We start from the raw sequence: 215026 nt of genomic DNA, 5'->3' as shown, positions 1-215026 counted from the left end.
GACGCCACTTTCGCGACATTTTCTTGGCAGACTACAGCGGGGTGGTTTGCCATTGCCTTCCCCAGTCATCCCCTTCCCCAGCAAGCTGGGTACTCATTTTACCGACCTCAGAAGGTTGGAAGGCTGAGTCGACCTTAGCCAGCTACCCGAAAATCCAGCTTCCGCTGGGATCTAACTCGGGTCATGGGGAGAGTTTCGGTTGCAATACTGCCACCTACCACTCTGCTCCACACAAGGTTAACAACTATGTTACAGAATAAATTTTTGCATAGTGGAGTTTTGGGATTGCCTTGCCTTTCATGAAATGAAATTGAATCCTTGCAAGATAGAGATACTGATTGATCAAAATCAAACACACCCTCATCACTTCCAGGATCAATTACTGCAGCGTGCTTTACCTAGAGCTGCCTTTGAAGACTACTTGGAAACTGCAATTGGAGCAAAATGTTGTGGCCCGCTAACTAATGAGAGCTACTACAGCTGTATAACACCAATAGGCTTTGGAGTACAATTCACAATGTTGGCTATAGCCTATAAAACTGTTCATGGCTTGGCTCCTGAAGACAGCCAGGACTGTCTCCTGCAAATAGAACTGTCCCATCCCATCCACTCATCTTGCAGAGGGATGCTAGAGTCAATGCTTTTCCACTGCAGCTCCTTCACTGGAAGTGCCTCTTCTCTGAGGTTTGGTTAGTGCTGATGTCCTTCAGAAAGGATGTAAAGACAATGTCATTGAAAAATTACTTGTTATGGTCACCAATCAGCCCCTGTGGAGATACAGAATGTTCTTAACTGATGCAATTGTTTTAACAGTCTTATTTTGCTCTTGTTTTTCATAGCTTTATGTGTGAACCACTAGGAATCACATAGAACTATATATGGGCGCTTCCACCACTTGCCATATCATGAGAGAACCTGCATATGCAGTTCACCAGCCACTGAAAATATTTTTCATATTTTGTTCAATTGCCAATTATATGTACCCATTAGGCTTAAATATTTATCCCTATTAGAAAGAACAGTACACTGGGATCCAAACCACAGACTGTCTTACTTCCTTCTAGGTTCTAATGTGCATATTGTACGCAGAACTGCTAAGTTTATAACTAAGGCAGCAGTCATAAGAACCCAATACATTGAACAAATTGGGATATCCTGTAAGGGAGATTCATATATCTGATTACTGACTCCTTATATTATCACATATGTATTGTATTATTGTATTTTCTTTTATCTATTTTTTTGGAATTAGACAATGCATTGTATTTTATTTTATTCAATTTTATTTTATTGATAAGGTCACAGGACTAATCAATTAATAAACTACTACTACTACATAGAACTATAGAAATATTGTAAGCAAACAAATAAATAAATCCAACAGGCAAATGCAAACAAAAAGCCTCCACAGTGATGCTAGTTTACAGTGTGTTGTGGGCTTCTGAAATCCTGTAACAAAATCCTGTAGTGTGTAGTAAGGAACTAAAGTCTCAGAAAAGTTTGGTGAATATATGAAGTGATTAAAGGTTAGAGTTACACCTCTAATAATTTTAGGAATGTTGGTTGTACTTGTATTAATTTTAGTATACATTTATCAGCTTTCCTCCTTATATCTGGACGAATACTTACTGGAAGTCATTACCCTGAAAAAGATTCCATTATATAGAATATGAAACAGGATTCTGTTTAAGGTGACCACCAGTCTAAGAATAATTAGCTTTGTGATTGATCTCTTTGAAATCCTGAGAACATAATATACTCCTATAATGAGAGTTGGCTTAAGCATTTGGACTCATGTCAACATTTATGGTACATCAAAAATATTGTGCAAGAATGCAACTGAGGGAATGCTTTGATTGATATATGCTGGGAACTGGCCTGTTAGGGAGTCTGTAACTTAGACCACTCCCCTTTTGGGCATAATGTGTGCTTACCCTTTGACTTCTGTGTAACAGACATATTTACCTGTTGAATACCCAAACTGCATCCCCTGCTTGTTGCAGTGGTTAGGTTGGAAGTCAGATGAAGTCTTCAAGTTGAGCTCAACTTCTGGTGAATTCACAGGTATGTGAAGTCTTTGCAGCAACACCAGAGTGGTTAGCTGTTGCTGCGTTCTGGATCTTTTTTTTAACCAGCTTACAAACTAGTCCTGGTATTCCATGGAGGTTTTGCATCCAAATACTAAGCAGGGCCAACCCTGCTTAGCTTCCAAGCCCAGAGAAGGTCAGCCAGATACTGCTACCAGCTGAAAATAGGTAGGAGAACAAGTAGGGAATGTAAGATGTTTTGCTGAGATATCAGAAGAGTTTTCTTGAGCATAATCATCCACCTAACAAGACTGTTTAGGTCTTACAGTTTGTTTCCTTCTTTGCTTCCCTTCCCCACTTCTCTCCTATTTGTTGCTTGTTATTCTCCTTAGAATATTTAGAATGTACTCAGAAGTCTCACTTCTAGGTTCTCCACTCTAAATTACATGTTTTGCAGCCATTTGGTTTGTCTCCAGCAGCAGCAACTTGGAGTGGAGTAAAAAAAAGAAGTCAAGATGGCAGCCAAAACTGCACGAAGTCCCATCCCTCTTTTATGTGTGGCCACCATCTTGACTATTTTTATCCTGGTCCCCACTACTGCATGCCTAGGCATCTGTTCCACCCACTATCCTCCCATTGCCTGTATCTGCACAAAAATCCTGCCGTGTGTCAAAGCTGATACCCAGTTTTGAATCTGTAATCAAAAGCTGGAGCCCAGAAAATAGCTTGTGGCCACTGGGTGCTCCCAAATATCCATGAGATCCTTCCTTGGAAATAAAACCGCTTTGGGTCTGTTTCTTTATCTTTCTCCTTGCTCTGAATTTAAAGCCTCTATTCCACATGACCTATTATCATTGCCAACACTTGGGTCCTCATGGAGCTCCTCCAAACCTGCCATGTTATTTCTTTAGCATTTCCACAGTGTTTCTTTTGAAAATCTTGATTTGCTTGCTTTTATTTTTTCTGACATTGTCAGTACTATCCAATTTATATGTTCATATTCTAGGTTTAATGAATATTAAGCCCTGCTTTGTTCTCTAAGATATCTGTTATGAAATCTGTTATGCAATGATTACTCTGAGTAGTCACAAGTTAATTTTCTGTAGCTAAAGTAGCTGTACCTTTACTTTGCAGAAATGCAGTGTACAATGGACAATATGCCCATCACATCTCTGGAATAGGGTCTCACATTACCACATTTATCATGACACATGAATAAATGTGGCTTGCATACATGTAACATTTACACATTTTTAGTAATATTGAATGCTGATAATATTAAATAATACTGCTGGTGATCTGGCTGCTACTTCCGCTGGTATTGCTACTGCTATTATTATATGAAAAACTATTGAGATATTGTGCAGATATTTGAAATAACTGTTCTATAACTCTTATATGGATTACTTGTACTGAGTGGTATGCTGCTAAATGTTTAAGAACCAGCTGTTCCAACTCCATTGCTGCTGCCATGCTGCACCACTAGCCACAGAAGAGCTGATTGGCACGCTAGATGTCAAGGCTCAGCTCTGCTCTCAGCTGGTTTGCAAAATTACAGAAAATTAACTGTCAGCTCTTATAAGCTGATTCAAGCTGGCTCCAGCACACCACTAGTTACATTCATCAAATATGTAAATAAATCTATTTTAGATACCTTCACCATCACGGCATATATGGCATGGATATTGCAACAGATAAGCTGTTGTCCCTGCTGCCTCTTCAATACAGTATAATCCAGCTCTTGTTTTTCATATCCCTGGAAAAGAAACATGTTTCTTCTTTCTGTCAAAGATGTATTTGGGAAGAGGCCAGCTCAAACTACCTTGAATGATCATTGCCCCTTGGTCTTATAGTCTTAATTGTTAGATCCAGTTAACTCATTTGCAACTATCAAACAGGTTTTCAGTGTTTATTGTCTGTAAGTTAACTAGATAGAATCTTTGAGGAACCCTCTCCAGATTGTCTTAATACCCTGATTATAAGGTTGAAGAAGCCCTGAGCCAGTGCTTTATGGCTTGAGACTACCAAAATGTTGACTTTTTCATTCTGATGCATTTGGAGTTTGAGCTGTTATGTTAATATGAATGTTTGGTTTGTTCCATTTGATCTGCAGATATTTCATGAATCCAAAGGACCACTTGATGGCACCATCATGCATGTATAATTCCCCCTTTTATACAGAAGCAGTATTTTCTGCTCTACTAGTAAAACACAAAGATTAGTAAAGTCAAAATTCAATTTGTAACTCACTGTTTACACGTGATGAATAGTCTATTCGTTTGGTGACAGCATACAACAATGTGAATGGAAATAATGTAGTTCCTGGAAAAAGGCCAAGAAATTTTCCAGGGGCAGAAAAAAGGGAGGACTTGATATCTTTTGAAATTTGATGAAAGGAAGTCATGAAAGGATCAGAGACAGGGCTGACATTGTTAAGTACTTCAATGTAACTGGAAATATTTGAAAAACTCAGACCACCAAAACCAACTGAATTATTCACTAAAAAGGGAAAAGACAGCTATATTCATCCAGATCAAGACAATACTTTTGCTATTCTGCCAAGGTCAATCAAAGAATGTTAGATTTAAAAGATAATGCCAAAAACAATCTATTCAAGGTCCAACAGCAGCAATCAATCCATCCATCAATCAATCTCACTTTAGGGTTGTGAAATGAAAAAAATCAAGAGTGGCTTCATTGAAGTGTCTTACAAAAATGTAGCAGATTGAAACATACCAAGATTATTTGAAAGACTAGCAACAGTATGTATTCAATAATTAATATTGTACCCTTGTGACACTGTATAACCCTGGGCATCAGAAATAGATCTTTCATTCAAAGAGACACTGTGAAAATCTTTTAACAGAAAAAGTAAAATACTTCCTGTACCAGAAAAGAAAGAAGATACCATTGTCTTAAAACTTCATATAAGTGGCACCAAGGACATTACAAGAACAAAAGTTTGACTTCCCAGAACATCTTGATCTTCTGAGCATTATGTTTTTACCAGGTCATTTTCTTGCCTTTGCTTCCTTCAGAGGAAGTAAGTGGAAAGCTACAATAGCAAAAAACTACAATCAATGTTACTAAAACATGTGTTTGAACAAGCCTCCTTGTTCAATTTTCTTTATATTATCTATAGACAAGCAAAATGAATGTGGCCTGTTAAAAACAATTGGGTTTTGAACACTATTTTTTAGTGTTAAAAGTATGTTTTTGTTTCAGACCAGATGGACGGCCATCATTTCAGCCTCTTCTGTTCCAAAACGTACACTGATATTAAATGATAATAACATAAAATTAACAAGGGATACCACAAAGATACCTTTTACAGGCATCCAAGAAATCTGTAGACTAGAGGTTTAGCAAATGATAGTTCCCACTACTAAATTGCCTATATTGTGAGACAAGAAAGGATTGAGGGAGCTTTAAATGAAAAAAAAAATCTGATAATTTGAACTTTATATCCATGTTTCAAATATTTTATTATTATAAATTGGTTTTTAAGAATGAGAAAGGATTATTTGTAGTCCCCCTTTTTTGTGGCCAGGCTTAACTTGTTTGACATTTTGAGATGGGAAACAGAAGAAAATGGTAGTGCAAACTTAAAAACAGACTTAACATAGACCTCCCCCCCCCCCCAAAAGCCTGCATCAAATCCTGGCTCTACCAATGTGCACATGCAAGCTTAACATCATTAGTCCATCCTGTGCAGCTGTTGGCCATCCCCAAACTATTGCACTAGGCCATTAAATGTATTACTTCAGGCATTAAAAAGTTTTTCACACATATTAAGAATTTGTTTAAAACCAGCTTTAGTTTTGCTCATTGCAGAAATTTTTAGGCAACTCTTCTATGTGCAAACATTCAATTAATTCATAAGAGGCAGTATAGGATTGTCCCAGTTGGCACTATGCTCCAGTTATGTTTATTTTGCTATCATTGTTAAAGGGGGTTATACTGTACAGTAAAGATCCACATAGACAGAATTTGTCCATGTACTATAAATGAGTTTCCTTATTAGCATTCTTCCTTATATTGAAAAATCCTATTTTAACTCTGTGCAAACAATCTTCATGCAAAATATGTGAATGTGCTTCATGCTGAATATGTGGTAATTACATATTCAGCATGAAGCACATACACAAATACAGTATGTGGTGGTGGGCACAATGCCACCCTATAGGAAGCTAGGATTGTCTTATATTGGAGAACCTTAAACCATAGTTACAGTGTCCATCATTCATCGGTTGAATGATTCCAACACAGATTCCATTCTGGTATGGACAAGAGAGAGATTACATAAATGGATCAGAAGAGAAGAACATACAGGTTTGGCTAGGGTATAGGGTTGACTTTACCTGGCTTTCTGATGATGTTCTTTCTGATTAGAGGCAAAGACATTTGGAGATACTATGCTCTGTCATTAATTTACTCTTTGGATGTGATGCCACAGGTACTTCAATACCTTTGCTTGGTTTCACTCGCTACCAATATCCATAAATATGACCAGCCACAATGATGATCTCTGCAGGAAAATAACTGTTTTTATGATGTGATTTGCAAATCACACAGAGGCTTGGGGAGAAGGTAAAAGTGCCACCATGCTGACTCAAAAACAAAAATAAAGGTAATGTATGGTCTGTGGGCAGCCTGAGTAGAATTTTTTAAGCATACAGATAAAAGCCGAATGATCCAGCTTGAAATAGCTCTGACCATGGTGGAAGAAACAAAGAGCTTATATGGTGAACTGCTTCAATTTTCCTAATCTCTGTTATTATGCTCTTCAAATACAACATCACTTTTTAAGGATAAGTCGCTCAACTTCTTTTTCCTTGTTCAAAAGGGACAACTCAGAATCCATCTTCTTTAACCACTTAAAATACATCACAACAATCAAATTTTCTGTTTTATCGAATACAGAACAAGTCCACTGGATTCATCCTAGTTTTGTGAACTGCTTAAAAACATTACCACATAATAAATTGTTTTAACAAACTTGGCATTTTTTCATACGAACATTAATGTTGGTTTTCATGAATTTGTGGTAATAAGATGCCTTTTATTTCTTCGGAATATATACAAACATAGAGTAGAATGTTTGTTCAAAATCAACAGAGAAAGAGACTAAGTACACAAAACCCGTAGCACTTATTTGTATTTAGAAAAGGACATAACACATTTCAGTTTATATTTCTCTTATCAGAAGTACATAATACTACATTTGCGTTTCAAAAAGTGAATCCTGCCCAGATTAATTCAGGCAATACGTTAAAAAAACAAAACAGTGCCCGTGCTGAAGAAGCCTGGGGTTGGAATCTAGCTTTGTAGATAAGTGATTGGCTGTGGTATGATACAATATATCATGCTTTTGCCATGCCCATTAGTGCAAATGACTTTAGGCTAAGATAAGGGCGTAGCGAGATGACAGCCATCTGTACTTCTAATTAACTGAGTTTGTACAGGCAGGGTTTACAGGCAGCATATCTGCAAAGAATGGTCAAAATACAGTAGAAAATCCAGTCCTTTTTCTAGATGATAGAGGATAGATACATAGATACATAGATGATAGATAACCAGGTTTAGCATCAAATCTAGTAATTTGGTGTTGAGGCAGAAGTACTGCAACCTCCTATTTCAAGCAATCATTGTCACAAGTTGTTTAGCCCTTATGCATTGGGAGTAGAGTATTCTTTTTGCCTGCTGGCTTGCTACACCTAAAAGCAAGGGCCTGCTATGGTCCATCTTATCAATCAAGACACTCTAATAGGATGAGGTATTGGGAGTGGCACAAGGGCATCCAGTACCTATGACTTACATACATATGTGTATTTGGGACCTTAGGATGAAGGCTTCATACCTTTCCTTACCCTCCCTGAGCCTGCTTTCTCAGCAGAGAAGAAACAGGTTCTGTGATTTAAATAATCTCTATTATCTGCTTGACCTTTCCAATATGAGACACCCTCTAAGTTGTTTATAAAGTCAATAAAATTTACCATTATATAATTTTAAAAGAGTAAACAAATACTTCTGGTAAGGTGATAAGCAGTCAAACAAGTAGATCTTAATTGCTCTTAAATATTAGTGCTGTCTGATAGCTGAATGAATAAAACTAAGTGAGTTTGTCCAAAGCATCCTTCCCATTCCAATTTAGCTGAAGGGTGCCACACTGGGGAAGACTGTTTTGGGAAAAAGAGGACACAACATTGAAAAGGCTCACTACCCTCCAGGAATCAACTGAGTAACCTCCAAAGGTGGGTGCAACTGGATAAAAGATTTAGAGGAGGATGTTCTTCTTGCTCCAAGATAATTTGTTTTAGAGAAGTAGGGAATCTTTTCTCTTGAGGGTAACATTCCCAGCAGGCTAACCTCTTAGAGGCTACGTAAGTAATGGGTGGAGTCAGAGGCTGAAGTAGGAAGAACTGCTACTTCTCTCTCTCTGTTTCTACAACCATCTTCTGTCCTGTCTGCCTTTTCTTCCCACCCCAGTAGGAGTGAGGCCAAGGCACACATGCAGACTTAAGGCTTTGATTGCCCACCTCTTTTTTTTTTAATTGAGTGCATAGCTACTATCTGGAAAGTTACATCTTTCTGGTAGCCCACCAGAAGAACACTAAAATATTAGGGACTCAAAGAAGGAATGGCTGGTAAATGCTAGTTGTTTGATAGAGGGAGAGGTTAAGGACAATCTTGCCAAAGTTCCTAGAGGAGAGCAAGGACCACAGAAACAAGTAAAGGAGGATGTGATGCTTATGGGAGAAGTCAAAATGGTTATAGCAAAAGCATGTTCTCCCACCATCACAGAATTGCAGTGGAAATACCATAGTTCTGTTTTATGTAGCAGTTCTGCTTGGGAGCTGGAGATGAAAAATCCAAGAGACTGAGAGCACCGGAATTGCAAAGTGGTTTGAAATACCATTGGAGTATAATACCATTTAGAGTGAAATCTGCAATGCATTTTGGATAAAAATCTCAATGGAGAACTCAGTCACCCCATTAGACCTGCTGTACCCAAACTGGACAAACTGGGATGATGCAGCAGGAATTGCTTTTGTTTTTTGGTCTAGCCATCATCATTTCCTTTTCCTTCCCTCAGTAAGGGAAATGACAGCAAGGCCAATAAAAGAAATGCAACAGCAGTTTAAGATCAGTAACTGGTAGTTAATCTGCAGAGACTAAACCATCTGAGGCTTGTTGTCAAATTACAATCCCCAAGATACAGAACAGCACCAAAAATTACTATTTAAAATAAAATTTACTTTATTAGAAAACACATAGCAGCAAAGAGAACCACAGATGTTAAACTTAGAGAAAAAGGTGTGGGTTGAAAAGGTCTAAAAAAAGGAATTGGTGACAAAGGATGTCACTCTGTCACCATCTTTCCTCCTCTCCAATGAAATAAACTCATCCAAAACTGAGACTGAACTTCAGAGAGAAAAAAGAAGGGACATGAACTGGGCAAGACTTTGGGCATATCCCAAACACTGAAGCGAACTGAAATCACATAAAATGACAAAAAGGGCATGGTGATGTCATAAACCCTTCCATACATACACTGTAGGTTCTGGGTTATGATGATCAGTTGTCCTTCTTGCCCACCCCTGTGAATGCCTACAAAAAAGAAATGAACTAAAAAAATCCACTTATTAACTGCTCCTATAAATCTGCATCTGGTTGATTCAGTGACTGATAACCCATGTTAACAGTGACTCCAAGGGCAGCTGCTTTCAGGTGATATGGTTGCATACAGAATAGGGCCTGCAATGCTTTAGATTCAAAAGATGCAAACCCATTTTTTCACATGATGTCAAGCCCTACACAGCTGAGCAAAGTCAAAGAAGCAAGGATTACACAGGCTTCCATCAGTCTTTAATGTAAATTAAATTTGACTTTAATTTTAATTTAATGTCAGTTAAAATTTACTTTGGGGTATATATAGAATCTTGAAAACTGCAAGACAAATTTCCACCTCCCACTTATTAGTGAATTCATCAAGGTGGAATCCCTCAGAAACTTTTAAATATTTTTTCCTAGGTTTCTTGCCACCTGAATGGAGTTGCCTTTTATGAGATGAACTACCAATGGACTCCCTTCCTACCTATTGGTTGTTTATTTTAACATTTCTTTCAGTACTCTCCCAGGCTCCTGACAATCTCAGATTGCACTGCAGTTGTGACGGGTGGCAATGTGATCTTGGCAAAAAATATATTTGCTTTAAGTTGCCAAGATGCAATAAAGGAGGACCCCTGCATTATCCAAAATATTTTTTCTCCTTGAAGTCTGAATTACTGCATAGTCCTGATACTTGGCTTAAACAGGTTAGAAATATTAATATCCTAGCAAACTCAGTGAGTTTAGTATGTTTTTGTGCCTTCAAGTCAATGTTGACTCCTGACAATTGTCTGGACTGGTCCCTGCAGTTTTCTTGGCAAGGTTTTTTCAGAAGTGGTTTTCCATTGCCTCCTTCCTAGGGCTGAGAGTGACTGGCCTAGGGTCACCCAGCTGGCTTTGTGTCTAAGGCAGGACTAGAACTCACTGTCTCCCGGTTTCTAGCCTGATGCCTTAACCACTACACCAAACTGGCTCGAGTTTACTATAAGCAGAACTAAATCTGGATTTCAGCCATTATTTTTATTTAAGTTGTAGTTATTATATCAATTTGAAATACATAGTGGGCCTGTTCTGACCTCATTTGGGGGGGGGGTTGGTTGAATGAAGGGGTTAGTGTAGTGTTCCCACTACCCAAGGAGATGATTAATTAACAGTAGTTGCATGGAATAATTCATAATTTACTAGCCGGTTCCCTGAATGCACACTGAAAGTTAGGTTAGACTTGATCTAACCAATCTAGATTTACTTCAATACAACCATACAGAAGTATAATTGTGTCTGTATAGATTTCACATGACTTTCCTTGGATTAAGGGTAAATGCAGAGAAATTATGTGCTCCGGTTTGGGGGGTTCTGATGGCTGTCATTGTCTTTGAAAATGAAAGGGCCTACTGGTTGTCAGAGTTTAATATTTGTGGAAGGGGGAGGGATTCTGTGATTCCTTGTTGATAGTATCCACATTCTTCACTTTCCACTGCACTCCTTTCTGGAAGTGGGGTTTCTTTTCTTCCCCCCCAGCTCTCATCATATGACTCCACAGCTGCTTCTTCTAAAGGAACAATATTAAGTCATTAGAAAGCACAGCTGGGCATTACACTGGGGCCATTTATATGAAAAGAGGATCTTGCTTTAATTAATCTCCTGCTGTTGTACCTGCCAGATCTGAAGTCAAGTGCCAGTGGGTGGATGGGTCACTGGGAAATTTATGCTTTCAGGTGCAGAAGAAGAAGCCTCTTATTTCATTATTATCCTACCAGAGCTGTGAGGAATCAATCATGTTATATTAAAAAGTCATTTCTACAGAAAGGAAATGTTGGCAATGAATGGGATTTGAGAATTGTACACAATTGCCTTTTGTGATCTGTATTCAGGCAGAGCGATTGGTTCAACGGCATGAACTGGGACCATCCCTGTTTTTAGAGTTAATGTTAAGGAAAAAAAATGGAAAGAAATGTCATGGAAAGAACTACTGCCTGACAAGTTTTGTTGAAACAAAGCCTCCTGTTCTCACATTTTCCCCCTTGTTTCATGTTTCAATGAATGTAGGGGAGCACTATCCCATTAGCGATTTCTGTAGTAGTCATTTCACTTCTAAATGTTTTGAAAGTTAAATGTTTGTCTTCAAAAAAAAAAAGGAGTAAAAAAAGGTCTAAATCTTCTTCTAGTTATTGACAGTAATCAGAAAAATACTGGTGCTAAGCTGAAGTAATGGAGAGCCTTAAGTTTGACTAAGTGGCTCATCAGTCCAACATCCGGCTGACAAAGGCAGCAAGTTTAATTTCCATGTGAGTGACATTTCTCACACATCATATCCTTGAACTAACTCTCAGATTTGCGGTTTCTGAGTATCTCAGTATAGGAAAAGCTATTTTTTTCAAGAAATATAATATGCTTAGCAAACGTATTATAAGAATTGAATCTAGAAACTGAGGAAACAAACCATAAGCAGACTTAGCTACATAAATAGAATTGTTCCTTCTGGAATATGTTTTATTATTACTGCTTCTTTCATTACTTCAGAGATACACCACATGTTTTATTAGTGTGTGTAAAACTGTTTCTGCTTTTTTTCTAATAAATTAATCGAGTTGCCTCAGAAGTTTTCTGAGATCTGAACTGGGGTGACTTTTCAATTAAGAAGGTATTTGATCTTTTCTATATCTTTGTATATTATGATTTAGTTACACACTATGGTTAAGTTGTAATGAATCTGGAGATTCAAACCCTAACTTTTTTATAGGTATCATATATTTGGCAAACTACCAGACAACTGTTGGAGATGTTAACAAATCAGCATGCCTCATTTTAGCATATGTATGAGTTGCTCTGGAATGCAGACTTTATGTGCAAGGAAGCTGTTGCCACTCCCACTTCCTCTCTCTCTCTTCCTCCTCCTTCCACCGACTGAGGAGGCAGCAAGCATGCTGCTCTCTCTCCCTCCACATGCCACAAGGAGGACTTTTCCTATTTTCTGCATGCAGCTCTTAGCAGCTATGAGGGCTAAGAGTTCATTAAGTTTAGGGAACAAAAGAAACAATCTTCATTTTCCTACTGAAGATGGATGTAACTGAACCAAGAATAAAATCAGTAAGACTCTTTTTACTTTTAAACCTGCTTTATATAACGGTGTGATTCTTTATGCTTGGGAGGGCTGAGTGTGTAAGATCAATAACCTGTATTTCTCTAACATGCTCATTAAAGCTATTTAAGATAATATTCCTTTTTCTGTTACAGTTTCTCCACTGTGTTAAGCTCTGCTCCATTCAGTGGTCCTAGCTGTCCACTAATGGCTTCAACAACTACCAGACATTAAGTTATCTTTGGTCATACAACTGAAAAAGATCTCTGCTAGAGACTTGCTAATTAGTGAAGACAATTTTTGCCAAATGGATGCTCTCCAGATGTGATAACACTGTAATTGCCACATTTTTCAATTAATGTGGCCAACTCCAGGACTTGTTGCCTTAACATATCTGGGAAGGGGCATCCACAAGAGGTCAAAAACACCAAGATGGCAGATGCAACTGTATGATCAAACCTCTGCATGTTAAAAAGGGGTGGGCTTCAATCACATATAAATCTGTGTATAGATCCATGCAGTTCCCACCCTGATGATGTTCCAGAAGTATTTAAAAATTTGGCTTTTCTCCCAGGCCTTGGGGTAAGATGCTTGTGGAGCTGGGTCAGTGGTGTTTTTTTGGTATATGGGATGTGGTTGTCTGAACACTTCAGACTTTCTGGTTTTTAACTGTGGGCCACTTAGAGTCATTCTAGAATCAGGCAGCCTCTAGATGATGATGATGATACCATCTTGACCATTTTGACCCCTCCTACAAATGCCCTTGATCTGGGGCAGCAAATTAAGGAAGGCTGGAACAATCAATACAATGTTATATGGACCAATGATCAGACTTACAGTTCTAATGCTACAGAATTGGAACTTAAATTCTTATCTTTCAATCAATCAAATCAGTCCTAAAATGTTGTTGTTAAAAATCACATGGGACATGAATTTGTTTCCTACCTTAACCATCTTTGAAGAAGGCTGGCTGCAAATGAGATACATACATCATTTAATATAATATACCTCAAATAAGAAAGAACAAATGTCATTATATTATTGTTCTATAGTGGAAGTTACAAAGGAGTAAACTGCTTTTATTTTTCCATGTCACTCTAAGGACAAGCATAAAATGCTGTTATCTTTGCTTCATATTCTTGAATGCTATCATAGTCTGATTGTTCACTATGTTTCCAAACAACAATATTTTTAAAAACATTCTAGATTCTGCAGAATTATACTGTTCTGCTTTCATGAGACCTACAATATCTATCTACACCTTGCTTTAGAAAATAATTATTTTTTCTGACTGCTAATTTGGGTGGAAAATATTTAATTAACTTTTGTTTGAAAATGTCTGCATCGCAAGAAAACTTACCAAGGAAGGAAAGCTCTGCACTTCCTTGAAAGAGAATGAACTGGAACACATGATAATGCACATGCTTAGAGATAAGCCATGGGGTGGGGAGGGGAACCCATTTTATAAACACAGCTCTGTTATTGTTGTAGTAGAATTTAAAGTGAAATAAAAGTGCTATGCATCAACTTGTATAAATTCCAAAGTCTGTGACTGAAAAAGTAAACTGATACCTACTGATTATCTATAGGAAATGTAATCTCTTCCTTTTCAAAATAAAAACCTTCATTAGTAGCATTCAGAAGAGAGCAGCTTTCTTCTGGAAGGGAGGATGTCCCACCTGCTTAAGACTGCAAGGTGAAATGATTTTTTGCAAGATGTCCTTGTCATGGAAACACCTCTGATAACATTGGCTTTCCACTAACACACACACTGTAAAGGTCCACATCATTCCTCCTCTTAAAGGTTGAACAATAAATACCAGAGGGTTTCAAAGGGTTTCCACAAGTGCTCTAACAATAAGATGACTCATAAATGCATCCAGTCTGATTTTTCTTGTTAATTGATAAAAGGCTTAATGTATATTGCAGTCCTGTCCAAAAACAGCAATAACACACTCCTCTTTTTCTGCCTAAGATGGCAAGAACTATCCTTGTGTTGACAGAAAGACACTATCCTTACCCTGAATTGGTGCAAATAAATAGGTCTGTTATTTTATACACAGGGCACTTCTAGACAGTCAGCCTTCTGTCTCAAGGTGGTAAATCTCTAGTGCCTTCAAAATTCCTAATGTTATCCTGCTGGCAGTTTTCATTTACCTAATCATGGCAACACACTGCTACAGAGGGTACCACAAGGCAGGAGGCAAGGTGGACCACATATCCCATCCAGTGAGAACACCAACTATCCCTTCAAGGATACAACAGCAGTACCGTTCCTGAAGTAACATTCATGTCCTTGAAATGGCATTTTCTTGTCCACAGATATAACTCCACAGGGACAGGAATATAATAAAAATAGTTCGCATTTGCAAACTCCTGTTTATGATCATGAGATCAACAGAAATTCATCTTGCACAAGTATCAAGACAGCACCTTCATCTGGAAGGCATCCTAGAAGGAATTAAAACTGCATAGATGTAATGTCATAATAGTTCTCCTACCAGAACAACAGCATGATGCCTCACACATCTCAGATAAGGGCAGTGAAAGAATAGGATATGGGAGGGATAATGAAATATTTATTTGTTTGTTTGTTTTTTGAATTTCTATCACCGCCCATCTCTCCTGAAAAGGGGACTCTGGGCGGTTTACAATAAAATCACAATTAAAACATAAAAATTACAATATAAATAAATCAGTAAAAAATAAAAAGATATAAAATATAAAATCCAAGCAGCGCAGATCTTGTTTGTTGGGGAGAGATCTATAATACTAGCCACCCCCAAGATGAACTGGTGCCCCTCCCACCCCAAGCGAGGTGGCAGAACCAGGTTTTTAGGTTCTTCCGGAAGTCCAGGAGCGAATGGGCCTGTCTCAAGGTGGTAAATCTCTAGTGCCACAAATATGAATGTCAGTTGCTCCCATCGCAACCTACAGGACTGGAGTGTCCTTGAATTAGTGTTGCTTCAGTGATGTTACAAACCTGTAACATCAATTCAAAGTATGGTCCCTGTATAGCCTATACTCACACAGCTGCATGCTCAGGGCTATTGTCATAATCCAGAAAGCTAGATTTTTAAAAAATATTAATGGGACAACAAGTGATGATGCCACCACTGCAGTTCTTGTTGATTACTAATTACTTGTCTGTTATGGGGTAATAACATTCTTTTTTAGTAAGTGAGAGTAAACAGCGTACCAGGAGACTGGAAGGAACAGGCAGGTAGCACTTACTACTCTACTCCTTACTTCGTTATTAGCTTGAAATCCTACTTATGCTGACCAGGAGACCTAAAAGCAGAGGGATCACCTTATCAAAGCCTTGAGCTGAGCTGTTTCTGGCCACCATTTTCCTGGAAAGAAGGTAGAATGATTGTCAGACTCCTCGACCAAATGTTAACAAAACATCTGATCGAACTCGCTTCCATTTTGAAGAAACCCAGAAACCCGTGTCAGCAGACTGCGAGTCGCCAGCAGGGAGGGGGAGACAGATTGGAGTGTGAATTATATTGTTTGGGTTAGATGCCCCTTGCCCAAGGTCAATGGGCAGAAACCGTTCAAGCCATCTGCTGGTACCAGGGAGGGGGTGCATGCCTATGCGGGGAGTGGGGGGGGGAGTTGGAAACTTTTGCCATTTTAAACTGTAGAACGTGCGGGAACCGCCATTCGCAACTTTTTCCTTGTATCAGACACATCACTTCATTAAACAGTTAACTGAGCCTAAAGTCTCTGGGCTGTCCTTGAGTGAATGCTCGAGCATTCTAGTCATTACAATGATATCTGTTCTTATAAAGATGCAGGAGGACACAAACTTGTTAAAACTAACACTAGCATTACAAATACTAGACTGTATATGGCTAAGAATATAATGTCTTGGTTGAAAGATTGCGGGAATTCTGTTTCTATGTCTATGACAGGCTTATTGACTAACAAGATCCTTCAAGACAAAATAATGTCCTTATCATCTAAATCTCACCAATACAGTTCACACATGGTTGGAATTCCACAACAATCAGTCAGCCTGGTCTCTTTATGGAAATCCTAATATGTAATGGTAGCTGTGCCAAAAGATGATTAATGAGATCACTTCACTGCAACCTTTCCTTTTCATATTGTTCATAAACCCTGGCCATTTATTGCAAAATTTCCAGATTTGCATGAAAAGTGATTCATTGAAATGAGCGTACTTCATTCCAGCAATTGAATGGGGAAAAATAAGTCCCATATTATGGCCTTTCAGGATTATACCAAGGAAGCATAAAGGCATTTGGTACTATCACAGTTTGTGACAATAATTTTCAGTATTTTTTTTTCAAGATTTAAAACAGCTTTGCTGTAAAAGCATCAGATTGTGGCAACAGATCATGCCAAACTTTACTTCTCATTTCTTTATGTTACAAAGTGTAAGGAAGAGTACTTATGAGCAATTTCATCAAATCTTTTGAACTTGTTTCTTTTCTGGACTCCACAATTTCCACTGAAATTAATTCTGTGGAGCCTGAAAAATGTATAAATATAACTTTTGAACTGACTCAGAATATCAATTGTGGCAAACAAACTGAGCCAAGGAAGTGGTATTACCTTTCAAGAGAAACATTTGAAACTAGGAGGTCCTCCAACTCCAACCACAACCACTCTTGATTACCATCCTACGGAGGTTGCTTATTTTCATTTCATCCTTATGGACTTCTTCCCAATTACTCCACCTTCTATTTACATCTCTGGACTTTTAAAATTTAAACACATTTGCTCTAATTGTATATATTACCATACATGTCACATGCAGTATGCTGAATAGCCACTAAAAATGTGCAATATGCAACATTGGAAAGAAATCCATCTCCTTAGAGTTGAATTTCAACTCAGATTTTTGCAGTACTCTGAGCCACTGATTGCAGTATCTGGATTATAAGAGTTAGGGAAGAGAAATCTGGTGCTTCCCAACAATTGAATATTCACTGGCCATGGTAAAAGAAAAGGAATGGATGCTGCACCATTCTGTCTAGAGTTTTCCCTTAGTGGTGCTAAGGGACTACACCAGATAGCATGTTGTAGTTGGTGAATGCATTGCTCAACCTCTATGGGTCTGTCACAATATTTAATAGTACCCCAACAATATTTAATATTTACACAATATTTAATAGTACCCCAATTTCTTCCATCTAAAGTATGCATCTTCACCTTAACTGTACTAGTCTTGTAGCTATTGTAGGATACTGACCAACCAGCCCAGATGGAATAAATATATAAAAGTTACCTTATCTGGATAAAAAGACTGAGAGATGCAATATCACTGTGCATATTAGGAAATTAGATGGATGGATGATTTGTTGTTTATTCGTTTAGTCGCTTCCGATTCTTTGTGACTTCATGGAACAGGCCACGCCAGAGCTTCCTGTCGGTCATCAACACCCCCAGCTCCCCCAGGGACGGGTCCATCACCTCTAGAATATCATCCATCCACCTTACCCTTGGTCGGCCCCTCTTCCTTTTGCCTTCCACTCTCCCTAGCATCAGCATCGTCTCCAGGGTGTCCTGTCTTCTCATTATGTGGCCAAAGTATTTCAGTTTTGCCTTTAATATCATTCCCTCAAGTGAGCAGTCTGGCTTGATTTCCTGGAGGATGGACTGGTTTGATCTTCTTGCAGTCCAAGGCACTCTCAGAATTTTCCTCCAACACCACAGTTCAAAAGCATCTATCTTCCTTCGCTCAGCCTTCCTTATGGTCCAGCTCTCGCAGCCATATGTTACTACGGGGAACACCATTGCTTTAACTATGCGGACCTTTGTTGTCAGTGTGATGTCTCTGCTCTTAACTATTTTATCGAGATTGGTCATTGCTCTTCTCCCAAGGATTAAGCGTCTTCTGATTTCCTGACTGCAGTCAGCATCTGCAGTAATCTTCGCACCTAGAAATACAAAGTCTTTCACTGCCTCTATATTTTCTCCCTCTATTTGCCAGTTATCAATCAAGCTGGTTGCCATAATCTTGGTTTTTTTGAGGTTTAGCTGCAAACCAGCTTTTGCAATTTCTTCTTTCACCTTCATCATAAGGCTCCTCAGTTCCTCTTCACTTTCAGCCATCAAAGTGGTATCATCTGCATATCTGAGATTGTTAATGTTTCTTCCAGCGATTTTAACTCCAGCCTTGGATTCCTCAAGCCCAGCATGTCACATGATGTGTTCTGCATACAAGTTGAATAGGTAGGGTGAGAGTATACAGCCCTGCCGTACTCCTTTCCCAATCTTAAACCAGTCAGTTATTCCGTGGTCTGTTCTTACTGTTGCTACTTGGTCGTTATACAGATTCTTCAGGAGGCAGACAAGATGACTTGGTATCCCCATACCGCTAAGAACTTGCCACAATTTGTTATGGTCCACACAGTCAAAGGCTTTAGAATAGTCAATAAAACAGAAATAGATGTTTTTCTGAAACTCCCTGGCTTTTTCCATTATCCAGCGGATATTGGCAATTTGGTCCCTAGTTCCTCTGCCTTTTCTAAACCCAGCTTGTGCATCTGGCAATTCTCGCTCCATGAATTGCTGAAGTCTACCTTGCAGGATCTTGAGCATTACCTTACTGGCATGTGAAATGAGTGCCACTGTTCAATAGTTTGAACATTCTTTAGTGTTTCCCTTTTTTGGTATGAGGATATAAGTTGATTTTTTCCAGTCTGATGGCCATTCTTGTGTTTTCCAAATTTGCTGGCATATAGCATGCATTACCTTGACAGCATCATCTTCCAAGATTTTGAACAGTTCAGCTGGGATGCCGTCATCTCCTGCTGCCTTGTTATTAGCAATGCTTCTTAAGGCCCACTCAACCTCACTCTTCAGGATGTCTGGCTCTAGCTCACTGACCACACCTTCAGAGCTATCCCCAATATTGTTATCCTTCCTATACAGGCCTTCCGTATATTCTTGCCACCTTTTCTTGATCTCTTCTTCTTCCGTTAGGTCCTTGCCATCTTTGTTTTTGATCATACCCATTTTTGCCTGGAATTTACCTCCAATGTTTCTAATTTTCTGGAAGAGGTCTCTTGTCCCTCCTATTCTATTGTCTTCTTCCACTTCCGTGCATTGCTTGTTTAAAAATAATTCCTTATGTCTTCTGGCTAACCTCTGGAATTTTGCATTTAATTGGGCATATCTCCCCCTATCACTGTTGCCTTTTGCTTTCCTTCTTTCTTGGGCTACTTCTAGTGTCTCAGCAGACAGCCATTTTGCCTTCTTGGTTTTCTCTTACTTGGGATGTATTTTGTTGCTGCCTCCTGAACAATGTTGCGAACTTCTGTCCATAGTTCTTCTGGGACCCTATCTACTAAGTCCAGTCCCTTAAATCTATTCTTCACCTCCACTGCATATTCCTTAGGAATATTAGTGAGCTCATATCTAGCTGATCTGTGGGTCTTCCCTAATCTCTTTAGTCTGATCCTAAATTGTGCAAGAAGAAGTTTGTGATCTGAACTACAGTCAGCTCCAGGTCTTATTTTTACAACTGTATAGATGTCCGCCACTTTGGCTGCAAAGGATGTAGTCAATCTGATTTCGGTGTTGTCCATCTGGGGAAGTCCATGTATAAAGCCGTCTCTTAGGTTGTTGGAAGAGAGTGTTTGTTATGCAGAGTGAGTTGTCTTGGCAAAATTCTATCAGCCTATGTCCTGCTTCATTTTGTTCTCCCAGGCCACGCTTACCTGTAATTCCAGGTGTCGCTTGACTGCCTACCTTAGCATTCCAGTTTCCTGTGATGAAGATAACATCTCTTTTAGGCGTGTTGTCCAGTAGGTGCTGCAGATCCTCATAGAACTGCTCTACTTCAGCTTCTTCAGCATCTGTGGTTGGGGCGTATATTTGGATCACTGTGATGTTAGATGGCTTGCCCTGAATTTGAATTGAGATCATTCTATCGTTTTTTGAATTGTATCCAAGCACTGCTTTAGCCACTTTACTATTAATGATGAAGGCTACTCCATTTCTTCTGTGGTCCTCTTGTCCACAGTAGTAGATCTGGTGGTCATTTGATGTGAAGTGGCCCATTCCAGTCCATTTCAGTTCGCTGACGCCCAAAATGTCTATCTTTAATCTTGACATCTCACCAATAACCACATCCAATTTGCCCTGGCTCATAGATCTTACATTCCAGGTTCCAATGGTGTGTTGATCCTTAGAACATCGGATTCGCCGTTCACCACCAGCACCATCGGCCGCTAGCCATCCTTTCAGCTTTGAGCTAGCTGCGTCATCATGTCTGGGGCTAGTTGAACTCACCCTCTCTTCCTCCCCAGTAGCATTTTGACCATCTTCTGACCTGGGGCTCTCATCTTCCGATGGTATACCGACATATCTCTGGTTGTACTGATCCATTTAATTTTCCTGGCAAGAATACTGGGGTGGGTTGCCATTACCTTCCCCAGGGATCACATTTAGTCTGACCTCTCTGTCATGACCTTCCCGTCTTGGGTGGCCCTTCACGGTTTAGCTCATGGCATCATTGAGGTGCTCAAGCTCCAGCACCACGACAAGGTAACAAACCTTTGCTGAAGGGCTGGATGATAGACTCTATTTATCCAAATTGGTCATTATCCTCTGGTAATAGTTAAGACAAAGCTAGGATATTTGTCATGGAAAAGTATTCTATCATTTTTAACTGTATCTCTTTTAACCCTATGTAAAAGGAGCATTATCTAAGGTATCTACAATATATTCCCAAAGATCACATGCACAATTAATAGCCAAACTAAAACACAAAATAGCAGTATCTGGCTGAAATGCAAACAACTATATTTGTCTTTAATTGCAGCATTATAGTGACCTCAATTTATAAGTCTACAACTATGCTTCAAAATGGCTCTAGATGCTTTTTACACAGAGCAGGAGATCCTACAATAAGGCATAAAACCTGTTTTATTGTCTTCAATTAGAACATCATTTTCTTGAAAGTCTGATTTTTGCTTTCACAGATGACAAACAGGCTTGAGATAAAATCCCTCTTTCTTCTGACTTTATTAAACTGAGATTTGGGGTGGACAACCATAAATTAACCAGCTGTGGTGACTTCTATACAAAAAGTAAATGAATTTAACTTATAAGTTTACTTGTGTATAATCAAGTGACCATAATTAACAAAGAAAAGAGTTGCCATTGTGTTTTATTAATAATGAAAATGTAGTGGTCTTAAGATTTGCTGACATATTTTTTCAATTAGTGTTATCTACAGTATTTTAGATTTTAATAGAAAATGCCATTATAAGAGCTTTTAAAAATACTAGTTCCATTGTCTGCACAGTGATTATATATCCTTTGATATCCTTTCTGTCTGTAGCATCTCTGAGAAACTTGCCTTTTGCTCTAATACCAGGGTCATCATCAACGTATGTTCCTTCATCTGATTCCCTCACATCTCCATCTTTTGTCTTCTGAACAGCCATGGTGCAGGACAGACTTATGCCAGAGACACTAGTTGCTCAGTGCTACAATGCTCAGATATAATTAATACTGTATATCCTAATGTTAAGTGTGTTTATCTTCTTCCATGCCAAAGAATACTAAAAATGAGGGAAGACAGAACTAGAGAATTGTTCACCCAGGGTTTCTGATCCCTCAAAAGATTTAGAGAGACACAGTTGGAAGCAGCTGAACAAAAACTGTATCATTTCTCTTGTTTATATAGAAGAGTCGCATTTTTGCTGAAAATTGTTCATTTGTTAGTAATTTCACACAGCTCTATCAAAATACTTCAAAATTTCATAAACTCTACTTTGTTTGACACACATTTTCATATTTCGTAGCGTAAAGGCACAACTAACAAAAAGTGAACATAAAATCATGTCAAAACATGACAAGTTTGGTTAGAATGTACCTGTGCAAAATAATATTGCTTTCCAAAGCAACATTATTGGTGTTTCTATGCAAATTTGTAACCATCGCCTACCCCACCTGGCATTTTTCAGATATACTGAACTACAGTTTGCAACCCAATATTGGCAATGTTGATGGCATCATAGCAGTTGAATCACAACACATGTGGAAGGCTATCAGCCCTTCAAGGTAATCTAGACAAGAAGCACAAATCATGAGTACTAACACTACCCTTATCGTAAAGTAACAGTAACAGAATCTTGCAAGTCTGAAAGCACTTATCCCCTCCTTTACCTTTACTTTCCAGAAATGAGGGGGATCCCTTCTGAGAAACTTCCCACACCCCTTTTCCTTCTGTGGGCTGAGATACCTTCTGCATGACAGTTGTCTAGCTTGCAGCTCTTCCTCCTGAGTCCCAAGGTCATTCCCACAGAGCATTATAAAGGCACCCAATTGTGGAATGTGGCATTAGAATAACCAAGAGCTGTTCCATACCGCCGTAATAAAACCCTTGGCAAAACATACATTCAGTGATTGCTATGAGGAAAACCTGCAAATCCAACTTCCTCTGGCATTTAAAAGTCTCTTGCAAGCCATTAAGAGAAAAGAAGAGCATCCCTGGCATTTTCGTAAGCAGCCGCTACGGTGGCTGAAGAGGGGAAAATATATTTTAAACAATGGCTACAGACAGACACTAGGAACAAGAGGCACTAGGAACTCAGATCCAGGAGGCAGGGTGTAACCAAAATTCCCACCAGTGGGCAAATGAGCTACCCACAAGCTCTGCAGACCTGCAACATTGAAAAAATAAAAAAGACCATTGTTTCAAATAAGATAAGGAAGAAAAATAATTCAGCTGTCAGTCACATACATCATCATGGGAATGCTGGGGCTGAAAGCTGATTCTGAACTGGCACAATGAGTCTGTGTAGAAGCATCCCTTGGTGAGTTTCATGCTTCCCACACCATATAGTTTAATGTGTGCTTTCCACAAACATATGTATATGAATACCACATGTGGGTAGCGCAGATCATACAAAGCCATACTTCTTTCCCTCCTGCAAAAGTGCTGGTTGGGTAGAAAAGCTCCATGGGATGCAAAACAGCCTAACTTAAGTGCAGGTTTCCCCAATCTAGTGCTGACCAGATATTGTGGGTTACAATTCCTGTCATCCCAGCCAGAAGCCTCCTAGCTGGGGATGCCAGCTGGGGTCAGGTCTAAACAAAGAGCAATGTAGCCCTCCCAAACTGTTGCCTTCTGAATATGTTGAAAATCAGTGAAGTTGGAATCCAGCATATCCAAAAGGTGCTGGATTGGAGAAAGTGGACAGAGCCCTGAATACACATGCCAATCAAATGGGAAAATCGACGTTTCCCCATTATTTGCTTGTTTTGTAAGCAATGTTTTAAGCAGCTAGTAGAAAATAGTGGCTCAAGAGCAGTATAATTCTTTTTTCTCATGCCAGTCCTAACCTTTAATTTATAAATTCCTCAAAATTATTCTTGGTACCAGACTGAAAGTGATCATCAGTACATTATCATCATCTTGCAACACACAGAAAGTGCATGTCTAGACTTCTGACTGTAACTTTTAACTACGAACCCTTAGATATGTTCAATTCTTACAGTGTGTGGAGGCTTTTATATATAGACATGAAGATAATCTGTCAAGTTCTGATGAGTGCTGGTGGAGATACAATAAATACTTTGATTCAGTGCTACAGCGGTTCCTCATTACACAAGTCATGAACGTGTGTGTGTGTGTGTGTGTGCGTGTGTAAATATATAATAATGACAAGGGAAGAAAACGCCTTAGGCCTGATGTAACTCTACATGTCACTTCTTAGATGTACTTGTGTGCCATTTCTTTATTGAGATTTGTCTTGAATTATGCATTGAATAAGCAGGACCATTTACAGCATTCTGCAAACTGGTAGGCATACAGGAATAAATTAGCAGCAGTTGCAAATTAATAAATCATACATATGCATATGGAGAATCTTCTGTGGCAAAACATAATTCTTACAATTCTTTCCCTATTTCTGTTGACACAGTAGTAGTATTATTCAAGTGTGTCTGCTCTATACTTTCTTAGACAAATGCATAAAATCAAACCTACTCTCTACATCTCTGAAATCTGGCTACTATTCAAATTGGCAACAATTAATTATTCACATGGCTTCCAGGCCTTCCCTATATCACTATTTTCTAAACAACAGTGTCCCACTTTTGCATCAATGATGACTATTATTTTTTCCCAGGTGTATTGCCTTACGTTTATCTATATTAAATCTTACTTCATTTACTTCCATCCATCTCACTCAACATTTGCCCTCAGCAAGCATTCTTAGGACCAAAGAGAATGTTATATGGAACTGTCTTGCTTTTGGGATATAGCACTGGGAAGAGAGCTAACAACTAATCAAATTGTTTTGCTTTAAAAAAAAACTCCGAAGTTCAATTCTGTTCTACCTGAATTTGCCATTGCCTTTACTGATCACAAATATGTATCTTTCCCTCTCCCTCACATGGTTTCCCAGAGCCTGTCCATTATCATCATCATGAAATGTACTTTATTCTCTGAAAATTGTTAGAGGATGGATGGATGGATGGATGGATGGATGGATGGATGGATGGGTGGGTGGGTGGGTGGATGGATGGAGATAGATAGATAGATAGATAGATAGATAGATAGATAGATAGACAGACAGACAGACAGACAGACAGACAGACAGACAGACACACACAAACATTGCTTGTGTTCCAGATTTGCAAGGGAAATTTTCAGGAGTGCTCACCATGTAGAAAAATCATGGCAAGTTGCACGGTTCCATATCAGGACTTCTACTAGCAGTTTTTGGATCTGTTTCATTTTACATAACAGCGAAGGTTAAATACCTTTTACTGCAGTGGCCAGCATAGTTAATTTAGTGCTAGAGTTCATCTTTCCCAACAAGCAGTGTTCCTTCCTTGGTTTTTCCCTATGATATATACAAAATAGCACAGAAGCAATGTAACCCTTTGCAAAACTGAAATTTGCTTGAAATCCTATATTGGCAGTAAACAATGGAGAAAATAGAACATAAAAATCCACAATTTATTTGAGCAAAGGTATTTTATCCCCTGTATTTTTTCTCCTCTAAAACAGTGGGGTTGTATCGTTGTTTGGCCTATGAAATAAATAATACAGTATCTGAGGCTGTCTGCCTAGCCACTCCAACAGTGCTGCCTCACCCCTACTTACTTGTAACAGGCAGAAGGAATAACCTGGAGGAACAGGAGGAAGAGCTGCAACCAAGATAATGGTCAGATAAAAGAAATCTGAGTCTGAGCCAGAACTGTAACCTGAATAAGCATCTCAGACTTGACCCTCCCTAGTTCTCACAATGATAAAGCAGGGGAGGGAGGAAGTGCATTGAGACTTACAAGATTCTGTTACTATAGCCTAATAATAAAAGTACTATTAGCATGGATGACTTTGTTTTCCTAATCTGGTCTACCTCAAAGGGCTAACATCATTACAGCAAATCCCAGACAATCCAAATCTGGTCAAATAGCTTATTAACTGAGGTGTGCAAAATATTTCAAATTCAAAACTTTTCAAATGTGCAAAGGCTGTTCTGACCTCACCAGAAATGTTCTGAAGCTGTTTCAATCTAACCAGATATGCTCTGAGTTTGACAGCATTTCAAATCAAAACATTTTACATCCTTCCAGTTATTAAGAAAAATTACTAGGCATGTAGACAGAGGGAAAGCTTTGTAATGATTCTTTGGGCAGAAAGAAGTTATCAGTTCTCAAGAGAGCAGGAGCAATGTGATCTATTTGGTTTCAAACTAATATTACAAGATTTTGTTTTGGTTTTTTGACAAAAAAATTAACAGGTGGTGATTAATGTTGCCCAGAAGGTACACAGTGTTAAAATATAGTACTTAGAAAGGCTTAAAATGAATCTAGCAATATTATATTAAACTCCTTTTTCCCCAGTAAGCTTCCATGGCTGAGGGTGGACTTGCACCTGGGTCTTCCCAGTTTTAGTCCAACACTTAATCACTACACTACACTGACTGTGAGATTCATGTGCAAACCCCATTTTCTCAGCTTAGCCAGTTGTGTTCAAAGCAACAGACCAACTGAAACAGACCAACTTAGAGACTGATCAGTGTAATATTCATGAATGGAAATATACTTATAGCTGCTAAAAGCCAGTTCAAACAGAAAGATATTACAGCTTTTTCAAGATGTAGCAATGCTTTAGAAATTTAGATATTAGGGTGTCCAAGACTTGTAGAATTGCCACCAAAATATGAATATATTTAGCACCCTTTGCAATATGGAAATGAGAACACAGATAATTCAGTCAAGCAGGCATACCTGATTTTACAAAGAGCATGGCTGAATCTGAATACAGGTAGTCCTCGTTCAGTGACCCCCTTGTTTAGCGACTGCAGTTATGATGGGATGAAAAGGCAACTTTATGAGCAATCCTTGCATTTACAACCTTCACAAGTCTGTAAAGCAAAGGAAAGCTAAAGTAAGATCATAAGCACAGTCGTGGTTTCAGGTAGCAACCACTTCGGTTAATGACCAAGGTGCCAGTCCCAATTGGGGTAGCTAAACTAGGACTACCTGTAAGGTCTATTTCTTATTTTATTCTGGCAGCACAGAAGATACTAGAGAACTATTTCTCATGCTGCTAGAATAAAGACTCAAACCCAAGTGATCTTGTGAGTGCACATCACAACCTTTCTATAAAGCCATCCATGATAGCCTTCTCTACTTATTTTAAATTACTCACTGAAATGTTTGGTTCCAAAAAGGAAATTGTCTCAAACTGTTAGAGATAAGACTCAAAATAAAATATTTTCACATTTTCTCAAAATGGCTTTGTACATATGATGTCTGACAGTTTACATGTGTGTGTGTATCTTTTTATTTAGGTGTTTTTTTTATGGCATGCACTGACATACAATGAATGAAATACCGTATCAGGGTTTTTTTCATAACACAAGAAATAATAACTTTACCCCCACCCTCAATATATTCAGTCCAGGCCATTGTAGTCAGAAAAAGCAGAGCAAGAGTGGATCACTGCTGAAAGAAATAATTGCAAGTGTCAGGCCTCCAAGATTCAACATAATGTGTTGAACCAAGACATGTGAGTCACAGCCTGTCACCCACTGGAGCTTTTACAAGGAAAAAAAAGAGGCATTTGTCAGGTTGTCAGAAGTGGTATGAAAAAGACATTATTGATTTGGATATGACTCTCCAATTCAGTGTCAACATGCTGAACAAGCAGTTCCTACGCCATAGATCAACTGTGTTCTGTTTTACTCAGTTGTAACTATGTCTCTTTAAAATTTGTGTTAAGTAGAGGTAACACATACAACATACTTTCTCCTTTCAACCTCCTTTTCAAATAGCAACTCATGCTTGCATATTTTTTCCTGGCAGAAACAGTGGAAAATGATTAGCTGAAGATATAATCTGGAAAGTTTGTAGAAAACAGATGAAAAAAAAATCAAGCTTCATTTTCTTTGTTTTTCAGTTGTTATTTTAACAACCACCCCTTCTGTTGCTTGTTTCTAACAAACACAAGGAAGACAGTTTATGGAACAAGAGATACCACCATCTCAGTATCGATAAGCTATTAATGGTCATTTTTTATGACGTACTATAGGTGTCAAAGTCTGATCCTGCTTTGCTCCAGTACGTTATGCTGCACACCTCTCTATTGACTTGCCATGATCTAATTTTGATTTATTCTGATAAAATCTCTGTCTCATCCACTATCAGTCAATATTATTATTATTATTATTATTATTATTATTATTATTATTATTATTAACATTGCTGTTGTCTCTTCATCCATTTAACATAGTTTCTGCCATCCATGCATTCTTCTAGAGATATGGTGGAAACATTTATTAATCAATAACATCAGTTGATTAATTGATTGAAGCATACTTTGGCAATCTGTCTTGAAAAGTCTCAATTAAAAATGTACAAAAGTAGTATATTCATATTTAAGTCAGTAAAATAAAACTCCACTTCTTCCTCATTCATACAGTATATGCCCAAGTCTTAGTAGTGTATTCCCCCCCCACCATCCTCCTTGACCCCCAATTCAACCAGAGCCCATCCTATTTGGGAGACTCTCACCCAAGCAAGATTTTTAAGCAAACTTTGTAATGGCCTACCTGGACTGCTGGGTAGGTAGGAATGTCACTTTCTACCAAATTCCCCTGGAAAAGTAAAGACTTTATTGAAAGTCTGAGTGAGATGGGTGGGGAATAAATTTGATATATAAACAAACAAATAAATAAAAGGTAAGAGATTAAAATGAGAAAGTGCAAAAAATTGGTGCAAGCAGTCAAAGAGAAAAATCCCACCTCTTTTTGGCAGCTGGTTGCCAACACAAACCCATTCCAGAATGCAAACTACAATTCCACCTGGGAAATGAGTTAAGCATTTTAGTAATTTTAGTGCTGCCTCAAGCAAGACTAATCCCTTGAAACTAACTGTAAATTCTCTTCCTGGCTGGTCCCCAGTTTCAATCTGGGAAACCTCCAGATCTATAGCCTAATTGAGAAATGGTAAGGAGATTTGATCCCTGTAGAAATAATGAAAACAAGTACTGATTTTTCCCCTAAGGATTTTATAAAAATAGATAATAAAAATCATATATTTACAAAAACTATGTTTCCAGTATGGAGAAAGCAATATTCAGCATTGATAAAGAGTATCCCCCCAACACCTTTAATGATATGCCTAGGATTTTACAATCAATATAGGACAGTTCAGTTTAAATCATGGAAGGTTTATGCCCTTGATAGGATAAGAGACGTTTACAATAATAAGATATAACATAATAAGGAAGAGATTGAATCCCCAATAGGTTGTCAATTGTCTTGGTTTACATGACTCCAACTAGTTTTCTTTCGCTATATAAGCAACAAATGACAGCTTCTAGATTAATGTACTTCAGGAGGGGGGGCATGGAGGAGCGTCCCCAAATAGTCTGTTTCACCATTTTATTGATATGCTATGCAAGTAGTTTCCTTTACATTCCATGTACTTCCCTTTCCAACTTTTTAGGCAGACCACAGCAGAATGGCAGCAGATGAGGGAGTGAACATACCTGAATCAGTCTAAAAGAGCCAATAAGTGTCTTTCTGAGCCCACACATTCCCGGTCATCTGACCTTGCTTTGGAATCAATGTGTAGAGAAGTTTTTTATACTCCTTGCAGTAATCATTGAATGCTGTTGGCTTAAAGACAGAAAATACTTCTGTAAGAGCATTACAACTAAAGTTAACTTATGCCTATCTTATTAATGGGCCGGATGAGATGAAAGCAACACCCTAAGGACATGGAAAAAAAAAAACCATGTTGCCAGGACAACATGATTGTACCATGGTTGGGTGAAAGTGGGGACAGGCCCTCTGACCACAACAGCCACACCCCAATCTAGAGTAGCAATGTGCATTCTGCAACAAGATTTCCCCATGGTTGGTTTCTGTAACGGGACAAAGGCCTCAGATTTTGAAAGGATTATCTTATTATCCATTCTAAGTTTAAAAAAACAAAACAAAACCTAATATTTAAGCCAGACCTGACATTCTAAGACCTTACTATTGACTACAGTCACAAGGGTCCATGTTAATGTACAGTAGTTATGCTCCCATACTAAGTCTATGGATGGTTCTGAGAAGCAAGTTGTCCCAGATAATTACTAGATCAGGCCACAGGTTAAAAGTATGAATGTTTTTACAAGTTTTATTGTCTCTCAGGGCCTCTTTCTCATGCACACTCAAGATATTTGAGTTTTCCTTTCTTGTGGTCATTCAATGCATTTCTGCCCCATTTTTATGCCATGCTTGAACAGAAACTTCCAGCAGATATTCTTTCTACCTTTGCTCTTCTATTTTCCATTTGGAGTGGCAGAGTTTGGGGAACATCATATAGCAGGACTAAGGGGAATCCATACTACCGATCGATTCAGCTGGAGAGATTGCTTCGCCCATTTGGAAAAGGAGGTGGAGCTTCACTGGGAATTCTGCAATGCTGCTTGATACAGTTATGGTCAAGAAAGCTACATGGATAACTAGAAGAGTAAGAAAAGAAGCAACGCTGTGCAACAAAGACAGGATTGGCCAACAGAGTCTTTTCCTAACACAGTAAAACAGCATTATCAAAGCATCAAGCTTTTGATTTCGTCTGCAGTTTCAGCTTCAGGCTGCTTCAGCAGTAATCTGCAGTAGTGAATGTCTCCATAGTCGTAGGCCATTTCTTACTGAGAAGAAAAAAGGAGAGAAAATAGTACCTGTGAGTAATTAAATACAAGAGAAGATCATTTTAATCACTGATATGAACCCAATCTATATAGGTAGATAATTAAGTTTTTGATTGCAAAACATAATTATACATGGTGTGCATCAACTGTATAGTTAGGCTTAAAAATAATGAAAAACAAAGGGTTCTTCGAAATATCAAAAGCGTTGCTCAAAAATGCAAGCTTTGTTCCTAAAAATACCATTGCATTTGCTTTGAAAAGATGAGAAAACTCCAAATGGATGCAATTTTAAAGCTAGCAACTATTTTCAAATGTTTACCAAGATTTAATCACTAACATGATTCCAAATATTTTTTGTCTATGATACTGACATAATCTTAAACCCATACCAATAGTATCATGATTTGCAACAAAGTGTTGGACTATTTATTAATGCTCTGTATTTTACATGTTTCTCTGTTGGTGCAACACAGTTTTAGAACAAAACTACATGTTGATGCTTACTCTAGTCAGTGGCAGTCTAAACTATGGTGAAAGAGAACTGTGGTTCATTTGGTTCTGCCTTGGTATATCGAGCCCACCAGTATGCTTAGTATAACGTGTGGACTAGGCCTATTCCAAAACATAGTTAAAAATAACGTGGCTTATTACAAGGTGTGAACCAGGCCACTATGAAGTATCATGTATAGAGAAAATGGCACATGGTCATATGACTTCTATGATACTTTTAAATCAATCATGTTCAAAGCCCACATCCACATATTCTCATGAAAACATTCTTAGATCCTCCCATTTCCACACCCACTCCCCATTTAAAATGCCAAAGCTATTATTGTACAGAAATCCCAATTTTGAAGATTGGATCTCATTCACACATGAACTTGTCTACTTGATTTTCACAGCCCATGCAGTTACAAGTCAGGGCTTGTCAACTATTGATTCTGTAGCCATAAGAATTAATTTCTTTTTGGTCACCAGAAAAGCTCTCTCTCTTCAAAAAACGGGATCCAAATCTTTTAGAAAGTTTGCTTCTCTCACCAGTAAGTCTCTTATCCTAGTATCAAAAGATTAGATTCTAGTATCCTGTGACGTGTATTCATAGAAAGGATGTTCCCACTTTCAGGCACTGTATAAAGGAAAGGAAATACTCTTGTCAGACCTCTTCCCAAAATTTGCTCTCGAGTTGGATAATTTTCCAGAAAAATAAATATGGAACATCCATGGGACAGATGCTACAGTAAAGAGGAAGCACTGTACATTTTTAAAAAAGCATCTGCTTCATATGTTCTCTTTATTGATTGCAGCACATTGCAACAAAATCTTTTCACAGAAATTTTCCTTTGCGTGAATCGGATTTTCTGAAGTGTGCCTTTCTGTACATTAACCATTTCCCTTGAAAAAAAAGATCCTTTTAAAACATGCTGAGAGTCGACAAAAGAAAAGGCAGAAACAGCTGTTATTAGTTTTTCATTTGTTACATTAGTTTACAACTGGGGGTGGGGGGGGTGTTGCAAGAATGGTAATAGATCTCCTTCATGCTTCCATAAGAAAGACATTTGGGAGTATTCTTGGAAGCAGCAGACCCAAGGACATGGATCTCTTTCCATTTCAACATCCCACGTAATGGTTTCAAATAAAGGCATTAAAGGAGTTATATCAGTTTTGGGACTCCTGATTAATGTTCCAAATTTGCGAGCCAATGAACCTGGCCTATATTTTACATGGTTTGTGGGGGGAGGATTTATGTTTATATTTGACGTAGATTTGATTTTCCTCCCCAACCAGTTTGTTTCAAAACTGAATGCTGTTTCTCCCATCAGGAGACCCGTGCTAAGTGCTGTGCCTTTGCTACTTGTATTGAAAAAGCTCAATCAATCAACAAATCAGGGGGTTAGAAGGATGGGGAAAATAAGGCATCTCTGATAGTCTGAGAAAGAGAGTAGTGCTAGCAGTTTGAATCATTTTCTGACTTGTAGATATTTTCTCTCTGTGAAGGGTTGCCTGGATTACAGCAGCAAAGCTGAGAAAAGAACCTTGCATGCCCTCTCCTACCATGGCACATAAGGAGAGTCCCTTGCTACTCTGACAGGGAAAGAAAGAACTCACCATGTTGCTGCTACATGCATCCCATACAGCATCCCATGGCAAGAATAATGTATATTCTAGCTTTCAGAATGAATGGCAAAGGTTTTGAAAGACATATGAGCTTACACTGCAGCCTACAATTACTGTACAATGTTACACATATGCTACAAAACTTTAAATATGAATCCAGCTGGTTGCCTGAACTAATTCCCATACAGTTTGTGTGTGTGTGTGTGTGTATGCACACACACACTTTGATATACTGGAGACACACAATCACATCATACTCCTATTCTTCAGTACAGCAGGTGGCAGCCTGTGGCTGACCTTTCTGGGACTGGAAGCTAAATAGAGTAATAGCTGGTTAATATTTGAATGGGAGACCTGCAAGAAATACCAGCCTGCAGAGTAGACTGAGAAGACCTAAAAGCATCTCAGAAGAAAGCAAGGTTAAACCATGTCTGTACTGATGCCAAGAAAACTACATAGATCCATGAAGTCACCAGGAATCAAGCTGCTTGAAGATGACTTCAATGTTTATTATTATAAATCTAGCAGAATTACACATCAGGCAATATTTGCCTGATAGCTGGGCAGCAATGTAAATGAAGTGAAACCTCTTGAGTGATGCCCACAGAGTGATGTCTATACATGATCCAGTTTCCTTCAGTGCCATCCAGTGGAATAAATGCATATCACAGTTGTACAAGGTTAAGATATAAAATGTACAGCAAAAAAAGTTATCTTCAGAATACAAAAGTAAACAGAAATGATTAGGGTACTAGGTGAAATAATACTGAAATACAATTATTTACTATAGCTATATCCTCAAATTAATGGGTTGCCAATCAAGCTTTGCAAAGTTTTTTTTTTTAAACCAGGTATACCAATGTCTGTAAGATATATAGAATTTACAGAATTCATGATATTATAGGGGTGCCAAAAATGGTGTTTTAAAAAATGATTAACGATCAGTGGCAGCTTATTTCCTTTAAAATAAATTAAACAGTTGGCTAAATTTGAGAATAAGGGAACGTTTTATGTTACCTTGAGCTATCCTCAAACCCTGATGAATAAGTTAAGTTTGTTGGCAAATGCCTGAAAAAAGAAAAATAGGAACTTGGAATTATGGAATAACTTGGAATAATGACTGGGTTCACACCTTGTACAAGCCATAGTTTGTTTAATCATGATCAATTGAATAAAATAGTGTTGGCTGGGTTCAAACAACATGTTCAGGAATAACCCAAGGCTTGGTTTACACACTGCAGTGAGCTAAACCAAACAAATCACCTTGAGGCTTAGTGCATTGCCTGTCCCATTTCCCAAAGCTCTGAACACACACGTTCAAATGATGCCCTTACATTAAGACTCCTACATGGTGGAGCTTCAGGTGTAGCCTGGGGTTGATGTATTCTGACCCAACACAACACCCATTTTTTTTCCAGTACCATTCCTACTAGATTGGTACAGGTGTCTAGTATTTAGCATTACATATGCTTTTAAGGGCAACCATCAGAGATGGGGTGTGGAAGAGGTTTCCCTGTAAATCCAAAAATTATTGATACTAAGATCAACCATGTAAATTCTTCAGTTTATAGGAGTGATGTGAGTTGATTCTTACGGATTCTTAAAAGAAAAAAATACCAGGTTTCTTAAGACAAGCCCTGTGCAAAAAATTTTACAGTATTGAATTGTTAGCGGTCACTCTTTCACCAAGCTGCAATATCTAGCGCACAGCTATACTCTGAAGAATTGCACATCACTAACCAGTTCTGATTATTTAAATACAAACAACTCCTTCCTGAATTGTAAGATGAATAGTGAAACTGCTCACGCTTGTTTATCTGCATGATTCTGACTGGCAGCATTGATAGCCCATATCTAATTTTAAACGCCACATCTTTCAAAGCTGCATTGTACACAGGGGAGAGGAGAATTTAAGGCAAACTTTTAGAGCATGGGTTAATTCCCCCCAATACAATAGTAAAGCACATTGCTCCTATAACGACTGCAGACAGTATCATAGCTTGTTTTGCTGATACAAAACAGTTCCATGGAATGGAACAAATTTGTTTCTCCTGAAGTTTGCTAAAAATAAACAGCTGCATCTACTTATAATGTTTCCAGAAAGCAGAAATATGTAGCACTATGATTAGAGAACATTGTTTATTTATTTATGTATTTATTGCATGCATGCATGCATGCAAGCATCCAATATTCCCTGGGACTAAAAAGAATTTGTATCATAGATCTTTTTCTGCTCATGATCCCTTAACCTTGAAAAACTAAAGTGGTGCTCTTGTATTTCTGATTGCTTAATTTGAATGGTTTTTCAGATACAGCATATGACATATATAATTATTTATGTATTATGTAAGCCAAATGCTCTATAAGCATTGTTCCATAGCACTGGCTTGCTTGCCAGGAAGAAGACACCATTACAAGCAAACTCAGTTCTGCGGGCAAGGGCTGGAAGGCAGTTGACATTGTGTTTGAGATCTTGGAAGCTGGTCTCTGGAAGACATTGGACTTGTGGAAGAAGTTGGAGGGCTGTTGGGGAGAAGCACCCTCAAAATGAAAGGTAAAGGGCAGAAATGGAATGCACCCCTCCAGGAGTGAGAGTTTGGGAGGTCCACCCCAACCTGACTTTGATGAGATTGTGATTTGGAAGGGAGGGATACATGAAAGGGAAGGTGCTATCTGTAGGTATAAAGTGATATGGTTGGATGTATGAGGTGGCTGCTGAGTGACTTGGTCAACAGCAGCCCCAAGAAGAATGGGATATTTTGGGATGGAATGAAAGCTTGGGAATTGGAGGAAGTGGGGTGAAACAGGCATCTGCATGGGTTGCCTTGAGGAAGTGGGGGCCAGAAGGAATAGAAAGGAGGTTGGAAAGGTCAAGATAGCAATGTGCTGAGGGAGACATGGTAGGAGACAGGGTGTAAGCCACTCTTGGGAAGGGGAAATTGGAAGATTGAGGTCAATCCCCACTTCTAGCCCCTGACATTGTCTCAGCAGTCAGGTAACAGGGCTTCACCAAACCATAGGCTCAGGCTTGTGCTACCGAATGGTAAGTCTGCTGCTCTTATTGCATCTGTGGATAGCCAACCAGAAGCATTTTTCAGAGTTATCTGGATCATGTTGGGGAATGCCAAGCCAGAAGATAGCTTATAAACAATTGTTACTCTTGTCACTGGGAGTCAGGCAGCATATACAGTAAATTTAATAATGTCCTCGTGACCTCCCATCTGGACTACTGAAACATGCTTTATGTGGGGATGTCCTCTGAATACTTTTCAAGCTTTATACTTTGAATAAAGCTTCAGCTGGTACAGATTCATTCATTCTTAATTTATTACGGTCTTAGACCAGTACAGCTGGTACAGATTGCAGTGGTGTGGGCAGTTAATGGTGCCAGTTATTTGGCACATGAGAGCCAGTGTGGTGTAGTGGTTAAAGCAACAGGCTAGAAACCGGGAGACTGTGAGTTCTAGTCCTGCCTTGGGCACAAAGCCAGCTGGGTGACCTTGGGCCAGTCACTCTCTCTCAGCCCTAGGAAGGAGGCAATGGCAAACCACTTCTGAAAAACCTTGCCAAGAAAACTGCAAGGCCTTTTCCAGGCAGTCTCCAAGAATTGGACACAACTGAACGGATTAAAAAAAAAATTGGCACATGCAACACCACTGCTCCGTGAGCTACATTGGCTACCAGTTTGTTTCCAGGTGCAATTCCAGGTGCTCATAGTCACCTTTACATGGCTTAGGGCAGGGTTGGTTACTTACGGGACCATCTCTTCACAGTTGTTTTTACTCATCCCGTCTGATCTGGCAAGAGAGGCATGTTGCAGGTACCATCAGCCAAGAAGTGTCGGTTGGCCAGGCCCTGAAGAAGAGCCTTTTCTGCCATGGCACATACCATTTGGAGCATCATTGTCCTTGGATTAGGTTGGCCCCCACCCTGCTGGCTTTTTGTACAGCTTTGAGGACCTGAAACTGTGTCTGAGCCTGGGGCCCTGGGTGTTGAATGGAGCCTGTTTCTTTGCTATGTTGAGGGCTTTTTATGATTCTTTGGCTGCTGTGTTTTATTTCTTGTTTTATTTTAATGTTTGTATATATTTTACTTGTTTGAGCCACCCAGAGTTTTGTACTTGAGATAGGCAGCTATATAAATCAGATAGGTAGGTAGGTAGTAGGTAGGATGGACCTAACCCTGGTTTTTTGGAAGGCCTTGAAGACCTGGCTATGCACCCAGGCCTGGAGTCCCTTGTGTGAAGGGCCCCATTTCCTGGTTGTGTTGACACCTACAGATTTTAAAATCTCTTGGCTACTATTTAACGTTTTTTGTACTGTTTTAATTGTTTAATTGTTTCTATGAATGTTAGCTGCCAAGAGTCACTGGTTTGAGATGGGCAGCTATATAAAAGGAAGGAAGGAAGGAAGGAAGGAAGGAAGGAAGGAAGGAAGGAAGGAAGGAAGGAAGGAAGGAAGGAAGGAAGGAAGGAAGGAAGTTAAATGTGCAAATTTCCACTTGCATAAGAGGAACTTAAAATCACTTGCATTTGCTCAGAATTGGCTGCTGGCTGGCCAAGTCCAGCTGAGATGACAGAGGCAACATGTTGTGAGGTGATTTGAGACTGATTTAAACCTGTCAATCCTGAAAAAATGGGCAATGTTTTCTGTGTAATTAGGTCTGTGACCTATGGATTGGACCATCACTCTCCTTGGTTGGTGAAAGCCCTAAAGAGGTGTCAGAGACTGGGTACAAGCAAGGGGACTGGTAAGGCAAGGGGATGATGCTGCTGATTCTGAAGGAGGTGGTGATGTACTCCCACTTTATGAAGCCATTCCTTGATACAGCTATTTTGAACAATTATTAACTGGTCTCAAACAGACCTAGGCTTAACGTCAGCAAGATAGAATGACTGGTTGATTCGGGAGCAAATTCATATTTAGCTCTAGATGGGACTGTGTCCAGGTGCAGCTTGCTTGCAGTCTGGAGACTTTCTTGGACTCACAGCTCCCACTAGAACAGCAGGTGGAGGCCATGACCAAGAAGGCTTTTGCACAATTACTTGTTGTGTGTCAGATGTAACCATTCCTGAAACAGGAGACGCTGCTCGATTGCCACCTTGTCATTTTATGTCTGGACTATTGCATTTTACATGGAACCACTCCTATAAAATATTCAGAAATTGCAACTGATTCAGAACATTGTAGCCCAAATAGTTATGGGTTTGCCTAGGTTTGCCCATGTGACACCTTTAATATGGAAGCTGCACTAGCTGCTGGTTAACTTCAGGGTGTAATTTAAGGTTACTCTTTTAATGCCCTATGTAGCTTAGAATCTGGTTATCCCCAAGTCCACTTGCTTCAGGTGGAATCTCCCTGCCTGATGTGATCAAGACGATACATTAAGGCTTCCGCTGCCAAAGCAAGATTATCAACCCAAATCCAAATATTGAGTTTTCTGAGTGATAGCCCTTCCCCTCTGGAATAGGATCACCCTGGATTTAAGGACTGCCCCTTCACTACAAGGTTTCTGATTAGCACTGAAGATCTGGCTCTTTCAGAAAGCTGTTGGCGTAAGCTGGAACGTTGAATTAGATGCAGATTCAAAGACTAATGGAGCTGAAGCAGTTTATTGTTTTGCTGAATTATTTTCACCCAATTACTGAATGCAGGAGTATAAATTGCTCAGAATCTTCTGAATCAATTTAATGAATTTAATTTAATGAGATAAATTTAAAAAATGTCAGACACATCTGAGTTAAGGATAGACAAGGGTATCTTGGAAATAAAGCCATTGTGTTGTAGCTTGAGTGGGAAAGTTGGAAAGGGTTGTTTAGGCCAGGGTTTTTCAACCAGGGTTCTGCAAGAGGTCATTAAGGGTTCCTGGGAGATCCCAGTTTATTTAAAAAATTATTTCAAATTCAGGCAACTTCACATGAAAGAGGTAAGTTTTATTTTTAGTTTAAGAACACTGTTAATGCATATATACAGGCCTACACATGAAACAAATATAATTTTGTAACTGTTGGCCTATATTTGAGCCTCAATGTACAGGGGTCCCCCAAGGCCTAAAAAATATTTCTATGGTTCCTCCAGGGTCAAAAGGTTGAGAAAGGCTAATTTAGACCATCAGCTGAATTTCCTGCTCAGTGCAGAATTAAAATTAAAGGATCTCCATCAGCTTTCCAGCCCCTGCCTGAGTATATTCTTAGAGGGAGAGCCAATTGTTTTCATAGTTTCTGCTCCCTTGAGCATCCTTGTCGTCCTTTGCTGCTCCTGTTCAGTATCTCAAAATCTTTCTTAAAGTTGGCTGTAACTTAACGTCGAGAGCCCCTTGCTCAAGACTGCAACGAGAGAAAAAAACATTCTGGGTTGGACTCTTCCAGTAAAATCCCATTCCTACCCCCGAGCAGACGCGGGAATTAAAAGACACCTTAGAAAACTTTTCCATCTGTGGGCCTGAAGGCGACAAAGCGAAAAGCACTGAAGCGGAACCCAAACGATTTGTAGACAAGGAGACTTCGATCATTTACTTTACACTCCTGCCTTTCAGGTCAAGAAATCCTTAAGCAAACCGGAAAGGGAACTGGCAGGAGCCACTAACTCCTACTCTCCGCCCCTCAGAAAGAACTCCGAGCCGGGATTAACGATGAGAAAGAAGGGCAGGAAGTTTCATCAACAGGAAGCGGTGCGTCGCGCCGGAAATGAAATCATAATGGGTAGCCGGATCTTGGCTGTGAGAATTCGGCAGCTTCTGATTTGATCACCTCCGGGGGGGATGTTGAGAGGTCTCCGCGCTAGCGCTGGTTTAAACGGGAAGCCGGCTCCTTCGCGTCGCCGTAACGTAGGCCGGGGCTTAAATACTCCTGTGGCGGAGGGCGAACTGCGGGTTGCCGGTTGTTAAGAGCCACTTCCCTGCGGCCCATGGCCGAAGGGGAAGCCGCCCCGGTAGCGGGGCCCGCCGCGGCGTCTAGCCAAGGGAACGAGAAAAGGGGAGAAGCGGGCGACGCCGGCGTTGATTGGGTGGAGAAGTTGCGCGAAGAGTGTGAGCCCGAACAGCACTGGCAGTACCGGCGGGAGTTCTTGATTCGCAATGCGGAGAGCCTGTCCTTGGCCGAAAGCCGAAAGGACGACACCGACAACACGGAGCTGCGACGGCTCGTCTCCTTCTCCATGGTGTGGGCCAATCACGTCTTCCTGGGGTGTCGGTAAGTCGGTGACAGTAACATTTTTGGCGAAGTATTACAAATTTAAATAATGTGCTTACAAGAAACGATGTATTTTGTGAAAGAGAATTAGTTGTTCCTTAAGGTATAGTAAAGATAACGGGAAAAAAAACAGGTTGTTTTAAATGTGGGTCGGTCTGTACTAGCCAATACAAATGCTTCAACAGCTATCTTACGTGCAGAGATGATGTTACCGTATTAGATTTGCTCTTATGTGGGGCCATGTGGAAGATTGATTTGAAGTCTCCCACATTTTGAAAATTTGCAAGATGTACATCTTTTATTATGCTTTTTATTACACAAGCCACAGTGGCAAATACAGAATTTCTAATTAGTCTTCTACCTTTTGTGCATCTACTTACTGCAGTTGCTACTATGATAAAGTACTGTGCTCTTATTTTGTAGAACTGACCTCTGTTTTAGGGCAGAATATAGTGATTCTAATATATTGTAATTGTTAGCTAATCTTCCCAGATCTGTTTCCTGTGTACTATTTTTCTTCTATGTCCCGTTTTTAGAGGGTTGAAGGAAAAATATTACTGTAATAATTACAGGGCACCAGTAATTAAACTATCCCCAATCACTTGAGGATGCATTTCTCTTTGCACTGAAATGCTTTGTTCTTGCTTTCAGTCTGTTGGTGTTACTTTTGATAAGTCAGCCTAAATGTTATTTGCTGTTTACAAATCAGAAGTCTTCACTATAGCACAGTAGTTGAATCAACACTGAATGGGTAGAAACCCTTCTTGTAGCGGCTTGTCTAATACCTCCATTGTAATCTGTTGGGATGAGCCTAATATGTTTTTATTAGCCTAAGCACTTACACTTGTTTATATTTTTTTTTAAATCAAGGCTTTGAGCTCTTGCTCTGTTGTGCTTTATATTGTAATTTAACTATTGTACATCACCTTGAAATTTGAAACAGAGTGATGTTGTTAAATAGTTTAACTAAATAGTGTAACACGCACCAACCCAGTGCTTGTGCTTTAGGAGCCACTGATGCTCTGAATGTCATGAATATAGAATCCATTTTCCTTGAAGTACTAATTTTTATCTTTTCCTACTTAGATATTCTCCACAAGTGATGGAAAAAGTGATGGACATGGCTGTAGGCATTACAGTGACCAATGCTCCAACCCACACTCTGAGAGATGAACTGGTTGCCAAGGTGAAACGAGGCATATCCAGTAGCAATGGTTAGCAGATCATAGCTGGCAAATACACATAGGAATACAATAAACCAAATACATGTTAGCTTACTTGTTAAAATTGTTAATACTTCAGAAATTATTAGTAGTTTGTTTAATTATTGCTTTGATAATTTTAAAAAAATTTAAATAGTTTGTAAGGTGATTTTTTTAAATTATCATGTTAACTAGCATTAAATAGTTACAGTTCATAGTTCAGTCTGCCTTTTTGCAAAAAACCCCAAAATGAAAAGCTTTTTGATCCAAACTATAAATTCATGGGAGAGGTTATTTACCTTTTGTATTAAATAGAAACTTTTTGCAAAATTCAATTATTTTATTATAGGTATTGTTAACTTTAAGGTACAAGTAACTAGATTCTTTGGCTCTAGTTCTAATGGTGATGTTTTATAGAAATAAGGGTACTTGAATTTACTCAGAATTACATACATAATTTGTTTATGCTTTCCAGAAGGTCCTTGCAAGAAGCGGGCTGCTGGTGCTGACAAACCTTTTGAAGTTAGTAATGAAAAATCTACAAAGGCAGAGCTGTCTGTGGAAACAGATGCGGAACCTCTGAAGAACCCAGGAAAAGATGTACCCAAAACCCCAGAGAAGCCTCAGTCTTTGCCCACAACAGCTTCAGCCTTGACCCAGAAGGCAGAGCCCACAACAGCTTCAGCCTTATCTCAAAAGGCAGAGTCTGCTTCAGCTTCCATACTGACTCCGAAAGTAGAGCCTGCAGCAGCTTCCGCTATGACCCAGAAGGTAGTTCCTCCAGCATCTTTAACTGGAGCTAGAATAGAAAGCACAGCTGCTAATTATGAATCTACAGCCACTAATAAGCACAAATCTGAAAATGTCATACCAGCTGAAAAGAAAGCTGGCTTGGAAAGTACTGCAGTGTTAGCTTCAAAAAGTAGTTCATACCCAAGTGTAGCTCCTACTAAAGTGCCATGCAAATTATTGACAAATGAAGATGCAAAAGAAAGGCAACCATTTTTCAATAGACTATACAAAGCTGTTGCTTGGAAGCTAGTTGCTGTTGGAGGATTTAGTCCTAGTGTCAACCATGCAGAACTCTTAAATTCATCCATTCAGTCTGTAAAGGAAACATTAGATGTTGAATTTGTTCCACTGAAAGAGCTTGCAGATTTACCTCAAAATAAAAGCTCTCAGGAAAGTGTGGTTTGTGAACTGAGATGCAAATCTGTATACTTGGGTACTGGCTGTGGGAAAAGTAAGGAAAATGCCAAAGCAGTTGCTTCAAGGGAAGCACTGAAACTATTTCTCAAGAAGAAAGTTATTGTGAAATTATGTAAAAGGAAGTACAAAGGAAGAGAAATTGAAGATTTGGTGCTTCTTGATGAAGAATCGAAACCATTAAATTTACCTCCTGCTCTACGAAATCCTCAAGAAATACTGCATAACAGTGAAGCTGTCACTGCCTATACTAGCAAATGATGTTTTATCACAATTAACTGAGTTATCTTTGTACAGTAAATGAGATTCCCAGATATTTTGTATTTCTCAGTTTTGCAGAACAAATACTATTGCTGTTCTTTTCACTCAGTAGTAAATGTAAATAATTCTTTATAGATGTAAAGTGTGCAGAGGTATGCCTTAAAATTTAGCACACTAGTGTGCTGTTTTATTTGCTCAATAGTCTACTGAACTCTTATATTTTTTAACTAAATAATTAAGGTACAGTTTGCTGGTCAATGCAGTCTCATTTTGTAACTCCTACGATTTGGTAGCAGTAATGCTCATTTTTGAACCCTGCTCCTTTATAAGCCATTAATAAATATGTAGACAACAACCATTGTACCTAGATGGCAAAAGTTATCTAAAAAATGGAAACATTTAATCACCTGCTTCATGTGTTGCTCATAGTATTCACATGCCTGTTTAAAAAGCAAACTATTGATTTGGATTTATTTTAATTTGAATTAAAATTTAAAGAAGTAGATGCTGGTCCTTTTTTAATATCATACTTGCAAATTGTCAGTAAAAATCTCCAAATTACTTACTTTACTAAAACTTCTCTAAACAGATTTGATATCCAAATTTGTAAAAAAAAAATCTCTCATTCACTTTTTCAAATAAATACAGTTTTCTATACTAAGCATATTTTTATGTCTAATAATTTTGGGGAAAATTGTACATTTTATGTAACGTACTGTTTTGACTGAGCATTTTTAATGATTGCAAGCTTTTTTTTATAACTTTGATAATTTGCTTTTAAAAACTTAAATCTTGTGTATAAATTAACAACTTCTGCAACAAATATGAGGTGTTAGTTTTATTAAAACATCTGCACTGCATTCTGATGTTATGTCAGTGTGTATTTTCAGATATGCTATCTAGCTTTTAACAGATAAAACTTGATGCACTATTTTACTGCATAAGAGTGAAAACTCTGCAGTGATGTTTTTTCTCATGGTTTCACATGTCTGGCATTAGCGCTTTTTTCTAAAACAGAATTCTATAGTGTGTTCTCTCTGCAATGATGGCTTATTCTCAATTCATAGTAGGTGCCTGGAGTCATTACATTTCAGGCACATCTTCATAAGTTGAAATCAAATACCCCTTCATTGTGCAACAGCCATTGAGAAATAGAGCAATCTTATTGACCGAGGCTGTGATTTAGTAATTCCCAAGCACTTAACAGAGCTTCTTATTTTGTCCCCTGGTCTAGTTAGTAGCTGTTGATATAATTTGACATGTTTTAAAAGTAGTAGTAAGAAAATTGGTTTTAGGAATGTATTTTTGCAATGGTTGGGGATCCTCTGTATGACCGATGCCTCAGTTCTTTTAATTCAGTTTAAAGTTTAATACTTTAAATATTAAAATTATGAATTGAATCCTGGCTTCCCTGAATTTTAGTCATTGCTTTGTTGATTTTCAAGGATTTAATTTAAGTGGAAGTGTTTCCCAACTGTGTTGACTTCCAGATTTGTGGACTGCGATTCCCAGAAGCCTTATCAATGGCTATGCTGGCAGAGGAATTGTGGCATTTGAAGTCCACAAATCTGGAAGTTGCCAGAGTTTGGAAATAATGAACTAAATTCAACATAATAATTTTAAAGCACTCCTTTTGCCAGTGATTTTCTGTTTGGTTTTAATGAATTGTGTTGGGAGGTTCTAAATGATCCATGAATGTATTGTGACAGGAACAAATAAGTCTTCCATCAGTACTTTTCCCTAACACTTTGAGATTTTTCTTAATGTAATCAGTATTCTAAAGCAATAGTTAGCCATTGCTGATTCAAACATCAGGATCAGGCTATAAATGTTTGCAAAAATAGTATATTATTGTTTCATGTTTTAAATGAAACAAATAGAAGTTACAGCAAAGTGCTGCTTGATGCTGCTAAAATAATGCAGCTCATCAGACCTTTAGAAACAAATGGCTTTGTTCCTACATACATCCCCTGTGCCTTCTGAAACCTTTCCAGATAATTGGGGGTGTGGGGAGGTCTGAAGTACTAAAAATAAGAGGAAAGGTGGGGGCTATTAGTAAAAGAAAGGAATGGGATTGTGTTCTTCCCTAAGTGTTCAGATTCCATTTTGGTAATTTTTTGTTCCCAGCAACCTTTCTGGACCCCTCCACAATGTTCAGAAGGTTTTGTGATCCTCTGGAGAGGTTTAGAGGGAATCCTGAAGGGAGAAGGATAGGAACTTCCTTCAGTGGACTTTGTTAACTTCACAATCCAAAGCAGTATTCATATTTTTATTGTCTATTCAAAGTTAAAATGAGTATCATGTAGAAATTATAGATAAGAAATAATGTGATAGTGAATTGGTTTTTTTTAAGTTGCATCCAGTGTAAGAATATTACTTTAAATAAAGGCTTTTTCCATTGCTTGGTTCCTGTTCAGATTTAAACAAATGGTTAAGAAAATGTAACATTTATGTGTCCATCATAAGCTGTGTAATACACAGATACTATTCGCCCTGGATTAGTGAAGTTTTGTGGTATTTTTGTAATTAGAAGACTTTTCTATACCAACCTGACCTGTGTTGGACTAAGACCTGGGGAGCTCTCAGTCCCCTCTCAGCCACAGAAGCTCACTGGATGACTTAGGACCAGGCCCTCCCTCTCTTCTGAAGCTCCCCCACATTGACGATGTAGAAAAGCATCAGAGGATGGAATGCTATAAATGCTGCCTTGAGTGCCTGAATGAAGTGCATATCTGGGTGTATAACCCTGAAATCAAACAGATACAACTTTGAATCAGGAGGAAAAAAGAAAAACGGTGCCCTTAGTGAGAAGCACTGCAGCATGTACTGAAGTTAAAAGTTTAGCTATATAGTTTTGTACAAATCTGTACATTTTTTGCCTTTTGTTTAATTATATATTGTTACATTTGTCTACATGAAAACAGGTGGTCATGACTGCAAGGAGTAGGTGAAGCAGTCGTGGAACTGGTCATTTTTAATGAAGTGTATCCTTGCTACAAGAGGTTTTGTGACAGGTATGTTAGCTGAAAACTCATCACCTGAATAGCTGGGTAAAGAGGCAGCAGACTGCACTACACTGTACTTTAAGACCCTCTGTGCCTGGGTTCATACACTGAGTTAAGTTGTAATGTGATTGGCTTCATTTTGGCTTTATGTGTTGAGCAAATTCAGCTACTATGGTTTGCAAACCAGGATTGACATGTTGTATGGACTCAGCCAGTTTTGATTTCTTCAGTGGAGCAAACCATCGCTATTTTGTTTCTACTTTCATCGTTGGATTTAGCCAGGTAGTCATGTTCTGATCTCAACAAAAACTGCTGTGATTGTCTAAACAGTACATGCAAAAGTGTACTGTTACCAGATGATGCCTTGAAGGTAAATCAACACCTGTAATACAGTGAATACTGTATCCATGTAGGATTCATGATATAGGACTTACTTCATACATCCATGGGATGAGAAGTTGTGGCTGTCCCCCAGGTTGCTGATCTAGTACTCTCCCACCATTGCCCATTGTTGCAAAGAACTGGGGCCCAGAAACATAAGGAGGTCTTTTAAGCAGTGAAATCCGATGGAACTGAAAGACAAGTTGAGAACCACTTATTCTTCTCACAAAAGTTGCAGATGCCTTTTCAGTATTGCCTTGGATTGTTTAATTCTAAATTGAGAAGATGGTCCTCTTCCAGTCATGCTTTATGAGCTGGACATTCATCCCCAGACTGTTTCATATGTAGAACCTGGTGATGCTCATTGTAAACTGAAAGGACTTGCAAGGGCCTAAGTGCATTTTTTCTGTATTCCAGGTTGAAGCCTGTGTGTTACTCTTTCTAAAAAATTGTACTCCAAGAAGCAGTGGTTTAAATTCTAACAGTGAAAAGGAAAGTATTGGCATTCATCATATATGATCTGAAAGTACAAATAAGAAAAGATGAAATTTTGAATTTAAACTTACGTGTAAAGTCCAATTCCCTTCACTAAGAGGAATATTTAGGTTGAATTTAAATGAATATCAACATGATCTTAAAAAATAAATCCCATTTCTATTTTTGCTATCTGCTCTATTCCATTACCTCTAAGGAGTCACTTTGTAGCTTGTAGCTGGCATTACTTTCCATAGATCCAAATGACTTTAGTAAGGATCATCAAAATAAAGATGTTCTCACACACACACAAAAAAAGTAATTCCCATTGATTCCAGCAGACCTCCCTGTTGTTGGTTTTACAGTATCCTAATACTAGGTGGCAGTACTTTACTGACCTCAGCCAATATCAGGAAAGCTAAGCCTGGGTGGGAGTGGTTTTTTTAAAAATAATTTTCTTGCCATTTTAAAAAAGAAATATAGAAAAAATATACAAAAGCAAAATTTAAAACAGTAATATGCACACATCCATCTAATTAGTTCTTGGCTTATAATACCAAAAAAGGGGGGAAATAGACAAATATTCTAAGCTAATGTAAATCACTTAAATATATCCATATAATCATTTTTATATCCATATAATCAATGTATCTAAATAGGCATAAGAATGTATGAAATCTGTGTATTGTGTCATTTTTCAGTTAGTAGAAAAAACTCTCTTCAAAAATGGATAAGTCACACATTTCTTGAATCCACTCTTTGATATCCAAAGCAACAGTACTTTTCCAGTCTCTCAATATTTGTTTATTTATTTATTATTCAAATTTTGTTACCGCCCACCTCCCCCAAAGAGGGACTCTGGGCAGTTTACAATAAAATTAATACAATAACAATACACGTTAAAATCCCATAAAAATAAAAACAAGTTACAAATATAAAATACAATATAAATAAATATAAAATCCAAGTGGCTCTAAAGATTTCTATCTGGTGGGAGGGGCTCTAAGACATGAGTCACCCCCAAGAATGGCTACCCACCTTCCCGCCCCAAGCGAGATGGCAGAACCAAGTCTTCAGGGCCTTCCTAAAGGTCAGGAGTGAAGGGGCCTGCCTTACCTCTGGGGGCAAGATGTTCCGGGGGGGGCACTGCAGAGAAGACCCGCTTCCTGGACCCCGCCAGATGAAATTCTCTTACAGACGGGGTCTGTAACATGCCCTCTCTACGTGATTGGGTGGGCGGGGGTCGATGTGATGCGGATGAGACGGTCCCTCAGGTAACCTGGCCCCATGCCATGTAGGGCTTTAAAGGTGATAACCAACACCTTGAATTGGACCCAGAAGCAAACGCACCCAGTGCAGCTCGTGCAGCAAAGGTGTTATATGTGCTGATCCAGGGGCACCAAGAATAGCCCGCGCGGCTGCATTCCGTACCAGCTGAAGCTTCCAGATACTCTTCAAGGGTAGCCCCATGTAGAGCAAATTGCAGTAGTCTATATGGGAGATGACCAGGGCATGAGTGACTGTTTGGAGGGCTTCTCGCTCCAGGGATGGGCGTAACTGGTGCACAACCCGAAGTTGAGCAAAGGCCTTCCTGGCCACAACTGCCACCTGCTCTTTGAGCAGGAGTCATGAGTCCAAGAGGACCCCCAAATTATGCACCGGGTCTATCTGGGGCAGTGCAACCCATCCAGAACTAAAGATGACAATTTCCCAGAAGCAGAGGCGCCATCTAACCCACAGCCACTCCGTCTTACCGGGTTCAGCTGAAGCCTGTTTTTCCCTATCCAAACCCCCACAGCCCCCAGGAACCGAGAAAGGGCAGTCACCGCATCACTTACCTCACCCGGGATGGAAATGTATAATTGGTTATCATCAGCAATATAATTCTCTTGTCTATTCCCTATGCCCAACGTAACCAATATTCCTCAAAAATGGTCAGATTCTACAATTCTGAAATATAATTCAAAATAATATTGATATTGTTAACTTGAAAACAGTTACCCATACTACTAAGATATGATTCCAAAAAGAAACCAGAACCAGACATGACTGAATTATATGCATTGAGACACATTGCTCGCAGAGAAAATCTACAGTCTATCTTTTGCAACATTCTTTGAGGAATCCAATACAGGCAGAATAAAAACTTTTGATGGATTAATTTCAACTTCTAGTCCAAACAAATAAGCTTAACACTTTTTAAAACTTGCATCCATTGATGTTCCATTATCAGGTATTCCAACTCATTCCATAAGTTATAGATATTAGTAATTTTGATTTTAAATATATTGTTCAATTTCTAGTAGAGTTTCAAAAGCTCCAGTTTATGGTAATGTTTTGGGCTTTCTTGAGACAGCCAAGGCATCTGATTGATAATGAGAAAACATGCTTAAGTTGTTGATATTGCAGAGATGTGTATTAGACAAAGAGAATTCCATCTGTAGTTGTTGAAACCTTTAAAATAATCTTCACCAAGTAGTTGATTTTAAATAATTATTCTTGACTCTGCCCATACTTTCCAATAAAACATGTTACAAGTAGAGATTTTTCATAGTGGTACATATTTGTGAGACTCAGTATCAAAACTGGATCTACATCCCAATAAGGCCCAAATAGCCTGGCTGCAAGCAAACCAGGAAATGAAAGACCTTTTTTGCTATGTGCTGACCTGAGTAATTGCCAAGATCTTAACAGAGACCTAATTATCAAGAATGCTGACTGATGATTAGTGACAAGTTTTGTTTCCATGGGTGCCAAAGCCTGGTACTATCTCATTAATTTCTGGTTTAAATTATGTTTTTCCCTGTGGGTCTGGCCCCACTGGTTCTCAGAAACGACCTTAAATCAACTTGGCTAAAAAGAGCTCATGGCAAACTCCAATTTGTAGGTCTCTGTTTGGATAGCCTCTGCCCATTAGGGTTTGAAAACGTCAGGTGTCATAATAAGCAGCGTATCTGGGATACTGATTTCCAAACCAGTTTTAAGCTTGGTATGGAATCTCACAGTCCATGGATTTTTTTTCAAAGGGGTATGTACCATTGTCTTATCTCTCCTCCATTCCAGTTCTGAAATTTCATTGGGTCTTTGCCTTGGCCAAGTTGGACAGTCCTGTGGGTGCATTATAAAGATCTCCCTCCAGATGAGCACTTCTGCCCGTGTGGGGATGGGCCTGTGGAATCCCTGAGCTACATAATCTTCTGTTGCTCCCTGCACACGGAATCCCAGATGCCACCCATCTATCCCATTCTTGAGTCATACATGGTGTACAAAGGTTATCTGTCACTCCTTCTGTTTGACCAGGATTCTGATGTATCCTCCCAGGATGCTTGATTCTGTGCCTCTATTTGGCCTATTCATCCCACCTGCAACTGAAGAATATTTACATCATTTTTGTTATTACAGTATTATGTTATGGTTATTTTTATTGATATATATATATACATTTTAGGTCTATGTATTTTTATTTAGACTTGATATACATATTTCATGTATATTGTATTTTCTGGTTCTAAGGCTGTAATACAGATAAAGAGATACATAATAACTTTTCAGTAAAGTCCATAATGGTTTGATATTCAATTAAATTCTCATTCCACATAAATATAGATGATCAAATAAATGCCCAATAATATTATTTTGAAATTCTGGTAAATTAAAACCTCCTTTATGAAGAGATAACCTCAGTTTAGCCAATGAGGTTCTTGACAGTCTATCTTGCCATGTAAATTTCTTCAGGAGTATCAATCTGAATAAAATTCCTATTTGTAATTAAAATATATATCAACCAAGGAGAAATATTTACTTTATCAATTTTACCCTACTAACTTAATCTTACTCTACTAACTCCCCCTGAGAGTGAGGTTGACCCCAACCCTGTTGGCCTTCAGGAAGGCCCTTAAAACATGACTTTGACAACTAGCCTGGGGATCCCCTGGTAGAGTGGATCCTGTTAGATGGCTATATGACAGTTAATGGAATGCACCCTCTGTATGCTTTTCTGCCATTTCGTTTTCTATTTGTTTTTATCTTGTTTTAATTTTAATTTAAACGGGTTGTTTTAACGGTTTTATATATATTTTTATTGTTACTACGTACGCCACCCAGAGTCACTATGTGAGATGGGCGGCTATACAAATATGATTAAATAAATAAATAATGGAAATTTCACTTCGACTATTAATGCACAAAAAAACCCTATCTATAATTTTTGATATATTCCACATATCTAGAAATATATATTGATATATATATATATTGATATATTCCACATATCTAGAAATATGTTTGTTATATATAGTCCTAATTAGTTAATATATTCTTTTTATTCTAACACCCAACATCTTACCTTGATCTATGATATATCAGATACTTAAGAAAATAAATTAGATTGTTCCCAATTAGTCTTATAGCCTGAATATTTTCCAAAATGTTGAACCATCCGTTCCAAGTTAGGCAGTGATATAGAACAGTTATCCAGAATTGCCAGGATACCGTCAGCATGTAAAAATAATTTACCCCCCAGATTCACCATAGTAACACCTGTGATACCACAAGATTGCCTAACAATATCTGCTAATGGTCCAAGAAAGAAGTCAAACAGGTGCCACACAGCAACTCAATTGAAACAGCAATTAAATAATTGTTACTTCTTTTGCTTTTGTTGGCAAGTAATAAAATGCTATCCATTTAATAAAAGAAGCCAGGAAGGGTATTTGCTTCAGAAAGGGTTCGATGTGGTTGAAGGCAAGACCAGGAATTGTTGAGCTCAGTTTGAAAGAGATTGTACTTTTACTTTTCAGTCTCTAGGGGGCATTAACTCCTCTTTTCTAGCCACAAATCTTTAAACAATCTTTCCAATTTGTTACTCAGAGGTTACATTCTTCTTCAACCAACCAATTCCAATCCTGCCTACACGAAGCTGTCTCTAGCAATGGGGAGTGGAGAAATATGTATTTGCATAATATATGCAGGCAAGGGAAAGCTGAGAATGGCACTGAGGTTTTCTAATGGGAATTGTTCTCCTGTGTCCTCCCTCACTCCAAAGCTAAAGTCCGTGATTAAGAAAGAAATAGCCTCTATGTCGCGAATTCAAATAAATGGAAAATACATTTTATTTTTCCGCCTTCATTTTGCTCACTATAATCTGCAAGATAACAGCGGCAGCAGAGTTTTATAAGGCTGGAAGTAGGTCTTTCGTGATATGGGCGTTCTGAAGACCTGCTCTCTAGGCTACATGCAGAGGACCTGGTTCCTCAGGGCTTCGTCGCCGCCTAGGGGAAAGTCCCCGGACCCCGGGCAGAGAGTGCCGCGTGCTTTCACGTGCGCAATATACCCCTCGCAAGCTCACGCTACTACCGCCAAGAAGCCCTCAGGGCCGAGCGGGTGAACGCGGGTGGGCCTCTCGTCAGCTCCATAGTTACGCAGGTAGTGCGCATGTGCTCCTTTCCCAAGGAGGTGGCCGCACCAACAGAACGGGGCTCATTCTTAGGACGCTTTCTTTTCACTTTGGGGTGTGTTTGTGTGCGCTGTCCCTATGGAGCCTAACCAGCGACTTCTGCATCGCAAGCACGTAGGTCTTGTAAACCACTGGATTTTATCGGTCCCGGAAAATGTATCGGTGAAGTTGTATTTTTCATTATGTCAATGCAAGGGTTTTGTTCCCCTATTTTTGGGTTTTGAGAAGGCTGTTGCATGCGTACATGACAGAATATTCGCACAAAACCCTTGTAAGTTTATATTCCTTAGCGCATTTGGGAGATGTGTTTCTCTGATTGGCGGGGTATACAAAAATAAATATATGAGAGCAGGTTGACCGTCTACAGCATGCCTTCCTCCAGAATCCCAGGGAGTCTTTTGCAGGTCTCCGAATACTGCTTTAGAATATTGTTTACTGTGGAACAATGGAACTCCTGTTTCTTCGGCTACCTTCCTCAGCCAGGTCAGAGAAAACCACTGCTAAATGTAAAAGTGCACAAGATAAGCCCACTATGTAGCTCGTTTCTGTCCCGCGAGCAAATTGCTTATTCTTCCTGTGCAGCTAATTAGAAAAAAACAGTTTAAGTCCGCAGAAAAAACTGGAAGTTTGCTAGTTTTCTCTTCCAGAACTGCGCTCCATACGAGCAGCTTCCCTTTACCGTTTTTGCCCGGCTTCGACTTAATCAGAACGTGCCCCCTAACTAGGGACGCGGGACGAGCGGGGAAGGCGAAGCCTGGCTCTTGCCATCAAGGAGGACTGCGTTCTTTCTAGAGCAGACGAGGGGACTTAATGCTCGTTTGCTCACTCCCGCTCACTTCAGACGATGTAACCGCAGATCCCGTGTCGTCATGCCGGGGCCCAATGCGGCTGGCGTGGTTGAAAACCCTGCCCGGAATTTGCATTTGCTTTTCTTAAATTTGGTTCCCCGCGATTCTGGCGCTGCCTGTTTCTGTGTTTCCATGCGTGGCTATAAAAAGAGGATGGATGAAAGAGGGCAGCGGTCGGCAAGTGTGCAGCGATGTTCTTCGCTCCTGCGGCTTTATTTCTGCTCCTCTCCCCGAGCGCAGAATTCGCTGGAGGAAAGTGTGGGTGTGGCTTAGGGCGGGGGGACAGCACGTTTCCTTGAGACCCGCGGAAAGTAATTCTGACTCGGGTCTCTTTAAATGAAATCCCGCCTCTCCCTCCCGCCCCGTTTGTCTTCTGACGTCCCTCCGCGCTGAACCAATGGCATCGGCCATAAGGGGAAGGCGGGAGAATGCGAACCGGCCGCACCTTATAAGGACAGGGCCTCGCGCATGCGTACTCTGTGGGTCGAGGGGGGAGCGAGGAAGGAAAAAGAGGCGGGGAGTTCCAAGTGAGGCAGGAGAGCATTTCTCTCCCCCCACTTCGGCCGATTAAAGACGCAGCCACCTGAGAGTCTTTCCCTCGCTGCCCCCTTTCCTCCCCTCCTGCCCTCGCGGGATCCGAGCGGGCTGAACGAAGAGGGAAGGGGGTGTCACGTCCGGTAACGATGTTGGGGTCGCCGGGGCAACAGCCCGGGGGGGCGGGGTCTGGGGCGACAGCGACGGCGGCTGCCGGTTCTGCTGCCACTGCCTCCGGCGGGGCTGGGGGCATCGCGAGCTTCCCGTGCGGTGGGGCGTCGGAGAGGCTGCTGGCGCGCTACGTGCAAGACTACCTGGAGTGCGTCGAGTCGTTGCCGCTGGACATGCAGAGGTTGGCCTCGCTCCTGCGCGAGATGGACACGCGCTGCCGGGGTGAGCGAGAGGGGCGCGAGCGCGATGGGGGGCGGGCGTTGCGCCGATGACGGGCGCTGGCAGCTGATTATGGGGACTGCGCTCCCCTCCGCTCAGTCCGAGCGCTCTTCCTCCTGAAGAGGAGGGGCGATTCCCTTCCCCTCCTCCCGACTCTGGGTTGGGGGGAGAGAAAATGGCCACCCTCGTTTTGGCCCCCCCCCCGCCCCATCAGGGGCAGTCGCTTTGGGAGAAGTCGGCCCGAAGAGGCTCCGTTTGGGCCCTGAGGGAGCGCGGGGTGGGTGGCGGCTGGGGCCGCTTCGGGTTCTGGCTCTGACAGTCGCCCTGGTTTTGCCGCGCGCACGAGGGCCTCGGCCACGATCCCGCGACCTGAGGCGGGGACGAGGGTGCATGTTGCCTTGTTTTGGATGATGCTCCGGATATGGCAAACACGTGAATCATTCAGGAAGGGATCTTGCTCTGTAGGCAGTTACGTTTCAGAGCTGGAGGTAAATTTATGCTGTTTCAGCAGCGCTATGAGAGTGAGTGTCTCTTTTTTTTTCTAATTATTAGTGTCAGTCTTAAGAGCTCATAGGTTTAAGTCATTTGCTGATAGATAGTTTTTTACTTGCCCCCACAGTACTAGAAGTACGATAATGGGGGATTTTAACCAAGGGTAGTCAGCCCTTTAGAGTACCATAGGATGTAAAAAAGTACAGTAATGTTGTAAACAATGTTTAAAAGGGGAGGGTTGAAATATGATGCCCAATAGTATAAGTAAACCCATGTACAGTGTTTTAATTATCAATTATAAAGTGCCTTGCTCTTTCTTAGTACATCAGTGGTGAGAGGGAAGCTAGTAGAACACTCCCCCCCCCTTTGGGGAAGGGGGGTACTTCTCCACATTTGAAACTCACTTGACTATCTTCTCCCAGTGGGAGTTTTTGGACCAAGATAACAGGAAGCGCAGGTGAGTCAAGGGGAAGGAAGATCTTGGCCTTTTTTAAAATTGAGAATTACTTTGGGAGGCAAGCATACAACAGACCAATTTATAAAGGAGGCTCACTGAATTTAGCAGCATTTATACTAGAAGAATATTGAGGATTGCCACTATAAACCTTTTTTTTAGATAGCTGGATATAATTTTACAGTGTTTTTGTGTTGGGGCTAGTCACTTTAAGCCCAGGCTCACAGGGTTGCTGTTGTAGGGAACAATGGAGATGGGGTGACATGCTTTGTACACTATCTTGAGATCCTAGAGAAAAGGTAGATATAAATCAAATAAACAAGCATTTTGAGTTTTCCTTAATGTATTAAAAGTGAAGTATTATTTTTTTAGACCTTGAATAAGGCAGTTTTGGTATTGCTCTTGTAACTATGCTGCCAAAGCTTTTGTTCCTATTTTTATTCCAAAAGTTGCTGCGATTTATGCAATAGTGAAACGTCCTCATTATACTGGAGATAATGGATAAATTGCTCAAATATTATTTAGATTAGGTTTTACTTGCTAGTGCTTAGATTAGAACATCAAAGATATTTAGTTAACTTAATAAACTTATTTGGGGTTTGTTCTTTTATTTCTTTAAAAGAAAAGAAATAGAAAAATTACAAAATAAAAAACACAAGAAAGAATTCTATGAAGAACTACAAAAAAAGAACAGAAAGGGGGAAAGTGGTGATATATGTCACATATTAATCAAATGTCAAACAGATTTCTAAATCTATATTAGGAAAATATAATGATTGTCTAACATCACAAAATATAAAATCTATACCACAAAAAAAAATTGAATCATTTTTTGATTAGTTGGTAAAATTGCCTTTTCAAAAATGAATAAATCACACATCTCTTGAATCCAATCCTTAATATGAGGAATATTATTACTTTTCCAAATTCTCAAACTAATTATCTTAGCACATGCCAGGACCAATATAACCATCACTTCTCAAAATTAGTGAAATTCTAAAATTTCAGGACATAATTTAACATAACATTAATATGATTAACAAAAAAAATTCAATAAATCTATGTACATTAAAATATATTCCAAAAGAATTTCAATGATTCATAGGACCAAATCATATGAGTCAATTTTTTTACATTGCCAACAGAGAAAATCTGATGTCCATCCTTTCAAATATATTCTTTGGGGTATCCAGTAAACTCAAAATAAAATCTTTTGAGGAATCCATTTTAATTTTAAATCCACCGAAGCAAATATAACATTTTAAGACCTGCAATCAACGATGTTGCATTATGGAATGTTCCAATTCTTGAATGTTCCAATTCTTGGTTTTTGTGCTGTATGTTAAATAATGCATTGTCTTTATGAACTGAAGAGTTTTTAATATTACAGTGTCTTTAAGTGAGGATTATTTTTTTTTATCGTAAAGGTTTGTTATTTTGTAAAAATGGTGATCTCACATGTGCAGCCCATGAACTGCGTGTGGCCCTCTGAGTCATTTTCTGCAGCCCAAAGCAGGACCTAGGAAACAGTAAGACCTGGGAGCCATAGTCTCTTGTCTGGTGAAGGGTGAGGAGTATCTCAAAAGAGTGTGGCATTGCTCCTTGCCCTTATTCATTGGAGGTAACAAGTGAGGCAAGAGCAAAGTAGGCTGAGGGACTGCAGCAGTGCTGGCTCACTGGCCCCAGAACAATTTAAAGTGTCTCGCTCACCACTCCCACAACAGGAGATCAGCTGCCAGAAGTAGAGTAGCAGTTTGCTGATCTTGTCAGGCACTATGGATCCTAGAACTAGCCCTGGCATATTACTATAATTTACATATTATAAGTAATATTCATAACATATAAAGCAGTGATTTAAGGAGTTTGAGTTTGTGATACTCTTGTAATGCTTTTCAACAGAAGCTTTGAAAGAAATTGATGAAGTGTATGAGAAATATAAAGCTGAAGATGATCCTGTACAGAAAAAGCGCTTGCAGCAATATCTTCAGCGAGCTTTGATCAACAGTCAAGAGCTTGGAGACGAAAAAATCCAAATAGTTACTCAGATGCTTGAGTTAGTGGAGAACAGAGCCCGGCAGATAGAGTCCCACTCCCAGTGCTTTCAAGATCTGTCAGATACTGAAAAACCTATTGAAAAGTCAAAGCAGGATCCATGTCAGCCAGAAAGATCTTCACGAAGACCCCGTCGGCAGCGTACTAGTGAAAGCCGTGATATATGCCATATAGCAAATGGAATTGATGAATATGATGACCAGCCACCTAAAGAAAAAAGATCCAAATCTGCTAAGAAGAAAAAACGCTCTAAAGCTAAACAAGAAAGGGAAGCTTCACCAGTAGAATTTGCAGTTGACCCTAATGAGCCAACTTATTGTCTTTGTGACCAAGTGTCTTATGGAGAAATGATAGGCTGTGACAATGATCTGTGTCCCATTGAGTGGTTTCATTTTTCATGTGTCGGACTTACTTATAAACCAAAGGGGAAATGGTATTGCCCAAAGTGCAGAGGAGACAATGAGAAGACTATGGATAAATGTACAGACAAATCCAAAAAGGATAGAAGATCAAGGTAGTAAATGCTCTAAATGCACAGACACTTGTGTGATTTCTATTAAAAACTATTTAATAAGCAGATTAGTATTTTAGAATAATGCATAAAACTATGCAATAATTTTTAAGGTGTACAATACTAATGGAGTGTTCACAGATGTTAATACTTTTTCTGCTTTTGAATATTCTGCACTAAATAACCAAAATTTTCAAACAGGGTCACATGGGAGTAGCACAGAAGGAATTCAGGAATTCCAGATTCCTCACTCTTTTTAATTGTGGAATTATGGTGATGCCTGATGAGGAAGGACTGGAAGGATAATCATGTTAAAACTAATGTGTTAACATCTGTTGCATTGGTAAATTTAGTTGAGTATAGCTCATTTTGCTGAGAACATGTTAGTTCTATGATGCTTTTAGTCTTTAGAATCCTAAAGATAATATTTGACTCTATTGCCAAACTTTCAATTTTAAGCCTTTGAAAATGTAAAGCCAGTTTTTCTTTGTGTCTTCCATGTGATCTACCTATATGTCATTAACTTATTTTATATTAATCTTGTGGTGACTTTATAAGTCTGTTTAAAGAAAGTATATTAAACAAATACTGATGTTGGAAGAGTTGCAATCAGCATTAATTGCAGTCCTGAACTGAACCCACTTGTTCTTCTCACTATGTTCTTTAGTTTCTTAAGTCCTGTTGTGCCATCTTGTTTCATAATTCCTTGGATGTTGGAGAAACCTATATAATCATGTTGAAAAGTTTAGATATTCAAAGGATACATAAATACTGTAAGATCAGTTTGTGAGGTAAGTTTGACTGGTCTAATAATTTATTTTGCTTTCCAGGTTTTTAGGGCTGAGCAAAAAAGCAGTAGTAGGAAAAAGTTACTCTAGGAGAGGAGTCCTATAGGCATAGAGAAAATACTCAACCGAAGTATAGCAACTTTTAATGAAATCTTTTATCTAAAGAACTATGACATGTCCTAGAAACAAATAACAACTGAAGGTATCCGAAATCTATTAGAACAGTTTTGAAATTGATGATATACAGCTGTAGTCTTAGTCTCAGTGCCTAATTTAATGCTATAGGTTTTCCCAGTCATTTTATTTTTCTCTAGAAGATTAGAGGATTTCATTTTATTCATTCTATGTTACAGTGTCTGTGTAAGTCAGCCTAATGTAAAGAGATAAGCAGCCCAAGAAAAAAGTTCCAGTATTGAATTGTTGTTCCTACAGTATGAAATAACATTTGGCAGTTTCTTATGTTTTGAGTGAGGTTTGAAAAAAAGCTTGGATACTACAAACATGGTTTTGATCACAAACTAATTTAAATATTCAAAATAGTTATTTTGCAAGCATGGTAGCGAAACTGTATCACGTGGACTAGAGATATTCCCCAGTTTAACTGGAAACTCTTGTTCCACATCAGGATTGGATTATTTCATATGGCCGTTATATCTATGCTGAACTTGAAATTGCTTCTCATGAATTGTGTGCTACTGTACTGACCATGAGGTATGTCATGGTCAAGTGGGATAGCCTGCCATAAATATTATGTCTTACTTTGTTAGGGGGACACTAATTGCACATTCATAATATAGCTATGTTTTTATTTTGAGTATCTGCTCCTCCCCCCACCAAATACAGTTGTGCAGTGGGCAGATAAATGAAATTCTAAGTTGCTAATGTGCTTCTGCACTTGTTACTCTGCCTACTTACTTTTCTGGATGATCCAAGGAAAGAAAATGCACAGTAATTTGATGATTGTGTGTAAAACTTGGAAGAATGTTAACTTTAATTGACTAGTATGTGCACTACAACATCATTATCATAAAACAGACTACTTACATATTCACATCTGTTTGTAGATATAATACTTCTGTAACCGGAGAACGATGTGCATTAAATATCTAAACTTCTGATGAGAGCAGCCACAATACCTGTGTCTCTACTTTTGATGAAAACTGATTCTTAGTCCTACATTAGTAGAATTATAATGCTTCCTATTTTGAGAAACTGTGTTACTGCTATGAAGCTCTGTTTTGATTTTTTTTTAATATGACTTTGCTTGATGTAATTTGACAATCTCCTTCTTGGTTCAAAATTTTATAAGTATAAGCACATGGAAAATAGAAATGTGCCACCAGAGTGTATCAGCTACTTGGATCTAATCTTTTGCATGCTATGATTTATGAATAAAAAATACTGGTTGTAAAAATGGATCTGAATTTTGCCCCAGTTTTTTCCATCATGAATTCATAGGCTGGAATCCAAAGAACTCTGTATGCAGAATATATTTTTTAATTTGAATAAATAGGGTTTGTTAGTTTGTTTTTCAGCTTCTCTTTGGCATATAAAATACCACAACTTAGCATACTGTGAGATGGGTTTAGCAGAGAATGGGATTGAAAAATAAGATTCTATATAGGATATGACTTGCAGTACTACAGAATGCATGTATTTTTCTATGTATCTGATTACAGTAATTGTAATACATTGTTAAAGCGCTAGTGAAAACCAGCATTTTTAAATGAATGTTGAAGTTTTCCTAACACCCTTGGCTATTACTACATTTAATATACACTCATTTCTGGTTCCGTAAATCTTGTTGACAGCCTACAACAGTCTTACATAGCAGAATGAGAAGAGTTCTGATGTGAAGTGTTACCTGTATACTACTAAAACTCTCAGTGTTTGTTTGTAACCTTCAATTGGGTGAAACAGTGTATCATAGGGCAACAGTTTTTGAATCAACATACCTCAAATGGCCTAAATTAAAGAATGTGTCCAAAATCCAGGACCCATTACTCTTGTAGGATTGAAATTTGGCAAAGTTGTGGCCGCTTCAGTGCCACTGCACTTTCTGACTACCCAGAAACCCATAGGTTGCGTGGTGCAAGGGAAGATGGGAGGGGTGTATCCCTGCCCTCTTTTCTGCCTTACTCTGGCCCCTGTACCCAATGGGCTGGTTGGGTGGCAAGGCCCAACAGGCAAGCAGCGATTGGCTGCTTTGGAACCAAGGCTGAAATTTGAAATCTCTTAATGGCGGTGGGCAGCGAGGGAAGGACAAGGGAGCAATTCAGATGCTTGCTGGAGAAGTAGGGTTGGCTGGGGGGTGCTGGCAGTCAACGGGTGAGCCCTCTTTCTCCTTGGAGGGAGGGGACCCTTGGGGACACACCAGGATGGGGAGCAGGGTGTGCAGTTTCCTTGTAGTCTGCAGATCCTTTTGTTTCCCCTCTCTCCAGCAAAGTGGCAAGCAGTTCCACAGGTCAGCTGAAGAGGAGGGAGTGATTTCCGATACTCCCTGCCAGCCTCCCACAAGCAAAGTCAGTGGGGTCCCGGCAGGAAGTTGGGAATTGCTCCTGCTCCCACTGCTTTTTTGCCTACCTTTTTTGTGGTTATTCTGTTTCTCTGTTTAGGTAAAGAAATATCTCTGAAAGGATGACCCAGTGGGTCATGGGTTGCCTAGTTTCCTTCTCATCTTCCAAATTTAGCTGAGTAGCTTATAAAAAGCTGAAGGTAAGAATAGTCAGAAATGGCAGTTTACATAGTAGCATATATATTCTACGTTACATCACTGGTATAGAACCTAAAACCTATCTGTGCATTTCTCAGTATAACCAAAAAGTATTAATGAGCGATACATATTTTTTAATCCATTCAATTGTGTCCGATTCTCGGAGACTGCCTGGACAACTTTTCTTCTCTTTTCTTGCAGTTTTCTTGGCAGGTTTTTCAGAAGTGGCTTGCCTTCTTCCTAGGGCTGAGAGAGAGGGACGGGCCCAAGGTAGCCCAGCTGGCTTTGTGCCTAGGCCAGGACTTGAACTCAGTGTCTCCTGGTTTCTAGCCTGATGCCTTAACCACTACACCAGACTGGCTCTGAGCAATATTTAGCATGACTAAAAAATGAAGTTGCCTCACAAAATGGACTAATAGTGTATTTAATCATGATTTGGTTTATAGTCAATATCAAAGAGAACTGGCACCCTTTCTTCTTGCAGAGAATACATCTTGTCTAGGTTTCCTTACAAGCCACTGTTCAGTCTCTCCGCTTGTTGTACTGACGCGGCCAAAAGTATTGTTACCCCTTACTTGTTTTACTAATTACAAGAATACGTTAAGTCATATATCAAAAACAAAGTGTCTGCTGTGTGAACTATGGAATAAAGAATGGTGGATACCTTTTACTTTTGTCAGTTTCAACTTATTTCACAGCAAATTGGGATTTGGAGGGGGGGGAAACTGAGGAGTACCATACTTTTGGCCATGCCTGTAATTTCTAAGAGTTGCATTAATTTTTTATATAATGAATATTGTATACATTTGCTAAACAAAAATATAACATGTTAAGGATTTTCTTAGTATGGCTAACTCCACTTGAAATACTTTATGTAATGTTCTCTAAATATAACTTAAAAATTAAATTGTCACTCATCCTGTTCCTATGCTTTTGCTAAAATTAAAGTCATTAAAATGTCTCCAAAATTGGAAGATTAAAAAAAACAAACTTGTCCATCAATGATTGCAAACTCCAGTTGAAACAAATCCTGGAGACCCCCCCCCCCCCACAAAATGATGTGTATAAACTGGGGAAGAAATTCTTGATGTATGGAAATTTCTTTGCCCTACCCACACCCCTTCTCTGCAGAAAAGTAATAGAGTGATTAAAGCCTTTGTACTGGCTTATTCTGCATTAAGTCCAGTTGAGTTCAGTAATTCTTACGTTTATGACTCTGGTCAGAGTGGTCTCTGCATTCTCCTTGCATTCCTCACTGTGTACTATACAGTGTCCCTTGAGTTCTCCTTTACACAGGAGTGGAGGCTAAAAGGTTCTCATCCCCTTGCACAATCCTCTACAATATGGGGCTACAAGAGAAAGGCAGAGCTGATGATAGCAGCTTCCTATTCTGTTTTTGTTTCTGCCAGTTACTTTCATTATTTGTATGTTATCAGCCATATCTTTCTCTAAACATAAAGGTAAGATACCAACTTTTTCTCCTCCCACAACTTGCAGGCAATTAGTAGGGGGAAGGGGGAACTAATTTACAGATAGGGGGATTAGTACTGTCTTCCTTTTAGGTCAATGTTATATGCATTTTTTAAAAACAAAGATAATTATTTTTAAACTATATCCAGTACACAGAGTTTCATTTGTTAATGCTCATGATTTCATTTTGTTCAAACTCTCATTTAAATACTTCCAAGTTCTTCTTCACTGCTTGATGAGTCTTCTCCAAACAAATCTTTTCCTGTTGAACTTCCAGCAGTATTTATGCTCATTTTCAAAGTGGTGAGAGTAGAGCTGTTGCTCAAGCCTAAAAGAACTGTCTTTTTGTCACAGGCAACAGTCATGCAAGAGATTTTGCTATCAAATGTAAAGATGGATATAAGTGTGCCGTTCTCCAAATCCCAGAAACTGACTTCACCTAAAGTGGGAAAGGGAAATGCATATTAAGACATTGGGCCCTGCTTGGACACTTCCTTGATTTCAGTAACAACCCTCTTATGTTGGTTGAATCCATAGCCACAAAATAATTTTTAAAAACCCTTTGGTATAGTTTCCTAGTGATAAATATAATAGACTATCAAATGCTGAAATTAATGCAATAACGTAATAAGATACAGTATTTTGGGTTATTTTTTTGGCACTGCTACACTAATACCTGCCACTTGTATTCTTCAGAAGTATCCTGTTCAGTGGGTAAGTTTGGATTTATAGCTGTAATTTATACATAAGCATAATTATCAAACATTCTTTTTCTTTTTTAAGTCTGTTTTTATATTCCATTCTCAACATTTTTACTGAAGCTTGTACCGTTTTGTTATGCAAAGATAACTCTTCTTGTGGGCTCTGTTTGGCTTCCATGTGGCTAAACTTTGCAAACCAATAACACTGTATAGCTTTGTTTGAATGAATATTAGATTTTGTAATGTCTAGATTTTGTAAAGTACTAGGATGATGCATCAATCTGGTTTCAAAGAAGAAAAGAGTGATTCGGAACACATGGGGATGCTCATGCGCATAGTTTGCAATACTTTCCTCGGCTTACACAGCTTTTCTTTTTTCTCAGGAAAAGATCCATTGGATTAAAGAGTTGCTGACACATGCAACGTGTACACTGAACCATCTTTTCCCTCTTGAACCACTGTAGACATCGTGCTAAATAGTATTTGATTGACTATGATTTAATAAACCACAATAGGCTATGTTTTCACAGCGCACTAAGCTGTGAGTCCTGATCTATTAACCATGATGGCAGGGTTCACACTCTTAAGACAATACTAAAAAAAATATGACTGAGGATAGGGGCATACAACTTGCAGCCTATGGGCTGCATGCATCTCCCTTTGTGACCCTAAGTGGGGCCAGGATTTTCAGCACTAGATGAAAAAAAATGCATTCAGTGTTTTAGAGACATAAGGTATTAATTTCATTCCTTGAAACTTTTGCCTCCCCCCTGCCCACCCCCCAAAACCAGGCTGATTTTCCTGTTTTGGAGGCACATTTGTTTCTTAAGCTAAGTATACTCAACTTTCCATTTGAATTGTGTGCTACAGTGACATTTCAAAAGTAGTGGGCAAACAACAAAACAAACCACCTCAAGACTAGAGTGTGCAAAGTGTGTTGATGTCACCTTTTTGTGACATTAGGCTTCTGGTGGTGTGACCTGTAACCCCTAAAGCCAATTTTTTTTTCCCAAAAAGTTATTACCCAGAAAAAAGAAAGTTGGCTGCATTCTGCTTAGTCTGTGAGGCAAACATAAGTACAGAATGGGCAATCATATCTGCAGTTTGTTATCCCAGAAACTTTCCACTTGGACTTGGTTCTTCAACCATTGCCACTCTTTGTACTTCAGCTGTACTTTTTCCATTTCTAAGAAGTTCAAAGTATCTGAGAGCCAAGGCAGTCTGAAAGGGAAATGAGCAACTGAGATGAACAAATGGTCTTTCCAACCCAAGCTTTATTGTTGGTTGTAATGGAGTAAAAGGTTAAAGAGGCTTGGTGGGAAAACCCATTACTTTTTTTTCATTATAATGAGACTATTAATGGTACCTATCTAAGCTGCCATTCAAATAGCCTGTATTCCTGTTTGGTCAAGAATAAATCAAATGAAAATTCCTCATTTGCAATTTTGCAAGGGTGACTGATGCAGATGGAAGCTATTGTGTTGTTTGGTCATGCATTCTGCCGAATATGTGAACATCAAAGATAAGTGAATGTAAGGGGAAACCAAAAATTCCTAAGACAAGATTTGCTTCAGAACTTAGTAGTATATGAATCTTGTTTATTGGACTGAGTTTTTTCTGGCTTACATCCCTATTCCATCTAACCTAATGAAGTATATGACAGCAACATCTTATAATTTATTTCATAAATGTGATATTTTATCAAACTTTCTGTGGTTGAATGAGAACATGAGAATAATTCTGCTGGCTGAGGTCTAGGTCCATATTGCCAGTATTGCATCTTACATGATGGGCCATCAAGTGCACCAAAAAGTCCATAAATAGGAGATCAAGGCAGCAGGTTTCTCCCACTGTTGCACCCATATACCTGCAGTTTTACAGGTGAACTGTCCCTATGCCTGGAGGAAGCACCCAGTTACCAAGGCTAGACCTATCTCTACCAATTTGTTTAGTCCCCTTCTCAAACCATGTACTAGTGGCCAACACTACATCTTGTGACAGCATATTCAACAGGTTGATTATATGCATGAAGAAATATATTGCCTTGTCAGTTTTAAGTCTACCAGTCAATATCATTGGTCATATCATCTAATCATCGTAGTATGGATGGAGAAAAACTTCACACTGTTCACTCTTTTTTCATGCATAATTTTATAAACTTTATTCATATTTCCTCATATATTTTCTCTAAGCTAAACAGGTCAACTGTTGCATCATGTCCTGATATAGATGTTTGAGTCCCCTGATAGTCTTGGTGGCCCTTTTCTGCACCTTCTTGGTGCTCCTACTTGAGAATTGGTAACCACAACTGTACACAGTATTATAGATATGGTCACACCATTGATTTGTATAGGAAATACTGGTTTATTTATTGTCTATTTTCTAATGGCAAGTAACTTTTTGTTATATTTTTTGCCTTCAAGTCAGTGTTGACTCCCTGGACTAGTCCCTGCAGTTTTCTTGGCAACGTTTTTCAGAAGTGGTTTGCCATTTCCTTCTTCCTAAGGCTGACAGACAGAGTGACTGGCCCAAGGTCACCCAACTGGCTTTGTGCCTAAGGTGGGACTAGAATCCATAGTCTCCTTGTTTCTAGACTGATGCCTTAACCACTACACCAAACTGGCTCTTATAATGGAAAGTAATGGAACAATGTATCTTTCAAGGTACAATATACTTTAGTTAGTGTTTTTACCATAATCTGACAAGATTGTTTAAGATTTTTAACATCTGATTAACTTAAAAGATGCATAGCTTTAAGCAAAAATACATATATGTTAATACCATTCAAATTTTTAGGTAGACATTTTACATCACAGCAATGGCAAGCGCTGTTAATTTTTCAAGTATATCTTAATCTTATTTTTTTTTCTTTTTCATGTGTACATTTGCTTAAATATAAGAAGTCATCAGCTCAGACCAGGGTTCCCCAAAGTGATCAGTATTGACCCCTGGGGATCAATAAATGGCTGGGGGTCAATAGGTGATTGATAAATGTTAGAAGGTCGATTGGGGTCAATTAATCTTTTGGGGATTTCTGTAGAACTCCACACCAGTCCCTAGACCTGAAGGTGAGGTGGCTAGCGGCGAGACTGTTATCCAGGTTGGATGGTCAGCTGCCAGCAAGAGCAGCCTTGAGTTGTCTCTGTCAGCTGTGTGTTATTTACCAGTGTGCTTTGTGCTGTGTGTCTGTGACCTTCCACCCTCCCCTTGTCTCTCTCATCTTCCCTGTCCAAGAAGGATATACTTATGTGTAATATTCCTGTTCACTTCCACTTCCTGTACTGAGCATACTCTCCCACCTTAAACTGTTGGAGAGGCAGTACGTTCTCAACACCCATAGCGATAGAATAATAATAATATCTATTATTATTCCTAGCATTATTGGTTAAAGTAGTATTTATTAAATTATTTTCATATAATAAATGTTTGGGTGTCAATGAACAATCCAAATCTTCATGAAGGGGTCAATGATCTGAAGCGTTTGGGGACCCTTGGCTTTACAAGTTACAAGCTGCCAAAACTTTGGATAAAAATAAAGTAGGTTAAGTGTATCTTAATTGATTCAGTGTTCATTATAAATTCCAGAAATTAAGTATGCCAGCAAATAATATGATGCATTCTGAGTACTCTTAAAATGCTGCTGTATATGGCAAACAGAAATTTCTCCTGTAAGTTATGTCGATGTTTAGGATCAAATAGCATATTAAGTTTGGGTTTTCACTGGAATGTAGTTTTAAACGACAGGTTATAAAATTAAAAATGAAAAGAATGTATGTCATGAACACATTTTTTTACCTATAAAAGAAATTAGTTTCAGTGCAAAATTATATTTGTTTTACATTCAAATTTGAAGCTATTAGCCACTGTTAGCGGATAGCAATTTTTTGAGAAGATTGCACCAATGTAATAAATAAGACATTTTGAATGACTTGTCAAAGAAATAGGTTGTCTTGACTCACTGTTTCCAAAAAATGCTGCTTCAGAATATAAATTATGAACAAACCTGCAAGTAGAACAGCTTTTGTTCCATCTAATATGTGCAGTTTGCTGTTTACAGTCAGATCAAGACCTTCATAACCTTGGATTAATTTGTGTCTGTGCTTAAATGGATCCCAAATTTTAATCCTATAAACCACGAGAAAAGAATGTATCAGTTTGAACATTGCTCAGAATGGATAATAATATATATGTAATTAACAAACTTCACTTTTCCTTCAGCCTGACCTACTATTTTGTGAAATCGGAAGAATAGCATATTTTAATTGTAGAAACAACATGTTTAATAATTGTTTTGTAGATAGCATCATATTTTGCTAAATATTATTATAATTAACTTTAGCAAAACTTTGAATCACTCCTTCAGTGTCTTACTTGTTTCACACTATCAAAGCCTTTCTGTAATCCCCATGTACTGTCCAAGAAATAGACTGTATAGAAGTAAATACATCTTCATATAGATTCTAACCTAATCTATTCAATGTCCTGCTTAATAGTGGAGGTGATTGGTCTAAATTTAGGCATGCTAAAACAAATTAACAACAGTACATCTTAATTATATAGTTGGATCCACCTCACACATTCACACATATCTTTTTTTTCCCATTCAATCATGTCCAGTTCTCAGAGACTGCCTGGAAAAGTCCCTGAAGTTTACTTGGCAAGGTTTTTCAGAAGTGGTTTGCCATTGCCTCCTTCCTAGGGCTGAGAGACTGGCCCAAGGTCACCCAGCTGGCTTGGTGCCTAAAGCCGGACTAGAACTCACGGTCTCCTGGTTTCTAGCCTGGTATCTTAATCACTACACCAAACTGGTTCTATATACATATCTAATGCCTCTTATATTATATTTTGGAATATATTAAGTTTAATAGTCAATAGCTTTTGAAATTCCTGGGAATTTGGAGGGAGGTCTGTGATGCAGCATCTACTCCTACCACATTAGTGGGGAGGCAAGTTGTACTTGGAATATATACTGTAACCTCTCAAAGCTTCCTCAAGTTGTTTCTGGCTATTATGAATAAATGCCTACATGTCTAAACACAAGAATATCTCACTAGATAGTATTAACTTGAACTTATTGCTATGGAGCTTAAAGCTGTAGTATTTGTAGACTCTTTTGCCAGGGGCCTTCAAAATGGGTCCAAGGAACAGTTGTCTTTATCTTCTTGATCTTTGTCACGAGTACTGATGGCGAGCAGGAGGGGGCCTCTATCCAGGGGGGAAAACGCATGCATAGTACTGAGGAATTAAGCAGCCATTCAAAGAGACACAGATCAGACCCACCTTAACTTTTGGGGTTTATCTGTCTGGGTTTTCCCACGCTTCTTCAGTTTGTTAGGATTCTGTCTTATGTAGCAGCAATAAACACTAGAGACCTATTCCTCATCTCAGCGTGATTCCTGACTGTTAGGACAATCTTTGACATTTTCTGTACATAACAAAATTGTCCATCTTTCTCTTGAATTGTTATAAAATATATAATACTAATATTCCACATAAATGTCTCCAGCTGTATATGTATTGCCATGCTGCATAAGTATCTTTGTAGAATGCAGCTAAGCAATTTATTGAACACACTTATTGCTAGAAAGAACTTTAAATTTTAGTATTTACTTACAGGTTATCCACCATCACTCCAAAAATGATCCTACTGCCATCAGCAGTAATGGCTGTACAGCAGACATTAGGCTCATTTTTTAATCTTTTTCTAATCTATATTTTTATAAGAAAGAAAAATGAGTTGTATAAATTGGTTATAGGGTAACTTTACATACAAGATATGTATGTTTGCCTACATCAATAACTCATTGCAGGTAATGTTTTCCTGTTCATCCTTATTCTTCCAGAGCTTGGCTGCACTGTGGAAAGGCAAGGAATGCAGGAATAATGGCTAAAGTAAAATGGCCATATGTAAAGGGCCACACTTCAAAACTGGGCAGGGCCAGGACCCTCTTGGGAAAGAGGTTTGAGATTTTAAGGAATAAAAGGTTTCTGTCATCTGCAACATTTAGACTATTCTGCCTGTTTTACCCCTCCCATATGCCTCAAAATGCAAAATAAGGAGTTGAAATATTTAGCTCCTATTCTTGGAGTTGTAAAAGAGATGTTGATGGGCATTTTTTGCACCTTTGTACTCAAAAAACGGTATTCTAGTAGGTCTGGGTATCTGGGTTATAGCAGAATAGATTGGTGACAGGACAATACCTAATTCAAACATTCTAGAACTGGGAATATTTTCCATCATTTTAAACTAATAAATGTGTAATATGAAAGGGAGTGATACTCAAGATAAATTGCATTCGTTCGTAAACTATTTGCAGAGAGATTAGATTGTTTATCTTTTGATTTGGAAACCACAATGCCACAAAGTTGATTTCTATTGTTGCCCAATTATTTCAGAAATTATACCTTTCCCGTGATTAAATTCCATAGTGTTACATAGCTGACTTTTTCCTCCTCACTGTAATTGGAAAGCACTAGATAATGCCCAGTATATGTTAAGGTAGCATTATATAAGAAAAGCATTGATTCTCTGCTCTCAAGAGTATGGAGATAGGACATAGTTTCCAAGCTGAACACTGACAGATGATGTGCATAGTAGGAACACACAGCTATCTAAGAAAAGAGAAAGGTGGTTATTTCAAAAACAATAAAACATCTTTGACATCTGGCAAAAACTGTATGATAGTTTCAAAAAAACCCATTCATTTGACTTTTGTTTGAAACTACTAAAATTAAAAAGTAGGACTGTGTTTACTTCAAAAATGAATTGGAAATGTGTTTCAGTTCTCAAGTAACGTGAGCAGAGCATCTCTGTTACTCATTAAAGCAGCCCAACTTTTCCCATGTTTTTGCATGAATCTGAGAAAACGTTGCTGTAACTAAACATGTAGAGTGCCACTGAGAAAAAAAAATTCCTTAGATTTAATAACTGGTTGCATCACCTCTGGCTGCAATAATTGGAGCTTTGATCAGTGATAGCAAGATCCTGAGGAAGCAAAGCATCCCCAAATCATGACACTCACCTTCATACTTGACAGTTGGTATGATGTTCTTACCATGAGATGCGCTCTTTGACTTCCACCAGACATAATACTGATTTGTCTTTTCATCAGAAGTCTAGAGGTTCATCCAGGGTTTTTTTTTGGGGGGGGGCGGGGAGAGGGCAAGCAAGTTAGGCAACATTTTTCTCCTATGCAAAGGCTTCTGCCTTGCTGATTATTATCATTATTATTATTAAAGTTTATATGCCACCCAATCTTCAGCAACTCTGGGTGGCTTACAAATGGTTTAAAACATTAAAAAAATAGCATTAAAAACAACAAAAGACAAAAAGAAGGGTAAACATGGCAGGTTAACTGGTTGGAAACATTGGAAAATAACCTAGGATAAGAGGAGACTTCAGTCATCTTCCCCAAAGGCCCAGACAAAGAGCCTTCAAAATACCAGCGGCAGAGACCATTCAGACTGCATTCTGGGATTCTTTGTTATTTCCTGGACATTTTTATGCTAAGCTCTTGGAGTGATTTTGATAGGATGGCCTATCAAATTCACTATTGTCCCAGATCTTCTCCGTTCCAAGACTATATCTCCGTGGATTTGTGGATCCCCAGAATTTTAGAAATGATTTTATAATCTTTTTCAGACTGATACCTATTATGACTTTATTTATGGAGGTCTTCAGAAATTTATTTTGTGCAGGGCATGATGTGCCTCTAGAATCTATATAGTGAGAACTTTACTATGATAAAGGAATCAAACTTTGTGAGATTTATATAGGGTAGGATTAGCCCAAATCAGCCCTGATTTTAAATATGTATTCACACAATTGGCTCCAGATACTCCTTTTAGTTAATTCACTGAACTAAGGGGTGATTATTTTTTCGCACTGCAACATGCACTGCAACAATGCATGTTGGATTACTTTATGAAATAAAGAAGCACTAAACTTTGACAATATACAGTATTGTCAAAGTAAATAAATGATTTATTTATTTACTTACTTATATTTAGCAAATTTATATAGTCACCCATCTCACATACATGACTCTGAGTGGCGTATTATATTGTTCCATACTAAAACAGATAAACTAAATTAAATTCAGAACAGTTATTGCAACATGCTTTATGCTGGGCTGCACAGAAAGGTGTCTAGAAGTTACAATTGGTACAAAATGTAGCAGACTGTTGTACTGAAAGATCTTTGCATACTGAATGTACAGGCAGTCCTCATTTAGCAACTGCCTTGTTTACAGTGATTGGAACTGGAATTTCCATTGCTAAGCAATGCAGTCATAAAGCGCAATGTCATGTGACCACATCATTTAGCATAGTAATCCTGGCAGTCCACACTGTTATTAAACAAGGACCTCACATGACCATGCTGTGGGAAGAGGACGGAGTCCAGAAGCACTTGCTTATGCCACTGAAACCGCGTCCCAGGCAAGCAAGCCAACAGGCAAGAGCTATGGGCAGGCAGGTGCCCCGGGTGAGTGCTACAGAGTATGGGCAGGAGCCATGGGTGGGCACTATGGAATATGGGCAGGTGCGTGCTACTGAGTATGGGCAAGTGGGCGAGCACTATGGAGTATGAGATCCTCATGCCACCTGGGAGCTCCTGAGGAGAAAAAGCAGGAGCAACTTGCAGGAGTGACTTGCAACCTCCTGCCGGCTTCCCCACTGACTTTGCTTGTGGGAAGCCAGCAGGGAAGATCTCAAATGACAGTCGTGACTGTGGGATGCTGCAACTGTCATACTTGTGAGCCGGTGGCCAAGTGCCTGACTCACAATCATGTACCACAGGGACTTTGTGATGGCTGCAACTTTGAGGACCAGTCGTAAGTCCCCCTTGTTCAGTGCTGTTGTAACTTCAAATGGTCATTGAACAAATGGTCATAACCCAAGGACTATCTGTATTCCCAAAGAATTGCACTGAGGTCCTGTTCTTTCTGCATTTAGAAAATCGAGGATGCATTTCTAAATTGTTAATAATTTTAGTATCTTATATTTTTAAATCTTATTTTTTTAGTGTTTCCTTACCTTGAGTGCTTGTCTAAGCAGAAAAACGGGACAAATTTAAAAAATAAATATATAATAAATGGCAGCTTGGTATGATATGTCAAGACATCACAGCAGGAGGATACCAGCATGAAGAAGTCTGCATTAGTTAATTTTTCAAAAGTTACAATTTCAAATGAGTCACATGTTAGCATGTTTAGAAAACCTAAAAGAATACATGTAGGTTATTAAGCATGTTGACCTTTAAATAAATATGTAGTGATTTGGAAACTACAACTCACCTTCTCATCTCCACTCAGGAGGAACTGATCAATAGCATTGTTCTTCTCTTTAGCTAGTTTTTGTAATGTTTCCACCTCCAGTTTTAATGCCTTTTCCTTCTTCCTTTTCTTTCCAGTATTTGTTTCATTTCGCTTTTCCCAGGGATGCCATAATGCTAAAAGAGAGGCAATATAAAAACCTATGTAATTGCATGTAATACATGCAGTTATTGTGTTGGAGGACTTTAACAGCTATTTTTCTCAGCAGACTCCAAAGTTAAGCAGCGTTGTGCTCTGGCTGGTACTTGAATGGGAAGTTCTAGGAAAAAGCTACAAACGTGGCCAAAACTATTGGTATCCCTGAAACAGTTGGGAGAAGGAGTCCATCAAGCCTAAGACAACTGGAGCAGTTTGCTCAAAAACAATGGGACAAATTGCCAGCTTTGAAATGTAGAAGTCTTATTCAGAGCTAGAGAAAATGCTTGATTGCAGTTATTGCCTCCAAAGGAGTGTGCTATGAAATATTAGATTAGGGCAGGGTTTCTCTGCCAGGGTTCCATGGAACCCTAGGGTTCTGTGAGAGGTCACTAGGGGTTCTCTGGGAGATCATGGTTTATTTAAAAACTTGTTTCAAATTTGGGCAACTTCACATTAAAGAGGTAAATTTCATTCTTTAGTTTAAGAACACTTTTAATGCATATATACAGGCCTACACATTAAACCAATATAATAATTTTGTAACTTGCAGCCTATATTTGAGCCTGAATGTGCAGAGGTTCCCTGAGCCTGGAAAAATATTTCAAGGGTTCCTCCAGGGTCAAAAAATTGAGAAAGGCTGGATTAGGGGAATAAAGAATGGCGGATGCCATTTACTTGTGTCAGTTTCAACTTCTTTCACCGCAAATTGGGATTCTTTGGGGAAAAGTGGAGGGGTACCAATACTTTTGGCCACACCAGTAGCTTCAGATTTCTGCCAAGAAAGCCATGTGATTTATCCATTAAATCATCAGGAATCAAACTCTAGTTGCAGGAAACTTTACCGTGTGTTTCAGTAAAGTTACAAATTACTTTTGGTGTGGTATGTTTAGATCCATGTTTCTCAGCCTTGGCAACTTGCAGATGTGTGGACTTCGCAGCCAGCATGTGTGTGTTTGCTTGTATGCAGATATGAGGGTGGAAGAAGGTTACTACATTACTGGGAGGGGACTTTTAGGGTACTAAACATGATTCTTTGACATAACTTTATTTTTTAAAAGCAGGACAATTACTACAGCAACCTGAAACCCTACTGTGATACCACTTTTTGAAACTGGTTGAAAGGGCACTCGGATATACTAATTGTTCCTTTGTTGCACTGGGTCTAAATCAGAATTAGAGCCAGAATTATCTCAGTAGAACGCAAGCTGCAATATTTGTGGGGGTTTGGTTGGTTGGTTGGTTTGGTAAAACCAATTTTCCTCATTCTTGCATGGAGTATAGTGGTGATAAGACTATACCTTATACCAAACTATTTAGGCTTAGCAGGCCTTTACATGCCAGATTTAGATAAAGAACTTACTTTGCACTAAGCAGCAGAAGCTTTGATGGCTACAGGGGTGGGGGAATGTTGAATAGGCAATGTCTACTTGTCTGCATGTCCTTCTACAAATTTATATTTATTTATTCATTCATTCATTTGAATTTCTATTAGTTTTATTACTTATTAAAAGTTTGTTTCCATGCAACAGTAAATACATGCAAATGCCTAACTGGTGTTCCTGTCACCATCTCAATCAAACATCTGAGGAAAGAGGTATTGATGTGGAACAGCACCCAATCCTCTAGAATCCATATCCCAAGACAGTTCAGCTGAATGAGGTATCATTCAAGCACCCCTTTATGCCTGCATAAAATTGACTGCCCAAGCCAGCAGGAACAAGAAAGAATTTCTGGATCCAGCAAAATCAGAAGGCTTCCTTAGATGACCCCTTTAATTATGATTGACAGCTTCCAGTCTCCCTGGTGTCAGGCAATACATGAAAAATTAAAATCCTATGGCTTCTCATGGGCAGCCGTCATCCTGATGGGCTACAAATGTGCATTAGCCAGTCTTGTCTTGCCATTGACTTAGAGCTACAATCAGATTTGTCAGTCTTGCCCAGAAACATCCTTCCGAGCCACTCCGCACACTTACCTCACCCAGCCAGATGCCTCAGGTTGCATAACGGCCCCTAAATTTAGAATGGCTTTGTCTTTGGCTAGATTCAATGCTTTTCCAACAGCAGTTATTGAGGGGAGATACCAGAACATCCCTTTTGAGTGGAGATTGTGCCCAGGTGGTGGAGGAGCAACTGAAATGCTGGAACATGTTCTATTGTACTGTTCCCTCTATGCTGACGCACTCGCCAGGAATTACTGTTGCCATTCATCATCAAATATCCTGGTCATACTGATTCCTTCTGTCTCAAATTGTTACTATCAGATCAATCTGATTCTACATCAAAGATAGCAGCCAAATATACTTTGTACAATACACCATAATTGTTCTTCAGACACCTCCTAGATATTTTCTGTTTAGAAACTGTCATGAGTGCCGTTGAGCTGAAGACATCAGCACAACGGCACACATGACAATAACGAGGAAGCAGAGGAAGGGACTTAAGATAAGCATAGCACGCGCAACTACAGACACAGACCCCAGCCGGATGATTCAGCCATCAGGACACAAAAGAGGAAGAAGGAAAGACAAAGACAAGGCGGATCACGAGGCACACCCAAGCTGTTAGCAAAAGCGCAACGGAGAACGCCCAGCTGACAGCAATCACCGGCTGAAGGAGGAAACCGATTATGGGCAATCCCGGGGCACCAGCTGGGGCCCCGCAACCCTTCACCTACCGGCACGAAAGCATGCAGGACAAAGGGGGGATGACGCAACCCAAGGTGGGGCGCTGACCGGCGCGGGGTATTTAAACCCCGCACCGGCGCGCTCCCTTCACTCTCAGCTTTTTTCGCGCAACTCTATGTTTGAATAAACCTGAACCTGCTCTTCTCTGAATCAGCGTCTGTGTTTTACTCAGCGGTAGGCAGCGCATGACATAAAGCTGAGAGTCACAAACTCAGCCTCGCCGAGCCCCACCGGACAACAACGAGCCGCGGGAGGAATAGACGGCGAGAAGAACAAGAGCGATGGGGCCGACGCGTCACGGCCAAGGCAGGCGAACCGCACGGCAAGAAGCGGAGGAGGACCGATCGAGGCCAGAGGCACCGCGGACCCCAGGAGCCACGGACACCCTCCCGGCCCACCCCGAGCCTCAGCTCCAACCCCAGAGGGAGACGGAGGCGGAGGCGACCCGGCCACGGGAGGGAGCAACATACCTCCCGAGACCCGCGGAGACCCCCCCGCCCCACATCGCACCCCAGCCACGGGCGTGGAGCGTCAGCCCAACTGCGGCAAGCACGGTGGAGGACGGAGAGGCAACCCAGCCGATGCACTCCCAAACGGAGGAAGCTGACCAGCGGACGGGAACGCCTGAACCCCACCGGCGGCTCAACCCTGCAGAAACACCGATAGACCCGATCCCAGCTGCGGCGCGGATCTCGGACGGGGAAACACAAGCCAGACTCGCGGCCATGGAGGCCCAGCTAAAGGACCTCAGGACCATGCTGCAATTGCTGATGTCCCCCACGCCGCACAACGACGTTCCCGTGCAGGTACACACCCCGATCCACACCCTGAGCGGGTCGTCGCACTCCCATGGGCCAAATGCTAATCAACAAGCGGCCCAGGCGGACGAAGCCATGGGTCGGGAAGCGAGAAGAGGGGACTCACAGAATGCCCGGGCCCCAAAGGACTTCCCCATTTTGTTGTCAGTTGATTCTTACTTCTGTCTTATTTTCATTATTAGCTGCCAGAGTCATTTCAACAATATAGTCACTATAGATGGACTCTAACGTTTAGTTTTTAAACCCTAATCACTTATTATGTATTATTCTTTCTTATACATTACCTCACTGCATTTTTTCTACATATAATATTAATATTAATTTTTCGTTGGATTTTAGCATTGTAATGGTTCTATACTTTAGATCAGTAAATTTATTATTCTAAATAGTCATTGAATTGCCTTATACAAATTGCATAATGCCTCACTATATTAATTTTTATGCCCAAAATTTTTAAACTTATAATTTTACTTGTATAGTTTTATGATTCTATAGCTTGTTTTATTCTGGTCAATTTCTGTGCCGTGTAGGCTGCATTGATACTCAGCGAGTTCAGTGCGACCTTTCCCCCCCAAAGGTTTGTTTTCCTTGTCAATGACCCAAATAAAATGATTGACTGACTGACTTCCTTAGGCATACTGAGTGGAGTGGGAGTAAATGCCTAAGAGTAAATTACCTTTTGGGGACAATTGAATTAAGGTAGAATTCAAGCAACAGATCTGAAAGTAGCCAGTGACTTTAAATATATATATATAATTAAATTAGATATTTCAGAACTGTAGCTTATTTTACTTTTTCTCTGCTCTCTGCCTCCCTGTAATGGTAGTCCAAAAGCCTGCAGTGCTCTCAAGTAACTGCCAATACAATAAAACAGAATTGCACCTATTCTGGATTTTAGCTATATATGTACGTGATTGTCAAATAGATCACACAGCTTAAGAACAAGCTGACACTATAAAGTTTCTGTATGTCTTCAAAGTACAATTTATTTTAAGTCAGTTACATTAACAATGTATTAAAAATGTAAAAACTCTATAGAGCAGTCCTGCACAACATGTGGCCTGCCAAGCAACCTTGAGTGGCCCACCAGCATTTTTAAAAAAGTAATAAATTCACCAGCGCCCCAAAAGGTGCACTGCCGAGTGCCTCCAAGACTTACTGCCATCCCCAGCACCAGCACTGTCCTTGCTCAGCCAGCCACCAAACACCTGCTTTAAAGTGTAAAATGTAAGGCACTGGACTTGGATTAGATCCCCAGCTGAACCACAGAGCTTATGGATAGATTTTTAGCCAGTCACTCTCTTTCAGCTTAACTGAAATAGAGTTATTGTTAAGAGGATAAAATGAAGGCACACCCTCATGTGTGGTGTTGTAAGATTTCAAAGAAAATGCAGGCTACAAATGCAAAAATAAAAATAATAAACCTAATACCATGGGCTTTCTGTGGTTTCTCCCATTTACCAAGGAATGGTTTTATGTTTCAGTTATTGCTCACTGCATAGAATTGGTTTAAACAATATAGCCTTTAAGTAGAATGAAATATTTGAAACCTGTTATTTCTTTATACAAAACTCCTTTGTGTTTTTTTATGTTTTCTTTGGATGGGGAATGGGTAGTAGATCGAGTAGCTTGCGGGACAAATTTTTCTTTGTATTCTGGTCTTATTCGATCCTTAATAAGTCCTGTCTCCAAGTTCCAGGTAACAAAATGGTCTCTGAAAAATATAGTAGGAACCAAACAAAACAACCAGAAATGTATTATGGACCTGCAAACTTAATTAGAAATTCAATTGATTTATCAACATTTTATTTGTAATAAAGCATAGGAGACTAATTTACACTAAATGGAAATAAATCAAAATGTATATTAAAAAGTATACAAATGGCTGGGTTTACAAAGTCTGAATGTCTGCTAAAATTAATCCAAATATTATTATAAGAATTGCCAGTTCATGTTGATCTTCTATTCTCAATTTCAAAAGAGACTTGAGGTTTCTGATTTGTTTTAGGTTATAGTGACTGCACTGAGTTTACAACTCACAAAAAAAGCACAATTTTCTATAAGCATGAACTGGTTAAGGTTTGAAACTTAGAACTATTCTAAAGTGGCCATACTGGTAGATGGTGTAAATAATGCAATTTCTTTCAAGTAGCAGTACGGGTAGAACTTGCTTAGCGACTGCCTCATTTAGCAACCATTCACAGTTACAACGGTGATAAAAAAAGTAACTTTATGACCAATCCTCATCTTTACAACCTTCACAGATCTGTAAAGGAAAGGAAAGCTGAAGTAAGATCAGAAGCACAGTCGCGGTTTCACTTAGCAACCGCTTCACTTTAACGACTGAGTTGCCAGTCCTAATTGTGGTCACTAAACGAGGGCTACCTGAAATATAACTATCATAGTGCTTTTTCAATAGCTGCAAAATGTTACCTGTTCTCGGAGAGGCCAAGTAGAAGGCCTCTTTCTAGCACCTTGTATTCATTATTTGGACAAGGAATTATGTAAAGCCCACTCTGCTTCTTTATGTACTTCTTTTTCAGAAGATCATAAACTAACAGCGTCTAGAATTGCATAAAAACATATTTCTGCTTGGTGTGGAGAAAGACATGGAAAGTTGTAATACATGCACATCTGGGAACCCTTAACATCTGGTTTCCTCATGCAGGAGGTTTCCCTCTCCTGACAATCCTTACTGCAGTCACTCACACAAATACCAACCACTTTTCAGTATGCTGCCATCTCCTAATTTTCCCCAGAAAAATCCTCTCTGGCACTGAATTACTCAGGAACCAGTGAAGTGGTGATTACCCACATTTTCTGGATTTGACTGACAAATTTAGATTTAAATCCTTTAATTCCTTAACGGATCTTTAAAATCTTTAATACTTTTATGTCTCAACATTTTGGGATAAAGTTTCTCCCCATTCGCTACAAAAGAATTTTCTTATCAGACACAGCTTTTTCTCAGTAAATTCATCATTCATGAAAACAGCTGAAAACCAAATAATCAGTATTTATAGAAGAAAGTTGCATTTGGTACCTGGAAAATGGATCTTGAAGGATCTGCAAAGGAGGCTATTCCCTTGCCTGTAAGGATATAAAGTTTCATGTCTCTAGCCAGTACAATGTCTGTGTTCTCTACCAGCCCTCTTTCCACCCTCACAGCATTATGTTTACACTTGGATTTTGCAATATTCCACACTGTTATGACTCCTGGACTTGTGTTTCGGCACACAGCATACCTTTGGAAAGAGAGGAATAATCTTGTTATTGCTATATGGTAAAATTTTCAAAACATTGCCATTTCTCTTTTATAAATAGAAGCAACAAGGAAATGTTACAGTATGTTTGAAACAGGCTATTCCAGTCTTCTGTCCTGCCTTTAGAACTGGTGAAAAATATATTCCAGCTCTCAAGGTGGTACACATAATTTCCTTCTAACTACAGTCACAAACCTGGTAAAGAAGTCAAGTGTAAACTTCCCTCCTATTCTGCCTGTTCTCATTACCTGGGATAATTTTTCATTGTCACGATATCTTGAATACCATTTGTTTTCTTCGTGTTGCTTGCAGTGACAGTCAAAGACTTGTCATTGATCTTGGAAGCCAAGTTCCAGGACTGAAGGTAATTATCTCCATCACAGAATGCTAAACAATATCGAAGGTCAGAGCATATACCTACAGGTACATGAATTATGATAGTTTGAAACAGATCATTTTGGCCATTTTCAACAAATCTCAGCATTCATTAATGCTACTGTGATCATTTAAAAATACAAATTAGGTTATCTATATCTACTCCTTTTTCCCTGGAGTTGGTCTAGGGAAGGCACCTGTAAACTACTATAAAAAAAGCTAGGATTTGGCATTTAGAATAACTTTGTCACAAACCATAGACTTGGGGTGTCTGAAAAGTTCTGGAGGAGCAGTGCTTTTGCTATACAGAAGTATGCCTGCTACATATTTTTAAATGCCAGGCTACCAAGTTATGAATCAAGTTTCCTTCTCATGTACCAGTATGTGGTTTTTCCTTCTTTGCCTATAAAAATTCAGGACACTGCATTGTCCTGAAGAACAGGCTTTGAGGATTTGCACATACCGTGGTGTGTAAAAGTTTGTGAACACTTTTGAATGTTAAATATTTCTGCATAAATATAACTTAAAACATGATCTGTTCTCCACATGTCCTAAACCTAGATAAAGAGAACCCAATTAAACAAATGAGTCAAAACCATTATACTTGTTCATTTATTTATTGAGGAAAATGATCCAAAGCTGTGTGTTTTAAATTCACAACAGTGTAGCAATGATCAGGCAAAATTTGGATTGTTGACTATTCTTGTGTAACGTAGGCACACTAACACTCTTCATAATTCTGCTGAGCTTATTAAAAATATAAGATCTGGGAAGAATGGATATGTTTGGAAGAAAAAGATGTTTTTAGTAGCATAGTAAGAAAAAAGTAAGAGGAAGTTAAATGTATAAAACAGTACAAATAAAGAAAAGTGCCTAATCTATAATTCATTGTGACAAGCAGTGCCTGGGCAATGGATTCTCTAGCTATGCAACTGGTTATTTGTAATCCACTGCTAGACCTTTCAGTAGTATTATATGATGGACCATGGACAAAACAGAAGGCAGAGTGGACAGTAATGAAGACAAGGAAAATTCTCCTCCATTGATTCCAGTTCAATATATATACCAATCAAAGCAAATACTTGTAGCTCGGGGTTGAACTGTGGAGTCCTTGGTGCTCTCTGAGCCTTGTTTTCTTGCAGATGTTTCATTGCCAGACTAGGCAACATCTTCAGTGCAAAGAGGGAGTGGGCCTTGCTCTCAGTTTATATACTGTGGCTTGCCCTGCTTGTGTTGGTGGGGGTGTTCTCCTCTCCTTGGGAGTTCCTTGTTTGGGCTGTTGTTTGTTGCTTGGTTGATTGACTGAGTTAATAGTTCCTTGATTATGGTGTATTGTGCTGTTTGATTGTTCATCTGGTGTTAATCCTAGTCTTGGTTTTTGCATATCTGGGTGTTGATTGCTGGTGAGGAGGTGTACTGGTCTTTTGGCTTTTCTATTGTCTCTTTTGAATGGTATGTAAATGTTGTTTACCCCTATGTGTCTGTTGATGGCTGCTTTGTCTGAGTGCCAGGCTTCCAGGAATTCTCTGGCGTTTTTGGATTTGGCTTGGTTTAGGATGCTCACAGTTTCCCAGTTGAAACTATGGTTGAATCTGTCCATGTGTTGTGAGATTAAGGAGTTTTCATCGTGCCTTCTGAGTGCTAATTGGTGTTCATGGATGCGCTCTGCTAGTCTTCTGCCTGTCTGTCCTATATAGTGGCTGTTACAGTCTTTGCATTGTATGTTGTAAATAACTCCTGTTTTTTCTTCTTGGGTTATTGGGTCTTTGGGGTTACTTAATATGTTTTGAAGAATTTTAGTTGGTTTATGTGCTACGGTGATGCCATGTAGTTGTAACAGCCTGTTGGTAGTTTCTGAGATGTTTCTGATGTATGGCAGTGCTATCCTTTTCATAGCTTCTGTTGGTTGGGTTGTAGTGGGTTGGGTGGTGAGGCACTTTTTGATAAAGTTAAGAGGGTATCCATTTTGCTGGAAGATGCTGTACAGATGATCTGTTTCCTTTTTCTGGTATTCTGGGTTGCTGCAGTGTGTAAGTGCTTGTCTGAATAATGTTCTTCAGTATATACTGTGTAGCTTAATTTCTAAATGACCCCCCCTACTCCCTCCCTCCCTTCCTTCCTTCCTTCTGGCACTGCTATCCATATTTCCACTGAATAATCCTTTGCTATATTTTAATAATATTTTCACTTTTTAAACTCCCATAATAAATTTTAAAGTCCTGAGCATTAAAAATGGCATCTAATGAGGTGGATTATGGGGCTCATCTTGACATTCTACAAACCTTGACATGAAGATGTCCTGATAACCATTTTAAAGAACATTTCCTCATGAAATTGCCTTTGCATCATTCCCAGGCCATTGGTGAAGCAACTTAAATTTGTCTTTAGCTGTTTTAGTAGGGGTTTCCTTCTCCTCCTAAAAGAAGCCTTGCCATATGAACGATCTGTAGTGGCTCATTGAATATGTTGGTGATGGCACAGTCAGGGGTTTCAGTCAGACCAGCTCCTATTGGCTTCTTGAGGCAGCTATGGCTATGGCCCTTACCCTCCAGGTGCTGGGCACTCCCGCGTTAAACATGCGAGGTTGGTGTTCTTTTCATAAATATGTATCTAGTACTTTTTGAAGGAGTGCTAGACTTGGATTTAAAACTAGCACTAGCAACCTCTGAAGAAAGAGCCAATCCTGGTTCTGTTAAGGTCTACTTAAATTCTGAAAAATGACCAGGTTTTGCCAGCTGTGAGCAATACAAATTTCTCACTCCTTATGTTCATAATGGCTTTGGTCTGGCCATACTTTTTATTGATTTGTGTGTGTGTGTGTGTTTTTAAACTTAGCATGGAGGTGGTAGTATTTTTTGTGCATTCCAACAAGCTACTTTCTGATGCTGTGGGACAGAGCCACTCTCTGCCAGCACCACTATTTTCTTTAATAGTGATCAGTGTGAGATATCTGGGAGCTAGTATAAAATGGGCAAGAGTTCTGTCTATTTTCAGTTTTAGCCTTAGTGATGTCACAGGTGCAACAGAAGGTGGGGTGAAACAGAGGGAGGTTTCCAAATGCTAATGGCAACCTCTCCATCCAAGCTAGTCAGTCTATTTCTGAAAACAAAGGCAGGATGAAATGGGAAGGAGCTTTCTCCATGTAATAGGAGAACTTACTCCCAGATCAGACCCTGTTTCTCTCCTGCATGTGTTGTACCTTCCAGGTGAGCTGAGTTTTAGACATGGATTTAGTGCTCTGCTGGAAGACTGCAAGATTTGTGTTCTTCATGTTGAGGAAAATTATGCCTTTGTGAACCAGTAGCATTGTATTTTATATAGATATACTAAATAATCATCATTCTGTGCATTTTATGCTAGCTTCAGTATATTGATACTTCTCTATTCTAGGTTTTAGTATTACCTAATGACTTCCTTTGGAGTTGCATAGCAGCAAACACTACCATTAGTCATCCCTATATTTTGATATTCTTATTGAATGGGGAAAGCCTCTTGCTTCTGGATTATTATTACACACTTTTTCTATAGATATTTTTGAAGTTCATAGAAAAACTACTCACCACCAATGGGGACTGAAGGAAATTTAGCCAGGTGTTTGTGGTCTTCAGATTCTAAGTTCCATGATACAATCTCAGTGGTACCAGTATTTGGAATGGGACTGAATGCCACGAGGTGAGATCCCAAACGATTTACAGCAAAAGTGTGAATGTAATCATTGCAGCATCCCTTCAGACTGTGAGCATAAGCAAAAGTATGGACATTGTAGAGCTCTATATGAATAATCTCTTGCTTTCTCAGGAAAGGGCACCTATAATGAAAAAATTAGTCTTAGTTGAGGTGTACTAATACTGCTGAGCATGTCTAAAAAAGAGTATTGATAAAATAATACTGTACACAAGGAAGAAATATGTATATCTAGCTCTATTGTGGATAGTATACAAATGTATCTAAAAGCTAATCTGGTATGATTCTGACATGAGGTAATGGCTGGGTATACAAATCATGATTGGCCATGATTTGCTTAGCCCTGATTTATTAAATATTAATTAAATAAGTTATAATTAGCTATATTCACACAACATGATACAAACAACATTACTGCTTAGTCTGATGTGTGAATCTATTCCAAGTATGACTTTAGGCAAATAGCTATTGGCTTTAAATGCCCCGTATATCAAATAGGACCAACCCATTCCACATGATGAATAAAATAGTTTATCACCCATGTAACAAATCTTCATGTTGCTAAATTTCCTTGAGAACTTATTAGATACCTAGATTAACTCAGAGATTTTCAATGTTTTTCTAAGTAGCATTTTGAAATAATGAAAAATTATAAGACTGGTAAATATCTTCTTAGTGTTCACATTGATCTCAATTTAACTTAAAATCAACTATTTAAAATAGAGAAGAACTTTTAAGGGTCATAAAGAAAATAAATTTGAATATTGAGCAAGCCAAAGTAAAATAATCTCTTAAGTCAAAAGCATTTATTTTTAAGTATTTGTATTTCTCTTAGAGTATCGTCTCACTGCCTGAGACTATAATCTTTATATTTACTTAGCTAAAAAAAAGTATTTGAATTCAACAGTAATTTATTTCCTATGAGATACATATAGAATTGTAGTACAAGTGACATTATACATAGATTATACAACCAGTTCTTTCTTCACTTGCATCTAACCATGGCACTAATATGTCTTGTCAACATCTTTTTTTTCTGCCATGTCCCCTTAATTTGACTTTATCTTGTTCCCAGCCCATGAGGGACACAACCCTATGTTGTCTTAGCTGAACCAATGTTAAAGTAGTATTTTCACTGTTATTCAGACAGCATTCAATGGCAGCTACAACATATATAAATTCTGTTAGGCTTTGTCACCTTGGAGAGAGGTTAAGGGGCTTCAGTGCCTTGAAACACAGGCAACAGAGGCTGGGTCAAGATCACAATGGGGACAAGGAGATCTTAAGCTGGTATAGTTTTCTGCTGACTGAAGGATGTGCGAAAGGCCCTGGCAATTCATCAGTAAAATGAAGTGAGAAAGAGAGAGCCAGCTAGGAGACAGTTAAAAGAGTTATTTGGTGGTACTACCTGAAGATCACAAGGAAATAATCCTTAGTGATAGCCACCCCCTCAGCTGCAGCCATTGGTTCCTGGCTTTTCAGTTTAGCGACTACTTCCCCCTTTTTGCCACTGAAAACCATTGCTTCACTTGCGCTTCTGCAAAAGAGAGAGGCAAAAATACAGATGGAAGCCATGATATTGCAAAATCATTGCTAAAAAAAACCCTTAAATTTTTATTCACAGAAATGCACATATGACTCACTAAGAATGCAAGTTTGAGTACTGTATTTTTGGTCTGTATTTTCAGAGCCATCAGTAAGAAAAGATACAGCACAAGACTTAAACCACTGCTTTGGCCCTTTTCAACAATCCCTTCAACCCACATGCCTCCTCATTTGAAGTCTCACAAGTCCTAAAACCAATCAGCTCACTAATGTTCCCATAGAAAGCATTTGCCACTCATGTATCTCTTGTTCATAACTACATTTCTTTGATTGGTTAGAAAGTTCATTTGATTGTAAATTACTCCAAATTTCAGGTTCCAATACATACTATATAATTTCTGATGAGGCTATACAATTGTGCCTCCCTAAATTACAATCCTTTATTATTTAATTGAAATTCCTGACAGAGGAGTATTCTGTGTAGTTCAGGATTCAACATTCAGGCCTGATATTATAGCAGGAAGAAGTGGAGAAAATCTTGTATTAGACAGAATCAAGAATGTCAAAATAGTGCCTGAACAATTCTCAGGATAAATTTGCCATAACTATAGGGATTTTCTTTGTGGAATCTACTATGTATTGCAAACCAAGAATTCCTGATTCAATAACTTATTTTTATGTAGAGAATTTTAAGAATTCATTAAAGTTAAGTTACACTAACCTATATGCGCATAGAACATAATCTTTTACTGAATTCTTTGATACCAGTAGAGAATGAGTCTTGTGTATAGGCTCTTCTTCAGAGAAAAGATATACTTCATGGAGCAGCTGGCATGAATGAACAAGATCAAAAACCTGAAACATTTGGGGATGAAAGTAAATAGATTCAACTGGCTGCCAGCCATTTCATGTCAATTTAAAACCACATGTATATTTTCCCCCTTCTTTTTAAAACCTGCATTGTAGAATATAACAGGAAAAATAAAAAGGAAACATTTGGCTATACAGGAAGCTCTTGTTATCTGGGGTCTCATTATCTGCAGTTGGAAAATACAGACCAGCTCTTATAAACAGTGGTAAAGGTTTCATGTTTCCATGGGGTTTTTTTCTGCATTTTATACACTTGCAAAGTAGCAGGCTTTTGCACATATGTAAGGTATGTTTTTCATGGTGTTATCTGTACAGTAGTCTCATTATCCCAGTAGCTTGGCTGGAATGGAACACTTGCAAATAAGCAGGGCCACCTGCATAAGACCCCTTTTAATTAAGCATGATTTTTTAAACATATTGTTACCAGAATCAGTAGCAAAGCATTTATCTAAATCTGATGATCTACATCCACAAAAAAAGGAATACATAATTCCTATTGAAATTAGTGGACTACATTTTCTTTCTCTCTCTCTGCAGATCAAGGTGGTTTCTGCTTCCTGCATTTTTCCCACAATGTTCCTGGGAAACTGCATGCATGCATGCATGCATATATATGCATGATATATATATAAATATATATCAAATTTATTCCCCACCCATCTCACTCAGAGAGCGACTGACATGGAACTTTTTCATATTTAATGTGTTTACACAACTCTCTTAGCCAAATTACAACTTTTGGCTCCTCCCTCTGAGCAGTGATTCTAACAAAATCAGCTGTTTGTGACTTCTTTACAATTATGCATATCAACTGAGCACAGGATGAAGGATATTTCCAGCCAGGTCTAACCAGAGCATATAGACTTTTGAGTTACTAAACACCAACTAACTCACCTGAATTTTGTGATTCCCACTAAAAAAAACCAGCAGAAGTTGTCCATTCATTGACGATGTTAGTATTGGAGTATCCAAAAACTCACCAGCGGCATATACCACTTTTTCCAAGGAAAGATCCCAAATTTTAATGGTGGTCTTGTCAGACACAGCCACCATCTTGTTCTCCAAACATACTGCAATAGCACTAATATTTTTCCCAATTTCATGCAGAGTGAAGATCGCCTTGCCAAGTGTCAAATCCCACATTTTCAAAGTACCATCCCTGGAGACTGTTGCAACTATGAGTTCTTTCTGGGTTTCTCCTAATGCTGTAATTCTGTCCAAGTGACCTACAGATTCATGGCAGCACAGTCTTAGAATTTTCTCAGTGATAGAACATTGATTTCAATAAAACCAGCCTATTGACCTTTCTTTGACATGCAGAGAAATTAGTAGCTCTTTTTAGCCACATTAGTGTTACAACTGGTGTGATGAATAGTTTGAGAATTATGCATGCCATATATTTGATCAATAATTTCTATTCTATCTTAAGCCTTGATATTTTGATTATTAAGAATAATTTTACTTTTCCTGGCATGATGCTAAATTTGGGCAAAAACAATGAAAAACTGCAAATTAACACTTTGCTTGTGAAGGATTACTAGCCTATTTCTTCAGATATACTATAGATGTTTCTGCTCATTGATATCAAACATAGGGTATCAAGAATTGAAATATATAATAAATTCTGCAGAAAAGCAGAAGTGATTTTTTTAGATCAATGAATAAATCCATGTACCTGACCTACAGGGAAGGATTTCTGAAGGATACTGGTGCTCTAGCTGTTTCAGTGGGCCATCATAGGTGACATCATATGTTGGCATTCATTGAATATATCATTCTTGAGGACAGTGTATAAAGTCTCTGGGGAATCAATTCACCATCTTCCCCAAAGTGATGCCAAATATAGGAATAGGGCTTTGTTTGTTGGGACAAACCAGCCTCCAAGATTAGAACATCCTGAAGTCACAAGTTCTGGTTTTGGAATTCCCTTCCCCGCTGCAAAAAAGAGATGGCCCAGCCCCACTCCAGATCACCAAGCCAAAGGGAAATTTGGTTGGGTTGATCTACACAATTTCCTTCCAGGGATTTTTTTAAAAAGTCCTGGAAGACAGTGGAGATACACAAAGATCTGAGCACAAAAATATTGCATCTGCCATCAGCAAACATAAAACTGACCACGAACATCTCTCAATTCTTATTTCTGTCCTGATGGCTCGATGGGTTAGAGCATCAAAGATTGCAGCCAATTGACTTATATTTAGAATTGGTCTGCTCAAACCCTGAGAGCAATAAAACTGATTAAAATCAATTAGTGGCAAGAAATCCACAGCAAATCCTTAAACATCTCTGAGAATAAGGTCTGCACTTGCCTTGTAAAAATATTGGTACCTCCTTTAGAATTGAGGGAAAGATTATTCATAACTGAAACCCTATTTCTGATTTTACCTCATTGTTTATGGCAATGCAAGAATTGACTAAATTCTTGCATTCATATCCTTGCAGTGAATGGTGAGAATTGTTTCCTCATGCCTGGCTGTCACACATAAAATGTGTGGGCTGTTACTATGCTATATTCCTAGTGCTATTAGAGAGTGCAGCATTGTGAAACATAGTATTACCAAGTACTGTAGGAGCATGAAATCAATAACACGTGTCAGAGATAGATTGAATAGTATCAGTGCTAAGAAATTATATGCTCCTTTAAAAATTAAAGATTTATCATCCTCTCAGGTACACACCTTTTGTGATAACAGTGATTATGTTTGGAAATAAAAGGCTATTTTGTTATTTTGCTCCTGGCCCAACCATTTGCTTCCTGCATCAGCAAATTCAAGTTTAAGAGAAAAGAGATTAATGATCATAACCAACTATCTCACTAAATGGGCAGATTGTTCAGCACACCTACATAATAGCAAAGTTTATTTGTTTGAACCAAATTGCAGGTCACATACATTTACAAATAGTTTTGGGCAAATCTTACGGAAATCAGCCTATATAAAATTCTTCATAAATTAACAATTAAATAGTTTCTGAAAGGTTAATATTACTGTCACCTTTCAAAAGATCACAGAGAAGTCCACCAGGAGCTATAAGGCAAGTTGTTGAAGGTATAAGAACAGGAATAGACGATTTCTGACACTGGGACAAAAGAGCTGGCAAGTAGAGGTATTTTTTAGGGTCACCTGAATCAACATGGAAAAAGTGTATTAATAATAGTATGTACTGTAATATACATCTTACACAGGAAATATTACATGGTGCATTACTGCTCCCAATTCTTAAAAAATAACTTTTTCAGATATAGAGCCTATGTACTTTTCCCATCAGGTAGAGATATTATAAGTTTCAAAGTGAAATTATTATGGTTTACCTTCTAGAATTAAAAACATACATATTGAATCTTGTAGAAATTACAGATAAAAGTTCTCCAAATTCATACAAGATTGGCATGGAAGTTGTTAGAACCGTTTCTCTACAAATAAGGAAACAACATTTCCCAATAAATTGAAATGAACTATTTTTTCCAATGGAGTAGCTGATCAACATAGCTCACTATGCTAAACAGAAATGGGCCTTCCATAGAAGGGTTCAACTTTGGGACTCCAATAACAATTTTGCCAGGAAAACATTTCATCCAAATCAATAAATCAGAAATTCTGTTAAACTAAAGCTGAAGAACTAAGGTCCTTTGAATCCTTGCTTGTACTCTGAAAATGAGCAAATAGTCCTTTTCAAATTCCTAGATGACTCCACTCTGCCTATCCTGTTGATTCTTATCTATTTAAACTATATACATGTATTTCTAATGTAAACCTAGGTTGTTTAGGTCTTGCTTATTTGGTGAATCACCCCATTAAATTTCCCTCTTGCACTCTTGCTTACATGTTTGACTGCAGCTTGTTTTATGGGATTAATTTTCCAGGTATATATGAACAGTATAGCTTAGTTCTGTCTTAGCTGTTTATATCCCAGTAGTGACAGATACTGATTGAAACCCCAAACACAGTGAAGAAATGTACAATCAGCATATTTCTTTAAAAATCAAAGGTTCATAATTTGATCTACCTGGGGCTACTGGTACATCAGCTGCAACAATCCAATGAAGACGGCCTATGAGTTGTGAAGCCATCTGGCATGGATCTTTTATTAAAACCCTCTTGGACAATTTGAGAGTCTCACTTAATAAAGTTAAATCAGGTATAGTCCTGTTGAGGGGGAGAGAGAAAAATAATAGAGGTCAGCATGCTGAGTTTTGATTTTTTTGCTCTCATAGCAAATGTCTCAAGTGGCTTTCATATAGAAGCTTTCTAAGGCTGAGCTATTTCTTATTCATTACATGACAGGATGATGAGTGGAATATAAACACAAATATTTGAGTGACAATAATTAGAATGTTGAAATACTCTATATCAAGGGTAGGGAACATGACATATTCAGTGGGTTGTTGGACTATTGTTCCCTTCATTATTAGCTGGCAGTCATGCTGATCAAGGTTTAGGGGAGTTCACAAACAACCAATTAGAGTTGCTTGAGGAGATGGCATACAAATTTGGTAAAATAAATACATGTCTACAAGTTCTCCAGCCATACTTTATCTGAATGTTACTTTGATGTACAGTGGATCTCTAAAATGTATTTCAATATAGACTATTCCAGCCTTTCCCTTGTTGGTACTCTCTGGAACCCCCTGGTTCTAATGGGATTACAAATCCTAGCCAGCATGACAATGGTGTAATAAAACTTGTAGGGGCACAAGGTTGCAGAATGTTGGAGTGGTTCATCATATTAGATGAATGCAGAATTACAAATGGGAAGAGTAACACAGAAATATCTGTTTGTGTGTATGTTACTCTTTTCTTACTCTTTTCTAGTTCTATTCTACCATTGTGAACTGACCTGTCAGCATTAAGAGCTGCTGCTAGATCCTCTTCAATACTGATAACTGATGAGGCCCAGGATTTGTGCAAAAGAAACTCATAATTAAAGAGACATTCTTTGATTAGAACAGTAATATTTTTTGATCCGATGAGATGATATGGAGCCCCAAGGATTTTACGGACATTGAAGGTGTAGCTGGGCTTGGGTTCTTTTTTCAAAGTCCAGGCCAGAGGCTGAAATACTGACAGTTCATTGCACTTCCTGAACTCCTGTGAAATTCTACCTAGGTAGTAATCAGCAAAGATAGCATGTAGTGATATTTGGGAATCTTGTGATTTTAGATATCTCTGTATGCAGACATGCTTCAAAGAAGTATGGGCCCAAGTAAAAACATATGTGTTGTCAGTTCTTTGTTCTCTCAAATCATCTCCAAGATCATCTAAAAACTTCAGCCATAACACTAGTGGGAATGCTGATACTGAGGTTTTTTGGAACTTATTTATTTCTTGAATGACCACACAATCCACTGACATGAGGTTGAGCAATTCTTCCTGAGTGATGCCATTTCTTGAAAGTGTCACATAAGCTACCATCCTTTGTATAACTTGTTCTCCATGAGATCTTTCCATTCTGCTCAGCATCCAAGAATACATGTCAGGTATATTTTGAGGGAGACACACCTCTGTCTCTGGACTGAAAGATGTCCATAAATGGGTTTCCTTATAAGCACAGTGTAGGTAAAGTGGCAATGGACAGGCTATACATGCTTCCATTAAGTGATTGAACTGATATTGGGAGAGTCTTCGATGATCCTTTCTGAGCCAGCAAGTGATAATTTCATTGATTTCCTCAGATGTTAAAGGTGGTATTTGAAAAAAATTTTCTTTCACAGTTATTTTCTGAAGAAAATAAGCATATCTCAGTTTTTGCACTGTTATTTAGTCTGACCAATCACAAAAGCAGTGGGATCATTTTTGCCAACCAAATGCAGGACAATCTAATAAAATATTGAACAAAGGAAATTTTACATTACAGTGAGATTTCTCTGTCATTTAATCCAGTAATCATGGGTTTGATTTTCAGGTTTACAACATATACTCAAAACTAAACTGAAGTTGTGCGTGTTTAGTACACACGTGTACACAGCTAAAAAGTAGGTTTATTTTTTGTTTGTTTCTAAAATTTAGACTAAACTGAATATAAAGGAACAGGAGCACATCCTTCCTCTTATGTGTTGTCTTCCTGAATTCAACTTCGAAGCACTTTTTCATCAAGTCCATCTAGTACTAAGATAGGCCGAGAAAAGGTCAGAATATCAGAGATAAGTCATGAGAAGCTTTGCTGTTAGACAACCCCCCTTCTCAAACACACACACACACACTTCATTGCAAACTATGGTGTTTTTTTTAAGTCCTGCTTTATACACAGAATTGTTCATTTTCATTTTGACCCTTGTATATGAATGCAAACATAGAATTGGGATCTAAGCTTAAAACAACAAAATGATTGCTTGCTTGAAGTATTTTTTTCTTCAGTTTGTTTACAAACAAGAGATTTTAGATTCATATGCCAACATCTCTTGAGCAAAGGATCGTTACCTTGTCGTGGTGCTGGAGCTTGAGCACCTCAATGATGACATGAGCTAAACCATGAAGGGCCACCCAAGACGGGAAGGTCATGACAGAGAGGTCAGACTAAATGCGATCCCTGGGGAAGGTAATGGCAACCCACCCCAGTATTCTTGCCGTGAAAACAAAATGGATCAGTACAACTAGAGATATGTCGGTATACCATCGGAAGATGAGAGCCCCAGATCGGAAGATGGTCAAAATGCTACTGGGGAGGAACAGAGGATGAGCTCAACTAGCCCCAGACGTGATGACGCAGCTAGCTCAAAGCCGAAAGGACGGCTAGCGGCCGACGGTGCTGGTGGTGAACGGCGAATCCGATGTTCTAAGGATCAACACACCATTGGAACCTGGAATGTAAGATCTATGAGCCAGGGCAAATTGGATGTGGTTATTGGTGAGATGTCAAGATTAAAGATAGACATTTTGGGCGTCAGTGAACTGAAATGGACTGGAATGGGCCACTTCACATCAAATGACCACCAGATCTACTACTGTGGACAAGAGGACCACAGAAGAAATGGAGTAGCCTTCATCATTAATAGTAAAGTGGCTAAAGCAGTGCTTGGATACAATCCAAATAACAATAGAATGATCTCAATTCGAATTCAGGGCAAGCCATCTAACATCACAGTGATCCAAAAATACGCCCCAACCACAGATGCTGAAGAAGCTGAAGTAGAGCAGTTCTATGAGGATCTGCAGCACCTACTGGACAACACGCCTAAAAGAGATGTTATTTTCATCACAGGAGACTGGAATGCTAAGGTGGGCAGTCAAATGACACCTGGAATTACAGATAAGCATGTCCTGGGAGAACAAAACGAAGCAGGACATAGGCTGATAGGATTTTGCCAAGACAACTCACTCTGCATAAGAAACACTCTCTTCCAACAACCTAAGAGACGGCTTTATACATGGACTTCCCCAGATGGACAACACCGAAATCTGATTGACTACATCCTTTGCAGCCAAAGGTGGCGGACATCTATACAGTTGGTAAAAATAAGACCTGGAGCTGACTGTAGTTCAGATCACAAACTTCTTCTTGCACAATTAGGATCAGACTAAAGAGATTAGGGAAGACCCACAGATCAGCTAGATATGAGCTCACTAATATTCCTAAGGAATATGCAGTGGAGATGAAGAATAGATTTAAGGGACTGGACTTAGTAGATAGGGTCCCGGAAGAACTATGGACAGAGGTTCACAACATTGTTCAGGAGGCAGCAACAAAATACATCCCAAAGAAAGAGAAAACCAAGAAGGCAAAATGGCTGTCTGCTGAGACACTAGAAGTAGCCCAAGAAAGAAGGAAAGCAAAAGGCAACAGTGATAGGGGGAGATATGCCCAATTAAATGCAAAATTCCAGAGGTTAGCCAGAAGACATAAGGAATTATTTTTAAACAAGCAATGCGTGGAAGTGGAAGAAGACAATAGAATCGGAGGGACAAGAGACCTCTTCCAGAAAATTAGAAACATTGGAGGTAAATTCCAGGCCAAAATGGGTATGATCAAAAACAAAGATGGCAAGGACCTAACGGAAGAAGAAGAGATCAAGAAAAGGTGGCAAGAATATACGGAAGGCCTGTATAGGAAGGATAACAATATTGGGGATAGCTCTGAAGGTGTGGTCAGTGAGCTAGAGCCAGACATCCTGAAGAGTGAGGTTGAGTGGGCCTTAAGAAGCATTGCTAATAACAAGGCAGCAGGAGACGACGGCATCCCAGCTGAACTGTTCAAAATCTTGCAAGATGATGCTGTCAAGGTAATGCATGCTATATGCCAGCAAGTTTGGAAAACACAGGAATGGCCATCAGATTGGAAAAAACCAACTTACATCCCCATACCAAAAAAGGGAAACACTAAAGAATGTTCAAACTATCAAACAGTGGCACTCATTTCACATGCCAGTAAGGTAATGCTCAAGATCCTGCAAGGTAGACTTCAGCAATTCATGGAGCGAGAATTGCCAGATGCACAAGCTGGGTTTAGAAAAGGCAGAGGAACTAGGGACCAAATTTCCAGTATCCGCTGGATAATGGAAAAAGCCAGGGAGTTTCATAAAAACATCTATTTCTGTTTTATTGACTATTCTAAAACCTTTGACTTTGTGGACCATAACAAATTGTGGCAAGTTCTTAGCGGTATGGGGATACCAAGTCATCTTGTCTGCCTCCTGAAGAATCTGTATAACGACCAAGTAGCAACAGTAAGAACAGACCACGGAACAATGGACTGGTTTAAGATTGGGAAAGGAGTACGGCAGGGCTGTATACTCTCACCCTACCTATTCAACTTGTATGCAGAACACATCATGCGACATGCTGGGCTTGAGGAATCCAAGGCTGGGGTTAAAATTGCTGGAAGAAACATTAACAATCTCAGATATGCAGATGATACCACTTTGATGGCTGAAAGGGAAGAGGAACTGAGGAGCCTTATGATGAAGGTGAAAGAAGAAAGTGCAAAAGCTGGCTTGCAGCTAAACCTCAAAAAAACCAAGATGATGGCAACCAGCTTGATTGATAACTGGCAAATAGAGGGAGAAAATGTAGTAGCAGTGAAAGACTTTGTATTTCTAGGTGCGAAGATTACTGAAGATGCTGACTGCAGTCAGGAAATCAGAAGACGCTTAATCCTTGGGAGAAGAGCAATGACAAATCTCGATAAAATAGTTAAGAGCAGAGACATCACACTGACAACAAAGGTCCGCATAGTTAAAGCAATGGTGTTCCCCGTAGTAACATATGGCTGTGAGAGCTGGACCATAAGGAAGGTTGAGAGAAGGAAGATAGATGCTTTTGAACTGTGGTGCTGGAAGAAAATTCTGAGAGTGCCTTGGACTGCAAGAAGATCAAACCAGTCCATCCTCCAGGAAATCAAGCCAGACTGCTCACTTGAGGGAATGATATTAAAGGCAAAACTGAAATACTTTGGCCACATAATGAGAAGACAGGACACCCTGGAGAAGATGCTGATGCTAGGGAGCATGGGGGGCAAAAGGAAGAGGGGCCGACCAAGGGCAAGGTGGATGGATGATATTCTAGAGGTGACGGACTTGTCCCTGGGAGAGCTGGGGGTGTCGATGACCGACAGGAAGCTCTGGTGTGGGCTGGTCCATGAAGTCACGAAGAGTCGGAAGCGACTAAACGAATAAACAACAAATGCCAACATCTACAACAAAATCATTGGTCTGTTATCATTTTGTCTAAATATCACAGAACATGACAAATAGGTAAGGAAATGTGCTGGAATATAATATATTCCCCATAATATATGGGGAATATAACAGAATTCCAGAACACTGATTAATAGAGTCTTGGTGATAAGCTGGCACATAACTTTTCCTGAGAACCTTAAAGGTACACTATAGAACAAATACAGTATTCTGCCATTCTTTAGATATTCTGGAACAGTGACTCCCAGAATTTCCATCCACCCTTTTCACTAATTCAGTTAATACAAGTTCTGAGCACATGCCTTGTTTTGCCCTTCAGTAGGGTGATTGGTGGACAATGTTGTGAGTCCTGTGCTGAAGGATCCCACCAAATTTATGATCGTGTTATAAGGAATCAAAACTATAAGTTGCCAGTGCTTTTGCTTCAAAAGCGCCTGACATTATTAAGTTTCCTTGGAATTCCAACTGTCTGAGAAACTCAGGAACTTCGTTTTACCTCCAGTTTTCTGATGCATGAAATGTCTGATTCTGAGCATGTGGAAACAATAAAATACACATTCCTTGGTAATTCAGGGGGTATCCAAGAAAGGTCAGCATCATATTCTTCGGATAATTCATCTATACCATCCAGGCAGATTAGAAGTGGCTTTTCTTGTGTAACCAATTCCAGCAAAGAGGAAAATTCTTCTACCAGTCCTTCAAAATCCTTTTTGAGAAACACAGAAACACATTATAGGCAATGAGTTCTCTACTGTGGATCAGGACACAATGGCTATTAGTAGGGCTATGCATGCTTTAAAAATGATTCAGGAGAGATGCTTTGGAACACACAGGAGTGCTAGTTCAGTACTTCCTTCAAGTAGCCGTGTCTTTTTTTTCAGGCTTGCCCAAAAGCCTAAAAAAAGTACGGCTGCCTTAAAGAAGTATTGTACTCACTCTCCAGCACTTTCCAAAGATCCTCTTCCATGAACATGCACAGCCCATGACTAGATGCCCATCAAATCCTGCAACAACACATTGTAGTGTTTCCAATAGAAGAGAATATCTGTAGCTCAGGATGGAACTGTGGAGTCCTTGGTGCTCTCTGAGCTTCGTTGTTTGCTTATAGAGGCTTCATGGCCTGACTAACACTGGCAGGGCAAGCTGCTGTATATAAACAGGGAGCAAACCCCACACTCACTAGCACTGATGATGTTATCTAGTCAGGTAATGAGCCATCTGCAAACAAACAACCAAGCTCAGAGAGCACCAAGGACTGCACACTATAGGGTGGAAAGTTTTCTTTCAAGCATATCCAACTTTGCGTTTTATTTTTCTGTCAGTTGAGATTAACACACTGGAATCGGAACCATAGCTATACTAGATTCTTTTATTATTTTGTTCTCAATTTATAATTTTATTCTCTTCTGATATCTATGGGAAGCCCCCATTTTCTTTCATGGGAATATTTTAAATCACATCTAAATCAGAAAAATATCCAAGCCATTACTTGACTCTATCTACACTTTTTATGTATTTCATCTGTCCTGTGTGTCCAAACACTCTATTTTATTATATCTTTCTTGATTATCATTTTAGTCCCCTACTATGTTATTGATTACTGTATTCCTTCCACCAATGTTTTTCCATCAGTCAGAATTCCATGGCACTGAATTATAAAAAGTTTTAGGGGATGAGACGACCTTAAGAATCTTGATAGTACCGGAAGCTTTGAGAATGACTCTATTCCAGGTCTTCTAGGAAAGCAGTACAATTTTGTCTAAATAAACAAAGCAGAGTCAGGCCTGGTTGAGATGCGGATGGGAGACCATCAGAAAACCCTAGGGCTGCAGATGACAGTGGGAAATTTCAAAACAAAACAACTGGAAGATGATGGAAAATCCACTTCCCTATTGTTGCCAAAAAACTGCATAGACATGCCCTTGTAATCACCAGGAGTCAAGCTCAACTCAAGGGAGAGTTTACATAATCATAGGAAAAACTAGTGGGAATAGTATTGGAAGATATAATTATGCTGAAGAGGTCAAATTAGGAGACAAATAGGAGTGGGGATGGGGAGAGAAGGAAGGCCAAATAAAATTCCTAGCAGCCTGCATAACATTTTTAAATGTTAGCAAAGGAGAACATTTTTAAAGAGGTGCATCACAATTTCAAAAATGTTCTTTCACAGAAATTGCTTGTGTGTTTACACAGTGCTGTTTCTCTGCAAGACCATTTTTGAGATTGTGTTCAATGACGTAAATAAGGATTTCTCCTTGCTTTCTTGAACAGATAATGAGCACTGTCAACTCTGACCACACCAAAATTATCAGCTGAAAAAGCATTATTTGTGTTCTTTCCCTTTATTATCAAATCAGGACAGCTGGCATTATTTTCAAGATACTTTGAACTCTATCATGCAAAGCTACTTTATTGGTAAAAATGCCCTTAAGCTTAGCTTCAGTTCTGGGAATTGCAAAGCTATGTGACCAGTTTGTCATTACCATGTTGTTTTTTCACAGGGAGACCTGATCCCACTTTGATCCCAAGATTGCCCAAAGTTTGTGCGGTGCTGCCTACTGCCTTATATGAAAAACCAGGGTGGCACAGTAAAAATGCATTGGTGCTTGATCAAATGAAGAAATTAATAGTACCTGAGATAAAATAACAGAAACATTATAAATGTCAGCTATCTGGTAGCAAAGACTCAGAAGCATCTGTCGGACATTTCTGCTTTCTCCAGTTATACCAATAAATCGAAGCACAACTCTGAGATTCCTGGGTCAAAATGGAAGAAATAGAGAAATAAGCCTCCTAATTGGAAAAAGTTCTTTAAACTTTAAACTCTGATTTTAACCTTTAAAGTCCTTTTTGTTTGGGGCTAGATTACTTGAACATCTGCCTGTCTGCACTTACACCCCTGGTCCACATGCTTCCATCATATAAGGTGAAGGAGGGCGATTCTGGGCAAAGTAGTGTTGTTCTCGCTCTAAACTATCTTTCCGAGGAGGCTCTTTTTTCTGGTCTTTTGAATTCACTCAGATTTTAGAAACTTAAAAACCACTTTCATTTAAAAAAACAGAAAAAGATCTTAGCTTTCAATGCTTGAATTATATTTTATTTCAGAATCTGCTAGAAATAATAAGGTTTTGTGCTGCATTGTAATCACTGGTATATTTTAAGAACTGTATTTTATTATTTGTCCAGTGAGTTTTCTCAAGATCCTGTGCTGATGATGGCCCAAACCAATTCAATAAATAAAATAGCTGTGCTATATGGGATGCTAAATAAATAAAAACTCTAACTCTTGGCTGCAATCTAATAGTCATCTGGATTTTTTAAGTCCAGATACTTTAGGCCTAAAATAAACATGTGATTACTGAACTGGATTGAGTATAAAATATGCAAATGTAGTGATACAAACTTAATATGTATTTTCAACTTGGAATAATGTTATTTTACATAATTCAGGGGGCTTTGTGATCCACATCAGGCTAATTCATAAGAAGCAAGCATACCAGACAGCAGTAGCTAAGATCTGTCTGTTAAGAACTTTTGTCCAAATCCTCCATTGACTTTTCTAGAGGCTAATTTTTGAGCTATCTACAGTTCCAAGGACTGAAAACTCTTAATTTCCCTGTCAGAAAGGAGTGGAAGTAATGATTCTTACCCAGAAATCCAGTCTGAAGCCAAAGAAGCTACTTTTGCAATGATCCCACTTTTCCCAGATCCTGCCTCACCACAGACCACAGTTACTTTTCTGTTTAAAGATGTAATCTGATTCTTCAGCTTGCTCAAGAACATTTCTCTCCCTGTTATATGTTTAACCCTATTTGCAATGGAAAAACAAACATATTTTTGTAATGTCATGGCATAGGTAAAAATTGCAATTCTTAATCAACTTGAGCAAAGCAGTTTTTCCCAGACTTCTGATAGAAGATTTTTTTCCTGAACTAAAATTGGAGTCCTCCATCCCACTGTTGTTGTTTATTCGTTTAGTCGCTTCCGACTCTTCGTGACTTCATGGACCAGCGCACGCCAGAGCTTCCTGTCGGTCGTCAACACCCCCAGCTCCCCCAGGGACGAGTCCGTCACCTCTAGAATATCATCCATCCACCTTGCCCTTGGTCGGCCCCTCTTCCTTTTGCCTTCCACTCTCCCTAGCATCAGCATCTTCTCCAGGGTGTCCTGTCTTCTCATTATGTGGCCAAAGTATTTCAGTTTGGCCTTTAATATCATTCCCTCAAGTGAGCAGTCTGGCTTTATTTCCTGGAGGATGGACTGGTTTGATCTTCTTGCAGTCCAAGGCACTCTCAGAATTTTCCTCCAACACCACAGTTCAAAAGCATCGATCTTCCTTCGCTCAGCCTTCCTTATGGTCCAGCTCTCGCAACCATATGTTACTACGGGGAACACCATTGCTTTAACTATGCGGACCTTTGTTGTCAGTGTGATGTCTCTGCTCTTAACTATTTTATCGAGATTTGTCATTGCTCTTCTTCCAAGGATTAAGCGTCTTCTGATTTCCTGACTGCAGTCAGCATCTGCAGTAATCTTCGCACCTAGGAATACAAAGTCTTTCACTGCTTCTACATTTTCTCCCTCTATTTGCCAGTTATCAATCAAGCTGGTTGCCATAATCTTGGTTTTTTTGAGGTTTAGCTGCAAACCAGCTTTTGCACTTTCTTCTTTCACCTTCATCATAAGGCTCCTCAGTTCCTCTTCGCTTTCAGCCATCAAAGTGGTATCATCTGCATATCTGAGATTGTTAATGTTTCTTCCAGAGATTTTAACTCCAGCCTTGGATTCCTCAAGGCCAGCTTGTCGCATGATGTGTTCTGCGTACAAGTTGAATAGGTAGGGTGAGAGGATACAGCCCTGCCGTACTCCTTTCCCAATCTTAAACCAGTCTGTTGTTCCGTGGTCTGTTCTTACTGTTGCTACTTGGTCGTTATACAGATTCTTCAGGAGGCATACAAGATGACTTGGTATCCCCATACCACTAAGAACCTGCCACAATTTGTTATGGTCCACACAGTCAAAGGCTTTAGAATAGTCAATAAAACAGAAATAGATGTTTTTCTGAAACTCCCTGGCTTTTTCCATTATCCAGCGGATATTGGCAATTTGGTCTCTAGTTCCTCTGCCTTTTCTAAACCCAGCTTGTACATCTGGCAATTCTCGCTCCATGAACTGCTGAAGTCTACCTTGCAGGATCTTGAGCATTACCTTACTGGCATGTGAAATGAGTGCCACTGTTCGATAGTTTGAACATTCTTTAGTGTTTCCCTTTTTTGGTATGGGGATATAAGTTGATTTTTTCCAGTCTGATGGCCATTCTTGTGTTTTCCAAATTTGCTGGCATATAGCATGCATTACCTTGACAGCATCATCTTGCAAGATTTTGAATAGTTCAGCTGGGATGCCGTCGTCTCCTGTTGCCTTGTTATTAGCAATGCTTCTTAAGGCCCACTCAACCTCACTCTTCAGGATGTCTGGCTCTAGCTCACTGAGCACCCCATCAAAGCTATCCCCGATATTGTTATCCTTCCTATACAGGTCTTCTGTATATTCTTGCCACCTTTTCTTGATCTCTTCTTCTTCTGTTAGGTCCTTGCCATCTTTGTTTTTGATCATACCCATTTTTGCCTGGAATTTACCTCCAATGTTTCTAATTTTCTGGAAGAGGTCTCTTGTCCTTCCTATTCTATTGTCTTCTTCCACTTCCGCGCATTGCTTGTTTAAAAATAATTCCTTATCTCTTCTGGCTAACCTCTGGAATTTTGCATTTAATTGGGCATATCTCCCCCTATCACTGTTGCCTTTTGCTTTCCTTCTTTCTTGGGCTACTTCTAGTGTCTCAGCAGACAGCCATTTTGCCTTCTTGGTTTTCTCTTTCTTTGGGATGTATTTTGTTGCCGCCTCCTGAACAATGCTGCCAACTTCTGTCCAGAGTTCTTCCGGGACCCTATCTACTAAGTCCAGTCCCTTAAATCTATTCTTCACCTCCACTGCATATTCCTTAGGAATATTAGTGAGCTCATATCTAGCTGATCTGTGGGTCTTCCCTAATCTCTTTAGTCTGATCCTAAATTGTGCAAGAAGAAGTTCGTGATCTGAACTACAGTCAGCTCCAGGCCTTGTTTTTACCGACTGTACAGATGTCCGCCACCTTTGGCTGCAAAGGATGTAATCAATCTGATTTCGGTGTTGTCCATCTGGTGAAGTCCATGTATAAAGCCGTCTCTTAGGTTGTTGGAAGAGAGTGTTTGTTATGCAGAGTGAGTTGTCTTGGCAAAATTCTATCAGCCTATGTCCTGCTTCATTTTGTTCTCCCAGGCCATACTTACCTGTAATTCGAGGTGTCATTTGACTGCCCACCTTAGCATTCCAGTCTCCTGTGATGAAAATAACATCTCTTTTAGGCGTGTTGTCCAGTAGGTGCTGCAGATCCTCATAGAACTGCTCTACTTCAGCTTCTTCAGCATTTGTGGTTGGGGCGTATATTTGGATCACTGTGATGTTAGATGGCTTGCCCTGAATTCGAATTGAGATCATTCTGTCGTTTTTTGGGTTGTATCCAAGCACTGCTTTAGCCACTTTACTATTAATTATGAAGGCTACTCCATTTCTTCTGTGGTCCTCTTGTCCACAGTAGTAGATCTGGTGGTCATTTGATGTGAAGTGGCCCATTCCAGTCCATTTCAGTTCACTGACGCCCAGAATGTCTATCTTTAATCTTGACATCTCACCAATAACCACATCCAATTTGCCCTGGCTCATAGATCTTACATTCCAGGTTCCAATGGTGTGTTGATCCTTAGAACATCGGATTCGCCGTTCACCACCAGCACCGTCGGCCGCTAGCCGTCCTTTCGGCTTTGAGCTAGCTGCGTCATCACGTCTGGGGCTAGTTGAGCTCATCCTCTGTTCCTCCCCAGTAGCATTTTGACCATCTTCCGACCTGGGGGTCTCACCTTCCGATGGTATACCGACATATCTCTGGTTGTACTGATCCATTTAGTTTTCACGGCAAGAATACTGGGGTGGGTTGCCATTACCTTCCCCAGGGATCGCATTTAGTCTGACCTCTCTGTCATGACCTTCCCGTCTTGGGTGGCCCTTCACGGTTTAGCTCATGGCATCATTGAGGTGCTCAAGCTCCAGCACCACGACAAGGTAACGATCCTTTGCTGAAGTCCATCCCACTGACATTCAGAAAAGTCTGCTTCTAGGACTATTAATACCTTGCTTTGCACTTGAACAGGAGAGGTTAATGGAGCCAGAATGACTACAAATGTACTTTATAGCAAGTGGCAAAGTTGGTAACCTGCAGAGACCTCCTTTGTTAGGGGGAACTGTAGGTAAACGGCCCAGGAAGTACTAAGAAATGTTTGAAGAAGACTCCCCCACTCCCACTGCAGCCCCAAGGAGGGACATGCTCCACTTAGAAATAGGGTAAGCAGAATCTATTATTTATTCATTTTTTTAAGTCTGTATAATTAAAACAAAACAAAACAAAGGCAATATCTACAGTAGAATGGGTGATGTGGGACTAGGTAAGAATATGGCATAATGTTAAAACTACTCAACTCTGTTTCACTTCCCCCTTTTATCTTAAAATCCTGTCCTCAAGGTTTTTCAACAAGTTGGCTGTGTTCACACAACACAAGTGAACCACAAACAAATCAACCACATTTGATACCACAGTGGTGCATGAACAGAGCCTATATTCATTGTGTTAGGTGAACCCACCTAAAATTGGGTTGAGTAAAGCAGAGTCCTCCTGAGGAATCTGTATAACGTCCAAGTAGCAACAGTAAGAACAGACCACAGAACAACGGACTGCTTTAAGATTGGGAAAGGAGTACGGCAGGGCTGTATCCTCTCACCCTACCTATTCAACTTGTACGCAGAACACATCATGCGACAAGCTGGGCTTGATGAATCCAAGGCTGGGGTTAAAATTGCTGGAAGAAACATTAACAATCTCAGATATGCAGATGATACCACTTTGATGGCTGAAAGCGAAGAGGAACTGAGGAGCCTTATGATGAAGGTGAAAAAAGAAAGTGCAAAAGCTGGTTTGCAACTAAACCTCAAAAAAACCAAGATTATGGCAACCAGCTTGATTGATAACTGGCAAATAGAGGGAGAAAATGTAGAAGCAGTGAAAGACTTTGTATTTCTAGGTGCGAAGATTACTGCGGATGCTGACTGCAGTCAGGAAATCAGAAGACGCTTAATCCTTGGGAGAAGAGCAATGACAAATCTCGATAAAATAGTTAAGAGCAGAGACATCACACTGACAACAAAGGTCCGCATAGTTAAAGCAATGGTGTTCCCCGTAGTAACATATGGCTGTGAGAGCTGGACCATAAGGAAGGCTGAGAGAAGGAAGATAGATGCTTTTGAACTGTGGTGCTGGAGGAAAATTCTGAGAGTGCCTTGGACTGCAAGAAGATCAAAGCAGTCCATCCTCCAGGAAATCAAGCCAGACTGCTCACTTGAGGGAATGATATTAAAGGCAAAACTGAAATACTTTGGCCACATAATGAGAAGACAGGACACCCTGGAGAAGATGCTGATGCTAGGGAGAGCGGAGGACAAAAGGGAGAGGGGCCGACCAAGGGCAAGGTGGATGGATGATATTCTAGAGGTGACGGACTTGTCCCTGGGGGAGCTGGGGGTGTTGACGACCGACAGGAAGCTCTGGCATGGGCTGATCCATGAAGTCACGAAGAGTCAGAAGCGACTGAATGAATAAACAAACAGAGCAGAGTCCACTTAAACCTGGTGCTGCATGATCAAAGCTGCTGTGTCATAGGCTGCATACCCAATAGCACTTCTTGTGTGACTGGAAGCTGTGATTTTCAGTCCCACTCATGGAGTTCCCTGTCTGTGCTGAAGCAATGAAATGCTTATCAACTCTGTTCAGGGTGGAAGGGTTATTTGCACACCAAGGCAAATGATCAGAGAAATGTTTGCCCTGGTCTGTCTAAAGTCAGTTTAGTGCATGCCATCAGGAAGAGAACTAACAGTAGAATAGGCTGAAATGAATAGGCAACTCACACAACACATTTTTAACCTGTCTGATTTTACAGCTCCTTCCAAAAGGAAAGCTAATTCCCCAGACTCCACTAATGTTGCTTCATTATTGTATGGCAATGCAATATTAAAGTATGTGACATAGTATTTTTTCTTGGGGAATGACCTGAATGCTGTTCAAGTGAAGGGTTGAATCCAGCTTGCTTCAAAAATCCACAGTACAAAAAGGTAATGAAGATGACTTTATATTTTAAGTTACCACATATATTAATGAACTCTTACTACTCATTTCCACTTTCAGTATATTCCCTTTGATGAAAAGTATCTCTGGCAAATTAAGCAATAGAACCCTACTAAACTTACAAGGCCTGATAGTGCTGAACATGTTCCAGAATCTCTTCATCATTATGAATGTTCAATTCTTGCTTTCTTTTAACACATAGTCTTTCTGGAATACCTTCTGAATTGATCATTCTGGTCAAACTGAAATAAAGAAGAAATAATTTATATGTTATAGTGTCCATAAAAGTATGCAGTTATACTCAAAAGGGCATGTTGAAGAAAGGATTCAAACTTGATTTAGTTTGCTTTGAGGGATTTCCACTCCCTTTCGAATTCAGATATATATCCCAGATCATTTTGAATTAGTCTGATTCACTACTGGATGTAAGGTTTGTCTCCTTTGTGTAGTATTTATTTGAAGTTACATTTTCACAAAGGTGAAGAATGGTTTAATATAAGTAAAGAGACACTTATATGTATAGGCACAAACCTAAAACATTCAATTAACAACAGCAACCACAATATTTTCAAAAAGGTATTACTTTTTAGCATCACACTTATTGAAAATTACTATTACTTTCAGTGTGCCAACATTTATCTTTTCATGTCTTATGGGTTGAATCCAAACTTAATCAAACTTACAACAGAATCACAAAAATCAAGTTGGTCATGATTTCCCATTAATTAGAAGTGATCTATAAATATAGACAATGGAATTTAATTTGTAATTTGTCTTAGGAAATGAATGTAAGCATAGAAACCCATCAACAATGGATTCTGTTCTCTTTCTAGGATTTTTATTTTTTAAGTATAGAAAACCAGTTGACTGAAACCTAGCTTTATGAATAAGTTATGCATTCTCTGTCCACAGATCTTTTCACAAAGCAGGTATGAAGCTAACCTGTTGAAATGATTAATAACAATTTTCTGAAAGTCACTGCAAAGACATTCCAGGTAGTAGGCATGGGACCTGTTCCTGTTGGGATCGATGCCACCTTTTCCCCAGCTAACATTCTTGTTGTAGATATTTGTATGACGAAGCTGTGAAGGCAAATCTATTAGCTTCCATATCAAGGAAAGAGCTTGCAAAGAGATTAACACAATAAAAGACCCAAAGTTCCTTAAAATGTCATAGGGGGAAAAAAAACCCAAGCTGTTTGAAAAGCAGATATAATATACAGTATAAGGGTGAAAAAATATTTTAAAAATACGATAAATTTATTTTTTTCCTTAATTTGCCCATTAACGATATAGTCTTTAGCTGATTAGGAAATCAAGATTTTCAGCATACCCAATACATTTTGCTCCAAACAGCTGCATTGCCTAGCCAGAGTCCTCAACGGGCTTTGCAATATCATAATAAGATGCATTACAACTCTCAGGTTCCATAATACATCAAGGATGGACCTGTAAACATTTCCACCCCAAAATTGGGATACTTACACATTTACTCTTATTTTGTATAGAACATGACAACCTGTGGTTTTTTGATAATCCTACCCTAGAATGAATGCTTTTCACAAAGTTTTGATGTTCCTCATTAATTGTTTTGTTCACTTCTAGTCTCAGTGGGTGGATATCAATATATTTAGACGCCTGAGGATCTGACAGATTGCACTGTAGGTCAGTTATGTTTCTTTTGAAGCAGTGACAGTGATCTTCACACATTCCTTGGACTTGGAATCCTTGATCCACTTCCTGCTGCAAAGCTTGGAAAACAGAGACAAATCAACTTAATATAATAAATCCCCTCTCCCTGAATAAATGTAATAAAGTACCATATGTATTATATTTTGGATATCCTTCTTACTTGTTCTGAGCAGCATGGCTGCAGCTTCTTGACCAAAAACAATTGTAGCATATTCCTGAAGTATCTTATGCAGTTTCTGAAAAGTCTCCAACCATTTGTTCTTAGCTTGCTGTCTGCGACTTGGATCTTTACTGAAGATATCTCTGTACACTGTGCTGGGCAGACAACATGACATGCACGAAGTATGAGAAACCACTTTCAAATTAGTAAGATGCTCTTCTCATCTCAATGTAAAATCCACTAACTCTGGTGATAAGCTCAAAGCAACTACTGGAGACATTTCCCATCTTCTTTTGTATATGTGTGTGATGTACAAAAGAAATATGGGGTCACATAGGGCAATTGTGTGATTCTAGATGTGGGATTGCCTCCCAAGACAAGACATGCTTGCTTGGTTATCTTGTTTTCATCTTGAACACCCAAAGTGGCATAAAAGGTAAAAGAAGCTAGTATAATTTAAAAAATGTAAAAACAAGTTCATTTTCAAACCTCATAATGTTACAACCATTGACTTTTAAAGGCCTGGGTTAAGAGATTTTATAAAGGCAGAAAGTGAGAGCCAAACAAAACTGTGAAGGGAGTACATTCCATAGACAGGGAGTGATGCAGGAGGTCCTCTTCCTTGTGCCCACTAGATGGGCCTCTGAAACCAAAGGAAACCAAAGATTCTCTACAAATTTTAATGTCTGGACAGTTTCAAAATAGGAGAGAATATTCTTCAAACAGTTAGGCTTTATGATACTTAGTGTTTTAAAACTTTACAGTAACATCTGAAAACAGTAGTAGAGATCTTTTAAAGTGGGCACCGGTTACTAGCCTACCTGTTGGATTTTGCACCAGCTGCATCTTTCAGACACTTTTCAGTTATCCTCACATAAAGTACATTGCAATAAACACAGGTGTAACCAAGCTGTAGGTAATGATTGCAAAAATTGACCAGCACAGAAATGGCTGCAACTGGTGCACACCCATAAAGGTACAAATGTACTTGTTGTCCGAACTGCCACCTATGAATTTGATGACACCTGAGGTTCAAGGAGCACTCCCAAGGTGCAGAATTGCTCTTGCAAGGGAATGCAGCTGCACCCAGAACAGGCTAAACTACAATCCTTGAGTCAAATTTCCTACTGAAAAAACAGCATATTTGTCTTGTATTTGATTTTAACTTGCTTTCCATTCAGCTCATTGCTGAACTTAGCCAATGTTTAACAGCACTATTGCTTTCTTGGAGTTAAATGGCAAGGATCATTTGAGCTGGTATCATCAGCATACTGATCTCTTCCTGCAGTTGATCTCTTCCTGCAGTTTCATGAGGATGTCAAACAGCACAGAGGGCAAATTAGAGCCCTGTTTGACACCATACATGGGTGACCTAGCTCTAAAGCAGTAGTCCCACAGCACCATCATCTGGTGACCGGGAGAATCAGTTGCCACAAAATAATGCCCCAGTCAAAAAAATCCACAAAGATACCGTGGTTAATGGTATGAACAAGCTCCAAGAGATCCGGTAAAAAGAGTAGAACTGTTTTCCTCACCGCTATCTAATATTTAGTATTGGTCATGCAGCAAGATGACCAAAGCTATCTCTGTTCTACCTTCCAGTTGAAAATCTGGCTAAATTGGTTAGAAAACTAGTCTCCTCCAAATACATCTGGACATTGGGAGGTCACTAATTTCTTACTCACTTTTGTCAGAAATAGAATAGAGATACCTTGGGGAAAGGTAGGGGAACTCTCAGTTAAATCTGCATCCACAGCCTTGAGTTCTAGTTTTAACCTCAATCTTCTAGAAATGAATAGAGTCAATGCAGATTTAATTTACTATGCACACCATAGTAATGCAAATATTCCAGATGCACTGAGGTAAGTGAGGTTACTCATGAAGGCATAAGAAAAATAGCAAGTTTAGTGTTAACAAAGCCCAATTTAGACAGTGGCAGAATTCATAAGTTGCACTAAGATATAAATATGGTTTGTTTAACTTTAGCTTAGTGTATTGCATGCATCTAATATGTTTCTAAGTGATAACTTCTGCTTTGGCATGTTGTGCAATTGAAATGAAGCAAATGAGCTGCTGTGCTTCATCTAGCTGCCTCGCTGCCAAATGTACTTCTTGTTGCTTTGATGTACTTGCTTCAATAAGTCCAGAGCTCTAAGCAGAGCAGCCTCACACATGCAGGAAATATCCTTTCAAAGTAACACACAGCTTTTCTATAGGGGAGAGCATCATGCCCTGCACTACCTCACAGTGGTACTGGACTGAAGCACTGTTCCCCTTTGATTACTGACTGGAATCGCCCAGCCTGGTAAGAGTGGAACCATCATAAAATGGTATGTGTGAAAGGTCCCCTGTGCAAGCACCGAGTCATGTCTGACCCTTTGGGGGGATGCCACTTTCACATTTTCTTGGCAGACTATAGAGTGGGGTGCTTTGCCATTGCCTTCCCCAGTCGTCACCTTCCCCAGCAAGCTGGGCACTCATTTTACCAACCTCGGAAGGATGGAAGGCTGAGTCGACCTGAGTCGACCTGAGTCGGCTACCTGAGAATCCAGCTTCCGCTGGGATCGAACTCGGGTCGTGGGGAGAGTTTCAGTTGCAATACTGCCTGCAGCTCTGCACCACACAAGGCAGTCCAGCAGGATACCATAGTCAGTGGTATCAAACAGTGCTGAGAGATCTAACAGGTCTAAGAGGGGCATACTCCTCTCCTTGAGGTTCTTGCAAAAATAATCTATTAAGAGTGACCAATGCCATTTTGTCCCCTGACAGGTCTGAAGCCAGCCAATTGAAAAATCAAAAGCCAACCTACCAAATAGGTTGAAGCTCGTAAACTGCAGGGATGCAGTTTTCATCCAACCTGTACCATTGATTCAAAAGCTGAAGTTCTCTCTCATATTCAGCTACAGTCTTTTGGGTGAGAAGAGAAGTATTAAGCAAGTCCAACACATCTGAATTAATCACTTCATGTTCTTTCAGGCTACTTATTGCAGTTTCAGACTCTTCTGTTGATGCATCAGGATCCTGGACATCTTGACTAATTTCACCTTGACTTTCATTTTTGTCTACTTTGATTTCATCTTTCAAATCAGTAGGTGGTATATGCTTTGATGTCTTGGTATTCAGCTTCCTATGCTTCACCATGGCCTTAATCAACTCAAAAATTTCCTTGCCTATTATTTCTGGAAGAGAGAGATCATCATGCTTCTGGCCAATAAAAACCTGAAATGCAGCACAGAAAATAATTTTAAAATGGTTCCTAGCAAACAAATTATTTTTTTCTGTGATGCTAATGGCATTCCAATATATTTAATATACTGTGCCAATTGGAAATTAACTAATTCAATGCAGCAAATGTTACTACAGATGATCAGATTAATTTTGCTATATACTGTAGGTAATTCTACTTTTTCTTTCATCTAGTAGATTTGTAATATAAATAGGTTCATAAAAGCAAGACTTTTCATTAGTTGGATTTGTACTTGGTTGGTTTTAACTAGGGAATGTTGAAAACAAATCTTATGGCTAGATTCACACATTGTGATAAGCCATAAATAATGGCTTACAAAGTACAGTTACTGGGTTCACATGTCACACTAAGTCCAAACCAAATATTAGGGCCTAGTATGAGTTGTGAATTCAGCCCGTTGTTGCTTATTTAACAAACCATGGTTAAATAATTTCTCAGCATGAGTGAACTCAGCAACTATCTGCGCTAATCACAGCAAACTTCACTAAAAACATTTGGAGTAGATGTGTAAGACTGTACAGTAAAAATATCAGATGAGTAACACATTGCAAATTCTATTCAACTTACAATAAAAGTTTGGAATCCCAATTGCTGGCATTTCTTTAATGTCCTCATATGTAGGGAAGCCATATGATGATCATTAGTAGTACCATCTTTTAATCCCCACCGTAGATCAAACATCCGGAAATCATAACCTCTCTTTTTACAGTAGTTGTATAGCCACGGAAAGGATCTTTCCATTAATGCATTTCGTTCTACTTCTGAATCTAATTAAAATAACAAAGCAAATTGCTAAATAACTTTAACTTGATTTTAAAAAAACCCCTATGCAACATCTAAAGTTTAAAAGAAAGAATTGGCAGAGTTGCAGCGTGTGATTTATATTCAGTATTTCCAGTCTAGCTGTAATATAAAAGAGAATACCCACTGAGTTGGAAAAGGGACTACTCTTGATTTCAGCACCATTGTTGTAATTACTTTTAGTTTATTTGAATATACAGTATATATTCCCTATTCTTTGCTTCAGGTAGTATGCAGAATTTCCAAGCACTTACTAACCGGCTGCTGACTACATCCAAGCCTATTTAGTTTAGTGTTCTTGTATCATGTGCTATCAGACTATGAAGCTTTATATATACAGGACAGGGACATTCAGGCTTCATTCCTTTAGTTTAATGCAAGTCTGTATATTTTAATCAATTTTGTTTCTAATATTAAAAATAGTAATTAAAGTGATGAGGGAAATGAGCCTTTCTTTTGTTAAAAAAAACCCTTCTAAAATTTCCTATTTTGTGATCCAACCTCTGTAGCAAGTCTGAGATAAAACTATTGAAATAAGAAAAACAATTCAATTCTGCATGAACAACTTCCTCTTCTGGTGCTTTCTAGTTTCTAGACGAGAGCCATGTTAGGAAGCAAAACTATGACAAGTCTTCTGGCATCTTTAACAATTAGCACATTTATTTTCACATAATTTTTTTTATTGAGTAGCATCTAATGAAATGAACACAAATACGGAATTACAGAGGTGCTCATCTTTAAGATGCTACAAGAATGCCATTACTTTGCTTCCTAGTGAAAATCTATTTAAACCTCAAGGAATGTTCTTTCTTGTTTAGATTAGATTTTGACCTTTTATAAAAATTTAAATTCCCAAATCTTCTGAAAATACCTTGATAACCTCCACAAATATAGATTGTAAACATTTTCTTTCTGGTTAAACAGGGCAAATGGATTTCTCCTCTCATTATGGCCCTGTTTGTTTTGGTATCTGCTGGGTTCTTCTGACAACATCTTATATCATTACTGGCATCCTGAGTTTGCATTAGGAAAAGGCTACAGGGTTTAGTTTCTTCAGTCTGGGTTTTCAGATGAGATGCAGTCAAAAAAGGGTAACGCTTGCGAACAGCCCTTTCTGCTTCATTATCTTTTGAGCCATTTATGTCTGAGAACTGCAGAGACCCTGAAAGTGTGCTTCTTGATAAATTCATTATCCTTCTATTGGTTTCCTTGACTGTGTCTTTTACTTCCAAATGAAGGCATTCACCACTTGTTTGTCTTTGGAGGAGCCCTCTGTCTATATCCATTGATCTTTGTATTTTGGTTGTCTTGTATTTGGAATTTTCAATCAATTCAGAGATTTTGTCTCTAACCAGAGGTTCATCTGAACATATATTGACAGCTGTATGGTAACCTTTGACCTGACCTGTACTGTTTGCTTCCTGCTAAAGAAAAAGAAGAAACTTGTAATTAGTTATATAAAATATAACATGAATACATTCTCTACTAATAACCATACATTTTTGTAACGACGACAGAACCCCAAGTATCTCTTTTCTTCAGTGAAAGTAGCACATTACAGAGCAACAGAATTAGAAAGAACAAGACAGTCTTAAATTTTGCTAACTCTCATTACACCATTGGTTTTGTAAGGACTATATGAGATGGTATCAGTGGAAAGATATTGAATGAAGGATTGAGATGCAGACTGTGGCTAAATATTTGGTGATAAGATGGGTCTCCATGTGCTATCCATAGTATGATTTGATTTTCTGTTAAAGTGTTCTTAATCACGGGAGTGTACATACAGTATGATTGTGTGTGTGTGTGTGATCTTAAGAGAAATGCTAACATTTTAAACATTCACGTTCAGTATTTCTACCCATAACATTTGTATAGATGAAGGTAATTTATTAGTAAAGCATTATTAATATACGGTAGCTGAATTTGCAATCAATATAGATTTGAATAAAATTATCCTTAACTGAAAATTTATTCAAGGCTGTTTGTTGTTAATTTTGATTTTTCAGACAAAGCAATTTCCCATGCTTGTAAATGACATTTTGGTTTTACTTTATTTTTCCAGTGTTTGGGATAACAAAATAGGTAGCTAGCAACAGAAATTCCATCAGTTTTTCATACTGATGTACTCTTGAATTAACTCCGTTCCTTTGAAACCACGTTCGGTTTGTGATCAAATTTGAAAAATACCAATTCAGAAGAAACAGGATTCCATTTACAACCTGGTCTGTAATTCTATAAAATCTTTAATCTTCCATTTGAACAAATTATCTTAAAAATATGATTGAGGAATGGGAGAATATACACCTAAGCCACATGTTTATCATCTTACCTGTCTGTTATTTAGTGGCATAATACTCCCCAAATCTGTATTAGAGAAGTTCGATTTATGGAATGGTATCTCCTACCTTCTTGATTAGTGCCTCTGTATTGTATAGGTGTCTTTTACTGCTTGAAGAGCGGTTCAGTCTTTTAGCAAAGCGAAAGTACATTTGATGCTGGAAGGAACCAAGACAGACATTAGGAAAATGCTGCTTTCCAGGTTTTTCCAAATGTTTAAAGGAAGAAATAATCACCTACCTTTAAGTGCTTCTTCACTTTCATGTCTGTTTCTTCAGTTACGTTTACATATGGAATATGCCAATGACATTTTTGTTTCTAGAGGCAATTTAATATATTTAATATTTTAAAAACAGTACCGTATTAATTTGCTAACTATCTACTTAAAAATACTATTTCACCTGGATATATTACCAACTAACAATGAGGGCATAGTAATAACCCTGGGGTGGGGGGACCAGTGATTTTTCTCCTTCATTAAAAGTCTCATTTCTTTTCATTTTTAGAAGATTTTTTCTCCAGCATTTGTTTTTGAAAGCCTTATTTCAGCAAAGGGACACACTGGGGTCGTCCCACTTGCCTCCTTTCTGTTAACAGTGATCATAACTTAACTCAAGGGTACAGGTGGTATATGCCAGATGTTTTGAAACAATTCACATCAACCCAAGTCATCATGTCTAATGCTCAAGAATTATGAAAGTTGTGGTCCAAAGTTGCCCATGTCTGATAATCAAGTGTCACTGTGTGATAACACTCATAGGAAACAAAGCTAATTCACAGCAAAATAATGCTTTTTGAATAGTCCTCCTCTTTTGTCACCCAAATATATCATTCCATAGCTAAGTATGCTTGGATACATTATGATGTCATTTTTACAAACAAGAGGAGCTCTAACACATGTACATAAACACATACACATGTTGTCAAAATAGCAGCCACTGGTTTGGGAATCAGAGAATAGTCCTCTTTTTAATTTTTGCTATTTTTCAAAATACAAAATATTGACCAAACCCCAAAATACAGTAAAACAACACAATCAAATGAAACAATTCTTAAACTTAAAGAAAAAATAATGGAAACAAAAAAGAGAAAAAGAATTTTAAAAACCCAAACAAACTAGGAAAATAAAAAAAATAGCTTAACTTATATATTAAATTTATCAATAGTCACTGGTTTACTAATAAATACTATATAGTACTATAGTGTAATATATATTACTATAAAATATCACAAAATCTCTGCCAAAGTAGCATATATTGTTTCACCCTTTGATTAGTAGACAATATTGCCTTTTCCAAGATGAATAAATTACACATTTCCAAAAGCCATTCCTTAACATCTGTAATAGCTTTTCCAATTTTTCAGTATAATTCTTTTAGACACCCTCCATACAGCCATCATTCCTCATAAACAGTCAGATGCCAAAGCTTTGGTATATAAATCAACATATTAACATATTTAACATTTAGAGATTTTCTCATAAATCTACTTATATATATTACAATTCCATTCCAAAAAGATAACAAATGATCTTATTCCATGGTTCAATGATCCCTTAGATTTTTTTTCACCTCCAGCAAAGAAAACCTGATGTCCATCCTTTTAAGTACATTCTTTGGGGAGTGACTGAGTTCAGCTCTCAGGGATTTTGCAGATGAATACACCTCCATCCCCACATGGTAAAATCAGCAGAGGCACAGTATAAATGCTACTGGGGAGGAATAGAGGATACATTCAGCTAGCCCCAGATGTGATGACGCAGCTAGCTCAAAGCCAAAAAGATGGCTAGCAGCTGACAGTGCTGGTGGTGAAGAGCGAATCTGATGTTCTAAGGATCAACACACCATTGGAACCTGGAATGTAAGATCTATGAGCCAGGGCAAATTGGATGTGGTTATTAGTGAGATGTCAAGATTAAAGATAGACATTTTGGGTGTCAGTGAACTGAAATGGACTGGAATGGGCCACTTCACATCAGATGACCACCAGATCTACTACTGTGGACAAGAGGACCACAGAAGAAATGGAGTAGCCTTCATCATTAATAGTAAAGTGGCTAAAGCAGTGCTTGGATACAATCCAAAAAACAATCCAATAGAATGATCTCAATTCGAATGCAGGGCAAGCCATTTAACATCACAGTGATCCAAACATACGCCCCAACCACAGATGCTGAAGAAGCTGAAGTAGAGCAGTTCTATGAGGATCTGCAGCACCTACTGGACAATATGCCTAAAAGAGATGTTATTTTCATTACAGGAGACTAGAATGCTAAGGTGGGTAGTCAAATGACACCTGGAATTACAGGTAAGCATGGCCCGGCAGAACAAAATGAAGCAGGACATAGACTAATAGAATTCTTCCAAGACAACTCACTCTGCATAACAAACACTCTCTTCCAACAACCTAAGAGATGGCTTTATACATGGACTTCCCCAGATGGACAACACCGAAATCAGATTGACTACATCCTTTGCAGCCAAAGGTGGTGGACATCTATACAGTTGGCAAAAACAAGACCTGGACCTGACTGTACTTCAGATCACGAACTTCTTATTGCACAATTTAGGACCAGACTAAAGAGATTAGGGAAGACCCACAGATCAGCTAGATATGAGCTCACTAATATTCCTAATGAATATGCAGTGGAGGTGAAGAATAGATTTAAAGGACTAGATCTAGTAGATAGGGTCCTGGAAGGACTATGGACAGAAGTTCACAACATTGTTCAGGAGGGGGCAACAAAATACATCTCAAAGAAAAAGAAAACCAAGAAGGCAAAATGGCTGTCTGCTGAGACACTAGAAGTGGCCCAAGAAAGAAGGAAAGCAAAAGGCAACAGTGATAGGGGGAGATATGCCCAATTAAATGCAAAATTCCAGAGGTTAGCCAGAAGACATAAGGAATTATTTTTATACAACCAATGCGCAGAAGTGGAAGAAGACAATAGAATAAGACAGACAAGAGACCTCTTCCAGAAAATTAGAAACATCGGAGGTAAATTCCAGGCAAAAATGGGTATGATCAAAAACAAAGATGGCAAGGACCTAACAGAAGAAGAAGAGATCAAGGAAAGGTGGCAAGAATATACGGAAGACCTGTATAGGAAGGATAACAATATCGGGGATAGCTTTGATGGTGTGGTCAGTGAGCTAGAGCCAGACATCCTGAAGTGTGAGGTTGAATGGGCCTTAAGAAGCATTGCTAATAACAAGGCAGCAGGAGACGACGGCATCCCAGCTGAACTGTTCAAAATCTTGCAAGATGATGCTGTCAAGGTAATGCATGCTATATGCCAGCAAATTTGGAAAACACAAGAATGGCCATCAGACTGGAAAAAATCAACTTATATCCCCATACCAAAAAGGGGGAACACTAAAGAATGTTCAAACTATTGAACAGTGGCACTTATTTCACATGCCAGTAAGGTAATGCTCAAGATCCTGCAAGGTAGACTCAAACAACTCATGGAGCAAGAATTGCCAGATGTACAAGCTGGGTTTAGAAAAGGCAGAGGAACTAGGGACCAAATTGCCAATATCCGCTGGATAATGGAAAAAGCCAGGGAGTTTCAGAAAAACATCTATTTCTGTTTTATTGACCATTCTAAAACCTTTGACTGTGTGGACCATAACAAATTGTGGCAAGTTCTTGGTGGTATGGGGATATCAAGTCATCTTGTCTGCTTCCTGGGGAATCTGTATAACAACCAAGTAGCAATGGTAAGAACAGACACGGAACAACGTAATGGTTTAAGGTTGGGAAAGGAGTATGGCAGGGTTGTATACTCTCACCCTACCTATTCAACCTGTATGCAGAACACATCATGCGACATGCTGGGCTTGAGGAATCCAAGGCTGGAGTTAAAATTGCTGGAAGAAACATTAACAATCTCAGATATAGAGATGATACCACTTTGATGGCTGAAAGCGAGGAGAAACTGAGGAGCCTTACGACAAAGGTGAAAGAAGAAAGTACAAAAGCGGGGTTGCAGTTAAACCTCAAAAAGCCAAAATTATGGCAACTAGCTTGATTGATAACTGGCAAATAGAGGGAGAAAATGTAGAGGCAGTGACAGACTTTGTATTTCTAGGCGCAAAGGTTACTGCAGACCCTGACTGCAGCCAGGAAATCAGAAGATGCTTAATTCTTGGGAGGACAGCAATTACAAATCTTGATAAAATAGTTAAGATCAGAGACATCACACTGACAACAAAGGTCCACGTAGTTAAAGCAATGGTATTCCCCGTAGTAACATATGGCTGCGAGAGCTGGACCATAAGGAAGACTGAGAGCAGGAAGATAGATGCTTTCGAACTGTGGTGCTGGAGGAAAATTCTGAGAGTGCCTTGGACTGCAAGAAGATCAAAGCAGTCCATCCTCCAGGAAATCAAGCCAGACTGCTCACTTGAGGGAATGATATTAAAGGCAAAACTGAAATACTTTGGCCACATAATGAGAAGACAGGACACCCTGGAGAAGATGCTGATGCTAGGGAGAGTGGAGGGCAAAAGGAAGAGGGGCCGACCAAGGGCAAGGTGGATGGATGATATTCTAGAGGTGACAGACTTGTCCCTGGGGGAGCTGGGGGTGTTGACGACCGACAGGAAGCTCTGGCGTGGACTGGTCCATGAAGTCACGAAGAGTTGGAAGCGACTGAACGAATAAACAACAAACAATATTTTACTCCTGTGTTTCACATAGCATTCTGTATTTCATAATAAGAATTGATTCTCCTATTTTTAAAAGAAACACGTTAATGTTTCTTATTTGCTTTTATCACTTTTGTGCATCCATCTTGGACTGTTATTATTAAACTGAATGTTCATTAAAATGGTAATAAGCATAGATTACCTCATCATCCACTACTTGGCTAATAAGAAAGTCAGATGGTAACTCACCCCAGTACATTTTGAGCACGTATCTTTGTACAAATATTTCTGTGAATTTGAAATCTGTGGTGAGAAGAATGTTTCTTGGATCATATCAGTAGTGCATTTTTGGATATTCAAGTTGCTGGAACGCTAAAAACAAAGATAAATGTGTTTAATGTAGAATTATTGTTCTCTCAGGTCTCAAACACGCACATTAAGATAAGTACTTGTGGAGATGAAAACAATCATTATTTTAAGGTAACTGCAATGATTTAGAGATGTCAGCTGCCTGTTTTCTGCTGTGTTGTCAAGACTGAATGCTAGTCAGCTATATAACTGGCATTTGATGTGGCTGGATGGTGCAGATACTAGTATTCTTGTAGTACATTATATTTTTATTATTAACTAAATCTTTGTGATGTTGTAGACTGGTATAATTCCATTACCTCAAATTTTGAATACCTCAAAAGCTAAACTGCTTACGTACATCACCTTGTACCCTCAGTTCTGTGATGGGTAAGGAACTTTGATGTTGGAGCCTTCAAAAAGCTCAAAGCCCTGCTGGGCTTGCACTAATAAGAATTAAAGGGGAAAAAGAACACTGTTCTGCTTTCTCCTGCCCTCATATTTATGTCAATAGGTGCAAAATTAACCTTGCTGACATAGTTTTTTCCACCTCTTCTGGGCTTGTCAGAGGCATGAAGGCCTGTGGATTTTTCCTGCAACATACGTAGAATGCTCTCTGATCTGCCCCTTCTTTGTTTCTACTATTTAAAATTTCAGTGGCAAAGAGAGAATGCAAAGTTCATATCCAAAGGAAGTTTTCTCAGTCTACTCTTGCAGGCAAAGATCCAAAATGGCCCCTAGGATACCTCCCCATTGACTACAGGAGTGCAGGTATAATGCATTATTTTAGAGCAGTGTTTCTCAACCTTGACAACTTTAAGATGTGTGGACTTCAATTCCCTGGCTGGGGAATTCTGTTAGTTGAAGTCCACACTTTCTTAAGGTTAAGAAACACTGTTTTGGATAAAATTATATATGAGGGAAATGTTTGTACAAGGTGCATGTATTGGGGCAAATAAGAATTTTAGTGCAGTAGGTTTTTTTTAATTGAGCTAATATTGAAACAGCAAGAATTTGTGGAAGACCAAATTGCCACATAAAAAGCATTAACAGTTGTGCTGGTCCATTTTTACAAGGATTAACCAAAATGTTTAAAAAGAATGCAAGCTTTGAAGATCTTCAGAATTCCTCCTCAGACAAGATACTACTTCGGGGAGAGTTAATAAAATAGGCAGATGTTTAAACCATGTGTTGAAGTTTAAAGCCAGCCCCAAAGTAATTCTTATATGTTATTGGTATCATATTTTACCTAACCTTCATTAAGGACCCAGGAAATTACTGCTTCCCAAGCTTTGAAATATTGACACCCCACTCTGTAATATACCTCTTGCCATGGTCAATATTGTACACTCTGATGCCTTGGTCTGGAAAGATACATAAGCAAACGAACTTCGCAGACTTTACTTCCTTGTGCAAAATCTATACATTCTTCTAAATATTGGTTTATATGTCCTTACTCTGGTTCTGCTAGAGCCAATAGCTCATTCAGGTGATACAAATGAAGTATAAAACTCACCTTGTGAAGAACAGGGAGTAGCTTTGATCAGTACATCACACTACAGTATTAGTAAGGAACCAATTATGGCAAGTACATGTGCCTCTCTGCACTATAGAGGCCTCCCTGATATATTAAGATCTTCACAGTGCAGATGTCTGGCTGTATCTGCTGGTGATTGGCTCTTTGTTGACATCACAGCCAGATTTATGGAGGGGAGGGGCTGCTCACTGCTCCTTGCATGGTGAATTTTGCTCTTTTTGAATTGCCAGATAATAGATTTAACTCCCAATCATAACTTAATCTTCACTCATCCAGTTCCTCTTCTGGCTGAGATTCAGCAAAAGCTGCCAGATAATGGCTCAAGTTCTGTTCCAGCTCAGAAAAACTCTAGATGTCCATTTCAGATTTCAGTTATGTTCAATTTGATTTTTAGGTTGTACATTTAGGCATTGCTCCCTCAGCTTATTTTCTATGGGGTACACCTCACTGAATATAGCACAACTTACATTGAAGGAAAACATGCATTATTATTTAAATATACATACATTTGTCACATTTTCCATTGGTTGCTTATGAATTGGAGGTAAAGCAACAATTCCTTTATCATCCTGTAGAAAAAAAATATAGCATAAAACCTTACTGAGCTCCAATACTGCAACAATCTTTATATCTGAATGTGGAAAAAATAATGTTCATTGCTGGAGACTAGGCAAGTATCTGTGTGTCAATTGTACAATGTCATTTGTATAATTAGTAGCACTTTTATTTTTTTAAAATCTGTTCTTTAATGGTGCAATTTTTCCTTGCTCTTTGCTATTGTTATATTCTAGCTTTGTGTTTTAAAACTATGTATAGCTTAGCATTTGTATAAAAAAGTCTGCAGAAAATAATACTAATTCTTGTAATTTTGTGTGATGCTTTAGAGATACCCCACTAGTATCAATGAGCTACTAACCCACCTTACGTATACCTGAAATCATTACATTTGTTTCCCTGTTACCTACCTCTCTGGAATATATATTATATGGAAACATAAACTAACATAAATAGAAAAAAGGTTAAAATGAATTTTTCATCTTAAAAAAAATATATACTTACTGAGCGTAAAGACTTCTGAAGCAAATTTCGCTTTCTGTAAGTTGCCAACATGGCTGAATGAGCAAATGTACAGATTATATTTTATTGCCTCTTTGGCTTTGCCAAATAATTTTGCTTTTTCCTGACCTTAGAATCAATTACCTACAATACAAACATATATCTAAACATTTCCTTCCAAAGAGATCATTTAAACAAGGAACTGGCAATCAAAGGCAGATCACAAAGCACATTACCTTTACTGTCATATAACTAAATATCTTATCAGCAGATCACAAATCTCTATACTTCATTTTTTCCAAATTTCTTCTCATATCTATTTATGAAATACCCACAAAACAACAGTAGCATTCAGTCTTAGGAATGCTTCCAAACTATATGACCTATCTATTTATCCTTCTGCTCTTGGTTTATGGAAATGGGTAAGTTTCCCAGGCAGCACAGACTCATAGCAACATTCAGTGGCATAACTTGTTTGAGCTGCAATTCAAGTTTCAGTCTTTTTTGAAGATCTGTTGACATTAGACCAAGCCAAAGATGAAAGAAACTAGAAGTAGAATCACAAGCCAAATCTAGTACGTGAACATTATTCAGGAACTCTAGATCATGGATTTAGTGAATCAGTATAATTTTCTGCTTTATTGACTAGAATGAGTATCACATTCTAATCTCCCTTTAAAACCTAATTACAAATATTAGCATAAAACTTAGTGAGAAAAAAAAACACAAATCTCTATGCTGTCTGAAATTTGTTAGGTGGCTGTTTAACTAAAATGGTTAGACAAATTATTATGGAACTGAATAATAATAATCTTATCCATTTAGAGAATCAAAATGGCTCTAGGTACTTAAAGAGATGATGTTCACAGAGAAATCTTTTAATAACTAATTGTAATCATTTAATCACCTGCTTTTAATTGCTTTACTTAAGGAAATCATTTTTTCTTCTACAGGTTTTAAACTACCAGTCATAATATATAGCTTAAGATCAGTTACAGTATGTATCTGAAGAGTACACAGATAGCCTACCTCTTAAATATTCCCTTGCACACCTGGAAGACCTGATTTCATGTCAAACACCAGCAGAGAGAGAGAGGCTATTCTGATTTTGTTTCTTTTCCCGTAACTGGTCTATTCAAATAAATTGTCATAGTAACTAGATTTCTGTTCCATAGAAACAAGCAACAAGTTGTCAGCGATGGATCGAATAAAAGCACATTATTTTCTGCAGCTTGGCAGCTGTGGAGTCTCAGATGTGAGAACATTGTTCCCATCATCCATCAGAAAAACATCCTGATTCATCAGAGATGAGATATTACTTTTTTTCTAATATGGATTTATTGTGCATAAATAATATTTTTATACAACTAACCTGCCAAAATTTATGTAGCTCTTCATTGCCAAATATGACATAAATGAAACTGCATTAGTTTCCCCACGAAGTTAAACTGTCTTTTGTGGAACCCTGGATACATAAGCTTTCCCCTAACAATCTGTCTTCAGCTTGCATATTGTAAACATTTGGTACTTAAATTCTACAAAAAGCTGTTCCTGAAATACCTTAACTCCTTATGGAATAATTCCAAATCTGAAATTCTTTGTCCTGATGTTTCATAGGCTTGATTTGTTAGGACAGCATCCATGTTCCTACAAATAATGGTATGTTTGTATTTTCTTGCACACATCACCCCTTTTTCCTGCCACTTTGTTCCTCTTGTTTGAAACCCAGGTTTATGCTCTATCTTGGTTTCAAGTCATCCTTGCATTGTCTTCCCTCACTTGCTGTACTTCATGCTGGGGCATGTTTTTGCCATGTTTCTCTATTTTTCCGTTATTATTTTCTGACGTCTCATGTCTGGAACATGCTCTCCCACACTTATAGTCTTCCTCTTCTTCTTTAAACCTTTATTTTTAAACAAACTTGAATTTACATTGCTTGTGGTTTTTTTGTAGCTATAGTTGTTTACTGCTCTGTGGTGAATTCTTACAAGCTTTCCTCTGCTCTTCCTTAGCCAAACAAACACCTTTCAATTTTGCTTCTTTTACTTGGTCATAGACTGGGTCACTTTTCAGATGTGTTCACTTATTAGTATATCAATAACCTTTACTCTGTTTTAAAAATGGTGAAATTTGATTTGGTATCAATATTTAATATGGCTTAGATACATAGTTCTGCCAATCAAACTTAAGTAATTCAATCCCATTTATTTTAACAAAGACTGTTGTATACGTTCAACTCTCCATTTAAACTGTTTTTTAACTACCAGTTGCCCAATGTTTGTAGAAAGAGCCTAAACATAAATAAAAACACAACAGAGAAGATAAATAGAAATTTATTTAATCCCTCCCCAACAATTTAAAAAAATGGTATTAAGGCATCTTATTCTATATCACTATTAATCTAATAAAGAGAAGCCTCAAATACAAGATATCTGATCTATTTAAATGCCATGTTATCTATTACTTTAGTGGAAAACTAATGACAATTCCTATTTTTCCAAGTGAAAAAGTAACTGAAACTGAAATAAATGAAGTGTGGACAGCACCTGAAGTCTACATCCCATTATTTTTTGGCTAAGACAAATATGGACTACAAATGGCATTTTCAGTGGCAATACCAATAATTTATCATATGCATTGTATGAAATACTTCATATAGTGTAATCCTATGCAGAAATATGTTAGTTTTTAATGGAACTTCATAGTAAGAATGTAAGGCATGTAGTTGCTGCTAACTACAACTCCCAGCAGCCAAGGGCAGCATGGCCAGTGATAAGGGAAGCTGGCAGTGGAAATCCAGCAATGGCCGGAAGACCACAGATGCTACAATCTGCACCAGTATGTTCAATTTTGCACCCCTAGAGTTATGAGAATTGGTCAGTATTCTGTCTTATGAGTTCACTCTTACATCATTCCTTCTTTCTTATCTGTAGGCTCCACTTTTGTAATTGTCTGTTTTCTTCATATATTAGCAATTATGTCAAGGGAATAGTACTTCCCTCCCTCTTACTGTCTGGTATTATCTATAGAACACTGGATGTATAGGTTTCAGTTAAATAATGGGGACAGTCATTCTTTAGTATAGGCTCATTGCCCACGGATGGAATGCACCAGCACTGGAGCATCAATAGGATGCAATGTAGTAGTAGCAAAATTGTCATGAAAATGGATATCACTGTTGGCTACGTTATTTTTTGTGTCAAACAACCTTTTGTTTTGTTTTCTATTTCACACTGAAGAATATATGACTCTACTGAATATATTGTGCACAAAGGGAAACACTTGAATTGATCTATAAAATCTTTTCTTAAAAATTGTAATTTGAACTGTTGTATATTTTTTATAGCTTCAGCCTACAATAAACGTTTTCAGTTAATAAAGGCTGGATGCTATGAACAGTATCTGAAATTATACTGAAGTAAACATGTAAGAATCAACCGTGGAATTCTAATGCAAATGTAGAGATTAAGGGGTCTGGAATTTTTAGAGTAAGTGTTCTAAAATTAGCTATGTTAATTTCATTTACCATCAATGTTTTTTATGACTTAGTACAGTGAATAATATACATTAAAATTACATATTGTTACACTCAGTGTCATGACATAGTCTAAGTACGACGACACCGCCTTTGACATATTTCCTCTAAAGGAAAACAAGTGAAAGGAAGAAAATCATAAAGCTGGAAGAATGTTGCTCTTGATGGATACACTTTAACACATTTAAACACGTGAGGAACTGTTATTTATAAAATGTGTGAAAAGGTCAAAGTTATTACAATGTGGATTCAGCTAAGATTTTCCTATATCAAAGTCCTCCTATTCATCATCCTTGGAGCCCGTTTTGCTCAGCTGTAAAAAGACAAAAATAATTTTATCATTTTTCTTGATCCTATCTGTAGACAATCTGTGACAATCAAGAGCCACTGAAATCAATGTGACAATTTTATTCTAAACCATTAAAGTTTGTATGGTATAACTTTACTTTAAGGATTGGGGCTTCATACTTGAAGTAAAAAAAATAAATTATTTACTTTGACTTCTAATATATGTAGCTATCTGTAAAATGAATAGAAAAGAGCCAAACTAATAATAAATAGCAAGGTATATCAAACAAAAGAACTTGTGGCAAAAAACATCCTATGCTTTGCAGGCTCAGTTCTGTATTTCCTTCTTAGGTGCAATTATACTGTTAATAAATTAATGCATGAAATTCTCTAGTAAAAAGAGAACACACAACAGTTGCTATTTTCATCTTACCATTACTCTATTCAGTTGTGTCCTACATAGTACAAGTTTGCAAGATTGTAACATATAAGTTACAATGTCTGCTACTCCTAATGAACAACAACGCCTTTAAGTCCTGGATCAGCAATTTGCTGGAGTAGTATATTGTGACATATCTAAGGAACAAGATTGGTCTTTTCAGATGAAAAATAATATTACCAGTTTTTAAATAAAGTATATAATTATGAGATACAGCTACTTATTTCTTCCATATGTATTAAACACCATACATTCATAAAATGGTGTTATCAGATTTTTTTTTTTGTAAATTCTTAAATGCAAAAAGTAAGCTTATCAGAAAAATCCTTAATGGGCTGTAAATATGGGTTTTCTGACAAAATGGGCCTAACTGGCTATATGTGACACGGCTTCAGTTGAAAGAGTTAAAGAGACTATATGATAAACTAGAATATGTATGTTGGCTTGGTTACAGGTAGTCCTCCCTTAACAATGGTAATTGGGATTGGCAACTACATCGCTAAGCGATCTGGCCATACAGCTCAATGTCACATGCCTGTGCTCACTTAGGCTGGCAGTTCTGGCAATTCCAGGTGCTGTCATTAGGCGAATCCTGCATGGTTGCATCATCCCGTGGTCACATGATCACCATTTGCTAACTCCTGCCGGCCTCCCCATTGACTTTGCTTGTTGGAAGCCAGCATCGAAGGACACAAATCATGATCATGTGACCATGGAACCCTGTGACTGTCGTAATTGTGAGACAGTTGCCAAGTGCTCAAATTGCGATCATGTGACTGCAGGGATGCTGCAACTACAAAGAGCAGTTGTAAGTCTCCTCGTTCAGCACCACTGTTAACTTCAAACAGTCATTGAATGAGTGGTTGCTAAACGAGGACTACCTATATGGAACTTTTTAAATTCCAGTGCATGCAAATAGTGTCCTGGCCTCAAAATAGTTTTTGAAATGTCATCATCAGACATTTGGGAGCAATCTTAATTAGACTTGATAGATATATTTTAAGAAAGGAAAATTATTTTTTCTTAAATATCCTTCTGGATACCCTTTTCAATTTATTCCAAGGCAACATGGATAATTGCACTCACCCCTTCTATCTTTCTTTGAATTAGTCTCTGAAATATGTAGGATACAAGGTGACTTCTGTTGGAGAACACCTGAAAGTGCTGGACCCCTTTTTTGTGCTTTTTAGGGAGTTGGAGAACTTGCTGAAAATCTTTGATTTTGTTCTCAAAATAATTAGCTGATTTGGACCAGTAACTGATACAAACCTGACAGGAAATGGTACCTGTCTGTTTTGGCTTCAACTGCCCTTATAATACAATTACCTGGTTTTAATGAGCCATTTGTAAAAATGATAAACGTCATATAATATTTTAATTTCAGTATTATTCTGTATGAGATTTACCTCAGGTTTAATTGAAAAAAAGTGTACTCCTCTTCTACAAAAGGGTACAGATTGTTACTCAGTGCTTAATTAAACACAGTCATTATATGTTTAGGATGGAGTACAAAAATTCTGAAACACTGATCAAGGCAAAAAAGACATACAAGTACCAATGCATAGAACAAAAAATTTCAAAATAGTTCAGAAAAATTGAAATACTTACATGCTTTTTAAAAACACGAGGAAAATCCCATTGTCATTCATATCCAAAATGGTTTAAAAAAAAGAAAAAGAAAAACATTAGATATTGCTAAAATCTCCTGAAAAGTGACCATTTTAATATTGTTAATTTTCAGTGCTCTTACCTTGATTACGTCAACCCAGTTCCACCCTCGGGGAAGTTCTCCTTTGTGATCTAGCCAAAATAAAAATTCCATAATGTATTTTTCCAAATTGAATTTAAACATCTATTCTGAAATTAATGTATTAATTTACTTCATAGTTAATTATAATAATTAACATAATCTAACAGGAGATTTAAACTAGCAAACTCTGGCTTATCGCAAACTGGTAATGAATAATTGGGCAACTCTTGGCAGTGATGATGAAGACGACTTACAGCCCTCCAGAGTTCCTGAATTTTAACTGTAAGCATCCCTGACTACTGGCCATGCTGATAGTTCTGGTTCAGCAACACAGATTCCACAAAGGGGCAGGATTCATTACTCTTCTGCCAGGAAACAATACGTTGTTACATATGAATTAAGCCTATGTATATTGAAAGTAACTTTCATAAACATTATTACTTAGAAATAAATATTGTGCTCAAATGTACAGCATAAATCTTAATGTAGGAAAAAGCCTGTATTTGTTATATTTTATATAGAAAACATAAATTCTATACCATACATTTTTTAATTAAAGAAAGTTATGGAGGTATATCAGTTTAGCTATACTAGGAGTAAGTCATACAAACCTGTTTTGTCAGCTAACTTCCGCTTTTGTGTTTTGGACAATTGTTCCTTTTTCTCCTTTTTCTTACTCGGTTGTGCTACATCAGAATGTCCAGTTGAGATGCAGTTATTCAATGCTGTCTAAAAAAAGAAATGTATTATTAAGAATTCTCTGTAGTTTATTAATTCTATACTTGATACCTGCATTTAATGGAATGAAAGCTCATTACCTCTATGCTTAAACATTTTCCTTATTGTTAATACTGGAATATTGGGTTAATATAGGAATGTGAAATGCTACTAGGAATCTGAGTTTATTCTTATAGTGGCAATTCAACATCAGGTTCTTAATGGATAGAGAAACACTTTCACATGTTGAGGTAGGTCAACCTTTGAAAATATAAACTCACCACAGTATTAACTGGTTGATTTTCCATGAACTGCTCTTTATTATCTTTGGCATATTCAAATATTGTATATGTCATTGAGGTTCCAAGGTTAACTTCAACTTCTTCCATTAGTTTGTCCAATATATTTTGTTTTATGGCTGAGGATCTAGGGCAGATGACGAAAGGAGAGATAAAAGTTATTTTAGAAAGACGGCCTCTTGAAAGTCTTAAGAACTGGACCACTTACATGGCATTGTTGAAGAACGCATCCATGGATATTACTGGAGCAGTTTGCGGGTATGTTTCTGGCCATGATATTTCTATAAGGAAGGCTTTGGGGTCTCCACTTTCACCTATCTAAAAATACGTACAAGTCATGTCTGTGCAAGAATCCAGTAAATCAGAGTTTTAATCAACAAAAATACCGAAATACAGATGTTTCATTGTATGACCAATGTCAATTTTTAAAAGTAATTTTCAAGTAGTGTTATGTCTCAACATATGAGCATTAAAAATATAAAATATTACTTCACCAAAATCCACAAAATAGCCCTATCACTGGGAGTGCAGCAGCATATAAATTTAATAAATTATTATTATTCTATCAATGATCAACAGGACATTTCTACTATAGGTTATTCTTCCCTTTTCATAAATCACAAATCAGTATTACTACTTATGTCTAGATATATTGTTAAGAAAATGAATACAGCCAATATGAAAATCTCAGTGTAAAACTTGATACATAGCCTTGAGCCTTTGGTGTCTATATAACTAGTGTGCCTTGCTATTGTTGCTAAACTACAAGCTGTCTTAAATACATATACAGGAGGTCCTCGCTTAATGACCACTCATTCAGTGATTGTTCAAACTTTTGATGGCACTGAATGAGTGGTACTTACAACCAGTCCTTGTACTTATGATGGTCGCAGTGTCTCCGTGATCACAATCCAGGTGCTCAGCTTGCAATTACAATGTTTCAACACCCCGTGATCATGTGATCACCATTTGCAACCTTCTTTGCTGGCTTCCTACAAGCAAAGTCAGTGGGGAAGCTGGCAAGAGGTCGCAAATGGCAGCCATGTGATGTTGCACTTAACAACATTGCAGGATTCAATTAATGATGGCAACAGGAAGCGCTGGAATTTCTGGCACTAAGCGGCTCGGTCATGTCACGTCACACTTTAGGATCGCATTGCTAAGCAACAAAAATTCCAGTCCCAGTTACCATCGTTAAGTGAGGACTATCTGTATCAAGACAGGACCTAAAGCTCTCAGGTTAATATAGGCTGCTTTGAATTAGTATGGTTTCTAAAAACTTACCCTATATTGAAAGGAAACGGGACTAAGTTCCCTAAAACATTCATCACCTTCATAAATAGAACGTAACGCTTCTAACTCCATCTGAAAGAAAGCACAAGCAAACAGTTTATACTTTTATGTTTAGTCTTAATCATATACTGTTCTGGAAGGTCTATAAGCCACTCAGAGTCAGGCATGATTGGAACAGCATATACACTTAGTAAAATATTTAAAATAAGTAAATAATATCTGACTGAATATAATCTTCAGTCATATTTTAGTAGTTTTTAAAAAGATAATGTTAATTAAAAGTATTTTAAAAGAACTATATAATCCTAGGAAGCTAACAGAGCCATTATTATGTCATATACAAAACCAAAAGTACATAATAAAACAATATACATTTTCAATGGTGGATGTAATCAGCCATCAAATATAATCAGTAGCATTGGTTTTAAAGGGTTGGAAATAACCAGAAATGGCTTTTTGTGATGCATGAAAAAAGAATGTATTATTGTATAAGAACTTATTACATGAATACAGTTGTAGGACACTGTCACTGGTATTTCCTACAGAATAGTGATCTTAGCTATGTTCACTCAGCATCACAAATGCACCCTTTGGGTTTTAGGGAGCCACTCCTTAGTACAATCATGGAGTTGAAAGGGGCTGTTTAGACCCATGTTTTTGCAAACTTGGCAACTTTAAGATGGGTGGACTTCAACTCCCAGAATTCCCTAGCCAGCATGTTAAAGTTCCCAAGTTTGAAAAATACTGGTTTAGACCATCCAGTCCAACTCCCACTGAAGGAATCAGCCGCCTGACCGATGGCTGTCCAGTTCTGTCTTACTGGAGATAGGACGATTTTTCCATCTAGCCTAGTGCTGCCTATTTCTTTCTTTTTTTATAAATTTTATTAAAAGCTTTACAAAGACCATAAAAACTAACACAAACCATAAAGCGTAAAAGGAGGAAGAGAGGGAGGGAGGGAAGAAAGGAAAAAAAGAAAACAAACAGAAAGAAGCTTCCTATTTCTTCTGTGGCAAATATAAGTACAATTACAAAATTAACTCTTACTCTATGGTTACAAAAAAACTCACTTTTTTCTATTATCCAATTTTTTTTGTAATCATCAAAACCACAAATCATAAGTGCATTTTTTTCGGTTTCATGCAAAAAGTCTATAAGGGGTTTCCAGTCAGCCATAAATGTAGATACTGTTTTTTTCTCTAATCAAAAAAGTTAATTTAGCCATCTCTGCAAGTTCCATCATGTTCACCAGCCATTCCTCCATCTAGCACTGCCTACAGTATTTTGACTGAATGGGACACTCTTCGCCAGCTAGGATCTTCCCGCAAAGCACGTCTCGCCCCCCCTTGAATCGGTCCCTTTCCTATTTCCAACCAGGGTTTTGTGTAACTGGTACTGCTGATGACCCCTATCAAAATGATCCAGCTGCCCCGTCGTCAAAGCATCCCCCATGGCACTAGCGCTTATTTGCAGCACACGCAAACGCTCAACAGATGCAGCTTTCTTCCCGCGTACTGCTGGCTTTCTATTATTACACAGCAGCTGAGAACATTTTCCCCACGGAGCAGCTCCCGAACTTAGACCGAGGGAGGGGCGGTCTTCTCCTAGCCACGCCCCTCTAAGGGCACTTTAACTCCTTCCTTACCAGGACCATGCCACAGCCTATCCCACTCCTCTCGATTCGTCCCCCTCACCTCCTGGTCCTCGTTCGCCGTCATGGCGCGACACCGGGAAAGAAGACACCCCTCCCCCGGACTCCTTTCGCTCTCCCGCCTTCCACAGTCTCCTGGGGGAAATTGCACGTCTGTACGAGTGGGAACCGCACACGCCAGCCAACACAGAGGACGGTCCTCAGTGCGCAGGCGCCAAAAATGACAAGGCGAAAAGGGGGTCAAGCACTCGCCTCTTTAGCGGTGATTAGACAGCGTGACCACCCTCGCTCCACTTCTCCCGGGTGACTATTGGCCCGATTTTTCTAGCCGCGCCCCCTGGCTTGCACGTTCTTTACTCCAGACTGGAGCAAAGCTCAGTCTGTTCCGCCTCTTTGTTCCTTCTTCTTTTCATTTGCCGCTTCGCAGCACTTTAGCTCTGCCCACCTCCGAGTACGTTCCAATAGTTGGCGCCGGGCGCTCAGGAACCGCAGCGCTTATTGGTCAGCTATGGCTATCAATCTCAATCCGGCTGCTCGGTGGTTTCCTCAGGCAGGCCTCGGGCTTCTGTTCGAAATTTTTCCCCTTTCCTCTGGATCGGATTGTCGCATGGATCGTGTCAACGGAGGCTGAGCGGAGTCTTCGCCGCCGCTGACGGCGAGGTGCTCCTTCCACACCGGGGAGGGTCGTTGTGGTGCGGTGCGAGGCAGGGGAGCTGAGAACGGGGTGGCGACGGAGCTTGTGGGGTGAGCAGAGCCTCTCCGGCAAAGGCAGAAGGGGCGGCGGCCGAGAAATACATTAACATTGTACACAAGACATTCTGCAGATGTTTTTCAGAATGCATTTTGGTTTTGTAGTGAGGTCACTTTTACATACAACGTGAAATGGACAGTTGAAGATTTTAATATAAGCGGGATACATTCAGACTTAGTTATACTTACTGAAATAAATATGACTTTAATTAGTCAGAGATGACTGGAAGTCCTACTGAGTGCATCGGACCAGTTTTGAGCATTATTGTAGCAAGCTTTACTTAGTCTCCTAAACTATTATTTGTTTACCCCGGAGGTATTGAATAAACCACAATTTGTTGGAATTACGAAATATGCTAAGCCATCAACCGTAATTTGCAAATTACAGTGTTAGCCTCCATGCAGTAGAAACCCAGAGAATATTCTGATTTCATACGATGTGAGAACCCACCCTCAATGTGTTTCTAGCCTGTTTTAAATATCCTTCAGTCTATATGGCTGCCATTGCTATGCAATGAATGAATGAATGCAAAATAATGTTATAAAATGGAACCAAATAAACCAAAACACTAGAAATATGGTTTGAAGGAGGTAAAGCTGAAAATAGTCTGCTTTTTTCTGCCTTAGAAGGCTTACTGATTTTATTTTATGGCCATGGTTTCCCAAAATCTTGAAAAATGACCCTAAGAAATAAATGTAGAATTATGTACTGTAGATTAAAAATGTAGCGATATTTGATGTGAATAAGTAGGATTAATTTATTTGAATGTCTTTAAAGTTCACATGTAGGTAATATGTTTGAAGCACCTCCAGATAACAGCAGGAGGGCCTATAAACCAGGCTGTGGCCTAAGGTTGAGTTTTGTCTGTCTGGTTCAATTTAGCTACAGGCAAAACCATTTTAAGGTACACAGTATTACAGTGGAATCTCTAACAGAATCTAGAATTATTCAGTCTCATACTCTTGAACTTTATACCCTGCTGTACAGAAACACCTGAATTTATTTCTGCTTGTCACTAGCTTAGAGCATCACAACTTTAAATATTCTATATATTAGAATATTTGTTGAATATTTTTCTGCTTAAAGTTTCAGAGTATATTTGGTATCGTCAAGATGAGCCCTTCACAGTGGGATTTTCCAGTGGAACTATGTTGCCGACCAATGGCCTTTGTTACGCTCACTGGTTTGGATGTTGTATATAATGCTGTTCATCGGGCTGTCTGGGATGCCTTTTGTGCAAATAGGAGAGCAGACAGAGTGCCCATTTCTTTTAAAGTACTTCCCGGTGATCACGAGTATCCCAAATGCAGAGTAAAGGTACTACCCTAAATCTTACAGTAAGAGAGTTAAGAGTTATGTTTTGATGTAAGTTTATTTTATGAAATTCACTTGTTTAAATTCAGTTTTTGAGTACTAATCCTTTTCCCAAGTTATTTTGAAATTGATATTGCTAAATTAATTCTTTCAAAAACAAAGGTAGAACTGTGGAGTCCTTGGTGCTCTCTGAGCCTTATTGTTTTCTTGCAGATGTTTCATTTTCATTTTCAAGGAAGAACTATAGCGAAAGTGAAACATACTTAACATCTTAAGCAGGCTGGAAACTTTCCTCTGATTATGACCTAAGCAAAACTTTCTGTTGGTGTGCAAGTGTACTAAATCAAGTTGAAGAAATAATGTAATGTAATTTTAAACATGTTTGGTCAGGAATAAGTTTAGTGAAACTCATGCCTTGCATGTGCATGTTATGATTGAAATGATAAGTAGGGGAAAAAAATAGAGAGCTAGCTTGGTGTAAACCGGGAGATGATGAGTTCTTGTCCTGCCTTAGGCATGAAGCCAGCTGCGTGACTGGGCCAGTCATTGTCTCTCAGCCCTAGGAAGAAGGCAATGGCCAACCTCTTCTGAAATCTTGCTCAGAAAAATACAGGGACTAGTCCAGGCAGTCACCAGGAGTCAGCATTTACTCGAAGGGACAAAAAAAAACTGTATCTAGCAGGGATAATACCATTTTTCATTTTTTTCAGAGATTGTCATATGAATGGTACATTCCAAAGGGTATCCTGAAAACTGGCTGGATGAATAAGCATCTGAATTTGGTCCCTGCACTTGTTGTGGTATTTTATGAGCTAGACTGGGATGAGCCACAGTGGAAAGAAAAACAGTCAGAGTGTGCTACTAGAGTTGAAATTGTCAGGTATCATTTCAAATATTTTATAAAATACTAACTGTTTTATGGTAATGCTGAAGAGGGAAAGAAGATATAATTCACATAATTTTTTCTTCAGGTTTTAGAATAGATGCTGTTAACTTACATATGTGAATGCTCATTTAAAATAGAAGCTTTACTATGTCTAGAGTACTTGTCAAGGAAAAAGTCTGGGACTGCAATTCCTTCTTAGAATTTAAGTAGCAGATGAAACACCAATTTTTGAGTCCCGTGAAGTTTTTAAAAGCTGCATATTTACTGTTGCCCATCTGAAAGAACAAATAAATGTTTAGTTTATTAGGTCTTACTTCCCATACGTATGGTATTTTTGGCTTAAATAATTGATTGCTTGTAATCTTTGTAATCTTCAGTTAGTTTAATGTCTTATATTTTCAGACAGAGTTTGCAGGGACGAAACACAAAAGTTGCTGTAGTTTTAATTCAGAAGAAAACCCCATTACCTCCAGGTAAAATACATTTTAACTAGAGTTGTAAGCTGAAACATGATAATCTAAAGTGATATGGAGTGTTATTCTTGTTTAGAAAGCAGACATATGAGCAGTGAAAACAGTTGGAAATAACTTAGGATGGAATCCAGTATTCATCTTCTACTGATGAAATTTCTCTCAATGAAAGCAGGAGGGTACTTCCCCCTCCACCTGCAGGTTGTCAAACACCCCCAGAAGAACTGTCCTGGATGATTTGGGTAGCCTTGGGAACAGATCTATAAAGATTTGCCCCATCTCATTTTTGATAATCAAAGCACCTCTATTCAGGGAAGAGAAGCCCTGGATTCATTAAAATAAACAGGAACTTTTTTTTACAGCAGAACTACAATCTGTAACTGACAATTTTGCAGTTTGATTATATTTGTTAGGAAACATATTTCAAACAAGAAAAGGGATATATGTGGGATATATGTGGGAAATCTTTTAATAGAGGCTTTGGTTCAAATAATGATAGTTTGCATTATGGAAATTCATGGAAGAATGATTTTCTCTTCTTCTGAAGATTCATAATTCATATAAAGTAACTTGAAAGAACTGTCCATCAAGACAGTTGCTTTCAATTGTTATTTCACAGCAGTTGTTAACATCAGAAATTTGGATCAGTCTGGGCACGATTATTTGCTACAGCCTGAAAACTCAAGTTATTGACCCTTTGCTATGAATGGATCAGTTATTTCAGCTACTGCATAATGAAAAACAGTTACAGCTATGTACGAAGTTTGAGGATTGGAGGCCCTGTTTTGCAGTGATTCTGATCCTTTCTAAGATGGTGGCTGCAGTCAAGAGTATGAGTGGGAGGAGAGATCAAGCCTTTGGGCATGCCAGTCTCAACACATTTAGTATCTCGGAGCAAGTTATTATCAGTATGCTGATGGCACTTCGTTACACAACTCTGCCCCAGACTGAATGGGAGATACAGTGGAAGTCTTGATCTTGTGTCTGGAAGTTGTTACGGGTTTGAAAGGGGAGGAATAGATTATGGCTCAATCCAAACAGTTGGCTGTTGATCTAAAAGCCAACTGATTCCAGGACAGTCCAAGCTTTAGCTCTGGATAGGATTGTGATTTCCCAAAATAAGCTGGGTCATAATTTGGTGGTCTTTCTAGACTCACAGCTTCTGCTAGATCAACAGTGCAAACTGGCCAGAAGGGCCTTTGCTCACCTTTGGCTGGTACCCCAGTTATGTCCATTCCCGGAGTAGGAGACACTGGTAATAGTTAACTCGTTCCTTTACTTCTCATGACTGGATTACTGTAATTTCTTTTACACGGGACTGCTTGTGAAAACTACCCAGAAGCGGCAGCTGGTGCAACATGCAGTGGTCTGCATGTGAATGGGACTGTTTTGATACTCCCACATAACACCTGTACTATGGGAGCTGCACTGATTACCAGTGTTTGTTTTCTGGGTGCAGTTCATGGTGCTGCATTGCTTAGGACCTGGATATCTATAAGACCGCTTGATTTGCTTAGAATCTGCCACCTGAGGTATATTGGGAGAGAACATTTGTTAAGAGATGTCTGTTCTCTGCTGAAGGTCAGCTCTTGTGAAGCCAACTACCCTTCATCCTATTTATTAACATTTCTATGTTCTTGTAGATTGGTTAGATTGGCCCAATTGAAGAGGCAAATGTTTGAGACAAAACACATAGAAATTCATTGTCTTGTAAATACAGCTTAATAAAATTTGTGAATGTTTGGATCAAGGTTATTCAAACCATTTCTGAATGTGTATGTATTTGCTCTAGGAGAAGATGTTATTGCTTCTGAAAGGGCAGCAGCTTTATGTAATGCTTGTGACCTCTCTGGAAAATCCCTGTTTGTTTTGCCACACACTGATCATCTCGTAGGTTACATTATAAGGTAAGCAGATAATGTAAAATACAGGCTTTTCTGCATTATTTCTTGAGAGAGGCAGAACTCTTGTGTTGATATGCTTAGAGGTGTGCTGGTGGGACTTACTTTCAAGTAATTGGTATAACAGTGCCTTTTAAAATTTCTTCACAGTTAAAACCACTTTCTTCTTTTCCCAGTCTTTTTATCTTTTGGCATAAAGTGAGATTAGGCAACTCTAGACCCCCAGGATTACCCTACAAAAATTAGGTAGGAAAAGGGTCCCCCCCCACTTTGGGGGTGATTTAACTTTGTTAAGGGAAAAGCTAAAATAGGAGTGCAAAGCTGCTGTTAGACTAGATATTTTTTTCTTAATCCTACACAAACACCATCTCCAAGTTTACAGGTGGGTTTTATGTTATCACCCCTAAGCCCCTATGGCCCCTAGAGACTGAAAAACATAAGAAAAAATGAATTCCTTGCCATGAAAGTATATTAGGATCCAAAACATTTTTCAGCTAGGGAGCATTTTTGAAATGTTGAGAGGATGTTGAGAGTGGTCTCACAAAAAGCCTTCCTTGGAGGAAGTTTTGTAGATTCACAAAATTATTTACACAAACCATAGCAGGAATCACATACTGTAATTCTCATTTCATACATCTCTGGCCATCCACAGTACTCCTCTGAACTTTCTCTGCTATTTCTAGCTTCCCTTTATCTTTTTTTTTTTTTTTAGCAAAGTACTGAACTGCAGCGATCCATTATTTACATTTTCTCAGAATTCCTGTAAAACCCAAGTGGAGCCCAGAACATTTTTACAAAACAAGCTCATGTTGGAGGCTAGCAGTTGCTTTACCGTATGTCAGCTTTCCATTTTTTTTTTTAATGAAAAATAAAAATGAGGTGGCAGGTACTGATGTTTTGACCTGGGTGTCTATAGGCAGTTGAAAGGTACCCCAGAAATATAAAATACTTGAAAACATGTTTTGGATATTAGTTGATCTGTTAAAGTTCCTTCCTGGTCCACATTGTTAGCATATACACTAGCCTAGTTGTGTTTTAAGATTGTTTAGTAAACCCCCCATTCAGATACCTGTTTCAGTTGATAAGTACCTGGCAATTAAAAAAAACCTTCACAGAAGAGTTCAGTAGCCATGTGTTTTATAGTATTTTTGATGTCACATTAAAACAGGCATTTTCTTTCTTAATTCTTAAGAATGCTGAGCTAGTTTTGCTGTCATAGCTTTGTTGTGGTAATTTGCCATTATTTATCTTTTCTTTTTGGATTTCTGAGAACTTTTCAACAAAGTTTTAAATAAATATTTGTGAGAATTATTAAGTAGTGGGAAGAAGTTACCCTCCCCAAACAAGGCATGTAATGTTGAGAAAGACAGATGAGATTAATTTCACTAAATAAATAGGAGTATCTGTTTAAGGGTGGTTAGTGTAGTTTATTCTTTTACAATCCTTTAAGTAACTAGAAGGACTTTTGTGCAAAATACAAATATAATTTGAATGCTTTCTGACAAAAGTTATCAGTCCCTTATAGGACTTTCTCCAACTGCAATGTTAGGTACTTTCTGAAAGTCCTCTTTCTCTCTTGGTTTCTAAAAAATTATGTGGTTTTCTTTCATAGGTTAGAAAATGCTTTTTATGAACATGCTCAGACCTATTACTACACAGAAATCCGAAGAGTGAAATCTCATAAAGAATATTTGAACAAAACAACACATCAGGTATTGCTAAGATATCTGATAAAGTAAACTGCCTAGTGTTGATGAAGCATTAGAAGAAGATCTTACAGAATATAAATATATAACATTCTTAAAAAGATAATATTAGGATAAGAGTTATCTATAGAATTTTCTCTTTATTCAGATTTTAGTAGGTAAACTACCATTAAAATAAATGTGTACTGTACTTGCCAAGGCATTCTTTTGATGTTTCAGTACGGTCATTTATTAATTCCTGTTAACAATTAAGTAATATTACTTTTACTGTTATTTTGATTAGAAAATTAATGTTTCATTATGTTGAAAAGTGGAAGAAGGAATGGTGTGTTTGCATGTGTATATCTATGAGAAAGAGAGAAAGAAGGAAAGAGACTAAGAAAAAAACAGTCATGACAAATTGTTTATAGCCTGCTGTTATACTAAAATTACCTGGAGATTGTAAAACTTAACAATAAAACCTTATAATCAGAATGCGAATTTTAGAAACCCTTTAAAAGCAAATAACAAAATGCAAGCTAGCAGCAAAAGTAAAAATATGCTAGTGAATAAAACTATTTGAACCCCACTGAAAATGTGTCCTGTGTCAGGCTTACTGTTTAGCTAAGCATGAACAGGTATTGATCTGCATTTGATGTTGCCTACATTAAAAAGTTCAAAACTAAAATTAACATCATAGTTTAAAATGTTGCCAATTGGTTGTGTTGCAGCTTTTGTTCGTTAGACACCAGTTCAAAATAGCATTCTTCAGTGAGTTGAAGCAAGACACATTAAATGCTCTAAAGTAAGTTTCTCTATTCAAATATTGAAATAGTAAGTGGAGGTCTCTGTTCATCAAAGGCAGGGAATGGGTAGCAGAAGAGTGGAAAGTTTTTGTATGTGATAGTTGCTAAATCTGTCTTCTGCTGTTCTCCAGGATTATGTACATATTGCATGTTCCTCACATCAAATAACTTTACTCAAGTGTAGTAACTGCCTTATTCTCTAATACCAAAAAGACTGATTCATTTTGGCATGATGAGCACAGCTATCCAACTGGAAAATTGGGTTCATTTCTTAAATAAATTGAGAGAAGGTAAACAGTGGGATTCATCCTGGAGAAAATCTAAGAGTTTGGCACATAATTAAATGGTGGGATTACTTGAAAGATATGAAGAAGTGCTTCTTAGAGAAATTGTTGATTGGGGGAAAGGGTAGCACTATATTTGTCAACTAAACTGAAATTTTTGAGATTGTTTAACAGAATTTTGTATACCAAATGAATAATATTTTATATTTAGAAACTACAAAACTGCCTTTAATCTTGTGCATGAATTGAGAGCTCATGAAACAAACATGCTGGAAATCAAGACCATGGCAGGATTTATAAACTACAAGGTAACAACTAAATTTTTAACCTAAAAGGTAGAATAATACCTATTTATACATATGTTAAAATTTTATAGTTGTTGATATCTAGGAACATACATCTATATATGACTGGAAACATTTTTTTCCATCTTGAGGTTGGTATGTGGTAATGGGCAATGTGTTGCTGGCAACATGCCAATAATTCCCAGAATCAGTCAGTCGAGTGGCAGGAAAGAACCAATGCAATTTATAACTAAGGAGACTACACACTGCCTATCACAATCCTGCTCATTCTAGCTTATAAAGCAGTTGGGCGGCAGATGTGTACACTTTGGAGAGAGTAATTCAGGAGCTTGGACATAAAGAATGATGAGTCAAGATTCCCAAGATCCACATGTGGGATGGAGGCTGTCTACTTTAAGTGACTGCAATATGCATTTCTGGCAGCTTTTAAAGGGAGAATTGCAATTGATGCTACTTTGATTAACGAAATTATGTCAAATTGTTGATATAATCAGTTGATGTGGAAACTGCAAAAGTCCAGCCATAGGTATTAGGTTTGTATAGCATTTTTAAATTCAACATCCCAAAGATGATTTAGAGCATGCGGAGCACTCTTCAGAGCAGCTGTGTCTTCCATGGATTGTGTGGGTGCCTGCGTATCCTCTAAATTGCCTTTTTGTCTTCAATCTGAAGTCTTAATAGATAGGCTTATTGAAAGGGTCCTTCAGCAAAGGATCGTTACCTTGTCGTGGTGCTGGAGCTTGAGCACCTCAATGATGCCATGAGCTAAACCGTGAAGGGCCACCCAAGACGGGAAGGTCATGACAGAGAGGTCAGACTAAATGCGATCCCTGGGGAAGGTAATGGCAACCCACCCCAGTATTCTTGCCGTGAAAACAAAATGGATCAGTACAACCAGAGATATGTCGGTATACCATCGGAAGATGAGACCCCCAGGTCGGAAGATGGTCAAAATGCTACTGGGGAGGAACAGAGGATGAGCTCAACTAGCCCCAGACGTGATGACGCAGCTAGCTCAAAGCTGAAAGGACGGCTAGCGGCCGACGGTGCTGGTGGTGAACGGCGAATCCGATGTTCTAAGGATCAACACACCATTGGAACCTGGAATGTAAGATCTATGAGCCAGGGCAAATTGGATGTGGTTATTGGTGAGATGTCAAGATTAGACATAGACATTCTGGGCGTCAGTGAACTGAAATGGACTGGAATGGGCCACTTCACATCAAATGACCACCAGATCTACTACTGTGGACAAGAGGACCACAGAAGAAATGGAGTAGCCTTCATCATTAATAGTAAAGTGGCTAAAGCAGTGCTTGGATACAGCCCAAAAAACGACAGAATGATCTCAATTCGAATGCAGGGCAAGCCATCTAACATCACAGTGATCCAAATATACGCCCCAACCACAAATGCTGAAGAAGCTGAAGTAGAGCAGTTCTATGAGGATCTGCAGCACCTACTGGACAACACGCCTAAAAGAGATGTTATTTTCATCACAGGAGACTGGAATGCTAAGGTGGGCAGTCAAATGACACCTGGAATTACAGGTAAGTATGGCCTGGGAGAACAAAATGAAGCAGGACATAGGCTGATAGAATTTTGCCAAGACAACTCACTCTGCATAACAAACACTCTCTTCCAACAACCTAAGAGACGGCTTTATACATGGACTTCCCCAGATGGACAACACCAAAATCAGATTGATTACATCCTTTGCAGCCAAAGGTGGCGGACATCTGTACAGTCGGTAAAAACAAGGCCTGGAGCTGACTGTAGTTCAGATCACGAACTTCTTCTTGCACAATTTAGGATCAGACTAAAGAGATTAGGGAAGACCCACAGATCAGCTAGATATGAGCTCACTAATATTCCTAAGGAATATGCAGTGGAGGTGAAGAATCGATTTAAGGGACTGGACTTAGTAGATAGGGTCCCGGAAGAACTCTGGACAGAAGTTGGCAGCATTGTTCAGGAGGCGGCAACAAAATACATCCGAAAGAAAGAGAAAACCAAGAAGGCAAAATGGCTGTCTGCTGAGACACTAGAAGTAGCCCAAGAAAGAAGGAAAGCAAAAGGCAACAGTGATAGGGGGAGATATGCCCAATTAAATGCAAAATTCCAGAGGTTAGCCAGAAGACATAAGGAATTATTTTTAAACAAGCAATGCGCGGAAGTGGAAGAAGACAATAGAATAGGAAGGACAAGAGACCTCTTCCAGAAAATTAGAAACACTGGAGGTAAATTCCAGGCCAAAATGGGTATGATCAAAAACAAAGATGGCAAGGACCTAACAGAAGAAGAAGAGATCAAGAAAAGATGGCAAGAATATACAGAAGACCTGTATAGGAAGGATAACAATATCGGGGATAGCTTTGACGGTGTGGTCAGTGAGCTAGAGCCAGACATCCTGAAGAGTGAGGTTGAGTGTGCCTTAAGAAGCATTGCTAATAACAAGGCAGCAGGAGACGACGGCATCCCAGCTGAACTGTTCAAAGTCTTGCAAGATGATGCTGTCAAGGTAATACATGCTATATGCCAGCAAATTTGGAAAACACAAGAATGGCCATTAGATTGGAAAAAATCAACTTATATCCCCATACCAAAAAAGGGAAACACTAAAGAATGTTCAAACTATCGAACAGTGGCACTCATTTCACATGCCAGTAAGGTAATGCTCAAGATCCTGCAAGGTAGACTTCAGCAGTTCATGGAGCGAGAATTGCCAGATGTACAAGCTGGGTTTAGAACTGCCAATATCCGCTGGATAATGGAAAAAGCCAGGGAGTTTCATAAAAACATCTATTTCTGTTTTATTGACTATTCTAAAGCCTTTGACTGTGTGGACCATAACAAATTGTGGCAAGTTCTTAGTGGTATGGGGATACCAAGTCATCTTGTCTGCCTCCTGAAGAATCTGTATAACGACCAAGTAGCAACAGTAAGAACAGACCACGGAACAACGGACTGGTTTAAGATTGGGAAAGGAGTACGGCAGGGCTGTATACTCTCACCCTACCTATTCAACTTGTATGCAGAACACATCATGCGACAAGCTGGAAGAAACATTAACAATCTCAGATATGCAGATGATACCACTTTGATGGCTGAAAGTGAGGAGGAACTGAGGAGCCTTATGATGAAGGTGAAAGAAGAAAGTGCAAAAGCTGGCTTGCAGCTAAACCTCAAAAAAACTAAGATTATGGCAACCAGCTTGATTGATGACTGGCAAATGGAGGGAGGAAATGTAGAAGCAGTGAAAGACTTTGTATTCCTAGGTGCAAAGATTACTGCAGATGCTGACTGCAGTCAGGAAATCAGAAGACGCTTAATCCTTGGGAGAAGAGCAATGACAAATCTCGATAAAATAGTGAAGAGCAGAGACATCACACTGACAACAAAGGCCCGCATAGTTAAAGCAATGGTGTTCCCTGTAGTAACATATGGCTGCGAGAGCTGGACCATAAGGAAGGCTGAGCGAAGGAAGATCGATGCTTTTGAACTGTGGTGTTGGAGGAAAATTCTGAGAGTGCCTTGGACTGCAAGAAGATCAAACCAGTCCATCCTCCAGGAAATCAAGCCAGACTGCTCACTTGAGGGAATGATATTAAAGGCAAAACTGAAATACTTTGGTCACATAATGAGAAGACAGGACACCCTGGAGAAGATGCTGATGCTAGGGAGAGCGGAGGGCAAAAGGAAGAGGGGCCGACCAAGGGCAAGGTGGATGGATGATATTCTAGAGGTGACGGACTCATCCCTGGGGGAGCTGGGGGTGTTGACGACCGACAGGAAGCTCTGGCGTGGGCTGGTCCATGAAGTCACGAAGAGTCGGAAGTGACTAAACGAATAAACAACAAAACATTGAAGGGTCACTGATAATCCATCCCATTTTGATAATGTTTTTCAGTACATTCTGGTTTTTTATTTACATTTAGCTATCTTTTTGGCAGTTATAATGGAATTCCTTAATTAGTGAGGGCAACATGCACCTTATGATAATCTTTTTTTCCAAAGAACTTTATTATTTTTCAAAGTATAGTTAAAATACAAAATAGAATATAGAAAAGCTAGAGTACAGAGCTAAAGAAAAAACTATACAAGTGTAAAACAGAGAAAGTAGAGAGAAAGTAGAAACAAAGTGACTTCCGACTTTCTCCAGTACAGATATGAATACATTTACAAATATAATCTCTTACAATTATTTAAACCTTAATAACATTATTTCTATCAGATCAAACCATTTAATCATTAAAACTCAAAATCAAAACTTCATTTTTTCTGACACAAGCAAGTAATCTAAAAGTAGTTGCCAAGTGGACAAAAATCCAAAAACAGTATTTTCTCTTATCAACACTGTTAACTTGGCCATTTGGGCCAGCTCCATCGATTTAATAATCCAGTCCTCCACTATAGGTATTTGTGAATCTTTCCATCTCTGTGCGTATAAAGGTCTTGCTGCTGTAATCATGTATAAAAGCAAAGTCCCATGTTGTTTCTCGAGTTGCTTCTTCATCAGACCTAAGAGAAACAGTTCTGGTTTCTTTTGTAAATCCACTTTAAGAATCTTTTGAATATTAACACATATTTGATCCCAAAATTTTATCTCTTGTTTTCCTCCTAGCAAACTGGACCAGGACATCTCTCGGCTAATTATTTATAGTTGCATATCTCAAATTAATATGAAAGACTCTTTCAGTTTCTTCCATCATTTTGTCATCGTCCCATTCAATTAAAGCTGCCAGATCTTGGGAAATCTTACTTTTGAGACTCTCATTGTTGGCTTCAGGAATCCCCCTAAGCCTCACAAAAAACTCTTTATCTCTTAACTCAAGCAGAGCCATTTTTTCAAGGTCCTTCTCTCTTTCAGTCTCCAGTACATCAACTCTGGTAGTTACTTTTTTCACATCTTCTGTTTTCTCTAATTTTTGATCCAGTCTTTTTTCAAAATCAGTCAATCTTATATCCACCTTTTTCTCAAGCTCCACAAACGATTGAGCAATAGGTTGAGCAACAGACTGTACATTTAGCCACAAACTCGTCAAACATACTCTTAAGTCCCTCAGATTCACCAGAAGTTTGCCTTTGTCTTCTTCTAGTGGCCATAGTTTCTAATTCTCCCCCCTTTCTTTTTTTATTTCTTTCTGTATAAATTCAATTTAAAACTTCAGTGCTTTAAAATTTGATACTTTGGCTTCCTCTGTTGTCTGATTATTGGTATTAAAAATGAAAGATGACTCCAATAATGAAAGTGGTTGTGGAGGGAGTCTCCAGTTACTAGGTATCCAGTTATAAAGCCACCAGTTGAAATCAAAAGTCTTTCTTTATCAATGTTTAAAAAAAGTATCCAATCCCAGCTTAGAAAAACAACTGCAGCAAATACTTTCCCACAGCGACTAAAGAAAAAAAAAACCAGACCCAAATCCAACAAAGTCTTTTAATTAAAAAAATAGAAAATAGATAATACAACGTTTATTCCCATAAAAAAGAACTTCAATGAAACAGTTCAACTTTTAGGTTCCTTGCTCCAATTGTAATCCTTTAAAGCAGTTAAAGATACAATAAAAACTTCCAAAAAATAATGAAAGGTCTACCAAGAGAATCAGTATTTCTGTACTGGAAAAAGCCTCTATAGTTCCAAATTTCAAAAGTATAGAAGTGGGATGGTCAGAAGTGGGGTGTAAAATTGGTTAATGTCCGTTTTTCCAGCTTCAACGCGGCTTAGAAAAGCTGACAATCCCGCCTCTCAGCTTATCGCTCACTGTTTGATGCTGGAATGCCATTTCATGATCCTCCGGCAAGTAATTGCTGTCCAGAGGGCACAGGGAGTAATTCCTTGAATTCTCCTTTCCCGGAGAATCTTTTGGGGCTCTAAGGTCCTGCCTGAGCCACCAGATGGACACTGTGTTGATGATCCTAGCCTGGAGTTCGCTAAGATCGGTCACTCCACCATTAATCCTCCACTGGAAGTCCACCTTACAGTAATCTGTTGAATAGATCAAACCTGGATCAGGAGGGAGTGAGGGCAGAAAAAGCAAGGCAAGAGCCATGTTTCTGCTAAACACATGGCCTTTCTTCATGTACTGTATCAAAGGGGGTAGATAATCTGATGCCTTCCACTAGACTACAACTTCACCATTCTTTGCTATTGTCCAGGTTCAGAGCATCTGGAAGACATTAGTTGCCTATCCTGCATAGCAATAGAGAGAGTAAGAGAAGGACTGGCCTTTAAGATAAAGATACCTTACTCAAACTGGCTCAGATAAGAGAAGACTGACCTTTTCCCTTCTGGGGAGACCAGATTTTTCAGCCTTGTTCTTAGCATCTTTGGGAGTAAACATTTAGATTATTTGGGAATGAATAGAATCCGTTCTTTTATTCCCTAGTTATTAGCCTTTTCAGTTTGACCATCTTCATGCACACAGGCACCCTTAAAATATGAAGGCATTTAAGGGTTGGATATGGAAAGATTCATATAAAAATATAAAAGTTGTATGGCTTTTTGCTACATGAATATACAATTTCATTGTATTGGGGAAATGAATTTGAGCTACTAACTTTTATAAACTGTTCTAATCTCAAATCTTTTTAGATCTGCCGCCTGTGTTTTCAGCATAATACACCACTGGATGCAATTGCACAGTTTAGGAAACACATAGACTTATGCAAGAAAAAAATAGGAAGTGCAGAGTTGGCTTTTGAGCATGCTGCCTGGATGTCAAAACAGTATGTTTTTAAAGTATTGTTAGTATTACAATTGATGAATAATTCAAGCTGAAATTAATGTTTCTTTTTTGGAGGCTTTAGTATCATCTGAAAGCTATCATTCAGAATTAAGCTCGAAATAATGATCTTATTTGTTGACTTTATATCCTCACTTTTCTCTGAGCTCAAGAAAGCATGGGGGGATATATGGAGGGGGGGTCTCCTGTAATTTTATTCCCACAGTGACACTCTTGTGAGATAATTTGGCTGAGAAAGAATGATTGGCCAAAGGTCATCCAGTGGAGCCTTGTGAATAAGTGGGATCTTGAACCTTGGTTTCCCCAGTCTAAGAGATTTTGGCCAGATCTCCAAGTGCAATTAATACTCATGATAAAAGTTATTAGTACTGGCCTTTCCTTTTTAAAGTGGTCATGAGTAGCTGATGTATTATGACCTGCAAAGGAGCTTCAGAGAAGCAATAGAATGAAATGTGTAAATCAGTTTGTTTATTATTTTTACATTTTCTGATTTGCAGCACATAATGTGTTACGTTTTGGGTTTTTCTTGTATAATTATGAGAGGTGGAAAATTTGGGGTGCTTCCTTAAATTTAGATTCTCAGCCTCTTGGGATTTTATGTGTTTCTGAATTGCCCGTTGCCACTGCTTTTATTTTCAGCTCAAGGTTTGGTAAAATATCTGAAGTCTGTGTGTATCTGTGGTTTCTAAACAGATTTCAGGCTTTTGGAGATCTATTTGATGAAGCTATTAAGCTGGGGTTGACAGCTATTCAAACTCAGAACCCAGGATTCTATTATCAGCAGGCGGCATATTATGCACAAGAACGGAAGCAACTGGCAAATGTTTTCTGCGATCATGAGGTGAGTCGTAGCTTGTTTTACAGCTCACTGAAATCTGTGGTAAGATCATATATTTTTCTGTGTCATGGTTTTCAGTAAGCTTTTGCTTACTTTCTGGCAAGCTAGTTTTCTGGCAAGTTGACATACCAAAAAATTATAGTATTTTGCACTTGGGTACAAAAGAGTTTTCTTTAAGCCATTGAAACATACTCTAGTTGCAGTATTGGGCAAAAAGCTGATATACGTGTGCACGAGTGCATTCATACAAGCACTTTTATGTATGGCTACACAGCTTGCTTGCTTATTTATTTATCAATCAAATTTAGTCATGAATTATCTGCAAATCACACCAATTATAAAAGTTCATAAAAATAAGGCTGGATATATATTAAGTACCTAGTGAATTTCAGGTAAAGAATACATGATAAATTTATATCAACTCCCCTTCCCAAGTTGACACTAATAACTAATGAGCGCACACTAAAGAACCATCTATCTTACCAGAGTTTTAGCATTTTCCAATAAAGGCATAAATCTTATATATGGAACCTGGTATTTTGAAATACTAAGTTGTATAGTAAATGCAAAATAAATTTATTTATTTGTTTGTTTGTTTATCAAATTTGTCACTGCCCATCTCCTCCGACCGGAGGGACTCTGGGCGGTTTACAATACAGAACAATAAATATACAATAAAATTCTAATAAAATCCCTCTAAAACAATTTCTTAACTACCCCAGCTCATAAAATCCAGATGGCTGTGATCTCCTTCAGTCATTATGTAGGAGGGGCACTTCAAGGCACTAGCCAACCCCAAGTATGTCGATTCTCCTCCCTGCCCCAAGCCCAGTGGCAGAGCCAGGTCTTCAACTTCCTCCGGAAGGCTAGGAGCAATGGGGCTAATCTCACCTCCGGGGGCAAGATGTTCCAAAGGGCAGCCGCTACTGCAGAGAAGGCCCGCCAGACGGAATTCTCTTATTGACAGGGTCCGTAGCATGCCCTCTCTGCATGATCGGGTGGGACGGGCTGATGGTACGGGGAAGAGGCGGTCCCTCAGGTAACCCGGTCCCATGCCATGTAGGGCTTTAAAGGTGATAACCAACACCTTGAATTGGATCCAGAAGCAAACTGGTGTCCAATGCAGCTCACGTAGCAAAGGTGTTATGTGCGCCCTTCTAGGGGCACCAAAAATAGCCCGCACAGCTGCATTCTGGACCAGCTGAAGCTTCCGGATACTCTTCAAGGGTAGCTCCATGTAGAGCGCATTGCAGTAGTCTATTTGGGAGATAACAAGGGCATGAGTGACCGTCCGAAGGGCTTCCTGATCCAGGAAAGGGCGTGACTGGTGCACAACACAAAGCTGTGCAAAGGCCCTTCTGGCCACAGCTGCCACCTGCTCTTTGAGTAGGAGCCGTGAGTCCATGAGGACCCCCAGGTTATGCACCGGGTCTGTCTGGGGCAGTGCAACCCCATCCAGAACTACAGATGACAAAGTCCCGGATATGGAAGAACCCTTAACCCACAGCCATTCCGTCTTACCAGGGTTCAGCCGACGCCTGTTGTTCCCCATCCAGACCCCTACAGCCCCCAGGCACCGAGAGAGGGCAGTCACAGCATCACTTACCTCACCCAGGATGGAGATATACAATTGAGTATCATCAGCATATTGATGATACCTCATCCCATGGTGACGAATGATCTCACCCAGTGGTTTCAGGTAGATGTTAAAAAGGAGAGGGGAGAGACCCGAACCCTGTGGCACCCCACAAAGGAGGGGTCGAGGGTTGGATCTCTCCCCCACTATCACCACCGACTGGGACCGGCCCTGGAGGAAGGAGGTGAACCAGCGGAAAACTACGCCGCCCACCCCCAACTCCCTAAGCCGACCCAAAAGGATACCATGGTCGATGGTATCAAAAGCTGCTGAGAGGTCAAGAAGAGCAAGGATGGATGCACTACCCCCATCCCACTCCTGCCAGAGATCATCCATAAGTGCGACCAATGCCATTTCTGCCCCATACCAGGCCTGAAAACTGACTGAAAGGGGTCTAGATAATCCATTTCCTCCAGAATCTTCTGGAGTTGTAATGCCACCACTTTCTCAACCACTTTCCCCAAAAAGGGGAGGTGGGAGACTGCGATGGTTTCTTGAGGAGGGATTGTACCAGCGCCTCCTTATAGGCAGTTGGAAACACCCCCTCCCTCAAGGATGTATTAACCATCACCTGGACCCAACTACATGTCACCTCCCGAGCTGCTTTCACCAGCCAGGAGGGACATGGATATAATTGGCAAGTGGTGGCATTTACTGTCCGGAGAATCCTGTCCACTGCCTCGGGTCCCACAGGATCAAACTGTTCCCAGATAACATGGTAAGTACGATCCCTTGGTACCTCCACAGACCCTGCCTCACGCTTGGAGTCTAACATGGAGCGGATCCGAGCAATTTTGTCTTGCAGATGCTCTGAAAACTCCTCTGCACAGCCTTGTAGGTGGGTCACTGCACCCACCTTCCCCAAAAGGGGTTGAGTGATTTTAAATAGGGCTGTTGGGCGGCATTCTGCAGACGCAATAAGAGCGGAGAAGTATTGACGCTTCGCCACTTTTATCGCCACCAGGTAGACCTTAATAGCAGCTCTAACCAGTGTCGGTCGGATTCGGTCTTTGTCTTCCTCCAGCGACGCTCTAGACATCTCTTAATCCTCTTCAAAACCCTCAGCTCCTCCATAAACCACAGGGAGCATCGAGGATGATGAGGCAAGAGAGGTCGCATGTTGGATAGTCTAAATTTAATTCTTTTAATGTCCCAATCTGCTGTTTTACTAAATGAAAGATTTTAGCTACAGACGTGTGTGCAAACTCTAATTATAAACCATGCTACATTAAATGATAGAATGACTATAATGTATATTTTCACTGAAAGTTTTCTAAGAAAAAGGAATTTAGTATAGCTGTTCAGAATCCTGGGCAAAACATATACTTTTCTCCCTGTCAGTTGTGGCTCCTGTGCTCAAATATTTATGCTTGAATGTCACGGATATTTATTTAGCTGAAGCGTGTGTACTTGGATTTAGTTTAATATCTTAAGGTTCAATAGGTACTTGTGCATTCTCTATGAGATACTGTGTTTGGTGCAGGTTTGTTCTTCTATGAACTCATTTTAAGAGTTCTCTTCCTTGACTTGTTATTTCATTATTGCTTTGGGTCACACTTTAAAAATCAAGTTTAAAGAAGAACTTTGCTGAATTTACAGTCTTCTGTGATGTATCCTAATCCGGATCCATTGGAAACACCAACTGGAATACTTGACTTCTATGGACAAAGGCCATGGAGGCAGGGAATACTAAGTAAATATATTTTTTATTTCTTAATTACGAAGCAAACAGCTTAATAGACATTTATCCTAGAAAGTTTCAGAGAAATTTGTAGCTCTTATAAACTGATCAGAGATTCTTCTTTGAGGAAGACGGTAAAGGAGTTCTATGCTTCCTTGTTCAGCTCAGCACTGGGGAATCGTTGGTGTTCTCTTGGATGAATTATTGGTTCTGCGGATCAGTGCATAAATCCTAGCATGATGAATATGTCAGGGGTACCCTAATATGTATGTCCTAAATATTTAACAACTTACTGCAACAGCAGTATATGATTTAGCTGAGGTTCTCCAGCAGACATTATGTAAAAACTATTTCCCCAAAGCAGTTTTTTGAAGCACTGTTTCCTCAGTAGACATAATTTAAAACGGAATGTTTGATTTGATACTTGTGTTCTAACTATGAAATACTTCTTTGAGGTTATCGGCATGCTTCATGGCAAATTTCAAGTTTCCCCACCTCAGGGATGGGCAGTTTAAAGCCCCAAGGCCATTTGTAACTCCTAAGGTCAATGATCACTGCTTCTGGTCCCCTCTGTGATTAAGATGCGTGAAAATTGCTATCATAGTTTCCCACAGTTTTGAGATGGGAAACACATGGCAACTGTGGTGTAAGCCCTAAAATAAGTGTGACAGCTAACATAAAAAAAAAATTGCCAAAATTCAGGAAATATTGGAAAATCTTGGCTATCCATATATTGCCCTATCCACTTTGCATTATTAATCCTTTTCACACTGATGTTAGTGAAGGAAATAGATCTCCATGTTGAAATGCATGGGAGTGTCCATGGAAAAACTATTTGTGTACTTCATCACATACGCAGAGTTTTGGGATGATTACAGTTTCAACTTCTGGTGTTAAATATTATTCAAAAGAGACTGTAAAGATTAAAATACGTTTTTAGGATAAATACTGTATGGCAAATATGTGACACAAGATCTGCATAGTTACTGGTGATCTGCAAAATAGCATAAATCAAGTGAACGTTGCCTATTAGAAATGCCACAGTTAATTACCTGTTGCTAAGAAACAATTGTGAGGTTTTGGGTAGGGTGTTGTTAATATCAGTAGTTTTCTTGCAAGAGCTCTTTTGAAGTCTAGCATAACTGTGCTTCAGATATAAATATGCTTAATTACTATAGGGCTTCTTTTAGAGCAGTCTTATCAAAAGAACTAAGAATATAATAGAATTCCAAACATTCTTTCCCCTAAGTTACAGGAGTGTTTGGAATCTATGTACTCCTGGCTTGGAACTAAGCATGTGTCTCTTACAGTTGTAATAATAAGGTACCCCTCTTGAAGCAAGACTCGTTAAAATGGATTTTTCATTATCTTATGCAGGTTTCGATCTTAATGATCCTGAAAAGGAGAAAGTGGGAATCTTGGCACTGCAACTAAAAGAGAAGAAAGTTCTCCATTCTGTAAGTCAGATTTCTGTTTATTGTTTCTAGTGTCTAATCAGTCCAAATATAACTACCAGAATTTTTTATTTATTAGGAGTTAATAATCACCTTGTTGAGTAATGCAGTTACCCAATTCAAGAGATACAAGTGTCCAAGAATGAAAAGTCATTTGAGTAAGTTTCATTTTCAAATGCATGTTTAAAAGACTTTTGAATGAATTAAAGTACTGGGAATAATCTAATTTTCTTTTCAGTGGTTCAGATGGGTGAAGAATATTACTATGCTAAAGATTACACCAAAGCTTTGAAGTAAGTATGACTTTATAAATGTCCTATTGCATAGTTTTGGATACTTTAAAATACCTAGAAACTATTAGTGAGAATTAGACTTTCCTTTCTCATTAGTACGGTAAAAAATAAATAATTTGTGATTCAGATTATTAAAAAAAATCCAAGCTCATGGTATCTTTGATGTAGCTCTGACCCTTAATATTTTTCCTCTTCTAAAGCAGGACCAGTTATGTGATAACTGTTTCCCAGCTTCCCCTTTTCAGGACTCACGGCTGTAACCTAACCCAACCCTAACAGCACCAGATTGCCAGCCAGTTCATAAAGTGTTTGACAAACGTGTGATATGTTTAGCTACCCCTGGTCACCATCAGGTCGATGGGTAGATGTAGTTATTTCTTTAATACACAGATGTGTATACTGCCACAGACTGTGGGAATTGTGGGAATGTTTGAGGTTTGTATTATCTTGTTAATGATTTGGAATAGAAAGGTTCCAAATAATTTACAACAAAATAATATGAACCTCAAACATTCCCACATTTCCCACAGTCCATAAAATCCAAATATATAAAAACAACTAGCTCAGAGAAAATAAACAAAATAAAAAAATCCCCCCAAAGGCAGGCTGATATAACCACTAGCATTCATAAGCTTACCAATACAAGATCCTTTTGTCAGCTTTGTGAAAAGCAAATAAGTTTGGGCTACATGAACCTAAGGAAGTAAACTGTTCCATAATGTTGGATCTACTACTGGGAAGGGTTGTCTCTTAATGTCACATGGGATGGGAACCCTAAACATCCCCCCCAAAAGGATGAACACACAGGATGGGCCAATTCTAGTTGAAGGAGATTTCTGAATACGCAGGCCTGAACCACATACAACTTTACAGTTTAAAGCCAGCACTTTGAGGTTGACTCCGAAACGCGTTGGAGACCAGTGCAGTGACGGAAACACAGCATTTTATTTATTTATTTTATTTTATTAATCAAATTTATCACTCCCCATCGCCCCCCAAGGAGGGACTCTGGGTGGTTTACAATAAGACACAATTAAAACAATGCAGTATAAAACTATAGAATAAATATAATACATAATAAAATATAAATATGATGGAAACCAGATGGCTAAAAGTTCTCTATAAACCCACAAGCAAAACAGGGCCATTCTAGGGAGCTAGCCATCCCCAGGAGTGACTGTTCTCCCTCCATTGAACTAACTGCAATTCCAAAGCACGTTCAAAGGAAGCCCTATATAGAGGGTGTTGCAGTACTCTAATTGTGAAGTGAGAAGGGTGTGAGTCATTGTTACAAAGACCTCCCAGGCCAACAAGGGCTATAAGTAATACACCACCCTGGCCATGGTCTCCTGTGGCTTAAGCAAGAGCCAGGAGTCCAGGAAAACCCCAAATTGTAGACATGCTTTATCAGGGCGAGTACAACACTATCCAGAATTAATCTTCAAACTGGGAAAGCATCAGACTATTAAACAAACGGCACCAGTCTTGCTGGGGTTCAGTTTAAGCTTGTTTTGTCCCCTTCACTTCCTTCCATTCATACATCACCTATCAACGATGTATTGCTACATCCAAATATTCTAGATCAGAGTCAGACTTCTGGCACATTGGTGTTCTAGAAGCATCTTGAGCTTTGCAAACCTGCGTATGAACAAAAGAAATGTAATGTAGTTCATTCCATGTTTTATAAAAAGTATTACAAGTGTTAAGCCATTTAAACATTCTGTCTTCTAGGCTGCTTGATTATGTGTTGTGCGATTACCGTAGTGAAGGATGGTGGACTCTCCTGACTTCTATACTGTCCACTGCTCTTAAATGTTCCTACCTAATGGCCCAAATAAAGGATTATATTACATACTCATTAGAGCTGCTGGGAAGAGGTAAGCAAGTGCATTTCAGTTCTGTTTCAACCTGAGTGTTTTTAACAGCAAGTGTAGGCAAGCTGACAGGCACTTGGAGTTGTGTGGGAACAGTTAATGCTAAAAAAGATTATTTTATAGGTAAAGAATAGCTGAGTGAAGAAAATGTGAGTAGGGAGCAATAAAGCATGCTTTCTTTATGCTTTTATTCCTTGGTCTCCTAATAAATTTACTCTGGATTTTTGTTGTTTGGCATAAAAGTGTCTATTTAATAGAAATCAAGCCATTTGGTGTTTTATCTGAAGATGGTTTCATGTTTTCCCATGAGGGAAGCCATTTATTCTTAGAATGCTATCCAGGGATTTGAAGACTGAAAGGAAATATGCTAAACTTAAAATGCTTTGAAACATTTAGAGATAGGGCAGGTATCCAGTTTACTTCTGATGGAATGTTGATGTGGGTGTAAATACAGCAGGTTTGAAGTAAAGTTTATATATAATCTCTTATAAGCATTGTGATTTGATGTTACACCAAATCATAGTTTAGTAGTCACAAAATAAACATAACAAACAGCCAAGCTCCTCATCTCCCTCTATTGCATGGCTGTGAGAAATTTGGAAGCTTTTCTTTTTAGATTAATTATAATTAGTTATTCAGAAAAAAAAACATGGTTTATCTTAATTATGGCTAGTGGAAACAAGATGATTGAAAAATAGTATCTTAGAAATTTGCTTTATGCTAACTGTACTGAATGACTTGGATGACATTCAGCTGCAGTTAATCTAAATAAAAGTGGAAGCTTTTGGTTTTTTCACGGCTGTGTTCAAGGAGGAGAGCAGCAAGCATATGAGCTTGAGACATATTATAACTTTTTCATATAATGATTGCTTCTGACTTCACCCAAATACAGCTACTGCTTGTATTTTTACCTACTATATGATTTTGTGATTTCTTAGCCTCACTAATTGTTGCCCAGTTATCATATTGGATATAATTCCTCTTCCAAACATTTAGAGGAATACTTTTAAAGATAACTTATTAATGTTACTGTGTGTGTGTGTGTTGCCAAACATTAGATATAACAGGTAAACCTATGTTTGATACTGTCTTTTCCAGCTACAGGCTTAGATTCGCATGTATGGATACTCCATTCAGAATCATTACTTCCACATGCAAAACTAACATGTACATTTTCCTGATGCTGTTTTTCAGTGTGAGAACTTTTTCAGTATGGAACAGTTTAGTCATGACCTTTAGCTTGCACCAGTATTGTAAAGCCTCCAGTCTGCCATTTCACATACTGCCTATGATAACTAGGCCTGTAGTTTGGATAGATGGCTGTGGGATATTAGAACATATCAACACTGCATTACAAACAGTCAATGACTAGTATTAATTTTCATGTCTTTTATTAAAGCATCTACTTTGAAAGAAGATCAGAAATCTCGAATAGAAAAGAATCTGATGAAAGTTCTCATGGTCAGTAGAAGGAACTAAATTTCTATGAAATAATCTGCAGAGTTTACCAGCTCTATGCATCAGTTTCAATAATCTTGTTTTGAATTTAGAATGAGAATCCAGATCCTGAATCTGACTGTGATGCATCTTCTGTAAAAGCTGCACAGAAATTATGGGCTGATAGAGTATCCCTGATAGGCAACAATACCTTTACAATAGAAGTACAAGATTTTGTTCCATTTGGTATGTATTAATACTTTTTGTAACAAAAAAGTAGCATCTGTATGAACTATTGGTATAAAGGTTGCAGGAAAAATAATAGGATATATTTTAAATCCATAAACACTTCCATATTTTTCCTTTGTTTGTGAAATGCAAGTCTATACTAGATACGAAATGAGAAAAGAGTTGTATAAAATGTTTTAAAACCTGAAATGCACTAATATATTGTTGAGGAATGCTGTAAACATTTTTTAAAAGTCAAATATTTGTTATTGTTTATTTTCTGTGTTTTTATATTGCTGGGTTCAAAAACAATTCCCAGCAGTTTACATCATAAACACATGAAATATGATGAAAAACCTATCATCAAAATAAAACACAAGTCTGCTATAATGCGGTAGGTGTAATGATGACCATTCACTTGCCAAAGGCCCTCTAGGACAGCTCTAATAGCTTTTTTAAATCCATCTTAAGTTTTTCTGTAAAGATTTCTACAAAAATGCAGGTGGGGGAATGGAAACAGTAGCAGTGCTTACTATAAGAAAAAAAATGTTTTATAAAAAAAAGTTTTATACCTAGAAAGTACTTTCATCAGAGGAGCTGCCATATATAATCAGAAGCATCTCTTTCTGGTTATTTCTGAACTCCAATGTCAACCTTCACCCAATACAAGATAGAAAAGCAGCCCAAACTGTTGTATTGTTGCTAAATATAAAATATTTCAGTGTTTTTGGTAACATGCTATGTCCTGTGATTTTGTTTTGTTTCAAAATCTAGTGCAGTGCAAAGCTAAGTTTCTTGCTCCAAGTTTTCATGTTGATGTACCAATTCAGTTTGATATATATTTGAAAGCTGACTGCCTGCATCCTATCCGATTTTCTAAGTTGCGTGTCAATTTCAGTAATCAGGTAATCTTTTAAAATGTATTGCTTTCATGATTCATATGTGCTTAATGGGATGGATGAAGTTGTCACGTTTTGCTGGCCATTTTAGTATTACAAAATAGACTGATTCAATCGAAGCAAATATTTGTAGCTCAGGGTTGAACTGTGGAGTCCTTGGTGCTCTCTGAGCCTTCTTGTTTTCTTGCAGACTTTTCATTGCCAGGCTAAAACAATCAAACAGCACAATATACCCTAATCAAAGAACAACCAACCAAGCAGCAAACAACAGCCCAATCAAGGAACTCCCAAGGAGAGAACAACACCTCCACCAACACAAGCTGGACGGTATATAAACAGAGAGCAAAGCCCACTCCCTTTTCGCGCTGAAGATGTTGCCTAGCCTGGCAATGAAATGTCTGCAAGAAAACACAAGGCTCAGAGAGCACCAAGGACTCCACAGACTGATTCGAATTATGATATATTAACCCAATAAAGTCTGATAGGAATGATCTTTTGCACTACACTTCACGACGGGAGCAAACAAACTCAGTAGCTTTATATAGTTTCCTATCTTGTCCAAGCCAGAAAATATGATAAAAGCTGCTATGAAAATATGATCAAAGGATATGAAGCCATGAATTTTAGTCAGTACAGATTGAACTGCGTAGGATCCGTCTTTTTTTTTTAAAGGAAAGCACCATTTCTTTTCAATACTAAGGCATTAATATCTGCTATTATCTGTCATAGGCTAACAATTTTTGAACCAAGGTACCTCAAATGGGCAAACTTACAGAATGCGTCCAAAATCCGGGACCCATGACTCCCATGGAATAGAAATTTGGCAAATTTTATAAAATTTTATTACATAAAAATTATCATAAAACATTTTATGACATAATACAAAATGTCATAAAACATTTCCTGTGGTCAACTCTTGATATTTGACTGTGCTATACAGTTCAACATGGGCTACTTTCAAGGCAGATACATCTCTGAATGCCTCCCTGAATTTTCAAGAACTTTTCCAGTACATTAAAAGCTCTGCCATTGTTGAAGGCATTGAGGAATCTGGTAAGGAAATATATCTGAAACAATGACCCAATGAGTCACAGGTTTTCTGGTATCAGGTTGAAACTCCAAATGTTGCCACCTAGCATGGCCATGACATATTTGGAGCTAGACAGGTTGGGTGAAAGTAAAATGCTTAATCTATTTGAAATGCAGTATTGTGTTACTTTTTATGTATATATCTGGCATACTTATATGGCATCTGTAGCACTGCTTTTACTTAGAAGTCTCACTGAGTTTGAGAGAAGTTGGTCCTAAGTAAACATGCATGTGTAATTTCCAGCCTAAATTGGACAGCTCTAAATATATAATAATTGTTTATATTGAATTGCTTCAAAATTCATGCCCTTAATACATCAATGGTATTAGATACCCTTAATGGTATCTAAATTTATGAATGACTGTGATCTGAACTACACAGGATGTGTTTCTCAATTTTATTGATAATGTAAACAGTGTAGCAGATTATCACAGTAATTCAGGTAAATCAGATTTTTTCTACTTCTGCCGATTTTTCTCTTACCATAGGAATACAATCAGTATTGTGTGGTGGAAGAAAACTATCCAAAATGTGACTTCCTGGAACCGTCCACACAGGGAACAATGTGTCTTATCCCTGGTAAGACAAAAAAGTTCACTTTCAAATTTGTGGCAAAAACAGAAGACGTGGGAAAAAAGATTGAGGTATGTTCTTAATTACTATTCAAGGTGTTATAAAGATATTAAGGACATTGTTGATTGAAGTTCAGGAATAAGCAGACACTAATCAGCTGATCCAGTAGGGTGCCTTTTCCGCACAAAAGAAGACAAGAACAGGAGCCAGGAGCACTCCACCAGTATATTGTTCAGGAGGACTTTATGGAGTTGCAACAGAAAGGGGGATTGTGGAGTTTAATCTATGAAAAAGTTAGAAAACTGTGATTAATATACTCATATATTAGAATGCTATCACTTCTGGGACATTTCAAAATCCCTGGTTTATTCATTTGTATGTTATTAATCTTTTTTCATGTTTCTTTTTAAGCTTATTTATTTGTTTTTAAAGTATCTAATAAAAATATTTTAAAAATCTGAATTACAACAGGAAAAGTGCAACTGAAATGAATCAGCTCCTGAATATACATGCTATATTGTGGCATGTTTTTAACTGTGTGCACAAATTATAGTAAGAAGAACTTAAGATAGACAAATGCTTCTTTGTAGAAGGACAGCCTGAGCTCTGAGGTTTCAGAGAATTGATATATTTTAGTAGGAATCCACTAGACATAAATAGCAGTGGCTAGGACTCATTTGTAAATGCATGCAGATCATACTAAAAAGCAATAATTTACTCTATATTTATAGCACATTAAATGGGCTGGAGGATGGGAAATCCAAATGATACCTCTTTCTTTTCAGATTACCTCAGTGGATTTAATTTTGGGTAGTGAAAATGGCAGGTGTGTGGTCTTGAATTGGCATGGAGGAGGGGGTGATGCTGCTGCATCTCAAGAAGCAGTGCTGGCAGCTCGTTCCTTCAAAAGACGACCCAAACTTCCAGATAATGAGGTTCATTGGGAGAGCCTTACCATTCAGGCAAGCACTATGTAAGTATAAATAGGTTCCATGGTGGGAAATCATTCTTTAAAGGTACAGAGGTTTGGGAATAGCATAAAACAGGAGTAGTTGCTTTCACTGTTCCACCTTTCCAGAAAAAGTTCTTCAGGAATTGCCAGGGAATATTGGAGACTAAAATATTTCACTGTCTAAGAGGATTATGACTTCGCAAGTTACGATTCCTAGGTTCTGTGACAGCAGTTTGCAACTATGTTCTGTAGGGCTTTCACATTCTTACGCCTTTCCAAAGACAGGTGATGGTGTCTGTATTGCAAGAAGCTCTGGAATGCTTCTTTATGATGAAAGGTATTTAGAAATGTTTTCAATAAGTAATGCATTGAGACAAGTCTAATAGAATACCTGCAGATTTTTTCAGCAATAGTGGAGGAAGGTAAGCGATGATGTCACAATTCTGCCAGCTAATGGGTCTAGTGCTTTCAGCCTCTCTTCAGTTGTGCTTCTCAATTAACTTTAAAATATTGTTTAATGACAGCAAGAGAGATAAGAACAATTCTTTTTCTTAGACCTGTTGAATGAATGACTGTTCATAATACACGCTAAATTCTGAAATTTAGGAGAAAAACCGCTTGTAATGAACAACAACAACAAAGATTTAAAAGCTCTAGATTGTGTATTTAGCTGCACAACTTACAGAATATCTGCTTTGTAGTAATACGTTCTATTACAGTGTTCTGCCATTGTGAGCAGAAAGGTGAGATATGATGATATACTGTAAAGCGTTCTTTGTCCCTTTCCCTCTGAACTGGATGCCAGCCTTGAACCCATGCCCGTGGGCTGGCCTCTAATCCAACCTGTTCTCAATGCTGTTGCCTTACAAGTGGAAGACAAGCCCTTTCAAAACTTGCACAGGCCTGCTTTTGGCTATAGGCCAGGTTTTGCCTAAATCCAAGCATTTTGTGGCCCCTAACATAGCTTCTAAAAGGCTACAGGGGTATCATCTATGCTTGTTTGTACATTGTAAAGGACGTGTGAGGAAAGAGTGAAAACTGAAAAATACATGCAATAATTTGACCTTGCTTGCTGTGTTGCTTGCTGTGTCTAGAGAATTGCTGCCACTGCACATGCAGGGGCTTGTAGAACAACAGCTAGACTAAGAAAGAAGGTAAAGCTACAGCAAGCAGGTGACTTGTTTCTTGTTTTCATTCAAGGATCATTTCTAGAGTGCCAAACATTTCCGTCCAGCTTAGTCATGAACCTCCTGCCCTTATGAATGAAATGTATTGTTTGATTGTGACAGTCGAGTCACATGAGAAGACAATTGCCAAAGACATAAAGCTCACAGCAGGCTTAAAACCAGGTATTCATTATGTAACATGATGCTACTGGCTCAGTCAAAGTTCTCATACTAAAAGATCATCTCATGTGGAAAGGTTTAAACCATTCCCTTTTCTTTTGCTAGTTGGGCAAGTGAATAATTCAGCTATTAGATTAGATAGTGGAATACAAATGAAAAGGCTGTTTACTGGTTAGCTAGATTCCATGAAGTGGTACTGCCCATATGATTAACATATGCTGACTTAAATGATGTCTTTGAAATACAACATTCACTTATATAAGCTGATACCGTTTTACTTTAGCAGAATCTTCTTCAACATAGTGCCTTATTTATGCTTTGCGCTACTACTGTTATTCCCAACCAGCACAATCTGCCACTTCTCATGGCATTCTTTGAGGAAGATGCTTTAGAACATTGCAACATTTAACTGGGTAGATTACATTACATCTTGATTTGCCTTTTCTTTCATTGGTGAAGCAAAGTGAAGAATTGTCAGAATGCAATGTTGTCACCAAGTGACAATGCTAACAGTTATGAACAGTTAAGGTTCATAACTGAAATAATAATTTTTTAAATGATAATTTTGACATTTCTAGAGTTGCCTTGAAACAGCCAATGGTGGATGGAAAATTAGGAAACTTGCTTCAAACATAATGGTAATCGTCTGAAATCTTGCAAAATATGTTATTTAAAATACATTAAAGCTTTGTTTTGTGTAAAAGGAACAGATAAATATGCACCTGAAGTTCTTAAAACTTGCATTTGCTTCATTTCTTTGCTCTCCACGATTCATATTAAATTTAAAATCTCCATTATCTTCACAAACGCGCCGCTCTTTCTCTAAAGAAATATTTACAAACAAGAGAAACACGAATATATCTATATAGATGTACATATATACAAGCACATTCTTTTCTCATAGGCCAAGATGCAAATCTGACCCAGAAAACACATGTAACTCTGAATGGAACAGAAATGTGTGATGATTCCTATCCTGCACTGCTTCCTGATATCCCTGTAGGAGACTTGCAGCCAGGTGAAAAGGTATAGTGTTCTATATGTTATCAGCATGACATGTGTAAAACTGGCAAGAGTATTTTGGAGACAAAGATCCCAGTCCAAAATCTTTTTGGTCTTAGAATTCCTCTAAATTGAACAGGATTAATTATGTATACTGTTCTTAGGATGAGGACCTGTGAATAAGCAAGCTATTAAAGTGGAAATTGATTTCTGAATGTTAACTTAGCTTCAAAGATTTATTCACTCACAGCAAATCACAGTCTGCTCCTTTCCCATAATAGCATGAAAAGCAAACTAGAAAAAAGGTTGGATTAATTTGCACCCAGAACTCAGGGAATTTTTTAACCTACATGTGTTTTTACTTTTAAGTATGACTTCTGAAGAGTTGCATTTAATGTCTTTGACCTTCTGCGTTTAGTATAACTACTGTCTCTGTTGTTTGTTTTACAGTTGGAAAAAACTATATATATTCATTGTGGAACAGTTGGTACTAGGATGTTTCTTGTGTATGTTTCTTACCTAGTGAATACCGTCACTGAAGGAAAAGAAATTCTTTGCAGGTGTCACAGGGTATGTTGGAACACTTAGAGTTAAGCGTGGTTCAAGACCACTTCCAGCTGATTGAGCATCACATATACATTGCAGCAAATTAGGGTCTCCATAATATTGAGTTGGTATTTGAATATTCTTTTCCCCCTTCTGTACTATATATCTTCTCTTTTTGTAATAAATATTTTTCAGTGTTAAGCCAACTGTCAGGAATGGTTTTCTTTTGTTGATCAGTAAACTGATCTGGGAGCCATTCTAACTGCAGATGGGGTTATAAATGCTTCTGATAAATTAATTAAATGACAAGGTCTGATTGGGAGCTTATAATCTTCTTCTTTAATGTACACATTTATATGTTTCCTTGGGATGCTGCTCGGTATAATGTAGGACCCATTACACTTTTTGAAACCTGCTAATTGTGCTTTGCTTTTTGGGGGGCCCATGCTTGACATTACCATTACTTCTGGAGTCTTTTTATTGAGGAGGATAGTAGCAGTATTAAAGGGATTTTTAAAATGTTTGCTATCAGATGACAATTCATCAGGATCAGAAAAAGTAAATAATTGTCTCTTGGTTTTATGCAGGATGAGACCGTTACTATAGAGACAGTATTCCCTTTTGATGTAGCTGTTAAATTTGTCTCAACTAAGGTATGTAGTGGAATACTGAAATAAAACATAGTCTGATAGACAACATGAGCAGTAGAATAACACTGTTTCTCCTCTTGACAGTTTGAGCATTTAGATAAAGTCTTCACCGACGTACCATTTTTACTGATGACAGATATACTCAGTGCTTCACCCTGGGCCCTTACTATTGTAACCAGCCAGTTGCAGCTTTCTTCTTCAATGGTTCCAGTGGACCAACTAGAGTCCTGTGTGGAAAATGGTGAGACACAACTGCATATTTTTAGATAACCTGTCTCTAGGATGGCAAAAATTACTGATTGTTGAAAAAGTACATCTGGTGAAGTTATCACTTTTCTCTAATTTGATCATTTAAGCTACATAAATCCTGTATGTGGTACATTTTAAACTGAGGTTAAGCTTGCAGGACCTATTTCGTTTTTTTACTGGAATTGTAAGGATCTCTGTCTACAACCTGGTGTAAAGTATATCAAATATAAGAATTCTGGCCTAGAATTTAAGTACAAGAAGTTAATCCTTCCCTACCAGTATTACTCTCTCATTGCATAAGCCAACGTTGGGGAACATTTAACCTTCCAGATGTTGCTAGAGTTCAACAGTCTCTGAAGGCCCACAAGATTCCTCTATGAGTACACAAAGTTTTTCTCACTTTGGTAGCATAATTTAGGCAAATTGCTGCTTTGACTAGCCCTTGCTAATCACGTAGAAATATCCAGAAATGTACTCAGTAGATCTTAGTACAAATAATTAACTAACCTTGCTATGGGTGGTTCTTTTGGTTATGACTGTATGACAATAGGCTGGATGATGGCTTTTTACAAAAGTTTCAAAATGTATCTGGTGCAAGACTTTGGTCCCCTTTTCCCCATTATTCTTTGGGCTTGTACTTTATTCTGTGTTGGCTGGATAGGGTTAACTTCACCCTCCCAGTTATCACTGCCCAGCTTAGCAAGTAACCAGGTCCTTGGACTTCGGCTTATTCATCCCCTTGCTGGCCCTTTAAGGCCTCAGCGATTAAAGCAAGGCTCAGTCCTTGCCTCCCTCCAGAGTTATTTGCCAACTTTTGATGCAGCCTTGGCTTGGTTGCCATGGAGTTTTTTGCTTTCCATCTGGCTCCCTTCAAGCGGGATCTGCTGCCAAGCTCCAAGTTGAGCTCAAAGCAGAATTGGTGCTGGGTGTCAAGCAAAGCTCTGGGAAGGATTTTAAGGAGAATTGCAGCTTTTGTTCCTGGCAGCTGGATGACAGAGCTTTGGGTATTGCCTGTTGGTACTAAATTGCTCAGACGTCACTTTCTGTTTTCTTGTGCAATTGCCGTCTTTCTTCCTTTTCCCAGTCACCCCCACACCCTCTTGATTGGTTTTCCCTTTTTATGTTGTGGGCTTGGTGGGGCAAGGTGAGCTAACTTGACTGGCCATGAATGTAGTCCTGTCCTTGGTAAGGCCAAACTGTGTCCAGACTAGGTTAGATTTCCTGGCACAGCCCTTTTGGACAGATTTCCACTCATTCCCTTTTTGGTGGGGAGATATAAGCTGACCTAGTTGCTTTTTTCAGTACATCTTTGGGAAGGGAGGAGCTGTTTCTGCCTGGCAGCAGCCATGCAATCAAAGGCAACCAGAGTTTTTGCACTGCCTTTTTTAAATGCAGAGTGGCACTTTCAACCACACACTCTTCTCCCACACGTACTTGCAAGTTAAGCTCTTTGCATGTCCTTCTCAGCTAAGTAATACCTTGTCATCTTTACTAGTGAATGTATGTACTTTTATACTGTAATTTAATGATCTTCTCACTTCCTCTATCGGAGGCAGCTTAGGTCCAATTCGATGAACCTGGAGAGCCTTAGTAACCTGTGAAAGGATGAAAGGAATTTGATGCCTTCTATATATAGTTCCCTCCCTTTCTTCCCCCACAAGAGAAAGAAAACAAAATTGAGTTGTGTTTATGTCTCCGTATTGTTTACTCCCATTTGTCTTGCTATGTTTGCTTTGTATGTGCATAATACATAATGAGTATGCATAGAATAGGCTTTCAGATTTACTCAACATCTATTAGTTTTTTCAGCTTTTTAGACTTAACCCGACTTTTCTGTTAGTTGTTTTACAGACAGGCGAAAGTGCTAGTGAATGCTTTTGCCTTCGTTGTCCACCAGTTACTGCTAGTCAAGGTGGAGTTGCTACTGGATGTTATGTAATCGCCTGGAAAAGGTGGGTGCTACTTGTTTACTATTTCAAGTATTCCACTGTATTGTTCTTCCAGTGGATTAATGTTCTATTTTTTGAAGGCATTAGCATTACAATTTAACTCCTCCTATATGCCATTTAGGCAAAACAGAGAGAAAAGACCTGGCCATCTGGCCTTTTTTAGCCAAAATTCATAATTGTTTAAACTAAGGATGAAAAAAGACTATGGAAAAACAAGGCACAAATATGTCAAGCTAACGGTCCGTGCAGAACCTCAACCCAAAAGTTTGTGAGTGTGCCCAAGGTAGCAAGTATCTCTGTCTCCAGTTAACTCAAAGCATACTGTCAACTGGACCAGGGTGTTTGTCCCTTCTTTTAGATTGGCCTGAGATTTCTACCTCCCTTGCCAAGCTCCCTGCCTAACTTAACTTTTTAAATTGGAATGCTACAAAGCAAAGTACCAGTGCCATTTTTTTGTTTCTAATAATACCTCTGGCCTCTAAATGAAACTCACAAGCTTTCTTAGAAAATAAAGATGATAGGTGGTTGTAGTAAATTGGTGCTTTGCACCTGGTTCTGCCCACAATAATAGCCATTTTGTGAATGAGCAAACCTCTGAGCAGCCATTTTGCAAAGGCACCCACAATATGCTTTCAAAATGTACCAAGCACTTCAAAAAGATGACGGCTTTCTCTAGCAATGCATTCTGGAATTAGGAATTAGGAACATTAGGAATGAAGTAAAAACAGTTTCCATAATACCTGTGCTGAGAGTAGAGTTGACGCCAAATGTTGCTCAAAGCAGAATTTTACCTGCTTTCCACAAGTTCATCTTGTGGAATACACTTAACAATTTTGGGGAGGGAGTGTCCTGGGGAGTTTTTCATGTGGCTCTTCATGGCCTGATGGTATATTGGTCCTAAAGGCCTCCAGGATGCATTGCATGGATTAGGCTGATTCTTTGGTGTTTTCTGGTTTTCTAGCTGTCCTGTGGATGTTTCTGTGCCAAACGCACAATCACAGAGCCATGTGACCATGAATCTTTTTGTCTCCTTGTGCATTGACTTGACTCTCCTCGGTATCCCAGATACTCTGTTCTATGGAGTCTACAATGGTCAGAGAATCATGATCCTGACACTTTGAAGCCTGAAATATTTTGAACCAGTCTTCGAAATAACTCATATTCTGTGAAAATACCTCATAGGGAATGATGATAAGTGGGCCTGTAAAATCCCAGAAAACATGCAGATAATTTTCTATTGAGAGTTTCATTTACAAAACAAAATCTGTCTTTAAAATTTCTGTTCTATATTTCACCCATATCTAAATATATGACCTTTCTGTCCAGTTTACTAAATTGAAATCGACAGTGCCTTGGGCTATCAAGAAACACCCTGTTGGAGAAAAGTGACAAATGATAGAACTAAGTTTATCTATTCCAATATTCTTTTCTGGTTCATGTTTCATCAGCTTTGCATGGTTCAGAATATTTCTCTGACCCGCTAGAAATAGATTTATAGAATTCAGTGTTGTCTGACTGATTATATGTCTTTTTGCTTTACATTGTCCTTACATTTCAGATTTGGATTTCTTAAAATTTTCCTATTTTAAATTGATTATTTGCTGATATTTTTGTGGTGACTACCATATTAAAAATAAATAAATGTAATACTTTTTAAAGGAGCTCAGCTGTGGAGAACATACCTGTGGTTAATACTGTGATCACACTCCCCCATGTGATCACCGAAAGTATCCCACTCCATGTTAATGCAGGTAATATTAATGACTGACTTATATATGACAGTTCTCATATTCTGACCTTATAGAACTTTCAAAAAGTTTATTATAGTTGGGAGAAAATATGTGGGAGAAAATCAAAATGTTGTTTTAACTTGGGAACAAACCTTTTCTCAGGGTTATCACATCGTTTTTGTTAAAGGCTTTGAATTCCCAAAATCAATTCCTCTTTTAAAATATAAGAAAAGAAAAGCAATCAGCAGAGAGCAGCCACGTCCCCACTGTTTACATTAGCCTTCCCCAAACTGGTAACTACAGTTTTCCCAGCCAGAGGATTTATTGGGCATCGTTAGAAAAAGATAGCTTTGCAGTTTATTCAGTGAATATCCCTTTTACAATCTGTACTATTACTCTGATAAGATGTGCCCACTGAATAAATAAGTTTCTAATTTTGTACTTTAGATTCTGTCCTTCAGAGAGTAAAAGTTTAGTTTCTTGGGTTTGGCTAAGAAATAATATGGGACCTCAATCTCCAGCTAGTTTTAGTAATGCAAACAGAAGGCTTTACTGCCACTCTACAGTTTCCCTAAACAGCAGGTTGCCTTTGTTTTGTTTTGTTTTGCTTTGCTTTGCTTTTTGGTGAGCTTCTGTGACATACAGGTTCATATTTTGGTGCTACACTCATATTTTAAGTATTGCTACTATTACTGTTATTATGATATGGGACAGGTTTAAAGTAGTCTGGTTTGACAGGTTGTGAATAAGTCCACCAGGCACCAGTCTTCCATTGATTTACTACTGCCATTTCAATAGACAAAAAGAAAACATTCCATTGGCTAGCTCAGTACCATTGTTTTAATCACTTTCTCATAATGATGATTGACACACGATTAACAATGGAATTTTCCTCAGAGCACTTTTCAGTGCTGACTGTTTCAAAAGAGAAATGTGTTTTTCTCAGTCTCCTGTCTAAGTCATAATGTTTAAAACTTTTGCAATATTTTTGGTCTACGAATATGTAATCCTAAATAGTATTCATATATTCCTGTGGAGCTAAAAGAGAAAGAAGAAATTCTGTTTACTGCCACTCATGGAAATTACTGTTGTGCTTTCTTTCCCAAGATTTGCCATCATTTGGTCGAGTTAGAGAATCCTTACCTGTAAAATTTCATCTGCGGAATAAGACTAATTTAGTGCAAGATGTAGAAGTAACAGTGGAACCTAGTGATGCCTTCATGTTTTCTGGTCTTAAGCAGGTATGGGCTGTGATGCATCTAGATTTTTGAATCTTTGTTTAATTTTGTTAATGAATTATGAATCAGTTAAGGGGAATTACGCAGTTAATTCATGTAAAAGAAGAAATTTGCGTTCTGCTTGCCCTGTTAAATGTAGACTGTAGGAGATGAAGTTTTAAAAGTAACTTGTATATGGTAAAAGTGACTGCCATTGAATCAACACTCTTTCTGAGCCCTAGTACTATAGATGAGGTGCTATTGAACTTACATCTGATTGGGCCTTTGAAATTACAGAGATAATGCTGAAGATTAGTAGAAAGGTTGAGAACTTTAAATGGGAAAAAGTTTTGCAAAGTAAAAAAAAAAATCAGTCTGTATGCAATTAAGGAACTTACTGTGGGGTGTGCTTTTAGATAAGACTGAGAATCCTTCCTGGTACCAAACAAGAAATGTTATACAACTTCTATCCTCTTATGGCTGGATATCAGCAGCTGCCATCTCTCAACATCAACCTGCTACGATTTCCACAGTTTACTAATCAACTACTTAAGAAATTTATACCAACACACATCTTTGTAAAGGTAAGATATAATAGTGGTAGCAAAGCTATTTATCATTCTTTCAACATGTGCATTGCTCTTAAAGACGGTAAGTTATTTGAAAATGATTGTCAGTGGAATGCTAGAATGGATTTCTGAAATAGGTGCAATGTCTACTGAAAATAACAAAATATCAGAATGGAATCTATAACTTGACCAGCAGTTATTTAGAGTCTTTTGTTGACTGTATTTTTCATTTAATGTGGCTTCTAGGAAAGCATGATAAACTAATTGTATAGAAGATCTGCATAGTAAAATATACTTCTTCACTCAAGCATTTCGAAGTGAATATTTGTTGCTCAGGGTTGAACTGTGGAGTCCTTGGTGCTCTCTGAGCCTTGTTTTCTTGCAGACATTTCATTACCAGACTCGGCAACATCTTCAGTACGAAGAGGGAGGGGGCCTTGCTCTCTGTTTGTATATGGTGGTTTGTCCAGCTTGTGTTGGTGGAGGTGGTGTTCTCTTCTTGGGAATTCCTTGATTGGGCTGTTGTTCGCTGCTTGGTTGATTGATTGAGTTAATAGTTCCTTGATTAGGGTGTATTGTGCTGTTTGATTGTTCATCTGGTGTTAATCCTAGTGCTAATCTTTGCATATCTGGGTGTTGATTGTTGGCGAGGAGGTGTACTGGTCTTTTGGCTTTTCTACTGTCTCTTTTGAATGGTATGTAAATGTTGTTTACCTCTCTGTGTCTGTTGATGGCTGCTTTGTCTGAGTGCCAAGCTTCCAGGAATTCTCTAGCGTTTTTGGATTTGGCTTGGTTCAGGATGCTCACAGTTTCCCAGTTGGAAGTATGGTTAAGTCTCTTCATGTGTTGTGAGATTAAGGAGTTTTCATCATGTCTTCTGAAGACATGATGAAAGAAAAGAAGAAAAAACAGGAGTTACCTACAACATACTGTGTAAGGACTGTAGCAGCCACTATGTAGGACAGACAGGCAGAAGACTAGCAGAGCGCATCCACGGACACCATCTAGCAGTCAGAAGACAATAGAAAAGCTAAAAGACCAGAACCCCTCCTCGCCAGCAATCAACACCCAGATATGCAAAGATTAGCACTAGGATTAACACCAGATGAACAATCAAACAGCACAATATACCCTAATCAAGGAACTATTAACTCAATCAACCAACCAAGCAGCAAACAACAGCCCAATCAAGGAAATCCCAAGAAGAGAACAACACCTCCACCAACACAAGCTAGACAAACCACTGTGTATAAACACAGAGCAAGGCCCACTTCCTCTTCGCGCTGAAGATGTTGCCTAGTCTGGCAATGAAACGTCTGCAAGAAAACAACAAGGCTCAGCACCAAGGACTCCACTCAAGCATTTGCCTAAACTCACTAGTCTAAACACGGGGGGGGGGGGGGGAAATGTTGCCATTCCATGTTCTGCTTTGAAAAATGATTAGTTGAAGCAGATTTTCAAACTAGAATAACTCTTAATAGATTATGAACAACCACAATCACATATGCAAATAATGGGAATTGGAAAGAACGTAATGTCACATTGGAGCAGTAATGGTGCTAAGAATGATGCATGCGATAATATATTTATTTAGCTACCAAGAAGTTAGTGAATGGCTCTTGTCTCTCCCTTCTCCCAATTTTGCATAGCAGGGATTATCATAATGAGTACGAAGAAACCTGTCCAGGCAGAATTAATGAAATCTTTGAAAAAATGTGATGTGCTTTTTGTGAATTACTTAGTAAAACCCAACTTAATCCACCCTTCATGGTGACAGGGTTTTGTAGGCTACTTGATTGCAGCGCAACCAGAAAGGATGGGTGTTTCTCAGGAATTCTGGCAGTCAGAATGCTTCTTAGATCACTCATCTACATTTGCTGCCAGCAAGGGATGTAAGCCTTCTTTCCCCAGAGAAAGAAGCTATGAATATATTCTCATGTTGCAGTCTCTTCTAGGCTGTACATCAAGGAGCTTGATCTAACACCTAGGTAACAATTGTCTGTTTTCTCTAATTTTTTGAAAAAGGTGGTGCTTAAAATCTTCCTCGTATTGTAATATTTCTGCTTACATAGCAAATGGTTTTCTGCTGTAATGGTTGTTAGATGCCCAAAATGGTAGATATAGGTTAAGTAGATAAAAGTATAACAAGTCATTTTCTATGCATTTTTATCAGTAGGTGATCATTTTGCAATTACTTTGTCATTTTAGCCTAATAACACTTGTTTTAACAATTACTCAGCATTATCAATCTTAATAGAGCTTGCTTGCTGTCACAGGTACTTTTGATGGAACATTAGGAATCACTGCTGGATCATTAAGTAGTAGTATCCTGCAATACTGATCCTAAAATACATGAAACTAATATAGAGATTGTGTGTAACAAAGCACAGTGTAACAGACGGAAAACTTATATATGAAATATGCTCTCTTTGTCTCTCTGAAGCCACAGGGCCGTCAACCGGACGATGCTTCTATTGCTGCTGCGTAACTGAGGATTCATGCACAGGGGAAACAATTTTGCACAGAATTTATAGACTGTAGCTTCTTTTTCAAACTTTTGCTTGGCTTAAGCTATAAATAAAATTGCTTTATATTTAGACTGGTAAAAACTATGGAATGAACTTAAGTATCTTGTGGACTTGATTGTAACAACTAAATATAAAGGAAAAATTCTGCGCTGTTATTTAAAATAAGGGTTTTCCTCTCTTTGGCTTTCCGGAAATTAAGTGGAAATTAAGTGGATGGAATATTTTGGCAACGTGGGTGAAATTGGTCAAAAAGAAAATGCAGTTTCTTTCTAGCTTCTGTAAATGTTGGCTGAGGAAGAACACAATGTCTGTTGCTTTTGTTGCGGTAACTAATTCCACTGCCATCACAAATACTTTAGCATTTACATTTTTCATGCTTACAGAACCTAATTTTTGTATCCTCCTATATCTGAAGTAAAGAACAGTATTTATGCACATTCTTACCTTCTTAGCAGGCTCTGGCTATTCATATGATGAGTCACTTTAAGTGTTAAACCATCAGCATTGTCATTTTGTAATAACGTTTGAGAGGTACTGCCAGTTAGTACTGTGTTGGCTCTGGATGAAACTGCTTTTGACACATTTTCTCTTCCATAGTTAGGAAGAGGCAATGATACCAGTTAGTATAAAGAAATGATTCCATAAAATACTGAGAAGCTGATGGTCCTTTAGGAAAAATATATCAAGGCATAGGAAGAAACAAATTATATGTTAGTAACAGAATGTGTCATTAGATACTGTTTTCACAGAGCCACTTGAATATAGGAAGTGCTGATCATCCATGTGGAATTGTCCCATAAAGCCATTGCCATTGTAGACCTTTTGGGATAGGCTGAAATGGTCAGTCAGCATTTTTATTTATCAATTTAGAGCGAGTCTACCATGGAATGTTTCAAAATAGTATAAACCCTTGGCTGCTAAATATGAATTGCAGGCCATTTGATGGAGAAGGTTAGTATGTTATAGCAATATCCACCAATATCATTCTGTCTTAAAACTTTTTTGCCTAGTCAGGACCCATTCCTTTACCAGGTTATTTTAGCATGCAAATGTCAGATAAGAAAAATTCATCCTATCAATGTTGATGTAAGATGGTCTTCAGAATATTCATAGTAAATCATGTAAATACCTGTTTTGTGAGATTTTTCCTATTGTTTAATAAATTAATTTAAGCTTTGGTTTTTGGTCTCATAGTATTTCTCCTTTTGCAAAGTGATACAGTATATCCAAATGGTTGTGTGAACTGGGACATTTCACCGTTCAGAATCATGGATTTTCTGTGCCCTCTTAAATAAAGTGTTAGTATTTTGGTTCTTCTTCCCTTCTTGCAATATGAAGGTGACAAATAATTTCCAGGTTTGTGAAGAGCTGCTAAGTTAATACAGGGAAAACACTTTCATATCCAAAATGCCATCTAAATATTAAGAGAAACATTCTAAAATTTTAGTAATCGCTAAACATAATCAGTTACAATTGAGGTCATCAGATTATGCTTTACAGTTGCATAAGTAAATAATATACCTACCAATACTAACATTTGGTGATACAATTCATGTGTGAGCAGCCATTCTTAGACTAAAAACCATGTTTGATTTTTTTTTGTGGAGTCTGGTAGACTTCATTAAAAAATGCATGTGGGCAGAAAAGATGGAAGTGGCTTATCTTTAATTTTTAAATTTAAATATGTTTAAATTAATATTTAAATAGCCAAATGAATACCATACAACATATTTGCTTCTTGCAGTAATCAGCCAGTTGCTTTTAAGAAGTTCAAAAGAAGGGCATCAAAAGCCTACATAGAAAAAATAGGACTCCATTGTTGGGGCCCTTAATACCCAGAAGTCTATTTGAGAGCTGTTCTAATCCTCTCTCAAAAATCATCTTTTTGTTAAGGCCTTGGGCATTATCCATTATTGAAATACAAGCTTCTTGCCTTGCCTCCATTTTGCCTCCATTTTCTTGTCATTTTTCAAAATTTGTAAGGTTAAAAGGCCCGTTCTTAATATTTGCTCTGTAATCTACTAGGACTTCAGTGGCATGTCAGATTAACATTAAAGAAGGTAACAAAAGTATTGAAGGGAAGGGAAAGAAAAGGCAAGTTTGAAAATGAACAAGAAGAATAAGCAATGATATTTGAAGGTTTTAAAATGTGTCACATTAACTTTCAAACATCTGATGAGGATTTGTTAGGCATAGAAGGATGCTGATTTTCAGAATTTTTGTTAAGTATAAGCAATCTTGTGACACTTCATTTAAAAATACGTGCATACACTTTTTTCAAAAATGGCTGTTGAGAAGGTTAATTAAGATCCACTTGTTTTTGTTCCATTCTATTTCTTCGTAGCACTTTTCTTTATTGATCCTGTCAGAGTGATGGCAGGATGTTATAGGATGTGTCCAGACCTGAGGCACTACAGAAGTACAATGCAGCTGTCTATCTTCAGTAAAAGGTTATAATATAAACAGAAGTATGCACAGGGGTGCAATTAGTGTGTTTAGCCTGCTTTTACATTCCATCTTTTTAAACATTATTTTAAAGGTAACATTCTTTTGAAATGATGCTTTTTGAATCATCTTTGCATTTTTAGTTTATGCTAAGTACTTCATTCAAAATGAATGAAGTTCATTCATTTTTTTCCAGTACTTCATTATTTTCCTAACAGTTTTATTTAAAAATATTTTTGCAATATCTATGTACATCTATACTCGGTGTACATCTAAAGTACATCTATCCTTTTTTTTTAATGTAAGTAATTGAGGTTAGCAGAGGCTTTTCCCCCTAAAGGTTTTTGTTTCCCAAGCCTTAAAACTTTAATTTCTCATTACTTTTATTATTGTTGTTGCTACTTACATACTGTCTGTCAGATAGTTTGGACTGGATTTGGTACTTTTGACTGGTATCCTCTCCAAGGATCTAGTATAATCAAAGATATTGTCATAATATATGTGCTGTGTTGAACAACTTTTTGCAATCTTTAGTAATTGATCAGTAGAGAATCTATCCATCCCTAATACAGTATGTCTAAGTAGTTTTTCAGATCTTTTGGTATGGCACCAAGCACACCAACGTCTACCAATATTGCTACTACCTGCTTTTTTCAGATTTGCTTGACCTCTATTTGAAAGTCTTTATATTTCTCTATTTTCTTCTACTTCTTTCTTACTGAACCTTCTATATCCAGTTACTGCAAGGTCAATTATTCATACTTGTTTCTTTAGTGCTACAGTCTGGGCTAAATGTTTATCAACTTCCACAGGATCTTAATCACTTTGTCCTCTACCATTTTTTCAAGTATTGTGGTCCCATCAATTTTTTTGTTGGTAAGTTATAATTCTTACTAAAATTCCAGTGAATCACGGTGGCCACTTTATTGTGCCTGTCCCAATACTCTGTGCAGTCTTCTTAGATCCATATACCACGTATTCGACAATCTCCTCCTGTTCTTTGCATAACTGGCATTTACTATCATGCTGACTTTTCTCTGTTTTCACTTTCATTACGTTTGTCCATAGTGGCTGTTCTTGAAGCATTAAAATGAGCTGTTTCCTCCATATTTCTTAACAGTAACATAGATTATGGCACCCTTTAGTGCCTCAGGAAGGTAAAGTCATTAACACTGTAACTGAACACTCTCTCCAGCCTTTATATCTCCCGTGTGGCCAATCAGGAAAATAAAAAGTAATAACAAACAGCATTCCCATGGGAAAGTGAAAGCAAATAGATCAGAACTCCAATCCACAGATACAACAAAGAAGAGAAAGTTTTACATTCCTCAAAAATCAATTTAATTAAAAAAAAATCTTTAAATCTCAAATTATATACAAAAAGCCAAATTACCAAGTTAATAATTTTCAGAAATAATGGGAGTCACCAAGAGATTCCGCATTTCTTTGTTGTAGAAAGCCTCTCTTTGGTAAAACTCAAAACAAACTTAGTGCTATAGAAATGGGTGGGTGGCTTTAAGGTCTGTTTTGGCTTCAGAGTGGCTTGGGAAGATGACGCCCTGCCTCCCACCTGATCGCTTACCAGTTGATCGCGAAATGCCGTTTTGTGGTCTTCTGGCTGTGACCAGCCATCCGGAGAACACATGGGGTGATTCCTGGGGTTCTCCTTAATCTCGAGAACGCTTCTGAGCTCCACGGGATCCTGCCTGAGCCCAAGAAAAGGAACATCAGTTGTATGGCAATAGTGAGGCATGCTGGATATTGTAGTTTGGCATTTGAAAACCAAGGTTTCTCATTCCTGATTGTATTACTCAATTCCAAATTCCTTTAAGCACACATCTGGAAATAGATGACATATAAGAGTTCACCACTTCGTGCTCACCCACTCTTCCTTTTTTCACCCAGTTTGCAAAAGATTTGATCTTGACGTTCATTTTTGCCCAGACTCTGAAAGGATGCCATTGGCACAAGCCTCATAGATTAGAGAAATGTCAAGTGTTTTTAATTTCCATATTTTAAATTTGCATCTGTTTTATTAAGTATTGTAAGAATGAAGAAATTGTATAGGAAGATCAGTATTTGCTTTTTTGCTTTGTATGGAAAAGCTGAGTAACATATATGTGGGGGTGAGATATTTTGGCTGACATTATAATCCTAATGTTTCTGCATCCTTGGGAGCCACCCAATGTATTAAAAACTCACACTGGAATAGCTTCAGTCAATGCTGAGGCGTGATGCCAGCTGATTATCCTCCTAAATGTGCAAATGAGCAATCTAATGTTCATGTGACTCAACAATGATCTAAATCAGATCAGCAATGATCTAAATCAATTTAATTTTTTTTAATTTTTTGCTCTTAGGAGCCCTTCCCACTTTTAAAAATTATGGAGGAGCTCAGAAGAGCTTTTGTTTGTATGGGTTGTATTTATCAATATTTACTGTACTAAAAATGAAAATTGATGCAGTTATAGACTATTGAATCATGTAAAAATAACAATATTAAACCTCTTAGATATTAACATAAATTATTTTTCATGAAAAAACGCTATATTTTTAACAAAAAATAATGAGAAGAGTGACATTGTTTTAAATTTTTGGATATCTTCAATATCTGGCAAATATTTTTGATTTTGTGGAGCCCTGAGAGGGTCTTGAAGGACCCCCACGGTTCCTTGGACCACACTTTAAGAAACGCTGATCTAAGTGAAGGAAAAATGAAATATTAATGATGCATACCGCTGGATTCTATTCCCAAAGAATTTAGCAATAAATCTTGCTTACTATGGATGATATCTTTCAATATGTAGCATGATTTAATCTTAGCTAAGAAAAAGATTTAGAATTAAGTCGGATCTGTCCTCAGAGTGTGTCAACTTGTCCTCAAATGTAAGAAATACTGCTCTCAGTGAAAAATTCTTTGGAATTCATCCACAATTACCTTTCAGTGTTTATTCACATTTTTTGCCACCTAATTTCTTCAATTTAGGCCAGTTTCAACAAGAAAAGATCAAAAAGTTGGCATTATATTGTGATCCTTGCAAAACTATAAACTCTTGACAGTAAGTAAAAAATATTTTCAAATGCAAATAGAAAAAGAGGAAAAGCTGAAAATGAAGGGCTTAGGTTTAATTCCAACTTTGGTGCTGATGTAATAAAGAGAATAATAGCTGCAATTTGGAGACCTCAATAGTTCAAACTAAATATGAACAGATGGTAAGGGTTATGATACAAAGATGAGATCCCAAGACCTGCAGGATTCCTTGGGGTGTGGATAGATATAAGAGGATGGGAACTTGGATGGGAAAAGTATTACAACTTTATTTTCACTAACATTTAACTAAAATTCTTTTTTTTTCTTTTTATCCTGCTTTGATTATTTTTTTAAATAACTCAGTGCGGGGAACATACCTAATACTCCTCCCTCCTCCTATTTTCCCCACACCAACAACCCTGTGAGGTGGGTTGGGCTGAGAGAGAGTGACTGGCCCAAATTCACCCAGCCAGCATTCATGCCCCAGGACTAGAACTCACAATTAGCTTTTAATTCAATAATTTCATTTTCTTATTCAAGCTAAACAAGAACACAAGACATTTCAGTCTTTTTAAAATTAATTTTAACTTGCCTGTCTTTTAAATTTATTGCTTTGTTATTAATTTAATAGATTAATGAAGAAGCACATACGTTATTATATTACATATTTGCTGTGAAAGGTCCCCTTTGCAAGCACTAAGTCATGTCTGACCCTTTGGGGGGATGCCGCTTTTGCAACGTTTTCTTGGCAGACTATAGAGCGGGGTGGTTTGCCATTGCCTTCCCCAGTTGTCGCCTTCCCCAGCAAGCTGGGCACTCATTTTACCAACCTCGGAAGGATGGAAGGCTGAGTCGACCTGAGCCGGCTACCTGAGAATCCAGCTTCCGCTGGGATCAAACTCAGGTCATGGGTAGAGTTTCAGTTGCAATACTGCCTCCTACAGCTCTACACCACACAAGGCTCTTATTTGCTATTTTTAAATATTTTGGTAACTGTATTTGTGTGTAATTAGTTCCTTCATCATATAATCTATATTTATGGATTTTATTTTATACATTTTTCTGAGCAAGAGATCTGAGATTTAAATTAGGCTCTCAAAGGGCTCCATGGTAGCAAAAGGTTAAGAACACCAGCATTAGATTGTCTCTGGGTCTCTGACTCACATGTTCTTTTTTTAAAAACTAAATTAAAACTGTGTTTCTCTTTAATAAGGGGTTAGTCTCATGGTACCTCAGTTCTTCAATCAGTTTTAGCACGCTGCAATCAATGACAATGTCAGCGGTAATTTATTAACTGTGCAACATTCTTTTTTTTTAAATCATATTTTACATCTGGCACTGTTAACTTCAGTACTCGTTTCGCAGTTTTCCCTCAATGTTATACATTCTGTAGGTAAAAATTCCATCTTCAAGCCATCTGGTAATCAGCCACATTGGGACACTGACTTCTGCCATCAATATAATACATTAGTTGTTACAAATATTTGTTTACTGTAATGTCCCTTATTGGAGTCTCTCATGCATTACCAAATATAACAGGTACCCCTGATTACACACTTGTTTCCCCACGTGTTATCATTCTGGCCTATGCATTGGAAAGCAGTATTTGACAGTGTATCAGAACACCGAGTGCGGATTTGGATTCCAGATCCTCCCTCTCTCCCTGTCATTTCTCTCCTTTGAAAAAAATGCTCTACAAATTTGTAGTTTGTGCCTTTTTGAAACATAACAGATGTATCAACTGTTATGAAGATCTGTTAACTGTTAAGACAACTCTGCTATTTCAACCAAAAAAGTTCTCAGGCTGGCTTATAAATAACCTAAAGTCTTCATTGCATTACATTTTGATTCAAATTAAGATGAATGCTATTTTGGCTGAATCAGTGATGGTAAGATTTAAAACAAATGAAAATTATCCTTCATATGCTTCATCCTAAGTGGCAATCCCAACTGAAATATTATGATTGGTTCCAATAGCATGTTACGTCATAAAGTGGTTTGCTCATTTATGGATTAGCATGTTGTGTGGACCCAGACAATTGGAGCTTTTTCAGTAAACTCTGGTTAAATAGATCAGTTTAAGTGTGATGTGTAAAACCATTTTATTTCTAATATTATGACATTTTAAAAAACAGTTTTATATTTCATATTGCTTTCAGTAGTAAGAATGCTCGACTGTCTCTGTAAGAAACACATACGGTACAATCAAGGAAGTAAAGCTACTAGATGAAAGCAACCAGGACCAAGAGACATAGAAGATATTCTACATCCTGGAACTCAGAAATGGTTTTCAAAGGATAAAACTGGTTCTGAATGTTCTGGGGCAAAAAAGACACAGCACAATGGGAGACAGGACAATAGTTCCCTAATGGGATAAAGATGCTCTACTACAAAGAACTGAGAGAATGCTGGCTTGACCCATCATCTCAAGTGTGCAGTCTGCAGGAGCACAGATGAACATGACAGAACATCCATTAGCAAGTATCCTGTTTTGCCAATACCCATGGAGGCAAATTATACTTCAACCCTATCACCACAGACTTTGAATGGGGTCCAAGTGGTGTTCTCTATCATTCTAATCCACAGAAGAGACCCAGGAAGGGAAAGAATACCGCAAATCAGTGACTGGCTGTGTAAATGGTGATGAAGGTTCCTGGGACCATAATCTGAGTCATCTCATGTTAGCAGTGCAGTGGGTGATGTCTCACAAGGCTTGGGCAAAATGTGTGGTCAGAACTTGACAGGAGGACTTTAAACTGAATCCTGTTGCATGGAAATGAATTGCGTGAAAATGAATTAAGATAAAGATAAAGAAAGTGGGAATGTTGCTTAAACTGCTCCCTAGAAAACCAGGAATTGGCTCGTAAAGATTGTGGCCTTCATTGTCTATGTGAATGCTCAGAGTATGGGAAATTGCAGATCTTTCAAAGAGTTATAAAGATGGGAACATTTAATTATCTGGACCTTTGTTGGAAGACAAACTTGAAGCACAGCATTTACAGGAAATGTCTTATTTGCCTGACAGTGTGATGGAATGTGAGGGTGACCTTGGAAGATGGGGGTGGGGGGCAAGAGATGCCTCCTAGGGAGATTTGTACTTTGAGACTTGCAAGACTGATGTCAGCCCTCCCAGGTAAACCAGACAGGAAACATGAGATTAGCTAATTCTACTTTATTGTAAGGCTGTATTAAGAGAATCTTAGAAGTCTGAAAGTACAAATCTCCTGTCCTATTTACCGCCTGAGTAATTAGGGTGGGCCCTTCCTAAGTTTCTTTTTGTGGCCGTTACTCTGTTGCGGGCTCCTTTCTCTTTTATCTGATCATTCCCTAGGTGGCAACTCTCCTCCCCACTGCCTTCCAAGGTCACCCTCACACTCCATCACAGACAGTTTGTTCCTTCAGAGGGTAGAGGAAAGCACAAGAGGATCACCTATCCTTCACTTGATACTAATAAATAAAGAATAAACTGAAATAGTGGAGCCATCAAAAACATTGGAGGAAAGAGACCATGTAATGCTGGAGTTCTTGACTGTAAGGGGGAAAAAAACATATAAGAGAATGATTGCTGCAAAATAAATGAGAAAGATACTCTACTGGGTGTCTTCAGTTTTTCCTCAGACCCTAACAATATAGCATTTCTACTCTTAAACGTACCACTATCATTTCCATATACACCTCTAAAATATCCTTCCAGTATTTTCTCACTTCAGTTTCATCACTTTTATTTATTCAATTCCACTCTCACATTTTTTTTTGTTTAAACCCTGTTCTCACACTCTGAAAACAATTTTTTATTTCCATCAAAATCACTCCGCATTTTCTATGTGTCTTTTAATCTTGCTTTCTTTGACCACATATGTTTAAACTATCTTTTTGACTATAGGTATACACATTATATAATATATTCCATCCTCATTTCTGCAGCCATCCTTATATACATTTTTTTCCATCAGCCTTTTTCACCATCATTCCACCGAGCATAATTTTTTACACACCTATTAGCATAATTATACAAGAATTAGTATAATTCTTGACACTCTGTTCCAAGCAGATTCCACATCTTTTTTACTTACTTCACACTCATTTTGTTGGAGAATAATGTATCTTCTATTAGGCTTTCATTCAGAACTTGTACTTCCTGAAGTTGCTCTATTTTCACTCAGTTTTTCTAACTTCTTCTGTTTTGTTCAATCTTAATTTTCCCTCAAGATTCACACCTGATGTCCCCAGATAGTGTCCCACATCCAGAACCTCTCATCACCCCTTATACACCCACTGTATCCTTCACTAATTTTCTTAATTTTTCATCATAAACAGTTGTGCTCTAAATGTATATTAATTCCTTTGCCATGTATATATATGAACAGACATGGTTAAACCACATATTTGAAAGAAAAGACAGTTTTGAAGCAGATACTCATAATTCTTATTTATTCTAGGGTCTCTGAATGACCCAGTCATTTTCTGTACTCTTTTGTTCCCACCACTGGATGGCTCAGCCATACTTCTGTATTGCTTTGTTCCTTCTAACCCATTAATTCTAATCCATTAAGGTCACCAAACAGATTATTTTCCATGTCCTGACTACATTAATTCAAAATATTGCACAATTCTTCAACCACCACCACCCCTTCGTCCCTGGTTCCTTCATTATCACTGTTTACTGGAGCATCACATGAACTATCAGCCAGTTTAGTTTAATAGTCAAGGTGCTAGATAGGAGTGGGAAAATGTGGGCTCTAAACCTCTTAAGCACAAAGGCCAAATTAGTGACTTTGGCCCAGTCACACTGTTAGCCCTAGGAAGAAGGCAATGGAAAACACCTGAAAACATTGCCTAGAAAATTTCATGAAAGTGTCCATGTAGTCACCAGGAGTCGAAACTGACCAGAAGGTACAATATCACAACCTATAGATTCCTATTTTCATAGGCATTCACAACAACTTAGATGACACCAATTCATGCTTTTTGAAAAACATTTTAGCCTTTCTATCAATTATTAAACATATGCCTTTCCTTTCCTTGCATGTATCCATCAACTCCACTCTACAACTTTATATCACCTTCATTCAGATCTATTGCACCCTTCCTCTTTCTCTTAGGTTAAGGAACACATGCAACAAGAGGAAAGGAATATTCCATATGCCATGGTCATCACTAGATGGGCCCATAGATAATTGATCTCTACTGCCCATTGTGGTTTTGGCCAAAGAGGCTTTCACATAATGCTTTTTAATAAGATAGCAAATGTGCAGACTAGGTTACCAGCCTCAACTATATTCATGCTACATGTACCATTCCCTGTTAGTTGTAAGGAGAGTACTGATGGTTTTAGCATATTTTGGCCAGGATGCCATAAAGCACAACCAAAACCCAATTTTACCCCAAGTGTGCTTACACTATTCTATGAAAGATATGATACAGGTAGTCCTCACTTAACAACTGCAATTGGGACCAGCAACTCTGTCGCTAAGTGATGCGGTTGTTAAGTGAAATGTGATTGTACCAGACTTACATCAGTTCTGCTATAGTCATTAAGCATGACATCACATGACCATGACTTGTGACTTACTGCCAGCTTCTCCATTGACTTTGCTTGTTGGAAGCCAGCTGTGAAGCCCACAAAGGGTGATCACATAACCATGAATGCTGCAATAGTCATTAAGCTCAAGGCCAGTCATCAAGCGACTTTTTCAGCACCGCTGTAAGTTCAAACAGTTGCTAAATAGAGCAGTCATTAACTGAGGACTACCTGTACCTAATTTAGGGTCTACCTTGCAAGCCAACATACTGTTGCCTTCATCCAACCAACTAGAAGGCATATTCAGCGTACTAACCCACACTTAAAACACATACAGAAAACAGAAAGAGGGCTCAGTCACAAAGGAAAAAATATAGTGGAAGTTACTAAGGGTAATAAAGAGAACTTTTATTAGTGGCTAGTGGGTAATAAACAGAGTTATGCAATTCCTATTTCAGTTCGCCAACAAACAATTATGTGCTCTGCCAGGAAGTTGTAAGGGCCAAGCTTAAAGCTTAAGATTGACTGAAACATTGTTGGGAATACTTTGAGTTTAAATTCCAGAACCAGATGAATTGCATCACAGACCATCCTAGCAGACCAGACTATGTACCATTTGTACATAGGTGGCATACAAATGTGAATAAACAAGAGTCTTTGAGAAATTCTGGGGACTGGAAGAGAGTCAGATTACTGGAGGAGAGCAAATGTTGTCTGTAACTTTCAAAGCGAAAAAAGCATTCAGGGAACCACAGACCAATCACTCTTCTATAGAGAGAGGCCTGGGAAGAACAGATCATAAAAGGACAATCTTGTTATAAGTCTTAGGAACACAGTGTCGTGATTCCCAGAAGTCAGAATGGATTTGTAAGGTTAGACTGGTAAGATTTATTCTTATGTTTTGATGAGGTAACATCTATAATAGGTTGTGGGAATGCAGTGGATATATGTTGGCTTTACCAAAGCATATGACAAAGCAAGCTAGTTTAGTGTGGGCTGGACAGCATGAAATTAAGTGGCTACACAGCTAGCTTGAACATCATGCTCAAAGCGTGCTCCTCAATGGGTCCTCATCAAATTGGAGAGAAGTAACAAATGGGGTGCCAGAAGGATCAGTCCTGGGTCCTCTACTCTTCTGCACTGATTTGGTCTAGTGTTAAGGCACCAGGCTAGAAACCAGGAGAGTTCTAGTCCTGCCTTAGGCATAAAAACTGGCTGGGTGACCTTGGGCCAGTCACTTTCTCTCAGCCCAACCCACCTCACAGGGTTGTTGTTGGGAAAATAGGAGGAGGAAGGAGTATTAGGTATGTTCCCTGCCTTGAGTTATTTATAAAAATAATAAAGGCAGGATAATAATATTACTGACATGGATGAAATACAGGAAGGAATGCTTACTGGATTTACAGATAACACAAAATTAACTGAGATAACTAATAACATTGAAGAAAACAAAATTCAAAATAATTTTGATAGGTTAAAGAAATGGGCTAAAAATAACAAATGTAAATGTTAACACAGGAAACAAAAACAAATGCACAGCTATAGCACAAGGAATACCTGGTTTGGAAATGTTGCTTATGAAAAAAATGTTGGAATAGTTAATTGCAAACTACTTGTGACCCATCAAAATACTCAGGTCCTTTTCATATGTGCTGGTGTCTTACATGACCTTCCCCATCTTACATTGATGTTTTTGATTTTTCAAACCCAAATATAGAACTTTACATTTTTTCTGGTTGAAATTCCCCTCGCTGGTTGTTCCAACTTGTCCTACCCCACCTATCCAGAAATTTGAAAATTGTACCTTCTAACCCTTCAACCAAGTTATTTACATGTTGAATAGCATAGGGCCAACAGTGGAGCTCAGTGGTACAACTGACATTTTCTCCAGCTTAACATAGAACCATTGATGGATTTAGATTATAGAAAGACATACTCTGATTGAATGTTAGAAAAAAAGTTTTCACAATTAAGAGCAGTTTACCAGTGGAATCAATTACTCGGAAACATGTCGGACTCCACTTGGTTGGTAATGCTCAGGCGGAGGCTAGACTGAAATGGTTTGATTTGGATTCCTGCAGAGCAGAGAGCTGGACCTGGTGGCCTAAAGACCTTTTTCTAGCTTCTATGAATAAACCTATGGGGTCCAAATACTCTTTTTGCTAGAACCTATGCTCCTTGATATGTGAAAAGGACATGGAGTTTATATTTACACTTTATTTTTACGAAGTGGGAAATGATTCAGGTTGCTTTTCAAATCATTATCTTTAGGCAGTGGCTCATGATGAACACTTTTTTTTTATTAGGCTGTAGTGTCTGTTAAGCTGGTTTGCTAAATTACGGGAGAAAAGTTGGCGGTGTTGCGAAACTCTTTAAGGAAAGCCTTTTAATTAAGCGCGTACGTTATAATATTGGGCGCGTCACCTTAAAAGGCAGCAAATAAACCCCAGGAAGGCGAGTTGCGCACCAGCCCGGCCGCTCCGGAGAGCCGCCGGGGAGGAGTCGCAGAAAGCCCAGTGGCCGGGAGGCGGGCCGGGCGCCACACGTGTGGCGGGGAGAAGGCGGGCCGGGCGGGGAGACGCTGAACCTGCGGCTGGCCCGGCGGGGGCGGCTCAGGCTGAGCTGGGAGCAGCGCCAGGCGGGCAGGGCGGCTGCACCGTGCTCTGCCCGGCACTCATGGCCGGACCAAGTTGGCGGCGGCTGCTCGCCGTTGCTCCGGCGCTGAACGGCTCCCCCTAAATCATCTCCGGCACCGACATGCCGCGCAGGCTGGAGAAATTTTTGCAAATTGCCCCGCATTCCTTGGCCATCGTCCTGCGCCCCTGCGGTGGGAATGAAGCCACCTCGCGGCCGCCCAACCCACCGGACCAAGTGCAGCAAGAAGGCGACGCCGGCGGGGAAGCGGCGGCCGGGCCAGGCGCGGGCCAGGGGCTCCGAGCCGAGGACGAGCTCGCGGCGGACAGCGAGCTGGGGCGCCACCACATCGGGTACGAGATCTTCGCCGACTTCAAGCAGGGCAACATGCAGCACTTCTGGAACAAGAAGGTGACGGCGGCCGTGGCCGAGACCTTCTTCCTGGGCTGGATCGACGAGCAGGTGCTGCTGATCCAGGGCAAGGAGGAGCACCTGGAGGCGCTGCGCGAGGGCTGGATGCGCAGGTCCCTCAAGCCCCCCGCCGGCTTCCAGATCAAGTGCCTGGGTAAGAGCGCGCCGAGTCAGAGGCGGCGCCGGGACAAGCCGGGGCAGGACAGGGGGAGCAGCTGCGTCCCCGTGGAGAGGCGGGGGCAGGGCAGGCGCCCGCGCGCTCCCCTGCGCCGTCGGCGCTAACGTTTTCCCGTGCGCCGCATTCCTGGGCGGCCGGTGGGGAGGACGGCGCTGTGGCTCGGCCTGTTTTGCAAACGCCGAGCGGGGCGGCTTTCTCCTTTCCTTAACGCTCCCCACCTTTCCACTGTCTGCCCCGCGCTTTCCCCCGCCCTCCGTGGACGCCTCTTGGCGGGAAGGTTTGCTTTTCGCGGATGCGTGGCCGCGCGGTACTGTGCGCAACACTTCGTGGTCTAAAGGGAACAGTAGCAATTACAACTTTTCACATCTTAGCCATCAGTAAGCCCAGACAGGGAGTGTTCTGTCCCACACGCTTTTTTTTCTTTTTCTCTTACCAACATCGGCAGGAAGTATAACTGAAGACAGGTTCGGCAGGTAATATAGGAAGAAAGAATAGGGGAAAAAGCTGGCTTCTTGCATTAGAATAATCTGGCAGAGTTCTGTTACAACAGCATCCTTAGCTTGTGTTTGCAAATGTAGATTTGAAATGTACCTGATTAGCATCTTGGTTTGGAATACATTCACCTTTGTAGAAATTTCAGTGCTTAATCTTTTTTAATTAGATAATGCTGATTTCTTTGCAATCCCCATTTATAAAAGGTTAATTTGTATATGAAGCCTGTAAGTGGTTTTCTCAGGTTATTCCAGAAGACATATTCTTTGCTGCTATTAAAAAATAAATGTTAAAGCTGTTTTTGTGTTACTCTGTAGTTTGTTTTAGCGTGGTGTGTACATTATGATACAATTTCTGGGCCGTTGGCAAGATTAAGAAGGTGGGAAAACATCTTGGAAGAAGGCATTAGCAAACCACATGGATTATTGCCAAGAAAAGCACATGGATGTGTCCATGTAATTCTCATGAGTTGAACTCAGATAACAGACTTTCACCTTTTTTATCTTGTCTAGCATGCTGGTTCTAAGAGTAAAACAATAAATGTCTGAGAATTCTGATTTAAAAAAAAAAACCTAGCAGTTGCTGGAAATTTTTGCATTGAATAGGTTTGAGGCTAGAATCTGGTGTAAATTATCCTGACTTGCAGAAGTGCCTACTTCTGAGTAGATTTTTTAGGATTGTATTGTGAATAGAACATAATTCCCCCCCCTAAATTATTAGATAATTGACATGGAAATAACTGCACAAGGTGTTTTTTTTTTGGCTGCTTGCAACTTTCTTTCAGATTGTTATGCCTAGCAGCACATTGTTATTTGAATTTCACTAATTGTCCAAAGCAGTGATATTGAATTAATGATAAAGGTCTTGGTTCACCCCTTTGGGATGTAGAGTCAACAGTCCAAGTTAACATACGTTTTGTTAGCTGCTGATCAGTAAGAGGCACTACAGGCAGTCCTCTCTTAACAGCCCTAGTTGGGACCAGCAACTTGGCTGCAAAGCCTTGGCTTATTGGGAAATCACATGACCTTGACTGTGCTTTCAGGCTGGAAAGAGTCAAGACTAGTTGGTTTCACACCTTCAGCTTTTGTTTGCCTCCTAACCACTCCCCCGCCCTTTGGAATGCTTGAGTGCCTGCTTACTGTCTTGTACACATCAAAAGCAATGTGATCACGCTGCACATTATGCAAACAGCTTATTCTCTTGCAATCCATTTCTCTCCAATCTCTGCTGAGGGGGAGAAAAAAAGCAAGCAATTTCTGTAGGCACTCTCTCCTTTGCCTGACCTTTGCCTACGATTGCATTGCTTTTGATATATAGAAGAGCAAACAGCTTATTCTCTTGAAATCTCTTCCTGTCCAATCTGCTCTGTGGGTGGAGGGGGTCAGGCAAAGGAGAGAATGCCTACAGAAATCGCTTGCTTTTTTTTCTCCCCCCCCTTGCAGAGCAGAGTGATTGGAGAGAGAGAGATTTCAAGAGAGTACTGCAAACTGTTTGTGTAGCATGACCATGACTCCCAGCCCTGGGCAGCTGGCGTGATCGCATTGCTTTCGATGGGTAGAAGAGCAAACAACTTACTCTCTTGCAATCCCTTCCTCTCCAATCTCTCTGCTCTGCAAGGCGGGAAAAATAAAAAAAACAGGCCAGGCACAGGACAATGCATACTGACTGTAATGATGATCACGTGACTGAGGGATGCTGCAAAGGTCAGGAATGAGTTGTAAAGTTATTTTTTCAGCACCGTTGTAACTTTGAATGGTCAGTAAGTGAGGACTATCTGTACACATCTCTCACTTTTTTTTTTTTTGGTGCCTTCAAGTCAGTATTGACTCTTGGAGACTTCCTGAACAAGTCCCTGCAGTTTTCTTGGCAAGATTTCAGAAGTGGTTTGCCTTTGCCTTCTTCCTAGGGCTGCCGGGGAGTGACTGGCCCAAGGTAACCTAGCTGGCTTTCCTAGTTTCTAGCTTGATGGCTTAACCACTACACCAAAGTGGTTCTAACACAACAATTGAATGTCTAGTGTGGAGGATGCCTTCACCTGGATTCCCAATAAGGATGAAACCCCTCATGTAGTGCCTCTTACTGGTCAGAAGCTAATATGACATTTAAAGCTATATAAGCCCACCCCTCTTAAGGAGAGGCAGTCTTGAGGCCTCTAGTATGAGGCCCAGACTAGTAAAAATTACAAAACACTCTAATATGAGAGCATATAAAAAAAAGGAAAGGGTATCTGCAATAGCTTCTCTAGCATACTTTTAAAAATCTATTATAAACATTTTCTCAGCATCGCTGTCTTGATCTGGATTCATCAGGACATTTCTCCCAATAGTCTGTTATTAGTTTGTTGTCATTTTTTTATCACCATAAAGGCACTATTCAATGAGACCAGAAATTGCTTTGCGGTATACCTAGATTGCCCTCTTATCTCACTGTTCTTATTAAAGGTTTTCGTACTCGCAGTTCTAGAAGCTCTCTGCGTGGTATGCTTTGAATATAAAATTAATTGCAAAATACAGTTTTAAACCTTTATTATTGCTACAAGATGTTTCTACTTATATTTAAAAGAATTGTGCCGTGAGATATGTGTGTGTATGTGTTTCATTGAAATTTTGTTGAGTTTCTGCCATGAAGGCATGGCTGTATGAAATAGTTGGACATATTTTTAATGTAAGGAACAGATTGTGAGTTTTAAACTTAAATAAATTTCAGTATAGAACTAGTCATAGTCTCAAAGATTTTGGCTAAATCTGTTAGTCAGCAGTTGTTACTTGTAGCCACCAATTTTCTTTTGATTTCTGACTCCACAAAGGCATGGTGTCTACTTCTTTATATTTAACTAGGGAACTTTATAGCAAGCATTGTTAGCAGTTCTCTAATCCACGTCACTAAATGTAGGAACATGACTTATTCCATCTTCCTCTATGGCTGAGATAAATATACATACACACAGACACATCTCTTGTAACTTTTTTCTGGCTGTTGGAGCTACATTTCTGATTCACCCTCTGCCGTCTGTATTTGTACAACCATGGTTGTCCATATAATGATCTTCCAACATGGAAGTCAGGCAATAAGAAATCCATGTACAGATCCACAGACAGAGCGAATTCCTTTGTACCAAGTCATGTTATCTAGAATTGTCTTCTCTGAATTGTTGAAGCTCTTTGGAAGCTCAGCTCTGCCCTATAAGTTGCATTTGATTCATTTAATGGGAGATGCCAAGGATTAAACAGTTACAGATGCAGCGTATTCTGGGTCTTTGAGATACGTTGCTTCTCTTTAGTTTTGTCACAAAACCATCTGATAGTTATTCTTTATTAGTAAAGCATCCTATTTCCTTCAGTACAGTTCAGCGTTCAGAATACTTATTTTAGATTTGCAAGAGCAATTATGTTAAATATCCCATATAAAGTATTAGGAAAGGAATTGTTCTATTTCTTTACTGCAGTGTATTTTTGGAAGGCACTGTCTTTTATCACTGTAGTTTTCCTAGATGATATTTTTTCTTTGAAATAAATTTTGCATGAAAGTCTCCTGGAGTTTATTTTGTAATGAAAACAAATTACACATTTGTGAAGTATATATTTTAAAATACTACCTGTGGTGTAGATTGAGGTGAAAAATCCATGTCTCTTTTAAGATTTTGTGGAACAAAAACAGAAGAGCCCATTACTGGCCAGTCTACCTGGGACTGCTGGAAGTTGAATTTGAGGGGCACGTATTCTCTGCTCTCATGTAGAGAATATGTATTAAGCCAAAGTGATATTTTTTTAAAAAATAGTTGGAATAGCTTCAAGTATTAATAAGGATCAACTATTGGAAAGGTCATTATTGAGAAATATTTTTTCCAAGTTATAATCTCAAACTATTCATAGCTCTGCATAGTTTTAACTTTTTAAATCTTTTTTTTAAATTCTACATTATCTGTAAAGTATCTTCAGAACAATCTGGTTGAAATGGAACATGAACCCAGGAGCTGACTTAAGTGAGCGAGCTCCAAACCACACGCTTCTTCTTTTTCTCCTTGAACCCTCCCTGTTCTCTTTTGCAGAAAACAGAGTTTGTTGTTGCATCTGACTTCAAAAGCAGAATTGCAACTCATTATCAGATTAGTTTGCATTTTAGACTGGAGGGCAAGTAGAAACCATAGTATGCCAGTTTAGCTGTAATGGTAAAATTACAGAAGAACAAAGAGCAGAACAAAGGGGACATGGCAAAGTGTGCCCATGGTTGAAGCTTGGATTACTGAATTATGGGTAGGTATTACATCTGAACCCAGGCCAATATTAGTTATCAGGCATTTTCAGCATCTCATACTGAAAAATCCAAATTACTTTAAGATGCAATACATTTAAGTTAAAATAATACCTTACATAAAGCAAACATATTTGGAAATCAGGGAAGCAGCACTGGCAATACAGAATACATAGTGCCTTGAATATGTACTATTCAGTGTTAATATTTACAGGTAGAATAATAAAGTTGAAGTATTAGTACCTTAAGCAAAGGATGTTTTTTCACAGTAATTAGTGAGTCAATCATGTTTCTGTGACTGAAAGATTTAAGTAATTGTACAGTCCCCAAAGGGGAAATCTTTCTGCAGTTGAGAATGATCTTTGCTTCTAATCTTAGAATTAGCATGCCTTTTGAAATTTGTAACAGAGAAGTAAGAATGTGTGTGCACGTGTAATTTTATTTAATTGTATATATAGCAAAAATGTTACTGTGGCTAATTTCTATTTGGAGAGCTACTGTATAAATGGTCAGTGAGCTGAGACTGGTCAATAATTGTCAATAACAAGAGCTTTTGAGAAAAGTAAGGAGGGCTTCCAGAAAATCTGGGAATGAAGCTTTTTTATTCCTTCTCTTAATGGGTACCATTTAGATTTTCTCTGCCTGCCTCTCTCTCTGTTTGTGTTTGCTTTTTATGCTAAAAGGCTACATTCTAGTAATCTTCCTTTAGTACCATGTAATTATCAGACCTGTTGAAATGTTAGGAAATTGGAGAGTGTGTCTACATGTCAGAGCTGCTTGGAGATGGAGCCATATACAATATTTGGGCACAGGTATCCATTATTCAAATCTGTTGAGAATGGCATGGAAAAAGGTATGGTGACAGGAAAATAAAGAAAAAGTGTTGATGGACCCTGTTCTGATCCAGGATGATGTTTTGATGTATCTCAGATCTAACGCGTGTGATTTGCCTTTCTGGGTCCCCTAAACAGGAAAATATCATGGGATGATAAAGCAAATAATGATAAATGATTTGTTTCTCCTTTGATTCATCTTTATTGACGAACTAACTCTCCACAGATGCTTTTAGTGTCCTCCTGAATCAAGTTCCCAGTTGTAACCATTTCTGTAATGCTCAGTACTTGATGCAAAGAAAGAGACTTGCTGGAAAATATCAATATTAAAGCCTAAGATGGTATTAAAGACTAGAAACATTAACAAACTCTATGGTAAATGACTGGTATGGTTCAGAAGCCAGGTCCCTCAATTAGAAGATTATTTTCTTCCCCAAACAATCCTTTTTCAAGAGAAGTCTGTTCAATAATTGAACTCAATAGCTCCAGAAATAGTCCAGCAGAGTGAACTTGGCTGGAATATTGTCCATTGTTCATAAGCTACCATGCGTGAGAGAGAGGAGCTATTAAACAGTTCCCTGAGCTGAAGCTGAGTGTGCACATTCTTCACTCCCTGCACTTTCCTCTTCTTCAAATTAAATTAACTTTCCACTAATCTTTTCTCTTGGGAATGGTACTTTGTGGTAATTTTCTAGTTATAAGCTGATAACTGTAGAAATGTACATTAGATATAGCACATTAAATGCTACTGAACTCTTGACAGTCCCAGAATGGTCGCTGTCGTGTTCCTAATAATTTCTCTTTAACCATGGAAACTTACTTCCACAGAGTTTTTGATTTCTTAGTAATAATAGATCTTGATAAGGCATTTGTCTTTTGTATGTATCTTAGCTTTGCTAACAGGAGCAGATCGTTCTACCATTTATTTTCATACTGTCAGTTTCAGAGCCTTGGAAGTCCATAGGATGTTTAAAATCCTCAAGCATCGTTCCTTAAGGGATGTGTTCTGTGGTGTACATCTAATTCTTCTCAAGTCTTGTGCTAAAATATTTTGCTCTGGGAGAAATTGTGATTTGAGCCATCCAGAGTCGTTGGGAGTTGGGCGGCATGCAAGTTTAAAAATTATTATCATTATCATTTATTATTATTATTTTGACTCTTGTTTGCCAGTGAGGTCGCACAGTATAGATACCAATTGGAATGTGGTGTCACTGGTGCCAAGCCATACAATTTCCTCACTGGACAAATTTTGGGAGCACTTGCTTTATATGTTTTGTGTTTTAAAAATGTTCTAAAGGGTGAACAGCATTCAGTAACCTGCAGTTTAATAGGACTTAATCTTAGTTAAAATGGACTTCAAGTTAGTCATGACTAAGCCATCTCATTTATTTCACTGTGCTTACTCTTAATCTGAATGTACTGCATTTTTGTATTTATACAGTAAATAAACCATATAGAAATGCTTTGGTTTTGTCCTAAGAACAAATGCTTTAAGGATACTATCTCTTTAGTATTCTAAAATACATGAAACATCTGAATTTGTACTTCAAATGATCTGTGTAATCTATTCCATAGATTTGCCCAAGTGGTTCAAATGATTGTTCTATTGTAGTTAATTGTGCAATTAACATACATGTTCTCTCGATTTTGGAATATCGCTTTAATTTTCAGTATTTAGCATACAGACTTCTTGATTGGAGCTCTTATAAGAAACAATAAAGCCTGCTTGTTTTCAAAAAGAAGTTTTATTTTACATACAGGAAAATCCTTCTATCACCCAGTAATTTCAGGAATGATAAACGGTCTTAAAATTAAATAATAAATAATATCACTATTTATTATTATAAATAATTTAGCTGGTGTAAAACACCATTGGATCACCGTTTTTACAATGATTTTATATTTATAAAATGCTACTATTTTTTAATTCATGAATTCAGGCTCATTGAAAATTGAATCTGTTGGCTCATAATCAATTTCGTAAAATTCTCTGGATTCTCATTCTTTATATAAAGTAAGATCTGACATAATTAAGAGAATTACTTCCTGGATTTCAGTACCTGTAATTTCCTCAGATGACAAGAATTATTACAAGGCTACTCGTCTGTTCGTATTAAAATGTGAATTGAAAAAGCTATCAGGTATTTTGGGTAAGTGATTTCATTCTCCTATACCTAATCCTGCTTTTGTACAAAGTGAGAAATTGTCATACAACTTTGTTTTCTGCTACAAAAGTTCATTCAAGGGAATCAGTGTATTATAATTCTGTCAAATTTTTACTTATTTTTGAAAAGGAGAATACTTCTAACATCCAAGTTTATATTTTTCAGCCTTTTTCTGTGTTGGTGAAAAAAGCTTAATGAAATATGTTTTTATGCTGCATCTTTTTTCATATTTTAATCAAAATAATACAGAATCTGGGATGGGGTTTTGATGTTGGAGTCTGTGTGATTGGGTCTTCACATGATAGCGGAAACGATAAATGAAGGATGTCTTCCATAATTTTTTAAAAAATAGTAATACCATTGGGTGGTTTTCCTTGAGTTCCTTGCATTCATTGTGTAAATATAATGAATTATAGAGGATTTTGCCTTGGTGGTGTTTGATTAATGCTAGTATGTGTGAAGCACCAGGAAGACCCAGGAAGGGTGCCTCCTCTGTCACAGCATCTGTCCTTTTGAATGAGATCTCTCCTAAAAATCTTTGTGGTCCCCCAATCTCTTGGTGCTCCATAAAGTTTGTGTCCTGACTAAGCAAGAACCACGCCGAGATGAGGAAGAAGTCTCTAGTGCTTTATTATTGCTATAGTAGACAGAAAATCCTACCAAACTGAAGAAGCGTGGGAAAACCCAGACAGATAAACCCCCAAAAGTCAAGGCGGGTCTGTTCTGCATCTCTTTGAATGACAGCTCGAAGTCTCTAAACTATGCATGTGTTTTTGCCCATGGATAGTGGCCCCCTCCTGCTCACCATCAGTACTCATGACAGTTTGGAAGATTTGGTTATTCTCCCAGGCTTGGGGTGGATGAGGCCCTGTGTTGGGTGTCCTCGTTTTGTTTTTGTCTTTATAATGTGCCTAGATCCCATCTAAGTTTCGGTTTGTATTGGTTTTTATGTTATTTGTGAGCTGGCCAGAGTCGGAGTTGGTGGTGTCTAAATTGAATTAAATAAACGCATGCATACATACAGAACCATCATACCACTCCATTTATTCAGTGTACAGAAAAAGTCACAGGTAGTAAGCCAAAGAAATTAAAGATATGACATAAGAAATCCTTTCCATACTTTTCTGTTTTCCATCATGTCTATGTGCAGCTTCATTGCATTTTGTTCTTTAAGCTTCTTACCTGTCTTTTCCAAATCTCTTCAATAACATCCAACCATTACCTTCTCAGTCCTTCCTCTTGACCCATCCAGTCTTTTTTCATATATTTGTATACCCACTACTTTTCTTTCATCGTTTGCTGGTCTTAAAATTTCTCCAACCATTTTCCCATCTTTAGTAAACTTTTTACCAAGAGGTACAGATTCATCCATTTATGTATAACTAAGAGTTTATTCAGCTTTTCCCTGTCAGAAAATTGGTTTTTAATACATTAATTTACAAATCTATACTCATTATACAACACTTTCTAACATTTGCTACAAATCATATAGGTTCCCAGCCAGCAACATGATATCATCTGCACACAAAAGTACATGTACCTTCCTGTCCCGGATCAACACACCTCTGATGTCAGCACAAGCATACTTTATATATTTACTATAAATAAATTAAACAACTATGGGAAGAGCATACATTACCTTAGTCCTTGATCAGTGTTGAACCTCTCACTAAGTATTTTGTTTATTATCACACATTTTCTTCTTGCATTTGGCAACCAATCTTCAACTACATATTTGTGCAAAGCATTCCATAATTCAAAAGTATTCAGTTTATTGTATACTTCCCTTAAATCTTTACAGCTGTCTTTTTCTGTATCTAAACATGCAGTAAGCTTCTCTCATCCATCCTCTCATGGTATGCCCCACATCCAGAAGTTCTCATCACCCTTGAATCTTTCACTAATTTTCTTCACCTTTCATCATAAGCCACCAGATCAATCATGCTTTTAGACTCATATTCAACACTTTGCTATGCTTATAGTACATAAAAATATCCTGTACTTAAACCACATATTTGAAAGAAACAGATTTTTTGCAGATACTCACCCCCCAGTTATCATTCTCATTTATTCTATAGTGTCCCTTATCCCCATTTGCCTACCCCTTAATGTCAAATCTTTTTTTTTTTACCCCTGGATTATATTCATTCAGAATGTTGCACAATTTTCCCCCCAAATGTTCAGTGGAGTGTGACATGCAACTGTTGCCAAGCTAGGGATTTCTACTTTCATTCGTACTCACAATAACCTTGATGACACCAATTCATATTTTCTGAGATACATTTTAGTTCTTGCATTTTACCAGTCATCACCACTCTAGCAGAAGCACCAGTCCAACACTGAGTCCAGTGGTCTTCACAGGAATTTTTTTCCTCCATGGATCTCCAGTCTTCAGTCATTTTTTTCCAGTAGCATTTTTTTTAAGAACGGCTCCCTTATGGAGCCAGGTGCTCCTTAATTGCCTGCTATGTCACTCCAAAATGCCTCTTTAACACACACACACCACCCCCATGTGGCCTTGGCCAATAATTTAGGAACATGACTGGTCCGTCCTGCTGTACTGGCCCAAATAGGAGAATTTAAAACCTTAATTGCAGAGACAAGAATGATTCCTATAGTAAAAGCCAAAATCAGATGGAATATTCAAAACACTTCTATCTGCATTTTGGACCATATTTGAAACTAACCAGCTCTGTTCCAGAACATTTGGAATGTGTGGTTTGGTTGGCCACAGACCATTTGAAGCCTGCTGTTCTGTGCATAGAATAGAATGCTTGGCACATCTCTGCAGGCCAGCTAGCTCTATTGCATTCTTCCTCTTTCTATTACTTCCTTATACACATGCCTATTTTTCTTTCATTCCATTTGTTAATTCATGTTCCTTACCATTTACTCCAAGTAACAGTCTTCTATGTGCCATTGTTTTCACCAGCTGGATCCATAGGTTTTGACTTATTGCCACCCATGAAGGCTTTGGTCAGTTGAGGCTTTAATTTAACATTTTTAGTAAGGTGGAGAAAATACAAAAGCACAGTGAAATTAATGTGTTTGGATTTTAACCCATGAGAACTATTTATCTTTAATCATAAAAATTCTATATTAGACAATTTTTGTACTATCTCCAACAATTATTAATTGAAGAAATGGATGAATTACAAAGCAAGCCCTCATATACTGTAGAAAAGCTAAGATGAACATGGTCAAATACTGTTCTTTAAATAGTCACTATTCTATGTACATTTTAAAACTTTAGCTGATTTGTAATAGACTATAATTTTTTTTGCATTTCATGACTTTTGGCTCTTCCTTCCATGGTACCTCTATAAATGTCTACACAAACTTGATAGTTGGGAATAAGACTTAGCAGGGGCATCTACAGAGAGCATGTAAAAAGAGACATGGCTTTAATCATGCAGCTGAGACCACCATCTTGACTTTTTAAACTCCTGTTGGTGTTATTTCTTCATTTTGGTTGGGCAGAAAAGGAAATAAGCATCTGGAAGTATCAGAAATTTAAATGTAAGTTAAGTATCTTGTTTATCCTCCTTCCTTCCCTTCTCCATCTTGGGGATTAACTTGCCAAATTACTGAAGTACTAGTAATCAGGTATCAGGTAGAATGAGTATTATGGATTTTTGATGCTCATAGGCAGCTAATGCTGTAGCTTTGTTGTTCTCCCTATAAAGCATGCCCCTGAGGATGCTAGAAATCATTAGTGTGGAAATGACTTATGTCTTTCCACAACTGAATGTAGTATCATGGCTAACTTTGCCCATTTATCTTAGATTTGAGGTCTTGTTTTACAACTGCTAGACCATTGAAGTATATGTTGTCTTCTAATTATATTGCTCTGTTCAACAGGTTTTTTTTTCCTTGACACGGTAAGCATTGGCAGAAGCTATTTTGGAGGGTAAAGTTTTTCTGGATTTTCCTGGAGGCACATTCCAGAAAATAATGCTGAAGGACCTTTCTTCAGTCCTATGGCCTTTAACCTGTGGGGCTGCTCCAGATTATGTTCTGTCCCCATGCTTCTTTGATATAGAGGTTTGTCTTGATTTGAGTAGGGAAACCTTGGGGTTGTTGAAGGCCATATTAGACATTTTGGAAAGTGTCAAGAGCTACAGTGGAGCTTGTGGGAATCATTCATTTATATGGATAGACCTAAGATTTTCCATTTTTTTTTTTTCAAAACTTATGGGAATATATTTTTTTAAAATATTGCAGATTTCATGTTAAATTTCAAGGAACAGGATTTCTGATTTTCAGCAAACACACTGCTGGAAATTCACTGATATATCTAGAGAGGGCCCTCAAAATAGGTTTCTGGAACTGCATTCAGCCTTGACTCCAAAGCTAGCATATTCACTCCCTGTTGGATCTGTGTTATGAATAATTTGCTTCGTGTCTGTTTCATGCTCTTCAACCATGGCAGAATCACTTAGTTTCAGTTGGCTGTAAAGCTTGGCTCTAGATTTGGCTACAGGTTTTCCTGTCCTGTGCTTGTATAACCAAGAGTCCTGTTAGTTGGGTTTGATGCCAAATAAGTGTGTCCATTGTTCCTTATTATAGTTTTTCAAGGAACGCTGCTTTTTTAATCAGGGTGGCACACATCAAGGAACATTTGTCATATTGCCCCCCAAAAAAAGCTTTAATCATGTTTTAAGTTAAGTCACCCTCCCCGTTTTGCTCAAATACTTCAAGTGAAATTAAGCACAGGCAACAATAGGACAGGTCCATAGTATAAACTCCTGAATCAGACTTAATGAACTTTCCGGCTTCTAGTGATATACAAGATAGAATGAACATGAATGGATACAAGTATGTAGTCCTTTGCTTAAATGCAGTTGATATATTCAGCCAAAGGTAACTCCCTTTTAAGGATCATGTTTAATTTTTTCTCTAGGGCCCAAACATGTTGTCCATTTGGTAAAAGTTCTCTCTATGTCAAACACATATAATCCCAAAATGTGCATACTACATCAACTTCCCTGTCCTTGCAGAGAGCTTTTCATTGTTAAAAGTGTGTGCGCGCACATGCATGCATATGCTGCAAGGGGAAGGAGAGAATAGCAAACTTTCCATCTTTGCACTTCCTTCAGTTGCTTTTAATTTTAGGCCTTGAACTTAATAATTATGTTGGGCATTTTGTCAGAACTTGTTTTTAAAATTGCTTATTTTTATATAATTATATAGTTCATTAGACTATAGTTCATAATTGTGAGCACAGTTTTAAGTGATGCACTGACTTTATGTCTATCAAACAAAGTAGACTCACACTTGAGCACTGTGAGGATCAGAATTTGAATATTATCTTGTAAGAATATACACTTATCTTTAGAAAGAGAATTCAACTACAATTATAATTCATATCTAAAGACTTATTCTTACCAGGTTTTTATGGCAACTATTGCTATAATAGCATGTGAAACATTTTCCTTGTAATCATAAATCTTTGTGAATATTTTATTTTACGAATATTAATTATAAAGAAAAGCAATAATATGTTTTACTTTTTAGACAAAAATGTATGTGTGTAGAGATGTTATACAAAATCTTGCTAATACTAGCACTGCAAATTCTTTAATAAAATGATGTTTTTTTCCATGAAGAACAACCGTAGCAAGTATAAACATCATTTATCTGGTGTTTCTTTTGCCGAAGAAAAGTTGATATTAGATGACTCATGCGCAGCCTAAATCTCTTCAGTCTAGTATTAACTAGCCAGAAGACTGGTATCAGATGACAAGATTCCTAGAGTAATACAGTAACTGCTTAAAGCAAATTTATCTTGTACACTGAATAAAGCAGTTTGGACAACTTAATCCTTGATGTTATTAACATTACTTAAGTTGAGAGATTCTTGATTTCAGTGCTTTCACTGATTGAGGAATTTGAAAATGAATAGAAAGCAGGAGTATACAATTGCTTTGAGAACAGAGTGTAAAACCCATCTGTACCAGTTACTGCACTGTGCATTTATAATTGCATCTGTCTCACAGACCCTGATGTTTATTACATGTTGATACTCTGCATTTCATAAAAATATATAAGAGGCTTGTTGATAAGCAATGTATTTTACCCAAGATTGGAATGACAGATATATTTATGGGATTGTAATGTGATGGTTGAGAAATTAACTATGGGGAAAATGGGTTGCATATTTTTTATGTAAAATAGTTAGTGATTGGTTAAAGAAGGGGATACAGACAATCTCAGTAAATGGACAGTTCTTGCAACGGAGAGAAGTTAGCAGTGAGTTTCTATAGCTACTTTTATTGGGAATCATGCATTTTAACCTTCTGAATAACTTACCTGAAATTAAGTAGCAACGAAGTGTTGCCAATCTTGAAAATGCTAAGCAGAGTTGAACCTGATTAATATTTGAAAGGGGACAATCAGGAAGCCCTTGCTATATACTAGGCTGGGAGGTCAAGAAAACAACTTTGAAGATGGCAAAAACAAACTATTTCCATTTGTTGCAGAAAACAACATACAGTAGATGTGTTTGTCAGCAGGAGTGGAGCTGAACTTCAAGATTTTACCTGATTACAGCAAATTATGTGGGCCAGTTAAAACAAAAAGGGATAATAAGGTGTTGCAAAAGGTTATTCTCCAACTAGCAGAATTAAAACAGCGAATATGAATCAGTCTAAGCAAAGCTTGAGCTTATGCTTATTGGGCCAAAAAAATTCATTTCATATTTGTGTTGCTGAGATCTCAGCTAGCAGTTATTGATGGACTGTGAAGCTGCAATAGTTCGGTCAAGGAACATGCCATCTTAGTGTGCAACTACTGTGAAAAGCCGAATTCTACATTGAGAATTACTAGGAAAGGAGTCACAAAAAAATTGCCAGTATAACAATGCCATTATACAAATGTATAATGTATAAAACACATAGATTACTATGTAGTATTGCAAGCATATATAAAAAAGCATATTGCAGAGTTGAAAAAAGTATATTATTAAATAATAATGGGAGCGAAACAACTTTGAGAAAGGCACAGTTAGTGGAGGTTTTTTTAGTTTAGGGTAAAGGTAAGGAAATAGAGATATATAAAATTATACCTGATGCTGAGAAAAGGTGATTGTCTTTCTTTTTACTAATATTAGAGTCCAAAATCATTTAGCAGGACTTTAGGACAGATGAAAGGAAATATTTTATTCAATGCATGCTGTAAGAGTTACCAATTTGAACAACTATAAAGGTGGATTAGACAAATTAATTAAGGATAAAGTTATTAGTAGTTTCTGGTCACAATGGTAATTCAGTATCAGAATTAATGTCTTTGAAAACTAGTTGTTGAAAAATACAAGTAGCCTATTGATGTGATGTTTTGCTAGGGGTCTTCCCACTATGATGTTAGAATGATAGAGCAGATGGGTTTTTGTTTTAGTCCAAGTTATTTCTTTTTAAAATAAGACATGTAGGCAACTGTATTTGCTGTTCATGTTGAGGAACTTTTAAAGCTCCAGAGTAAAGTTAATCAGCAATCTAATTCATTTGTCCTTTATCACAATCCAGTAAACTCTTAAGTACTAAATGTAGTATGTGGTTTTGTTCTGAATGTAAAACTTTGAATTATATTTGGCAAATGATTAACAAGAAAGAAATATTTTTTTTGAAAATTTTGCTTTTGATCTGAAGTGCCAGGCACATTCAGCCAGTGCATTCTTTTTCTTCTGGGACTCTTCAAAGGTTTCTAAAATAAGTATAATTACTGGAAGGTAATGTGATGAACTGGATGGAAAAGACATTGCAAGGAACCTACTAAAAATTCCCAGTGCTTGGAAGCTTTCCTTATTTCAATTTGCAAAAGGAAAACTGCATCAGAGAACTTGAGTAAGATGCTGATGTCAGGTTAGCTATCAAGAAGCCAAAACCCTTTATGAAATGAACTTCAAGCTTATAAAAAGCAATTGGCAATGTATTTACATTAGGAAACAAAAACAACTGTATGCTAGAAAGTGAAAGAAATTGATGCCCAGACTTGAGAGCACAAGACTCTTCAACTGATACTGTAATAGTATCCAGGAAGATTGTGATATTGATGAAACTTAGTAGATGCCTGGATATACTAAGAAAGACATTGCCCCAGTCATGATGCATAAAGCTTGCAGAAACATATATTAATCAATTTGCTGTGGGTTTCATCAAACTCCTGCCAACCTAGCAGTTCAAAAACATGCAAATGTGAGTAGATTAATAGGTACCGCTTCGGCGGGCAGGTAACGGCGTTTCGTGTAGTCATGCCGGCCACATGACCACGGAACTGTCTACGGACAAACGCCGGCTCTTCGGCTTTGAAACGGAGATGAGCACCGCCCCCTAGAGTTGGACACGACTGGGCTTAATGTCAAGGGAAACCTTTACCTTTACCTTCATCAAAGTAAGAATGGAAGATGCAATTATGCTTGTCTTGATTTTTATTTATTAGCCGCAAGTATACTGACTGGAAAAAATTACATTCTGTATCTCTTCTGTACCATATCTACTGGAAGGTGGGATTGGGTTGATGGCTCTGTCAGTACTTGGATGTTGCGATTGTAGCCTAGGGTAGACTTTCCCAATCTGTTGTCTTTTAAATAAGCTAGGAATCAATTCCCAACTAGCTGGGATTTATGAGAGTTTGTCCAAGAAGTTTGGGGAGCAACTGGCTGGAGAAGACTGATCTAGAGTACAAGCATGCAGATGCTAAGAAACAGATACTGACTTCAAAAACCAAATGTATATGTGTATGTGGGTACAGAAATTTCTGGCCTCTGCTTTATATTGTCATTAAACCAAATAAATAGTAAAAAATAATGTTTAACACCTGAACAGTTTCCATGAGAACAATTATATTAGTCTGTACACCTAAAATAACCGGGTGTACTTGTGCCATCTCAAAGACTACTTCAGTCTTCAAGAATTAGGCAGTACTGTGTTCTCAAGCACTGAACTTAGATAGCTATTCAATCTAGGAGAACTCAATAGCCATCTAAGTCCAGTGCTTGAAAACTCTGCTTAGGAGAAGGATTATAAAATGTTTTCTAATGAGCAAGAAGTTTATGTAGGCAATAATGACTTCTTTCTGACTTTTGCTTTTAGTATTTGGCGTTAAGTCCTCTACTAGTCCTCTACATCTTCTGAGCTGCACTTCCCTTTTTCTAGTTTGGGCACCTTCCTTAGGTAGTGACATAGGGATCCATTGCCCATTCGGCTTTGAGTCAATCAGGGAATTCTGGCCATTTCTGCCGAGTAATGTCCAAGGAAGGTCCTTTCCTTCTGTTTTTTAAGCCACATTTGGCTATGTGGTCCTTTATATCATAGATATGCTGCTTACTTCAACAACATATTGCCCATCCTTTTTCTTCCTCCTCCAACCTTTTAGCTGGAATGGAGATAAAGATTGCCCAGAACTTTTGAATAATCCTCACTCATCTCTGATGTTCCAAGGCTGGGAAGAAAACTCCATTTGATATGCCTGCCAGAATGTAGTGGTCAACTTGCTTTAAGTAAGTGAAAATCTGGAGCCCACTTTCTCCTCTACGCCCTTGGGACAATTGTGACTGTAATTGTGATTTACAGTTCAGCTGAGACATATACGCAGGGGTCATTAATGTGTATGCCAAAATAATTCACTTATATTTACCGCATATCAAGTTCAGCCTGTAAGTTTATGGCGTATATAACCAGAGCTCTGGTGTGAGCATGTTTGGCTTTTGCCAGATTTCTGCTTCTTATAATGGCCGGAAAAATAGTTTTGGAAAAATCTTTGAGGAGTAAATCTGATTTCCTGTATCTTAAGTACTTTTGCTATGAGCTTAACCATTATGGGATTTTACTTTTCTTTGTAAGTTTATTTTAATTCTTCCCTTTTCTTTTGAAAGGCTGTGATTTCTTGTGGTAACCCATTTTTCTCATTGAACCAAGGATACATTACTTCTGACAAGAACCATGATGATGCTTGTTCTCTATAGAACATCATCTTCCTTTTCAATTTTGCTATCCATTCCCCAAAGAACCAGACCAATACAGGAAAAAAAATCACCTAGGATCATAGAAGCAAAAAGTGCTAACACTTCCAGCCTGGGATTGGCCTGGCTGAATGATCTATGGGTTGTCAGTGTACAGATCAGCTGTAGGCTGTGTTTCTAATCTTTAATTACATTTTGGGTGTATTTTTACTGCCTTGATGCAGCTACTTTTTTTTGCCCTTGCTTCCTCCTCCAGAACTCCTGGGTGATCTTTCCCTTTAAGCCATGTTTTGCAACTTCTCGCTTATCTTTTATAGACAGTTGGCAGTTTGGCTGAGTCCAACGTATCCCTGTTCGTTTCAGTCATGTTAATACTCGGCTGGTATCAGTGGCATCTAACAGCATTTTGCCATCTCTTGTCTTATTTGATAACGTTTCTGTGCAGAGCAAGCCTTTCTTCTGAAGTTGTGAGTGTTTAGGGCTTGGGGTTCTTGAAGATTCAAAACATGGAAGTTGATATGTTTATGGCATTTTTACTTTATGGGCATGGATAGTGAGGAGGGGAGCTGCCAGGGCACAATCTACATTTATTAGTGACGCTGTCATACCTATAAATTTACGTGGCTCCATCTCCATTGGTTTTCCGCAAGCTTGTGACGACTGAGCTGTTTTGGAGAGCTTTCCCCTGATTTGGGTTGTTGTTGCCAACTTCTATTGTTTTTCTATTTTTGTAGTGGTGTTGTATTTTTAATGTTTACACGGGGGTTGCTTTCTATTGTATTTGTTTATGGGAGCGCCAAGAGTCGTTTTTGATTGGCAGCATGCAAATATGTGAAACAAACAAACAAACTGATGTACTGCTTTGAATTTAGGTAGCTCAAAATCCTCTTCATGTGTTTTTATTCCTTGGCTGCTTATTCCTTTTCTCAGGAGTTTCAGTAATGCCAAGTCCTTCGATCTGAGCTAACTCTAGTCACTTTGTAGATACATTCATGCAGTTCATTGAGCGACAGTGCAGAGTGTTTTGCCATTGCTTCCCTTCTGAAAGTGTGTTTTTTTCTTCTTTTTTTGACTTCCCAATCTAGTCTGATGCTCTCCCATTTGAGAAATAACAAGGCCTGACCCTGCTTGGCTTCCAAGCCCAGGTAAGCTTTTCCAGATGCTATCACTAGCTGAGATTCTCAGGGATTCAGTTCCTGTGAAAGAATATTAGCAAAATATGTAACTCTAATCACACAGTGCTGATCTTAGTTAATGTACTCTTCAAATACGATAGCTCTCATTATATAGATTTTGAAGTGCTGAAATCAAACTTCAGTGGTAATCAGTACATCCTTTGGGTGCTTGGGGCATATTTACCTTTACCTTTGCACTACCATATGAATATCAGCCTGGCCTTTACAAGTATAAGTTGCTGGGCTTGAGTGTACGTTACGCTGATTTGGTTGAATGGTTATGTATGTATTTCAGTGAGTACATTTGTAGAGTCAAAGTTACATATTCTGTTGAATAGGTGTGGGAAATAAGTAATGTGTGGGTGTTAAAATAAGGTGTGTTGAGGGAGGGGAAGAGAAATGTATATCATCAGAAAAAGAGGGGAAATACAGATATTTGTATTTCTATCTGATCCTCTCTTGTTCCCCAGATGCCTGGTAACTCAGCTCTTGGGCCTTTGAGCTTAGTGTACTGTTTAAAGTCAGGCCAATTCAAAATAAGACTGAACTCATCCATGGCTTGATCATGAATTGAGTTACATTGCAATATATTGTCAAACTTTGGTAGTTTAATTGTGTAATCTTGATCTAACTCTGTCTTGCTTTCCTGAATACTTGGTGCATTCAGACCAAATCAAAGTGCATGGAGGAATTAATAGCAACTGTATGACTTTACAGGCAGTCCTCGTTTACCAACCACAATTGGGACCAGCAACTTGGTTGTTAAGTGAGGAAGTCACTAAGTGAAACCACAACTGTGCTTATGATCTTACTTCAGTTTTCCTTTGCTTTGCAGACCTGTGAAGGTTGTAAATGTGAGGATTGGTTGTAAAGTTATTTTTTCATCACTGTTGTAACTGTGAACGGTCACTAAACAAGGCAGTTACTAAATGAGGGCTACCTGTATTCTTACTAAGTGATCTTTGAAAGGCTGTACTTCATCGGAGAGCCAGAAGAGGACTGCTGCTGGAGAACTGTACTGTGCTGCCTAATAGCCACCTAGGGTGGGTTGATAGAGGTGGTCTTGAGCATGAAGTGGGGGATGCCTAGGACTACGGCAGTTGTTCAGGGAAGGCAAAAGTTATTTTTGCTGCTAGTCTCAAGAGATGGCAGCTGTAATGACTGCCCGCTCAGTTTCTCATTAAATCTGATTCATACATGGTTAAAGTAGAAATCTCTTTAATGGAGTGTAGTGTGCAATACAGAGAAGAAGTTGCGAATAGAAGTTCCCGTGCTTTCCCCAAGTTAAACAGCCCAATGAACTCAACCCCTCCCCCTTCTTCGGTATGCATCCCCCCTTTTCGTGCCTGTCCGTTCAGTCCTGTGCAGATGTCTCCAAAGGCTCTGCCGGTTGACCTTGGATGCCAGAGATAGCCCAAACAAGATGCTTTCACACCCCTGGCTTGTCCCCCCTCCCACTTCTACTGACTTGCAAGTCTCAACCCGTGTTGATTCCATTCCTGCATGCGAGTCGGATCAGATGTTCTGAGAACGCTTGATCTGGGAGCATGACAGCAGCACTGGCAGGGCATGTCTGGGCTTAGAAATTCAGCTGGATAAGGCCTGGTTAGTATTTGGATGGGAGACCTCAGGATTATCAGGATTGTAGAAGAGACTAGGAAATTGAGAATAGTAGGGCTATGGGAAAGAAATCAAATTCTTTTTGTTGCTCAGACGAGTACATGGAAGTGTCAGCGAAGTAACCAGGAATCAGCCTGACTTGGCAGAGATTTTATTTCTTAGTTGCTAAAAATGAAGTATAATGTTAGGCTGTTGATACTGTGGTAAAAGCATCTGCTTTTCTTTTTTTTTTTGACCAGAGGAAATTTTCTGAAAATGTATAATCACAGGTAGAACAACTGAAATAAAATTGACCAAATTACTTGAAAATAGTTTCCCTTGCTCCTCTATTGAAAAAGTTCAAACAAAGAATAGAGTCTTCTACTGTAGTCAAATGCATTTACCTTGCTGGTGATTTGTAATAGTTATTTTGGCTACTCTCCATGCATGCACAAACTCTAGATGTGTTGTTAAGTTGCAAGTGCTGCAGATACAGCCAAAAAGAGCATGAGTGTCTTTGATAAGCTACTGAAAAGTCATACAGGCAGTCCTTGCTTAGTGACTGCCTCGTACAGTGACCGCTGTTATGACAGTGATGAAAAGGTAACTTTGTGACCAGTGCCTGCATTTGCGACCTTCGCAGCATCTCTCTCTCCGTCATGTGTTTGCCGTTACAATCAGTTAGTATGCGTTGTCCTGTATTCTCCCCACCCCCCTCCAGAGTGGAGAGATTGCCTAAACAAGCTATTTCTTCCTGAAATGCTTTTCTCTGCAGCGCAGCACATCCCTAAAAAGTACTAACGCCAAATTAATAAGCTCAGCTCTGTGACTTTAATTAGTTGAATAGAACCCTCCTAGCTTGCCCTGCTTTCTGACACTGACAAGATGGTAATCAGTTTCATACTGAAGGCTTTTGTTTTCCTCTTAAGTGACCAGGGCCAGAACAGGCTAGGCCAACAGCTGGTGCTAGTGCATTCCTTTCGATATGTATTCCCCATTGTGTGCCTGCTTTACTCTCTTGTAATCCCTTCCTCTCCAATGAATGTAAATACAAATATCAATTCTCTTCTTGCTAAGTATCTCAGCCCCAGGGGTAAGCATTCCAAAGGGCAGGCGAGTGGGGGAAAAGGACTATAAGATTTGCCTTTTTACCCAGCTTCCTCATGAGTCAAGTAACGGAAACCTTTCCTACCGTTTGGGCTTGTTCAGTTGTTTGGGTTCATATCCTTCTGATGCTGTAAAGCAAAGGAAAGCTGAAGTGAAATCATAAGCACAGTCTCAGTCCCAAGTTGCCAGTCCCAATTGTGGTTGCTAAACAAGGACTACCTGTATTGAGTTCTATGGATTTCACATCAAAATATACAATTAACAGGAGAAGCCAAACCATATGAGTTCATATTTCAATTCCCAAATTACTTCAGATTGCAGGGGACTGGAAAGGTTGAGATGTAGCATTTTAAGAGCAAAAGAAAGAATGTTTATAGTTTTAAAAATATCACTGATATATAAAAATCAAACATTTATGACAGTTATTCCAAAGATAATTTAAATAGTTAATATTGATTTCATCTTTCTACTTCTGATTAATCACAAACTTATCTAGGATGAGTATTTGACTGTCATCAAGAAAATGTATTAATAAAAGAATGATCAGTATCGGTAGATGCTTAATATTTTATCAGCGTACTGTTATCCCTTTCTTTTCCTTATTTGGTTTTGCTTTTACTGTTGATAGTGAGACAATCTGTCCTGTACCACTGAGAGGAAAATCTCAATGAGAGGTGGTGTTGCTGATGCCAAATTTTCCCAACATATCTGAATGTTACCAAATACAGTTCTGGAACAGTTGAATAGATACCCACAAATTTCTCCAGATAGTTTCCCCTCCCTTTCTTTTTGATGCTTCAATAACTTAGAATTTTCTATTTTAAACAGTGTTAAGTTTTCAGAACTTCCCATTTGGTGAGGCAAATAAACACCTAGCTGAAACCTTTTTATTTTTGTCCTCCTCATAGATTTCACTAAACACAATTCAGCTCTGCTTGCAAATAGAAAATAAAACTTTATACAGGGTTGTTTACATTTCTTTTGTAGCAGTTTGATAGAGTGCTTACAAAATTATATGTACTCTTCAAAATATTGCAAAGTATAATCCCTGGTTATGATGAAAATAGAATACAGAAAGCATATTAGTTTATGAAAAATAAAATATGATTGCTATTTCACACTGTTATGTATTTATATTAGCATTTCATGGAAATAGTCAAGCATGCACTGTTCATGATTCTTTGCTGGCTGTTCTTAATGAAATGAGTTGAATAGGATGGTTAGCTAAATTGCTAAAAAGCAGTTCAAGATTAGGATATATGTGATTCATATTCAAGTTAACTCTAAATCAGGTTCTTATCTTTCCTCTGTATAGTTGAAAGCCAGTTCTTTTGACAATATGCATACAGGTACTCCTCACTTAACAACCACTTCTTTAGTGAAAGTGCAGACTTACAACCGTGCTAAAAAAAGACTAATGACCAGTCCTCACACTTATGACCATCTCAGTATCCCCATGGTCACGTGATCATGATTTGGGGAGTTGGCAACTGGTTCACATGGTTTATGACCATGGCAGCGTCCCATGGTTACGTGATTGCCATTTTTGATCTTCCCAGCTGGCTTCTGGCAAGCAAAATCAATGGGGAATGTGATTCGCTTAATGATCACGTGATTTGCTTAACACCTGTGGTGATTTGCTTAACGACCACCACAAAAAAGTTCTAGATTCGGGTCAGATTTGCTTCATGACCGCTTGCTTAGCAACCAAAATTCTGGTCCCAATCGTGGTTGTTCAGCGAGGACTACCTGTATATGAATGTACTTCTCTTGATCAGTATATGGTGGTAACTGAAATAAGAGTGTCTGTAGTTTACTGGGATTATGATATAGTGTGTTTCCCTACCTGAAGAAACACTAGTAGCATTGAAGCAGTGATGCTTTCATATAGCTGATTGACTGACTGACTGATTGCATTTCTACTCACCACAGTCATGAAAGTCATAGTGGTTTACAGTAATAAAGACAGTAAATTAAAAAAATTCTGTAATCATAACATTGTTACTACAATCATCCATCCTAGGCGTCATCCATCTACAAAGTTCCACATACTACTTAATAGCAGCATAACACTTTGTCATATGTGACATTTTTGGAAATTATTGCTGTGTAGATGTACTTGTGTTTGTCATTTTGTTCTGTCCTGTTTCTGAGCATTTATCAATACATAGAAAAATAGAAAATTAAGCTTCCACTGCCGGTTAGCAATATAGGCTTTATAACTGTTGAGAAAATTTGCCTCTTAATTCAATGCTGAATGAATAAGAAGATAAAAAATGACAGCATTCACAAATGCTATTGTTTCTTTGGCCTCAGTGCTATTGGAGCTCTCCAGTGAGACACTTGGCAATGCTTGCATGCCCAGACAGTAAGTTTAAGGCTTTCTAAACCCAGGATCAACGGCTGTCCAACATTCTGGATGGAGCAAATCTGATTTATTAAGTAAGACATACTTTCTTTGATCCAGACACCTGAAGCCTTTTTTCCCTTTCATCTTAGCCAGCAGTGTCTCAACAAGTTATTGCACTGGTTACTGTGAGCTATTCAAAGAAGGGACATTGTTGTTCCCCCACGTGAAATTATTCAGACACACCTCTATTCTGGAATACTTGTTAGAATATTCCTAGTTGCTCATAGTAGGACTGGGAGGGAGGGAGCGAAGGAAGGAAGGAAGGAAGGTTTTACTTAACCAGACCATTAAGGACCTTCTGTTACATCATGCATGTTTGTCAGCCAAAGTAAAATGTAATTTCTCCTCCCCCTCCTCCTCCTCCTCCCTCTCATTCTGTAGGATTTTATATTCTAAATTGGTCCAATTTATAGTTTTCAGTGCCATTTTACAGCTATTCTTTCAATTTTTTTATTAAGGATTGTAAGTACAGTAGTAACAGCAAATAATACAAAAATACAAACTAAACTCAGAAAAAGAACTAGAAAGTAAAAAGTTCAAAGAAAAGAAAGAGAAGAAAGCAAGATAAAGAAAAAATATGTAAAGAAGTGACTTCCAATCTTCATCACAATGAGTAAAAACAAATTTGATAACTCTTCACCCCGTATAAGGTTACAAACAAATATCTCTTCTTTCCATAACCCATCCTTTATCTATATGCAAATCCATAAATCATCAACTTTTCAGTCCTGGTGTCAGCAAAAAGTCTGTAAAGGGTCACCAGAGCTTTATAAAAACATGTCTTATTTTAACTTTGATCAAACAAACCAAGTTTACCTTCCTTTTACTTCTAACAGTCTTGATCTTTAATTCATTCAGATGTTGTCATAGGATTTGATCTCTCTTCACTTCCTCTTTTTCCCATTGCAGAGGCTTCTTTGAGGCTTTAGCAAACCTCTTTTGTAAATCCAGTAAAAAGTCATTATCCAGGTCACTGTCTTGGTTTGTCAGTATTTCCACTTTGATTTTCAAAGCTTTAACCAGCTTCTTTTGTATACCCAGTAAAAAGTCCTTATCAGGGTCATTTTCTTGGCTTGTCATTTGTAATTCCACTTCAACTGTCTTCTCTATCTTGTAATCCACATGATTTTGTATTTCCACTTTGAATTTGAAATATTTTATCGGCTTCTTTTGTGTATCCAGTAAAGAGTTCTTATCAGGGTCATTCTTTTGGCTTTTCATTTGTAATTCCAAAGGTGTTTACACCTTTTTTTCTTTTTCCTTTTCTGCCCGGAATCCTTAGTCTCCTCTGGTGTCTACTTTCTGAAATCATAAAGTTTCTAATTTCTGTTTTGACTTCAGGTAGACAAAACATTCTGGTTCCCACAAAATGCTATTTATTTTATTTAATTATTTCCAAAATCTTATAGTACATGTTTCAGTGTTCCAAAGTTGTCTGGATCCTTAATTCATTTATAACTTTTTTAGATCAACATCTTTTTTTAGCCTTTTGCTGTTTATTTCCAATTCTTTAAATTCTTAAACTTATAGTTAATTTTTCTTTTGTTCAAGAAGGAAGGTAAACTCACTGGTGGCTTTTCAAACTTGTCGTTCCAAAGATCTCTAGTATCCTTAGAATAGTAAATAAGCAATTTCTGAAAGTGATTAGAAAATGAGGTTAGTGAACTTAGTCTCCTGTAAAAGGCTCTGTTGCCATTGTGAGCATGATGGCTGGTCTCTTAGTTTCCTGGTGCTCAGACCTGTGGGAGACTGTTGTCCTGTGGTCTCCTCATGAAGAGCAGCCTTTGGGAGTGCATGTGGGTAATCTCCCATCCTTTCCTTATCCGGAGAGGGTCCAAAGAACCGGTCTATTCACCGGTGTAAGTAGTTCTTTGGTCTTTGCCACAGTTGTCTCCGTTCTGTTGGAGATGTGTTTAGTTTGCCATGCCTTCACCAGAAGTCCCTATTTTACATCTGTCTATTCAGAAAAAAAGCCCCCATTATGTTTAGGGGGCACTTCCAGGAAAATGTATGTAGGATAGTGATATTGGACAATATCAATACTGTACCAGTACTGTTTACATAACTTTCTGGGAAACAAGGTCAGAAGTATTCTTTATATTTTGCATTTGGGACTGTAGACAATTGTAGGCTAAGACAATCACTGGATGAGACAGTGGGGATCTGTAGACAAGCAAAATGAGGATTGAGCAGAAGGTGTCCAGCCTCTCTCTTTTTGCTGCTGTAGCATACTTGCCTACAAATAAAGTCTATGACCTGCAAATGGCCTAAGGTTGAGGATGATGACATTATAGTCAAGCAATATTTGGAGAGCCACAGATTGCCACCTTAGAAAGCAACTTTGCTCAATCTGTTGCCTCCAGTGGGTTACCATTTATGGTTCATAGGCTGCACTGGTCAAACTTTCATTTTGAAGGATGCCATGTAAATGTTTGAAATTAAGAATGTTTGTTGGATTAGAAATGATGGGGAATTAACTGGTTGGAGAAAGTTGCCACAGATACTTTGATTAGAAATGCTGTGGACATTCAGTAATGATAATGCTCAAATGAGCTTTTTATTACCGGCTAACCTTTGATAAACTTAAAATGTTTTATGGTTCTTCACTTCATATCCACATTCATTAAAAATATTTATTCTTTTCTCCTAGCTACAAAATGGCTAAATGCAAGAATAGGTAATAAACTCTTACAGACTGTGTTCTACTTCCAGAGCTCCATTCTACATCACGTGCTGTGTGCAGTTGCCATATGGTGACTCACTTACTGGCTAGTTAATTAAGGTTATTGAGGAGAGAGAAAAAAAATTCAGGAGGAATAGCTTTGCCAGTCTAGATGTGGTCTGCAAACATTGTTTTCCTGGCTGAAAAGACAGATGAAATTGAGTCTTACCATGCTTGCATGCCTGCATCAACTTCTGGGAAGTCCATAATAACCCTGAGAGATCTTTCTCTTCACCACATCATTAAGCTTGTTGGATATAGTTTCTGTGTTCTGCAGATTTTTTTTAAATGGAAATCTCTTGAGTATTAGCCAAGAGTTCCAGCAGACAGAAATAGATTGCTAATGTACTGAAATAATTTTTGAAAGTACTGATACAAAGAACAGAAGGTACAAAATCAGCAGAAGATACATTGGTTGTTTTATATTCTTCATTTGTTTTAAACAGAGTTAGGATGTGCAGTTTATTTATTTATATACTGCTTCTTATGCTGAAGCATCTCAAAGCAATTTAAAATAAAAACAGTAAAATACATAATAGAATGCATTAAAATAGTATAAAAAAAGAAACGTTAAAATATATTCATCAAACGTATTCCTCAAAAAGGTGGGAGTGGGGAAACACATATTCTTCCAGCATTCATACCAGGAGAGCCTGGGTAAAGAAAGACAAGTGGTTTTAGTGGGCATCTAAGATACATTTTTTTAAATCAAAATGGCATTGTGGCATCTCCAGCATAGCACCAAGGGTGTGGAGGCGCAGTTTCCAGTTCTACTCTCTGAAATTGTCCCTGCAAGTAGGAGTAGAACCACTGTTACCTAGTGCCCCCAAATCACTGTAATGGTCCAGAATAATTCTATGATCAACAGTATCAAAAGCTACAGAAGATCAATAGAATTGTGTTCCCTCTGTCTCTTTCTGACAGGAGGTTATTTATCAGAGTGATAATTGCTTGTCTTCAGGAGTGGGATGGAGAGTACCTCCTTTAGGACCATCAGCACTATTCTGTTACACAAAGGTGTGTTTACTATTCCCTGGATCCACCCATTGATCTCTCAGCTAACTTGAATAAGCCAAGATGAATAGGGGTCGAGAGAATATATGGTAGGCTGGAGAACTATAAGCATGTTCCTATATTCTCATGCCTAATAGATTGAGAGTAATATACTTTTGGACCACATGTACTGGATACCTCAGTAAATATCAAAAACAAGTTGGAGTGAATACACACCATTTTATTCTCAGTGGGTCCCATTAATCTAAATAGCAGGTTTTTGAAGGTCCCAGCACTGGGTTTTCTGGGGGCAGTAATGACTGAATAGGAAAATATTAACTCAAATGGGCATTCAAACCAACTTGAACAGTAGAAAATAATCTGTGTGAAATAAAAGCTACAGCAATGAATATTTTTTTAAAAAATATGTCACCAGTATGTTAACATCATTATTCTTCGTTCAACATCTCCAAATAACTGAAGCACAGTTCTTACATCTTTTGAAACTAATTGTAAAGTTATTTTTTTTGTGAACAAATTCAAAGCCAGCTTTGTTGTTTTCTGTTTTCAATGTTGTACATGCTGAATGGCCAAACTTATCAGTGAGAGTTGCAGAAGGAAAGTTAAATTTGCAGCTCATCATTTCCGTAATGGACTCCAGCATTCAGTTTTTGGTCCTTGGCCACAAAATACTGATAGGTCCTTCTGCCAGAGTGTTTTTAATGGGATGGGCAATTGCTTGGGAAGCCCCCCCCCCCATGTGGAGGGCCTTTATCTGAAATACTTTGGTTAGTTTACATAAGATGTTTTAAAATAAGGCTTTTTCATTCAAGTCATTCAAGTCAAACATAATATTTTTACTCTGATGTAGGAAACAAGAAGAAAGTGGGCTTTTTGTAGTCAAAATACCATTTTGTCATTAGGCCTCTCAGAATCTTAAAAAGGACTGACCTCTGTTGGCATCTGGCCTAGGAGTCTGGAGAAAATGCTTGTAAGGGACAAAAAAGAGTTAGTTATTAGCTCAGTGAAAGTACTACAAAAGGAAGTTGTGACAAGTGACACTTGATGTGATTCTTCTATATTGTGTTTGGCACAGAAAATGTAGAATAGTTCACTTTTATCTGCAAATATATTATTGCAGTAGTTCTGACCTAACCAGGAAAGCTACTTACTGTGTCATAGCCATTAAAGATAATGGAGGCTAGGATACAGTGCACACCCAGACAGCCAGTTTGGTCTAGTGGGTAAGGTGTTGGGCTAGAAACCAGGAGGCTGTGAGTTCTAGTCCTGACTTAGGCATGAAAGCCGGCTGGGTGACCTTGGGCCAGTCACTCTCTCTCAGCCCAACTCACCTCACAGGGTGGTTGTTGTGGGGAAAATAGGAGGAGGAAGAGTATTAGATATGTTCGCCACTTGAATTATTTATAAAAATAATAAAAGCGGGATAAAATAAATAAACACCCATCTTGTAAATATAGAACAGCCTGGCTAATACCCATGTAGCTTGACTGTTTCCATCCATGCTTCTGAAGGAGAGGTGCAGCTATAATATCTCAGACATGGGGAGAAGTAAAACAGGGTGACCAGAAAACAGGTCCTGCTCAGCCAGATTCTCTCTGATCTTCAGCAGTGTTTCTGCATAGGACAAGGAATGGAAGGAATGTATTGCAGATGTCCTTCACTGAATGGGGGAGCAGCAGTCCAGGGTATGGTCTGCTGCTGTTCTCCAGAACTTACTTTGCTATTTGGATTTACATTTGCTTATATATTGCATGATTTAGAAGCCACCTTGTGTCCATTGTTTAAAAGGTAAGTTTGGGGGGAAAAAATCTGTCTACGAAATCTGAAGCATGGAGAACAGGTCTATCCTCTTTTGAATATACAAAAATCTCAAAAAGAAAAAGAGGCTTCTAAAGAATAACGAAGTTAGATGTTAGTGTTGGGAAAGTATAGAGCAAGCCTGGCTGGTGAATGGGGAGGTAGTGGTTAAAAAATAAATCAAAGTGGCTTCTTCCATGAAGCCTTAGGGAATGATGGCTGTATATCCCAGGATGGATTAAAAATTTTTTTGTTTGTTTCATTTTGGCCTGTTGCTGTATAAGCAAAACAAAATGAAATATTTGTACCTTCTGCAGGGTAGTTTCTCATCTTAATCTGACATGAGAAACCAAAGAAAACTAGATTAGACATTGTGTATTGATCTGGCACAGGTAAATGGATTACAGACCCTAGGGCTAGTCAGCTATTAACACTCCTCCTGACTGACTTCTGAGGGAGGATAGGTTGGGGGGGGGAAATATTTGTGCAGTCTAATCTTCCTTAGAGATCTGGAGAATGTTGATATGCTAGTTTAGATAGGCTGCAGCTTAATTTCTCCATAGTCCAACTCAGTGTTTCTCAACCTTGGCAACTTTCAGATGGTGTGGACTCCCAGAATTAACCCTATGCTGGTTGGGGAATTCTGGGAGTTGAAGCCCACACATCTGAAAGTTGCCGAGGTTGAGAAACGCTGGTCGACCTTCATGGGGCCAGGACACTTAAGCTTTCCATTTCTTTTTCAGAGCAAAACTCTCCCTGCACACTCAGTGCTATTTAGAAACCAAAACAGAACCATTAAGTGATTGAGTCTCTTGCTTGATCTCTGGTCAGAGAAAGAATATCAGGATAACTTCTTTGAAGTTGTCAAACT

General features: G+C 38.5%; 6 protein-coding genes and 1 long non-coding RNA gene across 10 annotated transcripts; 3 read left to right on the top strand and 4 right to left on the bottom strand.

Annotated features, from left to right (window-relative positions):
• The first annotated feature begins 39744 nt into the window (after positions 1 to 39744).
• On the top strand, positions 39745 to 44249 carry CDKN2AIP (CDKN2A interacting protein). The gene is made up of 3 exons (XM_063309607.1): positions 39745 to 40175; positions 41262 to 41389; positions 41853 to 44249. Exons 1-3 carry the CDS (start codon positions 39892 to 39894, stop codon positions 42842 to 42844), a joined length of 1404 nt encoding a protein of 467 aa, XP_063165677.1. The 5' UTR covers positions 39745 to 39891; the 3' UTR covers positions 42845 to 44249.
• Positions 44250 to 53414: 9165 nt separating this feature from the next.
• On the top strand, positions 53415 to 59646 carry ING2 (inhibitor of growth family member 2). Of its 2 annotated transcripts, none has more exons than XM_063309948.1 (2): positions 53415 to 53934; positions 56777 to 59646. In XM_063309948.1, the coding sequence occupies exons 1-2, from the start codon at positions 53691 to 53693 to the stop codon at positions 57445 to 57447; spliced, it is 915 nt and encodes a 304-aa protein (XP_063166018.1). In that variant the 5' UTR covers positions 53415 to 53690; the 3' UTR covers positions 57448 to 59646. The 2 variants fall into 2 exon arrangements, with proteins under 2 accessions (XP_063166018.1, XP_063166019.1); XM_063309949.1 differs by lacking the exon at positions 53415 to 53934 and adding an exon at positions 53973 to 54452.
• Positions 59647 to 62094: 2448 nt separating this feature from the next.
• LOC134502268 (uncharacterized) lies at positions 62095 to 105434 on the bottom strand. The gene is made up of 21 exons (XM_063310503.1): positions 105406 to 105434; positions 104845 to 104964; positions 99104 to 99262; positions 98088 to 98211; positions 95951 to 96160; positions 90663 to 91543; positions 89832 to 89971; positions 88820 to 88948; positions 86721 to 87052; positions 85678 to 85811; positions 84820 to 84948; positions 83288 to 83535; positions 79601 to 79769; positions 79133 to 79334; positions 78523 to 78653; positions 77640 to 77803; positions 72409 to 72563; positions 69518 to 69724; positions 68727 to 68821; positions 67116 to 67237; positions 62095 to 62850 (listed from the first exon to the last, which is right to left on the bottom strand). Exons 1-21 carry the CDS (start codon positions 105432 to 105434, stop codon positions 62615 to 62617), a joined length of 4116 nt encoding a protein of 1371 aa, XP_063166573.1. The 3' UTR covers positions 62095 to 62614.
• A 133-nt stretch (positions 105435 to 105567) lies between these two features.
• On the bottom strand, positions 105568 to 110808 carry LOC134502267 (uncharacterized). The gene is made up of 5 exons (XM_063310502.1): positions 110388 to 110808; positions 109383 to 109792; positions 106574 to 106728; positions 106264 to 106472; positions 105568 to 105804 (listed from the first exon to the last, which is right to left on the bottom strand). Exons 1-5 carry the CDS (start codon positions 110559 to 110561, stop codon positions 105568 to 105570), a joined length of 1185 nt encoding a protein of 394 aa, XP_063166572.1. The 5' UTR covers positions 110562 to 110808.
• Positions 110809 to 113030: 2222 nt separating this feature from the next.
• Positions 113031 to 118585, bottom strand: LOC134502304 (uncharacterized). Its single transcript, XR_010068432.1, has 3 exons — positions 117863 to 118585; positions 113202 to 113279; positions 113031 to 113119 (listed from the first exon to the last, which is right to left on the bottom strand). It is a non-coding gene; the product is annotated as an uncharacterized LOC134502304 (long non-coding RNA).
• A 4284-nt stretch (positions 118586 to 122869) lies between these two features.
• RWDD4 (RWD domain containing 4) lies at positions 122870 to 130707 on the bottom strand. 3 transcript variants are annotated; one of them, XM_063309882.1, is made up of 8 exons: positions 130570 to 130707; positions 128867 to 128947; positions 127791 to 127900; positions 127565 to 127709; positions 127178 to 127295; positions 126567 to 126616; positions 125903 to 126085; positions 122870 to 124402 (listed from the first exon to the last, which is right to left on the bottom strand). In XM_063309882.1, exons 1-8 carry the CDS (start codon positions 130591 to 130593, stop codon positions 124370 to 124372), a joined length of 744 nt encoding a protein of 247 aa, XP_063165952.1. In that variant the 5' UTR covers positions 130594 to 130707; the 3' UTR covers positions 122870 to 124369. The 3 variants fall into 3 exon arrangements, with proteins under 3 accessions (XP_063165952.1, XP_063165953.1, XP_063165954.1); XM_063309883.1 differs by lacking the exon at positions 125903 to 126085 and having other exon boundaries at positions 126425 to 126616; positions 130570 to 130705; XM_063309884.1 differs by lacking the exon at positions 125903 to 126085 and having other exon boundaries at positions 130570 to 130703.
• A 333-nt stretch (positions 130708 to 131040) lies between these two features.
• On the top strand, positions 131041 to 171590 carry TRAPPC11 (trafficking protein particle complex subunit 11). The gene is made up of 30 exons (XM_063310699.1): positions 131041 to 131270; positions 132364 to 132594; positions 133302 to 133471; positions 133880 to 133950; positions 135740 to 135854; positions 137461 to 137560; positions 138265 to 138338; positions 138835 to 138931; positions 145521 to 145654; positions 146365 to 146512; positions 149745 to 149838; positions 151204 to 151283; positions 151360 to 151438; positions 151519 to 151573; positions 153305 to 153450; positions 154847 to 154908; positions 154998 to 155130; positions 155887 to 156017; positions 157590 to 157745; positions 158460 to 158647; positions 159827 to 159975; positions 160877 to 160998; positions 161425 to 161544; positions 162108 to 162173; positions 162255 to 162411; positions 164260 to 164371; positions 166028 to 166119; positions 167206 to 167339; positions 167732 to 167899; positions 170328 to 171590. Exons 2-30 carry the CDS (start codon positions 132391 to 132393, stop codon positions 170370 to 170372), a joined length of 3402 nt encoding a protein of 1133 aa, XP_063166769.1. The 5' UTR covers positions 131041 to 131270; positions 132364 to 132390; the 3' UTR covers positions 170373 to 171590.
• Positions 171591 to 215026: the final 43436 nt, after the last annotated feature.

Source organism: Candoia aspera, chromosome 8 (genome assembly GCF_035149785.1).
Source record: "Candoia aspera isolate rCanAsp1 chromosome 8, rCanAsp1.hap2, whole genome shotgun sequence".
Classification (NCBI taxonomy): Eukaryota; Metazoa; Chordata; class Lepidosauria; order Squamata; family Boidae; genus Candoia; species Candoia aspera.
Note: the sequence above shows the minus strand (reverse complement) of the source record. Positions and strands in the feature narration are given on the sequence as shown.

What these genes read in the sequence shown, in the direction of transcription:
- CDKN2AIP (XM_063309607.1), top strand. Translation starts at nt 39,892, where the DNA reads ATGGCCGAAGGGGAAGCCGCCCCGGTAGCGGGGCCCGCCGCGGCGTCT. An exon ending in CACGTCTTCCTGGGGTGTCG is followed by an intron (nt 40,176 to 41,261) that starts GTAAGTCGGTGA and finishes TTTCCTACTTAG; the next exon opens with ATATTCTCCACAAGTGATGG. An exon ending in AGGCATATCCAGTAGCAATG is followed by an intron (nt 41,390 to 41,852) that starts GTTAGCAGATCA and finishes TATGCTTTCCAG; the next exon opens with AAGGTCCTTGCAAGAAGCGG.
- ING2 (XM_063309948.1), top strand. Translation starts at nt 53,691, where the DNA reads ATGTTGGGGTCGCCGGGGCAACAGCCCGGGGGGGCGGGGTCTGGGGCG. An exon ending in GATGGACACGCGCTGCCGGG is followed by an intron (nt 53,935 to 56,776) that starts GTGAGCGAGAGG and finishes GCTTTTCAACAG; the next exon opens with AAGCTTTGAAAGAAATTGAT.
- LOC134502268 (XM_063310503.1), bottom strand. Translation starts at nt 105,434, where the DNA reads ATGACCAACTTGATTTTTGTGATTCTGTT. An exon ending in TTTCTGTTATTTTATCTCAG is followed by an intron (nt 96,161 to 98,087) that starts GTACTATTAATT and finishes TTTCTCAAAAAG; the next exon opens with GATTTTGAAGGACTGGTAGA. An exon ending in GTGGGAATCACAAAATTCAG is followed by an intron (nt 85,812 to 86,720) that starts GTGAGTTAGTTG and finishes CAAATGTTTCAG; the next exon opens with GTTTTTGATCTTGTTCATTC.
- LOC134502267 (XM_063310502.1), bottom strand. Translation starts at nt 110,561, where the DNA reads ATGGAAAGATCCTTTCCGTGGCTATACAACTACTGTAAAAAGAGAGGT. An exon ending in TGGGATTCCAAACTTTTATT is followed by an intron (nt 109,793 to 110,387) that starts GTAAGTTGAATA and finishes GCTGCATTTCAG; the next exon opens with GTTTTTATTGGCCAGAAGCA. An exon ending in AGCCATGCTGCTCAGAACAA is followed by an intron (nt 106,473 to 106,573) that starts GTAAGAAGGATA and finishes CTGTTTTCCAAG; the next exon opens with CTTTGCAGCAGGAAGTGGAT.
- RWDD4 (XM_063309882.1), bottom strand. Translation starts at nt 130,593, where the DNA reads ATGACGGCGAACGAGGACCAGGAG. An exon ending in CGGCGAACGAGGACCAGGAG is followed by an intron (nt 128,948 to 130,569) that starts GTGAGGGGGACG and finishes GCTTTCTTTCAG; the next exon opens with ATGGAGTTAGAAGCGTTACG. An exon ending in GAAGTTAGCTGACAAAACAG is followed by an intron (nt 126,617 to 127,177) that starts GTTTGTATGACT and finishes TATTTTGGCTAG; the next exon opens with ATCACAAAGGAGAACTTCCC.
- TRAPPC11 (XM_063310699.1), top strand. Translation starts at nt 132,391, where the DNA reads ATGAGCCCTTCACAGTGGGATTTTCCAGTGGAACTATGTTGCCGACCA. An exon ending in ATGTTTTCTGCGATCATGAG is followed by an intron (nt 146,513 to 149,744) that starts GTGAGTCGTAGC and finishes CTGAATTTACAG; the next exon opens with TCTTCTGTGATGTATCCTAA. An exon ending in TATGTAATCGCCTGGAAAAG is followed by an intron (nt 164,372 to 166,027) that starts GTGGGTGCTACT and finishes TACTTTTTAAAG; the next exon opens with GAGCTCAGCTGTGGAGAACA.